General features: G+C 46.3%; 1 protein-coding gene and 1 pseudogene across 2 annotated transcripts; both read right to left on the bottom strand.

The window, feature by feature from the left end:
* Nucleotides 1-10588: 10588 nt before the first annotated feature.
* On the bottom strand, nucleotides 10589-11712 carry LOC139015300 (mediator of RNA polymerase II transcription subunit 4-like; annotated as a pseudogene).
* A 23195-nt stretch (nucleotides 11713-34907) lies between these two features.
* Nucleotides 34908-165377, bottom strand: FAM171A1 (family with sequence similarity 171 member A1). Of its 2 annotated transcripts, XM_070431925.1 has the most exons (8): nucleotides 165086-165377; nucleotides 88956-89183; nucleotides 78118-78210; nucleotides 72897-73055; nucleotides 66224-66400; nucleotides 41214-41330; nucleotides 38029-38143; nucleotides 34908-37439 (listed from the first exon to the last, which is right to left on the bottom strand). In XM_070431925.1, the coding sequence occupies exons 1-8, from the start codon at nucleotides 165180-165182 to the stop codon at nucleotides 35738-35740; spliced, it is 2688 nt and encodes an 895-aa protein (XP_070288026.1). In that variant the 5' UTR covers nucleotides 165183-165377; the 3' UTR covers nucleotides 34908-35737. The 2 variants fall into 2 exon arrangements, with proteins under 2 accessions (XP_070288026.1, XP_070288034.1); XM_070431933.1 differs by lacking the exon at nucleotides 66224-66400.
* Nucleotides 165378-247077: the final 81700 nt, after the last annotated feature.

Raw genomic sequence — 247077 nt, 5'->3', positions numbered from 1 at the left:
GGAAGTATGTGAACAGCCTGGTCCTCAGGGGTCACAGAGCCTCTGAGCTGTAGAACTGCCACCTGTTGGCTTCTCTTGTGGGAGGAAGAGAATCTCCTAGTGTTTTGGTTCCTTGTGTTTGGATACTGTCTTACTTGCAGCTGAGAGCATTCCACTCACAGAGGCAGGGAGGCTTGCCTGGGAGCCTGAATTCTCACCACCAGCTCGGAGGCAGGAGTCACTGCCAGGGAGACCAAGGGCAGCCTGCCTACAGCTGCAGGGCCATCAAGCCGCCCTGCATGAAAGCATCTCCCAAAAGAAGGTTTGAAGACCAAATTAGGTTCTCTTTTGGTGGAATTTAAATTGGAGTTGTAAGGAGATGGTTGTTCACTCAGCAGAGGAGGGAGTAATAAAAACAAAAGAAAAATTAAAAAACAGAGGCTAAGCGAAAAGCTGAATCATGTCAAGGCAGAGCAGTCCACTCCAGTGAATACCACTCATAAACCCCTGATGCTCAGGGGAGGATGGGTAACCAGAGGGGAGGGATCACAGTGGGCCAGCTACCCCTGTTCACTCCATGTTCTGCCATGTTAAGGCCAGTACTCCCCCAGCTCAGGGACTCCTAGGCCTTCCTCTCCATCATCAGTACCTTGTTGTTTCCTTGCCAAATCTCTAAACAGACCAGCACATTCTTAACTAGCTTCAGACTTCCATGTCATTCATCACCCCAATCAGCCCCTCAACCCGTACATAGATGCTACCAGGGTCCTGGACCCAGAACAGAGGCCTCAGCTGTCTCTGTGAGGCCTGATGGGAAGGCCTATTCTTTCTGGCCTCTTGCTTGCTTCTCTGTCACCAGGAGCTATAGAGGAAGCCCACCGACCTGATGTAGGCTGAGATGTGTCCTGCACACAAACAGCCTGCCTAACAACTCGTCTTCCCTTTCTACTAAACCCCCATCTCTTTATGTATTAGTCTGCTGGGGCTGCCATAACAGGAGAAGTGGCTTAAACAACTGAAATTTGTTTTTCCATGGTTGTGGAGGCTGGAAGTCCAAGATCAAAGTGCCGTCAGGGTTAGTTTCTGGTGAGAGCTCTTTTCCTGACTTGTAGATGGTCCCCTTCTTGCTTTGACCTCACATGTCCTTTCTTTGACCTCACATGGCCGTTCTTCTGTGGGCAGGAGCATGGGTGAGCTCCAGGGTCTCTGCTGGACCAGGGTTTCTCCTTTATGATCTCATTTAACCTTAATTTCTTTCTTAGAGACACCATCTCCAAACACAGTCATATTGGACGTTAGGGCTTCAATATATAAGTTTATGGGAGACACGATTTAGTCTGTAGTGCCTTGAAAGTGGTAGCCATACCTGATTCATCTTTTAGTCCCCCATCAGAGCATAGTCCTGACATACATCAGTGCCCAATAAATGCTAGTTCAGGGAAGTCATGAATGAAATGACAGAGCTGGGACTTTAACTCAGGTCTTCCAACGAAATCAAATGCTGGAGTTACAAAAAGAATAAAACATGGTTTGCCCTCTGAGAGCTTAATCTTGTTATGGTGACAGGCCAAATAATTGAGATAAATTATATTACAAAGTATCATGCCATGATGGGCGGGGCCATGGGAAGCACAGAAGGGAGTTCTGGAAGGGGTAGGACATGAGCTGGCCCTAGGAGACTGGTTTGCTTTGGGACTTTGGGGAGGAAAAGGAAGGGCAATCCAGCCAGAAAACCTTGGGATTTGAGATCTGAGATGGAGGTCGGAGATTTAGCATGTGGTCCAAGATGCAGTGAGGAGACCAGCTGGGCTGGACAGCAGTGCATCATGGGGTGAGAGTGCAAGAATAAACGGGGCAGCCCTGGTCGGGTATCTCAATTGGTTAGAGTATCCTCCCAATATGCCAAGGTTACCAGTTGGATCCCCAGTCAGAGCACATACAAGAATCAACCAATGAATGCATGAATAAGTGGAACAACATCTCTCTCTCCTCTCTCTCTCTCTCTCTCTCTCTCTCTCAATTAATTAAATAATAATAATAATAATAATAATAATAATAGAGGCAGGACCAGACAGCAGGTCAAAGATCTAGAGTGTTTTTGGAAGATTCTGAATGTGAGGATGGCACCTTAAAGTCTAAAGTAACCTTTTCACTCAGACCAATAGTTCTGAAATTTTAACCAACCATTTAAAAGTTGCTTGAAAATGTAATTCTTTTTTCAGTAAAAGAAATTGTTTCATGGCTATGATAATCAACGGTGAATAGCTTAGGAAAGATGTTTTTAATCATGTGGGTTATTGATGTGGTAGTGCAGAAGGTGCTATGGTTTTTTGTTGTTATTGTTTTAATTTTAGAGAGGAGGAAGGGTTAGAGAGAGAAACATCAATGTGAGAGAGACACATTGATCGGTTGCCTTCGTCTGTGCCCCGACCAGGGATCAAACCTGCAACTAGGTATGTACCCTGACCAGGAATCGAACCTGGACCTTGCAGTGCATGGGATGACACTCCAACCAACTGATCCACTCCTGCTAGGGCATTAGTGCTATGATCTTAAAGTTATAAGTGCATTCAATATTCATGATGACATTTTAAGTAAATTCTTTACACAACTAAGGGTAACTTTTCACACATATTTTTCAACCAGTATACTGGATTGTATAATACCCATAGTCATGCCTTATGCTGTAACTTGATTTTTTATTCTTTTTTTTAAGAAATATATTTTTATTGATTTCAGAGAAGAAAGAAAAGGTAGAGAGAGATATAAACATAAATGATAAGAGAGAATCATTGATTGACTGCCTCCTGCACATCCCACACTGAGGATCGAGCCTGCAACTCAGGCATGTGCCCTGACCTGGAATCAAACCATGACCTCCTGGTTCATAGGTCGACACTCAACCACTGAGCCACACCGGCCAGGTGCTTTTTTGTTTGTGTAAAATTATTTATTATTTGGAAAAAGTGAACTCACAAAAGCATATTTCAGAGAGCAAGCCCGATTCCATAATTTTCATATATATATTTCAGAAGAAAACTCTAAGAACATGTTTTCCAAAAGAAAATAATATGAAAGACTGCATCTTTAGCTACACACAATTCCTTAGGAAAACTATTGAAAACCACACCTACTCTTGGGGCAACATTCAGATAGAGTGATAAAATAAACTTCTCGCTAAATGTGAAGAAATTCAAAGCTGGAAGGGCACTCCACTACCACTCTCCACTGTCTACAGCAGTGGTTCTCAACCTTCCTAATGCCGTGACCCTTTAATACAGTTCCTCATGTTGTGGTGACCCCCAACCATAAAATTATTTTCGTTGCTACTTCATAACTGTAATTTTGCTACTGTTATGAATCGTAATGTAAATATCTGATATGCAGGATGTATTTTCATTGTTACAAATTGAACATAATTAAAGCATAGTGATTAATCACAAAAACAATATGTAATTATATATGTGTTTTCCGATGGTCTTAGGCGACCCTGTGAAAGGGTCGTTCCACCCCCAAAGGGGTCGTGACCCACAGGTTGAGAACCGCTGGTCTACAGTGTGTCATCATATCGTCCCCCAACACCCACCAAGGATCTCTGTCCATAGAGCCAATGATGTTTGAAAATTATTGTGAGATATTTTGAGTTTTTAATACAAATTTAAGTAAGTTAGAAGCTTTTAGGAAGTGCCGGTATTTAACAGAGCTCCTTCCTGTGTAGGTATGTGTATGTCTGTGACTCTTAATGGCATAGAATTAAAAGAAGTTAGCTTTTTAATTCTTACATTGCTTTAAGAGAGGATCTTTTTTGATGTCACACAACCTTCTATATTTAGTTGGTACATTGGTTCTATTTATTCTTTCAACATCTGAATGCATACCATTACCCCACCCTTGTGCATATTTAGGGCTTAGGAGAATAGCTGTTGGGGCTATAAGTATCAAGCTAAATACCCCCTCAGTGTTAAGCTTAACAGTCAATTTTGGATCAAATGGTCTACACTCCATTATTTCACATAAAGCCCTTTCTTACTTTCACTTTTTCCTCATTTGAATCAGCATGCAGTTGCATTGCCAGTTTCTGCTCATAGCCTTCTCCCTTCTTTCTCTCCCCTTTGGGTAATGTAAAAAGAAATGATGACAGGTGTCATTCTACTTTTTGGAATTCTTCAGGAACCAGACCTACCCATCATACAGTATACTAGATTAGATAGTGAAGGTCACGTTGACTATGTGAAGCTCGGGCTTTTGTTTGGCTATCCTATGGTCCTTCTACTGTAGCCCAGAGCCTTTGTTTGCGGTAGCTTTAACAGAGAAAGAACAGCCTGGCATTGACAAGTCCTTCTGGTGCTTTCAACACAGATCAGCCTGAAGGAAGCGACAAAGAGAGCGTGTGTGGGTTTCGAAGAAGCTGAATTTCCAGTTCTCTTTCAAACTTCTGGTGAGCCATCCTCATTCTTGGGTAAGTTTAAGTAAGGACACTGAGCAGCTTGGGGTAGACAAAAATGCTGGTTCCCACCCTAGCTGGTTTGGCTCAGGGGATAGAGTGTCGGCCAGTGGACTAAAGGGTCCTAGGTTCTGTTCTGGTCAGAGGCACATGCCTGAGTTGTGGGCTTGTTCCCCAGTGGGGGGCTTGCAGTAGGAGATAGCCAATCGATGATTCTCTTTTATCATTGATGTTTCTGTCTCTCTCCGTCTCCTTTCCTCTCTGAAATCAATAAAGTTATATTTGTTTAAAATGCTGGCTCCACTTACCACCTGTCTCCCGCCTGAGCATTCACAGTTCCTAACCAGGCCCTGGCTCTGACTCGACACCTTGAATCTGGATTGTTCAGTCAGGGTCATTTAATCCTGGCTCTGAACTGCCTGCTTCTTAGCTTACCCTTGTCTGGCGTCTTACTGCTGGCTTTGATCCTGGATTTCAGAACCTGATACAGCTTCCTTCCTGCTGATCTACCAGCCTAGATTTATTTTCCTGCTGTTCTAGATTCTGACAGGATGGGGCTAGGAATCATAACCAGGTCCTTGGTGAGTGTGTGGGTCCTTGGCTCACTGTGCAGTCGGCCATTGGACACACCATGCAGATGCATTTTGGCTCTTCGGCTCCAGTCTCCTCAGATCCTTTAGTCCAGTCACCCCACAAGTGGCTGCAGTTGGTCCCAGCTGTACAAGGTCTCAAATGAGCCCCTGGTGGGGATTTGAAGGGCCAACATTATTGGCAAAAGCCTGGTCAGACAGACAGTGTCATGGAGGCATGAGAATGCTTGCCATGAACCTGGTGGCATCAGCTGTGAAGGCCACCTTTCTGCTTCCAGATTGTGGTCAGGAGCTGTAAACAATGGCTCCCCCTGCTTGGGGCGCCCCCTGGCCTTAGGCCTGTGCAAACAAAGAAGGGAGGGCTTGAGCCTGCATTGGCCCCTTCCTACTCTTGGCATTTGAATTTTTATCTTTGAATTCCATCAAGACAGCATGCCATCCCACCCACTACGTTTCTAGAGTCCTGTAAGATTTTTATTTCAACTCAGCTTTACAAAATAATGCCAGAGCCCCAGAGTGTCCCCATGCTCCATGTCCACCCCACAGGACATGATAAGCAGGAAAAGGTCTAACCTGTCCCTCTCTCTAAGCCCTTCTGTTCCCCATTATGGCTAAGAATCTCAGGCCCCGGACTCGCCAGCCCCACCCCATCTTGCTGAAAGGGTGTTCAGACATGGAGCTGGAGAAGGTTTCAACATCACCTAGAAGGTGGTTACTTCAGAACAGGCCTCTCTGCTCCCACAGCTGCATTGAGGGAATTCTGTTCTCCACCCTGGTGTTGACAGGAATGGTCTACATTTGGTGTTCTCTTAGACAACCCCATTCCCTGGGGTGTCAGCCTGCCCCCAGGAAAGGTTCTGCCACTTCCTGGACAGAACCACTTCTGCCTGGATTTCCCCTTCTGACCCAGAGCAGAGCCTACTCACTGGTCTCATTTCTTTCAATTCTCATGGTCATTTTATTCAGAGATCTTTCAGATCTTTATTGCTTTGTGGGGTCTTTCCTCCCATAAGCACCAGGCTCCTCCACAGGTCTCCCTAACTTTAACTTCTGCAGAAAAGGGAAGTTATGAGTCAGCCAAATGTCGCTAAGCACCTTAAGCAGGTAGGGCCACTCCCCAGGAAGACAATTTTGCCAAGACAAAGACAAAAGGTCTTACTAGACCTTCCTCCCAGGCCAGTGGCTGCTACTTGCCTTACATTTATACAACTTGAATGATTCTTCCAAGAATTAAAAAGGTCTAACCAGCTCTACCTCTAGTCATTGTGAGGAAGTAGGAAATTTAAATAGCAGCTTCTGCCTGTATAAAAATGTGGGTATAATACCTTTCTTTCTGCTGAAAGGAAAGGATATCAGAGTCTTACCTCCAGCATCCACGAGCCATATATGCCTGTCTTACTTTCGATTCCTTTCTCTTTTACAAGGTAGAGAGGGTTCTCTATGTCTGCCTGTGAGTAGAGTAAATCCTTTGTGTGGTGGGTAATTAGAGATGAGGAAAGAAGTTTTACTTTCATCAAATATTCTAAATTACCTGTTGTACTGATAGCTCCAATCACACTTTGCTTCTTTTTAAATAACTGTGACAGCACGCGCTATCACATAGCACATTCTGCACCCCTCTATTGTGGCGCTTCGCAGAGTTGTAATGCATTAGAGGTGACTTCTGGGGACTTGTGTGAACAGTCCGCAGACATTCCACTTCAATTCTCTCTCGTACACCAAGTGGCTGACTCAAATGCAGTGTTCTTTAACGCCAAGCTCTAGGAAAATAAAAAGCCTATTATGAGGATGTGAACAAAAGGAAAAGAAAAGTATTGCAAATGAAAAGCATTGTCCCAACTCTAATTTCATAACCCTGGCCCCACAGGTGAAGGTTTGCAGAGGCTGGACATTTCTCCTCAGGCAAGACTTGGTGGGAGAAGAATGCAATAATGGCAATGAATTTCTTATGCCAGAGTTGGCTGCCCTTGGCTTCCACTCCCTGATACTTATTCTGTTCTTATGAAAGGTTGGGAAGGGCCAAGTTCACTCTCAAGATATCATCTGAATAAGCCATATGTCGCTGCAGCAACCCCTACATGGGCTCAGCCCTCTCATACATCTCTTCTCCCAGCCTGGGATCTTCAGAGCATCCTACTGGTCCTTCTTCCCTAAGGCAATTACAGCGCATGGGAATAGCTTGTCCTTTACCATCCAATTTATTTTTACATAGAGGTACAATATCTACTAATACCAGACCTCAATTCATCTCTGTACATCTTGTGCTAACCACTGTGTTCCATGGAGTGTCTTGCAACCTTTCTAGATGAACCATGAACATCAGTGTGGCCACACCAACTTACAACATGAGCAGCCCACACACAGGAACACTGCTTTACCTTTCATGGTTCTAATACGGTGAGAGAATCACAAACAGAACTTGAGAAGGATCCCTTACACTTGATATTGTGACTGCTTGCATGTGTGAGCTTTGCAAACAGAAACTTGTCACATTTGTCTCTGATTCCCAGGACTTTGTTTAGTACTTATCACATAATTGGAACTTGAGAAATAACTTCTAAATATTGAATGACACTGCATGAACTAAAACAACACACACTGTTATGAAGAATTAATTCTCTAGTACTTCAACCTTTAAGGATATAGATATGTGCAAGAGGAATCATTAGAGAAACTGGAAAGAGCCCAGGCCGGTGTGGCTCAGTTGGTTGGACCAAAAGATTGCTGGTTTGATTCCCCAGTTGGGGCATATGCCTGGGTTTCAGGCTCAATCCCCAGTGGGAGGCATGCAGGAGGCAACCAATCCATGTTCTGCTCTTGCATTGATGTTTCTCTTTCTCTCCCCTTTTCCCTTCCTCTCTCTCTAAAAATCAATAAAAAAATATTTAAAAAACTGTCAAGATAAAGATGGATCAAATCTAACCCTTAACCAACAGAAAATCATTGCTTAGCAGAATTCATCCACCTTCTCCAATGAAGAAGAGAATAGGGACTAGTTAATGCAAATTCAAATTAAAAATAGAAACATAGATATACATATTTTTTCAGTGCTCACAGCTCCCCAAATATTTTGGGTATTGAATGCTTTGGAAAGATTATGCCAGGGAATCCATACATGGGGCAAATAGCATGGGAAAGATTTCGTCAGCTATCTCCAGTTCCTGATGTATTGTTTTTCAAGGTCTTCAAATAATTCTATCTTTAGAGTAGAATATCTGTTTTTAAAGGGCTCAAACTTGGGCTGGTTGCCCACTACTGTTGTTCACAGCTGTATATATGGAGAGTGAAACCAGACTCTGTCTAACCTTTCATTAAATCGGCAACTAAGGAAGTTGGACCAGGTGATGTCATCGTTCCATGATGACATGAAACCATCAGACTAGATATGACAGCAGCGTGCATGTGTGCGTGTGTGTGCGCTTGTGTGTGTCTTTCTTTGCATGTTTTTCCCCCCATTTCTCAGTCACAGCTTTGAGGGCAGTTGCTGAGGTAAATTTTTAAAATCCCTTAAGTGGCTCAATTTTAGTAACTCCTGCTCTCCCTAATCCTTACCTGGGAGCCAATGTGCAGATCTTGCTGCTACTCCAGAAGGCAGAGAGTAGATGCAGGCCCCCCACATCTTTCCTCCTTCTGGATGTGAGCTCCATTCTACATGCAGCAAAATACTCTCCTCTACAGGCACCCTCCACTTCCCCTTTCTACCCAGTTCTCCCCTTTCTACCCAGTTCTCTCCTTTTTAAAAAAATTTTTAAATTGATTTTTAGAGATAGAGGAGGGGAGAGGGAGAGGGAAAGAGAAACATCAATGTGAGAGTGAAACATAGATCGCTGCCTCCTGCATGCTCCCTCATGGGGATCTAGCCCACAACCTCAGCACGTGCCCTGACCAGAATTGAACAGGCAACCTCTCGGTGCACGGGATGACACCCAACCGAGTGAGCTACACCAGCCAGGGTCCCAGTTCTCTCCTTCTGATACTTTTTAAAAAAGCATAACAGTACAACCGCTAGCTAAGAACAAAACCTGTTGCTGCTGCCTAGGACAATAGTCTTCAAACATTTTTTTAAAAATGAAGTCATTTTAGAAAAAGCCATCACACCCAGGCCCCTATATAAGTCAGTAAGGACTGTAAGATCCTGTCCTGGCTTCCTATCTCACAGAACCCCAGAACACTTCGGAATAATTTTAACACCAATTGCTTAGGATACTGAAGAAATGGAAATGATGGAAAAATTAAGCATCAGGAAGAAGCTCTTCTTGCTCCTGTAGCTCTTACAAATGTATGGCAAAGGAAATAAGACTAATTTAGGCCTACTTTTAAGAGAGTTTTCTTTGAGTTCTTTCATTTACCCATTTATATTTATGGAAGCATCATGACCTGGGTCAACCAAATAAAGAAAAAAAAAAAAAAGGAGTAGAAGCCAAAAACTGTGAGTCAGGTAGAACTAGATCCAATTTAAAAGAATGAACAGGAAATGTCCAACATCACAGCATGAAGTTGAAGTTAAAGAAACAAACTCTACTGGAGCGTAACAAGAATAGAGTCAATGTCATGGGCTCATAATCAAAGCCAGAGAGAATGTCTAGCACAGTCTTTCAATCTGGAACTTTCTTTCAGCTAGTTTACTTTATCTATTCCTAGATCTAAGTTAATGGTCATGCTTCAATCTCGGCTTCTGCCACAGGGGAATTCAAAATATGACTTGGGATGGGAAGGCTAGGTGCTCCATTCATTACTCCCACCATTCATGCAACCAGACCCACTATCTCTGCATTTAGCAGGAGAATCATGCCTCCCTCAAGCCCTGCCTATCTCTCCCACAAGATTTTCCTCTGCTGATCTGAAGTAAAAATTTGGCTTTGCCAATCATATCAGATCCCAGATTTTGTTTTTCCTGTTCCTGTGACAGAAGCTGACAACCTTCACTTTCAGGAGGGTTTTTGATATTTTGATATGATGCACATTCAGTGATATGTTGCCTTTAAAAAAAAACATTTTCTAAATAATTCCAGGAGGCCTATTAGCGATATATACATGGGTCATTTACCTCAAATCTTATTTCCGGAACTACTATGTACAAGTCCAACACAACTGGACTAGAACAGGGTAAGAAGGCACTGAATCGAATAATATATTTTCCCAACAGTAATTTTTCTTTTTAAAATCCTCACTCAAGGATATTTTTCCATTGATTTTTAGAGAGAGTGGAAGGAAAGGGAAGAGGCAGAGAGACATCTATGTGAGAGAGACACATTATTGATTGCCTCCCTCACACACCCTGACTGGGGCTGGGGATTGAGCCTGCAACCAAAGTACATGCCCTTGACCAGAATCAAGCCTGGGACCCTTCAGTCCATGGTCCAATGCTCTAATCATTGAGCAACCAGCTAGGGCCCAACAGTAAATTTTGATTATTCTCTAAATATTCAACAAATGGTTTAGAACTAAAATCATGATTTTTGGCTTTACAAAGTAAATCTGCTGTGATTTTTAATGGGCTGTACAATTCCACTATGGTCAATATTACATATTTTTACAGGTTTGCTATTGTTTAAGAAACAGAATTCTACAGTATTCAATTCTGTATGCTTTTTAAATCATAGTCACTACTACTGCTTGAGTAGTTTGTTGACATAAACTCTACATCATCTTCATTTTCTTCATTATGCCCTGGAAGTTCCAACAAAAAGTCGTTACTGTGATTTGGTGGTAACATACTCATTGCCATAGCATTTGATTGCCAGGGATACTGTGGAGCAAGTGTTAGGTCGAAGGGAAGCCCAGGAGCAGATGCATGCAACCACAAGGCAGATGGCGACACAGATACGGTTCCCTCCTGGAACAGCCTGCCCACGGCGGAAACTCCCACAGCTCATGCTCCCCCAGCCTCACTGAATAGCTGTATAAAAAAAATGCCTCCACTCCCTTTTGGCGAGACTTCACTGGCCCCGCCCTTGGACCCGTGATCCTCGCCCTGGAGTTCAGATTAAAGTTCCTCCTTTCTGACTTGCCTGGCTCTCTGACCTTGTCTCCTGCCCCGCGAACCTTACAGCAAGGACATCTGGCAATCTGCCTGCTGCAAGTGCATCTCCAGGTAAATGACCATTCACACCATTAGTGGAAGGATTGTTCATTTGACCCAATAATCCACTTCTCATCTCTAAATCGTTGGGTATGGTCTCCGTGGGTCCCCTGGAACCCAGGTCAGTGGGGCACACACAGCCTTGCTTGCACTAATCCCATGTGCATACTTAATTATTTCTTCAGAGGAGATAGCACCTTTTCTTGCCTTATCTATTGATTTCAGTTTTTCTTTTGCTTGGTAAACCGCTGTTGCCAGTATTTGTTCGGCTTCCTGTAGCTGTTTTTGTAATTGCTGAATATCACTGTCTCTCTTCTCAACTTCTTTTTGTAAAATTTGCATTTCATGGTGGATTTTTCCCCGAGTAAGTGCCAATTTCATTAGTTCCTGAAATCCCCCATCTCTGTGAATTAATAACTCCAGCACCTGGTTTTCTTCTCCAGCCTGTAACAACTTTTGGTTTCTTGAAATTGCCAGCATTTCTATGAGCTCCCTGGACAAGACCTCCAGATCTTCCTGCGCAGACAGCAGCCGCTTCGTGTGCTGTTGCCGCAGGCTGCTCCTGACCCACCTCCCTGCCGCTCCTTCTCCTTTTTGCCCAAGGAGGACGCCGCCATGTTGCTTTCCAGCTGCAGAGGCTCTCAGATAAATATTTTTTGATGTTCAGTAACCTCTGACAATTTTATTGGCCTCCTGCCCCGCCGCGGGGTGCCCCACATCTGCTGCCTTTAACGCCTCAGAACTTTGATGTCATTGACCTCAGACACCATTTTGCTGTCACCATCCTGCGGGTGGTGGTCTTTGGATGGATTGTATGGTGTGGTTCTTGTCCAGGGCGACACCAAGATTGAAATCCTCCCCTTCTTCTAACAGGTGGAGGTAGGAGGCGATCTCAGCCTCCAGCTTGACCTTGATGTTCAGCAGGGCCTCCTACTCCTGGGCCTGGAGCTGCCCCTCTGCCCGGGTCTGGGCCAGCTCTGGCTCCAGCTGTAGCAGGCTCTCATTGAGCTGTTCCATCTGCTCATCACATAGCACGTCTCTACCTCCTTCAGGCTGTTCTACAAATTGGCCTTCAGATTTCTCATCGAGTCCAGGTCAATCTCCAAGGACTGGACACTATGTCTCAGCTCTGTGAGTATCATCTCAGCAGCTTCTATTTTAGCAGTCTGCGTGGTGACCCCTGAGGTGCTCTCCTTGATCTACTGGGACCAGTACTTGTCTAGATCCTCCTAGTTCTTCAGAGCCAGTTCCTTACACTGGGCCTGGATATCCACCAGGATCTTGCTGAGGTCCTGAGATTTGGGGGCATCCCACTCCATGGACAGATTGTAGGAGTTCTTTCTTCTTACAGCTGTGTAGTATTCCATCGTGTAGATGTACTACAGCTTTGTTATCCACTCATCTGCTAATGGACACTTAGGCTGTTTCCAGATCTTAGCTATTGTAAATTGTGCTGCTATTACATAGGGTGCATACATTCTTTCTGATTGGTGTTTCTGATTTCTTAGGATATATTCATAGAAATGGGATCACTGGTCAAATGGGAGTTCCATTTTTAATTTTTTAGGAAACTCCATACTGTTCTCCGTAATGGCTGCACGAGTCTGCATTCCCTCTAGCAGTGTACTAAGATTCCCTTTTCTCTACCTCCTTGCCACACCTGTCATTTGTTGATTTGCTGACGATGGCCATTCTGATAGGTGTGAGATGATACCTCATTGTCGTTTGAATTTGCATCTCTTGATTTTTAGTGACTTTAAGCATTTTTTCATATGTCTTTTGGTCTTCTGTCCATTGGAGAAGTGTTTATTTAGGCTCTTTGTCCAATTTTTAATAGGATTGTTTGTCTTCCTTTTTTTAAGTTGTATGAGTTCCTTATATATTTTGGAAATTAACCCTCTATCAGATGTATCATTAGTAAATATGTTCTCCCATGCAGTGGGCTCTCTTTTCATTTTGTTGATGGTTTCTTTTGCTAGACAGAGATTTTTCTTTTGATGTAGTCCCATTTTTATTTATTTTCTCCTTAGTTTCCTTTGCCCTAGGAGATGTATTTGCAAATATATGGCTACAAGAGATATCTGAGATTTTGCTGCCTATGGTTTCTTATAAGATTTTATGGTTTTACAACTTACATTTGAGTCTTTTATCTATATTGAGTTTATTATTGTGTCTGGTGTAAGTTAGTGATCTAGTTTTTCTTTTGTTGTTGTTTTTTTTTTTTTTTGCATGTACCTGTCCAATTTTCCCAATACCATTTATTGAAGAGGCTGTCTTGACTCCATTATATGCTCTTGCCTCCTTTGTCAAATATTAATTGAACATAATGGCTTGGGTAGATTTCTGGGTTCTATGTTCTGTCCCATTGATCTATATGCCTACTCTTGTGCCAGTACCAGGCAGTTTAATGGCTTTGTACTATAACTTCATGTCTGGTATTGTGATTCCTTCAACTTTGTTCTTCTTTCTCAAGATTGCTACAGTAATTTTGGGTTTTTTTGGTTCCATATAAATTGTTGGAGTGTTTGTTCTAGGTCTGTGAAATATGCCATTGGTATTTTAATTGAGATTGCAATGAATCTATAGATTGCTTTGGGTAGTATGGACATTTTAATGATGTTGATGCTACCAATCCATGAACATGGTGTTAGGTGACCCAGGAAAGCGGCGGCGTGCAGGGGCATGGGGTTGTAAAAGGCGGTTTGAGTTTCTGGCTGCCGCGGGGCGGGCAGAAGAGGGGAGGCGGGATCAGGAGGCGGTGGAGAAGGCGTGCCTGGAGGAGAGTCCAGCAGGGAGGGAGGAGTGGAGAGTGCGGAGAGTGAGGATGCTGGGGCGGACGGCGCTGGGGCGGACGGCGCTGGGGCGGACGGCGCTGGGGCGGACGGCGCTGGGGCGGACGGCGCTGGGGCGGACGGCGCTGGGGCGGACGGCGCTGGGGCGGACGGCGCTGGGGCGGACGGCGCTGGGGCGGACGGCGCTGGGGCGGACGGCGCTGGGGCGGACGGCGCTGGGGCGGAGAGGAAAGATTCTCGGGCGGTTCAGATAAGGCGGAAAACGAAGAGATCTCAGTAAGGAGAGCAGGTTTCCCAGGGGCCAGGAGAACCTGGGCCATGGGGCAGGAAGAACAGAGGGAGGGACGAGAACGCAAACAAAGGAAGGCTTGAACTTAGGGGATCTCGAGCCACTTCCCGGTTCGTTGGCAGAAATTACTGAGGTCGGTGAGGATGGTAAAATCAAATGTCCCGTTTTTAGGCCATCTAGAAGCATTATCCAATTCATACTGGGGCCATGTCACGTTACAGAAATAAATGAGACGTTTTGGACGCAGGTCCTGCGACAGGCCCAGTTCAGCCAGATTGGTGAGCAGACACCCTAGAGGTGTGGTCGGGTCAGGTTTGGAATTTTGGTTGCCCATGGTCCGTTCCCCGTGGCCAGTAGCGGGGCCAAAAAGCTAGCGTCCTAGCGATTTGACTCGCGCCACGGACAGACGGAGTAGACCAAAGGAGTTAGGGACGTCTCCACTATCTCCTGAGGTCCAAGGAACCTTCCTGGAAGGGCCCGGATAGGACAGTCTCCGACGCGGCCGCGTTTTACGGACAGAGACGCCGGCAGGTGTGTGGCCACGGGGGAGCGGCACGGGGCGGGGCAGGACTCACCGCTGATGTTGCCACCGGGAAGAGGTTGCCGAGTTGAAGAAACGAGGTCCCGACGGGTCCTGGGCCACAAGGAGGGAGAGGTGGGCACCTCAAGCCGTGAAGGGACGGCAAGACTAGGTGCTCACGCCACCCGGGTTTCAAGGCACCAAATGTTAGGTGACCCAGGAAAGCGGCGGCGAGGAAAGCAAAGAGAATCGAGTGAATCAGAAAGAAAAAGGAGAAGTTTATTTGCGTTCTCGGGCGAGACCCACCGGCCCAAAAGGTGGGGCCAGTGAATCTCGCGACTTCAGGGAGGGAGGGACATCTCTTTATTCAGGTGTTTGGTGAGGGCGGGGGCCTGAACTGAGGAAGTGCCCGCAGCAGGGATCATCACACATTCAACTGAGGGAGTCTCGGCCGCAGGGGGTGGGCGGCACATTCAGGAATGGGTCAGTATCTTGTGCGGGGATCTCTGTGAACTTCAAGGAGAAGCAGGTATCTGTGTCTGGCACGCTGACCCGTGAGAGATTCCAGATCTGTGAGAAATTCCAGAGGAAGTCCATTGTCTCATCCCATGTCCGCATGTATCCGATCCCGGGCTCCCTCCGACCTAACACATGGTATATTCTTCCACTTGTTTATATCTTCCTCTATCTCTTTTGTCAACGTCCTGTAGTTTTCTGAGTACAGGTCTTTGATTAAGTTTATTCCTAAGTCTCTGAATTTTTTGTTGTAATAGTAAATAGGACTGGTGTTTTTTTTTTTTTTTTCATTTCTCTTTCTGAGACTTCATTATTAGTGGGTAAAAATGTCATAGATTTCTGAATGTTAATTTTGTAACCTGCTATGTTGCTGAATTCATTTATTAAATCTAGTTTTATGATGGAGTATTTAGGGTTTTCTAGGTACAATAGCATGGCATCTGTGAATGATGACAGTTTTTCCTTCCTTTTTTCCAATTTGGATTCCTTTTTTTTTTCTTCTTCTTCTTGTCTGATTGCTATGGCTAGGACTTCTAGTACTATGTTGAACAAGAGTGGTGAAAACAGACATCCCTGTCTTATTCTTGTTCTTAGGGGATATGGTTTTAGTTTTTGCCCATTGAGTATGATGTTGACTATAGTTTTGTGATATATGGCCTTTATTATATTGAGGTATGATCCTTCTATTCCCATTATCTTTTACTATGGCCTTCATTTTGAAGTCTATTTTGTTAAATATGAGTATTGCTACTCCAGCTTTTTAAAAAATTTATTTCCATTTGCCTTTACAAATTTTTTCTATCCCTTCACTTTCATTCTGTGTGAGTCTTTTGTTCTGGGGTGGTTCTCTTGTAGACAGCATATATATGGGTCATGTTTTCTTACCATTCAGCTACCCTTGTCTTTTGATTGGAGCATTTAAGCCATTTACATTTATGTTATTATTGATAGGTACTTATTTATTGCCATTCTTATTCTTTATGACTGTGTTCTTCTCTTTCTTTATTTCTTCTTCTTACAATAGTCCCTTTATCTTTTCTTGCAGTGCTGGTTTGGTAGTGATAAACTCTTTTATCCTTTTTTTTTTTTTGTATGTGAAGCTCTTTATTTCACCTTCAATTTTGAATGATAGCCTTGCTAGATATAGTCTTGGGTTCCGTCCTTTGGTTTTCATTACTTTGTATACTATATGCCATTCCCTTCTGGCCTGAAGTGTTTCTATTGAGAAGTCAACTGATAGTCTAATGGGAGCTTCCTTGTAGGTAACTTTCTGTCTCTCTCTTGCAGCCTTTAAGATTCTTTCTTTGTCTTTAATGTTTGCCGTTTTAATTATTATGTGCCTAAGTGTGGGTCTTTTGGGGTTCATCTTGTTTGGGACTCTCTGTGTTTCCTTAACTTGAATTACTTTTGAACAAAAGATTGTTAAATTTCATTCTGATTAGACCAACTTAGACCACATGTGCATTCCTCAACTAATCACTGGGCAAGGAAGGTGAACTTATGTTTGTTATCTTTGGCCAAATCAGGGCCCACGTCTCCAGTCAATCCTACCCGAGCTTCACAGCTGCTACATGATGGGGCTGGGAAGAATGAAAGCAGGAAGTCCACCAATCATGTACATCTACCCCTTGGAGAATCTGTGGACTAATCACCTGCAGGGGATAGTGCTGTGTTCTACATATGTGGCTGCCAGTAGCCCACTCCCTTGACCTTTCGATGTGGTGATATGGGAAAGCAATTTCCAAGAGGGTAGCCAGGCAGGCAACCCCAGGGGTGTCCAGGACTCCAAGAGAAACACACATTCCCCTGCTTCATCTAAAGGACATCTTAAAATACCATGACTGTCAACACAATGTTCTGGGGAAAAAATAATTTTTAAATAGTACAAAAAACTAAATCTTGGTACTTGAAAATCATAATTTGGAGAATATCTCAGTCTGTTGCCTGCCTCTTGATCATTTCTTTGATTGCCCATCAAGTCTTAAGATTTCTTAGATGGGTATGAATCTCAGCTTACAAAGTTATAGAAGGGACATCCATGTCTTTATTTTCAAAGGCACTTAGATGTGACTCTGAGATCCAGGCCCTTGGATTAATCTGTGCCTGACCTCCCCGACATCTCTGGGCTCTGCCCCATATGGCTGCAGCATTATTTATCAAGAGGCATCCCTCCTCTGTCCCTTCCACACAAGCAGTTGGCGTTTTATGTTAAGTAATCCCATGGCATCCTTTTCTCTAACAGTCAGAATTTGTCTTTCAAAGACGCTCATTCTGTAAGATGCACAACTGTAAACTCTTGGACAGCTCTAAAAAAGAAGCACTCCCACGATCTTCCGGGGTCTAGGGCTTCTTCCATCCTAAGTGAAACCTATACTGCTCTTTCCCTTTAGTATTTCCATGGGAATTAACCTGAATTCAGTCACCCTTCAGTATGGGACAGTTTCATACGTAGACATCAAAGTCATACATTCTGTCTATTGCACTGTTAATATCTCAGGTATGTACATTTGTGTCCTCAGCAAACTTGTAAATTATTAGGAGGACGGAGGATGAGAGCTCTGCCTTCCGGAGGTCACAGCAGTTTTATGGGTAAAGTGGTTGGAGCACCTTCCCCACAATCAAATGCTGTGGCTACAGGATTTGGGGGGCCTTGGACTACTCAGTCTGAAGTAAGAATGTGAATTTCCTATTCATAATCATTTAAACAACTTAAACACTACCTTGGGGCTGATTATGCTTGGACCAGGGGAGTCAGATGGAGTCATCACGCTGTTACCATCTCAGTCATCAGCGCAGGAGCATCTGAAGAGATGACAGAGTGCACCGGCAGGATTTTCATCTGCAGATCCACACACGGAAGCAATCAGGAGTGGCTTTATCAAAGGAAACTGACAATCATGCTCTGAGCAATCTCATTGAGAATGTGGTGACCTAATCCACCAAGGGTTTCTGGAATCCTGAATTCCTAAGGAAGGCCAATGTTACAGGCCTCAGTGGACAGGGAGAAAAAGTACTAAGTCATACTGAGGCATTTTTCAATTATCCCAGTTATTCTCAAATGAAAAAAATATATAGTTACTATGGTGTTCCTGAAAACCAAGAGATCCCAACTCTTCACAGATGCCTTGTCCAACAGTTAAGGTCTCCAAGAAAAAATTTAGAACTCTTTTTGGTGAAAGGATTCCTACCATTTACTTAATTAACACATCCATCAACTTACCTTTTTTGTTTTTTTTTTGGTGAGAACAGGTAAGTTCCACTGTCTTAGGAAATTTCAATTACATAATACACTATTATCAGCGATAGTTACCATGCTATACATTAAATCCTCAGACCTTATTCATCATATAGCTAAAAAGTTTATACTTTTTACTAACCTCTCTCTATTCCCCAGCCACTGGCAACTACTTTTGTTTCTATGAGTTTGTGGTTTGGTTTTGTTTTTCTTACAGATTCCACATATAAGTGATGCCATGAAGTATTTGTCTTTGTCTGGCTTACTTCACTTAGCATAATACCCTCAAGGTCCATTTGTGTTATCATAAATATAGGGATTTATGTTTTTATTCATTTAAAATAAATAAGGTGCAGTTGAAAAATTCTAAATGTTATGTGGTAGTCAGTTCAGCTCTACATCTTCCAAGCTCTATCTAGAGTCTTAGCCATGAAGGAAAAATATCCAAAGTGTAATCGGACAACCAAGAGGTTCAGGCTGCCTGTCACTACTTGAGCCAATTAAGCAGAGACAGGGTTGAATCATTTATGAGTGTTTATCCAATAATGCTGGCAGTATGGGAGAGAAGCAGGACATCCACAAAAATCAGCTCTGTACCCCACCATAAGCCACTTGCTTATATAGGGTAGGACAAAGATTCCATGGGGAAGTAGGGATTATAGGCATGGGAAGTAGGCAATGCAGGCTGGGGTGGGACTCCATTGTTTGGGCAACAATACTGTTAATTCTTCCATGATAATAGGCAGTTCTTAAATGAGAATGGAGCCCATTCCAAGGTTGACTCCCAAGGTTGGGGGGTTGGGGGGCATACAGCTCCCAGCCAGGTTAGAATGTCCTTTCTTTAACCAGAACAAGGCAATCATGGTTAACAGAGCATGATTAATATTTCCCATAACCATAACTAGTCCCCAGTATTCTATTTTTGTTCCTAACAAAAGAAATGCAACTTGGGACCTGAAGCTAAGACATGGCAAATAGATTGAAAACCAACCTCATCCTAGCCTTGGTTCCTGTCCTCTCCTCTTCCCTGTTCTGGAGGCTCTCCTTATCTCCTTATCTATTTTGCCTTTCTCTATTCTTAAAATGACAGCTGTGATTGACATTGACATAGAAGTTTGGGTCAAGTATATTGGTCATATGCTTATTTTCTATCCTTTGGGCTTATTATATGGTGCATGTTAAGGCAACATGCAATCATAAAATTAGTTACAAATGGATTTAGCCCTAGACAAGCTTATGGATGTATCTGCCAAGGTGCATAGAAGGTTTTTAAAAAATATATTTTTTTATTGATTTCAGAGAGGAAGGGAGAGGGAGAGAGATAGAAGCATCAGTGATGACAGAGAATCACTGATTGGCTGCCTCTTGCACGCCCCCAACTGGGGATCAAGCCCACAACCCAGGCATGTGCCCTTGATCAGAATCAAACCCAGGACCTTTCAGTCTGCAGGCTGACACTCTATCCACTGAGCCAAACCAGCTAGGGTGCATAGAAGGTTTAATGTAGGGCTTAAAAGAAACAAAGAAGCTGAGTTAAAAAAAATAAAGGTAGGGGGAGGGAAGAGAAAAAAATTGATATTATTAGACAACCCTATATAATAAAATCCTAATATGCAAATTGACCAAACGGCAGAATGACTGGCAGAATGACCAGTCGCTATGATGTGCACTGACCACCAGGGGGCAGATGCTCAATGCAGGGGGCAGCTCCTGTGTTGAGCATCTACGCGCCTCCCCCCCCCCCACCCCCCACCAGGGAGGTGACCAGCGGCAGTGATCGGGGAACGGGGCCAGCCAGCAGGTGGCGCCAGGCCACCAGCCAAGGTGGGTGCCAGTGGGCGCCCCCCCCCCCCATCACCCTGCTCACCAGTCGCCCCACAGATTGGCCCTGATCACTGGCCAGACATAGAGACCCTACCCTATATATTGGGAACAGTCTCTTAGATTTAAAAATTAAAACCTGGCAAGGCTACCCTAACACTGAAAAAACAGGATGATGCAGCGATGACATGCATGGACTCTGGCTTGCACATTTTGTGGTCAGCCCTGATTCTGACACTTAAACTGTGTGACAAAGCCAATTACTTAACTTCTCTCTGCTTCAGTTTTTCCACTCATAATATGGGGAAAATGGTACTACTGCCTCAGAAGGATCATGTTATGTACTACTTTTTATAATCAGGGCAAAAAAATGTAGCTGCCCATACAACAGCAAGATGCCTTTCACCTGTATGAAAAGTATGGCCACTGGTGCATGCAGCATCCCAGATTGTGAGAGGGTTGTCCGACTGCTGATTTAGACCCAACATCCCCTGTGGGGTCCTGGATTATGAGAGAACGCAGTCCGGGCTGAGGGACCTCCACTCCCCCCCACCCCCTACCCCCCACCCCCCACCCCCACCGCCCTGGCACGAATTTCGTGCACTGGGCCTCTACTTAAATCAATAAAAACATGGGATTTAAAAGACAAGAAAATTAATTTAAAAACTCACTTTCTGTTAATCAGATAATTTCTGTGTCTTAGCTTTGATGGAAATCTTTGTTCTCTCTCCTTCCCTCCTTAATATCAAGAGCAGAGTCTATATTTTTGTGAAGCAAGTAAGAGAATGATTTTGATTACCACTCACAAAATTTATGATTCTTACATACCTTTTCTGTATCCATCCTGGGAATATACTATAATTCCAAGGCAGAGGAAGTCAAGAATGCTCTTTAGTTCTCATTTATAGAATGGAGAGCGTCTACAATGCAGTAAAATGAGAACTGTTGTTCTGTGGTGGTGACTGATTGTTATCATGGTGATTTATGAGTGTAATCATTGGGTAGCATGAGTGATTTGGAATTTTATGATGAAAATTTCCATATACTTCCATAGAAGTCAAGTTTAAAACTTCTAGAAGTATATATTCCAGTTTTTTTACCTTAAGCACAAGCATACCTGCAAATGTCTACTATGTGATGCATTTGCATAATTTAATGCAAACAGACATCCTATTTTCACTGACTAGGAAGAGCTGAGCTGCCAGGTATGGAGGCACTCAATTAAGAACACAAGCCATACTGAAAGTAAGTCAAGTCTTTAATCATTTACATTTAATAGTATAAGCAAAAGGCTGGACAGAGAAAGTGCCAGCTTCCTGTGTTCCATTTTCCCCATGGAATGGCACGAGAAGAAAGTTGAGCTGTCAGCACTGACATGGGGATGATCTTACTACAGAGGGTCCTGCTATTTCATGGGCCCAGGGACACAGGGCAGGGCAGGGCACCAAGTCTGGGGTGGGGAGAGCAGCTGCCCCATGAGGTGAGGCCTGACGGGGAAAGCTTTGTAAATTGCCTATAGTTGGACCTGACAAATCACACAGTGTTTTTTAACTAGTGAAATCGAATTTTTGGACAGGAACACGTGGTATTCCCCTGGGCAGACTGGTTCCCTGGTTCATTTGGACAGAAGGTGGAATAGCAAAGGTGGAAATTTATTGAAGAACAAGTACACAGACTCACACGTGGGGAAAGGGAAACATTCTCACAGCACAGATTCCCACGTGGAGAGGGGGAAAGAGTCCTACTGAGTTCGTTTTTTTTCTCTATGGCTTATAAAGGCTGCAGATCTTGGTGCCTTGATATCCCCTCTGATTGGTCACTATTTCCTTGGACTGGTTACTGTAGTAACTTCTGAGCTCAAAGGTCTAATCTCACATGGGACATGTGAGGTTTTCCTCCCCTCCTTCCTTATTGTTTTCCTATTCCCTTTGGGGTTTCTTCATCTCCTTCTGGATGAAGGGCTTCCTTCCCTTTATTTTGTAAATATAGACCCTTTGCTGCTGTTTCCATCTCCCTCATTCTATGGAAATGTACCTGTTGCAGCTTTTAAGCTCCTCTATTCTATGGAAATATACCTTCTGCTGCTCTGCAGCCCTGTGTTTCTTCCATGGTCCCCTTACTTTCTAAAATTTCCTAAATCTGTCCTTTTCACCCCTAAAAATTTCTGTTTTCACTAGGAGGAGTACTTCTCAGTTTGTTGGGCTACTTCTGGCCTGTAGGATGTTTTATTTCTGGGTTCTGTTAAATACTAGTGACAGAGAAGCTTGAACTAGCTGAAAACAAAGGGAAATTTATTAGAAGGGTTTTGGGACATTCTAAATAATGGAAGGAAGGGGATGAATAATGAAATGATGGGAATGACAGTGATACAGTTGAGCTTTGGAATCAATCAGAACTTGAGTCTTGAACCTCTCCAGGATTTTCCTCTCAGCTCTTCTCTGTGTGTTAGTTTGTTTTTTCTTATTGTGGCCTAATGGCCTTAGGCAAATGGAAACTAAAGTGAAAAGTTGCTGGGGTGGTTCAAATAATGAAAGGAATATGACTAATAATAACAACATCCGAGTTTCATATATTGTACAGTTAGCCCTATCTTTCCCAGTTCTAGTTAAAGAATAAAAACAACTCTGATTGGCCCCTACCTGGATCAATCACTGTGGATGTGGACCAATCACTCTGCTCCCATAGCAGAGACCTGGCCAAAGGACCCCACCCTGGCTATTGGGCATCATCTCTAGAGAAGAAGGAATTATTAACCAGAAAGAGCTATGTGTCTTTAAACACATGAGAAGAAATATCATTTTGGTACTGTATCGAAAATTGTAAAGGAAGAAGGATTATTGAGAACATTAGGCAAATAGCTTCTCATCTGCCAAAATACTTATTTTATAAATAGAGGAAACACCAAAAATCACTACATGGTTCACTAACTTTGTTTTTATAACTTCTTAGTAAATTCATTTACCAGCCAGTGTTTTTTTTTTTTTTTTTTTTTAGCTCTTACACTATCTCTTTCTCTCTTCCCCTTCACACACACACACACACACACACACACACACACACACACCACTCTGCAAGTCTCAGCTTACAAAATGAAAGGTGAGCCCTAGCCGGTTTGGTTCAGTGGGTTCTGGGCTTGATTCCAGTCAAGGACGTGTACTTGGTTGTAGGTTCCTCCCTGGACTGAGCCCTGGTTGGGACTCATGCAGGAGGCAACTAATTGATGTGTTTCTCTCACATTGATGTTTCTGTCTTTCCCTCTTTTTCCCTCTCTCCCCACAAAATCAATGGAATAATATCCTTGAGTGAGGATTAAAAAAAAAAAGGGCAAGGTTTCTGTTCTTAGAAGTGTGGACAAAAAGGAGCCACATGCAAACCTAATAAGTCTGTGTGGCAGCCTTGCAAACTCAGAGACCTAAAGTAACCACAAAGGATGGTCTGAAATTAAAACTTTAACTAAAAGCAGCTTATTATGTGTAGTCATGTCTTAGGTGGGTATCTTCCCTGACAAAGATCAACTTTGAGCTTAACTGAGCCTATTACCTTTTTGCATCTATGATAACATACCTGTGGAATGTCAGGGTAACTTGTAATTTCCCTTTTTCCGGACCCCTCAGGGCACAACAAATGCATCAGGGAGGAGACCACAAATTTCCTCATTGTTATTGTTAGCATGTTAATTGTTGACTGTTAACTATCCTGTACCCACTTATGTAAAAGAAGCATGTGTCAGAACCAAGATGGCCATGTAGGTAAACATCAGTACTCGCCACCTCCCATAAATACATCAAAATTACAACTAAAATACAGAACCACCATCATTCAGAACCACCTGAAATCTGGCTGAATGGAAGTCCTTCCATTAGAGAAGTAAAGAAGAAAGCACATCGAGACTGGTAGGAAGGGCAGAGGCGAAGAAAGGCTGGTCTGACACCCACGTTTGGGGTGTTTTTCAATCGGGAGGGATATTGTTATGGAATTGGAGCAGAAGAAGAGACAGTTGAACACTTGGAGGTTCAGGGAAGGAAGCCTTTATTCAAAGCAGAGCTGCTGGTTCAAGGGATTCAAAGATCCAGATCCTGAACAACTTAGACAATGAGATTTTCTCCTTATGTATTTCCGAGTTTCTTTGTTTCCTAACTACCAAGCTTCTATTCTGTGGTGAACTTTCATGGCCCCCCCACCTCCACCGCCCCCTGAGAATCAGTTAGAATGGTTAATTTAGATTGTATCTAATGTCTATCCTGGATGGTGCTAGTTATCCCTTTAGTTAAGCTGTTATATCTTTGGTTTATGGCCCTTGTAAATTGGGAGTATTTAGGTAAATAGGTCTTGCAAGACCAGATAATTAAGGAGTGGGCAGTGACTTGATAATGGGCTAACTGGCAGCCATATCTGAGTTTCCTTCACATTGTTCACTCAGTCCTGGTGATTCCCTGAGATCATGCCCCATCCAACTTGCAGCCCCACCCAAGCTGTTTGCAGCAGTTTTTCCATATGAATGGTCTGCCCTGGCTCAGATTTTGCTAAAATCTCTTAAGCAAGCAGCAGCTGGTCCAGGGAGTCCCAAACCTATCAATAAGAGGTCCAAAACCTGGCACTAGCACCAGCCTGCCTTGCTTCACAGCTTGACCTCACCTGGGAACCTCCAAGCCCAATTCTAAAAAGCAGCCATCTGCAGATCTCTCTGTAGCTCCTGCCAGGTGGCCCCAGGCAGTGACTGACTTTGTACCTCCCAGGAGGTAGACAGCTTCAAATCATACCATATTAAAACTCTACACATCCACAAGTGACACACCCAAGGGGCAGACTCTGTGAGTACCAAAGCCCCACAGAAGCAAGTCTTGCTCCATTGGGGTGTTTCCTGCACAGCAAGTCTTCCACTGTAGTCACAGCTGGTCCTTATAGACAATTGGCGTCAACTTCTCTCAGTTACACCAATAGCAATCAAGGCTCAATTACAACAAGACTGGGCACACAGCCCACACAGGGGTGCATTTAGAGTGCCCAGCTCAGGTGACTAAGGAGGCTAAACCACTGGGTCCTACAGGACACCTACTACACAAGGCCATTCTACCAGTTCCAGGAGATATAGCAGCTCTACCTAGTATATAGAACAAACACAGGGAAGCATCCAAAATGCAGAGACAAAGAAACATGTCAAATGAAAGAATGGAAGAAATCTCCAGAAAGAGAAATCAATGAAATGGAAGCAAGCAAACTGCTGGATACAGAGTTCAAAACAATGGTTATAAGGTTGCCCACGGATCTTAATGAGAGCTTCAAGTGACTCAAAGAAAGCTTCAAGGGACTTAGTGAGACTTTCAAGGATCTTAGTGAGAATGTCAAAGACATGGAAAAAGACCAGTCAGAAATTAAGCACACATTAACTGAATTAAAGAATAATTTACATGGATTCAGCAGTAGAGTAGAGGATTCCGAGAATCAAATCAACAATTTGGAATATGAGAAAGCAAAAACAAACAAACAAACAAACAAACAAAAAACCCAAAACACAACACCCAATCAGAAGAGCATAAAAAGCAAAAACATGGAGATAGAGATAGTGTAAGGACAACTTAAGCATATCAACAATTGCATTATGGGGGTGCCAGAAGGAGAAGAGAGAGAGCAAGATATTAAAAACCTATTTGAAGAAATAGTGACAGAAAACTTCTTCTACCTGGCGAAAGAAATAGATTTACAAGTCCAGGAAGCCCAGAGAGTCCCAAAGAAGAGGAACCCAAAGAGGCCCACACCAAGACACATAATAATTAAAATGCCAAGGATTAGACAAAGGGAGAATCTTAAAAGCACCATGAGAAAAGCAGTTAGTACTACAAAAGAGCACCCATATGACTGTCAGCTAATTTCTCAACAGAAACTTTGCAGGCCAGAAAGGAGTGGCAAGAAATATTCAAAGTGATGAATAGCAAGAACCTACAACCAAGATTACTCTACCCAGCAAAGCTGTCATTTAGAATTGAAGGTCAGATAAAGAGCTTCCCAGACAAGCAAAAGTTAAAGTAGTTCATCACCACCAAACTAGTATTACATGAAATGTTGAAGGGTATTAGAGGAGAAGGAGGAGGAGGAGAAGACAAAGGAGTTAAAAATATGAATAATAAAGTGGCAACAAATACATATCTATCAACAATTGAATCTAAAAATCAAAATAAATGAACAAGAAATCTAATGAACAAAATAAACTGGTGAATAAAATAGAATCAGAGGCATGAAAGCATAGAACAGACTGACAAATCTTAGAAGGAAGGGGGTAAGGGGGGCAGGAAGAGATTAAGCAAAGATCTTACCTATGGACACAGACAGTAGGGTGGTGAAAGGGCAGGGTGGAAACAGGGTGGAGGGGAGCAATGCGGGGGAGAGGGGGGACATCTGTAATACTCTCAACAAGAAAGATTTTTTTAAAATTAAAGAAGCATGTGTCTATCATTTAACTTTTTATCCAATCCCAGAGGTGCCCCCCCCCGCCCCCACTTTGCTTTCTCCTGCCTCCCTAATCAATCACCAATGGATTTTGTGTAATCCACTTATGTCTCCGCTTTTGACTGAAATGTATAAAACAAGGTGAAAAACTACCATTCTCCAGAGCATTATCTCAATCTGCTGAGATTCTGCTTCCTAGCAATTGTCGACAGTTTGGCTCAAATAAACTCAGAAAAATTCTTTACAAGTTTGAATGTTTCTTACATTAACAGAAGCAGTTAAATTTCCTCTTTCCCTCTTGATTTTCACCGTCCCTGCACTACAATTTTAGTTGAATAACTCATATCATTAATTCAGTAAAGAAGTCTCTGGAAATAAACATGCCTTTTCCAAACATAAGATTATCCTGAAGGCCCAAATTTTATACTATTTGCCCAATGACAATGTTAAGTTTAAAGAAGAAACGACTGTAGTTCTAGTTCATATTAAAGGATAGCTGATGCTCACATTGCTTAAAACTTGGTTGCAGTTTACACTGCCATTCTTGACTATTGATATTCTGTCTCATTTCAGTAATGACTTGAGAGGAGCAAGCTTTGGTTTTACAGAATAATAATCTTTTAAAAAACAACCATCTTTCATATGAGCCTAAGTGTTATGTGGCTATGAATCATTTCTGCTGTGTTGTTCCCTTTCTGAAGATGCTGCTCTCCAGCTTTCTTTTACCCTCCAATCCAGAAAAAGGCAAACCTCTCTGAGAAATACTTTTCCTTCTTCTCTCACACAAGAAAATGAAAACCTGTCTTTCTGGCCTCTTTCAATGTAAAATGTAATTGATCTCCAATGCAATTTGAGCTATTCTCCATTTCCAAGTAGTTCTTTTATACTCGTCATCATTTATGCCCCTTTTGTGTGTCTCCTGATATCAAATGTGAAAATTTCCACTACTCGACATTTGAGCTCACATTAACCTAGTTTCCTGCTTTCTCTGGCCCTTAAGGTCTGACTAACATCATAGGACTTGAAAATATCCCACCTTGGGGAGTAGCTATCGAGTTATCTGTCTAAGGCTCACAGGATCACTTAGGACCTCAGTTACTATCACATTTTCTTGAAGGAATTTAAAGTTTTGTTATACTATTTATCAAATTGTTAGCATTCTGGGGAACACAGTTTTAGCTGTCCATATGAAAATACCACTATTTCATACGGATTTCAGAGTGGCAGAGAGCACAGGACAGTTACTCTGCCTCTAGTTTCCTTGTCTGTGAAATGATGGAAGGACTGATCGCACAGGTTATGGTGAGGACTAGAGCTGATCCATGGGAAATGCATAGAAACCTGCTAGAAATCCATCAGAAGTCCTCACTGCTAGCTGTTACTATCCTGACTGGAAATAATTTCTGTGAGGCAGGGTGCAGTGGGGATAATACCAAACTTCTGGGCAAAGCACCTGGGTTTTTGTTTAAATCCGGGTCTTTAGCACTGTTTGGGCAAATACACTTAATTTCAGTGTTTTTGGATGCAAAAGTAGAATAACAGCACCTGCTTTAGTATATGACAGAGAAGTTGTGAGACTCAAAATAACATAACACACAGGAAAAGCCTGTAAACAAAACCCTTCGTGGGGTTATTATTTCACTCTGTCTTTTGCAGTTCTGTTCTCTTACCCAATTCTGACACTGTATATGAGCTGTGGGTTTTCCAATACTACCAAGCAATTCTCCAACACCAGCTGGGGCCTATGGTTTAACTCAATTCCAACACGACCTACCTGGAAATAGTATCAGATCTCACAGGTTAAGGGCTCGGTGCCATAAGACTGTCCCCACTTCAGATGCCAATTGCAAGTCCAGGTTGTTACTTGTGCTTCTGACCAACTGGCTATATATCTAAGACTTTATACCACCTCCTTGGGTTCCATTAATTTGCTAAATGGCTCACTGAGCTCAGAGGAACATTTTGCTTACTAGTTCACTGGTTTATTATAAAAGGATATAACTCAAAAACAGCCAGATGGAAGAGAGGAGTAGGGCATGGCACAGGGAAAAGGGTGAGGGACCTCCGTACTTGCCCCAGAACACCACTCTCCCCAAATCTCTACGTGTCCATAAACCCAGAAGTTCTCCGAACCCCATCCCTTTGGGTTTTTATGGAGCCTTCATTCATAAATATGACTAAATCATTGGCCAATGGCCACCGATTCAACCTCCGTCACCTCTGCTGTCTCCTCAGGTCAGAGGAGTGGAATTGAAAGTTCCAGCCCTCCAATCTCATGGTTGGCTCTCCTGGCAACCAGCCCCATCCTCAGTTGCTTTCCAAAAGTCACCTCATTGACATAAACTCTGGTGTGGCTTAAAGGGCTTTGTTGTGAATATCAGGAGACCTTAATCACGCTCCCTCATTGATGAGGAAAATAAGACATTTGGGGGGGGGGTGGCACCCCCACAGACCCATCAGAATCCGAATCTTTGCAAGTGGAACCTTCACTGGGAATTTTTTAGAAAACACTAGGCTAGACAATGCTAATGTGCATCTGGGGCTGAGCCCCGAGGTTCTAAAGGTACAAACCTGTCATGGTGATCTTCCTCTAAGAGCAACTCAATAAGCAATGAAGAGGCCACTGCTGTGTTTTACAAACATATTTATCTTTGTGGTTAGTATCAAATAGATTATGATTACTGAGCTCCTGCCCTAACGTTACAGATTTTGTAAGCAGGGTCCTTATACAGGTTTCTAGACCAGTGTATAAGGCTGCACCTTTCCCGAGCCTCCTGCTTAACACTCTACTCTTGGCAAACACCCTCCTGCACAAAGGAAGAGAAACTGGTAGAAGGCAATAAGCATGGGAAACAGAGCTCCTGGTGTTTTGTCTACCATTTTCCAAAAGAGCTGCTGAGAAGCAGCTGGTATAACAAAAGATGATCATTGTTACACTGTGGCAACAGGATTAGGGAACTACAAGACACAAAGATTGATTAAGAGGCCCTAGCCGGTTTGGCTCAGTGGATAGAGTGTTGGCCTGCACATTGAAGGGCTCCGGGTTCGATTCTGGTCAAGGGCACATGCCCGGTTGCGGGGAGGTCATCTCAACAGCTTGGACTTCAGTACCCTCCTGTGTGAGATCATCAAGGCTCTCAGATTAATGGTTGCGCTGGGATGATTAGCCACTTCCCAGGCACCAGAACACCAGCATGGCAGCACAGGCCACAGTCACTGTGAAGAATAACACAAAGCCTACCAGGGACTTTGGTGTGTATTTATATCCATGGTTTGAAAATACAGTTTGTGTGTGTGTGTGTTTGGTGGGTGGGGGGAAGGCTTGCAATTTCCACTTCCCCTAAAGAGCCTATTGGAGGTCTCCCGTCCACACCTGCCATGTCCTTCTCCATCGCCTGCCTTCTCTTACTCCATGAACATGACCACATCATGCCTCTCCAACAGGCTCCACGATGTTGAAGGCTGTCACAAAGGTCCCAAAACGTTATTGCAACTTGCTTTAGTTATGGTGTCAAAATAGCAAACAAGAAGTCATGGAATACAAAATAGCTGAAAAATCCCCACATATTTCTCTCACTGCACTCATTTTTATCTTCCTACCCTCCATTCACAGAGGTCTGCAAAGAGAAAAGTCTAAAAAAGATGAACACAGAAAGCACATTGAGTTTATCATACTTGTGGCCTGGTTATTTTTAGCTTTCATGGTCTATTTCCTTTTTGGTTTTGGTCTCATTTTCTTGAATGCTTTGCTTCACTGTTTTAGCATTGACTTAGTTACTTTATAGTAAGTAAAATCCCCAAAACACATGGTCTTTATCATCTAAACGATGTTGCCTACCTCCTATTGTGGTTTATGGCACACTCTCCCATAAGTTCTTCCCACTCCTGCAGCCAGACCAGAACCACAACAAGGTAGGTGGTTCTTTTCCCCATGAATGGTGCCCACCTTGCAGCCTGAGGTACACTAATGCCTAGTGAGTAATTTCTCCTAGACTTTTCTGTATTAATTAGGCGTTTCCATGTGTAGCTTCAGAAAACAAGAGGCCAGGCTTTGGAGTCAGGCAGACCTCTGCTCACATGCTGCTACCTTGTTGCTAGTGGTGTGCCGGAGCAGACTTAGGAGAGATGGCTGGAATGTCAGGAATTGTGCAAGCCAGTTGTTAAAAAAAGAGGTTATTAAAAATTTAATTTTACAAGCCTATGACCAAATAATTATATTAAAAACAAAGGCAATTATTGCTTAAAACTCACCAGTTCCTAATTATTTACTGTACCTAGTTCTTCTTATTCATGTTGGTTATGTTCTATAAATTGCTATGAATACTGAATTGGAATACAATGCTAAAATCACTGTTCCTGGGGGAAATATAGAGCTAGGAGTTGGCAAGCCTCTGTTCATATTTTCATCAACTGATCAATATATAAACTTATTTCGTGTGTTGATGCTGTAATGCTGAACTCATGGCCAACAGCACTATGCCTCATGCCTGAATGAAGCTTATCTAACGCATGTATTTTCTCTATAGGTGCATCACAGCCCTCTTGACCTTAGGAGTACTTTGAGCAGTGAAATCACCAACAAAAACACAAAAATGCAGAAAATGCGGCAATAAACAGACTTCAAAAAAGGGACATTTGTTCACAGTGAGAGCTGCAACAAGAAGGCAGAGCACTGCTGGTTAACCTCAGCTGGGGAAATGGGCATGGGGCAGCTCACATTTTTCATTGCTCTGCACACATCCACGAATGACTGTGAAAAAATGGTAACGATTGATCTTGGGGTTACAAATAAATTTTAGCAAGTAGACAGATCCATAAACAATGGGATCTGCAAACAATGAAGATCAACTATATATCTGACCTTGCTCTTGAGGTTATTTACCTTTATTGCATCTGGTGGAAATATAACTGTGTGCTACAGGGCTTCTCTTCCAACTCTTGAGTGTAGTGATGTCACGCTAGTTGCTTGAATCTGGCCACATGGGAGTATTTACACCATGGAAACTGGCAAAGCCACAAATCAATGCTTGATTTGTTGACTGTCTAGACTTAAGAAAGCGATGGAGAAAATGTTAATAATGCAGATTAAACTTAAAACTATATTATGTCTAGCCCAGCCAACATGGCTCAATGATTAAGCGTCGACCTATGAACCAGGAGGTGATGGTTTGATTCCTGGTCAGGGCATATGCCCGGGTTGCGGGCTTGATCCCCAGTAGGGGGCATGCAAGAGGCAGCCAATCAATGATTCTCTCTCATCATTGATGTTTCTATCTCCCTCCCTCTCTCCTTTCCTCTTTGAAATCAATAAAAATATATTTAAAAAACAAACAAAAACGGCATCACGTCTAGACCCATACCATTGCGATTAGCACAGCAAGTTGAGGAAATAGTCTTCCAGTATTAAAAAACCAAATATTTTTCCAGTATTCAGCAGCCATTACCTGACTCAGCAAAGAAGACATGCTATGAGGAATGAACTTGTGATGTTCTGACATGTGTCTTTGTTCTTTCAATTTCATTTTAATCATTCATGTAAAAAATCCGTTAATGTTCATGTCAGAGCTATATCCTTCTGTCAACTGCCACAACAGATGCGACAAAAATCAATGGAAGTATTCAGGGAGAGCACCTGTCAAATGGAATCTACAATTATGTATTTTGCTAGGATTTGTCCTACACGTCCTTTAATCAGAAACATGTGTAACTTAAATGCATTTGTTTCCAGAGAGCTGGTTGTTTACACAGCTCCTAGACAAGTGGCCTCAATTACTTAACCCCCAAGCCTCAATTTAGTTAGGTGTAAAACAGAGAAATAAAAATATCTTCCTAATAGTTTTGAGAATTTAGTGCATTATTGTTAGAATAGAATCCATTAGTGTTCTCAACATATTGTTTCCAAGTTAGAGACTCAACAGATGTCAGTCCCAAATCATTACCTGGAGCACAGAAGCAGGTCCAAGTCACCCCTGGGCACACCCATCCTTGTCTTCCCAGCGCTGGCCCTGGACCCATTTATTCAGATTGAAGTCTCCTTAATTAATAGGCTGGTGAACACTCACCACTAGGTGGCATAAGCATGATGCCTTTGATGGGTTTGGCCCTTCAGGCAATATAATTGATTGGCAACACTGACATTTTACCCTAACAGGCTAGAGAAGATAAATGTTTACAGTCCGCAGTCACGATGCTCTGTGCACACAATGAGTTTGGTGACCAGTGCTGACGCCCTGAGCAAAAATGTTAACCTTAAGTGAAGATGAGTTAAGCTCCATCTTTGGCAAACAGTGTCTCCTCACCACTGCTGGCTACTCCGCTTTCTATAATCACAGCAGACCCAGGTATGTCCAGCCTAATGCAAAGTCAGACCCCCCCCCCCGCGCCCCCCCCCGCGCCCCCCCCCCCCCCCCCCCGTATCCCCAGTCTTCCTGCCAGACCTCCCATAATATTCTGAAAACTGATGCTTTAAGGTGACTGCCCTGGCAGCAACCTCAGGAAGAGCTCCAAAGGGCTGGGATCTCCCAGCATTCCCCCAGTCACCTAGGTCTGACCCTGGGTATTTTTGCTTTAATGTGTTTTTTTAAAAAATTGATTTTTTAGTGTGTGTGTGTCTGTGTGTGTGATTGGTTAATCCTCACCCGAGGATATTTTTCCATTGATTTTAAAGAGAGTGGAAGGGAAGGGGGAGAGACAGAGAGAGAAGCATCAATGTGAGAGACACGAATCAAGCCCGCAACTGAGGTACGTGCTCCTGACCAGAATCGAAACCTGGATCCTTTGGCTGATGGGCTGATGCTCTATCCACTGAGCTAAATCAGCCAGGGCGACAGGGGTATTTTTACTTTTAGAGAGAGAGAGGGAGGGAGAGGGAGAGAGAAACATGGATATGAGAGTGATATCAAGCAGTTGCCTCCAGCAAGCACCCCCAACCAGGGATCAAACCCGATACCTGGGTAATACCCTGACTGGGAATCAAACTAGCAACCTTTTGGTGTACGATGCTTGGGACAACACGCAACCAACTGGACCACACTGGCCAGGGCACCCTGGGAATTCTTGGGAGAGGCCACTTACCTTTTCTCTGGAGGATAGTTGACAAAGGGCTTCTCCCTGGAGTCTCAGTGGAGTCTGCAAGGACTCACCTGCCACCTATCGGTGAGAATGTTCACTCCCAAAGCTCTGCTCACTTGTTACACCACAGACTTCCACCTAGCTGTCCTTCACTGTGGGGAATCTCTCAACAGGTTTCCCTCTTAAAAGCAAAATACTAAACTTTACTCTTTAGAATTAAAATAATGAAAATCAGCCTGATTAGTTTTCTGCCTGCCTGGAATTCACCAATAAAGATTTTGTAAGGAAGCCATTCCTATAAGCACAGCTTAATTTACTTCCGCCAATCTCTTCTATGTTCCAATGTTTCCATTAATGATTCTGAGGAACAGTCTTATATATCTGGGATGGTTCTGGTCATTTTAATAAGGTCTTTTGGAAGCTGTTACAAAGTGAAGTGAATCAATATTGAAGATAAAACCTCAGTTTCTTGGAAAATGCAGATCTCTTTCCCTATATGAAACACCACACAATGTTACTTTGTATTCTTGGGTGAAACTAAACGCAAAGGTGGATTTTAAGGGCTTTAACTATAGTCTAAATTCATGGTGGTCTTTGAATATAAGTCCAACCAACTGGCATTTAGACTGCCAAGAAATGAACAGCAATTTCTTCATAACAACTTGGAGACAAATAATGGCTCAGAATGAATGAAAATGACTATAAGAAAGGTTTTTTTTCCTTCAAAGTTTATTTTGAATTTTCATTTCTGGATAACCAAGCAGCTCTTTAAGGAGAATGCACAGAAGAGTCATTCTGGCACTTTTGGATAGCACATAAGATTTTTTTTTTTTTTTTAACAGTCACATTCAGTTCACTTGCTCAGTCCACACTGATGTTGGGAGAGCAAGATCAGCCCAAAGAATTCCAGCGCTAATACGTAACCATATATACAAACAGCCAATAAAACCATAATGGTGGCTAGTGGCCAAAGGGATGGAGTGGTGGGTGGGGGTGGGGGGAGTCTTTAGGGTGTCCTCTAGTTTATCTTAGCTAAACAGAATCCACATCACACAGGAGAACTGGAGAGTACACTGCGCGGAAATCGGAATTCTGTGCACAAACGGGCACTTGGCAGCATGCAGTTCAAAGAAAAGGGGCATCGTTTAATAACTTTATAAAATCCAGGCAGTTCCATTACAGGAGTTAAGAAAAACAAAGAGGATAAGTGAGGGACTGTCTGTTGTTACTGTAAAAAAGGCACTTGGAGTTAATGGGACCAGAATTGAAGGATTCTCAGCTGATAAAAAATTTCAGTACTGTTTCATTAAAAGGCTTGGATGTTAAGGGATGACAGGAGTTCCTGAATGGAGACATGGAAATAAACCACCAAGAACCAGAACAGATCAAAATGAAGAAATAAAATCTTGACAACCAAACTGGGCTTATAAAAAAAAGCAAACCCGAAACAAAACCTACGCAAAGCAAAAACCCAGGCAAAGTAAGAGCATGAAGCAGCAATGCATAGCTTTCCTCCGAGGTCATGAATACTTCGAGACACTAAGTGCCAAGCTAATTTCTCCATCATAACTTCACAGGAGCATTATCGTGATAAAACTGACTCAGGCGATGCAAAAAAGAGCTTCATCTGTTCCCGGAATCTGAGGGAGAACTGAGGTTATCGTCAGAACCAGCAACATCACTGTGGTTTCTCAGCGTCCTCGGGGGACACGGCGAGCACGTGGAAGGACACTCAGACGCGACGTTCGGCCACCTCCCTGGCGGTGAGGCACCCCTTACCGCCCTCCTTTCTTCCGAGCCATCACTGTAATTCCTTTCGAACATTTACACAACCGGAAATGGAAATGTCCACAGGCCATGGTTGCCGTCGTTCAACTTCCTCCACAAACGTGTAAGCGCTTCCATCAGTAAGAATTTTTGGCAATTCTGTTAGGTTGGGTGACTCTGCAGTCGCTCATTTAATGTTAAATGCCATCAGGGGTCTCTCCTCCCGCTTCTGCCACGGGCTCTTCTTGTCCTCTCCTTGGTCATCCTCGTCGTCGTCTTCGTCGTCCTCGTGAGCAGACCCTCTCTGATCGGGGCTGGCCAGGGGCTCGGGGGGGACGTCCGCAGTCCGTTTGGTCGTCTCCTCCTGCAGGCTGGGCAGCTGGCCGCCGCTTCTCCGGCTGGAGCCGTCCAGCAAGCACCGCAGGGCACTGTCGTCGGGGGTGCAGACGGTGGTGCCACACTCGCTGCCGCTTTGGTCCATGTCATCCAGGTACACGAGCTGCGTGTAGGCGGTGCTGTCCGCCGCCCTCGGCTCCTTCTGAGGGTGCTCCTGGACAGGTGGGTGGTTCTGCGGCAGAGACAAAGGGTCTCCTCTTCCCTTCCGGGCAGATTTTGGCTCATTCATATCCACGCCGGAGTCCAGACTGGCATCGTTACTTCCGTTCCTCCCCGCTCTTTGGAGATCGATGTAAGAATGTCTAACGTGTGCGTTGGACCTGCCATCCAGGGAGACGAACCAGGCCCGGGGGTGCGGGAGCGGCTTCCCGCCGCCAAGTTCCATCAGAGCCTTTTCGGTCAGGAGCTGGACCTCGCTGTTCATCTGGGCCAAAGCCGCGTCGTTCAGGGATGCTGGGATGGACAGAGACTCCGACATGGACGCGTTCTGCGGGCTCCACTCCCGGCTGCCCGCGTCCTGCAAGTGCTGCTGGGAGATGGCCTGGCACGACAAGGGCTGGGCCTGGATCTGAGAGGAGGGGTGCGGGAAGATCCCCGCATGGGGGCTGGAGAGCTCGGCTTGCAGTCTTTCGATCTCAAGCTGCTGGTCCGCCGGAACGACCAGCGGCTGGCCCACGTAGGAGTGGTCCCCGGGCAGTTTCATATAGTGAGCGGGGATGACCAAGGCAGGCAGCACTTTCCTGTAAACGCTGTCATTGACCTGGTCCACGGAGCTGCAGCAGATCAACTGGCCGGGCCGCGAGAAAGACGTGGGTCTTTCCAGGTGGTCTACGGATCGTGACATCATACATTCAGTCGGTCTGCGGTCAAGCAGCTGCTCTTTTTCGGGAGAGGAAGGCTCGGGGTACATGTGTTCCTGAATGGTGAGCTTACTTCCCGTGGAAATGTGGTTGATGGAGGCCTGACTGTCTCGGTCTTGCTTCTCAAATAAAGGCTGTGACAGCATGGCATTGTAACTCCTCCTGTAGTCACTGCGGCCAGGGGACTCGTAGCCTTCTCTCTCCGCAGACTTCCTGGACTTCAAGGGGAAAATCTCCACGGATTTATGGTAGTCCTTTCCCAACGTCCCGCTCGGTGTGAGGTTATCAAAGGATATTTGGCTCTTATCCTCTTCCTTATGAGATAGGAGTTCCTCCCGAGAGCTGAATTCTTGGGAGGTGCTGTAGGACAGCTTCAGCATGGGGGTGTGCAGGTCCACGTCTCCGCTGGAAGACATCATTTCTAAACGGACCCCACTCATCAGCTCCTTGGTGCCCGGGGCGTCCGGGCGGCTGTGGCTGGTGACAGAGAGTGGGCCTGGGAATTCCGACTCCCGGCGGGCGAACAGCAGGTTGATGTGAGACATGGAGGTGGATTGATCTCTTTTGGAATTCTCCAGGGCCGCAGGGAGCTGCAGTTTCCTATGGTGCTGACGAGGTTTCAAGCACTTCCGCCTGTGATCAAGAGACAACAATCCGAACCCAAAGATTAAAGATTCTCGTCATGGTTGCGTTTCAAGTAAAATCCCAACTCGCAATTTCCACAGAAAGAAACAAGCCAGAAGCCTGCTCACCCCCCACACACCCTCAGCCTTATTTTGAGCACCATAATCCACACATTTCACCCGCAGGCTTTCATAAGTACATCGGAGTCATTCATTCAAAAGCCGTTACCCCAAGAATCGACAGTCAGCATTCTCGCAAACAGAACAGACGAGGCATCACAATAAAAATAGTTCTGCTTTGTCCTTGAGAATATCACCCCTTAATCAGCGTTTAGGTATATTCTAAACCAATCATAGGACAACTGTCAAACTGTTTTCTATAACTGCCCTTCTAAGCAATGTTATATATTATACAAAGTGTGCCTCTTATGTCCTTCATTCGTTTGCAAGTCAGATGACAAATATTCAATGTGTAGGTATTTTTCCTACCTATAAAAAAAGAGATCTCGATTCAGAAGAAGAAAAAAGACCTCCATATCAATGCTTGCACAAGCCATTCCAAATGAAAAAAAGATATTGCCCAAATGGTAAAACATTACCTGCAATAATATAAAAGGAGACACAGCAAAACCAAAAGTATGAAAGCCATTCCTCCTAAAATGGCCAAAAGAAACACCGTGTGATACGTGGTAATGTCCTGTGTGACAACGGGACCTAGAAGGTCAGAAAAGGACACTTTAGATTTGTGGAAACCTTTAAATACACAGAGGAATAAAGAACACAAATGTCATGTGTTTTTTGACTTTGTTAATCCTCACCCAAGGATATTTTTCCAATGATTTTTAGAGAGAGTGGAAGGAAGGGGGAGAAACAGAAAGAGAGAAACATCGATTGGTTGCCTTCTGCACACACCCCAACAGGGGTCGGGGATCGAGTCTACAACCCAGGTACATGCCCTTGACTGGAATCGAACCTGGGACCCTTCAATCTGAGGGCTGATGCTCTATCCACTGAGCCAAACCGTCTAGAGCAAATGTCATGTTTTTATTACTCTTACTGGCAGGGCAGATGCAAACACCCTTCAGCTGATACCATGATGTCATCAATGAGGAGGGATGACCAGCCAGCCCCATTACTGAAGCAGCTGTAGCCAGCGGTTCTGAATATGCAAATACTACATGCAGTGCGTCAGGGTCCCTCCTTAGCTGAGAGCCATATGCGTTCAGCATTCTAAACACATGATTTTTAATAAAAGCAAATGGATGCATGATAATACAATGAGTGGGACTCTTAGGCTCAGAGAGATGTCCTGACTATCAGGAGGTTTTATACTGAAGGAGAAAAAAAAAAATCACAAGATTTTATTCTCACTTTCACTGGGCAGTCATTGTGACTGTGTGAAGAGCCCTTTGCCTAAATAAATTAGTTGAGATGTATGAAGGAAATGTACTATGACTTAAAAAACATTCATATAGGGGGTGGGGAGGGCAATGGGGGGATAAGGACACATATGTAATACCTTAATCAATAAAGAAAGAAAAAACCCCCATCCATATAGGGTGTCAAGTGTTTCTAAAATGCTTTCTATTCTTTAAAAATTAAATGTTCCTCTACAATAACTTTTCAAAATGATTTAACCTGACGTGGCCACAGTCCTCTCCAGAACTCACAGACCAGGCCATCAGAGGTAAACAGACTTTCGTTTACATTGTAAAGAGTCTCAGGAATACTTTAACTTAGACTCTTCATGCTCAGCATCTATAAGAACGTGCCTTACGTCACTGACAACAGGTGGTCAGCAACAACAAAAACCTCCCCAAATTACGATCTTTGTCCAGGTATCCTGGCAGTGCACCAAAGGTGGGAAGGAAGAAATGTGGTTTTATATTGTTTTACCCATTTACTTATTGACTTTTTATATTCTAAGGGGTAGATTTATTAAAAAACCTTTTGAAGGAGACAAATCTCTTAAGAGCTTGATAAGCCCAAGGAGTTTTATTAGCTTTTGAAAATAGTGACATTACTTACATTCAAAAGACAACATTATTCACTTCAATGGGGGTGGAGTTAATATTTACAAAACTTGGAAAAATATCTGACAACCATATCCTGCCTTAATCATTCAGAGAAACAATTCTGTTTTACACAAAGCCTCCTCGGGCACCGTGGGCACAGTCAGTGCCTTGGCAGGGTCACCAACATGTTGGGTGTACATAAAAGTCATTTCCAAGTAACCGAAGTTCAATTCCTTTAAGTACTTAAAATGTTATTATTTTAACTTCTGCCAATGTAAACCTTTATAAAATTCACAGGCGTACTTCATTTCCTTCTTAACCAGCGAACTAAAGAGGAAAACCCTAATTATTTTCTTGTTGGTTTTGGGCTCAGGAAGACACAGCATCACGGTAATTTGTTTTAATAACAGCGATGGCTGTGAGGTTACCAACACATGTTTCTACATTAAATGCCACCAGGGACTGTGCTATGTATCCCCTTATAGCTGTTTTCCTCTTCCTTTACTGCTGGGAAGCTTCAGAGGACCTACACCCAGCAGTTCTTTCTCCCCTCCTTACAGAAGTATCTATTAATCTGTTCATGATGGGAAAACTGATAGCCAAGGTTGTTTGAAACAGGTCTAAAATGAAAGTCAACTTTAACGCCTGGGACTTGTGGCCTCTGCACTGGTACTTAAGGAATTTCTTTCTTTACCCCTCATCATCTCCTAGCTATTTCAGATTTGGAGGCTGGTTCACGCTGATATTGCTACAAGAGCAGTATCATAAAGGGAAACACATACTCTGCAAACACAGATGTGAAGTGTGCACATATTCTGAGGATGGAAATATAAAGCAAACGGTGACAGACTTTCCAATACCCATCTTGGAATGGCCCCAATAAATTAGTTACTTTGGGGGTCTCAGTGTTCCTTCCAGTGATAATTACACTGCTGAAACACTGTGGACTCCCATTTTGGAACTGCCTTCATGGCTAGTTTACAAGAGACACTCTTCAATCATAGCGCCTTCTGACCTAGGCTGTCACCTTCTGTACTCGCCAGATGGGGACACGCACGGCTTTCAGCTGTACCTCTGAGCATCAAGCTCTGCTGCCAGGAAGAGTCTCACTAATGGAGGCAGTCCATGCGACACATTCAAAAGGCGCTTTGTGCATCATTGGAAAAATTCTCCTAAGGTGACTATTTTGAAAAATAAGTCTGAAATACTCACTGGGATAAACTGGGGCATGTAGGTTAAAAAAAACACTTTTAGTCACACTTTAAAAAAATGTAAGTTCATTCACATTTCCTAAATGGAAATGAATATTCTTCTGGGTACAAAGCCACTGGGTGGCTTTGAAAACCTTTTGGAAATGCCATATTGAGCTTTCTGCCCCAAGATGTCACTCGTGATAACTTTCTGTGAGTCTCTCTGTTGAATGCCTTTCCCTACATGTTCTCTCACACCGGCCACAGCTGTTTCAGGAATTAGGGAGGAGGTCTGAGCTGCCTCTGCGGGCTTTAGATTAAGAATTTCCTATGGCAGCTGTCTAAGAGAAACAGAGACACGAGACAATATGATTTTCCATGCATGATTGTTATCCTAGATGGGAGCGTTCCAACCAGAACTCCCCATCCCATGAAGTACCTTCGTTTCATCATTTGATTTTTTAGACCCCCAACCATTTTAAAGATGTGATGTCCCCGTTGAAGTTATTTTCAAAAGTGTACTCAACCTGACCCCTCAGGACACCATTCCCCATGCCTGCGGTGCTGCCTTCGAGTTACCTGGGTTGGGGGGAGACATGGCTGCCACCCAGTACCCCAGCTGAGGGGCAATGTACGTCCACGTCAGCTGGCTGCCTTCCTGGTGCACGAGGCCAAGGCCACTCTTCAGCCACGTTCCTGTGGGTGCAGAAAACAACTTCAGCTCTAGGCATGCTAGGCTCCTATTCAAGCCTCCGGCGTACGGTACAAGTCACCTTACATGTCATGTTTATAACCATTAGGGAGCCAAAAGGGCAGCTAGGGGCTGCACACAGCATTCCTGGAGATGCTTTTCAACTCGCTTCACTTTAGTGTTTCTTTGCCTTCCTTATTAAATTCCCTCCAGCCACTTCACCAAACAGCCCTGCTTCCAAACACAGGTGATCTTAGCAGAAGCCGTTGGAATTTAGAAGGAGAATGAAAGCAGCACGACGGCGTTGGCAGGAGTGGGCAGTGGGGGAAATCCAGCGCTGCTACACTCTATTCTCAAACGAGTGAGTGGATTTCCTACCTGGGGTCACAGGCTGGCTCCATCAGATTTACCTGGGAAGTTTTTTGTTTTGCTTTTTAATATATAGATTCCTTGGTCCCATCTTTGCAAATACTGACCCAGAAAGCCCGACGTGGGTATTTCTAAAAACTTCCAGTTGGCCCTGATGCCCTGTGTTCTGTCTTTCAGTTGTTACTCTGACCAGTATTTAACATTAACGAGCTCCTACTATGTACCGGCTGGTCATAGCAGATGTGCTCTATATACAGTCATCCCTCAGTATACGCAGGGGATTGGTTCTAGGACCCCCACAGGTACCAAAATCCGAGGATGCACAAGTCTCTTATGTAAAATGCCATAGAACAACGCATATGGTTGGCCCTCCGCATCTGCAGACTCCCAACCGTGAAATGAAAATACGTATACTGTTTTCGATCTGTGGCTGGTTGGATCCACAGACACAAAACCCATGGAGACGAAGGGCTGACAGTACATGATCTACAATTCTCACAACAACCCTACAAAGTTGGACTTATTTTCCTTTTTGAATGAGGGCCCTGAAGATAGGTGAGCTACGTAAGGCTTCGAGGACTTCCAGGGTGGGGAGCAGAGCAGGGGTCGGTCTGTTCATCCGAGGCCAGTGCTCTTTTTCCCGCTCTCCCGTGCCGCCATCTCCCGTAAACCTCCCCAGAATTTGTTGACTTTTTTACTTTGTAGGGTTGCTAGCAGCAGACACACTGCCCAAGGTCATCTGGCTGTCACCTGTCTCACCTGCAGAGAGCCTTACTTTGAGGATCATGATGGAAGCTGGCAGCAGGGGCAAGGGAGTGTGCTGGCCAGGCCCCCACGGGCACGCGAACACTCACCCCACCCATTAACAAAGATGACATCACTTATGCAGGGCTCCTGCTTTGCTTCAGTGCCCACTGCTCCTGCCCAGCTCAGCTCACTCCAGCCATCAGCCACCACCTCAAATGGCCACGTGCATAGCTCTGTCCACTCCAGAACTACACGCACCCACTGTGCACCAAATATTCTACCCTCCGGGCTCCAAATCCTTGCCTTGTCTGTGTACATATATCACTGAGGTGGCAATCGGTGATGTTTTCTTCCACCTTGAATAAAGAAACAATAGTTGGGGCTGCTTCTAGGGCTTATCAGTTGCCATAGCAACATTCAAATGCAGCAGGCGGAAAGGTGCTTCGGTAATGCCTCCCAGCTAGCACACCTCCTCTGCTGACTGCAGCTGAACAAAGAAGGTTGAGAGGCCAGGCGTCAAGCATCAGCAAGCGCCTACAGGCTGAACCGTCTGACCCGCCCATGCAACAGGCCGAATCATGGCTCCAGACAGTTTCAATTCAAGTTAGAGAAAATACAAGCTGGAAGGTTTTTAAAACGAGTATGAGGAGGGGGATGCCTAATTCCAATGCTTTCGCTAAACAACATCAACCAAGAGATGATTACGCCACACACAGCATCACTTACTTCTCAGGGCTACTACGGAAACAGAGAGAACATTTGACACAGGAAGCAAAAGGGTTTCTATGTTTGGTACAAACGCTTCCCTGAAGGTAGGTAAGAGATTGCTTGCAAGTGCTTCCAGTTTTCTCCCTGCCCTCCAGGGCCCCATACTGTTTAGCTCATGACACATACCACACCCCTCTCCCACACGCTCTCCCACAATAGCAAGCCTGCCAGGATCTCTGCATCAGCCAGGAAGTGGCTGCACATTCTTGGGTTTACAGTTTTCCTCAGATTAGAGTCTTGAGTCACTGCTTTTCGAATGGAGCGGATGCTGGGATAGGCTAAAGGACCCAGAGGGAAAGAGCTGGAAGATCAGAGTCCTAACTCCTGTTCGCTCAAGGGCAAACCACCTAACTGGAATGCTACATTCCCTCTGCCTTCTAAACACAATACAGAAAGTGGAAACACTTAAAAACACCTCCCAGTTACACTGGGGGCAAGCCAAGCGGGTGGACGCCCACACTCTACCCAGCTAACAGGTCCCCACATGCAGCCTGGAGGGCCTCTGTCCAGTGGTGGTGGTGGTGATGCTGGTGGGAGCCAGAAAGGCCAGTGACTGAGGACACACAGCTGCTTTGGGAGCGCAGGGAGGGAAGAATGCCACCTGGTGTGGGCAGGGAAGGCTTCTAGTTGAGCTTTGCTGAAGGTGCAGGACTGTCAGTTGGGGGATGAGGAGGGTGTGGAGCAGAGAGAAAGAGGAGGGGGTTGCATGCAATAGGGGTTGCAAGATGGAGGCGCAGGGTGGGTGGGAGGGAGGGGGCTGTCGGGCGGGGGCTGGAAAGGAGGTTAGTGCCTGCCTGCCAGTGTCTGGGCAGGGCTTCCAATGCCATCAGCAACAGGAGGCCACTGGGACCTGTAAGTGGAGGCCCAGCTGGTCACAGCTTTTCTCCCCACCCCCCGCCCCTCTCCTAAATCCTCTTAGTTCTTCCAGGTCCCTCCTCATCATGCCAAGTCTGCGACTTGGCAAACAACCGTTGCTTCAACCTCACAGTCTCTCTCCCAAAAATCTGCCTATCTTTCAAGACTCAAGTCATGCCATGAGTTTTCTCGAGTCCCTCCAGCACTCAAGAACTCCCGCATCTGGGCAGCCCCAGGGCACGTGTCCCAGCACCACTGATTTTCCAGAAACATGTCACCTGCTGTCCACTCTGCAAGACATGCCCCTGGTGTAGGAGCTTGTGAGTGAAAGCCAGCCCTGCAAGCTCAAAGTAACACCAGGCGACCTTCTGAGAAAAGCTGGGGGTGGCCAGCAGGGAAGATCTGATGAAACTGAGGTTCAGATTGAGACTCCGCCCTTTCCAACGAAAGGGAATAGAGTCAGCTGAGAAGAAGGCATTGCTCTGGACCCACGTTTTCTGTAAAATGTACCCATATCCAGGAAATAGAGGGTAACGCTGTCTTGGGATTCAACGATCATGCTTTACTGGCAAAAGCCATTTCCAAGCGTTCTGTTTGTAGGAAGAGATAAGATTCAGGGAAATGAGTGAATGGATTGCGTACCCGAAACACGCTTTTGCTGACGCTGCAGGGAGAGGGCGCTTTCCCCCGCATCAGAGGAGCTCCCTGTACTCAGTTGGGGACTCCTGCCGGAACCTTCCCTGCTGATACGGACAGCAGGGCACAGGCCTCTGCATAGCCTGTTTGGTTTGATGACGTTATGTGACTGCTGGACCTTTGGCCAGGGTGCTAAGTGGGGACCCTCTCGTCCCCATGGGGGCCCCAGGCACAGTTCAGAGCAGGAGAGGGACCAAGGAAAGCTCCAGCTGCGAGGCCTCTGCTGTTCTGTTTGCCCGCCCCGTCGGCTGGATGGGGCAGCCACGGATGCTCCTTGGTCAGGACAACTGCCCAAGGGTTGTCCTGAGTGAGTGTCTCCTCTGCGGTCCAGACACAGCAGCCCAGCAGCTGCTTCCTCCGTTCACTTCGCTCCTGTGCTTCTCCTTCTCCCTGTCCAAGCTAGTCCCTTACAGCCTCTTCCCATGGCTCCCCTCCGGCTCACTCAGGGTCCTCTTCCTGGGCACAAGCTGAGTGTCCAGGTGGGTCACCTGGTGAAGATGTGCAGGCAGGACTCTGTGCCTCCTCATGCTCTGACCCACAGGCCCGGCCTGGCTGCCACCTTCTTCATGCACAGCTGCTCCTGCAGAGCGGGGGTGGCCGACTGTTAAGTGGGTTGGGAGCAGGCTGGTGGCCACAACAAGTGCCTCTCTGCTCTGTGCAAGGCTGTTGGCGTGTCTATTACTGGGACTGCATGTGTGAAGGTTATATAGCAAATCTCTTGGCATCATCAAGGAATGAAACTCTGCAATACTGCAATTTCTAGAATGGTGGCTTTCAAATAGTTTAAAGAGCATCTGAACTTTCTAATGCTGCTGCTTTTTAGTGTGTCCTTAAGCAGAATCCCCGCCCCCCCAATATATTTTTATTGATTTCAGAGAGGAAGGGAGAGAGATGGAAACATAAATGATGAGAGAGAATCATTGATTAGCTGTCTCCTGCACGCCCCCTATTGGGGATCGAGCCTGCAACCCAGGCATGTGCCCTTGACCGGCATGGAACCGGGGACCCTTCAGTCTGCAGGCCTACGCTCTATCCACTGAGCCAAGCTGGCCAGGGCTCCAGAAATTTATATAAAACAGACCAAAGATAAGCTTCTCTGCATGAAGGTGAAAACATCTCCTGAGCATGGTTTGAGAGTTATTATTCGGTACAGCTTGGGTCACTCCTCCTGCCTTATAGGATAGAATATAATTTTGATTTTTCATGATAACTCAGCGTCATGATTATGATGAACTACAATGCTAGGCCCTAAAATATTGCTGTCCTCAGGTCCCTACTGAGGAACGTAGACTTGTTCGCTCCTACACCTAATACCCCCATCCACTCCCATGTTTGTTTCCCCTCCCTCTCTCCCTCCTTTTTCCCTTTCTTCTTCCCTCCACCCTCTGTGCTGTCACCAGTGTGTCTATTATCAGCTCTGCTTGCTCACCACCCACAACCCGGAGTCCCACCCAGCGCAGTCTGCTACTGGGAACTAGGAGTAAACCACCTCATTAAACCACCTCTAGAAGAATGTCCGCAGGCAGTGTGTGGGGAGGACTGGGGAAAAACCAGATATGGAAAAGTGGTATTCTGAATCCAAGTTTGGTGTTTTTCCTCAACACCACACCCACTGATCAGTGCTGTACAAATTATCATTCTCTAGAGTGAAACCTAACACAACGGAAAGATTTAGAGATATTTTCGAGAATAAATACTTGGTTGGAAAACTGTCCGTATCTTTTGAAACTGAGTTAGGTATGTATTTGGCAAAGATCATTGTGTGTAAGACACCATGAGTTCTTAACTTGGAAGCTACATTGAACTACAATGATTACTGCACACAATAATTGACAGGCAGAAAAAATACAGCTTATGCTGGTCTATAAGACCTGAGGGGCCACCTCCAGGGGTGCTGCTGTCTTGCTTGGTTCCCAAGCAGTAATGAAATCAGCTTTTATTTGCAAAACATAAAGAAAAGTGAATTCAAAATGGCCATTAAAAGGGAAAAGAACTCTAAAATATGAAAAAGGGTCCAAAATGCAATGTCTAATTTGAATACCACCGATAGGGCTTAGATCTCCTGGCTTCCCTTGCCTGGAAGCCCTGCTAGCATAAAGCCAGGCTACCTCATCTCACCGCTTGGTCATAAGCAGAGATACCTGATATTAGGTGCACGACTAACTTTGAAAAGGAAACTGTAAGTGCAAATCCACACTTTACCAGGTCACAAATGGAAGTCGGCACCTTGCACAATAGCCAATGCACAGGGACCAAGTTACTACTTACATTGAGATTTGTTACCATGTCGGACCTCAGAACACTTGGAAGGTAAAAAAAATAGTCCAGCGCAAAACTGGCCACATGGCTGACATCCCCAACATAAGATAATCCTGCATGTGAATTCCAGCTTTGCCATCTTCTGGCTGTGTGAACGGAGGAGTTGCCCAGGATGGCACAGCAGAGGAACTGAAGGTTCTGGGTGATGCCATGAGGGAAGGGAGCAGTTCTGGTGCCTTTGGCTTCACATCTCTTTTGCCAGGCAGAAAATGAACATGCTCATGGTCTAAGCGCTGCAGCTGGGTGTTCTACTTCCTGCAGCTAACATACTCCAACTGATATGCTTTTCTTGAAAGAGGCTGCAGTGAGTTCTACTAGATCTGTAAGCTGGGACACATGGAGAAATTCCACACCCACTCAGAAAACCCATCTCAAAGAAGTTACCTGGATCAAAAGGTGAATATTCACACTGAAATATAGCCATTTTTACTCCTTCATGCAAGTATCACTGTGAACTATTTGGCAACATTTATGGAGAGAGGTGAGACATACATGCGTGACACAGCATGAACTCAGACAGTAGAACCTATGGTTGTCTTGCCTCTCAGCTGCTGATAATGGCCAGTAACCCTTGGGCTGTGGTGACTACTGCTGAGTAATCAGCATGACATGGGCATTAGCTGGCTTGAGGAACACTCTTAAGAGATATGCACCTCTCAGATCCATATTATTATTATTATTAGAGGCCCGGTGCACAAATTTGTGCATGGGTGGGAGCTGATTGGGCCAGGCTGGCTGGGAGAAGGGGCTGCGGGCAGTTGGCTGGCTGGCCCGCCCCTGATCGGGGTGGGGGGACCAATCAAGGGTGGGGCCAGCCAGGACGAGGGGCTGTGCGTGGTTGGCCGGCAGGCCTTGTCCCCGAGTTGAACTCCTGGTCGAGGGGACAATTTTCATATTAGCCTTTTACTATATAGGACTAGAGGCCCGGTGTATGAAATTCATGCATGGGGGTGGGGAGGGGGGGTCCCTCAGCCTGGCCTGCACCCTCTCCAATCTGGGATCTCTCTTGCAACCTAGGACCACTAGCTCCTAACTGCTCACCTGCCTGCCTGCCTGGTCGCCTCTAACTGCTCTTCCCTACTGGCCCGATCGCCCCTAACCACCTCTGCCTCAGCCCCTGCCACCGTGGCTTTGTCCGGAAGGACGTCCGGTCTAATTAGCATATTACCCTTTTATTAGTATAGATTATTACTATTATTGCTAATTTTAGTCATAGGGCCACTCCAGATCCCTGAATATGCATAATTCCTCTAGAAACTAGATGCCTTACTTTTCTGGCTTTCATTTGTATTATCAGTCTATTTTATGTTGCCTTAACAAAACTGGGACAAGATCGCTCAATAAAATCAGAATATAAGAATCCACCCCCTTCATCAGCGTAGCAGAAATGGTGTCACTTTCTACTTTTATGATATTGTGGAGTAGCCTTCTTTTTTCCCAAATTAAAGTTTATGTTTTTGAGTGGCTATATTTCCTTCTTTAGAATTATTTTCCCATGAAATCTTCAAGGAAAAAACATTCCTTGTTAATTACATAGCAAAGCATTTACCTGGTGGTCAAGTATCTAATCTTTCCTGTTGAAAGCAATCAAACTGAAGAGTAAAAGTTATATACAGATAGCTGGATTCTTATAGCTTCGGGCAAGTACATTTTGGGACTGGTTTAAACAAGAATAACATTAAGGGCAACTTGCTATAACCAACATCCTCTGTTCAAAGCATAAAAATCACAGATATGTTGAATTCTTAGACATTAAAACAAGAAAGGAATCTGTATTCAGCTACAACATGTTCTCTGGTATTTTTAGGATAATTTTTAAAAACAGATTCTTACAGCCCTAACCGGTTTGGCTCAGTGGATAGAGCGTCGGCCTGCGGACTGAGGGATTCTGGGCTTGATTCCTGTCAAGGGCATGTACCTTGGTGGTGGGCACATCCCCAGTAGGGAGTGTGCAGGAGGCAGCTGATTGATATTTCTCTCTATCCCTCTCCCTTCCTCTCTGTAAAAAATCAATAAAATATATTAAAAACAAACAAACAAACAAACAAACAGAAGAACAGATTCTCACAAAATAAATGTAATCTAAGCATCTGATTCTTCCCTTTGCGTACCCCCCACCCCCACCCTTTAAGCTTTAGTTGAGTTATCAGAAGACTTACTGAAACAAATTTTAGGAGAGAGCAGTAATGGGAAACCATAAAGATTCCGGCAGAGTTATAGAAAGCTTGTGCCTTAAATAGGTAGCCAGAAGTAGTAGAATACATAATAGCATTAATAAAATTTAATGAGAGAATTTTGAATTTACAGTAGGTATCCTATCTAATAAAAGAGAAACATGGTAATTAGCTGTACATCCACTACTCTTCCCATTGGCTAATCAGGGCGATATGCAAATTAACTGCCAGCCAAGATGGCAGCCGGCAGCCATGCACTGAAGTGAACAGGGAGGCTTGCTTGCTCCAGTGACTGCGGACTCCAAGTTCCCCGCCTGATTTGCCGGTCTCTCAGCTGCAACTCTAAGCAATTATGTTGCAAATATAGAAGCTAAACAAAACCCCAGAAACCTGCTTTAGTCAGCTGGGCTTCAGCTAGCCAGATCGCAACATTGTATCAAATACAGAAGGTAAACAAAGGCCAGAAACCTGCTTTCAGCAGCCGAGGCCTCAGAGCTAAAGCTGGCCCAGAATAAAAAAGAAAAAAAAGAGCGGTTGGGAGCTTCAGTCACCCGCCAGCCTGGAAACGGCCCTCAGCCCCTCAGCCAGGCTGGCCAGGCACCCCAGTGGGGACCCCCACCCTGAAGGAGGTGTGACCAGATGCAAACAGCGATCAGCCCATCACCCAGGCTGGCCAGGCACCCCAGTGAGGACCCCCACCCTGATCCGGGACACCCTTCAGGGCAAACCAGCCGGCCCCCACCCGTGCACCAGGCCTCTATTCTATATAGTAAAAGGGTAATATGCCTCCTGGCACCGGGATCAGCGTGACAGGGGGCAGCGACCAAACCCCCTGATCGCCCTGCGGCTCTGTGTGTGACAGAGTGCGGGGCCACAACCTCCCTATCCACCCTGCTCTGTTCGTGTCAGGGGAAGGCGCCCCAACCCCCTGATCGGCCCTGCTCTGTGTGTGACAGGGTGCGGCGCCCCAACTCCCTGCCCCCTCTCCCCCCCCGGGCCCTGCTCTGTGTGTGGCAGGGTAGAGCCATAACCTCCCCATCGGCCCTGCCCTGAGTGTGACAGTGGCGGCGCCCCAACCCCCTGATCGGCCCTGTTCTGTGGGTGATAGAGAGGGCGGTGCCTCAACCCCCTGATCCGCCCTGCTCTGTGTGTGACAGGGGGCGGTGCCCCAACTCCCCTATCGGCCCTACTCTGTGAGTGACAGGGGGGAGCTCCCCAACCCCCTGATGGGCCCTGCTCTGTGCGTGACATGGGGGAGCTCCTCAACCCCCTGATCGGCCCTGCTCTGTGTGTGACAGGGTACGGAGCCCCAACCCCCCTGATGGGCCCTGCTCTGTGCATGACAGGGGGCAGCGCCCCAACCCTCTGATTGGCCCTGCTCTGTGCATGACAGGGGGTGGCGCCGCAACTTCCCTATCGACCCTGCCTTGAGTGTGACAGGGGGCGGTGCCCCAACCCCCCAATCGGCCCTACCCTGAGCGTGACTAGGGGTGGCATCGCAACCTCCCGATCCGCCCTGCTCTGTGCATGACAGGGGGCAGCGCCCCAACTCCCCAATCGGCTCTGCTCTGAGCCCAACCAGGGGCTGCACCTAGGGATTGGGCCTGCCCTCTGCCACCCGGGAGCAGGCCTAAGCCAGCAGGTCATTATCTCCTGAGGGGTCCCAGACTGCGAGAGGGCACAGGATGGGCTGAGGGACCGCCCCCCCCCCACTGAGTGCACAAATTTTTGTGCACCAGGCCTCTAGTATATAAATATTGAAGAAAGTAGTTTATCAGACTATAGGCTAATAGGCCCATATGGAGAGAAATTTTGTTCATTACCCAGTAAATCCAATATTCATCTTGTAATTAAACCTCAGAAAGGATTAGATGGGTTAGCAGAACAGCATTCCAGGAGGCACAGCCACTGATCACCAGCATTTAAAGACTTGCTCAAAATGAGGGAGAGTGTGCCCTAGCTGGTTGCTCGGTGGTTAGAGTGTCGGCCCTCGGATGAAAGGTTGCAGGTTCGATTCCATGTCAAGGGCAGGTATCTCAGCTGCAGGTTTGATTCTCACCCCCATTAGGCATGTGCAGGAGGCAACCAATTCATGTGTCTTTCTCACATCGATGATTTTCTCTCTCTCTCTCTCTCTCTCTCTCTCTCTCTCTCTCTCCTCCTCTTCCATTCTCTCAATTGGTTAAAAAAATAAATTGAAAAAATATCTTCAGGTGAGGATTGAAAAAGGAAACAGGGATAGTGCAAAAGAGAAATTTACAGGCATCTGAACAAATGTGATAAGATGCTCTAAACCAGTGCTTTGGTTACAAGGGCAATCTGGTTAAAATGCAGATTGTCATTCTGGTCGGTGTGGCTCAGTTGGTTGGAGTGTTGTCCAATACACCAAACGTTTTGGGTTTTGATTGCCCGTTCAGGGCACATACCTAGGTTGCCATTCGATCCCTGGTCAGGGTGCATATGGGAGGCAACCAATCGATGTTTCTCTCTCTCCTTCCCTCCATCCTTCCCCTCCCTCTCTCCCCCACTTTCTCTCTCGAAAAAAACAAAAACAAAAGAACAACAACAAAAAAAAACACTAAAAAAAAAGAAAGCATTCAGGGGGTCTGGAGTAGAGCAGGAGGTCCTGCAGTTCTAAGAGATGCCCCATCCATCGGCAGACCACACTTTGAGCAGCAAAGCTTTCATTTATTTGCACTTTTGTGGTGTTGTGATTCTTTCAGAAACCCTAAGGCCATTTCTCACCATGTTGCCCTGGTGTATCAACTGGGCAACTAGTGCTTGAAGCAACTTCAGAAATATTTCTAATATTTTAAGAAACAATCTAGTCACTTGTCAGACAATAGGCCAGGAGTTGGCAAACCAGATATAGCAGGTCTTCGAATAATGTCATTTTGCTATAACGTTGATGATGAGATAGATGCACTGGGAACTTAACTCTTGTTCATGTCAACAAGCTGATGGTACAATTGGTTGCTTAAAGTTGCAGTTTCCAAGAACCTACCGAGGATGAGGACGATGTTAAGTGAGGACTTACTGCACCTCCAGATGCTGTTGTGCCCTAAGGGGCAGGGTTGCTTAGTGAACTGGATGTATGGTGTGTGGCCAGACTGGTTCTAACCTTAACACCTGTGTTGACAGGTTTTTGTTTGTTTGTTTGTTGTTGTTTTTTTGCCCAGAACATTCTGCCCCCAAGACATTTCTGTGTTAGGCTCCTACTTTAGGACCTCAGGGATCTCAGCTCCAACGTCACCTCTCCCAAGGGTCTGCCCACCCAGGCGTTCCCTCTGACATCACTCTGCTTCATTGCCTCACAGCACTCATGCATCTAAAGTAAATTGTTCCCCGTCTCCATTTAGAACAAAAGCTTCATAATTACAGGAACCTTTCCTGACTCGTTTTGTCATTGCTTTATCCCAAGAGCATAGAACAGAGACATGTCAGACACAGAGAGGATATTCAGTAAATATTTGCTGAATTGCTCGATTTTATTAAAAAAGAGAAGTCAAGAATAGAAGTCCATGGCAAATCTTTCAACTTTTAAATGTTGGCAGGAAATTAAAATACAACAAACAAAAATGCCCCCAAATCAACCATGTGGGCCAAATGGAATGGGCTGTAGTTTAGTGCGCCCAGATTTAATCCATTATTCTAGTAAGTCACCTTAAGTCTTGGCACAGAGGCAGGAATGCACAAAAACCTGACCTACTAGAGAAGGAAGGGGAGTTGAATTCTGAAGGAAAAACCTGGTTTGAGCCTCCCCTTCTCCGCTCCCTACATTCCCATCCGTGTGTGCAAACAAGCACCTCACTGGGCTGAGCTTCAGCTTCTTTCTCATTCATAAAGACTGTGTCCCCTGCTTCCCCGGCTGTATTGCAAACAGTGATGAAAACTGTTGTTTGATAGTAACACCTGTTTTGCTAATGGATAAGCTCAGCTGCGAATGAGTCGACAAAAAAAAAAAAAAATGCCCCCCCACCCCCCGTGAAATGATCCTATCCACACCCCCTTCAATTCAGACACACTTCAAACTGCACATTTGAAATGGTGGGTCACAACATACTACATATCATGTGATATATTACAGAGCAAGTAAGGATGCTTGTGTGGAGGTCTAGCATGAAGCTCTCTATGCAGGCTGGGTGCGTAATGTGTGTGCTCTGTGCATACGTGTGCATGTGTGTGATCCATGGGGAGGGGTGATTCAAGTGAGGAGGCAAAAAGCAACAAGATATTAAGAACTTAAACATGCCTGGCAACGTGCTGAGTGCAGTCTTACATGTCCTTGAAAGGTAGGTATTCTATGTCATGTTTCTGAGGCTGGAAACATGAGGGGCAGAGAAGTCACTGATTTGCCCAAGGATAGGCCCTCACCTAATATTGGCAGAACTCAAAGCAAGAGTACACACGAAGGTCCACATACAATATATAAATATTTAAGTTATAAAGCAAGGGATCACATTGCTAAGTAAATGTGTCACCTCCTCCCACCATAAACTTACAGTAACCTAAAGGCCAGGGTTCAGTGTAGAATTCTGAGATTCCTCGAGTGCATGTGAAAGGGGAGTTAGCTTGTGACCTACCCCTTCTCATGCGTCCAAACTAACTTCCCAGCCAGCAGCCATCCCTTCCCAATGCGTCTGGTCTGGGGGTGCACACAGCATGTGTATATGAGCAGACAAGCCTGCCCCTGGGAGATGGACCTGGGAGAGAGCCTGTAAGCCGGGAATTCTGGTGTCTTGGGTATCAGGAGGGTGCTCTAGAAAGGGAAGATCAGCTTCCAGGCGGCCACATCCCTTCGGCTCGGTGGACATTTTATCCCACGGGGAAAGGGTGCAGCTAGATGAGGACCAGCATGAGGCCCTCTAAAGTGGGGGGCTTAGATGGGCGTCTCCTTGTTTTGTCCAGATAGCAGAGCTACTAAGAGGTAAAATTTTATTCCAAAATACTTCTCTAAAAGGTTTTCCCAGTGATGTATATTTTTGCAAGATTAAATCTTAAGTGTTGATGAAACTTGACCTAAAGGAGGTACCTGGCCAGGACTATCTTTCATATCAATAATTTCTAGGCCTGATTAACATACAAGACTAGTTTTAAAAGAAAAAAAATATTGCCATACAATGTGTTGACCTTATTTAAAAAACCATAATGTGCCAGGGCTGGCGTGGCTCAGTGGTTGAGCACTGACCTATGAACCAGGAGGTCACAGTGCAATCTCCAGTCAGTGGCATGCAAGAGGCAGCCCATCAATGATTCTCATCATTGATGCTTCTATCACTCTCTCCCTCTCTTCCTTCCTCTCTGAAATCAATAAAAAATATTTTTAAAAAATCATAATGTGTTAAATATGTCCTAATATAAAAGAGCTTATAGCTCATACAAAAGTATAAAACCAAAACAAATTTGTAAAAAAACAGAAACAGGCTGTAAAGTTGCAAAGTAAAATTCTAATTAGAAACATCCATATACTGTAGTATCTGATGACATGTTACTGAAGGGAACTTGTCGCCTGCAACATAAACATGGACATGGATGGCCAGGAGAGGTTTCTTTTGAGCTTGGTGGACCCATGATTCCATTTTCCTACCACTGTTCTATAGGTGAACTTACCGTGACATTTTCCTCTTTTAATATATTTTGATTTTGTTTTTTGTTAATATGGTGGGCCTCTGTCCTTCATGTATGACCTATCACTGTTAAGTTCTCATTAGTCCTATTCCATCAAATCGTCTATTCATAAATGCAAATAAGGCAATACAAGTATCTGATGGTTTCAAATTCTGTATTGAGAGGGCGGGGGGAACGGGAAAGGAGCAAAGTGGTCAAAAGAAACAAACTTCCAGTTATAAGGTAAGTAAGTACTAGGATGTGATGTACAGCACGATGACTCTAGTTAACACTGCTGCACGGTATATGAATGCTGTTAAGAGAGAAGGTCCTTAGCCAAAGAACACATATGCATAGCCCACAGACACAGACAACAGTGTGGTGATGTCCAGAGGGAAGGGGAGGTAATGGGGTATCTGTAATAGTGTCAACAATAAAAATAAAGAAGGAAAGAAAGAGAAGGTCCTAAGTGTTTTTCTCACAAGAAAAAATTTTCTTCTTCTTTTGTATCTATATGAGATGGTGGATATTAACTAAAGCCACTGTGTTAATCATTTCACAATACATGTAAGTCCAATCATTATGCTGTACACCTCGAACTTACACAGTGCTGTATGTCAAATAGGGTTTCAAAACAAAAAGGGCCCTGAACCACAACTATAATATAGCAAATGTGAAGGTTTATTCTCTAGAAATTCTCATGTGGTGGTGGTGGGGTGCAGCTATAAACACAAAACGCTTGACAATTCTTAGAATGGACTGACATTACAAGATTATTTTTTGAGTTGCTAAGCAACATTGGAAAACAAATGTCCATGTTCTGAGATCACTCTGCATTCATCCTCCCCACGGGCAGCACGTGTGTTCCCCGCCTCCCCCCACTCTTCTTGGACAACAGGGGCGGAACATCGCAACTGTGATGCTAATGGTCCGTTGTTGTAGCAAAAAGATACAATCTGTGTCTCAAAAATAAATCACGATTTGTGGCCACCTGACAGGCAAGATCTCAGGCAAGCTGATGTTTTCGCTGGATTGTCATAATTTACACCCAAATTAAGTCCTATACCTTCTGTGTTCTTTACTGTTATATCACTTCAATCAGTTTTCTTTGCATGTCAATTACCTTTTCCTCTCCTACATATCTATTAGGAGCCTGATTCGCTTTTATGAGCAATTTTCACATCTGGGGAAAAGTAGAGACTTTTCATGCGAGTGATTTCTTTGTTTCTAAGACAGAGCCTTCACTGCAAGAAGACCTACTTCAGACCATCCTTCTTAAGGCTGCATTGACATTACACTTAGGCAAGTCTGCTTCCTTCTTCGTTAAAACCCTTACCGGTCAAGTCTCTTCTTTTTGAAAAAATTAAAGATGATGCATCTGGTTCTAAAATTAATATCAAACATGTAAATACATGCTTAATATTACAGAAATGAACTCCCTTCTTTTGTTCTAACTTTTGCCCACCCAATATAACATAGTTCATCCTTGTAACTCAATCACTGCACCTCAGTATTGCAGGATGTCTGTCCCCTTCCATCTGGACACGTGGCTCATGATATATAGAGAAAAAGATAAGCCAGCAATAATTTTCTTAAAGTTAAAAACATAATTTAGTGCTTTAAGAACTTGCGCCCCTTCCTCCCTCCAAAAAACAATAAAGTGGAACAAAATCTTAGATCTATAGTTTAACTCAAGCTCCACCTCCAAGGGCAGGCTGGCCAATACTTACCTAAAAGGACTAGTTCAATGAGCCCAGCATCAGCAGTAATATCCACCATCTGAAGCAGAGACAAATCCACGACAGGCCAATTATGAGTGGGTATCCCTAGCGCCTGATACATATGCGCCATATGTGATAAGACGCTGGTTCAGTAACCACCATTTCTATAGCAACCCACACACACTCTGCAGGCTGTGTTTCAGGAAGGCAGTTAAAACTGGATTCTACAATGCAACTTCACTTAGAACACACTTTGATTTCTGTCATCTCATTAGGATTAGAGTATTCAAATACGTTAGCATTAAATGGCAGAAACTTGTCACATAAATAATTGTAATTCTTGATTTCTCTGCCACTCAATGTCTGCTGATCACTTTAAATGCGAACCACTGACCTGATTTGCTTGTACATAAGGGACCATTCCCTAGGGCAACAAGTCAGATCACAGTCTGACAACTCGGACAGCCATCTGCTGTCCCTGTTGCAGGCGAGAGAGTAAATGCTTAGGAAAACAAGCTGAAATATCACCTTACTGCCCAGAAAGCCTCAGTGAAGATGCGTTCACCATGACCAACAGAACTTCATTTGGGCCAATCTGGTCCCCTGCACAGTAGCCCAGCCCCTCAGACACATCTTGACAACATGGACACAGGTACTGGCATTGTACCACTTTCCAAAGGAGAGAGTACCAGTAGAAGATGATAAATTAAAGACATCAGCTAATTGCTCAAAGGAAAAGACTTAGACTCTTGCACTATAAATCAAGGGACATTTTAACATGATGGTTTCAGTACTGCATGTAAATGCAGCAAAAATTTCAATTCTAGTTTAAGCAAGTTGCACTTAAAAAAAATCGTTTTTCCTAGCGGTACACATAACAATTAGCTAACTCATATTGTTGTAATATATTAGACAGAACCCTATGTTCTAAGATAGTGTTAATCTATTAGGTCTCCCTCCAATAAACATGGGGGTTGAAATATGGAGATGCTAAATTTTATAATGGGAAATTCTCTGCTTGTTGCAAAAGAAAAACTTAAAAGACAACTGTAGCCATTAAAAAAAATAAAGACAACCACATCAACGGTAATGTCAAATACTGACTCTATTCTAAAGGGCGTCTGGAAGGGAGCACCCCTAGGTTTCTCTCCTAAGAGTAAATGTTCAGTCCTGGCTGGTGTTTCTCAGTGGTTACAGCGTCGCCTCGAGCACCAAATAAAGGGTCTCAGGTTCGATTCCCAGTCAAGGGCATGTGTCTGGGTTCCAGGTTTGATCCCTGGCCCGGGTCAGGGCTCCTGGGGGAGGCAGCCAATCAATGTGTGTTTTTCACATTGATGGTTTCTCTCTCCCTCTCTCTCTCTCTCTCTCTCTCTCTCTCTCTCTCTCTCTCTCCCCCCCCCCCCTTTCTAAAAAGCAATGGAAAAAATATCAAGTGAGGATTTAAAAAAAAAGGAGTAAATGTTCATTTATCTAGCAATCATGAACTGAAGTATTTGAGTTAGTGTTTAAATGTGAATTTATTTTTCAAACAGAAGTCCCAGGGAACTAGAAAATAATTTCATCTTTCTTTATAGAGTTTGAAATCTTGCCCTATAAAGAAGGTGTTATCACCCTGAGTATCATTAATTACTCCCAGCAAAATGCTGGAGGGTTACCTGGATAACAAAGTAGGAATGATGACTGAACCAGGGACCCAGTTTAGCCCTAGAGAGTGCAGAGTATATCTGCATTCTTATACTAGAATGGTAAGAGCTTCTCTGTTGAACGCATTTTAGATCAGGGACCACAAAATTTTCTGTAATAGGCCAGACAGTAAATATTTTCAATTTGTGGGAACATACAGTCTGTCACAACCACTCAACTCAATGGATGTAGTGAGAAAGCACTCATATAGCCCAAACGCAAACGAATGGGCATGGTTGTGTTCCAATGTCTCAGTCTGCTCAGGCTGCTATAAAAAAGTACCATCGACTGGCTTATAAACAACAGAAATTCATTTCTCACACTTCTGGAAGCCCAAGGTCAAGGTGCCATCAGATTTCGTGTCTGGCGAGGACCTACTTCTTGGTTCATAGATGACAGATAGAAACCTTCTCCCTGCATCCTCATGGTGAAAGGGGCCAGAAATCTCTCTGGGGACCCTTTTATGAGGGCACTAATCCCATTCATGGGAGCAGTAACCTCAGGACTTAATCACCCCCCAAATTCTCACATCGGGAGTAAGGTTTCAACATATGAATTTTGTGGGGGGTTCGGGGGGGGGGGGGGGATACAAAATTCAGTCCATAGCACCCAATAAAACTTTATTTAGGTAAGCTTACATTTGAATTTTATATAATTTCCATGTGTCATGAGATACTATTTTTCTTTGGATTCTTTCTTACACCATTTAAAAATGTAAAAACCACTCTTAGCTCTTGGGCCAAGTTTGCTGATACTTAATCTAGGTGAAACAATTTTAATGGATTCACAAATTGCTATATCTGGCTGTTAAGCACTTTGGAATTGTAATGACTTACATTTACCTCAAAAGTAAATAATTTAAAGTGTTAAATTGGTTTGAAGTGATTAGCATACTTGAATTAATCATAAGTAGCAGTTAATCATTAAATAGTGTTATATGAAGAAGATGTATTCTTATTTTTTTTCCTGATCTGATACTATTGCCTTGGAACTTTTTATTTAACTGAAATAATTTAATTTATACTTAAATAATATTATTGATGAAACGTAAAAATAGTAAAAAAAGCCTTGTGAAATATGTAGGCTTCTATTGAATTTAGTAAGTTAATGAACATATGGTTTCTTTGAAATGTCCATCCAATCTTAAAGTTTTCAGAAAACACATTTTAATGCATTTGATTATTTTTGAATGACTGTCCAAACATTGGCTTTTTCTTTGCATACAATCTGTTATAGCCAGAAATTTGGCAGTTAAAATTTTTGAAGTAGATGCTAAGTCAAAAAGACCATTTAAATGGAAACAGATCAACTACACAATGAAGATTCCCAATGGAAAAAGGCTCAATGCCATGAGGATTACTTCCAGAGAGGAAATACTAAATCGGGTCACTTCAGAGGCTTCACTGATTTTTACTTTGTGTTAGTTTTCTATTGTTGCTGTAATAATTACCACAAATTAGTTCTCTTATAGGTCCAGAGGTCAGAAGTCCAGCTCCTTCCAGAGGCTGTGAAGGGAGAACCTGGTTCCTTGCCTTTTTCAGTGTCTCGTGGCTGCCTATGCCCTGAAATTGTGGCCACTTTTCCATTTTCAAAGTGCACCACTCCAGTTTCTGCATCACTGCCATTTCACTGTCACATCACAATGTCATCTCCCCTGATTCTGACCACCCCGCCCCCCCGCCCCCGCATCCATCCGAAGGACCACTGTGATCACAGTGGGCCCAACTGCATAATCCAGGAGAATGTCCTCATCCTAAGCCTCCTAACCCTGCTCACTTAATCACACCTGTACAGTCCCTTTTCCGTGTAAAGTAATGTTCACAGGGTCCCAAGCACGATGACACAGAGATATCTGAGAGGCCATTATTCAGCCTGCCACAGATATAACATTTTTAAAAAATAAATTTTCATTATTTGTGAGCTGTATACAAAACTAATGTGAGCAAGGATGGTGCTTCTATAGATCTGTGCAATATTGTTATGACATGTATCTGTATAAATCCCTAGAGAAAACTTCATTGTATAGTTGACCCTGAAACAATGCAGGGGTAAGGGACCCTGATCCCCTGTGCAGTCAAAAATGCTTGTATAACTTTTAAAAATATGCTTTATTGATTTTTTTAAAGAGAGAGGAAGGGGTAGGAGAAAGAGAGAGAAACATCGATGTGAGAGAGACATCCATAGGCTGCCTCCCATATGCATCTCGACTGGGAACTGAACCCGCAACCTGGTCATGTTCTCTGACTGGGAATCAAACCAGCAGCCTTTTGGTGCACGGGATGATGCTCAACCAACTGAGCCACACCAACCAGGGTACTTGTATAACTTTTGTCTTTCCTGCAACTTAGTTGTCCTTTGGATCTGCAGGGGGATTGGTTCCAGGACACCCCCATGGTTACAAAAGTTCTCAGACACTCAAGCCCCTTATATAAAACTAGTGGCCCGGTGCATGCATGAAATTCGTGCATGGGGGTGGGAGGGTGGGGGGTTCCCTCAGCCCAGCCTGAACCCTCTCCAATCGGACATCCCTCTCGCAATCTAGGATTGCTGGCTCCTAACCACTCACCTGCTTGCCTGCCTGATTGCCTCTAACTGCCTCTCTGCCTGCCTGCCTGATCGCCCCTAACTGCTTCTGCCTGCCTGCCTGATCGTCCCTAACTGCCCTCCCTGCCAGCCTGATCTCGCCCCCAACTGCTCTCCCCTGCCTTCCTGGTTGCCCTGAACTGCCTTCCCTGGCAAGCCTGGTCCCCCCCAACTGCCCTCTCCTGCTGGCCTTATCTTGCCCCCAACTGCCCACCCCTGCCGGCCTGATTGCCCCTAACTGCCTCTGCCTGCCTGCCTGCTTGCCCCTAACTGCCTCTGCCTGCCTACCTGATTGCCCCTAACTGCCCTCCCCTGCCAGCCTGATCTTGCCCCCAACTGCCTACCCCCGCCAGCCTGATCACCCTTAACTGCCTCTGCCTTGGCCCTCACCACCATGGCTTTGTCCAGAAGGAAGTCAGACGCCTGGAAGATGGCCGGTCTACCGGTCTAATTAGCATATTACCTTTTATTAGTATAGATGGTACAGAACAATGCCTATAGGAGCCCTCTGCATTCGTAGATTCCCAACCACAGATTGAAAATACTGTTTTCGAACTGTGGTTGGTTGAATCCATGGTGGGCCAATGGTATATTTACTGGGAAAAAATCAGGATATAAGTGGACCCATACAGTTCAAACCCATGTTGTTGAAAGGCCAACGGTATCAGGCACATAACCTTTTATACTCCCAGTCCTACTCATCCATATTCAAACATAGCCCTTCAAAAAAGGACTATGGTGGCAGGAAGAAATAGAAAAACAGCTCTCTAAATAAGAGCTCAAAGCATCATCCTTTTGTTAAACATATACACGCATAAACAAATAAAGGTAAATTTTATAATATAGTTATTTAAGTATACACACACACTACATAAATGTTACAGTGTCATATCTTAAACTATCCTGACTTTAAAAACATCTAAATGATCCTCATCTGATTCAATCATTCAGCATTTTAGTTGGGCACCTAGTATGTGCCAGGAATAGTTTTTGATTACAAGGGTTCAAAGATAAGACTCAATGAGGAAACAGATATTACCTAAGCCACTGCAAGGCCATGCCCTTATATGCTTCTAGTATCATCACAATATGTACAATGTGCCTAAATCACTATTTAAGGGATGGAGAAAGGGATTTGAGAGGAGAGATCCTGCTCACACAAAGTGACAAGCTATGAGGGAGACCTTAGCATCCCCGGAAAGGGTTAGTGTCTGATGTGGCAGCAACAGGGGGTGTGTAGAAGACTGTCTGGAGATGAGGTGGAGACACAGGCAGGGCTGGCTCTGAAGAGCCAGGTGCTGTGCGAGGTAGTGCGGACTGCCTCACAATGAGTTGTTCTAAGACATTCTCATGTGGGGAAGTGGTCTGTGGTTTTGAAAGACAGCTAAAGTAGCAACGCAGAAGACCTACAGAGTTAAGGAGAGGCACAAGGCAGTCAGATAGCTGCTGGAATTGGCCAGAAAAGAGGGGAGCATCTGAACTGGGACGAGGCACCACAGAGAAGGAGAGAGAGGAGAGGGTAACTGGGAGAAACACTGACCTACCTCAACGTGACTCTGTGAGGGACCAGACATGGCTGCGGGTGGGGAAGTGAAGCAAAAGAACACTTGGGATGGCCCCAGGTTTCTGTTATGCTTAACCAAGAGGAAGCACAGAGATGAACAGAATGAGAGCCTGGAGTGCAGGGAGGTGACGAGTCTCGGTTTTATATGTGTAGAATTCGCGTTTCCTCTAGGACACCCAGAAAGAGATGTCTAATAGACAGTGAGACACACAGAACAGAGAATCAGACGTGGGTGCACAGGTAGCTGTGGGAGTGTGAGGAGCGGTCCGATGCCCCAGCAACTGCAGAAGAACCAAGTTAGGAGCTGGGTGCAGGGCAAAGCCCAGGGATTGGCAGGTGAGGAGGATCCAGGGGGGTTTGATACAGAAAGCCAAGGGAGGAGGGCCCTCTGCGGGGATGGAAAACCACCCAATGCTGCAGAGACATCCGAGAGGAGGAGGAGGTCACCTGATTTCCCAATCCCGCAGCTGCTGGTGAGCTCAGTGACATTTGTTTCAGGAGAAAGGGACAGTGGAAGCAGGACTGAAGTGTGTAGAGAAATGGAGGCAGCACATGGGGAGCAATCCTCGAGAAACCTGGGCCCAGGGTAATCTGGGAAAGCGGTGTGGATGGCACAGTATAGGAAAGGCTCTACAGAATAGGGAGACTTTTGTTTACTTAATAAATGCTTACGGCATACATGTTATGTACCAGGCACTATATTAAGCTTCTTACAAATATTAACTCATTTACTCCTTGGCGGGGTTGATTTTATGTGTCAACTTGGCTAGGCCAGCTCCCAGATATTTGTTCAAATATGTCTGCAGGTTGCTGTGAAGGTATTTAAAATGAGGATAACTTTTAAATCAGTAGACTCGGGGCCCAGCCAGAGTGGCTCAGTTGGTTGAGCATCATCCATGCACCAAAGGATTGCTGGTTCAATTCCCAGTCAGGGTACATACCTGGGTTGCAGGTTTGATCCTAGTCGGGGAGCAAATGAAAGGCAGCTGATAGATGTCTTCTCGCCCCCTCCCCCCACCTTCCCTCGCTCTAAGCATGTCCTTGGGTGAAGCTTAAAAAAAAAAAAAAAAGACTGAAAACCCTTGGATTATTTTCTAATGAACTTTAAAAAAACCTTAAAACATAATAAATAAATCAGTAGACTGGGTAAAGCATATAATTCTTCATAATGTAGGTGGGCCTCATCTAATCAGTTGAAGGCCTTAAAAAAAAGACTGACCTTCCACAGGGAGGAGGAAATTTTGCCAGCAGACTACCTTTGGGCTCAAACTGCAACACCAGCTGTTCTCTGAATCCCCAGCCTGCTGGTCCACCCTGCAGATTTTGGACTTGGCAGCTTCTACAACTGCATTAGCCAATTCCTTAAAATCAATCTCTCTCTCTCTCTCTCTCTCTCTCTCTCTCTATACACACACACACACACACACACACACACTACTGTTTCTGTGGGGAATTGACTAATGCATCCTTTGTAACAACATCAGGTACTATTATAATCCCCATTTACAGTTGAGGAAACTATGGCAGAGACAGGATAAGTAACTTGGCCAGGGCTGCACAGCAAGCGGGTAGCAGAGCTGGATTCCAATACAGTGTGCCCCCAGAGTCCCTACTCTTAACCACATGCTGTGCTGCTGTCCAGAGCACTGACCCAGTGGTGTTGGGGCCCACTGGGAAGGCCAGTAGAGAGAGACAGAACATACAAGCAATGAGAAGCTACAAATGCAGTCTGGTACAAATGAGAAAACAGGCACAAGGGATCTGCCCAAAGTGGGGTCCACAGTGGTTCAAGTAGTAGAACCCAGGTCTTCAGGACACAACATGCAGCTTTCCCCTTTCTCCTTTCACTCCATTCGTCTATCCACGTCCTGTCCTCCCGCCAGGATTCCCCTGCTCTTCAGAGACTCTCTCAGTCACACTCCCCTCACGTTGCTTTCTCCTGGAGGCCCAGGAATCTTTATGTTCTGACCGTGACCACATGCCTCAAATAACCACTAAGCTGCAGACAACACACGCCAGCCAATGACAAAGTGCCTTTCTTACTGAGTGCAGCCCAATAACCCATCTAACAATGTCAAGTTCCATATATCTGGTAAAATGGTGCATCTCACACAAATTATTATAGAGTCTGTTAGTAATTATTTGGAAAATAAAACAAAACACAACCCCTCCCCACAAACCCCAGGAAGCCCAATGGGCATCTGGTTCCAAATACACATTTCTATGAATTAACTACTCAAGGAATTAGGTGTCTTTGAAAATACATCTGATATAAAAAGTCTCCCAATAATCTGAATTGGGTTATTTGAAAACTAGTCTTTTCAAGCTTGACTTTTTGGGGACTGGGAACCACAGGGGTATAGGAACCAATGTGCCATCAGAACCTCAAGCACAAGCACCTACTCCCACCGCATTATTTTGAGTGTCAGTTATAAAACTTCCTTAAGAAAAATTTGAAAATATGTATTAAAGCTTTAGAATTTGTACATTTTAACCCAGCAGTTCTGCTTCTTCTAAAACTTTATCTTAACGAAATAATCATGACCATGCATAAAGATTTCGCTATAAAGATACATATACCATAGCATTGGTGAGAATAGTAAGGTATTTCCTGATTATATGGGATTGAGCAACCAAATTATGACATTTCCATGTGATGGAAAACTATGCATTCACTAATATTAACCCTGCAGCATAATAGCTTATGCTATGGGAAGATGTTTCTGACATACAAATACTTTTTAAAAGCACATTATAGAACAGCACATGACACAAAACCTCATTTCTGTTAAATATATATTTCGTGGAAGGCAGCCTCTTAAGAGGGCCCCAATAATGCCTACCACTCAATAGTCACACGCCTGTGCAGTCCACCCCACACTGCACCAGTGTTGGGCTCTGTGACCAAAAGCACAGAGAAAGAAGTGATGGCATGCCACTTTGACATTTGATTATAAAAGATTGTGACTTCCATTTTGCCCACGTGTGCTTTTTAAATTTTTGTTTATTGTCTTTTTCTCTTGGATCACTTGGTCTGGTAGAAGCAAGCTGCTGTGCTGTGAGAAGCCCTAAGGAGTCGCCCCTGGGAAAGAACGGAAGCCCCTGCCCAATAGCCTGTGAGTGAGATTGGAAGGTGCTGGCTGGCTGGCCCAACTGAGCCTTGCGATGAGCAGAGCCTGGCTGACAGCCTGTTTGCAACCTTGCTGGACCCTGAGCCAGAACCACCAGGTAGGTTGTACCTGTGTTCCTGAACCTTCAAAACAGTGAGGTGACAGCTGTTTACTGTAGTCTACAGCTGCTGGTTTGGGGGCAATTTGTTACACGGCAATAGTTAACTAATACCTATGTGCATAGTGAAATGACTGAAAGAATAGAATCCAAAATACTAGTAGTGGTTCTCTCTAGGTGGTGGAATAATAATTTTTATTTTCTCTTTTTGTACAATGTTGGCAATGTTTTCCCTTTTTCAGAAAACAGGAAAAGAAAACCACGTATGACCAAGAAAGATCATATGACCTTCTAAAGAATCAAAGCATAAAGATTAAGAGAGACAATTTTAGCTCTAAGAACTTTTAAAGATTCTTAAAGATTCTTTTCATGTCAATTAGCTTAAAGGTGCAAAAAAGGAAAGAAAAAGAAAAAAATACTCCAAAGAACACACCTGAACATCAGGGTGGAGTAGGTACTACCCACCAGAAACCACGCAACACACTGCACGGAAAGGAGACTCGCACAAGCCTCCTAAAAGGAAAACCAAACAGTAATGATGAAGTCATCTGTTAGCAGATCATCAGCACAGGTGTCTTGCTTACCCAGCTTCTGGTCAAACCGCCATGCTGCGACATAGGCATTGTGCCTCAGACTGCTCTGTGTGGCCAGGGGCACGGTGACATAAATGGGACCATCCACCAGCACCGGCGTTCCATCACTGCTGAGCAAGTGCACGCTGACAGCTGTGACTGGGCTCAGGTCGTACCTGGTGCCGTTTCCTGGAAGCAAGAGGCATTCTCCATCACAAGCACACAAAGATACGTGGGGCTGTGGAAACCGTTTCCAAAAAAAATAGTAATCGCTACCAAGTGCCAAGTACCATGCCTCCTACCTGCCAGGGACTGCACTAAGCACTGTGCACACATAATCCTCACCTCGACTTTCTAAGGTAGGAAAAATCCCCATTTACACCGAGAGAAACTGAGACTCAGAGAGGGTCCTACTGGGAGCTGGCTAAGGGCATAGAACAGTGGGTGGTAAGGCTGGGATAGAAACTCGGGTTGCCCAATCTAATTACTGCGCTTTACTTTTAAAAACGACCTCCAAAGGGAAGGACTTTTTGTCTGTAACGGGACAGGGAGGTGCTTGTGGAAATCCCCAAAACCCACTCAATCACAAAGGGAGCCCTGTGCACACGTTAATTACTTGGCAGACCACCAAAAGGAAACCAGTATTTTCAATTAGAGACTACTTAAAATAAAAAAGGTAAATTTCTTAAAGGAGTTCTTCAAAATATTAATTTATTTCCACTAAAAGTACACTATTGAAAACTTGGGCTTGAAATATTTATGAGTTCTTTTAGTTGCCATTGTTATTTTGATCTGTTTAAAAGGAACTTAAAATACCAATTATTCTGCATTAGAGGCCTTTTATCCAAGCCAATGCTTTAATGACTATCTACTTTACAGATAAATTAGGCAATGCTTGTAGAGCGGCATTATATTTATACACTTAAGCAATCCATTTTAGAAAACCTTTTCTCAAGTGAAATATGATATCACACAAAATGTATTCTGTCGTAACTTTGAATCCTTTCATTAAACACAATGACAAAAACACAATGGTAAAACAATTTTAAGCTACATCAGAACACAAACTATAGGATTCCTTATTAAGCTATTTATATATTTACATACCCATCAATTATCTGAGCGAACTCAAACTTCCAGTTAGGACTAAATTTAAATATTTAAAGCTTACTAAACTTGACAAGCTCAGGGGAGGCCTGCACAGCAGCCTTTAGAAACTCAGAGACCCAGCTTTTGTTTTTTTGCGGCCCACATAAACTGAAACCTTGTTTATTTGGCCCCTGTTAGCCTTTGAGTTTGACATGCTTAACTTAACTAAAAGTGAGTCATGGTAGGCAGTCATTCCTAGACAAAAGTCTATCTTTACTGTAACTGAGCCTGTCCATTGTGGGTTTTTTTTTTTTTGCATTTAAGATAACATACCTTTGGAATGCCTGAGTAATCTTCCTTTTTCCAGACCCCTCAGGGCAAAATCTCCCACCAGAGGGCAATGAAACTCCTCATGGTTATCTTGTTCCCCTGCACACCATCTCTATGTACTATTAATGTAAACTGTTAACTATTCTATACGCATATAAAATATAAAATAAAATATAAAATACGGATATATACCAATATAAAAGTATTTGTCTCTTCATTTTACTCTTAATCCTATCTCAGAGACTTCCCCACTTTGCATTCTCTCACTTCCCTAATCTGCCACCAATGAATTTCATGTAACCTCCCCTATGCCTCCTCCTTTGATTGTAATGTATAAAAAGACAAAGCTGCCATTCTCTGGAGCATTTTCTCATTCAGTTGAGATTTTGTTTCCTGGCAAATGTCATCTGTTTGGCTCAAGTAAACTCATAAAAATTTGGATGTTTCTTAGTGAATTTTAGAGTTTCAACAAACCACAGCTAAACCCTTTATAGAGCAATTTCTATACAGCTACTGACAGCGGTACCCTTTATAATGTACTAGAGGCCCGGTAAACAAAATTCGTGCACAGGGGTGGGGAGGCTCAGCCCAGCCTGCACTGTCTCCAATCCGATCCCGGGGATCGGGCCTAAACCAGCAGTTGGACATCCCTCTCACAATCCTGGACTGCTGGCTCCTAATGACTCACCTGCCTGATCACCCCTCACTGGCCCCCCACCACTGGCCTGGTTACCCCTGTCTGCCCCCCCTGCCAGCTTGGTCGCCCCCAACACCTCCCGTCTGCCGGCCTGGTAGCACCTAACTGCCCCCCTCCTGCCGGCCTAGTCACCCCAACTGCCCCCCCTGCCAGCCTAATCACCCCCAACTGCCCCCCCCTCCTAGCCTAATCATCCTCAATTGCCCCCTCCCCCCCCCCCCCGGCATGGTTGCCCCTCACAACCACCCCCCGCCCCCACTTGGTTGCCCCATGCAGCCTGCTTGTTCAGTCGTCTGGTTGTCCCTCACTAATCCCCCTGCTGACCTGGTCATAGGCAGCCATCTTGTGAGGGCGTGAGGATTAATTTGCATATCACCTCTTTATCATATAGGATACTTGTATCTGTTTTTAAATGTAGGGAAAGTATGGAAATGGGAACTTGATCGAAGGTCCATGTTGGAGTCATAGATTCAGGTTCTGAAATCTTTTAGTCTCGCCATTTCATTTTAGGATAAGAAAACCGAAACCCAGAATTTGCCAGATTTCTAGTCAAAATAGCTTGTGGACAGAGGCCTAAATATGAGCATTGCCCAAAGGGAACACAGAAGCAAAGCCAGGTCTACAATGTGCACCTCTCCACTAGGTTCTGTTAGATTCTCTGATGAGATAAAACTTAAAGAGAAATTAAGTAACTTACTATCCACTGTATTAAACAACTCAGAGATAATGTTTTCAGTTAAGTAGTGCTGCCTCCTTCACTAAACCTCGGGCAGGAAGTCTGAAGAGGGAAGTGGTAGGTAGAGGCAGACAGCACTCCAGACAGCATCATCCTTCCTTTCCTCCTGCTCCACTCAGCCTCCGTTCCCACATATGGCAACCGTGCCCTTTGGATTTTCCCTAACCATGCCCTTTGGATTTTCCCTTCCCACTCTCTTGCACATTTCAGGCACAGGAAGCAGGGTTCAGGTAGCAACTGCTTATGTGGCCTCGGGCAAGTGACTTCACTCCTCGGGTTTGTTTTACTTATCTGCAAAACTAAGGAGGTTGGGCCCAGCTGGTGTGGCTCACAGAGCATCGACCCAGGAACCAAGAGGTCACCAGTCCGATTCTGGTCAGGGCACATCCCTGGGTTGTGGGCTAAGAGGTCACTGATTCAATTCCAGGTCAGGGCACATGCCTGGGTTGTGGGTTTGATCCCCTGTGCGGGTGTGCAGGAGGCAGGTGATCGATGATGTTCCTCTCTCACTGATGTTTCTATCTCTCTATCCCTCTCCCTTCCTCTCCCTCTAAGAAATCAATAAACACATATCTGAAAAAGAAAAAATAACTAGAAGGTTGGGCTAGATCAGTGGTCGGCAAACTGCGGCTTGCGAGCCACATGCGGCTCTTTGGCCCCTTGAGTGTGGTTCTTCCACAAAATACCAAGTGCGGGCGCGCACATACAGTGCGATTGAAACTTCATGGCCCATGCGCAGAAATTGGTATTTTGTGGAAGAGCCACACTCAAGGGGCCAAAGAGCCACATGTGGCTCGCAAGCCGCAGTTTGCCGACCACTGGGCTAGATGATTTCCTGAGAGTCTATGGAAAGAAATGGGCTCAGCTATAAACATTCAGAAGTAAGTACAGCACTACAGAAAAGGGCACATTAATTTAATGCAATACACATAAAGTTCATGTGATTCGATGTTCTTTTAAAAGTCCTGCTTGCCCTCGCCGTGTTGCTCAATGGTTAGAGCATTCAATTCCTAGACAAGGGTACATACCCGGGTTGCTGGCTCAATCCCCAGCACCTGGTTGGGGTGTGTTGGGAAGCAACCAATTGGTGTGTCTCTCTCACATTGATGTTTCTCTCTCTCTCTCTCTCTCTCTCACATCTTTCTCTCTCTCTCTCTTTCTCTCTCTCTCCTCCCCCTCTCTTCCATTCTCTCTAAAACAAAACAAAAAATCAATGGGGAAAAATATCCTCAGGTGAGGATTAACAACAAGTCCTCTGTTTGAAGACACTGCAGGCAATTCCATCTGCTTGCTGAGGCCTCCTTTCAAAGGGTCCTCCCTCTGCCCTCCCACTTTCTTTATTCTGGAAAGATTCATACTTTGAAAAGCTAAATTGTTACTCCTCCAGTCCTTGTTATGAGACTGTAACTCTATATGAAATGCTGAGTTCTGTGTATGAGAGGTTCTTTCCTTTCTGTTCTGTTTTGATGTTACCTGGCTCCTGTCATGTCCCAGTAGAGAGCTGTCAGGCCGACCAGCAGGGCCAGGGGCCACACCACTGCCCACTCTCAGAGCCTGATTCGTCCCTTGGAACAGGAGGGGCTTTGCTCAGATAGCACCTAAGCTGCTGTTTGGCTTTGATCCATTACCAGCTTTTCTGATTGAGAACAATTTCACTCATTAGTCGTTTTACTGACGCCCCTCTGTCTTCTGGGAGTTACTAGCACAAGCAATTTCTAGAAAGCCCCTTGGGGATGTGACCAAATAGTGCTGTGCCAGCATGGTCTGTGGTTCTATGTGATGTTAGGACACTAAGGGAGCAGATGGGAGGGGATGAGCAATCGAGGACATGGCCGAAGTCTCCACGTGGCTGCGTTTCTCTATTTACAATTCCAGAAGCTTCTTCTAAACTGGACACAACTCCCCTGGGGATGCTCCAAGGAAACCAGCCTTCAGAGCACATCCTCATCACATCTGTGGCGTTCGTTCACCTTCACTGAACTCTAGTTAGGACTTGTCATCTCACACCAGTACATGTGGTCCAGCCTCTCACGCTAAGCTGAATCTCTTAGACCAGTGGTCGGCAAACTGCGGCTCACAAGCCACATGCGGCTCTTTGGCCCCTTGAGTGTGGCTCTTCCACAAAATACCGACTTCTGTGCATGGGCCACAAAGTTTTAATTGCACTGTACGTGCACGCCTGCACGTGGTATTTTGTGGAAGAGCCACACTCAAGGGGCCAAAGAGCCACATGTGGCTTGTGAGACGCAGTTTGCCAACCACTGTCTTAGACGTGGTTTATGAAACAGTAGGCAAACAACGCTGGGGCAGAGGAGACACTGTGCGCACCCCCTGGAGATGGGTGCCCAGCTGATGAGCTGTTGGGGCGCCTCATGGAGTCCAGGCTCCCACATCCTCACAGGTGCCAGTGAACACACTCAAAGAATTTTCCCTGAGTCAACTTAGTTATTTCCATGGGAAAGAAGCTGAATGTAACCTTTCAAAGACCTCTCTTTCCTCTAAAACAACAGTGATCTTTAAAGAAAACAAACTACTGAAATAGTCTGTCTTTGTGTTCTTCCCCCTTTATCTCGGATTTCATAATTTATTCAAGAGAGGTCATTTCTCCAAGTTGGGGTTTATGATTGCACACCATTTTGTCAGGGAGACTGGGTGGAGATTTCATGATGGTCTCAGATTGCACTTTATCATGTTCTCCAGGAAACACGAGTTTTCTCCTAGGGCTGTGCATTTAAAGAGAAAGTTAACGCTTATCCCAATAATGTTTACATAAGAGGGCTACCATGTCTCTTTCTGGTTACTGACTATTAATTGCATTATCATCACATAAAAATTAAAAGAAGAAGAAAGGTTCCTGAAAACAAGTGCTGCAGAGGGAAGAAAAGCAAATGACCAGGTCACCTCGATCTGTAACCAGTAATTCACTAATATTCTACAAAATGGATTAGACGTTGCAGGTTTGAAGCTCTTTCAGAACAATCAGTTATGTAATCATTCTGAGGTGATAATGAAAGTGTCCCTGGGAACGCAGTAACTTACTAACCAAGCAGGATTTAACCCAGAACAGCCTCCATTTTTTTTAGTTTATGTTGTGACTAAAGTGTCCAGGAAAAGAAGAGGGGAGACAAGAAAACGACTCAGGACTTTAGAAGCCCCACCCCCACCCCAGTCACCAGAAGGAGGAGGGACCACGGCAGCACCAAGCACCTGATGAATTATGCTGCTGGCAGTGAGCAGGGGTGGAAGGCACACGTCTCCAGTCTTTACTGATAAGGATTTATTACAAATTTTCTGGCTAATGGCTTTTACTTTCTCTGATCTATTGGGCATGGAGGGCACTGGTTTGCTCATCTTGGATCAGCCCCGGTACCACCTTCCCCCCGAGCTGTGACACGGGGTTGGGCGGATGGGGCTGTGCATCTCTGCAAGGCCAGCGAGGCAGACAGGATGCCCCACCAAACACACGGTCTGAGGGCAAGTGGGGCAAGGCTGAGGACAGAGGGGCAGAAAACCTCTAGCTCTGATTTTATACTTAAAAACAATTTTTCAGTTTAAAAAACTCCTCTGAATTAAATATATTCATTCCACCAAAGGAGAGCTCAGAGAAGGTGCTGAAGGCAGCTGGGACCAGGAGAAAGGCTCAAGGACAGTCACTGAAATGCTGTGCAGTGGTGCAGACGAAATTCCTCAGGGAACAGCTTGTACACCCTTGGGCTTGGAGAAAGCGCCCTCCCGCTGCCACTTCCCTTCTCCCACTCCGTACCAACACTTCAACCCACACACACAGATTCAAACACGGAAGCCAGGATGCACAAAGAAGAGACTCAAATTACCTGTTCTGTTTCCATCTAATCCTCGCAAGTACGGAAAACTGTCGGCCTCGGAGGGGGAGCCGGCGGCCGTCAGGAAAGCGGTCAGGTCACTGTAGCTGGTGTTCTCCGGCAGCCGCAGGGCTCTCCTCTGGAAATGAACGCGAGGCTGCGGCCGGGCACCTGCAGGAATTCACCTCTGAGTTACATCCCGAGGGAGCAATTTCTGCTTTTAGACCATGCAAAACGAGGAAGAGCTTCTGTAAGGTTCCAGCAGGCTTCCCCTGCCCTCAGCTCTCCCCACAGCTCCTCCACTCCATTCACTTCAAGCAGGACACTGAGATGTGACAACGCGCTATTATGGGGAGAGAAATAATAGCCCATTGTCGCATTTGTTTTGACATAGGATGTTATTTAGGTTTTTCAACAAAAAGCTTTCCAAGTGCTATCTGTGAGCGGTCTTTTCACTGCACAGCATTTGTCTCTGGATCAGGGTAACATCTTGGGAAACGAAGTCCGTGTAAGTGAAACAAGTAGATGACAATCTCTTTACACAAATAAGGCAAGCGATACCCTTTGATTTGGTGGCAAACACATCCTCTCTGTCTGGTAAAATCTGGTTGAACACCACAGACCCAACCAAAGCAGAGGCAGGAATTGAATGTGCAGCCTGCCTGGACAAGCAGTGCAAACAAGAGCCAAAGAGTAAAGAGCCCGTTTCCTCCTGGGAAGCTGCCACCTGGCACCCAGACTGGCTGGTGGGATGCATCCTATTTGTGACTGATTATGTTGCAGATTTTATGATGAGGCTCTTGGAATAATGTGATGCTCCCCTTACCAAAGCCAACTCTTCTGTGCAGAAGGACGGTAGAGGTGACAGGCCCTTCAGACAGTTGCCTTGTGACATCATCCGCTGTTTGACTTCGCTCTAGATGTTTTGCCTGTAAACCTGAACCTGTTTTTACCTAATGCTGAGGTGGTAGTCGCAAGATGTAAAGGTGTTAAGTCATTTTGTACAAACCCAGCAAAAACTTCAATACAAAAATAAAAGAATTGGGAGTTGTAGCATTTACCAATGAAAGCACACATTTCTTATTTCTCCTAATTAAAATAAAGTGTCTTCCTTAAAGACAATATTCTGTCCTGACATTCTGGTCAACATATATCCTACCCCAGCTTGAGGTGGACCATGTGGTCAGCTGGGGGCGCCCTCTCCCCACCATGGTGGTCTGGCCCAATGGCCCTCCCCAGAGTTGATGGTCTAATGCAGTGATGGCGAACCTATGACACGCGATCTCATTTTTTTGGGTTGATTTTTCTTTGTTGAATGGCATTTAAATATATAAAATAAATATCAAAAATATAAATCTTTGTTTTACTATGGTTACAAATATCAAAAAATTTCTATATGTGACACGGCACCAGAGTTAAGTTAGGGTTTTTCAAAATGCTGACATGCCGAGCTCAAAAGGTTCACCATCACTGGTCTAATGCTTACTCCAGGGTTCCTTTTACCTCCAGATCACAAACTTTTAAGGGGATACACCTATCTAGACGTGTTCTAGAATAAGGGAGCTTTAGAGCTCGAAGGACCAACTAGCCTATGTCTCACTTCCTATAGGCGAGGCCATGGAAGCCAATGGATTAACGGCCCACATAGACGTGAGGGGTAGACGAAGGTGGTCACAATGCTCCCCAAACTCCTAAAAATCACCGATTAGATTTCTCAGATGGCTAGTTCTCCACTCCATAAAACAGACCAGCCTCAGGGCCCAAGAGGGCCAGGTGCCCACCGTCATGAGAGCTCCATCTAAGTCCGGTCACACTGAAACAGCGCAGCACATGCACCTGTCCTGTTCCAGACCATCGGTGCCCTTTCTCATCCCAAACAAGCCTTTGGTCACGTAGCAGCATCCATGTGCCTTGAATTGTTTATTTGTATATCTTTCCACTTTAATCTTTTCTTAGTCTGGTCTTCTTTTCCTCTGATTTCACAGAATAGTGCTGTCTTCCTGCTGTCATCTCCTCAGTCTGCATAGTTCCAAAGCCACATGGACCTGCTTCCCAGGCTGGGAGCTGCTAGCTTCTCCTGCTCCCCTCCCTCCACTCCCTACATGAGCTGCTTGCTTCCTGGGACCTCCTCCCTGCTGCCCTCAGAGATGAAAAGTCAAAGTCAACCTTTTATTTTTCACCTCCTCACCCCCAACCATATAACAGTCATTACTTCCCATACTTTTTTCAATGATAGTGAACTTTTTGAGATTTAATTTCCCTTTCTCTATCGTTCTTCAGTTAAAAATGGTGCTGAAGCCTAGGTTTCACGAGTAGGCAGACAAATCACTCACTAAGATAGAGTGATGTGTCAAAAGTGTGACAGGCTGGTCACCCCAGAACAGGGCAGGATATGTATGCCCTTCCAGGTCTAGGACTAGCCCCTGTGAGATGGGTGGAATGAGACCTTTGTGAGGTCCCCTGGCTGTAAGGAACAGAAACCCACTTACACTAGACCAGGGGTGGGCAACCCCTGGCACGCGTGCCAAACATGGCACGCAAGTAACTTTTGCTGGCACGCGAAACCCTCTCTTATAATCTTCCATTTATAATTTTTTTCTTAATATCGACTTTTTTATTTTTCAGATAAATTCAGTGTAGGTGCATCTTAGATAAATAAATAATTTTACATAACAAGTTATCCTAAAGACCATAGACGCGGATTGACGAGAGAGGAGAAGAGCAATTTCTATGCCTCTGCCTTAACTCTCCCTGCCTTCCTAGATCTGACCAGTGTTTTGGTTTCACCCACATATGCTTGTGAATCTTTGTTCTCAGTGATGAATTTTGTTAAGTCTCATAATAGGAGTAGCCTGACAGATGAAAGTAGTAGCTTGTGCATATCTCTGAAGGTCACGAAATATAAACCTGATGTAAAATCTCTGTCATCAGTGATGCAGCAGCAAAAGTCCCACTGATAATATCAAACGGAGTCATAAAGTTTTCTGTCAGACTATCAGTGTACATGTACACATTAAAAAATAAATGTATTTTTCATCATCATATACTGTGTTTTTGTTGCTCGAATAAATTTTATTAGTTCTTCAAGGTTCTTCACATACGTACACCTTAAGAGATATCAAGTAGGCGTAACATGGTCTCAAAAAATTAGGGTTGGCACGCAGAAGAATTTTGAGTCAGAGATTTTGCTGGTTTTGGCACGCACTCACAAAAAGGTTGCCCACCCCTGCACTAGACCATAGATGAGGGAATCACACTGAACCCACAGATAACACCCCAGCCAGGCCTGACAGGGGTGGTCTAGGACCTGGAACCACAACCAAGGCTGCTCCCAGCTCTTAGGGGTCCCTGGGATTTCGTCCCAATTCTGTGCCTGCCTGCCTCTCTCGTACCTTCTCTTATTCTCTAACATGTTATGCATGTTAGTGGGAGATATATTTCTCCCCTCCCTATCCCTGTTCCCTCTTTCCCTCTGCTGCCTGCCTTCCTTTTTTGTTCAGGAGAAGTTGACCCTTGACTTAACAGTTGGTTCTATCTGCTGTGGCTGGGGTGGGGGCCACAGGGGGGCCATGCTGGGGCTGGTGTACTACAAGGGAAAGTGGCCCAGCTGATTTGACACACGCTGTGGCCAGCAAGACCTGGAAACTTGTCGGCTGAGGGACCAAACATGCACCCCAAGGAGCACAGGCAAGACCTGTGCCTGGTGAATGACCAAGGAAACATCTGTGGAGTATAAGGCTCCAGGCTACCTTAAGCCATGGTGTAAGTGGGTATGTGTGGGGTGGAGGGAGTGTTATGTCCTTAAGCCTATCTTCATGTATTAGAGCTGCTAAATTCCCCACCATTCAGGAAGGGAGGTAATTGGATGGGGATAGGAGATGGGGAGTAGACAGTCTGTCTTCTCTGGATGCCTCTCTCCCACCTTCCTCACAGCAACTGTTTCAAACGTAGGGCTCCAACCACCATTTCCAAAATCCTCAGACTCTCCTCTATGGAAAACACTGGGGCCATCACATCCTCTCTCTGCGCTTTAAAACCTTTCTTCCGTCTTCTCTCTCCCTGCTCTCTTCCAAGGTCAACCCAAGTATCCTAACTTTTGCTTGTTTTATTGCACGATGTGAATCCACCAACTATTTTTGCCTTCGTCAACAATATACTCTATAGGCTTTTCCTCCCCAACCAACATATATACCCATTTCTCCCTCATCCAGAAAAATAACAATAAAACATGACTTTAACTGTTATTCCCACAAGCAAATGCCTTCTCTCCTCCCACCCAAGCCCCAGTGATGTGGCTTCTACCCCTAGCACTCGCTGCCCTTGGTAATGTCAACTAATGACTACATAATGTGCAAACCCTGGGACCGCTTCTCAGCCTTCATCCCCGCTGACCTGTTCACAATGGTCGACACTGTTCCCCGCCCCCGCCTTCTTGGCATTCATGGTCCTGAACTCTGGCCTCTCCAGAGTCAGCCCGCTTTTCCTTCTGCAAATACTTTCTTCCTCCTCCTACCTCCCATGAAACAGGTCCTGCCACAGTTGCCAACCCCAACTCCAACCAACATTCTGTACAAGTCTTTGCAAGAGAAGTTCCAGGGGTGAGGTCATGCTTGCACACATCGCTGCCCGTGGCATGGACTAAACTAAAGAGGGAAGAGCCACACTCCAGTGTTCATGAACTGTTTTCCTTTTTTGTTGGGGGTGAGGAGGGTTGTTTTTATTGTCGTAAAAATCTAGAACATTGAATTTACCATCCTAACCATTTTTAAGTATATAGTTCAGTAGTGTTAAGTATATTTATATTTTTCTGCAATAGATCTCTACAACCTTTTCATCTTGCAAAACTGAAATTCTGTACGTTTGAATGCTTACGATCCTTTTAAGAGTGACCCTGCCTACTGGTCAGGGAGGCCCAGGCAGGGTCCTGGCTCTGATCTCACGAGGCGAATACTCTGTCCCATGGGGATGAGAGGGGTGTGGTCTGGACAAAATGGTGGAGCCCCTTATTATCTCTCAACATCTAGCAGCTGAGCCTACAGGAAACAAGATCACAGCCAACGGATAGTTAACCAAAATTCAAATGTGTTGTGCACTGACAGGGACAATGGATGGTGTGTCTCAGCTTTGGATAAATTCACTGCCATTACCACCTGACAATAAGCCGTTCCTCATAAGATTTTGAGAAGTCAGCCCCAAAGTTACTGTCAGTTCTCTTTTTAAATATTCAACATACCTTGGAATCCTGAGACTATTTGGACAACATCTTCATAAACCATTAAAGTAGCGGATCGTTCTGGAAGCAGGCCGAGGCTCAGCGAAGAAAACACTGCAGAAACAAAAATGGATGTAAGGGAATTCATTTACATCAAAATGCCCACTCTAATTTTTGTATTCTCTGATTTCAAATCAATCAACAATACTGATTTTTCGCACTGTGACATAAAGATTTATTTTGTCTCTGCCCCTGGTTCCTGACATAGAGCTCCCAAATCCCCTGAATGCTGGGGCCAGTGGGAGCACCTTTTGTTCTAATGAGGTGACTTGAGGCGGGCTCCTGGATTGGTTGCCAGACAGATCAAGCCATGGTTAGAAACTTAGAATTTTCAGCCCCTTTCTTTACAATATCCTTTATACTAAACTGGAAAAGGTAAATTAAACGTTTGAGAAAAACCACCATTCATTTGGTGTCAGAAGTGTGAGAGAAAGGAAACACTTTTCCCTTTAAGTATGATTAGCAAGACTTCCGCCATGTCACAGGAGTACTACCATCACTTGTACAACAACAGTTTGCCCTACAATAGTCAACTACTTCTTGTTCATTAAAATGTTTTAGTAAAACATCTGAACTTCATATAGAAATATATAAAAAGTTATAATGTACACACTATACAAATATAAAATATATAACATCAGATATTAACATTAGGAAAGCCCTCAAAAATATATGCTAGGGTTAATGTGTGCCTGATGGTAAAAGGGTATTTCACCCTATTCTAGGAACTAATAAGACGACAGAACTTATGTTAGTTTAAAATTAAGTGCCTACTGGCACTTCCAATAAAAGATTCACAAAGCCTACAAGTTTTTGAGTAAAACATGAATTTAAGAGAATGCAAATAAATCTATCTATCCTATCTAATAATAAACAAACATGGTAATTAGCCATACCTCCGCTACCCTTCCCATTGGCTAATCAGGGTGATATGCAAATTAACTGCCAACCAAGATGGCGGCCGGCAGCCAGGCAGCTTGAAGCGAACAAGCTTGCTTGCTTCAGTGATGGAGGAAGCCAACATTCCCTGCCTGCCTTGCAGTTTAAGAAACATTGTTACAAATATAGAAGCTAAACAAAACCCCAGAAACCTGCTTTCAGCCAGCCGGGCTTCAGCCAGCAGGGCCTCAACATTGTTTCAATTATAGAACAAACGCAGATTCCTGCTTTCAGCCAGCCGGGATCTCAGAGCTGGAGTGAGCAGGACCGCAACAGTGTTACAGTTATAGAACCCAAACAAACCAGATACCTGCTTTCAGCAGCCGAGGCCTCAGAGCTGGAGCCAAGCCTCAGAGCTAAAGCTGGCCCAGAATTAAAAAAAAGAAAAAAAGGACAGGTTGGGAGCTTCAGTTACCCGCCAGCCTGAAAACGGCCCTCAGCCCCTCACCCAGACTGGCCAGGCACCCCAGTGGGGACCCCCACCCTGAAGGGGGTGTGACCAGCTGCAAACAGCCATCATCCCCTCATCCAGGCTGGCCAGGCACCCCAGTGGGGACCCTCACCCTGAAGGGGGAGTGACCAGCTGCAAACAGCCATCATCCTCTCATCCAGGCTGGCCAGGCACCCTAGTGGGGACCCCCACCCTGAAGGGGGAGTGACCAGCTGCAAACAGCCATCATCCTCTCATCCAGGCTGGCCAGGCACCCCAGTGGGGATCCCTACCCTGATCCAAGACACCCTTCAGGGCAAACCAGCCAGCCCCCACCCATGCACCAGGCCTCTATCCTATATGGTAAAAGGTTAATATGCCTCCGAGCACCGGAATCAGCAGAGCCGCAAGATCTCCAGGCACCGGGATCAGCGTGACAGGGGGCAGCGACCAAACCCCAATCGCCCTGCGGCTCTGTGTGTGATAGGGGGCAGGGCCACAACCTCCCTATCCGCCCTGCTCTGTTCGTGGCAGGGGAAGACGCCCCAACCCCCTGATCAGCCCTGCTCTGTGCCTGATAGGGGGGAGCTCCCCAACCCCCTGATCGCCCTGTGGCTCTGTGTGTGACAGGGTGCGGCGCCCCAACCTCCCCCCCACCCCCACGGACCCTGCTCTGTGTGTGACGGGGTAGAGCCATAACCTCCCCATCGGCCCTGCCCTGAGTGTGACAGTGGCGGCGCCCCAAACCCCTGATTGGCCCTGCTCTATGGGTGATAGAGGGCGGTGCCCCAACCCCCTGATCTGCCCTGCTCTGTGTGTGACGGGGCGGTGCCCCAACTCCCCTATCGGCCCTGCTCTGTGCGTGACAGGGGGGAGCTCCCCAACCCCCTGATGGGCCCTGCTCTGTGTGTGACAGGGGGGAGCTCCTCAATCCCATGATCGGCCCTGCTCTGTGTGTGACAGGAGTTGGCGCCGAAACCTCCCTATCAACCCTGCCTTGAGTGTGACGGGGGTGGTGCCCCAACCCCCCAGTCGGCCCTACCCTGAGCGTGACTAGGGGTGGCATCGCAACCTCCCGATCCGCCCTGCTCTGTGCGTGACAGGGAGCGGCGCCCCAACTCCCCAATTGGCCCTGCTCTGAGCCCGACCAGGGGCTGCACCTAGGGATTGGGCCTGCCCTCTTCCACCCGGGAGCAGGCCTAAGCCAGCAGGTCGTTATCTCCTGAGGGGTCCCAGACTGCGAGAGGGCACAGGCCAGGCTGAGGGACCCTCCCCCCCGCCCCCGCCCCAGTGCACAAATTTTTGTGCACCGGGCCTCTAGTCTATATATATAAAAGTCTAAGTGACTGTTATGACTGAACAACCAGAACGACTGGAATGACCGGTCACCAGTCACTATGACATGCACTGATCACCAGAGGGCAGACGCTCAATGCAGGAGCTGCTCCCTGGTGGTCAGTGCACTCCCACAGCCAACCGCCTGTGTCTGACCAACCACCCATGGCCCCTCCTCCCAGCCAACTGGCCCCCATTGGCTCCTGGTGCTAAACCATTCATAGACGACCTGCTTCTGGGTCAGGGTTTTGTATGTAGTAGAGAAGCTCCCTCACTGCGACCTATTGAAAGTCAGCCCTTGACACAAGGGTTTGTCTCACTCTCGTCCTCTCCCTTCCCTGGGGGGCACCCGCCTGCTGCGATGGCAGCACAGTGAGGGAATGAGGAGGCGGGAGGCGGGGAACCACATGATGGTGGGGCGGCATCAGCGTCTGTTCTTTCTGTGCCCAACTCGGCAACCGTTGCCTCTTCTCCCAACCTGCTGGGACCTTCGGGCCTTGGGCTGGGATGGGGAACCAGGGGTGTGTGGTGGCAGACTCAGCCCCCTCCCCAGGGGGGCTGAGGGCTGGCTCCCTCCTTGGAGCCGGCGGACAACCTCTCGTGGTCCCTTCCCACTCCTGCCCCCCATGCACAAATTCGTGCACCAGGCCTCTAGTTATCCAATATAATAAAAGGCTAATATGCAAATTGTCCCCTCAGGAGTTCGACCGACCAGGAGTTTGACAGCTTGCTATGACGTGTGCTGACCACCAGCGGGTGGCGCAGAATGAAGGAAGGCCCCGGCCAGGAGCCAGCAGCTGGGGGAAGGAAGGCCCCGATTGGCCTTAATCGCCAGCCAGGCCTAGGGACCCTACCCGTGCACAAATTTCGTGCACCGGGCCTCTATTACAATAATTATCATCACTAACATTACTAAACCCTTCCTAACACATCAGACATTAGGAACCAGAAATATTATGTGCTGAGAATATTGACTACTTAGCATAACTGGCTCTTAGTAGAGCCAGAGGGAACCAGTCAGCTGGCTTGGATGTGATCCCGTACAGAGTCCATTTATTTAGCTGCCACTGTGTACCAGGCCTAACGCTATCTGTGTGGAGCAGGTCAACGCTGGAGGCAGTGTGTGCCTTGAAGGGCTCCACAAGAGAAGGGAGCCAGGACACAAAAAATAGCTTCATGACATGCAGAATGTGGCCAGTGCCATGAGGAAGCTAAGACACCAAGGTGCAATGAGGAACCGCCTAGCTGTTCCTCAAAATATTAAATACAGAGTTACCAGCAATTCCATTTGTCGGTATATACCTTATCTATATATATAAAAGGTTAATATGCAAAGTGTCCCCTCGGGAGTTTGACCAGGAGACCGGGAGTTCGATCGCTTGCTATGATGTGCGCTGACCAACAGGGGGTGGCATGGAACGAGGGAAGGCCTCAGCTGGCAGCTGGCAGCAGGAGAAGGGAGGCCCCAGCAAGCAGCCAGAAGGAAGGGCCCGGCCCGCAGCCAGAAGGCCCCGATCGGCCCTGATTGCTAGCCAAGCCTAGGGACCCTACCTGTGCATGGATTTTGTGCACTGGGCCTCTAGAGTGTGTATACACACACACACACACACACACACACACACACACTCACACCTACACACACACACACACTCAAGAGAACGGAGAATATATGTTCCCACAAAATCCTGTATGTAAATGCCCATAGCAGCATTAGTTATAATAGCCAGAAAAGTGGAAACAACCCAATATCCATCAACCAATGAAAAGAAAAACAAAATGTGGTCTATATACACAATAGAATATTATTCACCCATAAAAAGAAATAAAGTAAGTACTGATTCAGGCTACAGCATGAATGGACCTTGAAAACATGCTAAGTGAATGAAGCCAGACACAAAAGGCAACATATTATAGGATTCCAGTTATCTGCAATGTCCATAGTGACAGAGAGATTAGTGGTTGCCAGGCTGGAGGGAGTAAGAAGTAGCAAGCCGATGCTAATGGGGATGGGTATTTTTGAGGATGAAGAAAATATTCTGGGATTAGATAGTGCTGATGGTTGTATCATCTTGTGAATTGCACACTTCAAAATGGTGAGTTTTATGTTATATTAATGATATTCCAAATACAAAATAAAAAAAGAATTAAAAATAAAAGAATCCTGGATAAAAGAAGGCGAAGAGATTAGCCAAAGAACATATACTAGTATGCATAGCTCACAGACACAGACAACAGTGTCGGGGAGGCAGTGGGGAGGAGGCCGGGTGGAGGTGGGCAAAGGGGGAAATGGGTATATCTGTAATAGTGTCAACAATAAAAAAGAAATAAAGAAAAAAAAAGAAACCATCTCTGGGGTTCAAAATTGGGAGAAAACTCCACACCAGGTTTGGGGAGGGTGGATCAGGTGATGCCTGTGAGCCAGGGCTAATGGGAGGAACCCTAACTGGGATAAATCTCACAACACCACTTCAAAGGTAAACTTCACCTTCTTTAACAATGACCCTTCGCCTGGTGGGACAGGGTACCTAATGGCCAGAGAGAAAGGGCTAGACTGTTTTGCCTGTAAGATACCATTCAGCTCACAGCTGGAGCAGGGGTTGCACCCTTGCCTCTCGAAGTGCAGCTGCCTGGACACTGTCTGCTCATCAGAGAGCCTGAGAGCTCTGTGCCAACCTGAGGGGGACGCTGAGCTCTGAAACCACCTGTAACCAGTTTCTCGATGTGTGTGACCGGCACAGCATGTTTTAAAAATGCTTCCAACCTAAACATGTGGTACTTCCTACAAGAGGCATCTGCTCTAGCAAACTGTTTCTCAAACCTTATTTCACATAGGAGAAAAAAATGAGTTCTTGTCCCAAGTTTGCTGTGTGGTGGCAGAGGCACCAGCAGGGGCTTCCTGGAGCAGGAGGGAAGGGACAAGGCACCTGGAAGGACGGAGTGCCCCATGGGAGGGAGGTGGCAGGGAGGCACTCAGATCTGCTGGTAGACAGCATTTTACCCACCACAGAGGAGATGCTGACTTATGCCTGGAGGTTCTTGTCACACTAAGTAGATGTGTGTTTTTTGATAAGTAGAGAGAAAGGAACATCTACCTGTACCTGGGAAAGGCAGGAGGACTTCCTGCAGCAGCAAATAGCCACACTGGGCATTAAAGGACAGAGACAAACTTGCCCAGAGAACAATGTTAGACAAACACAGAGAGGGTAAAAACGTCAGATTCCTGCAGAGAATAACAAATTGCTCAAGGTGACTAGACCATGACATATGCATGGGAGAAGTGGTTATGGGAGGAGGGTCTGTGTTGTGTTTGGTTTGAACTGTATCCGAAGACACCAAAGGACTTTAGGTAGATGTATAACACTACACTACACTACACTACACTACACTACACTACACTACACTACACTCACACACACACACACACACACACACACACACACACAATGCTCAGGGTGGTGTGAAGAGGCAGACTGAACTAGTCAGAGGCTGCGGTAATAACCCTGGACCACTGCAAAAGGTCCACTGGGCAATCACTACGGAAATGAAAACAGTTAAGATGTGGAATGATAGTCCTTAGTTGATGACTTACATTTTCTATGGCTACATTTGTTTTACTGTTTGCCAAGCTGGGGACCTCCCCAGTCTATACCCACTTCCTTGAAAGAGAAGAGAGAAAAACATCTCCCAGGAACTAGTCAAGGATGAAGAAAGAAATCCATTCCAAACTCTCGTAAGTATGCGTATTCAAACTAAACCACGTGTGCACATGTAGTAAGGAAAGCATTTTTTGTTTCAAATTTTCAACATACGAGGAGGGCACAGGTAGGTTTACAGTTGTGAGTATACAGAATAGAATTTATTCTTGTATTATTATTTATTCATTAATCATTGCACTATTTATTTGTATTTTTTCTTCTTATTATTGTTGGTACTTAGTATCCTTACTTATGATTTATCTTTTAAATGATAGCTGGTAATTTAACCAATTTTTGCCCAACCCTGTATTTTAGAAGAGGCTCCCAACTTTTCTCTGTTCCTTGCCCAATTATCTGGAATACCAAAAGTGTTAGTGTTGGCCTTCAAAATTATGCATGACAATAACATTTCCTCTGTTTCTCACAATAGACCAGTCTAAATTTTAGCCATGTTTTCTGTTAGAGTCTAGTTTAGAGAATCTCTCCTATGTTGACAAGGCAACCAGAGAAAAATAACCAAAGACTTGGTGAAAATTATTTGGTCTTATTAATTTAGGTTAGAAATGAGAAACATGGGCTCAGAAAGCCATGACGGGCTCACATGTGTGGGGGCCAGCTGGGGAGGGGAGCAAGCGAGAACCTGGGTATCTTCATGCCTAGTCCAAAATTATTTCAATTAAATTACAGTGTTCGCCTTATTTGACTCATTTAAAACAACGGACATTAGAGGAATGGCTGCTTTTTCTCAAATGATCATGTTAATAAAGTCAAAATGAATATATGTAATTACAATTGATCCTCATTATTTGTGTATCCCATATTTGTGAATGTGCCAACACACTTAAATGTGCAATTCCCAAGTCAATACATGTGCATGTACAGACTGGTGGAAGATTTGGGTCTCCTGATGTGCACATTCCCAGCCCAGGTCAAACAGGGCGACAATGCCTTCTTGCTTTAGCTCTCATGCTGAAAGTGTCCTTTCTTGTGATCTATTCAGGACCAAGTTTTTTGCAATCTTGTGCTTTTTGTTGGTGATTTCACTGTTTAAAATAGCCCCCGGTATAGTGTTGAAGTGCTATCTAGGGTCCCTAAGGGCAGGAAGACCGTGATGGGCCTTATGAAGAAAATACATGTTAGACAAGCTTTGTTCAGGTATGAGTTTCAGTGCTGTTGGCTGTGAATTCACTGTTAGTGAACCGATAATATATGTTAAATGCAGTGTCTTTAAACAGAAACATACATAAAACAAGGTGACAGAGCAATCAGTTGATGAAAATGCTGTGATCAGAGGCCTGCAGACGCCTAACCCTGCACTTCCCCTAGGAACAGTGCTCTCGGTGACCTGGCAGACCTGACCAATGTGAATAACGAGAACCCACTGTGCTTTGTGCTGCTGCTCTCCCAGCAAAGGCGGAGTGTGGTGTCTGGACACTGTTTAAACTTCTCTGAGCAGTTTCTACTGTGCAAAGTGGGGGCGGTCAAACATTTCTTTAGATATAAACTAACAAGCTCACGCTTCGTACTTGGTTGGCCTTTTCAGGGTTCTGTCCAGGCCCACTCCTCTCCACTCTTCAGGTGAGCTCCTGCTGTTGATTCTTACCACAAGACTGATAATGACCCCAAACTATACCTCTATCTCAAAATCCCTTGAGCTCCAAACTCATTTCAAACTATAGGCCGAACACATTTAGCATTCCAGAGGCAGCTAAAATCCAACCTGCCCTAAGTTCAACATCAACTATGACCCCAACACGCATCCTTTCCTCCCTTCTCCCCTCCCTACCCACCTCCATCTGTCTTGCCCGAGTCCCAAGCTTGGGGAGAGGGATGCACACAGAAAGGAGGAGGGGGGCTTCTTTTCACCTACTCCATCAATTCACTTTGGGGAACCACAGTGTGGCAAGTCTCCCAACCCCATTACCCACCTATGCGCTCTCTCCCCGGCCAGAAACCCGAGATACAACTTACACTTATTCTAATTCGTCCTTCTGCTTACCTCTCTCCCATCCATTCCTCAAGGCTTTCTGGATTTTGACTGCTAAATGTTTCTCAGATTTCCCCCCTTTTTTCTAAAATTTCCCTAAATGGCATCCTCAGCTCTATCTATCTCACTTTCTAAAAACTCACAAAACAGTGGTCTCAAACTTTAGTGAAAACTTTTATCCGTACATAGGGGAGAGGTTGTTTGTTAAAATGTAAATTCCTGAATAACCTCCCCAATTGAATGGTTGAATCCTGGCATCTGTGTTTTTACAAGCATCTCCTGGTGCTAATTATCTACTCGTCTTTAAGACTCAGCTCCCTTCTTGATCACACCAGGAAGTTTAATTCGCTCACCTACACTGGTTAACAGTCTTCCCCAGAACCCCTACGTGTATATATATGTATATACACACAAATCTATCCACATTTATCTCCTTAGGTGGAAATGCCACCTGTGGTTGACTTCACAACTACATTATAAACTTCGTAGGAGCAGGTTCTGTGTTTCTATCTGTCTTCTCAGTACCCAGGGCAGTGCCTGGCCCATAGCAGATACTTAATAAATGTAAAATGAACTAGAGAGAACTTTGTGAGTAAGGGCAGACACCAGAATTTTAAAGACCAGAAACAGCCACACTTAGCTGCAGCCTGTCCCCAGAGGCAGCAGGGACCTTGATGGAGTGTGCCCAGGGTTCTGTGGCACAGAGATGAGCTCTAACACAGGTGTTTTGCCAGACACTGTGCTGGGTGCTACATATCCATGGAGCACCTATGGTGTTTTAGGCATTGCAATCTAGTTTATATATGTTCACTACTTTTTAATCAGAACAACTCTATGAGGCAGTATTAGCTCCGTTTTTATAGAGATTGACATCAAAGCTAGAGGGGCTCAAGCACAGACTGGGAGCAAGAACCCAGGTCAGTTGGTGTCCAAAACCCACGCTTCCCCACTACCCTGGCAGTATCTCTGCCAGCCGTCAGCCCATCCCTGTTGCTGACCTAATGGTGTGAATGTATGATGTTGTCCACGCACTAGGAGCCTTAGGGGAAGGGACAGAAAAGGCCTAACTGCTGCTCCCCACCTACCCCATCCCAAGCTGAACCTGTGTCAGGTACCATTCTTGCCCCTTGTGGTGGACTGACTACTTTGAGATGGCGAATGGTAAAGTGATATTGTGCTTTAAAATAAGAAATATGTATTTGGTCTTGGTCTCCATTCTGAGTACAGAGCTTTTTAAAACCTTGGGATTTCCTAAGTGATGAGAGCTATAAAGATGCCTTTTGTTATTCATAATAAGTCCCTTTCAACTATGCTGAAGTTTATGTTAATATACTGATTTTTGGAAAGCCCCTTAGATAACCTAAGGATGCGAACTGGTTGCCAGGGGAACCAAACACATATGAGAAGGTTGGAACTTTCAGCCCCACCCCCAGACCTCCAGGGAAGGGAGGGGGCTGGAGGTTGAATCAGTCACCCATAGCCAAAGATTTAATCCATCATGTCTATGTGCTGAAGCCTCCATAAAAACCCAAAAGGAGAGGTTTGGAGAGCCTCCGAGTTGGTGAACACATGGAGGTGTTGGGAGGGTTGCACCTGGAGAGCATGAAAGTTCTGTGCTCCTTCCACATCTCTTCCAGCTCATTGTTCCTTTGATAGCCTTTATAATAAACCAGTAATCGAGCAAGTGGACTGTTTCTCTGAGTTCTGTGAGCTACTCTAGTAAACCAGAGGTTATGGAAACCTCTGACCTACAGCCAGTCAGGTCAGGTACAGCTACAGAAGCACAGGTGACGACCTGGATTTTCAATTGGCATCTGAACTGGCGGGGGTAGTCTCATGGGATGAAAGCCTTAACCTGTGGGTAGGTAGTGTCAGAATTGAGTTCAATTGTAGGACACCCAGCTGGTATCTGAGAATCTGAGAATTGCTCGATGTACGGAAGAAATCCACATGTTTGGGGATCAGACGTGCCCGAGATGAAGTAGAGTACCGAGGGGAGGAAACACACAGCCTTAGCAGGTAGGAAGGGGAAGAGAAAGACGTCTCGCCAGGACTCCCCTCATCTTTGGCCAGCTTTGCTCTGAGGCCCAGGAAGCAGAGCAAGGACGCTCCATTAAAGCACTGCCCCACGCATCCGGCTGGTGATAATCAGTGAGGCTCAGAATGGGGAGCTGCAGAAGTGAGCAGACACTCTAAGGCTCTGACTCCATGGTGAGTATAAAAAGATGGGGCTTCAACCGCCTTTATACCAGATCCCCCCTTTCTTCACATAAGGGGGCCACAAGGTAAAGCAGAGACTAAGCCAATATTTTCCCTTTTGTCTGACCTCCACTTTCAAAATCGTTTCTGTGTGTGACTCTGTCACTGGCCTGACTACAAACTCTCTTTCAGAGGCAGGTTGAGAGCACCTTACCGGGTAACCGGATTGGCTTCCATGGGGCAGAGTTGGGCACATAGGCGTGCTTGGTGGCGGTGACGATCAACTGACTGCCCAGCTTATACTGGAACTTGATGAAGGCCACGCCATCTGTCCCCGAGGTGCCAGAGGCGATGGAGACCTGGTTGGTGAAAATCTCGATGAGCGCCTCCGGGACAGGCTGGTGGGTGCTGGCGTCACTGATGTGGACCTTCAGTGTGACCTCTGGAAGAGAAAAAGGAATGCAGAGCAAGAGCTGTTTATTAGGCCACTTCCACAGCGATTCTGCTGTCAGTGTGATGGGAGGTGGAAAGTGCTATGATAAGAAAATCAACATCTTCCTCCAAAATACAAATAATTTTAACCACGGAAAATTTCCTTCTTAGAGATCCCTTTTTATTTTACACGATTTCCTATTTTGTTCAAAACCAATGACCAACTGCTTTCTCTTCGCTCCTTCCTACTCACACCAACAAATAATTGAGATAAAAATTCGATCCCTTACAGACACTGTGCAGCAAACACAGTGCTCTTTTATCCTCCCAGCATTGCCTGCAAACACAGTCTGCTACTGAAGGATATGAGCAACCCAGGATCACTGTGCTGGTAATCATGAAGGCTAGACCCAAACATAGTCTAAAATATCATTAAAAGGGAGATCCACGAGTGGGAGGAGAGAAGGTTAGAAGAAGAAGAAAAGAAGTACATGTTTGAAAAGATAAATGAAGTTGAATCAGTAATACTCGCAAGAAAAAAATAATAAATGTGGGAAATGGACAGATCCAAATTAATGTTAACATATTAACCCTTTGCACTCCGAACCATTCTGGACATTGGCTACCAGCTACTCGACGCTACTTTGCGGCGGAAACGTGCATTTACAGACCCTCGTATTATTTAGTATAATTTTGGAACCAAGTAACGTATTATAATGATATTGGACTTATATGAATTGGGTGACATCGAGGAATGTATATTTGCAAAAAAAACAATATTTTATTGTTTATAATTTTGTACAGTATGATAAGTTTTGTAACACTCCCCAATATGCATTGCAGGCTGATTAGTGCATGTTTGACAGTAATAAGTGGTTTGACGCCTGCCAACAGGTGTTTTCCTGTTAGAACACACAATGCAGTCCCGTTTTCTTTGTCCCACATCGGGAATATGTAGTTTATTGTTTAATCTATTGTCCGCAGAAGATGTGGATGGACGCGTTCTCGATACACGAAAATCGCCCTTTAATTGGTCAACGAGTGTCTTGACAAACTTGTGGTGTGTCATTGGCGTTTCATTACTTGTTTGTTTTTCGATGCGATACATTATGTATGAGTTTATCACACACATTTCCAACCCCCCCAAAAATAACTTCCTCCACCATTTGAGCGATTTACGGAGGAAACAATACGTCGAAGCGTATTGATCCGCACGATCCGCACCACCCATATTTGCCGTATATTCTAACACCATTTCAGGCTTACTGACTGTTACAATATGTCCACCGAGTAATGTTCTCTGGGTAGATTGTAGGTTTGTGTTATAATAATTGGTGAGCATGGTAATAATTCTTTTATCTTTCCACGCAAGAAGCGTAGTATTATTCTTTCTGTATGCAACTGTTTCTTTCCAATTTCTTCTTTGGCATAATTGTTTGTCTCTTTTATTATGCTGTCTACTAATTCTTCAGTAAAATATAATGTGAAATAGTCTATGGGCTCTTTTATGTTACTCGGGACTTGTGGACCGGCTATTTCTTCGTGTAAATCAAAATTTATCGTGGCTGGAGGAACGTCCGATTTGGTAACATCTTCCCACTCTTCACTTGACGATACGTTGTCATGTTGCCGTGTGTTTTCTTCCGTACTACTATTATCGCTTTCGCTATCTATGCGAACAATTCGTCGCCTTCTAGGTTGAACAATATCACTATCACTGCTGTCGTTTTGTTCTACAGTTAGTCTTTCTAACGTGTCTGTATAGAGGTCTTTCTGGAGCTCATCTTCACTACTACTTGTGTCACGAGACTCATTCGTGGTTGGACGCTTTGCCATTGTTCTAATAAAAAATATGAATAAATGCATGGGTTGAAAATTTCTAATTGTTATTACTAACTGACAAGATGATATTTACCAAAATAGCTTTCACCAAACAATTTATTCACTAAGAAAAGAATCACTTTTCCGATTTTCTCCTCGTTAGATCTATGTGCACTGCTCGAAGCTTCAAACCAAAATGAGCTCAGCTTTGAAAATCTTTTCCTCCAGATGTAGACTTGTTTATTTGTAATTATATATCTCACTATACAGTGCGCGCTATGTTCGAAAACCAACCTTTCTTCTACAAACTCCCCTTATCGCTCTTTTCAAGTGGCGTCGCGAAGTGCTCGGACCGTCGTGAGCACGCATCTCACGTTCTCGTCTGACACAAAACCCGCTGACATTTCTTGTATATATCTTAGTAATTTTACGATATTTTGATTTAATTTCTTGTGCCATTTCAAGATAAAACTTCAGGGAAACATGCATGTCTCAAAAAGTTGTGTTGAAATAACTCAATTCCCCGTAATCACTAATAAACTGCAATGTCCCCTGAGAGGGGACATCCGAGTGATATGCTAGAATTCCGATGTCCCCTGAGAGGGGACAGCGGAGTGCAAAGGGTTAAAACAGAATGGATTATTTTCATTGTTTCATGCAAGAGATGTTTACTGAGCTGCTACTCTATGCCTAGAATTGTGAGTAATTGTGCAAACTACAGTGGTGAAGAAAAGTGAGTACACAGGCAAGTGCTATACTTGGGGGAACATTTGGTGCAGGCAGGAAGGGGCCACTGACGGAATAGTATATGCAAAGGCTCAGAGGCAAGAAAAAGCACTGCTTCCTGAGAAACAGAGGGTTTGAAAGCTGGATGAAGAATTCGAGGGGTCTATGATTCAATGAGAGACAAGATTAGAGAGGCAAGTAGGGGCCAGATCACTCAAGACTTCAGAAGCGATTTAAAAAGATCATTCTTTATCTCAAGGGCAATGGGAAGTCAGAAAGGTTTTAGACACGGAAGTGGAGATCAAACTTAAGTTACAGAAACATCTGGCTCTGGGTGAAGGACAGACTAGGGAAGAGACAAGACTGAGGACTGAGCTTCAGTTAACAGGCCTCTGTAATAACCCAGGAAGAGATGACGGTGGACCAGACCCCAGCATCACAATGTTCTTTAATTAAAGGACTACATTCCGGAACAACCAGAAGTGATCCTGCTCCAGTAAACTTCTTTTTCTTAGGTGCTTGTATCTAGAGCTCTTCCACAACCGGGGCAACCACATCGAGAGGAATTTATTTTGCTTTGAGGACCTCTACCTTGGTAACTTGCCAACTATCTTATGATATTGAAGCAACCTTTTCATACTGAAAATTTCAATTAATCATTTTCTCACCCATTTTTTTCACATACCGACTTAATATATTTCTGGACTAGATGACCATAAAAACAGTCAAAAAACTCTAGACTTAGGGACTATAGACTGTACCAAATAAATGTCTCAAACTTTTGTGTAGGAAAAAACATTAAGTGCTACCAGAAACTGAACTCGGCTACTTCATACTATAGAAGGAGAAAACTAATGCTAAGAGAGTGATAAAACCAACATCATGAAAATCTATGACATTACAAACCCATTTAGTTAATTTCCTCCAATCACAGATTTTCAAGATGTATCCTATACATGATTTCTTCTTTAACTCAGTCTTCCTTGTCCCCAGGTGGCATGTCAAGTTGTAACATATATTAACTCAGCTTTCATTAATATTCACATAGCCAAAGTCCTCTACAACAGGGTGAGTGGGAGGGTGGCTTATTGTAGGGCTGCACTGATGATTTCTGTATTTTATGGTAATGCAACATTTGCTAACAATTGGGGTTACAAGATTTCTGCCCTCTCTTCACTGTTTGCTGGGAATGGCAAAAGCAGCTGAGATGTGGAAAAAGCTAAAGGACTCTGAATAAACACAAAAAGAAAAGTTCTACTGAAATAAATGTCCTCTAGTCTACCACTTGAATTTTTTCTAATACAGGAAGCCTAGTTTATGTTCTGCAACTGTATACTTTGAAATGTGGTAGGCAGACAAACATGAGCAAAGCAAGGACGATAGCCAGGTACAGAAGGCCACCAGGGCGGAAAGCCCCAGGGGCCTAGAAACAGACAAAACTGGGAAAACAAGAACCTCGCCCCTAGGGCAACCTTTCCTTCCTAGAATATCGCTGGGCATGCGGTTAAGACCCCCTGACCTTTCATATTGGTAGTCATGTGGTTCAGACTCTCCCCTGACCTTTCCTTCCCTGGCATGTTGCTAGTCATGTGGTAGACCCCCTTAGAGGAGGAACAAGGGGTTGAAGAGTGGCCTAATGTGACGCCCATGCACGACTACTCCCTTAAGCATTAACCCTTAGATAACATTTGGCCTCAGTTGTGTTTCAGCTCCAAGCCCAGAAAAACAACAAAACCAGACAAGTGACACCATGGCTGACAGCAGGACTAGCTGCATTGATTAATGACCCCCCCTCACCCCCCACACCCCCTGGCATCGACCAATCAGTGGAGACCATGACCATGAAAGGACACACCTGGAAAGCTAATAAATATTCTATTGAGATCCTCCCCTGGGACCTCCCCTAAAATCTCTACCCCTAAAAACCCTTAGGATGGAAGACCCATCATGCTCTCTCTCTCCCAGCACACTCCTGCCTTTTCCCTTTCTCTGGCCCCCCACCCCACCCCCAGGGCGCTACCTTTACCTTCCTCTCTTTCTCCTAAGCTCCAAGAGCCCTTCTTTTGCTTCTGTAACTTGTTTCCTGAACCCAATTCCTCCACAGCTCACTTCTACCTCTGTGACTTTTAAAATAAACTTTTGCTTATAGTTTGGGCTTGGCTCTGAATTCTTTCTTGGTCAGAACTCAAGAACCAAGGTTGCTGAACCAAGATCTAGACTGATCCCATTGGTCTAACACCTAGGGTTGTTTTCACTTCCACCAACAAAAAGAGATTATTTAGCTACTTCTTTTGTTGTGACATGACTTGAAAAAAAGTCAATATAACTAGGAATTATTACAGACACTGAGATATCTTTTTGTTGTTTTGCCATTTGCTTTATTCATATGGTAGCATATCATGAACAGTCCTCCAGATCAACTGTGCTGGATCTAGTTCATTTTTCAAAAATAGATTTTATTTTTTAGAGTTTTAGGTTCACAGCAATAGTGAGCAGAAGTTTTAGAAATTTCCCATTGGCATATCATTTTTTTTAGAGTAGCACTTAGAATTAGATTATCTGTTCAACAACAAATAAAATTATTCATACCACAGGAGTAACCTTATGGCTAGGTGGGTGAGTCACTATTTATTAACATTACTCTCATTTTGCAAATAAAAGGGAAATCCTATAAAAGGCCCCAGGCCTAAATATGCATTAAGATGTCCTATGTTCCTCTGCTGGCGAGTGAGCTGGGGCATCTGATTACTAAATTGAAGCTGGAACATCATTCTTTTACTCCTTATACTGTACATCTATCACCAAGTTCTGCTGATTTTAATTTCAAAATATATGTCTCAGAGCAGGCCTCTCTTTCCCGTCTGTGTTAACAATGCCTTATTTCAGGCCCTTGCCATCAGTCATCCAGACTGCCACTTAGCCTCTTTACAAAAACTGCCACTGCCCTTAGACCTGACCCTTAAAATCCCACTGAAGCCAGAGGGAGCTATAGGAAATACAGATTTGACCACTTCCTGTCCTGCTTCAAATCATTGGTGCCCAACAAGATGTGACAGAGGGCCAGATGTGGCTAGCTGCCTATTTTTGTAAGGTCCGTGAGGTAAAAATGGTTTTTATATTTAAACTAGAGGCCTGGTGTACGAAACTCGTGCACGGGTAGGATCCCTAAGCCTGGCCAGAATTAGGGCCGATCAGGTTCCCTGCCTCTCGGCCTCCCTGCATCCTCCTTCCCTTGCTCCCTCAGTGCCCTGCCGCCGCTGCTGGTCACCCGCCATGTTCCGCACCACCCCCCTCGTGGTCAGCACATGTCATAACGAGCAATCGAACTCCTGGTCTCCTGGTCGAACTCCTGAGGGGACAATTTGCATATTAGCCTTTTATGTACATGTAGATGACTTTTTAAAAAAATCTATTTTTTTTTATTGATTTCAGAGAGGAAGGGAGAAGGAGAGAGAGATAGAAACATCAATGATGACAGAGAATCATTGATTGGCTGCCTCCTGCAAGCCCCCCACTGGGGATCAAGCCTGCAACCCAGGCATGTGCCCTTGGCCAGAATCGAACCTCGGACCCTTCAATCCTCAGGCTGATGCTCTATCCACTGAGCCAAGCCGGCCAGGGCGTAGATGACTTTTTAAAAAAGCAAAAGAATAATAGTTCATGAGAATTATCTGGAATTCAAAGTTTAGTGTCTATAAATAAAGTTTTATTGAAACACACACACACCTAGTTATTTACACACTGCCTAAGCCTGTTTTTTCATTGCAATGGTGGTAGTCAGAAGTTTTGACGGAGACCACATGGCTACAAAGCCTGAACTATTTATTTTTGGCCCTTAAAAAAAAAAAGTCTCCCAACCCCTGCCCTATGGGATACTTTTATGGGGGGAAGGGGGATCCATTTCAAGGTACCCCAGGTCATCTACAATCAGCCCCACCTGATCCCTCATACTGCCCACAGGCCCCCAGACACTGTCCCACACTTTCCCCTTCCCTCCCTTCCACTTCTCATCTCTGTAGGAAATGCCTTTCAACAACTTTACCTTCATCTTGCTGATTCCTATTCATCCTTTAAAAGTCCTAGTTAAGTTTTATTTGGGAAACTGCTCCGGACTCACTAAACCCTCCCCAAACTGGGTGAGAGCCCCCTCCTCTTCCTCCCCACACAGTCTACGCTGACACTGTCCCTCCCCTATTTGCATTTCTGTCAGCATTCTTTGTAGGCTGACTATGTGGGCTGACAGTGTGATCAGACCCTGACCCTGAGGAGTTTTCAGCTTTAGGTGTTAAATGGATACCAAGTGCAATTTAAAAATGGGAGAAGTGCCTCACAGGAACATTGGGCACCACAGGAGAGCATAATGGAGGGGCGGTCAGGGAAGGCCTTGTGAGGAGGTGTCACTGAAGTTCAGGCCTGAAGGATACACAGGACCCAGCCTGACAAAGAGGCACAGGCAAAGATGCAAATGCTGAGGTGAGAATGGCCTGGTGGCGCTCCTGCCTGAAGAGGGGTGGCCCACACCACACACTGGCCACCGCTGCAGAGTTTCTGGTGTGCTCTGTGGGTCCCTCAGGAATAGAGGTTCTCATATTTTAAAATTAATTTTTATGGCCGTAAGGCCTAGCCTGGTACCTAGAGCCAGCAGGTATCAATAAAAGTGTGTCAAATTAATGAATGCCAGAGTGAAAATAACCGTCTCCTAATACTGCACTGTCCAATATGGAAAACACTGGCCACATAAGTTTAAGTTTACATTAATTAAAATAAATGACATCAGAAGTGGAGCTCCTCGGCCACAGGAGCACTTTTCCAGTGCTCAGCAGCCGCATGTGGCGGTGGCTCCACACTGGACAGCACAGACAGATTTCTCTCACCGCAGGAAGTCCCATTGGACCCTCAGATCATGTATTACAAAGTCTCAGCTCAGAATCTGAGAAAGGAAAACCAGAGTATCAGAACCGTTCAAAGAGCGCCCAAGGATCTGAGCATGACGCCGAGCCCTCAAGGATTTGACCTTCACTTGAAGTCCTTGCAGTGACTTAGCAGGCTCTATGCGATCTCTGCCCCCAACCAAATAGCTCTCTGTCCTCATTTCTTTTTTTTTTTTTTTAATATATTTTATTGATTTTTTACAGAGAGGAAGGGAGAGAGATAGAGAGTTAGAAACATCGATGAGAGAGAAACATCGATCAGCTGCCTCCTGCACATCCCCAACTGGGGATGTGCCCGCAACCAAGGTACATGCCCTTGACCGGAATCGAACCTGGGACCCTTCAGTCCGCAGGCCGACGCTCCATCCACTGAGCCAAACCGGTTTCGGCTCTGTCCTCATTTCTTATTCCTCCCTTTTACAGGAATTGAAATGACTGTTTCCTTGCTTGGCACAGGCCACCTATCCATGCAGCTCGCTCCCTCACTTCTTTCAGTTGCTGCTTGAATGTCACCCCCTGAATGAGGCCTACCTACGCTGACCACTAACTAATTTTACTATGGAAATTTTAGAACCTAGCTAAAAGTAGAGTGAACAGTGTAAGGAAACCCTCTGGACTGATAAACAAATTTCACATACCAATTTTCTACCCTTTTTGCTTAAGCTATTCTCCCTTCTCGATTTTCCTCACTCCGACCCTCCTACTTCCTCCCTTTTTTTTTTCTGGAACATTTTGAAGCAAATCCTAGATATTATATTCAGCCACATTATTTCCCCATAAATATTTCAGTTTCTAACAGATAAAGACTTTAAAAAAAACATACCCAAAATGACATTATCATACCCAATACATACAACAACCTCTTTATATCATCTCATACTCAGCAAGCATTCGATTTTCTCTGATTATCTAAAAACAAATTTTTACAATTCTGACCATCCCATCTAAAATGTCGATCCAGCCCCACCCTGCACTGCCGATATTATCCTGCTCTACTTTTTCTTAACTGCATGACACATCAATTCTGGCATGACTGTAATTTATGTCTTTATTAACTGTCTGACTACCAGGATGTAAGCTTTGAGAGAGCTCTTTTGTCTCTTTTTTCTTCTTTATTTATGAATCCCAAGCACACAGAACAGTGTCTGGCACACAGTAGGCACTCCATGTATGTGTTGAATGATTCACTAAAACTAACAGGCATTTCTGGATATCATGAGGTATGTGACCTAAATATCCTTGGGTGTTTTGTTGTTGGTGATGTTCCATTTGCTTCTTATACATTATTGTCTTAAATTGATACTATCAAAATTTATTTGAAAAGCAATAATCTATTCAGATAACTAATTAATTAGAATTAATAAGAAAATCTTTACTGACCAGCTACTGTATGCTTAGTATGACAGGAAGTACTGTGGGAGATTAAAAAAAGAAGAAAAAAATATGGCTCCTGTTTTAAGGAGTTTACAGTTGTTGGTTTTGTTTGTTTGTTTGTTTGTTTTTTGGGAGGGGGGTCGGTAGGGATAAGTTAGGCCCAACCCATGTGCCAGAGAACAAAAAGGATGAAACTGGGTAAGATAGAGCTTAAAAACATAGCTAAGAAGAGACTAACGAGGCCTGGAGTTTATTAACAAAAACAAATACAAAGAAAGAAAGTAAAAATATCTGAAAGTATTCTAGAGGTAGAGGTTAGGGGTGATATTAAAAGATGTAAAGAGGGTACCCATGAGCCATTCTGCCAAAGTGGAATGGCCACTGGCTATACAGGTTCATACTGTGTGGTTATGGGCCCTAATTATGGCTTCCTGAGTTCACTGGGGGAAGCTGTGGCTGGAAGGATGGGTAGCATGGGAAGATGAATCTTGGTGGACAATCCAGCATCTTCTGACCACCTTCTTCCAATTGAGTATGTTCCCACATAAAACATTTGGCCTAAGGCAGAAGCTAGAAACTTATCTTCCCAGCCTCTCTGGTAGCTAGGAAGCAGGAATGGACTTTGGTTCTGCTAATCTGATGCCTTCATGCTGGATTCTGATTTGAAAGACATCAACATAAAGAAGCAATTGCTGCCCTAGTCGGTTTGGCTCAGTGGATAGAGCGTCGGCCTAAGGACTAAAGGGTCCCAGGTTCCATTCAGGCCAAGGGCACATGCCCAGGTTGCGGGCTCAATCCCCAGTAGGGGGCGTGCAGGAGCCAGCCAATCAATGATTCTCTCTCATCATTGATGTTTTTATTTGTTTCTCCCTCTCTCTTCCTGTCTGAAATCAATAAATTAAAAAAAAAAAAAAGCAATTGCTTTTTCTGACCAAAGGGGTCACAGAGGAGGCACCTGGTTGGGGACAGCAGTGCAAGCTGCCCTGTCTCAGTGCAGGAGGGTGGTAGAGTATCCCTGGATCAGTCTCACCATATGGCCTAGGCATCACTCTTTCTGTGAGCCTCATCCTCCCAGAGTTCTATGAGCTATCTACAAGCTTTAACACACATACTGAGGGGTAGTAGTGTTGCACTCCTCAGGTTCTGTGCTGTCTTGGCAAGGCACTATATGGCTAAGGACCATTTCCTTGAAATAGAACCCACCTGATTCTCCTCCCACCCCCTGGCTTTCCTTTTCAATATCTGTGATGGTTAACTTCATGTGACAACATCACTGGGCCATGAGGTGTGCAGATATTTGTCCAAACATTACTTTGGGCTTTCCTGCGTGGGTGTTTTTGGATGAGATTAACATTTAAAAAGGAAGACTGGGAGAAACCAAGATGGCGGCATAGTTTAATGCCGGAGTTTGCTGCCTCGAACAACCACTTCAAAAATACAACTAAAAGACGGAACGGACATCATCCAGAACCACAGGAAGGCTGGCTGAGTGGAAGTTCTACAACTAGGAGGAACCGAGAATCAGAGGAGGCGCAGTGCTGAAGTAAAATACTAAGGTGCGGAGTGAGTGCAGCGTGGGCTGGTGGCTGAGGGCGTGGTTGTCTGTTTCAATCTGGAGGGAGCCTCAGACTCTGAGCTCCAGATCCGGGCGAGTCTCTAGGGACCCAGACTCAAACGGGAGAAGCAGGACTGTCTGGCTATGGTCGCTCAGAGGTTTGCAGCGGTTGCTGGGACAGAGAGGCAGAGCCCCTGGGGACGGACTGAGAGCAGCCATAACTGCTCCCTCCTCCGCCCTGTTGATCCCGTGGGACCCGCCCCACCCAAGCCCTGCACAGAGGCATTTGCCGGATAGCCTCAGGCAAAGGCTAGATTAGCACCTCCCTAGAGGACACAAGTTCTTCCACTGCAGACACAGCTGATTATCAAAGCCAGTCGGCCTGGAGGTCAAATCCCTCTAGTATTAACTACAAAAATCAAGGCTTAACTACAACAAGACTGCGCACAAAGACCACTAGGGGGTGTGCCAAGAAAGCGTAAAAAATGCGGAGACAAAGAAACAGGACAAAACTATCAAGGGAGGATATTGAGTTCAGAACCACACTTTTGAGGTCTCTCAAGAGGCTTCTAGAGTCTGTCAATAAACTTGATGAGATGTACAGGAAATCTAATGAGACCCTCGATGGTGTGATAAAGGACTATCTAGAAAGTAAGCATACACTGACTGAAATAAAGAATATTATACAGACTCCCAACAGCAGACCAGAGGAGCGCAAGAATCAAGTCAAAGATTTGAAATGCGAAGAAGTGAGAAACACCCAACCGGAAAAGCAAGATGAAAAAAGAACCCCAAAATACCAACATAGTGTAAGGAACCTCTGGGACAGCTTCAAACGTACCAACATCCGAATTATAGGGGTACCAGAAGATGAGAGAGAGCAAGATATTGAAAACCTATTTGAAGAAATAATGACAGAAAACTTCCCCCACCTGGTGAAAGAAATAGACTTACAGGTCCAGGAAGCGCAGAGAACCCCAAACAAAAGGAATCCAAAGAGGACCACACCAAGACGCATCATAATTAAAATGCCAAGAGCAAAAGACAAAGAGAGAATCTTAAAAGCAGCAAGAGAAAGAAACTCAGTTACCTACAAGGGAATACCCATACGACTGTCAGCTGATTTCTCAACAGAAACTTTGCAGGCCAGAAGGGAGTGGCAAGAAATATTCAAAGTGATGAATACCAAGAACCTACAACCAAGATTACTTTATCCAGCAAAGCTATCATTCAGAATTGAAGGTCAGATAAAGAGCTTCACAGATAAGGAAAAGCTAAAGGAGTTCATCACCACCAAACCAGTATTATATGAAATGCTGAAAGGTATCCTTTAAGAAGAGAAAGAAGAAGAAAAAGGTAAAGATACAAATTATGAACAACAAATATGCATCTATCAACAAGTGAATCTAAGAATCAAGTGAATAAATAACCTGATGTACAGAATGAACTGGTGATTATAATAGAATTAGGGACATAGAAAGGGAATGGACTGACTATTCTTGGGGGGAAAAGGGGTGTGGGAGATGCGGGAAGAGACTGGACAAAAATCGTGCACCTATGGATGATGGATGAGGACAGTGGGTGGGGAGTGAGGGCCGAGGGTGGGGTGGGAGCTGGAAGGAGGGGAGTTATGGGGGGAAAAAAAGAGGAACAAATGTAATAATCTGAACAATAAAGATTTAATAAAAAAAAAAAAGGAAGACTGAGTAAAAGAGATTGGCCCTAATGGGGGTGGGTGTCATCCAATCAGTTGAAGGCATGAGAAGAATAAAAAGGCTGACCTTCCTCTGAGTAAGAGAATTCCTCCTGCATGGCAGCCTTTGAACTGGGATATTGGCTGCTTCTTGCTTTCAGAATTGAACTGAAGTTTCAGCTCTTCCTGGGTCTCAAGCCTGCTAGCATTTGTACTGGAACTATACCACCAGCTCTCCCGAGATCCAGACTGCTGGCTCACCCTGCAGATCTTGTGACTCGTCAGCTTCTATAATCACACGAGGCAATTCTCTATGATAAATCTTTTTCTATATATACATATATGCACCCTATTGGTCCTGTTTTTCTGGAGAACAATCACGAACAGTATCCATCATGGGTTCCAATTCTGCCTTTCATAGTGGATGGACCCACAAGTGTGTGCTCAGGTCTCTTCTCGTTACACACTCTTACGCAGCACATTATTTCATGATGAGGAATTCAGTCACTGCCAGTGGGAGAATCAAGAAGGAAGAAATAAGCGCTCAGGAATTCTTCCCGAACCATGATTTAGAGCGCCTTTGCACTTGGCAAACACAAAGCATTTGGCTCTGTGGGTACAAACTAGTCCATTCTAAGTAAGTACAAAGAACAACTGCTTTGTGGGTAGAGAACTAAACATTATCTTTTAGGCCAGCATTATCTTTTAGTCATTTCCTTTCTATCTGCCACAGATTTAGAACTAAAAGCAACAAGGCCATTTCTAATTGTTGGCTTGACAGAAGGTACCTCTAAGTAGCAAGTTTAGAGCAAACATAATGACAGAGCCACGAGCAAGGAATGACGGTACGTACTCCACAGGTGCCGGGAAGAACCCCCATCGGCACTGAACAAAACTGCCTGCAAACGCGGATAGGCCATGTGGAAGGCAGGCCTTGTCTTTCCTTCTTCCCCTTCCTCTTCAAATAATTTGTACCTTCAGTTATTTTTCTACAACTGGCAGAATTCACTTATTTTATAACTTCTTATCCAGGCTCCAAAACCAACATTCTCAATATCTCTGTTGTAACCATGGGCTAACTGGTGCTGCCGTAGCCAGTATCCGTGCTCTTCATTGGGCACAGGATTTCTCCACGTGCTTTGAATAGTCAGTGCTTCTCAGTTTTCTACAAACTCTGGCTTCATCTTGGATGGCCAGGTGAAGTTGGTGGACTCCCACGTGTGTGTGTGGGGGGGGGGGGGGGGGGGCGGGGGGAGAGAGAAAGTGTTGGGTTCTCTCTGACCGTTTTTCATCCCCTTTATATCCCCTCAAGTTGGCCTGTGTTCTGGGATTTTAGTTTTTCTTTCCTCTTGGTTTTTAGAGCAGTTGGTTTCCACAGCAACCCACCTAGCTTGGAAGCCAGAGTTGCTGGGTGGCCATAGGGGCCCTGCAGAAAGAAAGGGCCCGTTCTACCAGATCAATAGAAGTTTTTCTCCCAAGTTGCTGGAAACCCCATGGCTGCCTGTGATTAGCTATATTTAACCCAAATACAGTGGAGTCACATGGCTTTTCGTCTCTTAAGTAAAACAATAAAAAATTACTTGTTCATTTATAACGTTTTCCAAATAGGAAGTTGTTTTTGAAATGTTACCAGACCTTTGTGGTAAGAGATTTTGCCTCTTTACTTGATGCTTATATTTAACAATATCAGTATATTCACTGAATTTCCATGACTTAATAGAGCAATTACAGGCATGTCCTAGGATGCCCAGCGTGTTTAGTGGCAGCTGTCTATTTATTTTAGAAATATGAAAGGGTTGTTTTATTTTGTAGTATTCTGATGAGGTTAGAATGCACTTTGTTACACCAGAGTATTCTTGTCATTTATTTTCTCCAGGAATACATAGTGCATATATACCTTACATTGTTCAATTTTATTTTCTTTCAAAATTTGTAAATCATCTCTTTCAAGCAAATTACATATTTTCTTAAAAAGACATAAATATTACAAGGTGGGGCAGAAGTAGGTTTACAGTTGTTCATATGGAAAGTAACACAATAATACAAGAAAAAATTGTTTTGTGTACTCACAACTGTAAACCTACTTTTGCTACACCCTGAATATATGATATATATACAGCATTGAGAATATAGTCAGTAATATTGTAACAATTATGTATGGTGCCAAGTAGGTACTGGAAATATCAGGGGGATTACTTTGTAAACTATATGATTGTCTAACCATTCTGCTGTGCACCAGAAACTAATATAAAATAACTAGTGGCCCAGTGCACAAAATTCATGTATGTTAAAAGGGAATTAATTAGAGGAAATATTTTAATATTGCTATTTGCCCTTTCTCTATAATAGAAGTGTCAGAGATGAAAGAAAATTAGTAAAATGTATATGAAAATCTCCCTCCTGTCAGAGTCTGGGGCGCGCCACGGGATCCAGAGTCAAGTCCCCACCCACCCACGTGCACCTCGAAATCGCATGAGACCCAGACCCGGCTGGCCCCACCTCCGTCAAGCCCTGAAGGGCAGGGGGTGCAGCCTCAGGTCCCCCATCAGGCCCTGCTGGGGGGGGGGCGTGCTGCCTCAAGTCCTCAGTCAAGCCCCACCAGGTGGGGGGCGTGGCCTCAGATCCCCCCGTGCAGCCTCAGGTCCCCCTGCCTTGCCTCAGGTCCCCAGGGTACAGCAGGAGGGCATGATGACCATTTGCATATTAGCTCTTTATTATATAGGATAATGGCTATTAAAAACTTGCTACAATGTGCACCTTCCAGGACTTACTTGCACCCAAGTTTTAACTGTACTAAAGCATCTGGCAATCTTGTGTGAGTTTAATTCTAAAAGTAATACTCAGTTTGGTCTTCTGCAAAGATTAAGACTTCAGTTCTGTCACCAAGAAGAGCAGGGACAATGTAGACATACTTCTGAGGGACAAATGTGCTGGCACTAGTCCTTCCTAGTTCCACTGATGGTCGCCTCAGCTGCCATTCTCTGCTTAGACTCCTATGCTCTTGATTGTAACCATCTGCCCTAGAGTCTCTCTGTTAATCTGAGTCACAAGAACTGACACAGAATTCCCACCATGCGGGGTTTTCCTTGTCATCGTGGCCCTAATTTTCAGTGGAGGATTAGGATCTCAGCACTCCCATCTGAAGTCCTCCACACTTGAAAGCATGTAGGAGTTTGCTGTCACAGCTCCTGGGAAGTTAGAATCCCATTTTGTGTCTTTTCTGTTTTTACCATCTCTGGCACCTGACTCATTCTCTGAATCTCCTGAAAAGAAGGCTGCATGGTCCACTTGAGAGTTACAACTGCAGTTTGGAACAAGGAGGAGAGGTCTGTGCGGGCACCCAGCGCTGTTCACATGGGCGCTCCTGCCGGCTGGCCCACCCTCTGCAGGGCCTGGGCTTTGAGCTTATCCCCAGTGTTGTCTCCCCGAGCTCTGCACACGACACATTCTCTCAACCCCCACACATAAACCTCTGTCTTGGCAGTGGTGCCAGGATATCTCCGAGCCATCAATCAGTGAATTCCTACCCTCTCCCATAAGAAATCTGTATGAGGAGTAAACTGCTAGTCATCCCTATAACAATACATTCTAACCAACATCACTGAGTTGCCAAGAATGCTGCAATACACAGTGAACATCCACAGAAGTACAGCAATTACAGAAGCTATGACATATACAGATAGAATACATGATGCATACATGTATAGCATGTATTACACTGACGTTCCATTTTTTAAGTGACAGGATGCCTTCTTCCTCTCACTTTAAACACTCTATCATGAAAACAGAAAATGTGATTCTTGAATAACAACCTGCTTTGACTTTCTGGCTAAGGATCTTGTTAAGTTTATTCATTCATCAATTAATTAAATGGCAGAAGTCGTTCTCTGCCCAGCTGGTATGGCTCGGTGGTTGAGTGTTGACCTATGAACCAGGTGGTCATGGTTTGATTCCTGGTCAGGGCACATGCCCTGTGTGGGGAGGTGGCGGGGTTGTGCAGGAGGCAGCCGATCAGTGATTCTCTCTCATCATTGATGGTTCTATCTCTCTCTCCCTCTCCATTCCTCTCTGAAATCAATTAAAAAAATTTTTTTAAAGAAGTTCTCTGTTATTGAACTCAGTATAATTAGAAGCTTTCTGGAGCTGGTTCCATATGCAGGTTATGCTATCAAAGCAACTATAAAGTGGCTACATTCTTGCAACTAACCAAGAAATATGTAGGTAAACGTCCCAGGTTAATCTGAAAACTACTGCTGGATTTACGTGATTCAACTGTACAATTTACATATACTAGTATAACCAAGTGTCATCAAGCAAAATTAATGACGGAATGTTCTTATGATCTCACCTAAAATAGCTAGCTATCTCATAGCAAGCTAAATGGACCCTACACAAATCCTCTTAATGTGGTGGTAATAGGAATTGTTCAGGTGTAGCTTTAAAGTGCAAGTGAAAATATAGTTACTTATCTTGGGGGAAGTGTCTCTTAAAAATTCAAACCAGCCCTGGCTGGTGTTGCTCAGTGCTTGGAGTGTCAACCCTGGCACTGAAGGGTCACAGGTTTGATTCCTGATCAAGGGCACGTACCTGGGTTGCAGTTTTATCCCCAACCAGTCGGGGCATGTGCAGGAGACAACTAATCGATGTGTGTCTGTCTGTCTGTCTCTCTGTCTTCCTCTCCCTTTCTCCCTCCCTTCCATATCTCTAAAAATCAATGGAAAAAATATACTCAGATGTAGTAACAACAACAAAGGCAAACCAATCTATATATATAAAAGCCTAAGTGACTGTAGGACCATTCGACCAGTAGCTCTGATGTGCACTCACCACCAGTGGGGAGATGCTCCAACCGGTAGGTTAGCTTGTTGCTGGGGTCCAGCCAATCGGGACTGGGTAACATGGGCCGGACATGCCCTGGAGTCTCCCACAGTCCCTCCCCAGCCCTGATTGTGAACCAGTGGGGTCCCTCGGCCTGGCCTGCAACCTCTCGCAATCCCAGACCCCTCAGGAGATGTATGCAAGCCAGGCCAAGGGACCCCACTGGTGCACGGATTCGTGTACTGAGCCTCTAGTTTAACATAAAAGAATGCTGCAACTGTTCAAAAGAAGTAAAAATTGAAGTGGGTATTGGACACCAAAATAATGCCAAATATAGCTGGGGGAAAAAAAGCTGTGATTACAACTTTCAAAAACTTTTCCCTAAAAATCAATTCATATGTATAAACCTAATAATATCCTCATTTGAGTCAGATAAGTATGAAATAACTATAATATTAAAATGCAAATATGGTAAATGCATTTATAAGCTTCATATAACATCCTTTACAACAGAATTATGATGACACAACACTGTAGTGACAAGAGGACACAAGTACTGTATGGAGATCGCTGTAAGAAAACATTGTAGATCCTTTGCCCATTTTTTGATTTGATCGTTTATCTTCCTTTTGTTAAGTTGTATGAGTTCTCTATAAATTTTGGAGATTAAACCCTTATCAGAAATATCATTGGCAAATATGTTCTCCCATGCAGTGGGCTTTCTTGTTGTTTTGTTGATGGTTTCTTTTGCTGTGCAGAAGCTTTTTATTTTGATGTAGTCCCATTTGTTTATTTTCTCCTTAGTCTCCTTGTCCTAGGAACTGTGTCTGTAAAGATATTGCTATGACATATGTCTGCTATTTTGCTGCCTATGTAGTCTTGTAGGATTTTTATGGTTTTCCATCTTACATTTAAGTCCTTCAGCCATTTTGAGTTTGTTTTTGTGTATGGTGTAAGTTGGTGATCTAGTTTCCTTTTTTTGCATGTATCTGATCAATTTCCCAGCACCACTTATTGAAGAGATTGTCTTGCTCCACTGTATGCTCTTGCCTCCTTTGTCAAATATTAATTGAGCACAATGACTTGGGTCGATTTCTGGGTTCTCTGTTCTGTTCCATTGGTCTATATGTCTGTTCTTGTGCCAGTATCATGCAGTTTTGAGAACCATGGCTTGGTAATATAGACACTTTTCGAAAGAGGACATACAGAAGGCCCATAGACATATGAAAACATTCTCAAAGTCACTAATCATCGGAGAGATGCAAATCAAAACAACGAGATACCATTTCACACCTGTCAGAATGGCTATCATCAACAAATCAACAAATGACAAGTGCTGGTGAGGATGTGGAAAAAAAGGAACCCTCCTGCACTGCTGGTAGGAATGCAGACTGGTGCAGCCACTGTGGAAGACAGTATTGCGTTTCCTCAACAAGTTAAAAATGGAACTCGCATTTGATCCAGTAATCCCACTTCTAGGACTATATCCCAAGAAACCAGAAACACCAATCAGAAAGGATATATGCACCCCTATGTTCACAGCAGCACAATTTACAATAGCTAAGATTTGGAAACAGCCTAAGTGCCCATCAGCAGATGAGTGGATTAAAAAACTGTGGTACATCTACACAATGGAATAAAAAGAAGGAACTTTTACCATTTGCAACAGCATGGATGGAACTGGAGAGCATTATGCTACCAGTGGTCGGCAAACTCATTAGTTAACAGAGCCAAATCTCAACATTTCAACGATTGAAATTTCTTTTGAGAGCCAAATTTTTTAAACTTAAACTATATAGGTAGGTACACTGTTATTAACTTAATTAGGGTACTCCTAAGGCTTAGGAAGAGCCACACTCAAGGGGTCAAAGAGCCGCATGTGGCTCTCGAGCCACAGTTTGCCGACCACGGTAAGCGAAATAAGCCAGTCAGAGAAAGATAAATATCACATGATCTCACTCATATGTGGGGTATAATGATCAACATAATTTGATGAACAAGAATAGATGCAGAGACAAATGGGAGGAGGGGGTTAGAGAGCAACCAAAGGACTTGTGTGCATGCATATTAGCATAACCAGTGGATACAGGCACTGGGGCGGTGAGGGCTTGCCCAGGGTGGGAATGGCTGGGGTCAATTGGGGAAAAAGAAGACATATGTAAAATTTTAGACAATAATAAAACACACACACACCACACACACACACACACACGAAAGAAAATAAAAGAAAACACTGTAAAAAGTTTCTGTTCTGTTGCTGGTATAAAATTTTCACAAAGCACAATGACCACTTAGGAGAATTTGGAATAATCTTGGAACTGTGAAGTTAATGAGTAATAGTAAGTACATCTATAAAATTAACACACACACCTCACCAAGCTTTAAAGATCTATTGGAAGATTCTAGTTAAATCGTTATCAAGGGAACCTAATGGAGGAAAAAATCCTAGTGTGTGTTTCCAGATCTCCTTACTAGTATATCTATAAATATGCATTTTTAATAGTTTTTTTTGTCGAGGATTAGGTAAAGAGCAAAATTACATGGCATTTATTTTGAATAAAGAAACCTTCAGCCCTGGCGAGGCGGCTCAGTTGGTTGCTGTGTCATCCCACACACCAAAAGGTTGTATTTCTATTCCTGGTTAGGGTACAAAACCAGGTTCGATCCCCATTCAAGGTGTGTAAGGGAAGCAGCCAATTAATGTTTCTCTCACATCAGAGTTTATGTTTCTTGCCCTCCCTCCTCCTCTCTCTAAAAAATATATCCTTGGATGAGGATAAAAAAAAAAAAAAGAAAAACCTTCAGATCAAGTGCGACTTAAATATGAAAGGCTGCTTCAACATTTAAAAATCAATTAATGTAATCCATTACATCAACAGACTAAAAAAATCACATGATCATATCAATAGATGCAAAAAAAGGAAAGCATTTGACAAAACCCAGCACCTATTTAGGATAAAAGCTCTCATTAACTAGGAATAGAGGGGAACCTCAACTTGATAAAGACTATTCACAAAAAAACCCTACAGCTAACATCATACAAAGCTTTGCCACTAAGCTCAGAAAAAAGAAACTAATCAGATGTTTTTGTTTTGTTTTTTAGCAAGTCATTTCTCTCTCTAGGAAGAGACCAGATAAAAAGTGCTAAGGGGGAGCTGGTAGTGAGGAAGCTGACTCACTAATGACTTTTAGAATTAAAGGAAGGGGCAAAGGAGGCCAGCTGCAGTGGCTTGTAGGAAGCTGTGAATGGCTCAAATGTGTGAGGCTCTTGGCACTTGAAGTTTTATGAAAGAAGATAAAGGTCCTTGAAGCAGCTGAAGTTTAGTCAATGTGATTAAATTATACATATGTGATTATCTTTACAAAGAGAGATATTTAACAAGCTACAGTGAACCTATTATTAACATCTTATTTTTGCTTCAGAAGCTTAAGTATCTGAGGGCACTTTAGGGTCTTCGATATGATGCCCATGACGACTGGGAGGAGTACGTACAGCAAGCATGTCAAACTCAAAGGCTAACACGGGCCAAATAAACAAGGTTTAAGTTTATGTGGGCCACAAAAAACAAAAGCTTCAATTTTCAGAGAAACAGGTTTATTTTGATAGAGACATGCTGAATACAAAGGGCTGAAATAAATGAGTAATCATTAACATAAAATAATAGACCATTTTAGTAAAAATTAATATTTTTTCTTGAACATTAACCCAGCAGACACTGAGTAACTGCACAAATTAATAAGCGTAACACAAATAAACCTATTTTTCTTGTTCTCGGAAAGGGAAATATTTCCTCTTGCATATACCAAACAAGCCAGTCCAAGACTAATGACATAGCAATCAGCTGCTAAAATATTCGCTGCTAGTGTTAGTGGAGAGAAATGGTGCGCCTGAGTGTAAGGCGCGTAAGAGAAATGAGTACAACACGATTATAGTAATCAGTCATTAGTGAACGTTGTAATTCGTTATTAATAATCCTATATAATAAAAGCGTGGTATGCAAATTGTCCCCTCGACCAGGAGTTGTCTGGGAGTTTGGCCAGGGGGCGGGGCAGGCCAGAGGAAGGGAGGGAGTACCAGCCAGCAGCCGGCAGCCGCTAGGGACCCTACCAGTGCACGAAGTGCACTGGGCCTCTAGTTATGTATAACAGGATATTGTAAAAATTAAGTTACTCAACTTTTATTACGACGTTTCTTGAATGCCGTTATATTGGCTGGGCCGCAAAAATGTTCCTTGTGGGCCACGGGCTGCGAGTTTGACATGCTTGGTGTACAGAATGCTTCATGGACAAATAGTCTGGGGTTGGCTCCCAGGCTCCTCATGTTTTGTTGTGTGGTTTCAGTCAAGTCCATCACTCTCCTTAAGCCTCCATTTTCTTGTCCATAAAATAGGGATTTCAACTGCTTTGAAAACACAGTAGCATTTGTTGCTAGTGGCAATGATGTTTGTAAGGGGTCTGCTAGCCAAAGGTCCTTCCTGATCTTGCCTCCTGGTTCTTATGCCTCTAAATTTCCCCATGAAACAAAATCTCAAGACCACCAGCACCTCTCAATGGGAAAGTTTTTCAATGAAAGAGAAATAAAAAAGGAAAGATATATGTTCAGAGCATAGGGCTCTGACAACCTGTATTTGAATCTCATCTCTCCACTCCTGCTTAATGCTCTTAACTAGAGCTTCTCATCCATAAAAATGGGGGTGATGTCCCCCAAACATCTCAGAGAGCTATAATGGGGTAATAAGTATAAGGTGCCCAGCAAATAGCACAGCACACAGTGAGGGCTTAATAACTGTTAGCCATTTTATAATTAGCTTATTGTTCCCCAATATTTGACTCAAATGAGGATCACCCAGGGTCTTTGAAAGTTTACGAAAGACCTCCTGAAAAGAGCGGACCACACTTGGCTACAGTTCAGGGAAGACTCTTCTTTCACTCACATCCACCACTGACAATCCCCGAGAGCACAGGGAGCTGGAAGAACAGCAGAAGCCATTGTTGGAAGAGATTTCTCCACAGGTCTCTGTTATTTCTGCACTGACTACTTTGGTGTGGACTCTCTTCAAGGATGTTTGTTTAATGAACATCCATGTACTAGTATGACAGATAGTGCCTCCCTCTGAAGCAAAAGAAAGTCTGATCACAATTCCCGTGTGTGTGTGTGTAGGGGGGAGTCTCACACCATCAAGAAACTGTTGGACACCAGCTGGATGTCTTAAAATTCAACTCAATTCTGACATTATTGACCTGGAGATAGTGCCAGTTCTCAGACTGTAAGGGCTCAGTCCTACAAGACTGCCCCCCACTTAAATGCCAATCTTAAATCCTGTGCTTCCACCAAGCGGCTATAGATCAGAGGTTCCCATAACCCCCTCCTGGGGTTTGATTACTTTGCTAAAGCAGCCTACAGAACTCAGGAAACATTTCACCTAGTAGATCATGGTTTATTATAAAAGGATCTAACTCAGAACATCAGATGGAAGAGATGCGTAGGCCAGGCATGGGGAAGGGGCATGGAGCTTCCACACTTTCTCCAGGCATGCCATTCTCCCCAAATTTTCATGTGTTTAACCAACCTGGAAGCTCCCCAAACCCCCTTCTTTTGGGGTTTTATGGAGGCTTCATCACATAGGCACAATTGATAAATCATCAATCATTTGGGACTGATTCAACCTTCGGCCTCCCTTCCTTCCTAGAGAATTCCAACCTTCTGATTAAGTGGTGATTTCTTTGCTGATGGGGCCCATCCTGAGGTTATTTCATTAACATAACAAAAGCCACCTTTATCACTCTCAGCACTCTGAAATTCCAAATATTTCTTCTTATAAATCACAATATCATAGGCAGGCATGCCTACTGCCTATTATAAAAGACTTGGGTTCCCAACGCTCAGGGTTTCTCTTCTGTTACATAATCCACTGCAAGTGCAGGTTTCATCTGGTCCTCTTTTAAAAAAAATTTTTTTTTATTAATTTCAGAGAGGAAGGGAGGTGGAAGAGAGAAATGGAAACATCAATGATGAGAGAGAATCACTGATTGGCTGCCTCCTGCATGGCCCCCACTGGGGATGGAGCCCATAACCCGGGCATACTATGCCCCTGACTGGAATCAAACCCAGGACCCTTCAGTCCCCAGGCTGACACTCTATCCACTGAGCCAAACCGGCTAGGGCCATCTGGTCCTCTTTCAGTTGCCCTATGGGAAATGGGGCTCAGGGAGGAAGATAAAAATGCTGATACTCTGGCTACACCTACTGCAGCAACAAGCAGTCCTTAATCTGTTACCTGCAAGTATTGTGTCTTCTACCAGTATCTATACAACTGTGGCAGGCTGACTTATTAACTTACAAGTTGGGCAGAATCTCATGCCCTTCACTGTGCCTGAGAGCCTCTAAAGGCCCAAGGAAATGATGGCACCGAGGCAGGAAAAAAAGTGGGCTAGGATCCTTGGAGAAGGGCCAGGAGAGTCAGAGAATTAAAAAATAAAGACAAGACAGTCCCAAGTTTTGGGTAATGTCTTTCGGCTGATGAACAATATTTTTTAAATCAGATTTTGGATTTTCAAATTCTTAAATAACCCTCTATCAGGAATGACCAAGGTTTTTGTTATTGTTGTTTTAATAAGAGAAGGCTTACTTAGGTAGCTACAAAGGTAGTAGAAGTGAGCCAGCTGGGCTGCGTAGGTTCAGAAAACGAGTTACAGAAGCAAAAGAAGGGCCCTTAAAGCTTAGGAGAGGGAAAGGCAAAGGTAATGAGCCTGAGGGAAGAAGAGGGGTCGAGAAAGGCACTGGCATGCTCCTGACAGGGAGAGCTTATCCTGGCAAATTCTAATCACTTCTACCCTTTCTCTCACACCTACTCCCACCGTGAGCCACTCTGCTCCATCAGTTTAACACAGTCATTCCGGTAGGTTCTACATGTGCTGCCTTCCCCACAGGACAACAGGGGCAAAAAGCAGAACTGAGGGTTTTCCACTCTAAGCATTAGTGGGCATTTTGTTTGTTTTTAAAGCACTGATCATTTTAGTTTCCTTTTAAATCTTAAGAGTTGAAAACCTACATTTAGGTCATCACAAGCAATACCCGATGGGTAGAATTAAAATTATATGCTAATTGGGTTATTAGTGCTATTCATTTAACAATTGAAAATATACATTAGTTTAGTGAAATGCCATTTCTTCTTTTTAAATCTGTTTGAATAAATTCTGTATTAGTTAGACTGTAAACTATGCTCACTCTTACATGTTACAAAACCTTACAATGTTCTGATTAACACTAACATTTATGAATCCAATTTATAGGGGTTTTCTAAGAAAATTAAAACTTTTCACATCACAATTTCAGCTTCCTGCTTCATCTAAATCTCACTACTCTAAACAACAAAGTACTGCTCCTTGGGATTTTTTTTCCATACTGAACACCAACATACAATATTTTCCACACTGTTTCAATTTATTGATTCTTATTCTGTGCCAAATGGATTCACATTTTTCCTTCCAATCTGTGTAGATCATGTACTTGCAGCAATGTCAATTAAGGGATTTTATTTTCTGCTTTTGCTTTGAAAAGTGAGTTCCACATTCCTCTTTACTGCCAACTCAACAAATAATTCTACAACATGAAATAGAGATTTTTTCCTAACTTGCAGTATAAAAGGTCTGCCATGTTTTATCTTATACTTGAAAGTCAATGCTACTTTTAGCTCTCCTTCACAAGGGCATTATTAGATGTCACCTGTTAATTGGGTCACAGACACTGAAAAACCATTTGGCTTAGCCAGTGATGGCGAACCTATGACACACGTATCAGAGGTGACACACGAACTCATTTTTTTGGTTGATTTTTCTTTGTTAAATGGCATTTAAATACATAAAATAAATATCAAAAATATAAGTCTTTGTTTTACTATGGTTGAAAATATCAAAAAATTTCTATGTGACACGGCACCAGAGTTAAGTTAGGGTTTTTCAAAATGCTGACATGCCGAGCTCAAAAGGTTCGCCATCACTGGCTTAGACCAAGAACTCAAAAGCTATTAGAGTGGCAGGGCCAATGATTACATCCCAAAGAGAGCCCACTGGCTGAAGGAGTTAGGAATACAAGTGTAGGCAGAAAAGTCCACAGATGAAGGAGATTAAAGTTCCAGGGTGGCCCACTGCTGACTGGCCTTCCCTGCTCATTAGCCAGGGAGAGAGCATTGGTCTACTCACATGCACTCGCGGGTACTTCCTGGGGCTGAAAGTGCACCCTCACGCTGGGAATATGAACCTAAAGATCCTGGGAATGGGGAGAAAGTAGTGGGAAGGGAAGTATCAGAGGCTTCATCCCCACAAAGAAGAAACTGTGGGCTCTTGGCTGTGCTATAATCTTTAATCTCTCACTTGACAGACTGAGGAACTCGAGGTTCTCATTCAAGCTTCCTTAGCTAACCTGTAACTAAGATGGGGTTGTAAGGGCGAGTAGGTATATTAATCCTGTCTTTTAATTTATGTTCCAATTCTTGGAGTTTTGCTGACTCTGTAGGAGTCCCAAGATCAGCTAATTCCTAGAGATAGCAAACTAAGGTCTTGGAGGGCTCACCTGTGAGCATGTCTTTATATGCAAAGTAACCCATCCAGAGCCCACACCCCAAACACCTGCTCTTTGAAGCTCAGGGCCACTATCCCCCTGCCCCATCACCTCAGGGCCAGATACCAGACAAGTAGAGATCGCCCCTATGCTCCAGAGTCCACTGAAATTATCCAGTCACCAATCCTAACCCTACCTAGTCTGCTTGCCCATTCCTTCCCAAGAAAACCACAGTGAAGGCTCTTGCCCCCATTTCCCCTCACCCCCTCTGCCTCCTGACTGACCTGGTGCTCCCCCAGGTGGTTCCCATGGCATGCCTTGCCTGTCCTCTTGGAAGCTGTGAGTGTAACAAACTGTCTCCTCAATGACAGTTGTCTACTGACCTGTGGGCCTCGCCACACCTGCACAATAAAAAAATCTATGTTTTAAAACAGACGACTCAAGGCTTTCCTGCTGAAGGATAAGCCAGGAACAGAGTATTGGTACAGAACTAGAGCTACATCTGCTCTGAGGAAGAACTTTCTAAAAATCTGTGCTGCATGAATAAACAGTACGTTCTACATCACAGAAAATACTTCGGCAGTGGGAGCAGAAAATGACTTGTCAGAGAAGAACAATAGGAACTCAGATCAGACTTGATGAACCTGTACAGAGCAGTGAGACCTAATGCATCAGGGCGGTGAATGAGAAACTGCAGACTTTCAACAGCAGAGGATCACTGAAGATTTTTGAGCAGGGGAGGGAAGCAACATATCTTATAACAATATGCAGAATGGACTGCAACAGAGGGAGACTGTGGGCGGAAGGAATAATAAGGAGGTCCCTGAAGTTCAGTCCCAAGATTGCAGTGAGGGGCTTGCTGGTGCATATGTGTGTGTTTATGATGGTGGGGACAGAAATAGGAAAAGGGTCAACTTGAACTTGAACCGACCGCCTCTCAACACAGGTGAGGAGAGAGGCCCAAGCAGAGGCTCTTAGTGGAACACATTTCATAGTATCATGGGGGAAGGGTCTGAGAGCATGGACATAAAACTGCAAGGACCCACCCAAGCAGTGCACATCCCATGCATATACATGATAATGCAGCATGGGTGTCACTTTAGTGTGCAACTTGACTGGCCATTTCTTACTGGGGCCAACCCTTAACTTCACATGCAGAAGTACATGTATCCAAATTATTTGATTCAAAAAAAGATTTTAAGTTACAAGTTTATGCTCAGGTGTTTCACTAAGGCTATAACAGATAGAGTATTTTTGGTTCTCTCTTTCCTTTGAAAGAATCATATTAAAATATTATTGTGCAGAGGAAAAATGTTTAAATTATCATCAATATCAGTAAATTTGGAGAGTAATTCATTTACCTTTTTAGGATGAGATATTCTTTTAAAGGTGACTGTCAAGACCATCTGATTTGGGGTGAAGACTTTCAAGGATGACCCCAAAGTAGAAATGAGGGCAGTGGGAGAAAACTGCATCCTAAACAGCAATGTGCCCTCCGAGAGCCAGCAATTACTTCCAGATTCCCATTCTCCCACCCAATTAGGTCACATCTAACTTCTCGTCGGAACTAATTCAGCAAAACACCCATCATGGCTACCTTCCTGCCAAGTCAAGACTTTCCATCAGGCCAGTGGAATTCTGAAGTGAACCTGGAGATCCCTTCCAGGGCTCTGAGTTGTGACATTTGGTGGGTGCAGACACACACTGAAATCCAGTGTAGTGTTGAGATGGTCTCTGGGGTAACCTTACTTCAGGCTTCCATGTGCTGTCCCTTCAGGAGTGGAAGGATGGCACCACCCACACACTCCCAACAGGGCAAATACTTTGACTTGTTTTTCAGGAACTTGTGCCTCAGCATAAATTACAACTTCCCATTTGCTTGCCTGAAGCTGCTGGATGCCATATACGTAGGCCATATGGGGGATGAACCCATGACCTCGGTGGAACACAAACGGGGTTCTGAAACGCGTGAGTTAATGGGACACACATAGAATTAAATAGTTATGACTTCATCCTAAACCAGGAAAGGACTTAAAACCCCAAAACAGTAACATCCACATCACAAAAATGTGAATATATTCTTCCAATATTGTAATGCTTCCTTTCCAATCAACCAGCCAGTGGATATTTAGTGCTTATTGAGGAGCATGGAGGCAACTGGGGAGGGAGGGGGAGATAAAACGTTTCCTTTTAATGATTAGAAAAGAGTAAGCATTTTTGTCATTTTCATGCTGACCATATTCAAGCATTAATCTTTCAAAATCATTGGCTATTACGCACACAATCCAAATGCAATACATTATGCCCCATGCCCAAGAATACAATCAGAGTATGTCAGATTTGCTTAGGAAGGGGTGTATACTGTACTTAGTCAGAAAGCAAAGCTTTTACCTCATTGTGAAATTAATAGATGCTAGGGGAATAAAAAGAAAGTCTTGTAAATAGAAAAACATCTGTTAACATTTAATTTTTAACAGCAAAAAACTAGTTTTTAAAGATATGAAAAAGCTCAGATGTGTTTTCTCAACAAAGTCTATTTTGATCAATATTTCCATAAGTAACTGCTCTAGTTTTTCAACTTCAAAAAAGCAAATATAATCTTAACATGAGCAGTTATTCCTTATTGCAAACCTGGCTATGCTTTAAACTTGGAACATTCTGTTTTCTGCTAATTTGTTATTATTATGTAATTCATAAATTAATGGATAGAGATAACTAAAACATAAATATAATACAAATTAGAGGCAAGCGGAAACCAAGTTTATCTTATTTTCTGATGCACATATTTACTGAAATAACCAATATTCAACTAAGCTGAACATGTGGTCACAACTCACAATTTAAAAGCAAATCACAGCTTGGTCAGTGTGGCTCAGTGGTTGAGCATCAACCCGTACACCAAGAGGTCACTGGTTTGATTCCCAGTCAGGGCATATGCCTGGGTTGTGGGCTGGATCCCTCGTTGGGCATGTGCAGGAGGCAGCTGATCTCTCTCTCTCTCTCAAATCAATAAAAACATATTTAAAAGAAAACAAACAAAACAAGCAAACCCAAACCATAGTACTCACAGTCTTGGCTGATGATAACTGCCTACGTTTTAAATGAGATACTCAAGAGCAGGTGAATTTAAATCCGAAAAGAAAACAAAATATTTGGAGGTGAAGAACCTAACTTCTACATGCTTGTTTTAGGACTTAAGAAGTCAGCATTTTCTATGACTTCTTTTCTGCAATGTGAAAAACAGTTTATCAAATACAGAAAATGCTGAGAATATTTTAATATAGAAAATTTTCAGTGATCATTAAATTATTTTTGCTTAACGAGTCAGTCTTCAATTAGGATGAAAAAAGAACATAGATAGTAATGCTGAATTACTAAACTCTTATCTCTAACTTTGGTAGGTCTCTGGGGTTAGTTCTTAAGCAACAGATATAATTTGTCTCAGACCCACTAGCCTGACAGTAAAAGAGACCTGAGCTTAACTAGCCAATTGCATTTGATAGTCAAAGTTTCCTTCTGGCCTTGCATGACCCAGCGTGAAAAAGAATGACCAGTTTCCAATTTCTGTTGCAATGCTTGCAATGGGGGTGGGGGTGGATTGACTGAAAGAATGTGGTAAGAGGAAATTGGTGGGAAAGAGTAACATAAAATTAATAATTAAAAAACAAACAAACACGTCTTATAAATATACTAGATAATAGCTTCCAAATAACTATCCCATAGGTTCTATTATTTGATCTCAGTAGAATCCAATGACATAGAGCAGGTAATACCCTGGGTTTGTAGTAAAGGGGAGTGTGACCTAAAAAGCTTAAAGAGACCCTAAAAATGGCAGAGTTGAGATGCAAATTGGTCTGGTCCTGTGCCCAACAGTGTAGTGCCCTGGGGCCCACCTGGGCTAGCTCTAAAGGGAAGCAGCAACCGCCCCTCTCAGCTACAACCCTGCTCTGAAAGCTCTCCCCAACAGGCCTGTCTTTACAACAAAACGCTCTTCCTGTGTAAAGGTCTGCTGGATCTAAGCAGCAGTCCTCAGAGGTCTTCTCTCTCCCTCTCCACCTCCCTGTGGCAGGATGGACGTTAACGCCCCGAGTGAGATAAAGGAGAGAGAGTCCCGGAGGAGGGCAGAGCCAGGCAGCACTGCACACTGGGAGCTGAGGGATGAGGAAGGCTGCCCTGGCATACTGCCCTTCTGAGCCTCACCTGTTTTCACATAGTGATAGCCCGCAAGGCTCTTCCCGTATCCCCAAATAACACACGTTTACAATTACTGCCTTCTTTTCCAAGCAGGGCCATTTCTTTTACACTCGGAGTGTAAGCATTTCTGTTAGAAAAGACTGAACAGGCTTTTGCATTTTTATAAGCACAACAGGGGACTTGAACATGATTTTTGCCAACACAGGTATAATCTCAATGTATCACTTCAAATTTTTTCATTTGCATTTAACATTTCAATGAAAAAAGTTTAACCCATATTCCCTTTTAATTATTTTTGACCCATGTGCTGCAAAAGTAGGTAATGATGTTGAATCCAGTCTGAATGAAGTAACCTTGGCCTTCTATGTGCATGTGATTTTGTTTCCTACTTTAAATAGATCTGGTCTCCCTCCTGCCATTAAAAATGAGTATTAATACGGCTTCATCTCCATTCATTCTGGGACTCTCCTTAAATGAGCTCTAACACACTGCTCTGGGGGCTTAGGCTGGATTCTAGGCTTTGATTTCTTCCTCCTCCAGGCGGATGGGGAGGTGGTCGCTCTCCTGACCCCAGGAAGGAGGTGCCATGTCTCCTCCTGGAGGAACGGAAGCCCAGGGCGGAGAGGAGTCAGTTTCTAAGGATGATTCAGCTGTCCTCTGTCCTAGTCTTTCCAGTGCATGGGATAGGGGAGTCGCCTCCAACCGCTTCTCACTTGTGGTAACTATCGTTTGGTAACAGCTCAATCTAAGAAAACCGATGCCTAGACAGTGCTGGGTACAGATGCCCCTGGGACACCTAAAGGCATCCCACAGCTCATACAGCATGCTCACACATACCTCTTACTTTTACTGTGAGGTATGTGATATGCACCCCATTGTGACAGACAGGAAATACACTGGGAAAGGTTCGGTGACCTGCCCAAGGTGCACAGCCAGTGCAGGCAGAGCTGGGATCTGAGCTGCATCTGCAAAGTCTGAGGCACTTTGTTCCACTACGGCTCCTGCCATTCAAGTCCAGGCTCTGCCTTTCAAATCTGACCAGATCCGAAGGTCACAAGAGGAGACGGAAAGCCCCTGCTTAGAGGTTCACCTGAAGAATGGCAGAGAGGGTGTGCTCCAAGCTGCAAACAGAGCAGCAAGGTTGCAACGGCGGTGATGCTCTTGCTGACATGTCACCTTCAGCCCAAGGCCCTCATGGCCACCTTGCTGCTGAAGGAAACACAGAGCCTCTGGTTGGAGCCAGTGGGGAGAGGGTCAGGGAGCAAGTGTCCCGGGCCTCCACCTTTCCTGAGACCCTCACCGCACCTGGAGAGCTGTACCAGTCAGGCCGAGGGTCAGAGAAGTGCCTTCTGCAAACTAAACTGTGACTTACAAAAAAAAAAAAAAAAAAAAAAAAAAATTGGCAGGAGAATGTCAATCAACTACCATTCTGAGTTCAGCCCTGATATCATTCTGTTAGCTAGGAACCCAGCTCCCGAGGGCCCTGAGTCGGACAGCAAGGGATAAGAACTCTTCTTCCTCCACAGAAACACTTGGAATTCCTACTCTAAACAGCAGTGGAACCTCCTCTGTGTTGCAGGACGCAACAGCTGGGGGACGGCAATCCCGGCGGCCTCAGGAGGGAGAGTCCCAGCACCCAGGCTGAATGTCTGCCTCTAATCCGCCACTAGCTTCCCTGGCAGCAGCCCAGCCCATGACCAGACAGTGCTGGGTATTAGAAACCCCTCCTTTCCCCTTCTGTAATCTCTCCCCACTGTCCTACATGGGGCCTGCAGAGTCAAAGATGAACACTTAGCCTCCCTCCTAAAGACCCCTCCTGGCAAGAACATGGAGATGCCAATAGCTAAACTACAGACTGCCAACTTCATTAACCATAACGGAACTGGCCATTCTGAAAACGCAGGAGACCTGGGCACCTATCAATTTTAACTTCTGTGTTTGTACGTATTTCCAAGTCTTTTATAATAAAGGATATCCAAACTAAAAGGAAAATTAAGAGGCATAAATAAACATTCCAAGAGTAAGGAAAAATATAGCCTTCCCGGGTAAATAACTCCATTCACAATTCACACGGCATCCTTAATTTGGAGAAAATAAAGTACAATGGGTTTATGGAGGCCACTTCAGGATTTGCAGGGTGTGTGATTCCTTTCCTGCTGGAACAGAGCAGAACTTTGCTGAGTCCACACTCTGAGCAAGTAGGAACTGCTCCTCTTCTATTTCCTCGGGGCCCAGAGCCCACCATGAGGTCGCACGGGGATCTGGTCTCTCCTCCCATCATCTTTCCTGAAGTCTTCTCTGTCTCATGCAGATATTTCCTGTTGACAATGTGCTTCCCTGATCAGACAGAGAAGCCCATTTTCACTGCCAAAACCTGACGATGGAAGGGTGGCATGCCAAGAGTAATCATACAGTACAGGGTAGGACGAATGGCTACCCTATGATCGGAAAGTATTTCAAAACAGAAGGCCACATACAATGCTAACCAACATAGGCCTGAATGCACACAGCAGACGTGGGAATGTGCAGATTTTAACTTTTGTAGCTTTGCCTACTTGCAAGTCTTTTTGAGGCTGGCACTGTGGAGAAAGCCGTAATTTGTCTGGGATATGAGTCATGTTCGTGTATAAGGAAGATGGTTACCGGGCCCATCTGGCCGATGACGTAGCACCACAGGCCAAACGTGGCAGGGAGTTCTGTGTGAGTATCAAGTGATTTCTGGCAACAGAACTCAAGGGACCAGCAGCCCTCTTCATTCCTGGGGCTGACCAAGGCATTTCATCCCAAGGCCACAGAGCAGAGCATGGCCCCCCAGTGGTCTACCTTCCTAGCGTGTCTGGGAAAAAGATCAGGAGCACCTGGTGCAATGCTCCTCTCTCCTCTCCAATGAGCGCAGGTAAGACAGGCCAGAGCGACCCTGAGAGCCGGTCCTCCCCAGCGCCCACGCCAGCAGCAGCAGCAGGGAGTAGGCATACCTGCTCCCTCAGGATCCATCTCTCTTCTTCCTCCAGAGTCTGTGTGTGCTATGGATGAACTTGCCTTTCCTCATATCACAATGGAAAATTCTCAGACTCCATTGGAATTAGGAAAATAAGCCATCTTCAGGTCTTTCGTTTTAAATCAGCGGTTCTCAACCTGTGGGTCTCGACCCCTTTTGGCGGTCCAACGACCCTTTCACAGGGGTCGCCTAAGACCATCCTGCATATCAGATATTTACATTACGATTCACAACAGTAGCAACATTACAGTTATGAAGTAGCAACGAAAATAATTTTATGGTTGAGTCACAACATGAGGAACTGTATTTAAAGGGCCAGAAGGTTGAGAACCACTGTAATGAACTTTATTGAGATATAATTCAGATGCAAAAAACAACAACAACAGTCCTTTACTTCAGAGGGGCCTGTGACAGGGCCCTGGAAAGATCTCCTTTTAATACCACTTTATCCCATTATCCTAATAGGCCTAGTACACATGCAAATATGGATTTATTCACAAAGGCCTGAGGAATCACTCCTCTCAAGTGAGGATTTATTCTAACTAATCAAGATCACTGAGACCTTGATCACACTGGCAACCATCTCTAATTCCCCAGAGGCTAACCTGGTGTCCCCCACCTCAGGCCTGAGCACAGGCCTTCAGAAGCACTGATGTCCTTTTTATTGGGGACAAGGAGAAGTAATATTTAAAAATTTAACATGTGGTGTATTTCCTTTCAGGTTTTTTTTGTCGGTTTTATTTTTAGCCATTTTTCTCAACATAGCAGGAAGCTTGTAGTACGTGTACATTTTTGCATTTTAAGTGTACATCAGCGTATAAATATTTCCCTTGTCACTAAAACTTGTGCTAAAGATTACATAACATTTTGCTTTATGCATGTCATAGAATGAGTCCCTGTTTTAGACTTGTAGGTTGTTTGCATTATTTAGACTATAAATGATGCCGGTACCCTGTGCATAATTTACCTGTTTTGAATGACAGGCATTTCTAGGTTTATTGAGCAGCTGTATTTTCTGTTTAGACCATCTGGGTTGCCCTGGAAAGCACAGGCATCACCCCAGAGGGTGGCTCTCTCCTCAGCAGGCCACTAACTCTCCATGTGTTGGAAGGATAAGCGTTGATGCCCTTCCAAACTACAAAGTTGGTATTTGTTCAGTGAAGGGCTTCTTATGGCCCTGCTCTGAGTGACCCAGGCATCTGGCTCCTTTAACTCTAAGAAGACACTGCAGCCTTTACAACTGGCTGTCTTGATGCTGACTTAGTTGTTGGGGAGCACACGAGACTTGGTTGGGAAGTTTGTAAGGAGGACATTCCGAGAAAAGGGAAGTGTGTGGAAGGCCGCCTGCTCTGTTTATTGGAATTCCAACTTAGGGAAGTGTCGAAGGCGGTGCCCCTAATTATTCCTTGACCTTTCCAAACAACTGTGCATGTGCAGACTCCTGGGTGTTTACTGGAATCCTTATGCTCAATCCCTGGATGCCCTTGCCTAGAGGACAATGTAAACTCGTGTCCTCCCAAGATTACTCACCCTATTGATTATATCTAAAGATAAAAACTGCAGTAAAAGGCTAACGAGGCAGGCAATCAAGGCTGCCTGGTCGCTATAGCCAGGCCGTCCCTTAGCCCTCTCGTTCACAGCAAACGTTGTGTCAGAGTAATCCATTCATCTGTCGTCAGGGGCTGCTGGTCAGCCCTGGCAAGGTGGTGCCCTGTGTAGGGAGTCCCGGCACTTAGTGACTGAGGCAGGATGGACACTTCCATCGAAAAGGATCCCCTTTACTTCCCAAGACCCAATAACTTTCTTTCCAACCCTCCGTAAGAGGTTCTGAGTAGAATAACAGAAAAAGCTCCATCTGTGAGGTACCATTTTTCACTTGAAATTTTCATTTTGGGAGGGGCAAAAGTCAGTAAGTTTGATGATATTCTATGTTGGCCTAATTCTGGAAAAATGGGTACTCAATGTCACAAATATATATACGCTTTGACCAGACTGGATTTTTAGGAAATTTATCCCACAGACAGACTCACACAATCACAGACACCCTGTAAGAGAAAGAGTGCTCTGCCCGCCAGGGGTCCTGAAGCACACCCAGTCCCGGAGGAGGAAACAGTCCACGGACACTCGAGATACTCAGGGTCTAGTAAGAGAGTTGTCCTAACAGACGTCTTCTGGGGGAAGCTGAAGAAAACTTATAAGGTCTCGACAGTTGCGTAGGGAAGAAATCCAGGCCTCCAAGACTCCAGGAAGCAGGAGAGAGGAAAGTTATGCAGACACAATTAGGAGTGTGTAGAAAGAAAGACACCTGTGAATCACAGAGGCTTGAGGGCAGGCAGGGCTGGGAAGGCCAGAACAGAAGCTGCATGGATTACCTGGTGATGGGGAACAAAGCAAAGCAGTCTGTCTAGAGAGGTGGGGCTGTGGTCAGCTGCAGAGGAGCTTAAGGCCACAGGTCAGGTCTGGATTTATCCTGTGGGCATGTGGTCACGAAAGTGAAGTGTAAAATCTGCTTACATACATTTCTATCTAAAAAAGAAGTCCGGCTATACTAATATTTTATAGTTACACATGACATAATTTATAAATAAATATACACACATTAAGGGCACATACTCCATTTTACTGCAAGAGACATGCAGTCAAACAAGTGTAGAGACAAGTGATCTTGGTGATGGGGAGACTGGAACTTTCTTAGCAGGAAAGTGACATGATTAAATTTGCTGTTAGCAAGGCCACTGGGGGCTCAAGACTCCGGAGCAATGAGTCTGGAGAAAGAAATATCAGGGGCTGCTCCTGCCAGGTGGCCCTTCTGGGATGGGAGCAGCTGCCCAGATCACTGGCCAAATCCCACTTGCAAGCAGAGAAGGGTCAGGAAGCTGGCTGCATATCTGTGGGTAGCAGGTCTAAACAGAAAGCAGTTAACTCCAGCATTTCTCACAGAGAAATCCATCCACCTGTCTATTACCCAACACACTCCCCCTTCAGAAGAAGGTGAAAGGATTTCTCTGCAAGAGGCAGGAGTTAACTCCCCCGTCAAGTGCTAAACTGCTTCCTATCAGGGGTTTCAGAGTATCAACTTGACCAGTTATTTTTAGAAGTTTTGCGGTGCCTGCAGTCTTATATTTTCTCTGTTAGAGTGTGCTTAATTTTATTTCTCTCACATGCTTCCTAAGCTTGTGTAATATTTTAATTCCCTTCCCATCCCTTTAAGACTCTTTAAGGTCTAAGGGCGTCCACTGTGGGGACACAGCACCCTAACTCACTCACTCACTGTGGTTGTAGAAAACTCTACTATTTGGGGATCACACTTATACTCTCTCTTGCAAAAAGCAAAAGATGAGGCAGTCCCCCAAACTATCCCTGGGAAAGAAGTGACATCCTGATTTTGACTGTCATAGGGGAAAATTCAGAGGCCTCTCGGTGGTTCCAAGAAAGATAAAAAGGCTGCAGAGGGGACAAAAGGGAGAGAAGAATAAGAAGAACCACAAAGTTACCCATGGACCTCCACTCCCACCCCTACCTCTGTGTAAAGGAACAACCAGGAGGGCTGGGAGGAGGGTTGGAAGGAGGGCGTCAAGTCAGGCAGGATGGCAAAGTCACTCCTGGGAACCTAGCACTCACTTTCACTGCTAGATCCAAGCCTGACACTGGGACATGCATTGAGCTGAGTGATCGGATCTCTGCCTCTCTTTCCTGTCACTTGTTCATTCTAGCAGAAAGCCCATATTCGCCAGAAATGAAAAAGGATACATCTGCCCCCAGTGAAAACATAGGACACGTCTGGGGATTTGAACACATATGAGGAGGACTTTCTCAAAAGTGAGAATGAGGAAACCAACAAAAGCAAAAACAATCCCTTAATCCAAGGAAGGCACAGAATATATACAACATTTTTTAACTGCATTCTTCAGCATCTGTAGTACTTCTGATTATAGAACTAAGAACAGCAGGTAGGATTCTTTACCTTTTTCTATTATATAGACCATTTTAGACTATGCAGCATTAATGCCCATCCATAAAAGACCATCTCCTAGTTCTACCTAAATAGTTACAGTAATATTGTGCAGTGGACATACTGAAAATTTATCAATGACAGATAATTCAGCCAACTTTTAATGTGTCTAAATCAAATGGCTTCTAGATAACATATTTAAAAAGAGAGTCTAATGTGAAGTGATGTGGGCAGATTTTGTGTAGATCTTGGCATTCAAAGCTGGCATCAGGCCACTCATATTGGTTTATTTACCTTTGATCGTGTTGTAGCCTGCTGACTCAAGAAGGTCACCATATAAAAGAATGTCCAGCTATGTTCAAGTTTGCTACTTGGGAAAAGTAGTCCAGAAGATAAATACTCTTTCAAATATCCAACATGCAATACTAAGTGCTTTAAATAAGAGAGAAAGTGGCCTATATGATTTCCCTGTGGCACACTGTCTGCTCAGGAAAATGGGGGCGACCTGAAACTCCAGCAGAACCCACACGCCATCATTTAGCGACAACTCACACAGGTCTGTGTCCAGGGGTCTTAAGAAACAAGCTCTTCTTCTCAGGGGGTTGTCTGTCCTCTCACTCACATTCCTAAAAGGACACTTCTCAGTTTTAATTCTTATAAACACTTACTAATGAGAAAGCCACAGCTTGAGCTTCGAGGCTCAGAAGCCACAAATAGGGTGGTTTTCATTTTTTTTTCACTAAAACTATGACTTCGTTTCACAAATAGTGTATTTACAATTTTGTATAACTTTCACTAACATAAAAACTTTTTTTTGAAAACATTAAATCGCACACAAAAAAAAGCCAAATACAACATTTTGAATTTCTGAGTCTAAAATGTTGGTATATTCAAATACTAGCATTCCCCATCAGAAACCTAAACTCATTAATGAAAACAGAGAGAAAAAAATTGAGGCTTAAAAATCAAGATGGTTTGTGCCTCAAGTCAAAAAGGAAAACCAGGTTGACTATCTCAATCAGGAGCTTATAAAACCACGGTGCACAGACCCAGCCCTCCAGAAGATGAACGTTTAGACTAGAACTGACCCGATAGTTCCAGCTCTGTAGTTACACAAGGAACACAGATAGCCCTGAGTTTTATCATGCGTTATTTGTGGTGTCATTGAGAAACAAAGAGTAGATACTGTTGCTGACTCTCAGCCAAGACAGCTATATATGTGCCAAGGTGCAAATTTTTGCAGGAAAACTCTAATGGTTATAATTCCTTTCACATGAACACAAACTCTCTTTCTGCTCCAGTGGCAACCTCAGGCCTGATACAAGCATGGTTATTAGATCTTTTAAAACCTTTGCAGAGGTTAGAAGGCTGCAGAAAAAATACCATTGGGGGTTAAAAACAGCTTTCTGAAATTGTTCTAAATGGACAAATAATGCTTTGCTTTCTTTGACAGCTGTTCAATAACTGAACACAGCTGAAGAGAGATTCAGCTGCCAAGAGATTTCTATTTGGTTCGCGACCAGGTTTTCTTTTCCAGATCGCTTCCAACACTCAAACTAGTCTTATTGATCTTAAGTGCATTAAAAAAGACAATTCTTATTTTAACTCTTTTCCATCATGCTTCACCCATGTTAGATAACATAAACTGTGTGTTTAAAGGCAATAGCCTGAAGGTGAAGGCTATTCCACTTAAACTTTAGCTGGATACAGGGGGAGGTATGGCTGATTACCTTTCAGTTAGCTCTATTAGGATACTATACTCATTCAAATGCACTGATCCCTACTTGACACACTTAGTCACTATTACCAAAAGTGCTTAACAGTAACTGTTAATGTTTCAAATGAAAAGCTCCAGGATGGTACAGCTCTTCCAGAAGTAGCAAGTAAGCTGTCCACCAAGTGGTCTCCCAGAGTGGGGCCAATTCTGGTCAATTCACCTCAGTATCTGGGGCTGGCCCTGATGGAAATCTTGTGCCCAGAGAGGTTGCCTTTAACAGGTTGATAGAGATTGACTCGTAAAAACAAAACACCAAAGTCTTAATTTGCATTGAAAAATACACCTCTCCTTAAGGTGGCAATCTTCTCATCAGATAACCAGTATGTTCTCTCTCTGGAAAGTACACCAACCCAAGAAGCCAACTTATAACCAGAAATTTACTTGGTGGGACATATAGAATTAAATAAAGGAGAGCTAACTATAGGATTCAGATGCACAATGGCATTAGGCTAACTTAACCCAATGCATACACCTCCACAATCAGAACAGTCTTGTGAAATGAAAGAGACCATGATATGGTCTACCTACCCTCTGTTGTGATTTTACTGAAAGTAAGTGGGAAGTAATACAGCTGGAAGCAAAGAACATGGTAGTAGGATTCCAGGGTGATACAGAATCTAGTCTAGTTTCAACAATTTAAAAAATCCTTAAACTCGGTGCAAAGAGTTTAAAAGTAATAATCATGCACATGTCAGAAAAAGCTTCCACTTCCAGTACTACTAAAAATATAACGGTGAAAAAGTCCACAGAGAGCATAAACCATTTAAAACACACGCAGTGTGGTGGTTAACCAATTTTGCAAGAGTGCTATCAAGCTAGAATTCTTGAAATTCATAAATAAATGGCAAAGTGAATGACAGCAAGATAAATCTGATTTCTAATCTTCACCCCAAGATGTGTCAGATTTGAGATGGAAACTGACTTACATAATGTCTGCTTCAGATTACGAGGGAATTTAACACCTAGGCATCTACTTGTCACATGCCTAACTGAGACCCAGCTTCCTTTGCTCCTTCCGTGCAAAGTTATTTTAGCAGAGGAGCCCACCCCAAGCAGGGCATGAATGGTAGACCCCCGTGCCATGCAAATTCTTCTCCAGCCCTCAAATGGCACATTCTTTAAGAGGTCCAACCACTTTCTTCTTTGGGGGAAACATTCTCTACATATTGTAATCAAATATATTTTACTAGAGGCCCGGTGCACGAAATTCATGCCCTGAGGGTGAGGGCTGGGGGAGAGGGGTCCTTCAGCCCGGCCTGTGCCCTCTCACAGTCTGGAACCTCTAGGGCAGTGGTCGGCAAACTCATTAGTCAACAGAGCCAAATATCAACAGTACAACGATTGAAATTTCTTTTGAGAGCCACATTTTTTAAACTTCAACTATATAGGTAGGTACATTGTTATTAACTTAATTAGGGTACACCCAAGGCTTAGGAAGAGCCACACTCAAGGGGCCAAAGAGCCGCATGTGGCTCTTGAGCCGCAGTTTGCCGACCACGGCTCTAGGGGGATGTCTGCTTGCCGGCAGTCAGACATCCCTCTCGCAGTCTGGAGCTCTTGCAGTACAGGACCCCTTGCTCCTTACCGCCTGCCTGCAGCTCCCGCCACCGCCCCTGTGCTCACCAACCATGAGCCCAGCTTCTGGCTGAGCAGTGCTCCCCCTGTGGGAGCACACTGACCACCAAGGGGAAGCTCCCGAATTGAGCATCTGCCCCCTGGTGGTCAGTACGCATCATAGTGACTGGTCATTCAGCTGTTCGGTTGATTTGCACATTAGCGTTTTATTATATAGGATTCTTGCAGCACAATATATTGTCACTATTACATATTCTCCTGGCAACCAGCAATCTCTGAACTGCACTAAAGCATTTCTGTGGCATTAACCCAGCCAACCTCTGGCTCATGCACGACCTGCTACCATGCACACCCAGCTGAGAGTTACTGTTTGTTTTCAGTGGTGGTTTTACTCACATTACACACATCTGCCCAAGGAATGGTTGAGAGGTTTCTTATCGACAATCTTAAAATCTACTTAACCACCGGAGTCTATTAAAGACTTAGAGGCAAGGGTGAGGAAAAAAAGAGTCCACACACACACACAAAAGAACAAAAAGAACCCAAACCAGCCCATTAATATCCTTGTTGTCATGATAGGAACCACAATTTAGTCATGGATGTAATACTAAATTGCAGGCAGGCCAACACGAACCAAGTAAAGACCTTTACATTTCTAATTACTTCTGAGTAAAAACATCTGTACCGATGCCTCCATCCAGCACTTGCCCCACATCCAAGGACGTGGAACAAAATGGAAAAGCCATGGAAGTGACAAGACTTGAGAAAAGTTAGAGGCACATCACATAACACATCTGTCGAATGATCCATGACTACTAGTAATAAACTGGTTAAAACCAAATAATAAGATGCTCTCTCCACTCCTTTCCTCCTCTCCTGATGGCTGGCAGAGTCCCATATCATCTTTCTTGCAAAATGTATGTACCCAGAAATAATTCTACATTTCCCAGTTTCTCTGTAAGTGGAGAGGAAACGTTTAAAGACACTTGAAAAGCAATCGGGTGCAGAATCCGTCTAGCAGTCAGGGGTGAGCAAACTTTTTGACTCGAGGGCCACAATGGGTTCTTAAATTGGACCAGAGGGCCGGAACAAAAGCATGGATGGAGTGTTTGTGTGAACCAATATAAATTCAAAGTAAACATCATTACATAAAAGGGTACGGTCTTTTTTTTTTTTTAGTTTTATTCATTTCAAACGGGCCGGATCCGGCCTGAGGGCTGTAGTTTGCCCACGGCTGGCTCTAGCTTTTAATGACTGCCCCCTTCCAATCCTGTTCACAGGTGTTACACCAAAACCTTTGTTCAGTGGCAAGCCTTCACTGAATCTTTCCAAAACTTCAACTCAGCCTCACAAAAAGATAACTTTCGTTTCACATGTTATGTGGTTTATGCAATATTTAATTAAAATCAACCAATTACAAACAAGTTCAACTGGTGAAAACAGTTTGAGAACAGAATTCTCTAAACTAGCCCCCAGCTCCCAGGCCAGCACTGCATGATGGGCTGCGGCCTGGGGTCTGGGGGCTAGGGGCTGGGGGCTGCAGGCTGTGGCCAGTCAGCCACAGGCACCAACCCCAGGTCCCATGTGGGGACGCGCTGGATCTGGTGAGCTTGGAGTGCTTATAACATCCAAATCTACCATTGGGGAAATGAAGGATTACTTCGTTTTTATAAGATTAAAAATGTCCATTTTTAAAAGAGATCTCACCAGCTCATCTTTCTGCTCAGGACCCCGCAGCAGCTAACTGGCCTTCTGCACCGAGTCTAAACTGCTTCCTTGGGCTGGCAGACCCCGAAGTCTCCGACCCAGCCAGCTCACTCCCACTCCTCTCAGGGAGCTCCCCTCCCTTCTCCTCCATTTCAGGTTTCCCCCTTTTCTCTCTGTCCCCCTTCCCAGGCCCTTCTGCCCCAACACTGTGTACCCCAAACACTTAGAGTCTATGGCACAGTTTTTCACATTGTGCTGGAATTCAAGTTTCCAAAAGCTTACTGCGTTTGGTGGGAGCCATCGAGTAGAACTAGTCCATAAGACTGGCTCCATCCCAGAATGTGTGTCCATTTCTTCTGTCTCCAAATGACACGCTCACATTCGCCCGTGGCAGGGCTTGGCTTCTGTGCCAATTGGCCGGGCAGTGACTAAGGGGGTGGATGCTGAGTGTGCAAGCTGTAGGTAAATGTACTTCACTCTGACCCAGGGAAGATGAGTCACAGAGCCTATTGCTCTATCTTCTCATACTCACTTTTTCACAATTTCACTTCAGACTCCTACTTCTAACTACACTACAGAGGAAACATATCTAGGCCAAATCACATCATCAATACTCTAAGGATGCCCAGGATTAAGAAATCTATGATGAACTGTTCAGTTAAAAAAAAAATCATTTTCCACTGCAGCTAATTACCATCTAATTTATCTATTGGGCAAGTTTAGATTCCTCTATTTTATGTTCTATTTAGCAAGTGGAACAAATCAACTGGACTGACCTATCTCTCCCTGCCTCCATCACCCGCCATTTCATTCACAGTTGGTTTGTTAAAGTAGGCTCAATACATAATTAAAAATAAGTCCCAAATGACTGCCTCTGGTGGGAGTGAGTGCTTCCTACTATTACTGGTTTTTTGGTCAGGAGGACACAGCCACATGTAGTGGTTTTTCACCACTAAAATGTGGCAACAAATATGTATGAAATGATTAACCAACTCTCTTTCTCTCTCTCTCTCTCTCTCTCTCTCTTCCTTGAAGTACCAATCAAAAGTCAATGTAAGCTCTAAGTTTCAGAAGAAGCAGTCAATTCCTTAAAAAAATTAACTGAGATAAAATCAGTAGGAAGTAGCATAGCATAAAGCTCCAGAACCAGACAACCAGGGCTCTGCCCTTGCCAGCTGAACAACCCGGGCAAGCTACCTGTCCTTCCCAGGTCACCGACCGCACAGGTGTTAGGGGAGCAACAAGTCAGTGCACACACAGTGCTCAGACGGTGCCTGGCATGTGCTACGTGTGCACGGGGTCCTAGCCACTGCTTTTATTTCTATGAGGAGAGCAACCATGACCTAAGTGGCCCTTCCCTCCCTCTCGGTAAGGAAACTTGACTCAGAATAGCCAAGATAGGGATAACTCTGTGTGCACTGCTTAAAGCACCAGTACTTTTGCACTCTTTAAGAAAAATATTTAAAAAAAAATAAATACTAGCCCAGCCTGTGTAGCTCACTGATTGAGTATCGACCATGCACCAAGAGGTTACTGGTTCGATTCCCAGTCAGGGCACATGCCGGGGTTTCAGGCTTGACCCCTGGTGAGGAGCTTGCAGGCAGCAGCCAATCGATGTTCTCTCTCATTGATGTTTCTATCTTTCTCTCCCTCTCCTTAAAAAGAAAATCAATAAAAACATGTTTAAAAATAAAAACTAAATATTAAATTACTGGTTTTCATCCGGAACTGAGCTATTCTGAACAAAAGTAGGCCGGTAACTTGGAGTTTAATCCTACGAGCACAGAAACACTGATGGACCTAAAACTGTTGGAGCGGCTGCTCAAGGGACTGTACCTTCTCATGGGAGAGAAGTGGCGGGAGCCTGGCTTCCTTGTGCTGTGCACCCGCCCGGAGGAGTATGGCTGCTTAACCTGGTTTAGTTCATTCCTCTCCTGTCATTAGCTTCCTTAATTTCCTCCCAACTTTTGTCTGTAACCCCTATCTAGCCCCCAGATTTGGCAACCTGGTTTTCAAAGAGCTCAGGCCCTGTCAAGCCTCTCCTCCCCAAGTTCTAATATCAAGCAACTGCAGGTATCCCCAGGGCACCATCCCCCTGGCTGTCAGGGTAGAGGTGAGAAACCACAAGTCCATCACTCAGTAAACAGTCAAAACAACCTTGAAAGAAAGTCAATTACACAAAGAACCTGTGGCTCAGAGGTTGAATAATCCGCCCCTGGTCATGCCACCAACAAGGAGCCTTGGCAAAACCAAGTATGTCGCCGGACCCGAAGACTCCACTGTGGTTCCAGGTGGAAGGAAGCCTCAAGTGCAATGACGGGGTAGGAGGCCGGAATCTCAATGCAAACGAGCAGGGCAATGCACAGGTTGTATTTAAAAAAAAAAAGTATTCATTTATGAGTTTAAAATATGTATACTTACTCAAATTACTAAGACTTTAATAATAGGAGTCCTGACCAACCAGCCATAATGTGTGGATGGGGACTGAAGTTGACTGAGAGTCTCCGATTTCCAGTGGGGGTTCTACTTGGCCCTAGGAGTGGCCTCCATGATATAGGTTAGTCAATTAGCACAGCCCATTCCCCTGGGCCCCTGTGACTTCTGTCCCGAGCACATGACCTGAGCAGATCCAGGAAGAACAAATGGCAGAGCTTTTTCTGGGGATGCTGGGAACAGGGGAGATCCTTAGAATCAAGTTGACACCATGGAAAGCAAAGCAGACAGAGGGAAGAAGCCAGACCCCTGGTGGCACTGCTAAGCCATATCGAGAGTGTGCCTTCTGGTTTTTTATTTTCATAAACCAATACTCCCTTTATTGTTTAAACTAGCCTTGGGTCATGTTTCTTTTTACTTGCAACCCAGAGTTGTGTTGCAGGATGCATTTAAGACAAACAATTTCTCCACTGCACAGGATGGCATTGCAACTTGCTAAACATGGTCTATAATTCACGTGGTATACACTTTTCACCTGAAATGGTTGGTATAAACAATAAGTTTCATTCTATTCCAGACTGAGTTATATTACTATATTATCAAAATCACAATTCCCCAATATTTCTAAAAGTACACAAAGCCATTTCTTTGGAAGCCATGGAATAGGCAAATAAAAATGAAAGAGAAAAAGCAAAAAGCTCCTATGGGAAGGGAGTGGACAGATATTCTGATTCCACAGATTAGCACAGAAACTTCTTTCAGTCATTATTAATAAGATCACCCTAATAATAAAACCAGAGCAGTACACCAGTCAAAAGCTTTTCAGTTCATTCCCCTGGCACAGAGGTAAATGTCACCCACAGGCATTTCACTGGCCTTCTCCACTGCAGCCGGTGGCGTTGTGTAAAGCCCTGCAACCTGTTTCACATGCATGGCCGCCCAGGGACATAAAGGTGACACTCTGGGAGGCACTGTGGAGCCCGTGTCAAAGATGAAGACGCTGGGCCTCCGAGAGCTGGCCACTGTCCTCAACATCCAGGTCTTCTAACTCAACAGCTTGGCAGTATCTCCTGCCTACGACAGTGAGTAGACAGATACCAAAAAATCTGTGTTAAAAATCAGCCCTAGAAACACATTCCTTGGTCATATTCCCAGTTCCAGGGTACAAGGCTTGTTGGTGCCTGGAATACCGCACACTCAAAAGCAAAATAAATGCTGATTACAACACTGATTTTTATATTTTTAAAGATACAATTAAAATTCAAGAGCTAAAAACTAGCACTAGCATTTTGAGGCATTTGTATTTTAAGCTCAACTTCTTAGAGATGGTATAACCAAACACTGATTGGTGTTTTCCTTTCTAGGACATGAGAGAAAATACGTGGTTTTCTTGGAATTTCCTCAGTTTCGGTCATGCCAAATGGTCCCCTCTCATTCTTTTGAAGCCAGAGAGCTTTGTGCTCTCAGTGCTGGCTGGGCTCCAGCAGGGACAAGGCTATGTCCCTCCAGACGAGCCGGTTCTGGTGTGAGGCTGCTCGCACAAAGCTCTCTTTTGTATGACATCTAAGTGGTTTTCCAATCTTATCGCATGAAGTGATGACACGAATATAAAGTCTTCATATGCTAGACAGAACTTACCAGCCTGAAGGAACTAAGGTCACTAAGTAACTCATACACGTAGCCGTTCTAGTACAAACCAGGGCCCAGGGACTCACTGCCCCGCTAGCAGTGGCCGGAGCACTCCCACTGCTGTTCAGTTATCCCTGTGACCTGACTCTTTCCTCTCCTCGGTCCCCTTCACAAAAGTTTCTTCCAAGCTCATCGCAGGAAGGGGTCGTCTGGAGCCATGAATTTCAGCTAATCTATCTGGGTCTGGGTTGGAAAGAACAGTTTGGAACCACTTCACAATCTTATGGCATTTATGGTTAAAAAAACAAGTGGACAGGACTTAAGGGATGTTCCAAGCAAACTGATGTAACCTTCCCTGACACCCTCAGCACAGAGCCGACCGCAGGCTTGCACACTATACATTTTCCATTTTACCATCACAACCACCTCGTCGGACAAGCTGGACAAGTAGCATTAAACCTCTCCGACAGTCCCAGCGCACTCTTTACAGCCCCTGAACCCCGTATCGGCTCCGGGAGAACTCTGTCTACTCCAGGCAGCACCTTCCTTCCAGGCCTCCCCACCCCTGTGGTCCGGGATCTGTGGGCTGCTCATGCTTTTAAAACTCCCCTGCTCTTCATACAGCTTCTCAGCCTAACATGTCACTGTTCCCCGTGCCCTGGGAAACCTGTCAGCCCTCCAGGTTTCATCACTAGCTTCTTACCAGAACCGCTCGCCCAGGTTTTCAAAGCTGCTGCCTAGATTCCGGAGCTCCTCATCTCCAGGAGGCCCTCCTCCCAGACCTACAGCTCCTGATTTCCCAGGGTTCCCAACCCTAAAAACGGGCACACGGAAGAACTCACCCCGATGTCACAGCTGCATCATTCTGGCCTCAGCAAGACTAAGGTTTCAGTTTAACTGCAGTAAGGCCTTTCCATAGTCCCTCCCCCTTTTTAATGAGGAATACAGCTCTAGGAAAATGGGAAATATCCTCTAACTTTGGATTTTAGAACTTGGTTCTATGATCAAAAAGGAGACGCGGTCATCTGCTGGCATGCCGTTTACTGCCTGTAAACGCCTCCTCAGCCCGGTTCTGGGTAGGAAGCAGGCGGTCTGGAGCCAGCAGCTGGTAAACCTTAAGTAAGTGATTTTTAAAAATTCCGATGAATGAACCTTTGGTGGTTAACTACTAAAATTATTAACCTTACTTTTGTTTATCATCTACTGAAATAGTTAACAAATTAACCGAGTGCAATAGTGCATTAAAGGAACATTCAAATACATTTAAAGAGGCCAAACAAAAGTAAAATCTCAAGTCCTCAAAATGGTGTTTCCTAAACTGTGTTCATAGGACATGGATAGCTATTGGGGCTGAAGGGAAGTGGTGCACCGACACATCCGGGGGACCTGGGTAAACAAAGGTGATTTTTCTGGAAGGTGTCACCTACCTTGAGCTGGGAAACCCAGGTCTTAGCACAGGTCCAAAGCTGTTTCTACCAGATCATCTGTGATTCTGAAACACTGTTGAATGAGCTGCCTGCCTTCCGAAAAGGCCTGAATACACGTTCTGCCCCAGACTGTTCCTAGAAGGCTGCAGGATTGAGAACCACTGCCCAGCAAACAGCTTCCCAGAGCGCCTTGCAAGGTGCAGTGGGATTCTGTAAACTCTGATTCAGGACATGCAAAAACATAAAATGTCACCTCTTACACTGTGATAAGAAATCAACAAACATGCTACCTCATTAATAGTGCTCTCATTTATATTGTAAGGAAAAAATGATATAAACTTGAACTAATAATAAACCTAATTGGTAGTCTCTGGGGGAGAAGGTGAGAGGGCCTGAAATGGGTGAAGGTGGTGAAAAGATACAAACTCCCAGCTACAAAATATGTAAGTCATGGGGATGTAACACACAGGGTGGTAACTATAGCTAATAATACTATATTGTATACAGGGTGGGCAAAAGTAGGCTTACAGTTATTTGTATAAGAAATAATACAATAATTAATAAATAATAATACAAGAAAAAACTCTGTTTCCTATAATCACAACTTGAACCTACTTTTGCCCCACACTGTATTTGAAAGTTGCCAAGAGAGTAGATCGTAAGAGTTCTCATGCCCTGACCAGTATGGCTGTTGGTAGGGCATCATCCCATTCCACTAAAGGTTGCCAGTTCGATTCCTGGTCTGGGCACATGCCCAGGTTTCGGGTTTGATCCCCTGTAGGGGGTGTGCCAATCGATGTTTCTTCTCTCTCTCTCTCTCTCTCTCTCTCCCCCTCCCTCCCTCTCTCTAAAATCAATTTAAAAAAACAAAAAACCTAATACAATGTTATATGTCAACTGTAGCTCAACTTGAAAAATACATTAAAAATAACTTACACTGCCTGGCCTGCAAGGCTCAGTGGTTGAGCATCAACCTATGAACCAGGAGGTCATGGTTTGCTCCCCCCCCCTCCCTCTCTCTAAAATCAATTTAAAAAAACAAAAAACCTAATACAATGTTATATGTCAACTGTAGCTCAACTTGAAAAATACATTAAAAATAACTTACACTGCCTGGCCTGCAAGGCTCAGTGGTTGAGCATCAACCTATGAACCAGGAGGTCATGGTTTGATTCCCGTAAGGGCACATGCCAGGGTTGGGGGCTCAATCCATAGTGGGGCATGCAGGAGGCAGCCAATCAGTGATTCTCTCTCATCATTAATATTTCTATGTCTCTCTCCCTCTCCCTTCCTCTCTGAAGTCAATAAAAATATATTTAAAAATAAACATACTGAAAATGTTACTTTAAAAATCTACTCACTTATACTGAAAATGTTACTTTAAAAATATATTCAATTAATGGAAAGGTTTTGTTGCTAAAACATAGATTTAAAAAAAATCATGATCCTAAAGTACCTCATCAGGATTTTCATACAGAAGGAAAACAAAACATGGGGCAAAAGAGATTATTAAATTTTAAACAGCAATTAAATATTTACAAGACGTGTCCTATTGAACAACGAGATTGGAAAAATTAAAATGCTAGACTTCTTCGATTCATAGCCTTAAAGTGACAAGGGATTTTCAGTCTTTTTCATTTGTGCTGGAGACTCCAGAACATGTGTGTGAACCTCTCAACAAAAGCAAACAGTGTGTACAACTATACTTTGTTTCCACCAAAATGGGGTCAGTGTGTATATATGCATGGATATATAAATAATTAATCCTGCCTTTAAACTAAGATAGTTTAAAAAGTATAGGAGGAAGTAGGAATAAATTCCTAAGACTGATAATAAGAGTCAGGTTCATTTTTATCTTCCACCGAGACTCAAGTATCTGACGTGTTTAAGCTTTCATTCTTTACCTGGACTGGTGAGGGAGAGAAATTGTTTTAATCTTTGCAGTTGCCCTCAGATCTATACTCAGCAATCGGGAACTTAAACAGTGTCTGGTGTCAGAGGTCCTTATGGGTGCCACCGGTGAAGTCTTTGGTTTATACCCAAGTCAACAGCACAGCACTGTGAGGGAGGAGGGGACGAACGAAGACGATCTTCTTCAGAGCATGGTCCTCTCAAACACAGAGCTGAGAGAGGGACACCTTCAGGGAAAAGCCAGAATGTGAGGTGGCCATCTGGAGCCCCTCTGTCACCCCAGAGTGACGGGTGTCATTGGTGCTTTGTGTATGTCCCATCTGAGGCAAGTCTGGGCTGTAAAAGATCCACACCTCACCCCCAAAAGAGAAAGAAAAGGGCCACACAGGGCAGTTTTAGCAGTGTGTCCTCCACATCCAAGAGGGAGAAAAATCCGACCTGATACTCAAAGGTCAGTGGTTGCCAGCACAGGGGGCTGTGGAGTCTCCCAGTGTGCAAAGCCATGTGCAGAGGCACTCTCTGTGCACTGCAAAACCCTGTGCCACACATAGCATTTTGGTTTTAAGATGTGGTTTTTCTACTCCATTTTAGTATTTCTGAAACGGGGATATGTTTTAGCATCAGTGTGGGCAGAGTCTGACCAGAATCAAGGAGATGCTGTCCCTAGAGTTAAGGAACTCCTTTCCCTGCCCTCCCATTATTTCAGCTCTAGAGAAATATGGTTTTAGACAACGAATGTGAATTAAATGTAAGGTGTTAGAACCTTCACAGGACCAGCTATCTTCCCTACTCAATGATGCTATGTATATAATGGGTAGGGGGTAGCCACAAAGTGCTAGGCTTGTTTTATACTTTGGAAGTACAGTTTTTATAAGAAACTAGAGGCCCGGTGCATGAAAATTCATGCACTAGAGGGGGGGGATGTCCCTCAGCCCGGCCTGTCCCCTCTCACAGTCCAGGAGTCCTCAGGGGTGGAAGGCGACCTGGTGACCCTCTGCTGCTGCCACTGCCGTCACCGCAAGCCTCTGCTGGCCCTGGTTACCTGAGCCTCGGGCGGCTCTGGGAGGCTGGGCAGCCGCCATCCAAGGCTTGCCTGCACCTTGGGCCGGCCCTGGGCAGCTGAGGGGACTGGGGGACTCCAGAGGCAGGTGTGCAGGGCAGGCCAGGTCTTGCTGTGTGCCTGCCACCCTGGCAGGGCTGAAGGGATTGGGTGCCACCATCTTGTGGCTGTGGGGGTCACAATCTTTGAGGGTGGGACAGTCAATTAGCACATTCCTTCCTTATTGGCTGTGGACACCGCCATCTTTTGAGGGTGTGACAGTCAATTAGCATATTCCCTCCTTATTGGCTGTGGGTGCCACCATCTTTGAAATGGTGTGAGGGTCAATTAGCATATTCCCTCTTTATTAGATAGGCTAGGTTCTCCAATTCAAGGATTTGGGGATCACTGTCTAGGGCTGAATTGTCTAAACATGGTGGAAACTGACAGAATCACATCTACTTGCTCAGTCCTATAATGTATTTGATGATTGTGGTTGTGATCTTGGAACAGACCACACTGTGTCCTCCAGGGTCCTGCTCAGTCTGATTACTGTAAAGGTCCACGCCCAGTACGTACCCACAGGCAAGGTGGGCAATTAATGCTGGAAATAAAACCTCTCTCTGATTTTTCTTTTAGATATAATTCTTAACCCCCTCAGCCGACTGCCCTGAGAGCTGCAATCTTGGGCTTCCCAAGTCAGCACTGAGCAATCTGAGGTGCCCCAGAGGGGTGTCCAGGCTGCTCTGTGTGGGTCTGAGTCTGAGTGCCAGGACCACAGCTGGATTTCAAAGTGTTAAGCTTGGAGACAACCTGCCAGCACTGGGCTCGGCTAGAATTCTTGCAGCTTTTGTTTCTTCTGGGTCATTACATGGGTGTGTGGGATGGATGGAATTGCCTCCCCCAATTTATATGTTGAAGCCCTAAACCCAATGTGACTGTATTTGGAGGTGGGGCTTTGAAGAGGTGATTAAGATTGAATGGGGTCTTAAGGGTGAGATCCTAATCCAATAGGACTGGTGGCTTTATAAGAAAATGGAGAGAGACATAGATCTCTTTCTGGGTCTCCACCATGTGAGGACACAGAGAGAAGGCTGTTCATAAGCAGATTCAGCCAGCCCCTTGATCTTGGACTTTCAGCCTCCAGAGCTGTGGGAGGTAAATTTCTGTTTTCTAAGCCACTCGGTGTACAGGATTTTGTTTTAGCAGCCGGAGCAGACTAGTTCAGTGTGCTGGCAGAATATTAATTATCAGGATAGTTGAAGCCACAGCCTGGGACAGGAGAGTGTACAGTTTCCAGAATACATTTCCTGGAAGCTACCACAGCTAGACTATTGATCAGGTTTGCTCCAAGTACACCTATCTCTGAGAAGATTCAAAGGCCTATCATGGAGGAACAGCACTCGTTAGCGGTTAAGTACAAAGGACTTGGGGGCTGGAGCGACAGGAGTCCCAGATCTGCCAGTTAGTCAGGCAGCCTTGGGAAAGTTGCTTGCCAACTGTAACTCTTCCTTTTCTCCCAGGTAAAACTGCGATAACACAGCAGCTTCAGTCTGGGCTGCAAGTATAGGAAACTTGGCTAGCAGTGGCTTAAATGAAGAGGGGTTCATATTTCTCAGAGAATAAGAAGTCAGGAGGCAGCCATTGCTGGCCAGGCTCAGGTGCAAGGTGGTATTGTCAAAAGATGGGGTTCTTTCCAGGGGCTCATTTGACCACCCTCAGCACGTTGGTTTTGTCATTCCTAGTCAAAAGTCTCCTAGCTGGAGCACGCGTCATCACAGCAGTGCCCAAGGACGGAGAAGGCAGTCCAGCTCCTCCTGCCACTTGTCAGGGAGGGAATGCTCCCCGAAGCTCCTGGCAGCTGGGATGAGCTCTCACACTCCCAAACTGGGCCCTGTGCCCAGGCGGCTCTAGCCCTGAGGCTTAGCCCACCTACCCTGACCCAGAAACAAAACCAGGGCTCCAGGAGCAAACAGAGGGAAAGTATAGACTTTTATTAGTGTTTAAAGTGAAAAGTTACATGTAATATGCTTAACACAGTAAATGTTGATTATTAATAAACTTAATTTTCATCTCTTACCATGACCCAAAGTTATCTGATAATGCTACACTTCCTTTGGTGAGGTTACTTGATGTCGTCTCTATACAAAAACATTCAGGTCTATGTTTCAAGGAGTCAGCGTAGAAATAATTGGGTGAACTACTTAGGAAGAAATGTGAACAAATGAGGCCCTGGCCAGGTAGCTCAGCAGGTTAGAGCGTCGTCCTGATACACCAAGGTTGTAGGTTCAATCTCCGACAGGGCACACACACAAGAAACAACCAATGAATGCATAAAATAAGTGGAACAACTAATCAATGTTTCTCTTTCTCTCTACCTTCCAATAAATAAATAAATAATGTGAGCAAATGGCATTTATCGCTAGCTTCATACTAGAACCACACACTTTTCTGTATTCCTAAACCACAGGTAGTTAACATCACTGCATCTCTTTTTGGTGGCTTCAAGTGAACAGGGTACATAGAGTGTATCTTTCCTATAAATATATCAAAGGCTCTGGAAAATGGGAGGGGGGAACCCAACACTTTCATTAGCAGTAGGGGAAAAAACACCCTCTTTCAAGGTTTTTTTTAAAATAATTTTTTAAATATATTTTATTGATTTTTTTACAGAGAGGAAGGGAGAGGGATAGAGAGTTAGAAACATCGATGAGAGAGAAACATCGATCAGCTGCCTCCTGCATACTCCCTACTGGGGATGTGCCCGCAACCAAGGTACATACTCTTGACTGGAATAGAACCTGGGACCTTTCAGTCCGCAGGCTGATGCTCTATCCACTGAGCCAAACCGGTTAGGGCTTTCAAGGTTTTTATGGCTTACTTATCATGGTTTTAAATAAACTTCTTCTTAAAAAACAAAACATTCTTCTCAGCAGGCATTCCACATAACAGTTCAATTAAACATCCTCGTTGAAATACTCACTTTGGAGTTAACCCTGAGGTCTGTTCAGTTGAGTATGATCTACTCATGAACATTTCAGAGCTATAGGAACCAAGTGCTCACCTGGATCTCACATATTCAAACACTAAACTCAGGACAGGAGAAATGTTAATAGTTCTTTATTCTTAAAACGGGTATCTCTCCAAACACTAGATAATTTCATCTTGTTTTAATTCAGACCTACAACAGTTGAGGAGAAAAGACACTATTTTGTATGTTCCTTCAAATAGGTATAAAAATAAACAATACTTATGATGTGTATGTCAGACTAAAAAAATGAATGCCAATTAATAGAGGAAACAGCAATTAGCAAAGTCATTAATTGTGATACTGCTTTTGCTTCTGTTGTCATGACTAAATAATGTTTTGATATATTTTGCCTTTAGTATACTTATTAATGCCTATAAGTAAATTCATAACACAAACCCAATACTTCATATACATTTTATCTGAAATCAAAATAAAGGAGACCAATGACAGTTGTGAGGAATATATTCTGACAGTATTAAGAGCATCAGATTCAAATATGGCATATATTTTCTTCTATAAAACTTTTATTTTTAGTTAATGCGTATCACCTCCTAAAATACTTCCATTCCCAGCACCAACAGTTACCTTCTTTCTTGCGATTATTTTATTTTTAAATAAACATTTAATTTTAGAAGAGTTTTAGATTTACAAAGAAACTGAAGATAGTATCGAGAGTTCCCCTATACCTCTCACCCAGTTTCCCCTATTATTAGAATGATACATTTGTCTCAATTAATGAACCAGTATTAATACATTACTCTTAACTAAAGCCCACACTTTACTCAGACTTCCTTAGTTGTTTCCCAATGTCCGTTTCCTGTCCCAGGATCCCCTCCAGGACACCACATCACATTTCACTGTCATGTTTCCCTGGTCTCCTCCTGGCTGTCACAGTTTCTCAGACTTCCCTTCTTCCTGGTAACCTTGACATTCCTGAGGAGTACCGGTCCGGTATTTTGTAGAATGTCCCACGATTTGGCTGCTTCGGTATTTTTATCATGGTTAGACTAGGTCATGAGCTTGGGGAGGAAGACCAGAAGGAAGACCCTTCTAGCACATCATAACAAGGGCACATGCTTTCGACAGGGCTTATTTTACTATTGATGTTGACTTTGGGCACCTGCCTGTTTGTCTGGTTTCTTTCCCTGTAAAGTTACTTTCCCCCCTTCCCACACCGTGCTCTTTGAAAGGAAGTTCTCTGTGCATGGCACACACATAAGGGGCTGGGGACTCCCTCCCCCCTCCTGGAGGGCAGAGTATCAACATCAGTTATTTGGAATTCTGCGTAGATTCGCTTCTTTCTCTCCAATCATTCGATCACTCACTCATTCACATCAGTATGGGCCCCTGGATACTTAGCATGAACTTGTAGGAAGAGGCAGGAAGGTTTTTGTTGTTGCCTGTGCGTGTGCAAAGGCGATGGAGGACAGAGGTCACTGATGTGGACACAGGCCTCGTTCGAGACTCTGAAGGCTTCCCTCACACACCAGACTCATGCTCACAACACTGAATATCCTGCTGCAATAACAATGTAAAGTCCTACGTGTTGCACAACGTTGGGCTCAGTCTGAGCAACTGAACTGCAAATACTGAGCCCACCGCCCGTGTGAGTGCCCATCCTTGCCTTTGTCCTCAACCCCCATCTGAGCAACCAGCAAACCACATGTGACACATGTAAGTACCCTGGGCTGGTATCCTATAGGAGAATGGCTAGGCCTGGCAGCCCACTCTACAGCCTCTCACATAGGCTGAGGGCGTGGTGGTGTATGCAATAAGCGGGTTTTCAGTCAGACAGTGAATTTAGGATAAACATTTCCACAAGTCTTGATAGTGAATATATCTGAGTAGTGAGAACTGAGCAGCAAGGGGCACCTGCCTATTAAACATGGAGGTGACATAATGGAGGTTTGTACCAAGTGCTAAGTGAGCCCACAGAGGCTGTCATTCAGAGGTGGTGGCAGCTGAGACGGGGCTAGAATAACAAGGAAAGACTGAGATGGAGAAGAGGGGCGGAGTCTAATTCATAGCCATACCACTATTTTCAGTGTAAATAAAGTCTCTCAAAAATAAAGTCCAATACTCTTAAATCTGCAATTCTGGCTTATGCCAGTAGGTTGCAAACTTTTCAGGTGGCAGAACACCTAGAAGTAATAGTGAAATTGCACTGATGTCTAGGTGTCAAGCTTAAAATAAGTTTACAACCTGGGTTAAGACAGAATTCATCTTATAAAAATTTCTAATAGAGAACAGCAGCATGGATGGACTAGAATATATAATGAAGGAAGAAAAATTAAATTATATTTTCTAGTACAAATTGGGGAAAATCCCCAATATTCCATGTTTTATATCAAAACACTCCTGCTTAGCTCACAAAACATCCTATTTGAGAACTGCCAGCTTACACTACTAATCTGTAACAAGTCCTATGTTCAGGTGACAGAAGGATATACTTTAGAGGCCATTCTCTAAATCACCATAAAATCCAAATTAGCAAAAAGTCAAGAGGCTTCACAAGATATATTTGAAAAACTTTATTCAAGAGTTTCCTTACTTTTTTTCAAATACTGGCAATAACCACTGTTCTGTGTTTAGCTTGACTATGCATTAATGAAGATTTATAAGATACAGGAATTACTTACAAGTTAAATGTGGAAAACTCTACTCATAGTTTAAAAAAAAAAACAAACAGCCCTAGCTGGGTAGTTCAATTGGTTAGAGTATTATCCCAATATGGCAAGGTTGTGGGTTCAGTTCCTAGTCAGGGCACATACAAGAATCAACCAATGAATGCATAAATAAGTGGAACAACAAATAGATTCATCTCTCTCTCTCTCTCTCTCTCTCTCTCTCTCTCTCTCTCCTTCCTCCCCTCCCCCAATGTCCTCTCAAAACAATAATAAAAAAAATCAATCTGCCTTCAAAGCAATAGGGAGAAAGTATCAAAGAGGGGAAGGTGATTCCATTGCATCCGAGCAAAAAGACAAACTGTGCCCAAGTCATCGCCACTATGCAGAGCTGGAGATAACCCAAGAGAGACCAGGCATTTCACAGGGTTAAAGGGACCCTTCTACAAAGACGAAGAGGTCAGACACCACTGCCCCAAACAGAGGGGGTCCGTAAAAATAAAATAATAGTAATCAAGAAGGTTGGCCTCTACCCCAGTCCAGACTTCGGAGTATGCCACTGTTAAAATGCTGCTCAGACTAACCCTTGACCCCAGTATCCAGTCCCAGGGGTTAGTTACTGGATTCACAGGCCCACACCCAGAGAACCATTTCCCTAGCTCCAGACACTACCCAGGGGTCTGCATGTGTAGGCAGCATCCCAGAGCAAGAGGAAGGAGATCCTGATGCCATTTGAGACACCCTCACTTGGGGCTACATGCCTTAGGAGATCTACATGCCAAAAGAGCCCACTCCAATCAGGGGGTCACCCCTCAAGACTTCTAGCAGCAGGACAGATTAGCTAACTGGATGAGATGGCACCGACTGGAAGAGGTCTAATCACAGCCTAATGCTACCATTCGTTGTACAACTATTAGCAAGTGTCAGTGTGATAGGCTTCTATCAATCAGTTCTTGCATTTAATTACGCTCCATTTCATACATCATTTTTTAACTCCCCCAGGTTAACACCACTAAAGTCACACCAACAAACCGCACAGCATGACGAATTAATAACAAATGGAAAATAAGTATGAATACCACTCCCATAAAATTTCACCCCAGTTTGAGGCATTCCAGTATACCATCACTGACCCTCACCAGTCCCACTCATCGATGATTTTGAAAATGCAGTCGGCACACACATGGGTTTCTGATCATGGGGGCCACTCCTGGAAGAGCTTGGAAGCCCCTCCTATGAGTCATGACCCAGAATTAAACCCGCATGTGATTACTCCATAAGCAAAGACTCTGTCACTCACCATTCCTCCTCCGCACTGGCACTCAGAATACTTCAAGACAAAACATGATGCTGAAACTCAACCGGCTCAACTCCAGCTGCATACCAGAACCAGAGGGAGAGCTCTGGAAAAGTTAGGCATGTTCAAGCCCCACCCGACCCCTGAATCGGAATCTCTGGGGTATGTCCTAAGCATCGGTAGGGCTTTAAGGTGCTCCCAGCTGATTATAATGTCCACCCAGGGTTGAGCCCCACTGGGAATGCTTTTGATTCTCCCAAGACTGGGAGGCGGACAGAGTCCCACAACCTACATTACAAATGGAATACTTACAAAATGATTGCTGAACTAAACTGAATGTATTTCCAAATCAGACAACTTCCACTTCCATAACAGGCAAGGAACCTCAGAGATGGAAGATGGGTTGCCATCTGTGATCTCATTTTCCCAACCACGCAACACTGTTAGACCAGGTGTCACACCTCTGGATTGAAGGAGGTGCAATGAAGGAGTGAGTGTGGCCTCACTGTTCCTCCAGTTTAGGGTTGAGAAACCTTCTAAAAGTGGGGCTGATATTAAAGTTGGCAAAGGCAGCAGCTTTTGGGGTGTTCCTCTGGCACACTGCCATGAGCAAAAATGAGAGCTAAAAATGGTTCCTCCCAACAACTGCCTTCTGCCGAAATAAGGTTGCCAGACTTAGCAAATAAAAATGCAGGACACCAGTGATGTCTGAATTTCGGAGGAACCATAAACAATTTTTAAGTGTAAATATGTCCTGTGCAATACTGGGCATACTTACAGTAGACATGTATTTATGGATTATCTGAAATGCCACTACACTGAGTGTCCTGTATTTCATCTGGCAACTCTACAAGTACTAGCCCTCAAATAAGTGGTCTAGCTTTGTTGCTCTGTGTTGTTTTGTTTCTGGAGAAAGGGATGGTGGCACTACGAGATAAGAACATTTGAAAACCTTGTGTTTGTCCCCAACAACATGCTTTGGTATTCATAGACTTAGGCACCACCTAGAATAAGATACAAGCAGAATGTCCCTTTCTCCCAGTGACTTTTCAAAGAACCGAGTTCTTCAGCTCTGAACAGAGGACACGGCAGAGGGGAACTTCCTTGTTAGCCACAGCTGAGCAAATTCATCAAACAAAGGAAGCATTCAACTCACACTTTACATCACAACCCCCAAAACTTCAAGAAACTATGTAGAAACCAAAAACAGGGATGAAATTGTATCCAGTTCATCTTGTAATTACGAAGTTCTATTTCCTGTTTTTGCTCCTGGGAGAGAGGGAGGAAAGACACAGTGGAAAAGGGGAAGAAAGGAGGAAGATAAGGGGCATAACTGGATGTGCTCGCAGCAAACGCTGGCTGAAGACCAGCAGAGAGAGAGGCAGCTCTGGTCTCAAGGAGAGACAGCTGTATTATGGGAGGGTGCACACAACCTCTCAACACAGGGAGGAAGTGTTTGGACAACGTTTTATGCTGTACCCCAGCAGCCAGAGCAGTGCCTGGAACACGGAAGCACTCTATCAGTATTTGCTGAATAAACAGCGAAGGGAAGCACTCAGACCTGGGGAGGCAGTGGGGGACCAGAGATGGCTCCTCAAAGGCACTGGTGCCTAAGGCTTTAGATCACGGGTAGGGAACATCTGGCCCGAGGGCTGTATAAGGCCTGGCCCTGCCACGGTATTAGGGGTGAGTTAATTAAATGTTTGACCAAATATAACAGGCTAATTTTTAAGCTGATAGTTTTGTATAGCCCGTGAATGATGTTCTAGATATCAAAGGGAAGAGAGAGCATAGCATTAAGGGGTAAACTGGGGGGTGAGTGAGTGGGGAGATGAGTGTGGACAGCTGCTTTTCTGGTAATGAATGGAAGAAATGAATAGCTTGAGGGGGCTAAGGGGCCAAGGAGGGTGCCATTTCACAGGTTAAGACCCATAAGACGAAGAGATGGAGCCACAGCAGGGAGACACAGACTGCACATCTCAGACTAAAAGTTGCCCCAGGAGTAGGGGATGTCTTTTCTCAACTTCCTCTCCCTAGTATTCCCTCCACGAGCCCCATATTCCCTAGAGTACAAACAAAGCATGGCCCACTCCTGAGTGCCCTGGCTGTTACCTGGGTGAGTGGTGCTGCTGCCGAATTCAAGGAGATGAACATTTCAAGAGGTAAGGGACTGGGGGACTCAATGCCATTTCATTCATTTAAAAACACAAAACAAAAACAGAAACTGCCGTGAACTAGGAAGACACGCGCTCACACAGATCACTATTCTGCTGGTTCCTCGAAGGTCTTGTGGACTCGGCAGGCAGCCAGGAATCTCCAGGGAGATAAATTACGAGTCACTCAGGAATTCTGCTGCCTTGGCGGTGCCTGGCCCACCTTCCCAGGGACAAGGGAGAAAAGGCAACTCCAGGCAGAGCCGCTATTATCTGGGTGTGGTGCAAAGCTATGGTTTGGTGTTGTTGTTTTTTTTAATGTCTTAAGAATTGTGTATCTTCACTTTAAAAATATTTTTCTATTTGTTAATATTCCTTTAAAAATTTTAATTAAATTTATTGGGGCAACATTGCTTTAATAACTGTATACATTTCAGGTGTTCAATTCTATCATACATCATCTGTATGTTGCATTATGTGCTCACCACCCAAAGCCTAGTCTCCTTCCGTCACCATATATTTGACCCCCATGCCCCCTTCTTGCTCCTCCCACTCCCTCCCCCTTTGGTAACCACTATTCTGTTGTCTGTGTCTATGAGTTTGAAAAACCATGTCTTTTGAATAGAGCAACTCATCCCTCCTTAAAAAATATGGGACTCTACATCTCTGAGTAACAATAGTCTATTATTATTTCTTTAAACCAGGGCCATACAAAATTATCAATTTAAAAATTAGCCTGCTATATTTGGTCAAACATTTAATTAACTCACCCCTAATGCTTTGGTGGGGCCAGACCAAATGATTTCTCAGGCCTTATACGGCTCGTGGGCCAGACATTCCCCACCCCTGGTTTAAACAAGCCCCATAAAGCAAGCGATAAATGACTTATTAAAGATACCATTTGCATAATACTAAACACTACACTAACATAAAACTGAAAAAAACATGCAAGCTTTAAAGTTTATAATAGTCATACTCCATTTAAAAAGAAACAGTATGAGAAAGTAGTTCAATATCAAGTGCAAACTGGAGCCAGGGCAGTCAGTATTGGTATTCCTGTTGCTCCCTGAAATAGCTTTTTGGGTCAGAAATACACAGTGTGATTGGAGATGGCCTACGGGCAGATTAAATATAATGGAACCAAAAGTCCACAATGAGGATCACTGAGGGCTATGAACAGTTTTATGTACACAATAAATATTCTCATTATATAAATGTGCAACCAAGTGAACACTTACCTAGAAAAAGACAAGAAATATCCCGTATACACAACACGTAAATGTACTAATCCAGCCACCTCTCTTGAAGCTAGGCTTTGACTAAGGGAAGAATAAATTCTTGAGGTAGCTTGCTTAAGTTAAAAATATAAGGAGAAAGTAGCAGCTCTTTACCTGTTGACAGGAGTGGTGGTAGCATAGCATAAGGTGTATGCAAGTAGCTTGATCTGATGGACAGTTGCCTGGGGCAATCTCCCCTGTCTCTGATGTGTGTGGAGATAGAAAGACTTGAAACAGTATGGCCCACCGACCACTAGCATGGCAAGAGCTGCAGCATCTTAGAGGCCACACCAGAACCACTGCACCAGAATCTGAAAGTGGTTTGTATCCATGTTGAAGTTTGGGAAGCAGTGGTTAGGAGAGCAAGATCAGCTGGCCTTCTCTGTAGGGTCGCCCCACAACCAGAGGTAATAGGAAGGCCAGGCAAGTTATCAAGTACTGCTTTCATTATATTACATTTCATTTTTAACATTGTTTTGTTTTACTTACCTTTTATCTAGAGTAACAGAGCTTTATCCATAAGTCTTAATTTTATCCATAAGTCTTAATTTTATTATATATTTTTTATTTTTTTGTGACCACTGTGAATTGACTAGGTAGCAAACCAGTGTTTCACAGTGAGCTAGGAAGTCATTGAAAGCATTACCTTAAAAATGACATGTAGTCAGAACCACACAGAAGGGGCTATGGCTGGTGCCACAGAGCGCACAGAACAAGGCTGTATGCACAGCTGCACGACGGACAGGTGTTCCATAACAGGCTTACATCCATATGTTACCCAAGTTTCCAGCTGGAACAGCAGTCCCGCTAACTGAGTAGATAACTGCATCCATTACACTGTAAACTTCTAAAGAGTGGGGTTCATGGATCTGTTTTATACTGTCTGACCAACAGTAGAAAGGGGTCAAAAAACATGGACGAACAGGTGAATAAGTAGCATGGAAACCCAGGTTCATGCTACAATACTCTGCCCCTTCCCTTTCAATCCTGCAAAGGCAGGAACCTCCAACCCATTCCTGATTGCCAAGAAGTTACTCCCCACCCGAGAGGTCTCTGCCGTGGCTCCTATGAAGACCGCTGGAGGGGCCTCTTCCCCTTCACCACACGAATTAGCATCCGCTTCCTCATCTTGAAGACACTTGGAAGACTCCGACAGATAAACACTGCACATTCAACAGCCATGTATATATATATATACTAGAGGCCCGGTGCACAAAAATTTGTGCACTCGGGGGGGAGAGGGGGTCCCTCAGCCCATCCTGTGCCCTCTCGCAGTCTGGGACCCCTCAGGAGATAACGACCTGCTGGCTTAGGCCTGCTCCTGGGTGGCAGAGGGCAGGCCCAATCCCTAGGTGCAGCCCCTGGTCGGGCTCAGAGCAGGGCCGATTGGGGAGTTGGGGCACCGCCCCCTGTCATGCACAGAGCAGGGCGGATGGGGAGGTTGTGATGCCACCCCTAGTCATGCTCAGGGTAGGGCCGATTGGGGGGTTGGGGCACCGCCCTCTGTCACACTCAAGGCAGGGTCGATAGGGAAGTTGCGGCGCCACCCCCTGCCACGCACAGAGCAGGGCCGATCAGGGGGTTGGGGCGCTGCCCCCTGTCACACACAGAGCAGGGACCATTGGGGCTTGGGGCTCCGTACTCTGTCACACACAGAGCAGGGCCCATCAAGGGTTTGGGGAGCTCCCCCTTGTCATGCACAGAGCAGGGTCAATCAGGGGTTTTGGGAGCTCCCCCCTGTCATGCACAGAGCAGGGTCAATCAGGGGTTTTGGGAGCTCCCCCCTTGTCATGCACAGAGCAGGGTCAATCAGGGGTTTTGGGAGCTCCCCCCTGTCATGCACAGAGCAGGGTCAATCAGGGGTTTTGGGAGCTCCCCCCTGTCATGCACAGAGCAGGGCTGATCAGGGGGTTGGGGAGCTGCCCCCTGTCACACACAGAGCAGGGCCAATCAGGGAGTTGAGGAGCTCCCCCCTGTCACGCACAGAGTAGGGCCAATAGGGGAGCTGGGGCACCGCCTCCTATCACATAGAGAGCAGGGCCCGTTGGGGGGGGGGGTAGTTGAGGCGCCACACCCTGTCACACTCAGGGCAGGGCCGATGGGGAGGTATGGCTCTACCCCGTCTCACATAGAGCAGGGCCCGTGGGGGGGTTGGGGCGCCGCCACTGTCACACACAGAGCCGCAGGGCAATCGGGGTTGGGGCGCTGCCCCCTGTCACGCTGATCCCGGTGCCAGGAGGCCTCGCGGCTCCGCTGATCCCGCCCGGCAGGGTCACAGATCCGGGTTCCAGACCGCAGACAGCCTTGCCTGCTGCCGCCTGCCTTCAGTATGCAAATTAGCCGCCATCTTGTTGCTTCAGGGTGGGGGTCCCCACTGGGGTGCCTGGCCAGTCTGGGTGAGGGGCTGAGGGCTGTTTTCAGGCTGGCGGGCGACTGGAGCTCCAAACCTCTCCTTTTTTTCTTTTTTTTTTTTATTCTGGCATTTATTTACCTTCTATGGCTGTCACTGGAGCTGAGAGCCGGCTTTCTCTCTGAGGCTCGGCTGAAAGCAGGTTTCTGGCCTTTGTTTTCTGTATTCGAAACAATGTTGCGACTCCAGCTCTGAGATCCCGGCTGACTGACAGGAGCTTTCTGGAGTTTTGTTTATCTTCTGTAAATGTTACTATGTTTCCAACTGAAGCTCAGAGGCCGGCGGGGAACGTTGGAGTCCTCCTTCACTGAAGCAAGCAAGCCTCCTGTTAGCTTCCAGCTGCCTGGCTGCCGGCCGCCATCTTGGCTGACAGTTAATTTGCATAAGGATACGCTGATTAGCCAATGGGAAGGGTAGAGGTCGTACGCCAATTACCATGTTTCTCTTTTATTAGTGTAGATTCCAAGACTGGGTGTAAGTGGTTATTTTCAATGTCTCTTTCTTCTGCTGCTGAATGGACTTTATAGAGGTTGAACTTTTTGTGCCCTTTCGGTAGCTGTGATGCTACCCCATTAGCCCCACTGAAAAAAGCAGGAACGAGAACGAGGAAAGAAAGTAAAGATCAGTCACAAAGACGACTAATTGTGTTCTAAATAAATGACATGAAATTAGTAGAGGAGGCTGGGGTGGAGGAAGGTTATGCTGGAAAAGCCCGACCCTTTGATGTTGGAACAGCGGGTTGAATATTAACCAACCAAGCAGAATAAATGGGAAGAGAGGATTTACAGTAATTTGGGAGAGGAAGATAGGTCAGGCATGGCAACTGGTTCACAGACTTGGAATAACACCCACTACTCATTACGTCCCCATGGTCTGAGACATGAGTTTATTAGCAAGCTCAGCAACTCTACTGATAATTTTGCTGCCCCTCCCCCCAAAGAGCTCTTGTTCCTCTCAACAGCTATAATTCCTAAGGATGGTGGTGTAGCTCAGAGAGAGCTTTCCTTCCCATTTCCACACGATTCTCAGCCTGCAGACCTGAGCTTGAGAGCCACCCCCTGTGAAACCTCCCTCACTGCCGAGTTAGTCATTCCCTCCTCTGCACCCCAACACGTTAGGTTTGATAGCGATTTTTGTTTATCTGTGCTTCCTCCATAGGAGCTTGGGTTCCTGAAAAGCAGGGGCTTGGTCTTAATTATCTTTGGATCCCCATGACTTGGAACCAGAAAAAGTGACTGATAAACATGTGAGCCATGCCTGGTGGGCAGCGTGACTGCTGTGCAGGAACTGGGTGGCTCCGATAGGAGTCCCTGTGCAGAAATCACGACTGAGATGGTGAGTATGACTGAGCCACTGAGAGAGACATGCTAAAAGGAGAGGAGAAGGATGGAGGATGTGTTTGGAGTTACCACCTCCATGGTATACCAGCACATGACTTCAAGCCACTTTTTTTTCATGTATAAAGAGGAATTTCTTCTGAATACCTTTCAAGGTTATGAGGAGCAAAACAAATAGTGAATCTGAAAGCACTAGACTATTTATAATGGATCATACAAATTTAAGATAATAATATAAATATTTCAGGGGTGAAAGGTAAGGAAAGCAGACACTCTGTTGGATGGATGGATGGATGGAGCAGCCATGAAGCAGCTAACAGGAAGATAAGGTTAGGAAGTGTCTAACTTCACATCTTGCCAGTCCATGCTCTCCTGTACACATCTGCGGAAGGATTATATATTTAGAAATGCGAAGATATGAGGTATGTAATCTAACAAGTGCACATAAACTACACCCCTGGTCCAAAAGATAGTAACTCCTTTCTCAAGTTTACTTAGCTTTTTGTAGTACCTTAACATGTATTTATTTTAGAGGCGTAAGTTCAATGTTTAATTGACATTGCACAGACTTCCATCAAGATACTGAAAGAAATATCATTATAGGCAATGACTTTATTTTTAAGTTTGAAGAGGAAAATGAAGTTCAAATGGAAAAAACACACAAACTGTTTCAAACACTATCAGGGAAAATACACTATAGGAGCCTTTTATCAATGCTAACTCCAACCAAAAAACTAAGTTACAAGAATCCATTCTAAAGAAAATACAAAGTGTGCATTAAAAGCCAGTTTAACAGTTTGCTCTGCCAAGAGGAGAGTGAGCTAAAGGAACACTTTCTGAGTTTAATTTCATTAGGCAGTCTTTAAGTTTATAGTAAAGGAAAAAGCGGATCCATACAACTGTGCACCTAGCACGTGCCCTGTGTGCCTGGCGAAGTGGTGTAGGAAGGAGAAACTTAATTTCGCTGCAGCCATAGTGGTAACATTTGGACAATCTGTGGAGTGAGGGGGTCTGCATGCAGAGCCTAGAGAGCGAAGCCCCTTTCTAAAAGGCTCCCTGTGCTCCAGCAGATGGCTGTAAACTTGACCAGACTGCAGACCTGTGTCCTCCACCCTCACGGGTTGAGTGCATTAACTTTTCTATCCCTTTCCCATATTCTTTTTCACACGTCTATACATGTGCAGCAGATGGTAGGTAACAAAGAGAGAGCCATCAGCTGAGCAAAAAGCGGAACCCCATGTTCCGGAGGAGGCATCTGAAAACCAATCACCTCCAACCTCTGCTTAGATGGGAATATTTTAAATAATGAAATGACATTAAACCCAAGTAATATCTTTTATGTCATCCTTTAGCAGCAGAATCTACCCTCTGTATTACATTACTTGGAATAACAGACTTGCATTTATCTAATGCTATTCTGTTTTCCTAGCTTGAAATTAGCAATAGGTTTCCTTTTAAAAATATATATATTTTTATTGATTTCAGAGAGGAAGGGAGAGGGAGAGAGAGATTGAAACATCAATGATGAGAGAGAAACATTGATTGGCTGCCTCCTGCACACCTCCTACTGGGGATCAAGCCCCCAACCAGGGTATGTGCCCTGACTGGGAATCGAACTGTGACCTCCTTGTTCATATGTCGATGCTCAACCACTGAGCATCACTGGCTGGGCTATGTGACTTATTTTAACAAAACATCAAAAAATTTAAAAATTCTGCATTAAAACACTGTTTAAAAAAACATAATGGTAAAATCTTAATTTTAATTTCTAAAAGTACTCCAATACTCTTCAAACACTAGAGCCATTTATAGCTGGAAAATAAATGTATGTGCTATACTATCTGTCTGCCTACCTATCTATCTGCCCAACAAAATGGCTAAAGTTAAAAAAAAATTAACACCACCAAATGTTAGTGAGAATGTGGAGCAATAGAAATTCTCACACATTTCATGTGTGCATGTGTGTGTGAAAGATACAATCAATTCAGAAAAAGGTCTAGCAGTTTCTTATGAAACGAAACATTCACCTATAACCCCCAAATTCCTCTCCTTCGCATTTTCCCAAGAGCAATGACAACATATGTCCACAAAACTGCATAAAAATGTTCATAGCACTACATTTACAACAGTCAGAGAAACTTTTGTCTATCAATAGGAAAATGGATAAGCAAACTGTAGAACAGTCATACAGAAGAATCCTATTCATCAATAAGAAGAAACAATCTCCTGATAAAAGCAACAAACGGATGGATCTCAAAAGACATAGTGACTAAGAGAAGCCAGAGTACATAATGTATTTATATGAAGTTTTAGAATAGGCATAAAGGTAATCTATGGTGGAAAAAATCAGAACAGAGTTTTCCCCTAAGGCAGTGGTCGGCAAACTCATTAGTCAACAGAGCCAAATATCAACAGTACTTCTTCAAAATAGACTCGCCCAGGCCGAAAACCAACTTCTGCGCATGGGCCATGAAGTTTCAATCACACTGTATGCCCACACGTGGTATTCTGTGGAAGAGCCACACTCAAGGGGCCAAAGAGCCGCATGTGGCTCGAGAGCCGCAGTTTGCCGACCATGGCCCTAAGGGATAAGGCAAAGATTTACTGAGAAGGGACATGGAGAAACTTTCTGAAAGGATGGTAATATTCTGTTTCATGATGGCATTTGGAATTGCGCAGATGTATGCATTTGTCAACACAAGATGTGTATGTTTCCTTGTATGTAAATTTCCCTATGAGAAAAAAATCATAAATAAATACCTTGAACACTAATGAAGGACATGCATGCTGCAGTATTTCGAGGAAAGACCACTGACAGCTGAGACATACTTTAAAATGCATCAACAAATAAGATGGATTAATGACTAGACAAAAGAATGAACAAATTATAGATAAGAAATGAAGCAAGTAAAATGTTAGTTGTATGTAAGTGGTGAGGATGGGTACTCACCGTAAATTTTTCATTTTTTTTTAATATGGGCATTTTCACAAAATAAGTTAAAAGTAATCTGTTATCGTCCTACAACAGCATCATTTAAACATTTATTTTCTAGATCACTGCATAAGCAAAGAGAAACTAAGCAGCTCTTTTTCTTTTTGAGTGAAAAAGATTAAAGTTTTACATGTAAGTTCAAATACCAAATCAATACACATACACTTACTTCACAGTCAATAAAGCCCTCACTTGATGCCAAAGGAGAACAAGGGCATCTCATCAGGCATTACAAATCCAAACACACCTGAAGGACTGTTTTACAAATAACCACATCTTTCCCTTGCCCACCTCTCCAAGTGATGGGTTCTAACAAGTCTCTCTTGTTATATAAGCAAATGCTAACAGACTTGAAACACAACCCAGAAGATTTCCCCACTCCCAGCTGGGTGTAACCCTAAATTCCACCCTGTTGCGCCGGACCTCCCTCAAGAGCTCATCAGAGTTATTTGTGTGAATTTCTTATCGCTTCTACGCATCTGAATCCCACAGGGCACCAAGCACAGAACTCGGCTCTCTGGAGCTGTGCAGTAAATCACTGTTCAGGTTGTTTTCCATGGTTTATGGTAAAGGCAAACAGGGACCGCACACGGGGTAAATTTGTCTATCTGCATTAAAAAAATTGATGTAACTTCTCTGGGCCTCAAATTCCTCTTCTATAATGTGAGACTGATAGGACTGATGTGAAGATTTAAAAAAGTAACCCACTCAGGTCCTTCGCATTGTGCCTCACATGCAGTAAGACCCTATATGTGTTTGCTAGTCATTATTTCTTCGTATCTAGGTCAATGAAGCTGAGAGTGCCTTTTACTATTAATTACACTGATTTAACATTTAAGGATAGCATAGATACCTAAATATTTACCATTCAAAGAATTTAGCATATTAGTTACCAAAATAAACCTAACTTCCAGGTTTTCAGGGTCAAAATACAAAAACTCAGGACCACTTTAAATTCAGCATTTGGTAGCAAATAAGCTGCTTCAGGTTTTCTTTGCATATGGGTCCACAGAATTTAGAACTTAGTCCATGGAGTTGACCATCTAAAGTCTCAGAGCAGGAAGGGACACTGAAGTTACTCGTCCAAACCCTTCTCCAGACTCATTGAAAGGACCCTCTTCAGTCCTCTTCCCTATTCTCAACCTCCCCTATGGCGGGAGATCTGCTTTGCCCACCCCTCAACCCACTGGAGCTCAACTGACCCACCCTCCACATTATGGCAGAATGAGTTCCCTAAAGACACCCACACCCTCACATCTGGAACCTGCCAATGTGTTACATTAAATGGCAAAAGGGACCGCAGAGGTTAACTAAGGTCATAGAGTGTAAGAGGGAGATTTTCCTGGATTGTCCAGAAGGCTCAAACTAATCACCTGCGCCATTAAATGCAAAGAACTTTCTCTGGTTGTGGTCAGAGAGACAAGGCGGAAGAGATGTCCGAGAGACGTGCTATGTGAGGACTGGACCTGATGTTGCTGTCTTGGCAAAGGAAGGGGCAGATTGAATGCTTGTGTTCCCCAAAATTTGTATGCTGAAACCTAATCCTTAATGTTATTGTATTTGAAAGTGGTGCCTTGAGAGGGGATTATGTGAGGGTGGAGACCATATGAATGGAATTAGTGACCCCATGTGAAGACACCAAGCTCCCTTGCTCCTTCTACTATGTGAGAAAATATCAAAAAAGATGGCTGTCTATTAACCACCCTGATCAGACACCAAATCTGCCAGTGCCTTGATCTTGGACTTCCCAGCCTTCAAAACTGTGAGAAATAAATTTTTGTTGATTATAAGCCACCCAGTCTAAGGCATTCTGTTACAACAGCCTGAATGGACTAAAACACCTCCTTTCACCTCTGTTTCATTAGAAAGTATAATCAATTTCCCAGAAATGTACTCATCCAAATCATTAATAAAATATTATTAATAAACTATAAATTATTAGCCTGATAATAATCACACAATGAAATTAAGAAGAAATGAAATGTTAACAAAATATTAAGGTTCCAGTTACATGTGCTTTAATTATTTCTGCTAAAATAAATTTCCATTAGAAAGTGCTTTTATTGTGCTGACCTCCTCTCCAAGAGGAGAGATATAAGCTGTAACGGGTACAAAGGAAACGAACCACAACCACACCCTAATCTCAATAGCATGGAGAGGAAGAGGGTGAACTTCATCCATTGAAACTGCTACCAATTATGTTTTGAAATCAGAAGTCTTACTAATCTGACTCACCTTACTGATGGAGGATAGTTTTAATGTTTTTAGTTCAGCTCTGTCAAAACTGCATTAAAAATCACATTTAAAATATCCCCCTCTATATGAATTGAATACTTTTCCTACTCAAATTCTGAGTTCAAAAAGTAAATTCAAGCAAATAAAATGTTCATCTGACTTGAAAATAGTTGTCTTTCATCATAAACTCCTGCTTCTCTATCCCTGTGGGGTGCAGGGTAAAACAAAACAAACCAATCTTTTATAAACTCAATACTAACTTCCAAGCTTTCTTTTCCTCAGCCAGCTTTTCCTATGCCATTTGCCAGGAAAATATTTGAATATGTGTTTGTATGTTTTACTTGTGAAATATTTGATGAACATATTAAATCTATATTTGGTCATCTTTTTTTTTTTAATCCTTACCTGAAAATATGTTTAGAGAGAGGAAGAGAGGAAGAGAAATCGATGTGAGAGAGAGAAACATCGATCGGTTGCCTCTCATACATGCGCTGACCTGGGATGGAACCCGCAACCTAGGTATGTGCCCTGACTGGGAATTGAACCTGCAACCTTTTTGGTGTATGGGATGATGCTCCAACCAATTGAGCCACCTGGCCAGGGCCATATTTGATTATCTTATTTCCCGATGGAATTTAAGTAATATGAGCTTTATACAATTGTTTCTGTAATTATTTTATTCAGAGCATCATATGACATTGGAAACCACTATAGAACCAATATTTTCCAATCTATGCAGTCACTGCTTAAATGTCTGATCACTAAAAGAAGTTTTCTTACAATTTTTAGAAGCACTCTAGGAAATAAAACTTCCTGTGTCTGACTATGGATAAATTCTTTTTTTTTAAATTTTTTAATTTTTTTATTATTTCAGAGAGGAAGGGAGAGGGAGAGATAGAAACATCAATGATGAGAATCATTGATCAACTGTCTCCTGCTCTCCCTCTACTGGGGATTGAGCCTGCAACCCGGGCATGTGCCCTTGACCGGAATTGAACCTGGGACCCTTCAGTCCGTAGGCCAACACTCTATCCATTGAGCCAAACCAGCTAGCGCTGGATAAATTCTTGGAATATGCAAAAATAAACATAACAGACAACTAATAGCTGTATTTTTAGTTATTATTTAGTGTTAGTTGGTTGTATCTTATTCAGGAAACTTGCCTAATTACATTAAAAGTATCTTAATGCCCTTTATGAATTTATTTTTCCATTTCTTCTCCAATTGGATTGTAAAATATCACAGGGTAGAAACCTCTAAATAATCAAGCTTCCACAAAAATATACTGCACCCCCTCCAAACCACCCTTTTTTGTCTAATAAGTAGCATACTGTATTCATACAGCAGATCCTCAAAACTGTACTTAGGATTTCAAGAGCAGAAAAGAGAATATAGTTGTAGGTGAAGGGAAGTGAGGATGTACACCAGCCATCCAGAGGGCAAGGAGTAATACATTCCAGCTGGAGAAGACCATTCAAACTGGTGAAGAATAGATCAAGTTGGAAAAGGCAGGAAGACTGTAAAGGCCAGACTTAGTCATTAGACATACTTTGGGAAACATGAAAATACTAGTGTTTCTTCAGGAAAGAGACATGACTAAAATGGTGTTTGAAGAGGGACATCACGGAAGAGATGTTGGACTGAAAGGACAAACTAAAACAGGGACCCTCTAGGATGAAGGTATGCAAAGTAGTGAAAATGAAGAGAACTGAATGAATGAATGTTTATGAGATATGTTGGGAAAATGAGTATGATACATTAACGAGTGGTAAGGTCTTCAGCCTTAAAATAACTGAGTGGTTCCTTCCCTTTCTCCATTATTTACTTACCTCTTTGGCCAAAGCCCTAAAATCAAGAAGATTCAAACTTCTCTTCATTCTTGAGTTCATTTCCTTGGGAAGAGACTCGAGCCAGGACACTTCATTATCCTTATCCTTCTCCCAGCCCATAAGGTTTGAATCCCACACTAAGTTGCCAGTGACCCCTTCAGCTGCTGTTCTGGGACCTGCCCAGATGTCATATGTCTTCCTTCTCAGGACTACACTGAACTTAATTCCTCTGCTCCCAGGTGAGATGGAAAATACACAAGAGAAGTGCAGTAGTTTCACACTTCCTGTATTCCCTATGAGGTGTAGTGTCAAGGATAATCCAGGTGTTTACGCTGCCTCTGCCCTCTGCCTGCACCAGTGTGTCCTCAATTGTTCATGTGGTCCAGGCCCAGAGTTGGTTGGACTCATTTGCCTAAGAGAGGCAGAGAAATATCAGAAGGGCTGTGCTGAGACTCTAAAACAACATGGGGGAGGCCATTCCAAGTTGGAGGGGGGACCCTACTGTTTCATTGTATGAAAGCATTGGGGGCCTATGGTGACATTAAATCACAACTTTCTTTTACAACATTTATTACCAATAGATATCTTTCAATAAAAATTAGAGCAAAGCTTAAAAGCAAGCAAGATTTCTACTAGAGTGGCTTGTGGCTACACGTTCTTTCTTCAGGTGTGAACAATCCCAACCCTGGGAGGAATACAGAGGACTCACACACCTTGCTTACAAATAAAAGTCACATCTGACTGATTTCATCAGGGAAAAATTAGTTATTTTGGTGGCTGCAGTAAGGGTCCTGGAGGCAATCCTCAAAGATCCCCAACATGGCTCCAACTTGGCAGAATTTTGCTAAACAGATGCAAAAACTTCATGCATTTCTCTGTTACATTTAGTGGCTTGGACCCAAGAAGTAGTCTACACTCCACCACTACCCTGACTGTACAGGTGCAGCTCTTTCATAATTCTTGAGGATTAGGGTTTGTATTAGTTTCCTACAACAAATTACCACAATTCAGTGGCTTAAAACTACATGGATTTACTATTTTACAGTTCTAGAGGTCAGAAACCCAAAATCACTATAATTGGGCTAAAGGGAAGATGTCAGCAAGGCAGCATTCCTTCTGGAGGCTCCAGGGGAGAATCCGTTTCCTTGCCTTTTCCGGCTTTTAGAGGCCGCCTGCATTCCTTGGCTCACGGCCCCTCCTCCACCTTTATAGCCATCAATGTAGTATCCTCGGTCTCTCTCAGACGTCACCTCTCTCTTGTGAGGGTCCTTGTGATCAAATGGGGCCAACCGATAACCAAGACTATCCAAGATCCTTAAGTTAATCAATTCAATGAAGTTCCTTTGCCATGTCAAGTAATATATTCATAGGTTCCTCCTGATGTCTTACGTCGCTTCATGGTCTTTCAACTGATCACCATGCTCCAATAACTCAAATTTGAGTTTAGCAAAGAACAGGCCTCTCAGAGAGAAGAGAGACAGCCAACCATTCACTTCAAATGTTATGACAGATTGTAGCTTCTCTGAGATGAACAAAAAGTTAGCATATCATTGCAAAATTAGATAATGAGCTGTAACATCAAGATCATACAGTAGAAGGCGGAGCCTGAAGTCCTTCACCCAACTCTGACCTCTTTCATGCATAAAAGTGCTGGGCTTCAAACATAAATCCCTAAAGAGCACATCTGCACAGTTCACTGCTCTTCAAGGACAGCCCCCTCTATCAAGCCAGCCTCAATGCAGTTTGTAAGACATGGAGAAAGGCAAAATTAGTCAATACTTCAGAATAACAGTTTCTGTAACATTAAACAAAAAGATACTATAAACACTTTGGAGCAAATGAGATGAAACAATAAAAATATGCAATCATATTCTAGAACTAGTTCAAATTGTGATTAGCAAAGCCTCACTGTGACAACTGTTGCTTTTGAAATCCCTTTGCTGATTCGAAGCAGCTACAGTAAGAAGAGAGAATCTGAAGCCAAACCTTAAATCTTATCTTGAATACATAAATAGCAAAATTGTGCGAAGAAGTTTTTGCAAGATGTTAGTTTCCTCATAACATAGCAAAGATTAGTTTAATAGAGAAGGTGTCATTTAGTTCCAAGAATCTAATGAAAATACTGTAGTATATGATCTGTGTGTTCCAGGTCTCTAAGATTTTCCCAAGTAATTTCTAAGTCCTGTTGATATACAGTATCTGTGTGTACACAACTCATATTAAAGTTTCAACAATGATTCAAGTAAGTTTCAACAGTGAAAGTAAGTAAAACTCCTACAAATTAGGTTTCAGAGAAGGTAAACATTGAAGTTTTCTTCTAAAAATGCGTGTTAACAATGATGACTGCATGTTGCACTACAACAGCGATTTTCACTACAATAGCGATTCTGTGCCACAGAATTTTGTAATTAGTTTATGTGTGCCTTGAGATGATAAAGGTTGGAAATTGCTGCACTACAGTTTATGGACTAGCTGTCTTCAAACCTTCATCAGTGCAGCACTGATCATGTGCAAAATAATCTACAAACTGTTGTGGGAAATGCAAAGTGAAATCAGATGCGGCAATTGTCTTCATTGTGTATGTGACCCAGAAGAGTAGAGAAAACATGAATTTAAAAACTATGTGAATGTGTCAAGATGGCTTGAAGAACTCAGTGGGGTGAGAGTGACCTTAGGATGTCCAAGGAGATATTGTCCATTCCCATAAAATGATACCAGCTCGAAATCCAGATGCCAGGTAGTAAGACCCAACTTATGGCTCCTGGGCTCAACTCTTTAAAAAGCCATCCTTATCCAACCAAGGAAGTAATCTAGGTGGAAAAATATTCAACTTGATCACCCCATAGACTAAGATTCTCTTAGCTGTGGCATAAATACCCTCACAGGTTGATCATTTCTCTTCCACTTCACAGGACATTCCATTTCTGAGAGTTGAGTTACCTGATCTGAGTTTTAGCAATAAGATCTCTGTTAAATGTGGTCTCCAACCTACACTTAGGTTTTATCCTGACCCGCACCCCTCCCCCTGCCCAGTTGAGGCCAACCAAGCCTTCCCCTATTTTACAAGTGCATGAACTTAATATTACATCTCAAGTGCAAAACAAAAAATTCAATGCCTTCTTTGGAATTAATGGCCTCCTTGAAATGCAAGTATCATTCATTAAAATAGCTGATTCAAAGAGAGGTAGGGTATTATGAGGCTACAACTGAACACCAATGATCTAATGTCCTAAACATTCATTTCCTACATGAAGAGGCATGAGTCTTTTTGTACTGTATCAATGTTCCCCTTCCATAATATACACTACAAATTTATACATAATTCATAATTGTCACATTATACCGTAGCTATAGCAAAAGCAATGCATGAAAGAAATGCTGGCAAATGGTACAGCAAGGGATGGACATGAAAACCTGTAATTCAACATGTAGGTAACAAACTAAACCCAGCAGCCTGTGGTGGAACCTTCCTCTCTGTCACAACATCAGGCGTGAATGGCCATCCAGGTTCTTTGCTCCGGTATTTGTTACATGGGGAGAGAGTTAGCATGAGGATGGGTAAGGCAGAGTCTGAGCAAGAGGACCCTGGATGGAGCGATCTTGGTCCATCCTGTCGGCAGTCCTGACTTCACAGTTCACACACCTTTCTGCAAGGAGAGGACATGGCAAGGAGCTGGGGTGCTGCAGGGGGCCCTGTGGGAGACCTGGAGACCTGAGAGGCCCGGGGAGGCCGGCATCCTGCAGATGCTCCTCTGCGGCGGCCACAAATGCGTGCAAAGGAGGCTTCGTGCCCCCCTTCCCCCCGCAAATAAATTCGTATTTTAAAGACAAAAGACAGGCTCATGGCCTTTCTCAGAGGCGGCCACATTACTTCCAGGGCTGGAAAGCAAATTTGCAGAGGCCAAAGATTAGACAAAAGGCAGGAGCTGGCGACATACAGACCTGGAAAGGATTGCTGTTGATTTAAAGTGCTCAGGGCCTCCCAGTTCCAATTCTTCCTCCCCTTCCGGGAGCGATTCCTGGGCCGATGAGGACACCCCTCAAGGCCTGGAGAAGACGTCGGACAGGGAGGAGGAGGGGACCCCCAAAACTTTCCCGAACTGCGGCAGGCCGGTGGCTGGCAGCAGCCGCAGACCCTGGAGTCCCAAATTGCAGGGGGCATCCCCGGGGCAGCGGCCACCCCCTCGCCACCACAACAAAAGGGCCGAGCGCAGCTGCCTTCGCGCCCGGGTTTCCAGCACCCGAGCCCGGAGCGGCGAGTGGGCGGCGCGACCCGGGGGCTGCCCCAGTCGCCGGGGCGAAGGAGGAGACGGAGCCGCGTGTCCGTGTCCCGGCATAAAGAAAAGGACCTCCGGATGCACCCGAACGCGCCACCCGAAGCAGCAAAGCTGGTGCCACCCGCACCCCCACCTGTCCCCGGCCCCCCGGGAGCACAGGCTCCAGGCCCCAGGCGTCCCCGGCGGCGCCGCCCCCTCCGGAGCGCAGCGCGGGGGCTGCGGGCCCGGCTCCCCCGCCCGCGGCACAATGCGGCGCGGAGCCTCCCGCCGCCGCCTCTGCGGCAGGCCGGGGCCCACACAAAAGCCCGCCGCCGGCCGCCGCGCACCCACCTTGGGCTCCGGCGCCCGGATCCCGCAGCGTCTTGGTCACCGCCTTCCAGACGTGGCAGCCCAGCAGGCAGAGCAGGAGCGCCGCCGATCTGCCCATCTCCGCGCCAGGGGCCCCGGCCGGCGCGGCCTCGCCGACCACCGGGACTGAGCGGCGCGTCAGGGGCGGCGGGCGGCCGCGCCTGCCTCCATGTCGCCTGTCTGCGCGCGCCGGGCCCGCCGTCCAATTGGCCGCGCCCCCGCTCGGCGCGGCGCCCGGCTCCGCAGCCCCCGGCCGCTCCCTCCTCCGCGCACCCCGGTGGGTTCCCCGCAGCGCCGGCGCCGCGGCCCCGCCCACCCGTTAACCCCTCCGCGCCCCGCCCCGCCCGCGGGCGGCGGCCAGTCCCCGGGCCCTGGTGCCACCTGGCGGCTGCCGCGCCGCGGGGACGACCGCGCGCCCGGAGCCTGGCTCCCCTGGCACCTCCGTGCTCCCGCGATCCGAACTGTTGTCGGTGCCCATACAGCCCGCATCCCCCCGTTCGCCGCCGCTTTGGAAAAACACACACCAGCCTCTCCAGTCTGAGGCCTTCACACCTCGCTAACGGAGGGTCTCGGGCTGTGACCTGCCTCGGTTTCCTCGGGTTAACGCCATCCTGCGGCCATTCTTGTCCCAATCCACCTATGTTAGGTTTGACACCCAACCTGAAGGTCAACGGGAAGGGAATCCTAAACCTGTATAAACTGTCCTTAGGCCCTCAGTGCCTGAGTGTTGACAGATGAACATCTCTAGGCTGAATTGTGCTTAGATATTTCTGGAAGGTTAGAGTGGGCAGTAAATTTACCTTAAGGCTCTAGATATTTTATCTTCAATATAATATGATCTAAGAGGTAGGTATTGTTATCCCCATTCATAGATGAGAAAATAGAGTCTAAGGAGGGTTAAGGAATTTGTCATTAGCACACAGCTGGTCAGTGGCAGAGTTAAGGTGCAAATAAAACAGGCTGCTCCCAAGGATGAAGTTCTTCACAAACACCTCAGGCTTCCCTTCAGCAGAGGCACACTCACCCCCCACCCCAACTTCCCATTCTCTCAACTTGCTCCCATCTGTGCATTCCTCCACACAACCCTCATGACACCCTGGACTTTCTACCCCACCTCCAACCAGCACTGCATTGACCCCAGGACCTCTGCAAGGGAGCAAGGCTCTAAGGAAATCCGCCCAGATCCTCCCCCTGCCCAGTGCTGCGGACCAGAGGAGGGTTAGTACTGCAATTTTATTAATCAGGCATTAAGGCATGGCAGGCACTGTACCAAAAGAAAATGAAGGGTGGCACTTGCCCAGTTGACTTATAATAGACAAAGTTGTGAGACACAATAAAAATCAGGAGGTGGAGAAGGCCATGTGGGTTTTATTGTCAACACAACCAGTGCTACAATTAGTGCAAATTGCACACCTGCACATGGTAGCAGTAGCCAGGAGGGTGGAAAGAAAACCCACAATTAGGAACTACCTGATCCCTCCTCCTTCTGACTTCCAGTGTCAGAGCCAGGGGCGGGAAGTGAACGGGATGATGGTCCAGCTCAGCCCTCAATTGCCGCTTGGGTGCCAGCTCACAGAGCATAAAGAGTCCTGGCGAGCTAGATGTCTGGGTGGAGGATGGCTTCATGGAGAAGGGCGGTCCCAAAGTTTTCAAGTCACTTTCTTGGCTTAGGGAGCTGCTTTTAAGCGCATACCGGAGTTGAAACTTCATGCTTCAAATATTTTTTTTAAAGCAGTCATATTATTTTTTAAAATATGTTTTATTGATTTTTTACAGAGAGGAAGGGAGAGGGATAGAGAGTTAGAAACATCAGTGAGAGAGAAACATGGGTCAGCTGCCTCCTGCACACCCCCTACTGGGGATGTGCCTGCAACCAAGGTACATGCCCTTGACCAGAATCAAACCTGGGATCCTGCAGTTTGCAGGCCGACTCTCTATCCACTGAGCCAAACTGGTTAGGGCCATGCTTCAAGTATTTTGAGGATGTACCTTTGTCAAGAGACAGGAGCAGCCTGAGGAGGCTGGGGGGTGTCAAGAACCAGGTAGATTTTGAGGAGATCACCTGGGGAGATCACCTGTTATAGTTGGGGTTCTTAAAATATGCCGCTCTCACTGGACTGGAAATGTGTCCAACTTATCTGGGTAGTATTATTATTTCTATCCTACAGATAAACAAACTGAGGCTTCATGAAAAAATAATTTGCCCAAATACCTAGGTCTGATGCAGTCAATGCAATTTTCTATACCGTGTTACCCTAAGGATAAATTTCATGCAAATGATTCAAGTTACCTCCAGCTGTGTCCAAATGGTTTTAAACCTGTTCTAATCCCTGTAAGGTCTGATCTAGTTAATAGTATCTAGTGAATGGGATTGTGCCTATGTCAGTTTCTTGGCTTTAATAATATAAGTTATCATTGGGGGGAGTTGGGTGCGGGGTATAAGGGATCTCTCCTACTATATTTAGTAACTTCTCGTGAGTTCATAATTATTTCAAAATTTAAAAACACACACCATAAAACTCTGCTCTGTACCACTTTTTATAAGCTTCACTGTTTACTCAAAACACTGGTGTTTGTGATCCTAGTCGGAAGTTCCAGAACTTATAGGAGTGGAAGTAGCCTTAGTAAACATTAAATGATTAGTCTGATCGAGTTTGGGTCACAATCATTGACTATAGATACTCAGGTATAATGGTTGCTATTATTGTGTGTCACAAAATTTTTGTGGATGACACAGCAGTACAGGGGAAGTTTATGTACCTTTATAGCAACATCCAGGCTTGTATAAATAGTTTCAAAACCCCCTCCTCATTTTGCAGATGCCTATTTAGACACAGAAACAAATTGAATACTTTGCACAGTGCATTCTCAACCTGCAAGCCAGTCTCAATGCCAAGAGGAGAGCTGGGTCCGCCATGTGCAATTGTTTCTCAGTTATTTGGATGGGAGGCTAAGAAAGCACAACTTCTGCTAAATCACACAAACAAGCGTACTTTCATATCATCTGTCCAGAGTTACATAATAATTAAATAATCACACTTCTTCTTTACAGGAATAAAAGAGTATGGCTTACCTTTTCTCGAGTTCCGATAAACAGACTCCCACTTAGTAACTGTGGGGGGAAGTCACTGCCCGAGTGGGAGTGTCTGCGGAACAATGCAAGTTAGAAGTGCTCTTTCCTTCTAGAACTTTTCCTGTTGCTCTTATGAAAATCTCACAGTTTGACTAGAGATGAATTATGACTGTATTTGAAATTGCTTAGAAGTTGCCTGTCTGTGCAGCATTTGATTTTAATTTGCAAGTTCCCTGCCAAAAGCAGTGGTGCCATATATAGAACTTTTCCTGTCTGAATTTTCCAGACCTTGATTTCACAGGCTCTGCGTCAAGGTTTCTGGGCCCAAGATTATCTATCCTATTGAAATCTTTCCTGAGGTTGGTGCCCATGTGGTGGAATTTTAATTGTCTGAATTTATTTCAAGAGGCATTTTCCTTCCTGTGCCCCTCTTTCCTCCTGTCCGCACCCCCCCCACCCCCCCCCCCCGCCACCACCGCCCCCCTCTGTAAAAAGCTGCCTGTGAACAACAACTTTTTATGGGGTTTGTGCAGATCAGGAAATGTGTCACTGACATTCCCACTTCTGTTCGCTGCTGCTTTTACTAAAGTTAGATAAAATGTAGCCATAGATAGAAATTATAAGGGCTCAGCATTTTTTCAGACCCCGTTTGCCATCCATTTGAAAAAGGAAAAGGTAAAGAAATTATTAAAAAGGAATTGCTGTGTTTCTTTTAATCCTGATACTCCAGCACTTTCTCCTCTATTTGTGATGCAGCACCCATAGGTCAATCTCTGTGACTTTCCTACAGGATCCTTCTTCCAAAGACATCTTTCTTTTTCTTCTTCTCCTTTTTCCCCTTCAACTTCCTTTCACTCATTCAGGTTCTCAGTCCTGAGCAGTATCTTATTAAGAAAATATTTCAGTGAATGAATGTCTGATGTCAGCTTCATGTAAGACATTGCAAGTGCACATTAGCCACAAGAGTGGCTCTCTGGTAGTGTAATTTCAGATCCCCTGTGTGGCTGTGCTCCTTTGCATGTCCCAGGCTGACTGTAGGCATCCAGGACACATCTCAAATCGGTTGTTGGAAAGAATACTCAGAAGCTAGTGGCTCACCAAGAATCCAGTTGCTCAGAGATGTATTTTAGGCCTGTTCCATTAGAGCAAGGGGAAGTTTCTAGCACAACTCTTTGCTGGCCATTGAATTATTGTCATGGGCAAGGAAAGCTCAAGGAGAATGGGAAAGCGACCTCCACATTCTAACGAGTAGCATTACTCACTTAATGTTATACATTCTGGTTAACTCCTCTGCCCAGTAACGTGTCTGAATGCAGGGCAAATAGTTCCAATCTTAGTATGCCTAAACCCTATTTATACTTTTGCTAAAGGAATATTTAGTCCTAAGAGTAATGGGTTGGGCAAAGGAAGAGAGGTTCTTTATGTAGAGAGGTCTGTTTCTTGGTGTGATGGTTAATTTTATATGACAACTTGACTGGGCCAAGGGATGCCCAGAAAGCTGGTAATATATTATTTCTGGGTATGTCTGTGAGTGTGTTTCTGGAGGCAGGAATTAGCATTTGTATCGGTGAAGTGAGTAAAGCAAATGACCCTCAACAATGTGGGTGGGCATCATCAAATCTTTGGGGGTCCGAATAGAACAAAAATGGTAGAGAAAAGGCAAATTTGCTCTTGGCTTGAGCTGGGACATCCATCTTCTCCTGCCCTCAGCAATCAGTGCTTCCGGTTCTTGCGCCTTGGGTCACTGGTCTCAGGCCTTCGGGTTTGGACTGACGTATATCACCAGCTACTCCAGCTTCCAGACAGCAGGTCTTCGCTTGCATAACTGTGTGACAATCCCTTATGATAAATCTCTCTCTCTCTCTCTCTCTCTCTCTCTCAATAATACACTCAGGAACTACGGGTCTTCTAATGATTTGGAACTAAATATGTAATAAATTAAAAACTTTAATAATCATTCCCTTTATCTGAACACTAGGGGCCTGGTGCATGAAGATTCGTGCATGGGGGTGTGGGGGGTATCCCTCAGCCTGACCTGCACCCTCTCCAATCTGGGAGCCCTCAGAGGAGCCCTCTCCAATCCGGGAGTTTCTGTCTGTCTTTGCAATCATATGAACGAATTGTCTGAGACCCCCAACCCAGTTTGGTTTGTTGCTTACAGAATAATAGAGGCATTTTATTTCTTTGCTCCATTGGTGGCGGTTTCCTGGAAGTTTTAGGATATCTTTCCTTTAATTTTTCCTAGACACTCTGATTTTACTTATGTCTCTCACCTTTGCTTTCCCTCCATCCCCCACTGCAACAGTAACTTGCTCCAGGCTCACTTTGCTCTAGTGCAGTGATGGCAAACCTTTTGAGCTTGGCATGTCAGCATTTTGAAAAACCCTAACTTAACTCTGGTACCATGTCACATATAGAAATTTTTTTATCTTTGCAACCATAGTAAAACAAAGATTTATATTTTTGATATTTATTTTATATATTTAAATGCCATTTAACAAAGAAAAATCAACCAAAAAAATGAGTTCGCATATCACCTCTGACATGCATGTCATAGGTTTGCCATCACTGCTCTACTTTCTAGGAGATCTGTCTGCCACCAGAACTATGATTCCCAGCATTCCTGGTGCTCCCCACGATCTGGACTTCTGCTTCTGGTCCTGGGGATGCCATCAGAACTACTATTCCCAGAATTCCTGGTGCTCCCTATGCTGGGAGCGACCGAGGGAGCCACATTCCCCCAAGCTGCTGGTTCTCCCACTTTTGCTCTCTGCCTGGCACCTGTGTATGAAAATTATTGGGTTAATTTGCATATCCACCCTGATTGGCTGGTGAGCATAGCAAAGGGACAGTCAATTTACATGTTTCTCTTTTATTATATAGGATAGGTTAGAGGCTCCACCAGTAAGGGCTCAGTTGATGAAAAGAGAAATCTCTCTAGGTTTCTAGCCAGATGTTCTACAAGGAATGAGGGGCTCATGATATCTGTGTCCAGGCTAGAGGAGGGCCTCCAGTCTGGGCCTCCACGACAAGATTCCAGAGCAGCACTATGCCTTAGAGCTGCTTCCTCCATCTGGGTCAGGAAAGTGGGGGATGGAAGCTGCACTGCAGAGGCTGCATTCAGGAACCTGCACTGTTGCTGGGTCCAGGGATCAGGCAGCAGGGCTTCTCCCTGACCTTCTGCCTTCTCCTTCTTAGACACAAGAAAGCTGCCCCTGTGGAAAAGCCCAGAACTTCCAGGCCAGTAACAGGGAGACTGCCCTGTCTCACTTTTGCTTCCAAAATCAGTACCAAGAGCATATAATTAGCAGAACCTAATTCACCCAGAAGCCTGGCTGTGGGGAAGTCTGGAAATGTCATTTAAAAAAAATCCAACTTCAGGCTTTAACGGGTTTGGCTCAGTGGATAGAGCGTCGGCCTTCAGACTAGAAGGTCCCAGGTTCGATTCCAGACAAGGGCATGTACCTCGGTTGCGGGCACATCCCCAGTAGGAGGTGTGCAGGAGGCAGCTGATAAATGTTTCTCTCTCATTGATATTTCTAACTCCCTATCCCTCTCCCTTCCTTCTGTAAAAAATCAATAAAAATATTTTTAAAATCCAACTTCAGGAGTTTATGATAGTGTACCAGAAGGGGGAGGCATAGATGCCCACTGCCAGTTTACTACATCGCTGCAGAGCCTTAGAGCCTAGTGACTGGTTGATGGAGCATGGCTATCACCCAAGTTCTAGGTTCAAGGATAACTGACAACTTTCAGTGGCCCCTTCACAATGGTTCCAGTACCTTTTCTGCATTTTAAATTATGAAATGCATTAGTAGAAATGGAATGCTAGAACTCAAAGGGATTTGAAATAACTGGTCCATCCTCTCTGTTTCACAATTAAGAAAGCAGAAAATTATAGCAGAATAAGGGGCCAACCTAAAGTCACCCAACTCAGCACACACTGACAGCTGATTCCCAGGAATCCTGGTGGGAAAGCACCCTGTAGTTACATGAAAGGTAACAGTCCTAAACTTCCCCAAAGCATTGCACAGACTAAAAAAAACTCACAGCCTAGAGACTTTCCCTTCCCTCACCCCCAAATCAGTACTTCGCTAAAAACGTGATTCAATTCCAGAACTTTTTAAAGGTTGAAACTCTTGAGAGAGAGAGGTGGCTTTTCCAATGGAATTAATGAGAGGAGAGGATAAAAGCCACCAACCTCTGGCAGCCATCTTGCCCCCATGAAGCAAGAAGCTAAGGATGGAGTCAAAACAGAGCAAAGCAGAACTAAGAGATAGAGAGAGTGAGATGAGCCCCTGAATCTAGTCAGTAACTAAAGCCAGCTCTCCCTGAGACTTTCACCTGTTAAGCTAATAAACTCTTCTTCCCCTTTAGCGATCTTGAATTGGGCTTTCTGAACTTACAACCAAAAGGATCTGCCTCAAACAGCTGAATTGAAACAGTAGATGGCCCTGATTTGCATGTTCTGGATGCTGCCTGCAGGATGAGGTGGCATCTGCCTAACTTCCCAATGCCTGTGATTGTGGCTGTTTTCACAGTGAAGGAAAACTTTCTGGAAGACTAGCGTCTTTTTGAAATGTACTTTCGGGATATTTCCCATGTGGCTGAGCATCTGAGAGACAGACAGGAGCAAACCAGAAACTCTGGACATGCTGGTCGGTCAATCATATCTTTAAATCTTCATATCGGGTGAAGAAAGTCCCTGACCCAGTGATCCCACTTCTAGGAATATATCCCAAGAAGCTGGAAACACCAATCAGAAAGGACATATGCATGCCTATGTTCATAGCACAATTTACAAATAGATAAGATTTGGAGACTGCCTAAGTGCCCATCAGCAGATGAGTGGATTAGAAAACTGTGGTACATCTATACAATGGAATACTACGCTGCTGTAAAAAGAAAGGAACTCCTACCATTTGCAACAGCATGGATGGAACTGGAGAGCATTATGCTAAGCAAAATAAGTCAGTTGGAGAAAGATAAATATCACATGATCTCACTCATTTGTAGAATATAATGAACAACATAAACTGATGAACAAAAACAGATCCAGAGAGGAAACCAAGATGGCAGCATAGGTAAACACCGGAAATTGCTGCCTCGCACAACCACTTCAAAAACTAAAAGACAAAATGACATCGTCCAGAACCACAGGAAGGCTGGCTGAGTGGAAATTCTACAACTAGAAGAAAAGAGAAAAGCACACTGAGACTCAGAGGAGGTGCGGAAGTAAAGTGCAGAGGTACGGAGGTGCATGTGGAAAGGATTGGCAACTGAGGACGCAGTTGTCTTTTTCAATCTGGAGGGAGTCTCAAGCTCCCGACTGCTCTGAACTCTAGTTCTGAGCGAGTCTCTGGGGACCCAGACTCATACAGGGAGAAACTGGACTGTCTGACATTGGTGGGAACCCCAGGGCGATTTTCTCTCAGAGGTGCTTGCAGCAATTACCGGGACACTGAGACCCGGGGCCTCTTAGGGCAGGGCTGAGGATCAGCCATAGCTGTTTGCTCCGCCCGGTTGATTCCCTGAGACCCTGCCCCACCCCACCCCACCCAAGCTGTGTGCAGAGGCTTTTGCATATTAATGCCATGGCCCTTTGTAATCTGAAAATTACCTAACAAACTTCAACTGAGTCAGAGAGACCCAGAACTTCCAAAATAAGGCCCAAGGCCCCACAGCAGCTTGCATTGTTTCAAAGTTGGGCCTCATCTGGGCACCTCCAAACCCCAAACAAAGAAGAAGAATCTGCAGATCTCTCCATAGCTCCTGCTGGGTAGTGGCAGGCAGAGGCTAAATTAGCACCTCCTTAGAGATCCAAGAGCCAGTATACCCAGTGGTCAGAGTGAGACCATCCAGATTACAACTCCTCAGATCCATAAGGGACACACTCAGGGGGCAGACTCAGTGAGCACCAAAGCCCTACTGAAGCAAGTCTTGCCCCAGAAGGGTGTCTCCAGTACAGAAGTTCTCCTACTGCAGACACAGCTGATTTTCACAGCCAAGTGGCTTGGAGGTCAATTCCTCCCAGTGATACTTACAACAATCAAGGCTTAACTACAACAAGACTGTGCACACAGCCCACAAAGGGGTGCACCAAAAGTGTCCATCTCAGGTAATTGGGGAGGCTGAGCCACTGGGCCCTATAGGACACCTAGCACACAAAGCCACTCTATCAACACAGGGAAGCATAAAAAAAGCGGAGACAAGACCACGATGGTATAATGTTAGAAATAAACTACAATAAAAACAACCCAAAATACTCAAACACTTGGAAGCTGAATAGCATGTTATTAAATATTGATTGGGTTACCGATGACATCAAAGAAGAAATTAAAAACATCCTGGACACTAATGACAATGAAAACACAACAATCCAAAACCTCTGGGACACAATGAAAGCAGTCCTGAGAGGAAAGTTTATAGCTCTACAGGCCTATCTCAAAAAACAAGAAAAAATGGTAGTCAATCATCTAACTCTACAACTCAAAGAATTAGAAAGAGAGCAACAAGAAAACCCCAGAGTGAGCAGAAGGAAGGAGATAATAAAGATTAGAGCAGAAATCAATGAAATAGAGACCAAAAAAACAATACAGAAAATCAATGAAACCAAGAGCTGGTTCTTTGAAAGGATAAACAAGATTGACAAACCCCTAGCCAGGCTCACCAAGAAGCAAAGAGAGAGGTCCCAAATAAACCAAATCAGAAATGATAGAGGTGAAATAACAACAGACCCCACAGAAATACAAATGATTGTTAAACAATACTACGGGCAACTCTACTCCAACAAACTAGACAACCTGGAGGAAATGGACAAATTCCTAGAAAAATACAACATTCCAAAACTCAATCAGGAAGAATCTAAAAACCTCAATAGGCCAATAACTATGGAAGAAATTGAAGCAGTCATCAGAAAGCTTCCAGCAAACAAAAGCCCAGGGCCAGACGGCTTCACAGGGGAGTTCTACCAAACATTCAAGGAAGAACTAAAACCTACCCTCCTCAGACTACTACAAAAAATTCAAGAGGAAGGAACGCTTCCAAGCTCATTCTATGAAGCCAGCATCACCCTAATACCAAAACCAGGTAAAGACATCACAATGAAAGAGAATTACAGGCCAATATCCCTCATGAACATAGATGCCAAAATCCTCAACAAAATCTTAGCAAATCGGATCCAGCAGTACATCAGAAGGATCATACACCATGACCAACTAGGATTTATCCCAGAGATGCAAGGATGGTACAACATCCGTAAATCAATAAATGTGATACATCACATAAACAAATTGAAAGAAAAAAACCACATGGTCATATCAATTGATGCAGAAAAAGCATTCGACAAAATCCAACACCCATTTTTGATAAAAACTCTCAGAAAGGTGGGAATAGAAGGATCATACCTCAACATAATAAAAGCCATATATGACAGGCCCACAGCCAACATCATACTCAATGGTCAAAAACTAACACCATTTCCCCTAAGAACAGGAACAAGACAGGGATGCCCACTCTCACCACTCCTGTTCAACATAGTACTGGAAGTATTAGCCATTGCAATTAGGCAAGAAGAAGAAATAAAAGGCATCCAAATTGGAAAAGAGAAAGTAAAACTGTCCTTATTTGCAGATGACATGATATTATACATACAAAACCCTAGAGACTCCATCAAAAAGCTACTAGACTTAATACATGAATTTGGCAATGTAGCAGGATACAAAATTAACCCCAAGAAATCTGAGGCATTTCTATACACCAATAGTGAACTTTCAGAAAGGGAGATCAGAAAAACAATCCCATTTACCATCGCACCAAAAAAATTAAGATACCTAGGAATAAACTTAACTAAAGAGGTTAAAGACCTCTACTCAGAAAACTACAGGACGTTGAAAAAAGAGATAGAGGAAGACATAAACAGATGGAAGAACATACCAAGTTCTTGGATTGGTAGAATCAACATCATTAAAATGTCCATACTACCCAAAGCAATCTAGAAATTCAACGCACTTCCCATTAAAATACCAATGGCCTTCTTCAAAGATCTAGAATGAACTCTCCAAAAATTCATCTGGAATAAAAAAAGACCCCGAATAGCTGCAACGATCCTGAGAAAGAACAAAGTAGGTGGGATCTCAATGCCAGATATCAAGCTGTATTACAAAGCCACTGTTCTCAAAACTGCCTGGTACTGGCACAAGAACAGACATATAGATCAGTGGAATAGAATAGAGAGTCCAGAAATTAGCCCGAACCAATATGCTCAATTAATTTTTGACAAAGGAGGCATGAACATACAATGGAGCCAAGATAGTCTCTTCAATAAATGGTGTTGGGAAAATTGGACAGATATATGCAAGAAAATGAAACTAGAGCACCAACTTACACCATACACAAGAATAAACTCAAAATGGATAAAGGACTTAAATGTACGACAGGAAACCATAAAAATTCTAGAAGAATACAAAGGCAACAAAATCTCAGACATATGCCAAAACAATTTCTTCACTGATACAGCTCCTAGGGCAGTTGAAACTAAAGAGAAAATGAACAAATGGGACTACATCAAAATAAAAAGCTTCTGCACAGCAAAAGAAACCATCAACAAAACAATAAGAAAACCCACCTCGTGGGAAAACATATTTGCCAACGTCATATCTGATAAGGGCTTAATCTCCAAAATTTATAGGGAACTCATACAACTTAACAAAAAGAAGATAAACAATCCAATCAAAAAATGGGCAAAGGATCTAAATAGACACCTTTCAAAAGAGGACATTCAGAAAGCCAAGAGACATATGAAAACATGCTCAAAGTCACTAATCATCTGAGAGATGCAAATCAAAACAACAATGAGGTACCATCTCACACCTGTCAGAATGGCCATCATCAACAAATCAACAAACGACAAGTGCTGGAGAGGATGTGGAGAAAAAGGAACACTTGTGCACTGCTGGTGGGAATGCAGACTGGTGCAGCCACTATGGAAGGCAGTATGGAGGTTCCTCAAAAAATTGGAAATGGAACTCCCATTTGACCCTGTGATCCCACTTCTAGGAATATATCCCAAGAAACCAGAAACACCAATCAGAAAGGATATATGCACCCAGATGTTCATAGCAGCACAATTCACCATAGCTAAGATCTGGAAACAGCCTAAGTGCCCATCAGTAGATGAATGGATTAGAAAACTGTGGTACATCTACACGATGGAATACTATGCTGCTGTTAAAAAGAAGGAACTCCTACCATTTGCAACATCATGGATGGAACTGGAGAGCATTATGCTAAGTGAAACAAGCCAGTCAATGAAGGAAAAATACCACATGATCTCACTCATTCATGGATAATAAAGACCATTACAAACTTTTGAACAATAATAGATACAAAGGCAGAGCTGCCTCAAACTGATTGTCAAACTGCAGTGGGAAGGCCAGAGAGAGTTGGGGGGCAGGAGGGAGGGGAGTAAGAGATCAACCGAAGGACTTGTATGCATGCATATAAGCATAACTAATGGACATAAGACACTGGGGGGTAAGGGAGGGTAGGGGTTTGTCAAGTGCGGGGGGGAAAAAAGGACACTTATGTAATACCCTTTGTAATACTTTAAGCGAAAAAAAAAAAATGCGGAGACAAAGAAACAGGTCACAAATGACAGAAATGGAGGAAAGCAAACTACTGAATATAGAGTTCAAAACCACACTTATAAGGTTTTCCAAGAATTTTCTAGAAACCACCAATAAATTTAGTGAGACCCTCAAGAAATCTAGTGAGACCCTTGAGGATATGGAAAAGGACCAACTAGAAATTAAGCATACACTGACTGAAATAAAGAATATTATACAGTTCCAACAGCAGACTAGAGGATCACAAGATTCAAGTCAAAGATTTGAAATATGAAGAAGCAAAAAACACCCAACTGGAAAACCAACAATAAAAAAAGAATCCAAAAATATGAAGATAGTGTAAGGAGCCTCTGGGACAACTTCAAGGGTACCAACATCCGAATTATGGGGGTGCCAGAAGAAGAGAGAGAGAGAGAGAGCAAGATATTGAAAACCTATTTGAAGAAATAATGACAGAAAACTTCCCCTACCTGGTGAAAGAAATAGACTTACAAGTCCAGGAAGCACAGAGAACCCCAAACAAAAGGAATCCAAAGAGGACCACACCAAGACGCATCATAATTAAAATGCCAAGAGCAAAAGACAAAGAGAGAATCTTAAAAGCAGCAAGAGAAAGAGACTCAATTACCTAAAAGGGAATATCCATACGACTGTCAGCTGATTTCTCAACAGAAACTTTGCAGGCCAGAAGGGAGTGGCAAGAAATACTCAAAGTGATGAATAGCAAGAACCTACAACCAAGATTACTTTACCCAGCAAAGCTATCATTCAGAATTGAAGGTCAGATGAAGAGCTTCACAGATAAGAAAAAGCTAAAGGAGTTCATCACCACCAAACCAGTATTATATGAAATGCTGAAAGGTATCCTTTAAGAAGAGGAAGAAGAAGAAAAAGGTAAAGATACAAATTATGAACAACAAATACTCATCTATCAACAAGTGAATTTAAAAATCAAGTGAATTAATAATCTGATGAACAGAATAAACTGGTGAATATAATAGAACCAGGGGCATAGAAAGGGAGTGGACTGAATATTCTTAGCAGGGAAAGGGGTGTGGGGATGCAGGAAGAGACTGGACAAAAATCGTACACCTATGGATGAGGAGAGTGGGGGGGCGGGCGATAAGGGCAGAGGGTGGGGTGGGAACCGGGTGGAGGGGAGCTATGGGGGAAAGAAAGAGGAACAACTGTAAGAATCTGAACAATAAAGATTTAATTTAAAAAAAAACAGATCCAGAGACAGAGAAGCATTGATCAGATGCTCAAACCACAGAGGGAAGGTAGGAGAGGGTGGGGATAAGGAGTAGAGATCAACCAAAGGACTTGTATGCATGCATATAAGCATAACCAATGGACACAGACACCAGGGGGGTGAGAGCATGAGCTGGGGGGTGCAGGGGCAATGGGAGGAATAAGGACACATATGTCCCTATGTGTCCTTACCAATAAAGAAAGAAAAAAAAGAAAAGAAAGTCCCTAAAATCTTATTAATTCTTGTGCATTGGACCCTAAATTTTTATTATGTTTTGAAACTTATTTTGCCTACCCCATCGTTTTCTCTTTTTGTTAGTCACAGACGCTGATGGAGACAGCTCTGCCTTTTCACTTCCATCGTGGAAACTTAAATGTCTTTGGTGAGCAAGTATTCACAATCCTACCACCTTTGAGGATAACTGAAAGGCTGTGGCAGTCGTTTTCTGGGATGAATCACAAAGGCCAGATCTAGTTTGGTGAATAGTTTAGAATTTAACCACTGCTGAAGACTAAATTTTTGAATATGAATTTTGTCTTGGCCAACAAAAATAGAAATCACCATAGAGGAGTTAATTAAACATAATAAACAGTCCAGGCGGAAAAGGAAACTGCTATTTTTCCTGTCTCCAAAGCTTCTATTACAGGGGAAGGAAGAGCTAATCAGCAGAGTCAGGAACATGAAAAGAATGGAGATTCATACAAGGACTCAGTGTTTGGCACTGAAGAAAAGCAAAGTCACAAATTTAATCCCCAGTGGGTCTCAGCTCTCGCTTGTGGGGCAGGGCAGGTGCCACAATCTGCATTGTGAGTTCAGTATGACTTGCAGGAGGGCCGAGACACACAATGAATACACTATACAAGATACATGAATTTTGAAGGCATGGGGTGTGTGGGGTGGGGGGGGGGCAGGTGGAAACGTCTTTCATGAAGAGGCACCAGTGTCTGGGTCCGCCTGCTTTTTATTCACTGTGAATACACATTTGCCCTTTAGCAATTCATACAGGCAGATCAAAGGTAGAGTTTGGTATACAATGTAAAGATTATCAGGTCAGGAAATTGCCTCAAGCCATTGTGATCACAGCAGGAGCAAACTTGTGCTGATTTCATCCCTGCTGAATATCAAGGCCCATTGGCCTTCCAATGTCTTTTATGCTAATACTGTTATGCTTTGGCCTCTGGCAGGCAGGGGATGAAAAACTGTTGGGATCAGTTACCTACAGAATTCATCACATAATATAACATTATGGTCACAGGTGGGATTTGCAGGAAGGTGTGCCCAAACACTTTTTGGTGACAAGATAGTACATGTCAGAGGACTTTAAAGACTGAGGGGGAAAAAATTCGGAGAAAGGTATTGTGTGGAGAAAGTAGGGGATGAGGCAAGGGAGAGAAGGAGAAGGTGGAGGGACAGTAAAAAGAGAAGGCTTCCTCCCCTGAGCCACAGAGTTGAAGACAACTCCTTTAAGAAACCAAGAAACAAAATGCACTGCTCTCCACAGATGTAAACAGCACCGAGACTTGTACTAACTTAAAAAGATTCAGTGTGAAAGTGGACGGAAGATTTCCACAGGGTTTCCCAAAGAGCTCAGACCCTTCTCCCCACCACCGAATCTCCCAAACGTACTGATGGGTGAGCCGAGTGTGAAGCAAGGAGAGGCACCTTTCTCCACTGCTCTCTAGAAGCCCACAGGTCACATGCTATTTGCAATGTGGCTTTTGGTTGTGATGACAAGATTGCCCTTTGCTAGATGCGAGGAGGCTGGGATTAGGAAGCGGGTCCTTTTCTGCTTCCCCAGAGCCGGGCCCTGTGCCTCTCCCACACAACCTGAAGATAGCTGTTCACATTTGCTTGGTGCCTCCCCCACTGAGCATGCCATCTGCTCTGTGAAAGACACTGGAGGTCTCCTGGCTGAGGAGCTGCTGCAGCCAGAGACCTGCAGAGGACTCTGGGGTCCAGTTATGAGGAGTAAACCTCAGAAAAAAATCTTCATGCTGAGCTGGGTCATGTTAAAAGAAGGATTAAGTGAGGAGGGCTAAAAAAACAATTTCCTGTAAAATTAACTTGGCCCTAAAATATCCATGTGTGCTGATGTCATGAGAGCTGCAAAGGGGTGGTTGTAAAGATGATGGGGCTGGAGGAAAACTGGAAGAAGAACAAGGACAAACTGTGATTTTCCCACTTTAATAATGTATTGCTGTGCCAGTAATGCAGAAGGTGCAGGTACACTGGAGAGGGCCTGGTGGCACTGGGACCATTTGGGAGGAAGAAGAGCATTAGTTTTCTATAGCTGACCTAAAAGTAGTTACATTTACTGGTATGCACAGGAATGAAGATGAAAATGCATACTGAGTTATGAAAAGAGAGTGAAAACAATAAGAAGAAACAAAAATATCTAAGCAACTTTTTGAGATTTCAGTAATTTAAATAACCAAGTAAATAGACTTGAGACAAGAAATTTAGGTTTAAACCTCCCCCAACCAAACCAAATAGAAGTCAAAGCTTCACTGGTTAGTACATTGGGAATTATTTTCAAGGAAGTCATTACAGCACTCAGGATTTTCTTCAGCTTCAAGAACTTTGCTCTGAGAAAAAGGAACTCTCTTGCATTGCTGATGGGAATGCAGACTGGTGCAGCCACTGTGGAGAACAGTATGGAGTTTCCTCAAAAAACTAAAAATGGAACTGCCATTTGACCCAGTGATCCCACTTCTAGATATATCCCAAGAAGCTGGAAACACCAATCAGAAAGGACATATGCATCCCTGTGTTCATAGCAGCGCAATTTACAATAGCGAAGATTTGGAAACAGCCTAAGTGCCCATCAGCAGATGAGTGGATTAGAAAACTGTGGTACATCTACACAATGGAATACTACGCTGCTGTAAAAAGAAAGGAACTCCTACCATTTGCAACAGCATGGATGGAACTGGAGAGCATTATGCTAAGCAAAATAAGTCAGTTGGAGAAAAATGAATATCACATGATCTCACTCATTTGTAGAATATAATGAACAACATAAACTGATGAACAAAAGTAGATCCAGAGACAGAGATGCATTGATCAGATGCTCAAACCTCAGAGGGAAGGTAGGGGAGCGAGGGGATAAGGGGGTGAGATCAACCAAAAGACTTGTATGCATGCATATAAGACTAACCAATGGACACAGACACCAGGGGGGTGAGGGCATGAGTGTGGGGGGTGGGGAGGCAAAGGGGGATAAAGACACGTATGTAATACCTTCATCAATAAAGAGAAAAAAAGAACTTCGCCCTATTTCATGACTTTTGCCAAGTTACTTTCTCTTTCAGACTCACCTTCCTCAGTTCTATAAAACCAGATGAAAATCACAAGTACCTTACAGGGTTGTGGAGGTGATGAATGTGACTACATATGAAAACAAAGCACTTTACAACCTGAAAGCTCTAATCAAATGATGATAATGACAGTCCTCAATATTTTGAATTTTACCTTGTCCTCATAGAGTCACATCCATGGGGGTTATGGCTTTTAAAGGAAAGTTAAGGAGTAGGTGCTCAACTTAGATGACCCTAAACATTGGCCACTGATAGAATTAGAAACACCAGCACCCTGGAGTTGGCATCAGGAAATTCTAAAACTAAAAATCACCAAGGTCCGTCTTTAGGTGGCTGTCACACACCATTAGGTGCCAACCTACATTATTTGTAGTATAAAAGGTGAAAATAAGCTTTTGAAAGAGAATGTGGTCAAGCCAAAGTGAATGTCATCAAAAGCTGAGTGGCTGTGATTAGTGTAGGAAAAGGGAGGGCACCACCATCCCTCCAGGTGCTCGGCCAAAACTCATGAGTTACAGGGAGGGGAAATGGGAGTTATTGTTCAATAGGTACAGATGATCAGTTTTTAAAGATGAATCAAGTTCTGTGGGTGGATGGTGGTGATGGGAGCACAACAAGGTGAATGTGCTTAATGCTGATGATCTGTACACTTAGAAATGGCTAAGATGCTAAATTTTATGTAATTTGTATTTTGGCACCATTTTTAAAATTATGGAAAAAAAAACCCAACCCATGAGCCACCTTTGATTCCTATACGTATTCATTAATAAGATGAGATAACCTGAGGAGAGATTTTGAGAGGATGGGAGAAGAGGTTCTGAAGTCAATGAATGCTGATATAACTATTTTGACTCCTTGTCTGGTGGCCTGGAAGCAGAGGTGTTTCTCAATTCCAAGTTTTTTCTTGCCCAGGTGATGCCTTCATCACAGCTTCTGTCACCAGCTTCACTATACCACCCTCAGGTGTTCAAACCCTCTGGCCCAGGGTGAATAGCCTCACTTTTCATTCCTCAGGTTGGCTCTGGGTGAGAGGAGTAGGAAATAGAGGGGGGAAGACATGTAGAAATCTATGTATATAAAACCCTAATATGCAAATAGGCTGAATGGTGGAACAACTGAACAATCAAACAACTGAACAACCAGTCACTATGATGTGCACTGACCACCAGGAGGCGCACGTGGAACATGTCGGGCATCAGCAGCAGGTGGCAGAGTGCAGAACATGGTGGACATTGGGCATGGCGGCATGATGGAGCAGTTGAGCAGGGGTGCCAGACCAAGGCAGGGCTCTGGCTGCTGTCATTGGGGCGAGCCTGTGGTGGTTACTGAAAGTTCTTTGCTCCCATGCACCATGGTCCTGTCCAGCACTTGCACCCACTGCCAGCGCCGGCCCCGCTTGCATCCGCTGCTGGCACTGGAGCTGCCACTCACACCTGCTGCCAGCGCCCAGGGCTGGTCCCGATTGCTCAGTGCTGTCAGCAGGTAAGAGCGGTGGCTGCCAGCCCCGATCTCCCCTGAGGGCTTCTTTACCTCCCCCTGCTCCTTAGGGGGGATCAGGGCAGCAGCCACCACTTACACCCACTGCTGGCGCCTGCCCCAATCACTCCGCACCATCAGTGGGTGCAAGCAGGGCTGGTGCCATTAACGCGTGGGAGCTGATGGCGGGAGCAGGGCTGTCAGCAGAGAGGGGATTGGGAGCTGTGGCGGGAGGGGCTGGGCGGGGAGGCAGAGAATGGGCTGAGACCCACCCCTGTGCCCACTGCAGCCTTGCAACCCACAGTTTCTTTCAAGATGCACGAATTCGTGCACTGAACCCCTAGTCTAAAATAAAAAACAAACAATCCAGCACTCGTTTCCATAACAGAATGATGTGACTTGCAGTGATTTTCCCTGCATTTCTGGACAAGAGGAAGACTTACCAGGCTTTCACAGACTCTGGAGGCTCATGTTCTGGATGTCCTACCCCTTAGGGTTTCAGTGTTGAACGGAAGCAAAAGCAAACAAGTGAATACTCTGGAAGCAGGATTGAAGACTTTGGCCAGAGATAATGTCCCAAATCCTGTGTCAATAGGTGATGTATAACACATGATTCACATCCTGGCAGGTCCAAAGCTAAAAATTAAAACAAATAAACCAGAGTAATAGCAGACTAGGAAGCCAGTTTGAAAACTGCCCATACTTTATTTTCTGACACGTCTTTATGGAGAGTAGCTACAGGCTTCCACAGGCTTCCACCTTGACACCTGTTGCTAACACTGGAAACTGCAGAAGCCTCAGGCATCGGCAGTGGAAGAAACCTTTGCCTTCCCAAATGATCCACGAGGAAGCAGAACACAAGCAGGTGGTGCTTCAGAGGGATCTGAAGGCCGATCCTGTAAGAGACATGACAAGTGAGGCCAGAAATGCTGTGACTTGCGAATGGTTCATTACCTTCAAAGGGACGGTAAACTGGAACAGCATTTCAAGGATGTTAAAAAGTTGTGTGTGTCTGTTTCTTAATTTACTCTTGAGCCACTAAGTCAGCGGTTCTCAACCTGTTGTTCTCCACCCCTTTGGGGATCGAACGACCCTTTAACAGGGATCGCGTAAGGCCATCCTGCATATCAGATATTTACATTACGATTCATAACAGTAGCAATATTACAGTTATGAAGTAGCAATGAAAATAATTTTATGGTTGGGTCACAACATGAGGAACTGTATTTAAAGGGCCAGAAGGCTGAGAACCACTGCACTAAGTCCTCTCAGGAATTTTTCTTGTGAAAATAATCAGTCAAGTCCAGGATACTATTTTACAGAATTGCTTATAATAGCAAAGAAGAAAAATTGGCAATAATTTAAATATTATGTTGGTTAAATAAATGGTGATTTTTAATACCATGAAATATTATGAAGACATTAATATGATGGTGGAAATCTATTTATTGATGTAAAGAGATACATATAGCTTGGTAACATGTATCAATGCTTCAAAGAAAGTACACAGACTTTAACTTTTCCTCTCTCAGAAATTTATCTTCAAAAATAATAAAAGCACAGGATATTCAGCACAGCAGTGTTGACTGTACAAAACTTACTGTTACAAACATTGCTGTAACATGAAATCCTATCAACTGAGACTGATTAAATATATCCTATCTAATAAAGAGGGAATATGCTGACTGACTGTCATGCTTTCAAAGATGGTGCCCAGTCCCCTCAGCCCCACTGGGGCAGCAAGTGCACAGTATGGCCAGGCCTGCTCCCAGGCAGGTCCAGCCGCTCTGCACGCCTGCCTCCAGAGTCCCCTCAGCCCCCCAGCTGCCCAGGGCCACCCAAGGCTCAGGTAACCAGGGCTGGCTGGGGCTTGCGCTGCCAGTAGTGGCAGCAACAGAGGTGTGATGGGGCGTCGCCTTCCCCTGATCTGTGGGTCACCTTCCACTCCTGAGGGCTCCCAGACTGTGAAAGGGGGCAGGCCGGGCTGAGGGACACCCCCTCCTCCAGTGCATGAATTTTCATGCACCAGGCCTCTAGTTATGATATAATTATATAATGGAATATCATGCAGGCATTAAAATTATGCTGTAATTTATCTTTGTTGCACAGAAAGCTAACTGTAATATTAAGTGGAAATATTTATAAAATAGTAAATATTGTATAATTCCATCTTGGTAAAAGTAAAAATAGCTATAGAAAAATTGTGTTTGTGTGCATGTGTACATATATACACACCGTAAATGTGTATTAGTGATCTCTGGATGGTGGAACTTTTAGCAATCTTTTACTTGTTTATTTATTTATTTTAAGAGCATGTTTATTAAAACTGGGGGCAGTGAAACAAGAAACGGCTTAGGATAGAAGAAGCAGCAGGAGAGCCCAGGCTGGGCTGCTTTGGTTCTCAAAAAATGTTATAGGAAAGAAATGCACCAAGGTCAGGCTGCTTTAGCTCACTGGGAAGTCAGAAAAAGGGGGCCTGGGAGACTGGCTCTGGGGGTTAGCCAGGGACCAGCTGCCACTGCCCTTTGCTCCCTTGGTTGAGTCTCCTGGGGACCCTTAGGGTTCAGTGGTTCTCAACCTTCTGGCCCTTTAAATACAGTTCCTCATGTTGTGACCCAACCATAAAATTATTTTTGTTGCTACTTCATAACTGTAATGTTGCTACTGTTATGAATCTTAATGTAAATATCTGATATACAGGATGGTCTTAGGCGACCCCTGTGAAAGAGTCGTTCAACCGCCAAAGGGGTCGCGACCCACAGGTTGAGAACCGCCGGTTTAAGAGCTGCATGCCTGCAAGGGAAGGAAGGCATAGGCATGCTCCTGGGAGGGAAAGCGCCAACCTTTCCTTTCTTGTGTTTGTTTTTCTAATGGAAATTATTATTTTTATAGTAAGAAAATGCAACAATGCCATTTCCATGATTTTTAAGAAGCATACAAAGATAATACTTAAGAAGTCATTCTAAAGCATTTCTCAATCTTTTTTTCATTAGCATTCCATAAGGAGCCTTTTGAGACATATTTTCCTAAAGACTCCCCCCCCCATGACATTTTCATACCACAGATATACTGCATATTTCCTTATGTACTTTATGTACATCTGCTTTATTCATACAAGGAGTGTGATTTTTGGATCCTCAAGAACCAATCCCTGCCCCCTACCTTGAAGGCAATATTGCCCCTGTTAAGAGTTATGTTCTCAAAGGAGAATAAGAGTTTGTGTACAGAAACTTGGTAACCCTAAGATCCTAAACTCACCTAGGTTTTCTACTTCATTTGCATGTATTTCAGTTTTTGCGTATACACGCCAGCCAACATCTCAACATATTCTGTCCAAATTCTCTTCAACAACCACATTTCCTGAGAGGCTGGGGGTACAATGTGAGTCTGGTGGACTCACTCTGCCGGACCTTGCCCTTAACAGATGGTAAGCCCAGTAACAGGCCGTATATCCAGTTCCTGCATTCCCTGCTGCATCTGAGCGAGCCTTCCCCTGACATCCAAGCCTTGACCAGGCTCCAGGAGGAAGAATATTCCACGCTGATTCTAGAAGTAGGAGCCAGTTGACCACCAGTTCATCTCCACTGTTAGAAACAAAGGCCTATTTAATTTTTGCCTTTTTTGCAATCATCAGAAAAGTTGGGTTAGCTTTCATTTTTTTAAATGTACCAATACATTGTAAAATCTGACATTTGTTCTCCTTTCCACATGTCCTGGGGAGAAATGATCACATCCAGAACTTTGAGAAATTCCCTGTGCATCTGAGGGAGGAGGGGAAAACGAGGGAAGGATGAAGGGACTGGACTATCATAAAGCCACAAGAATTTGCCAGAAGACAATCTTTCTAAGGGACTAATTCACAGCTCTCTTTCTTCATGTTCCACCCGCTGTGAAAACATTCCGTTCATATGCCCTCTGATGCTTTCAACTGTGAGTTATTGCTACGAATGGGGTTGAAGAAACAATTAATGACACTCCTCTCTCCTGTGAGCATGGAAATTAAGAATATACACAGGAGGATGGGGATCAACGTATGAGCAGCATTGCTGTGTGTGTGCCCGTGGCCAAGCGGGCTTCTGGCTGCTCCTTCCCTGTGATGAATAAATGCATGGGGTCCCAGGCAGAGCGTGAGCTGCTCCCACAGGGCCGGCTACCCAGTGTGGCTTTTAATTGGAAGAGGCAGGATTGAAAGGTGAGAAACACACCTCAGAGAGGACAACCTCTGGAGAAACAAAGAGATGTGGCCTTTATGATAGTATCCACTTTTACTGAGTTCACCAGTCATGAAGAAAGGATGGAACAATCCCTCAGTCTCCCACCACCTAGCCAGACACAGCAAAGAGCCAGTGGGAAGTGGAGGGAAAGCAGAAGCTTCCTCCCTTCTAGTTCTCTGAGAAGATGAGGGTCTTGGTTGAATTTCCTATTTTATGGAGGATCTTTGGAAAAAGAAGAAAATGATTCCTCCTGTGGAATACGAGTTTCCATATAAATGTTATTCATTCATTCATTCAACATTTATTGAACTTTTATTATGTGCCAAGCATTATGTTAAGTGCAAGGGACACGAACAAGATGAAACATAGCACTTCTGTTCACCGAGTCATTAACTCCCAATTTTCTGAAACCCCAAATGCTAACACTACAAAAATTTTAAAAGGTTGGAGGAAATGGTTCACTGTCTGAAAGCATTCACATTACTGTGCTAAAAAGAAGAGAGAGAGAGAGAGAGAGAGAGAGAGAGAGAGAGAGAGAGAAGAAGAAGAAGAAGAAGAAGAAGAAGAAGAAGAAGAAAGAAAGAAAGAAAGAAAGAAAGAAAGAAAGAAAGAAAGAAAGAAAGAAAGAAAGAAAAAGAAAGAAAATCCACAAAATGACTGATTTCACAAGTATAGGCCCCAGGATATGTTCAGTTCCAGAAATAATTCACAGAAAAGCAAAGCAAAGGATACCTACTAACAGAAGGGAAAAGCAAAGGTTGATGGTATAGTGGTAGTGGGAGAAAAGAAATAAAAACTAGTAAAAACTTACTAGTAGGAAAAACACCTCTTGATGGAGGTGACTTTTATCATTTTCAAATTTTATTAATCCCTTTTTGAACACTGTAAAATAATTTTTATATATGTCCATATATATATATCACAATGTATGTGTATTATGGATAGTGATTATCTTAACCAAGAAGAGGTTAATTTATATTTTCTAAAAGAGTATATAATGCTTTAAGAAGTTTTCTGGAAAACTATTTAAAACATAGAAACAACTTTCAGTTTCATTGAATATATGCTCATCTGAAGAATTTATTGATTGCCTGGGCTAAAAAATTAAACGTTACTGTACATTTTCCACCATGGGTTAGTCTTCTAAAGTTCCCATTGTCCTAGAGGAGTAAGGAAGGTTAAATTAAAAATAAACCATGGCCCAGCTGGCGTGGCTCAGTGGTTGAGTGTCGACCTATGAACCAGAAGGTCAATGGTTCGATTCCCCAGTCAGGGCACATGCCTGGGTTGTAGGCTTGATCCCCAGTTTGGAGAGTGCAGGAGACAGCCAACCAATGATTCTATCTCATCACTGATGTTTCTCTCTCTCTCTCTCTCTCTCTCTCTCTCTCTCTCTCCCTCTCCCTTCCTCTCTGAAATCAATAAAAATAGGTTTAAAAAAACCAAAAACCATAGAGCCCTTGCCAGTGTTCTCAATGGTTAGAGCGTTTGCCTGTTCACTGAAGAGGTTTGGGTTTGATTTCTGATCAAGGGCATGTACCTGGGTTGCCGGTTTGATCCCTGGCCCTGGTAGGAGCTTGTGGGGAGGCAACCAATTGATGTATCTCTTTCACATTGATGTTTTTCTCTCTCTCTCCTCCCCCCATCCCTCACTCTCTTCCACTCTCTCAAAAAAGGAATGGAAAAAATATCCTTGGAAGAGGATTAGTAACAACAAAAATAACATAGAGTTCTGGGAATATATCCTGAGAATCCAGAAATACACTCCTATGTTCATAGCAGTGTACTTTATAATAGTTAAGATTTAGAAATAGTCCAAGTGCCCATCAGTAGAGGCAAGAGCCCATCATGAGTGGATAAAAAAGCTGTGGTACATTTACACAGTGGAATACTATGTGGCTCTAAAAAAAAGAAGGATCTGTTACACTTTTCGACAGCATGGAGGGAGCTGGAGAGTATTATGCTAAGGGAAGTAATCCACTCAGAGAAAGACAAGTATCACATGATCTCACTCATATGCAGAATCTAATGAACAAAATAAATTGACAAACAAAATAAATCCAGAGGCACGGAAGTATGGAATAGACTGACAGATCTCAAAGGGAAGGAGGGAGGGGGGATAAGAGATTAACCAAAGAATTTATATGCATATATACATAACTCATGGACGCAGAATATAGTGTGGTGAAGGCCTAGGGTGGAGCAGGAGCCGGTGGAGGGGGCAAAAGAGAGAAAATGGGGGACATCTATAATACGCTCAACAATAAAAATAAATTTAAAAAATAAACCATAAAAATATTAAAAGAAAAAATAGTTGCATTTTTATAATCTTGGGAAGGTAGGAGGTGGAGGGAAGGGGCTTTCTGCAGATGTGGCAAAACTCTAAAGTCATAAGGCAAAAGTTTAATCAATTTAATTACATAAATATTGATATTTCTGCATGGCTAAAATTCCAGCTAAAGCTGGTTTCTATATCCTTATCAGTCCTGAGTTCTAAACTTTTTAACTATGGAAAAATAGTTAGAAGAGAATAGAAGAAAATATAAAAATAAGATTATATGGCCTCTCGGTGTGAGTGTGGGTAATTTTATGTTTACATTTACACTCAGTAAAACTACTGAAATGATAATGAAGGGGAAATAAGACATGTGGCGCTGGGGCTGCTAGGCCCTGGAAAGGTCCGGAAGCCTAATATAAAAGGAAGGCTTCCTCCATATTGACTCACTCAGGATTTGGAGAACTCATCCCTGAGTCACTGTACTAGTACATCTGAAAATAAAGGGGTTTTCCTGAATCTCTGAGTACTCATAGAAACAGAAAATAGAATGGTGGTTACTAGGGACTGGAAGGTGGGGGGATTGAGAAGATGTTAGTCAAGAAGTACAAATTTGTGCCCTGGCTGGTGTGCTCAGTGATCAGAGTGTCAGCCCTCACACAGAAAGGTCACAGTTTAGATCCCTGGCCCTGGTTGGGGTGTGTATGGAAGGCAACCAATCCATGTGTCTCTCTCACATCAATGTTTTTTTTTTCCTCTCTCTCTCCCTACCCCCTTCTATTCTCTTTAAAAATCAATGGAAAAAAATACCCTTGGACAAGGATTACAAAGAAAAAGTACAAACTTGCAACCAGTAGATAAATAAGTCCTGGAGGTCTAAAGCACAGCCTAGTGAATGGAACTATATCAAACTAAAAAGCTTCTGCGCAGCAAAAGAAACTGACAACAAATCAAAGAGGCAGCCAACCAGATGGAGATGATATTTGTAAACAGTAGCTCTGACAAAGGTTTAATCTCCAAAATACATAAAGAGCTCATAAAACTCAACACCAAACAAACAATCCAATCAAAAAGTGAACAGAGGACCTGAAAATACACCTCTCCCAAGACATACAAATCCCCAATAGATATATAAAAAGATGTTCAACCTCACTGGCAAGTAGGAAAATGCAAATCAAAACTACAATGAGATACCATCTTACAACTGTTAGAATGGACATTATCAATAAGACAAACAATAACAAGTGTTGGAGAGGTTGTGGAAAAAAGAGAACCCTCATTCACTGCTGGTGGGAATGTAGACAACTACAACCACTTTGGAAAGCAGTCTGGCGATTCCTCAAAAAATTAAAAATAGATCTGCCATATGACCCAGCAATTCCTCTCCTAGATATATGCCCAAAAAACTCAAAATCATATATTCACAAAGATATACTAGTATGCACCCCTATGTTCATTGCAGCATTATTCACAGTGACCAAGACATGGAAACAACCAAAGTGTCCTGTGATAGCAGACTGGATAAAGAAGATGCTAAGAACTATAAAAAGGATTTCTTATTATCTTTCCTAAGTTGATGGAAATTCAGGAGTCAGTGATAAAAATGAACTATTGGGGTTAGGGTAGCAGTTAAAGCAGGATTATCATCACTTTTTGTCCCTTTTGTCACTACTTATCTTTTCGATTTGCTTTGCCCTTAGAATTTAAAAGCATTCGCTAATCTGGTTTATAGTTTCTCCTACTAATATTGAAACTCATGGAGCTCGGACCCTATATTGATGCACATACTTTATTGGTTATTGGTATTATCCTATTGGTCCTTTGCATTTTTGTTGATCCAGAATATCTGTTTCAGATTTTAAATTTGCATTAGACAGAGCTAAAACGTGCATGCTTAGTTTATTTTGTCTATTTATTGTTATCCCATCCCCTGTACTAGGTGTTATTTTTTTCTCATGTTCGTGAGCCACTATTTCTTTAAATTAATTTTCTGCAGTATAGAGTAATCATGTCTAACAAAAAGGATTTTAAAGCAACATTCATTCCACTCATTTAAAAGCAGTATTGAACTTTTGCTACGCTAGAGTCAGAGTAAGAAGACAAATGATACAGGTTCTTTTCCCTCAAGAGTTGGTGCTTGGTAGAGGAAAAGAGGAAAAGAATATGCAAAAACAAAACTTCCCAATTTGATGAAATAAAAACTACAGGAAGATCGCCATTATTAATTTCCATCCTTTTATAAATGAAATCTTAGCTTTGGTAAACACCATTTGAGTTAATTAAGTACATTTTTTCTTTTGTAAAATATATTTTTATTGATTTCAGAGAGGAAAGGAGAGGGAGAGAGAGATAGAAACATCAATGATGAGAGAGAATTATTAATCAGCTGCCTCCTGCATACCCCCCACTGGGGATCGAAGCCGAAACCCGGGCATGTGCCCTCACCAGAATTGAACCCAGGTCACTTCATTCCACAGGCCAACACTCTATCCACTGGGCCAAATCAGCCAGAGCAAATTAAATAAGTACATCTTAAAGACCTAGTAGGAGGAGTCCTTGGGGTGAACTAGACAATGTTCCAGTCCTCAAAGAGTTGAAAGGGCTGGTAATGTGGATTTAGATTTCCCTGTACACCCAGCCCTTCCCAATTGCAAACTGACAGGGTTCTTGAGAAAACCAAATTGAAGGTATTGAGGATGGCACACACAGGATCATTAAGTTCTCCAGGTTTATGTAGTCTTTTCCAGGTGCATAAACTTCCTCTTTCTAGTATCCCAAATTATTCCTGTGATGGCTTAAATATTTAATTGAAATGCAGGAGCTAGTCTCTTGGCTAGGTTTCTAAGTGGAATTCCCCTTATGCTATCCTCTATAAAACAAAATATTGAAGAGTTGCCTGGCTTTGTGTCTTGATGAATAATCATTGGGATAAGACATAGTTCTCTGGAAAGGAAATATTGTTTATACTTCCTGCTGGACTTGGCTAATAGTTTCAGTGTTTGCTGAAATTCATACTGATTTCTCTGGAATGGATCTTTTTCTTTTGATGGCCCTCCTTATGTAAACCATCCTTATTTTCTTTGGAGAGTCTATTGTTAGCAAAATTACTTGTTAATATTAAATATGAGAATGATTTCTTATTCCAGTGGGAGGGGAATAACTGCTGGTCCCCTTCCTTTTTTTGGCATCTAAATGTTAAGAAAGAGTACAGCACCTGTCCTAGACTTGTAGGCTTCATCTTCAGAAAACTGTAAAACTCCGAACATATTTTTTCACTCCTGGGAATTCAACATGTTCCTTAAAACATTATTTTTATTACAGAAAATTCCTTGTCATTTTCTAAAAGCATAGATTTTCCTCTTACTGATAAGTTACTCCATTTTTAAACATTTTAATTTAATTCTAAAATATTTCATTATATTAGTTATGTTGTTAGATGATTCAATATTTACTTTCACTTCTTTTTATATGAAATCAAAACAACTATTTGATTCACTCACATGAATGATAATTTGTGAATAAAAGAAAGAAAAGCCAGTGTGGCAGTGGTTAGAATCTCGGCTTGCACACGGAGGGTCACAGGTTTGGTTTGAGGTCAAAGACATGTATCTGGGTTGCAGGTTCAATCCTGAGTGCAGGAGGCAACTGATCTCTCTCTCTCTCTCTCCTCCACTCTCTCAGGAAATACATGGAAAAAGTATCCTTGGGTGAGGATTAACAAAAAAAAGGAAAAAAAAGAAAACACAAACCAAAAAACGCATGATTGTTGTCTTGGCAGTTAGTTCATGTTATCATCCCCTAAACCTGGCTTTTCTTGAAATTTCCACTTTCCCAACAGTACTGATACAAATTGTCCCCAACAATGGGACATAAAGAAGGGACATAAAGGAGGGATTTACCCTCCATCCACCCAATAATTCTTGGACACCAATTGGGGGGTAATGCAATTTGACTCAATTCTGACAGTATCTATCTGAAGATAGTGTCAGATCTCATAGGTAAGGACTCAGTCCTACAAGTGTATTCCCCCCTAGGCCCCCCCCCCCTGCGGCCCCCAACACACACACTTCAGATTCTAGTCACAACTTCAGGTTGTCACCTGTGTTTCTAACTGGCGATAAGGTGGAGGTTCCAACCACCTCCTCTTTGGGAATTATTTGCTAGAGTGGCTCATAGAACTCAGAGACACATTTTACTTAGTAGATCACTGATTTATTCTAAAAGGGTATAACTCTGGAGCAGCCAAATGGAAGAGAGCTTAGGTAAGTCAAGGGGAAGGGCGTGGAGTTTCTACAGCCTCTTCAGGTGACACTGTTCCAGCAACCCCCTGTGTTCACCGGCTCAGAAGCTCTCTGAACCCCCTCCTGGTTTAATGAGCTCTAATCAGGGTCTTCCTCTGTAGCAGTCTGCTTTGGCCTGCACAACAGAAATTGATTCTCTCACAGTTCTAGAAGCTAGAAGTCCACTGAAGGTCTGGTCCACTGAGGCCTCTCTTTTTGGCTTGCAAATGGCTATCCTCTTGCTGCCCCTTCACATGGTTGTCCCTCTGTGTATGGGAGCTGCTGACCCCCAATATCTCACTGTATATTCTAATCTCTTCTAATGTGGATGCCTATCATATTGGACTAGAGGCCCGGTGCACAAAAATTTGAGCACTCGGGGAGCGGGGGGAGGGGGGTCCCCCAGCCTGGCCTGTGCCCTCTCGCAGTCTGGGACCCCTCGGGAGATAACGACCTGCTGGCTTAGGCCTGCGCCCAGGTGGCAGAGGGCAGGCCCAATCCCTAGGTGCAGCCCCTGGTCAGGCTCAGAGCAGGGCCAATTGGGGAGTTGGGGCGCCGCCCCGTCATGCACAGAGCAAGGTGGATTGGGAGGTTGCAATGCAACCCTCAGTCATGCTCAGGGTAGGGCTGATTGGGGGGTTGGGGCACCGCCCCCTGTCACACTCAAGGCAGGGTGGATGGGGAGGTTGCGGTGCCACCCCCTGACACGCACAGAGCAGGGCCGATCAGGGGGTTTGGGCACTGCCCCCTGTCACACACAGAGCCGCAGGGCAATCAGGGGGTTTGGGTGCTGCCCCTGCCATGCTGATCCCAGGGCAGGGAGGTATATTACCCTTTTACTATATAGCATAGAGGCCTGGTGCATGGGTAGGGGCTAGCGGTTTGCCCTGAAGGGTGTCCTGGATCAGGGTTGGGGTCCCCCACTGGGGTGCCTGGCCAGTCTGGGTGAGGGGCTGAGGGCTGTTTTCTAGCTGGCAAGTGACTAAAGCTTCCAACCGCTCCTTGTTTTCTTTTCTTTTTTTTTTTTATTCTGGGCCAGCTTTAGCTCTGAGGCCTCGTTGCTGAAAACATCGATACAATGTTGCGGTCTGGCTGGCTTTCAGTCTGGCTGGTTCCTGGGGTTTTGTTTACCTTCTTATTTGCAACATAGTACATAGCTGCTTAGAGTTGTAGCTGAGAGGCCGGCAAGTGAGGCGGGGAACGTTGGAGTCCGCAGCAAGCAAGCCTCATGCTTGCTTCAGTGCCTGGCTGCCGGCCGCCATCTTCGCTGACAGTTAATTTGCATATACTCACTGATTAGCCAATGAAAAGGGTACCAGTCATACGCTAATTACCATGTTTCTCTTTTATTAGTGTAGATTAGGGCCCATCCTTACAGCCTTATTTTAACTTAGTTACCTCTTTTAAGGCCCTATCTCTAAATACAGTCACATTCTCAGGTACTGGAGGTTGGGCTTCAACATATGAATTTTGGACTTATGTGAATTTAACAGGTTCCTGGATACAAGTTTAGAATATATAATTATCACTTGTGTTTCTATGTGTTAGTAATTAACAAAAAGAAAATGAAATTAAAATGGAATTTATAATAACATGAAAAATGTAAAATATATAGTAATATATCTAAAAGATGGGTGTAATGTCTGCACTGAAAACTACTAAGCATTGCTGAGAGAAATGAAAGAATATGCCACATTCATGTCTAGAAGACTCACTATTATTGTCAATTCATCCCAAATTGACCCATAGATGCAAGGCAACACAATTAAAATTCGAGCAGACTGTGTTAGTTTCTAGTGAAAACTGACAAGCTGAGTCTAAAATGTATATGGAAATGTAAAGAAGCTAGAGTAACCAAGCCAGTCTTTAAAAAGCAGTACATGATGAACACTTTTACCACCAGAAACCAATTTACTGTAAAGTTAGAGTTCTAAGACATGGAACAGTACTGGCATGGGGAAAGTCACGCAGATTGGTGGAAAGGGATAGAGAATCCAGAAATAGCCCAAACATACAGTTTCATAACTACCCAATTTATGGCAGAATTTCTACTGAAACTCAGAAGGAAAAGGACAATCTTCTGAAAAAATGATGCTTGATCAAGTGGATAGCAATATGGAAAAAATAAAGTATCCCTCTTCCTTACTAAATATTCCAAGTTCAATTGAGTAGTATTGTATACCTAACTATGGCAGGTTCAAAACTAAACTTTAGGACAATAACATAGGATAATATCTTCCTGATCTTCAAATAAGGAATGATTTCTTAAACAGAAAATTGGACTACATAAAATTAAGAACTTTTGTTCACCAAAATAAACCATTTAGATCCCAAAAAGGCAACCAGAGAGTCGTATACAATGTTTACAACACGTATAACTAGTAGTTCAAATATATATATGGCCCGGTGCATAAAATTCGTGTAGGGAGTGGGGTTCCCTCAGCCCAGCCTGCACCCTTTCTAATCAGGGACCCCTTGGGGAATGTCCGGCAGCCAGGCATCCCTCTTGCAATCTGGGACTGCTGGCTCCTAGCTGCTCACCTGCCTGCCTGCCTGATCACCCCTAACTGCCTCTGCCTGCCTCATTGTGGCTAACTGCACTCCCCTGCCAGCCTGATCTCGCCTCCAACTGCCTCTGCCTTGGCCCCCACCACCATGGCTTTGACTGGAAGGAAGTCAAATGTCTGGAAGATGGCTGGTGGACCTGATCTAATTAGCATATTACCATTTTATTAGTATAGATAGATTATTTAGGATAGGATTCCTTAAATGGGGGGGGGGGGGGGCTTTTTCAGCAGGAGGAGATGCTCTTGGCAGACAAACACACATAGTCCCTATATCTGGACTGATAGCCAGCCATATGCACTATACTGCCAAAGCGGTCATTAAAAAATTGAACTGCTTTCTTACACTTTACACCAAACAGCTGTTGCCCTTAAAACCCCTCCTCAGCCCCTACCTTAGGTTCTGCCTTTGCAGTTCACCCAGATTAGGTTCTGATTGGTTGTTTTCTATGCCTGTCAGTGTCAAAAGCTCCACCTCCTAGGCAGCCATTGGCTCCCGGCACTTCACCCAGATTTGGTTCTGATTGGTCGGTTGTCTGCCAGTCAGTGTCTCTGAGCCTATCTCTGGGCCTGATCAAAGAGGCAGAGCTGATCAGCACCCCCTCCCCCACTCTTGAGGAGGCCCAGAGAGAAACAGAGGCATGGCTGCTGGCGAAGCCAGGAGAGAAAGAGAGAGGCAATGGCTGATCAACATCTGCCACTGAGGCTGCAGATCAGACGTTGCCTCTGTCTTTGGGCCTCTCTCTAGGCCTGATCTGCAGCCCCATGGCAGTCAGTGCTGGGTCACTGCCCTGGTACTGGCTGCAGTCAGTGTTGGGTAGCCACGGCTACCCAGAACTGACTTCCAGTGTTTGGTGTTCAGTGGAGCATTGGTCATTGTGGATGTTACGGATCCTGGCTCTTTATATATATAGATAAGCCTAAGTGAGCTCCGACCATTCGACTGTCCAACCGGTAGCTATGATGCACAATGACCACCAGTGGGCAGACGCTCAACATAGGAGCTGCCAAGCTGTGATGACTTGGCAGCTGCGGTTCTCAGGTGACACACCTAGAACCAGAGCGGATGGAGCCCAATTCTGGGGTATGTCACCTGAGACCTGCCCTCTCACAATCTGGGACCTCTCAGGGGATGTCAGAGAGCCAGTTTTGGCCTGATATCCATAGGCCATATGGAGGGACCCCACCTGTGCACAAATCTGTGCACCAGGCCTCTAGTATACTAATAACTACTACAAACCAGTAAGAAAAATGCACATACATACACAACCTGCTGGCAAATGGGCTTGAGAAGGCAGGCACCTCAAGAAAAGAGTATATCCAATGGTCAATAAACATGTGTTCATCTTATTATTAAGCAGGTAAAGTACAATTAGAAACACAATGTGGTGGCATTGTATATATGTCAAAATGGTCAAAAATTAAAATAAAAATGGTGTCAAATGTTGGTGAGGAAGTGGAGTAATTCTAGCTCTCAGATGCTATTGGTGGGGATGTAAATTCCAACAACCACTTTGGGAAACTGCCAGTATCTTCTAAAGTGAAACATGGACATTCCCTATGACTAGGCGACCATGTCCTGGTTTTCCCTGCACAGTTTTGGCTTGTGCACATTTTCTCAAAATGCTTTTTAGGTTAGCATTTGTCCTAGACTTTTTCATTTTGAAACAAAATTTTGTTTAATAGTTGCATTCAAATAAGACAGGAAAGTTCTAGTGGACTTTCTTCTTCCAGCTTCTTCCAGGATTTGCCTAGTAGCATGGGATGTATAAATATTAGAGTTAATACTTTAACACATTGTTAAATCTTAAAGGCAACCAGAGATAACACAGTTTCCTTTCACCAACTCTCTCCTGATGCCACATAACTAAACTTTTTCTTTGATGGACACCATGCAGAGTGCTTAAAAATAAACATTCTTCTTTGTCTTGAATTGTAGTAAAAGAAGTTCTTGACAAAAACTTCTGTTGGGTGTCCAAGTGGCCCCTTCTAGCCATTTGGTATAACACCAGCCAATTGTGCCATGGTCCCTACCCATTGTCCTATGAGAAGCGTGAAGCCCATATACTGCCAGCTGGTGTGATCAGCGGTGAAGTTGAGAAACTATATTTAGTAGTATTTGAAATATGTACAGAAAATAAAAGCTGGGCTGTCCTGTTAAAGAGTGAATCGAGTAGTTTTGTTATCTATTGTAGGGTGTAAATCTACAATTGTTCATTAATCATGCCATTATTTGGTAATGCTTTTTTAATTTCACAATAAATTTCCTTAAGAGCAATGAGCTAAAAAAAAATTGGAAATGCATATTTAATTAAAACAATTAGGTACTATTTCTGTTTCTCAAGGAAGGTGATGATAAATGAATTATTTTCACAAAATATCTATTGACTGACATCAACTATCCATCACAGGGTGATATCACTGATCACAGAACAAATGGATTGAAGAAATGTCTGCATATATATTAAAGTGGTAGGGATTTTAGAAGGGCTGTAAGTAGCCACAAAAGGTGAGTTTACATGTCACTCCATGAAGCATGACTTTACATTAAGATCAAATGACCATTGCAAATTAATTTTTTTTTTAAATATATTTTATTGATTTTTTTACAGAGAAGAAGGAAGAGGGACAGAGAGTTAGAAACATCGATGAGAGAGATCGATCAGCTGCCTCCCGCACACCCCTCACTGGGGATGTGCCCGAAACCAAGGTACATGCCCCTGACCGGAATCGAACCCGGGACCCTTGAGTCCGCAGGCCGACGCTCTATCCACTGAGCCAAACCGGTCCGGCAAATTAATTTTTTTCGTTTAAAAATTTCTCATTTTCTTGTGCAAATACAAAACATGAAATGATAACGGTCAGTGTGTTTAGTCCATTAGCAGAACAAGAACTTTTAATTTATTTTTTGTTAATCCTCACCTGAGGAAATTTTTCCATTGATTTTTTTTTATTGAGAGTTGTGGGGGGATGGAAGAGAGAGAGTGAGACATCAATGTGAGAGAGAGAGACATCAATGTGAGAGAGAGGGAGAGAGAGAGAGAGGGAGAGGGAGAGAGAGAGAGAGAGAGAGAGAGATCAATGTGAGAATGTGAGAGAGACACATTTATTTCTTCCCTCTTGCAGGTGCCCCAACCGGGTCGGGGACAGAACTCACAACTCAGGTACATGCCTTTGACTGGGAATCAAACCTGAAACCCTTTGGCATGAAGGCTGATGCTCTAACCACTGAGAAAACCCTGCCAGGGCAGAACAAGAAGTTTTAAATCAGTATAGCAATGTCATTGATGCCTCAGAAGGCTGACTGTTAAGCCTTTTCCAGTACACCCCTCTCTGGCACCCTATATCCCACTTTATGCACCACGATTCTGAAGTAAAAGACATCTTAAGACTGTCTTTTTGTAAATAATAATATAGTACAGTAATTTGTAAACAGCAAAACCAAACCTCATCATTTGAAATACTTCTGTAGCATTGCTATTACATGTTCTACTTTGCTACTTTCATTAGTATTAAAGGATAAAATAAATATGTCAACTGTAAAGCTTTCCTGAGGCATTGTACATTTATATATTTACTAGAGGCCGAATGCACGAAATTCGTGCAAGAGTAGGCCTTCCTTCCCCTGCTGCCAGCACCGGCTTCCCTCTGGCACCTGGGACCCGGTCTTCCCTCGAAGTCCTGGCTTCATCTGGAAGGTCATCCAGAAGGACGTCCAGTCTCATTAGCATATTACACTTTTATTATTATAGATCCTTCACTTCAACCTATGTTTTCTATACCTTGGGACAGTTCCCAAGTTTCTGTGTAAAGTTATCAAGGGCTCAGTAGATGGCGATGTTACATTGTCTTTTCATCATTTTTCGGAGCTGTTGCTTTCTAGGACACTCATCAGAAAATTGTAATCTTAGAACAGGGGTTGAGAGGAAAAACCCAGACCTCTTAACCTGGTTCTACTTAGGTACCAACTAACGTTCTAAGTCTCCTTTTTATTTTCCAAATCCTATAAAAATTTTGTGTCTTGAGTAAATAGATATTGTCTAAACATCCATTCCTTAGGCATTATCTTTAATACCTCTCATCTGAGACTCTGAATGTATTCTGTTAATATTTCCTCTTCAGGTCTTAAAATCTAGATAAGTAGATGAATCCCCTCACAAATCCTTTATTATTTTTTTCAGCACATAAAACAACAAAGTCCAGAGAAGTGATGTTACTCTGAAAATTGAGTTTTGCCTCCCAGAAAACAGCCTTTCAATTTTTAAAATATCGCTAACACTAACAAATAGGATAAAGTCTATCTGATGAGTGAATGAATGAGTGACAATCTGGCTGGCTGCAGTATCTTTTCTGCCACCCCCAGGCCTGTCACTGGAGCTGGCTAATAGGAATGTTGTTCAATTTTTCCTTTGTCTTATCAAAACTAGGAGCTCCGTGCACGCAATTTTGCACCTTGAAAGGAACTGTAGGGCACGAGGCTGTGGTGGGCAAAGAGGCGGGTCTCAGCCCATCCTCTGTGCCCCTACCCGGCCCCTCCTGCCATGGACCCCATTCCCCTGTCTGCCAGCAGCCTAGCTCCTGCTGCTACTGCTCCCATGTGCTGACAGCATGGAGTGATTGGGACTGGCACCTGGCACTGGCAGCAGGTGGGAGTGGTGGCTCTGGCACTGGCTGTGGGTACGAGCAGGACTAGTGCCAGCAGTGGGTGCGAGCGATGGCTCGGTGCCGGCAGCGGGTAGGTTGGGGCCATCGCAGGCAGTGGGTGTGAGAGGCGCCTGCTGGTCCTAATCGCCCCTCAGGAGCAGGGGCAGGTAGAGAAGCCCTGAGGGGCCATCGGGGCCAGTAGCCACCACTCACACCCACTGACGGCACCGAGTGATCAGGGCCAGCGCTGGCAAGCGCTGGGCAGGACAGTGGCACGTGGGAGCAAAGAATTTTCTGTAACCATCAGAGGCTCGCCCTGATGACAGCAACCAGTGCTCTGCCTTGGTCTGGCGCCCCCGCTCACCTGCTCCACCGTCCCTCTGTAGCCAAAGCCCACCATGTTCCACACTCTACCACCTGCTGGTGACACCACCATGTTCCGCGCACGACCCTTGGTAGTCAGCACACGTCATAGTGACCGGCTGTTCAGTTGTTCGGTTGTTCAGCCATTTGGTCTATTTGCATATTAGGGTTTTATATATATACTAGAGGCCGGGTGCACAAAAGTTTGTGCACTCAGGGGGGGAGGAGAGGATCCTCACCAGCCTCGCCTGTCCTTTCTCACAGTCTGGGACCCCTCGGGACATAACGACCTGCTGGCTAAGGCCTGCTCCCGGGTGGCAGAGGGCATGCCCAATCCCTAGGTGCAGCCCCTGGTCAGGCTCAGAGCAGGGCCAATTGGGGAGTTGGGGCATGGCCCCCTGTCATGCACAGAGCAGGGCCCATCAGGGGGTTGAGGAGCTCCCCCCGTCACTCACAGAGTAGGGCCAATAGGGGAGTTGGGGCACCCCCCCCCAGTCACACACAGAGCAGGGTGGATAAGGGGGTTGGGGCACTGCACCCTGTCACACTCAGGGCAGGGCCAATGGGGAGGTTATGGCTCTCCCCTGTCACACACAAAGCAGGGCCCGTGGGGTTGGGGGTGTTGGGGCGCTGCACCCTGTCACACACAGAGCAGGGCCGATCAGGGGGTTGGGGTGCCTCCACTTTGACACTCAGGGCAGGGCCGATGGTGAGGTTATGGCTCTACCCAATCACACACAGAGCAGGGCCCGTGGGGGGGGGGGGGGGTTGGGGCGCCGCACTCTGTCACACACAGAGCAGGGACCGTGGGGGGGGGGGGGCTTGGGGCGCAGCACCCTGTCAAACACAGAGCCGCAGGGCGATCAGGGGATTGGGGAGATCCCCCCTATTAGGCATAGGACAGGCCTGATCAGGGGGTTGGGGCGCTGCCCCCTGTCACGCTGATCCCAGTGCTGGGAGGCATATTACCCTTTTACTATATAGAATAGAGGCCTGGTGCACTGGTGAAGGCTGGCTGGTTTGCCCTGAAGGGTGTCCTGGATCAGGGTGGGGTCCCCACTCTGGTGCCTGGCCAGTCTGGGTGAGGGGCTGAGGGCCGTTTTCCCGCTGGTGGGTGACTGAAGCTCCCAACCGCTCCTTTTTTTCTTTTTGTTTTTCTATTCTGGGCCAGCTTTAGCTCTGAGGCCTCCGCTGCTGAAAACTTTGATACAATGTTGTGGTCAGGCTGGCTGAAGCCTGGGTGACTAAAAGCCGGTTTCTGGGGTTATATTTAGCTTCTATATTTGCAACATAGTTGCTTAGAGTTGCAGCTGAGAAGTCGGCAAGTCAGACGGGGGAACGTTGGAGTCCGCAGTAACTGGAGCAAGCAAGCCTCCCTGTTCGCTTCAGTGCATGGTTGCTGGCCGCCATCTTGGCTGACAGTTAATTTGCATAAGGATATGCTGATTAGCCAATGGGAAGTGTAGCGGTCATACGCTAAGTACCATGTTTCTCTTTTATTAGTGTAGATATAGATAGATTTCAGGGCTACAAAAAAGTATAGCTAATCTAACCAACATACACACACCTACCACTCATCTGTAGAAAAAAGAGATCACAGGTGCACTTGAACACCATATGCATTATTCCTATTTGCACTCATTGTTCTTACTCCCTAGTATTTCAAGTCCAGTTTTTTCATTCATGCCACCTTGCCTGGGTCCGGCTTGCGGGTCTCAATCACGGGACGCTGGTAAGGAGGCGCCTGGGACCCAGACTGCTGCCTTGCGTGCAGCCTTAATTTCCGACTACTATCACGAACACGATAATGATCACGGCTGCAGGCAAGGCACCTCCTGGGTCCTGGGGTGCCACGTTTCCTGTGGTCCTGCTTGCAGATCTCAATCACGGGCCCCAGGCACAGTGGCTGCTGGGTCCTGGGGTGCCGCCTTGCCTGAAGCCCGGCTTCTAAATCACAATCTTTGGCCACAGGCAAGGCGGCTCCTGGGTCCCGGGGTGCTGCCTGCCTGTGGTCCGGGTTTCAAATCATGATCATAGGCCACAAGCAAGCTGGCTCCTGTGTCCCGGGGTGCCACTTTGCCTGTGGTCCTGCTTTCAAATCATGATCATGGGCCACAGGCAAGGGGGCTCCTGGGACCCAGCGTGCTGCCTGATCTTGGGATCAGCTTTCTGATCATGATCATGATCCTGGGCCACAGGAAAGATGGCTGATGATTCCTGGGGTGCCGCCTTGCCTGTGGTCCTGCTTTCAGATCTCAATCAGGGGCTGCAGGCACAGCGGCTCCCGGGTTCTGGGATGCCGCCTTGCCTGAAGCCTGGCTTCTAAATCACAAACATGGGCCACAGCCAAGGCGGCTCCTGGGTCCAGTTGTGCCTCCGTGCCTGAGGACAGTCCTCTGAACATGATCATGATCACGGGTCCACTTGGGTCCCGGGGTGGAGCCTTGCCTATGGTCCTGCTTTTAAATCTCCATCAGGATCACGATAACAGCTGCAGGAAAGGCAGCTCCTGTATCCAGGTGTGCCGCCTTGTCTGTGGTCCGGATTTTACATCACGATCATGGGCCACAGGCAAGGCGGCTCCTGGGACCCGGGGTGCTGCCTGACCTTGGGCTCAGCTTTCTGATCGTGATCATGATCCTGGGCCACAGGCAAGATGGCTGATGAATCCTGGGGTGCTACCTTGCCTGTGGTCCTGCTTTCAGATCACAACCACGATCACGGTCACGGTCACGATCACAGCAGCAGGCAAGGCCGCTCCTGGGTCCTGGGGTGCCACCTTCCCTGTGGTCCAGCTTTCAGATCTCAATCAGGGGCCGCAGGCAAGGCGGCTCCTGGGTCCTGGGATGCTCTCTTGTCTGAAGCCTGGCTTCTAAATCACAATCTTGGGCCATAGGCAGGGCGGCAACTGGGACCTGGGGTGCCTGCGTCCCGGCTTTCCGATTACAATCATCATCATGGGCCACAAGCAAGCTGGCTCCTGTGTCCAGGGGTGCCACCTTGCCCTGGTCCGGCTTGTGGGTCTCAATGACAGGACGCTGGTAAGGAGGCGCCTGGGACCCAAACTGCTGCCTTGCCTGCAGCCTTAATTTCCGACTACTATCACGAACACGATCATGATCGCGGCTGCAGGCAATGCACCTCCTGGCTCCTGGGGTGCCACGTTTCCTGTGGTCCTGCTTGCCGATCTCAGTCACGGGTCCCAGGCACAGTGGCTCCTGGGTCCTGGGGTGCCGCCTTGCCTGAAGCCCGGCTTCTAAATCACAATCTTTGGCCATAGGCAAGGAGGCTCCTGGGTTCTGTGGGGCTGCCTTCCCTGTGGTCCGGGTTTCAAATCATGATCATAGGCCACAAGCAAGCTGGCTCCTGTGTCCCGGGGTGCCACTTTGCCCGTGGTCCTGCTTTCAAATCATGATCATGGGCCACAGGCAAGGCGACTCCTAGGACCCATCGTGCAGCCTGATCTTGGGCTCAGCTTTCCGATCATGATCATGATCCTGGGCCACAGCAAAGATGGCTGATGATTCCTGGGGTGCCGCCTTGCCTGTGGTCCTGCTTTCAGATCTCATCAGCGGCTGCAGGTACAGCGGCTCCTAGGTCCTGGGATGCTGCCTTGCCTGAAGCCTGGCTTCTAAATCACAATCATGGGCCACAGGCAAGGCGGCTCTTGGGTCCAGTTGTGCCACCGTGCCTGAGGACAGCCCTCTGAACATGATCATGATCACGGGTCCACTTGGGTCCCGGGGTGCCGCCTTGCCTATGGTCCTGCTATAAATCTCCATCAGGATCACGATCACAGCTGCAGGCATGGCAGCTCCTGGGTCCAGGGGTGCTGCCTTGTCTGTTGTCCGGCTTTCAAATCACGATCATGGGCCACAGGCAAGGCGGATCCTGGGTCCCGGGGTGCTGCCTTGCCTGTGGTCCTGCTTTCAGATCTCAATCACGGGCCGCAGGCACAGCGGCTCCTGGGTCCTTGGATGCCACCATGCCTGAAGCACGGCTTTTAAATCACAATCATGGGCCACTGGCAAGGCCGGCCCTGGGTCCCGTTTTGCCTCCATTCCTGACGACAGCCCTCTGAACATGATCATGATCACGGGTGCACTTGTGTCCCGGGATGTCGCCTTGCCTGTGGTCCTGCTTTTAAATCACGATAAGGATTATGATCACGGCTGCAGGCAAGGCAGCTCCTGGGTCCCGTGGTGCTGCCTTGCCTGAAGCCTGGCTTCTAAATCACAATCTTGGGCCATAGGCAGGGCGGCCACTGGGACTCGGGGTGCCTGCTTCTCGGCTTTCAGATTACAATCATTATCATGGGCCACAAGCAAGCTGGCTCCTGTGTCCAGGGGTGCCACCTTGCCTGGGTACGGCTTGCGGGTCTCAATCACGGGACACTGGTAAGGAGGCGCCTGGGACCCAGACTACTGCCTTGCCTGCATCCTTAATTTCCGACTACTATCACGAACACGATCATGATCCCGGCTGCAGGCAATGCACCTCCTGAGTCCTGGGGTGCCACATTTCCTGCGGTCCTGCTTTCAGATCTCAATCACGGGCCCCAGGCACAGTGGCTCCTGGGTGCTGGGGTGCCGCCTTGCCTGAAGCCCGGCTTCTAAATCACAATCTTTGACCACTGGCAAGGCGGCTCCTGGTTTCTATGGTGCTGCCTTGCATGTGGTTCGGGTTTCAAATCATGATCATAGGCCACAAGCAAGCTGGCTCCTGTGTCCTGTGGTGCCACCTTGCCTGTGGTCCTGCTTTCAAATCATGATCATTGGCCACAGGCAAGGGGGCTCCCGGGACCCAGCGTGCTGCCTGATCTTGGGCTCAGCTTTCTGATCGTGATCATGATCCTGGGCCACAGGCAAGATGGCTGATGAATCCTGGGGTGCTACCTTGCCTGTGGTCCTGCTTTCAGATCACAACCACGATCACGGTCACTGTCACGATCACAGCAGGAGGCAAGGCCGCTCCTGGGTCCTGGGGTGCCACCTTCCCTGTGGTCCAGCTTTCAGATCTCAATCAGGGGCCGCAGGCAAGGCGGCTCCTGGGTCCTGGGATGCTCTCTTGCCTGAAGCCTGGCTTCTAAATCACAATCTTGGGCCATAGGCAGGTCGGCAACTGGGACCTGGGGTGCCTGCGTCCCGGCTTTCCGATTACAATCATCATCATGGGCCACAAGCAAGCTGGCTCCTGTGTCCAGGGGTGCCACCTTGCCCTGGTCCGGCTTGTGGGTCTCAATGACGGGACGCTGGTAAGGAGGCGCCTGGGACCCAAACTGCTGCCTTGCCTGCAGCCTTAATTTCCGACTACTATCACGAACACGATCATGATCGCGGCTGCAGGCAATGCACCTCCAAGCTCCTGGGGTGCCACGTTTCCTGTGGTCCTGCTTGCCGATCTCAGTCACGGGTCCCAGGCACAGTGGCTCCTGGGTCCTGGGGTGCCGCCTTGCCTGAAGCCCGGCTTCTAAATCACAATCTTTGGCCATAGGCAAGGAGGCTCCTGGGTTCTGTGGGGCTGCCTTCCCTGTGGTTCGGGTTTCAAATCATGATCATAGGCCACAAGCAAGCTGGCTCCTGTGTCCCGGGGTGCCACTTTGCCCGTGGTCCTGCTTTCAAATCATGATCATGGGCCACAGGCAAGGCGGCTCCTAGGACCCATCGTGCAGCCTGATCTTGGGCTCAGCTTTCCGATCATGATCATGATCCTGGGCTACATGAAAGATGGCTGATGATTCCTGGGGTGCCGCCTTGCCTGTGGTCCTGCTTTCAGATCTCATCAGCGGCTGCAGGTACAGCGGCTCCTGGGTCCTGGGATGCTGCCTTGCCTGAAGCCTGGCTTCTAAATCACAATCATGGGCCACAGGCAAGGCGGCTCTTGAGTCCAGATGTACCACCGTGCCTGAGGACAGCCCTCTGAACATGATCATGATCATGGGTCCACTTGGGTCCCGGGGTGCCGCCTTGCCTATGGTCCTGCTATAAATCTCCATCAGGATCACGATCACAGCTGCAGGCATGGCAGCTCCTGGGTCCAGGGGTGCTGCCTTGTCTGTTGTCCGGCTTTCAAATCATGATCATGGGCCACAGGCAAGGGGGCTCCTGGGACCCAGAGTGCTGCCTGGTCTTGGGCTCAGCTTTCCGATCATGATCATGATCCTGGGCCACAGGAAAGATGGCTGATGATTCCTGGGGTGCCGCCTTGCCTGTGGTCCTGCTTTCAGATCTCATCAGCGGCTGCAGTTACAGCGGCTCCTGGGTCCTGGGATGCTGCCTTGCCTGAAGCCTGGCTTCTAAATCACAATCATGGGCCACAGGCAAGGTGGCTCTTGGGTCCAGTTGTGCCACCGTGCCTGAGGACAGGCCTCTGACCATGATCATGATCACGGGTCCACTTGGGTCCCGGGGTGCCGCCTTGCCTATGGTCCTGCTATAAAGCTCCATCAGGATCACGATCACAGCTGCAGGCATGGCAGCTGCTGGGTCCAGGGGTGCCGCGTTGTCTGTTGTCCGGCTTTCACATCACGATCATGGGCCACAGGCAAGGCGGCTCCTGGGACCCGGGGTGCTGCCTGGCCTTGGGCTCAGCTTTCTGATCGTGATCATGATCCTGGGCCACAGGCAAGATGGCTGATGAATCCTGGGGTGCTACCTTGCCTGTGGTCCTGCTTTCAGATCACACCCACTATCATGGTCACGATCACGATCACAGCTCCAGGCAAGGCCGCTCCTGGGTCCTGGGGTGCCACCTTCCCTGTGGTCCAGCTTTCAGATCTCAATCAGGGGCCGCAGGCAAGGCGGCTCCTGGGTCCTGGGATGCTCTCTTGCCTGAAGCCTGGCTTCTAAATCACAATCTTGGGCCATAGGCAGGGTGGCAACTGGGACCTGGGGTGCCTGCGCCCCGGCTTTCCGATTACAACTGGACTCCTGTGTCCAGGGGTGCCACCTTGCCCTGGTCCGGCTTGCGGGTCTCAATGACGGGACGCTGGTAAGGAGGCGCCTGGGACCCAGACTGCTGCCTTGCCTGCAACCTTATTTCCGACTACTATCACGAACACGATCATGATCGCGGCTGTAGGCAATGCACCTCCTGATTCCTGGGGTGCCACATTTCCTGCGGTCCTGCTTTCAGATCTCAATCACGGGCCCCAGGCACAGTGGCTCCTGGGTGCTGGGGTGCCGCCTTGCCTGAAGCCCGGCTTCTAAATCACAATCTTTGACCACTGGCAAGGCGGCTCCTGGTTTCTATGGTGCTGCCTTGCCTGTGGTCCGGTTTTAAAATCATGATCATAGGCTACAAGCAAGCTGGCTCCTGTGTCCCGGAGTGCCACTTTGCCTGTGGTCCTGCTTTCAAATCATGATCATGGGCCACAGGCAAGGGGGCTCCTGGGACCCAGCGTGTCGCCTGATCTTGGGCTCAGCTTTCCGATCATGATCGTGATCCTAGGCCACAGGAAAGATGGCTGATGATTCCTGGGGTGCCGCCTTGCCTGTGGTCCTGCTTTCAGATCTCATCAGCGGCTGCAGGTACAGCGGCTCCTAGGTCCTGGGATGCTGCCTTGCCTGAAGCCTGGCTTCTAAATCACAATCATGGGCCACAGGCAAGGCGGCTCTTGGGTCCAGTTGTGCCACCGTGCCTGAGGACAGCCCTCTGAACATGATCATGATCACGGGTCCACTAGGGTCCCGGGGTGCCGCCTTGCCTATGGTCCTGCTATAAATCTCCATCAGGATCGTGATCACAGCTGCAGGCATGGCAGCTCGTGGGTCCAGGGGTGCTGCCTTGTCTGTTGTCCGGCTTTCAAATCAGGATCATGGGCCACAGGCAAGGCGGCTCCTGGGACCCGGGGTGCTGCCTGGCCTTGGGCTCAGCTTTCTGATCGTGATCATGATCCTGGGCCACAGGCAAGATGGCTGTTGAATCCTGGGGTGCTACCTTGCCTGTGGTCCTGTTTTCAGATCACAACCACGATCATGGTCACGATCACGATCACGATCACAGCTCCAGGCAAGGCCGCTCCTGGTTCCTGGGGTGCCACCTTCCCTGTGGTCCAGCTTTCAGATCTCAATCAGGGGCCGCAGGCAAGGCGGCTCCTGGGTCCTGGGATGCTCTCTTGCCTGAAGCCTGGCTTCTAAATCACAATCTTGGGCCATAGGCAGGGCGGCAACTGGGACCTGGGGTGCCTGCGTCCCGGCTTTCCGATTACAATCATCATCATGGGCCACAAGCAAGCTGGCTCCTGTGTCCAGGGGTGCCACCTTGCCCTGGTCCGGCTTGTGGGTCTCAATGACGGGACGCTGGTAAGGAGGCGCCTGGGACCCAATCTGCTGCCTTGCCTGCAGCCTTAATTTCCGACTACTATCACGAACACGATCATGATCGCGGCTGCAGGCAATGCACCTCCAAGCTCCTGGGGTGCCACGTTTCCTGTGGTCCTGCTTGCCGATCTCAGTCACGGGTCCCAGGCACAGTGGCTCCTGGGTCCTGGGGTGCCGCCTTGCCTGAAGCCCGGCTTCTAAATCACAATCTTTGGCCATAGGCAAGGAGGCTCCTGGGTTCTGTGGGGCTGCCTTCCCTGTGGTTCGGGTTTCAAATCATGATCATAGGCCACAAGCAAGCTGGCTCCTGTGTCCCGGGGTGCCACTTTGCCCATGGTCCTGCTTTCAAATCATGATCATGGGCCACAGGCAAGGCGGCTCCTAGGACCCATCGTGCAGCCTGATCTTGGGCTCAGCTTTCCGATCATGATCATGATCCTGGGCTACATGAAAGATGGCTGATGATTCCTGGGGTGCCGCCTTGCCTGTGGTCCTGCTTTCAGATCTCATCAGCGGCTGCAGGTACAGCGGCTCCTGGGTCCTGGGATGCTGCCTTGCCTGAAGCCTGGCTTCTAAATCACAATCATGGGCCACAGGCAAGGCGGCTCTTGAGTCCAGATGTACCACCGTGCCTGAGGACAGCCCTCTGAACATGATCATGATCATGGGTCCACTTGGGTCCCGGGGTGCCGCCTTGCCTATGGTCCTGCTATAAATCTCCATCAGGATCACGATCACAGCTGCAGGCATGGCAGCTCCTGGGTCCAGGGGTGCTGCCTTGTCTGTTGTCCGGCTTTCAAATCACGATCATGGGCCACAGGCAAGGCGGATCCTGGGTCCCGGGGTGCTGCCTTGCCTGTGGTCCTGCTTTCAGATCTCAATCACGGGCCGCAGGCACAGCGGCTCCTGGGTCCTTGGATGCCACCATGCCTGAAGCACGGCTTTTAAATCACAATCATGGGCCACTGGCAAGGCCGGCCCTGGGTCCCGTTTTGCCTCCATTCCTGACGACAGCCCTCTGAACATGATCATGATCACGGGTGCACTTGTGTCCCGGGATGTCGCCTTGCCTGTGGTCCTGCTTTTAAATCACGATAAGGATTATGATCACAGCTGCAGGCAAGGCAGCTCCTGGGTCCCGTGGTGCTGCCTTGCCTGAAGCCTGGCTTCTAAATCACAATCTTGGGCCATAGGCAGGGCGGCCACTGGGACTCGGGGTGCCTGCTTCTCGGCTTTCAGATTACAATCATTATCATGGGCCACAAGCAAGGTGGCTCCTGTGTCCAGGGGTGCCACCTTGCCTGGGTACGGCTTGCGGGTCTCAATCACGGGACACTGGTAAGGAGGCGCCTGGGACCCAGACTACTGCCTTGCCTGCATCCTTAATTTCCGACTACTATCACGAACACGATCATGATCGCGGCTGCAGGCAATGCACCTCCTGAGTCCTGGGGTGCCACATTTCCTGCGGTCCTGCTTTCAGATCTCAATCACGGGCCCCAGGCACAGTGGCTCCTGGGTGCTGGGGTGCCGCCTTGCCTGAAGCCCGGCTTCTAAATCACAATCTTTGACCACTGGCAAGGCGGCTCCTGGTTTCTATGGTGCTGCCTTGCATGTGGTTCGGGTTTCAAATCATGATCATAGGCCACAAGCAAGCTGGCTCCTGTGTCCTGTGGTGCCACCTTGCCTGTGGTCCTGCTTTCAAATCATGATCATGGGCCACAGGCAAGGGGGCTCCCGGGACCCGGGGTGCTGCCTGGCCTTGGGCTCAGCTTTCTGATCGTGATCATGATCCTGGGCCACAGGCAAGATGGCTGTTGAATCCTGGGGTGCTACCTTGCCTGTGGTCCTGCTTTCAGATCACAACCACAATCATGGTCACGGTCACGATCACAGCTGCAGGCAAGGCCGCTCCTGGGTCCTGGGGTGCCACCTTCCCTGTGGTCCAGCTTTCAGATCTCAATCAGGGGCCGCAGGCAAGGCGGCTCCTGTGTCCTGGGAAGCTGCCTTGCCTGAAGCCTGGCTTCTAAATCACAATCTTGGGGCATAGGCAGGGCGGCAACTGGGACCCGGGGTGCCTGCTTCCGGGCTTTCCGATTACAATCATCATCATGGGCCACAAGCAAGCTGGCTCCTGTGTCCAGCGGTGCCACCTTGCCCTGGTCTGGTTTGCGGGTCTCAATGACCGGACGCTGGTAAGGAGGCGCCTGGGACCCAGACTGCTGCCTTGCCTGTAGCCTTAATTTCGGACTCCTATCACGAACAGGATCATGATCGCGGCTGCAGGCAATGCACCTCCTGGGTCCTGGGGTGCCACGTTTCCTGTGGTCCTGCTTGCCGATCTCAGTCACGGGTCCCAGGCACAGTGGCTCCTGCGTCCTGGGGTGCTGCCTTGCCTGAAGCCCGGCTTCTAAATCACAATCTTTGGCCATAGGCAAGGCGGCTCCTGGGTTATTTGGGGCTGCCTTCCCTGTGGTCCGGGTTTCAAATCATGATCATAGGCCAGAAGCAAGCTGGCTCCTGTGTCCCAGGGTGCCACTTTGCCTGTGGTCCTGCTTTCAAATCATGATCATGGGCCACAGGCAAGGGGGCTCCTAGGACCCATCGTGCTGCCTGATCTTGGGCTCAGCTTTCCGATCATGATCATGATCCTGGGCCACAGCAAAGATGGCTGATGATTCCTGGGGTGCCGCCTTGCCTGTGGTACTGCTTTCAGATCTCATCAGCGCCTGCCGGTACAGGGGCTCCTAGGTCCTGGGATGTTGCCTTCCCTGAAGCCTGGCTTCTAAATCACAATCATGGGCCACAGGCAAGGCGGCCCTGGGTCCAGTTGTGCCACCGTGCCTGAGGACAGCCCTCTGAACATGATCATGATCACGGGTCCACTTGGGTCCCGGGGTGCCGCCTTGCCTATGGTCCTGCTATAAATCTCCATCAGGATCATGATCACAGCTGCAGGCATGGCAGCTCGTGGGTCCAGGGGTGCTGCCTTGTCTGTTGTCCGGCTTTCAAATCAGGATCATGGGCCACAGGCAAGGCGGCTCCTGGGACCCGGGGTGCTGCCTGGCCTTGGGCTCAGCTTTCTGATCGTGATCATGATCCTTGGCCACAGGCAAGATGGCTGTTGAATCCTGGGGTGCTACCTTGCCTGTGGTCCTGCTTTCAGATCACAACCACGATCATGGTCACGATCACGATCACAGCTCCAGGCAAGGCCGCTCCTGGGTCCTGGGGTGCCACCTTCCCTGTGGTCCAGCTTTCAGATCTCAATCAGGGGCCGCAGGCAAGGCGGCTCCTGGGTCCTGGGATGCTCTCTTGCCTGAAGCCTGGCTTCTAAATCACAATATTGGGCCATAGGCAGGGCGGCAACTGGGACCTGGGGTGCCTGTGTCCCGGCTTTCCGATTACAATCATCATCATGGGCCACAAGCAAGCTGGCTCCTGTGTCCAGGGGTGCCACCTTGCCCTGGTCCAGCTTGCGGGTCTCAATGACGGGACGCTGGTAAGGGGGCGCCTGGGACCCAGACTGCTGCCTGCCTGCAGCCTTAATTTCCGACTACTATCACGAACACGATCATGATCGCGGCTGCAGGCAATGCACCTCCTGGGTCCTGGGGTGCCACGTTTCCTGTGGTCCTGCTTGCCGATCTCAGTCACGGGTCCCAGGCACAGTGGCTCCTGGGTCCTGGGGTGCCGCCTTGCCTGAAGCCCGGCTTCTAAATCACAATCTTTGGCCATAGGCAAGGCGGCTCCTGGGTTCTGTGGGGCTGCCTTCCCTGTGGTTCGGGTTTCAAATCATGATCATAGGCCACAAGCAAGCTGGCTCCTGTGTCCCGGGGTGCCACTTTGCCTGTGGTCCTGCTTTCAAATCATGATCATGGGCCACAGGCAAGGCGGCTCCTAGGACCCATCGTGCAGCCTGATCTTGGGCTCAGCTTTCCGATCATGATCATGATTCTGGGCTACATGAAAGACGGCCGATGATTCCTGGGGTGCCGCCTTGCCTGTGGTCCTGCTTTCAGATCTCATCAGCGGCTGCAGGTACAGCGGCTCCTGGGTCCTGGGATGCTGCCTAGCCTGAAGCCTGGCTTCTAAATCACAATCATGGGCCACAGGCAAGGCGGCTCTTGAGTCCAGATGTACCACCGTGCCTGAGGACAGCCCTCTGAACATGATCATGATCACGGGTCCACTTGGGTCCCGGGGTGCCGCCTTGCCTATGGTCCTGCTATAAATCTCCATCAGGATCACGATCACAGCTGCAGGCATGGCAGCTCCTGGGTCCAGGGGTGCTGCCTTGTCTGTTGTCCGGCTTTCAAATCACGATCATGGGCCACAGGCAAGGCGGATCCTGGGTCCCGGGGTGCTGCCTTGCCTGTGGTCCTGCTTTCAGATCTCAATCACGGGCCGCAGGCACAGCGGCTCCTGGGTCCTTGGATGCCACCATGCCTGAAGCACGGCTTTTAAATCACAATCATGGGCCACTGGCAAGGCCGGCCCTGGGTCCCGTTTTGCCTCCATTCCTGACGACAGCCCTCTGAACATGATCATGATCACGGGTGCACTTGTGTCCCGGGATGTCGCCTTGCCTGTGGTCCTGCTTTTAAATCACGATAAGGATTATGATCACGGCTGCAGGCAAGGCAGCTCCTGGGTCCCGTGGTGCTGCCTTGCCTGAAGCCTGCCTTCTAAATCACAATCTTGGGCCATAGGCAGGGCGGCCACTGGGACTCGGGTTGCCTGCTTCTCGGCTTTCAGATTACAATCATCATCATGGGCCACAAGCAAGCTGGCTCCTGTGTCCAGGGGTGCCACCTTGCCTGGGTACGGCTTGCGGGTCTCAATCACGGGACGCTGGTAAGGAGGCGCCTGGGACCCAGACTACTGCCTTGCCTGCATCCTTAATTTCCGACTACTATCACGAACACGATCATGATCGCGGCTGTAGGCAATGCACCTCCTGATTCCTGGGGTGCCACATTTCCTGCAGTCCTGCTTTCAGATCTCAATCACGGGCCCCAGGCACAGTGGCTCCTGGGTGCTGGGGTGCCGCCTTGCCTGAAGCCCGGCTTCTAAATCACAATCTTTGACCACTGGCAAGGCGGCTCCTGGTTTCTATGGTGCTGCCTTGCATGTGGTTCGGGTTTCAAATAATGATCATAGGCCACTAGCAAGCTGGCTCCTGTGTCCTGTGGTGCCACCTTGCCTGTGGTCCTGCTTTCAAATCATGATCATGGGCCACAGGCAAGGGGGCTCCTGGGACCCAGCGTGCTGCCTGATCTTGGGCTCAGCTTTCCGATCATGATCGTGATCCTAGGCCACAGGAAAGATGGCTGATGATTCCTAGGGTGCCGCCTTGCCTGTGGTCCTGCTTTCAGATCTCATCAGCGGCTGCAGGTACAGCGGCTCCTGGGTCCTGGGATGCTGCCATGCCTGAAGCCTGGCTTCTAAATCACAATCATGGGCCACAGGCAAGGCGGCTCTTGGGTCCAGTTGTGCCACCGTGCCTGAGGACAGCCCTCTGAACATGATCATGATCACGGGTCCACTTGGTCCCGGGGTGCCGCCTTGCCTATGGTCCTGCTATAAATCTCCATCAGGATCACGATCACGGCCACAGGCATGGCAGCTCCTGGGTCCAGAGGTGCCGCCTTGTCTGTGGTCCGGCTTTCACATCATGATCATGGGCCACAGGCAAGGCGGCTCCTGGGACTCGGGGTGCTGCGTGGCCTTGGGCTCAGCTTTCTGATCGTGATCATGATCCTGGGCCACAGGCAAGATGGCTGATGAATCCTGGGGTGCTACCTTGCCTGTGGTCCTGCTTCCAGATCACAACCACGATCACGGTCACTGTCACGATCACAGCAGAAGGCAAGGCCGCTCCTGGGTCATGGGGTGCCACCTTCCCTGTGGTCCAGCTTTCAGATCTCAATCAGGGGCCGCAGGCAAGGCGGCTCCTGTGTCCTGGGAAGCTGCCTTGCCTGAAGCCTGGCTTCTAAATCACAATCTTGGGGCATAGGCAGGGCGGCAACTGGGCCCCGGGGTGCCTGCTTCCCGGCTTTCCGATTACAATCATCATCATGGGCCACAATCAAGCTGGCTCCTTTGTCCAGGGGTACCACCTTGCCTGGGTACGGCTTGCGGGACTTAATCACGGGACGCTGGAAAGGAGCCGCCTGGGACCCAGACTGCTGCCTTGCCTGCAGCCTTAATTTCCGACTACTATCACGAACACGATCATGATCGCGGCTGCAGGCAATGCACCTCCTGGCTCCTGGGGTGCCACGTTTCCTGTGGTCCTGCTTGCCGATCTCAGTCACGGGTCCCAGGCACAGTGGCTCCTGCGTCCTGGGGTGCCGCCTTGCCTGAAGCCCGGCTTCTAAATCACAATCTTTGGCCATAGGCAAGGCGGCTCCTGGGTTATGTGGGGCTGCCTTCCCTGTGGTCCGGGTTTCAAATCATGATCATAGGCCACAAGCAAGCTGGCTCCTGTGTCCCAGGGTGCCACTTTGCCTGTGGTCCTGCTTTCAAATCATGATCATGGGCCACAGGCAAGGCGGCTCATGGGACCCAGCGTGCTGCCTGATCTTGGGCTCAGCTTTCCGATCATGATCATGATCCTGGGCCACTGGAAAGATGGCTGATGATTCCTGGGGTGCCGCCTTGCCTGTGGTCCTGCTTTCAGATCTCATCAGCGGCTGCCGGTACTGCGGCTCCTAGGTCCTGGGATGCTGCCTTGCCTGAAGCCTGGCTTCTAAATCACAATCATGGGCCGCAGGCAAGGCGGCTCTTGGGTCCAGTTGTGCTACCGTGCCTGAGGACAGCCCTCTGAACATGATCATGATCACGGGTCCACTTGGGTCCCGGGGTGACGCCTTGCCTATGGTCCTGCTATAAATCTCCATCAGGATCATGATCACAGCTGCAGGCATGGCAGCTCCTGGGTCCAGGGGTGCCGTCATGTCTGTTGTCCGGCTTTCAAATCACGATCATGGGCCACAGGCAAGGCGACTCCTGGGACCCGCGGTGCCTGCATCCCCGCTTTCCGATTACCATCATCATCATGGGCCACAAGCAAGCTGGCTCCTGTGTCCAGGGGTGCCACCTTGCCTCGGTCCGGCTTGCGGGTATCAATCACGGGAAGCTGGTAAGGAGGCGCCTGGGACCCAGACGGCTGCCTTGCCTGCAGCCTTAATTTCGGACTACTATCACGAACACGATCATGATCGCGGCTGCAGGCAATGTACCTCCTGGGTCCTGGGGTGCCACGTTTCCTGTGGTCCTGCTTTCTGATCTCAATCACGGGCCCCAGGCACAGTGGCTCCTGGGTCCTGGGGTGCCGCATTGCCTGAAGCCCGGCTTCTAAATCACAATCTTTGGCCACAGGCAAGGCGGCTCTTGGGTCCAGTTGTGCCACCGTGCCTGAGGACAGCCCTCTGCACATGATCATGATCACGGGTCCACTTCGGTCCCGGGGTGCCTCCTTGCCTATGGTCCTGCTATAAATCTCCATCAGGATCACGATCACAGCTGCAGGCATGGCAGCTCCTGGGTCGAGGGGTGCCGCCATGTCTGTTGTCCGGCTTTCTAATCACGATCATGGGCCACAGGCAAGGCGACTCCTGGGACCCGGGGTGCCTGCGTCCCCGCTTTCCGATTACAATCATCATCATGGGCCACAAGCAAGCTGGCTCCTGTGTCCATGGGTGCCACCTTGCCTCGGTCCGGCTTGCGGGTATCAATCACGGGAAGCTGGTAAGGAGGCGCCTGGGACCCAGACTGCTGCCTTGCCTGCAGCCTTAATTTCGGACTACTATCACGAACACGATCATGATCGCGGCTGCAGGCAATGTACCTCCTGGGTCCTGGGGTGCCACGTTTCCTGTGGTCCTGCTTTCTGATCTCAATCACGGGCCCCAGGCACAGTGGCTCCTGGGTGCTGGGGTGCCGCCTTGCCTGAAGCCCGGCTTCTAAATCACAATCTTTGACCACTGGCAAGGCGGCTCCTGGTTTCTATGGTGCTGCCTTGCCTGTGGTCCGGTTTTAAAATCATGATCATAGGCTACAAGCAAGCTGGCTCCTGTGTCCCGGAGTGCCACTTTGCCTGTGGTCCTGCTTTCAAATCATGATCATGGGCCACAGGCAAGGGGGCTCCTGGGACCCAGCGTGTCGCCTGATCTTGGGCTCAGCTTTCCGATCATGATCGTGATCCTAGGCCACAGGAAAGATGGCTGATGATTCCTGGGGTGCCGCCTTGCCTGTGGTCCTGCTTTCAGATCTCATCAGCGGCTGCAGGTACAGCGGCTCCTAGGTCCTGGGATGCTGCCTTGCCTGAAGCCTGGCTTCTAAATCACAATCATGGGCCACAGGCAAGGCGGCTCTTGGGTCCAGTTGTGCCACCGTGCCTGAGGACAGCCCTCTGAACATGATCATGATCACGGGTCCACTAGGGTCCCGGGGTGCCGCCTTGCCTATGGTCCTGCTATAAATCTCCATCAGGATCGTGATCACAGCTGCAGGCATGGCAGCTCGTGGGTCCAGGGGTGCTGCCTTGTCTGTTGTCCGGCTTTCAAATCAGGATCATGGGCCACAGGCAAGGCGGCTCCTGGGACCCGGGGTGCTGCCTGGCCTTGGGCTCAGCTTTCTGATCGTGATCATGATCCTGGGCCACAGGCAAGATGGCTGTTGAATCCTGGGGTGCTACCTTGCCTGTGGTCCTGTTTTCAGATCACAACCACGATCATGGTCACGATCACGATCACGATCACAGCTCCAGGCAAGGCCGCTCCTGGTTCCTGGGGTGCCACCTTCCCTGTGGTCCAGCTTTCAGATCTCAATCAGGGGCCGCAGGCAAGGCGGCTCCTGGGTCCTGGGATGCTCTCTTGCCTGAAGCCTGGCTTCTAAATCACAATCTTGGGCCATAGGCAGGGCGGCAACTGGGACCTGGGGTGCCTGCGTCCCGGCTTTCCGATTACAATCATCATCATGGGCCACAAGCAAGCTGGCTCCTGTGTCCAGGGGTGCCACCTTGCCCTGGTCCGGCTTGTGGGTCTCAATGACGGGACGCTGGTAAGGAGGCGCCTGGGACCCAATCTGCTGCCTTGCCTGCAGCCTTAATTTCCGACTACTATCACGAACACGATCATGATCGCGGCTGCAGGCAATGCACCTCCAAGCTCCTGGGGTGCCACGTTTCCTGTGGTCCTGCTTGCCGATCTCAGTCACGGGTCCCAGGCACAGTGGCTCCTGGGTCCTGGGGTGCCGCCTTGCCTGAAGCCCGGCTTCTAAATCACAATCTTTGGCCATAGGCAAGGAGGCTCCTGGGTTCTGTGGGGCTGCCTTCCCTGTGGTTCGGGTTTCAAATCATGATCATAGGCCACAAGCAAGCTGGCTCCTGTGTCCCGGGGTGCCACTTTGCCCATGGTCCTGCTTTCAAATCATGATCATGGGCCACAGGCAAGGCGGCTCCTAGGACCCATCGTGCAGCCTGATCTTGGGCTCAGCTTTCCGATCATGATCATGATCCTGGGCTACATGAAAGATGGCTGATGATTCCTGGGGTGCCGCCTTGCCTGTGGTCCTGCTTTCAGATCTCATCAGCGGCTGCAGGTACAGCGGCTCCTGGGTCCTGGGATGCTGCCTTGCCTGAAGCCTGGCTTCTAAATCACAATCATGGGCCACAGGCAAGGCGGCTCTTGAGTCCAGATGTACCACCGTGCCTGAGGACAGCCCTCTGAACATGATCATGATCATGGGTCCACTTGGGTCCCGGGGTGCCGCCTTGCCTATGGTCCTGCTATAAATCTCCATCAGGATCACGATCACAGCTGCAGGCATGGCAGCTCCTGGGTCCAGGGGTGCTGCCTTGTCTGTTGTCCGGCTTTCAAATCACGATCATGGGCCACAGGCAAGGCGGATCCTGGGTCCCGGGGTGCTGCCTTGCCTGTGGTCCTGCTTTCAGATCTCAATCACGGGCCGCAGGCACAGCGGCTCCTGGGTCCTTGGATGCCACCATGCCTGAAGCACGGCTTTTAAATCACAATCATGGGCCACTGGCAAGGCCGGCCCTGGGTCCCGTTTTGCCTCCATTCCTGACGACAGCCCTCTGAACATGATCATGATCACGGGTGCACTTGTGTCCCGGGATGTCGCCTTGCCTGTGGTCCTGCTTTTAAATCACGATAAGGATTATGATCACAGCTGCAGGCAAGGCAGCTCCTGGGTCCCGTGGTGCTGCCTTGCCTGAAGCCTGGCTTCTAAATCACAATCTTGGGCCATAGGCAGGGCGGCCACTGGGACTCGGGGTGCCTGCTTCTCGGCTTTCAGATTACAATCATTATCATGGGCCACAAGCAAGGTGGCTCCTGTGTCCAGGGGTGCCACCTTGCCTGGGTACGGCTTGCGGGTCTCAATCACGGGACACTGGTAAGGAGGCGCCTGGGACCCAGACTACTGCCTTGCCTGCATCCTTAATTTCCGACTACTATCACGAACACGATCATGATCGCGGCTGCAGGCAATGCACCTCCTGAGTCCTGGGGTGCCACATTTCCTGCGGTCCTGCTTTCAGATCTCAATCACGGGCCCCAGGCACAGTGGCTCCTGGGTGCTGGGGTGCCGCCTTGCCTGAAGCCCGGCTTCTAAATCACAATCTTTGACCACTGGCAAGGCGGCTCCTGGTTTCTATGGTGCTGCCTTGCATGTGGTTCGGGTTTCAAATCATGATCATAGGCCACAAGCAAGCTGGCTCCTGTGTCCTGTGGTGCCACCTTGCCTGTGGTCCTGCTTTCAAATCATGATCATGGGCCACAGGCAAGGGGGCTCCCGGGACCCGGGGTGCTGCCTGGCCTTGGGCTCAGCTTTCTGATCGTGATCATGATCCTGGGCCACAGGCAAGATGGCTGTTGAATCCTGGGGTGCTACCTTGCCTGTGGTCCTGCTTTCAGATCACAACCACAATCATGGTCACGGTCACGATCACAGCTGCAGGCAAGGCCGCTCCTGGGTCCTGGGGTGCCACCTTCCCTGTGGTCCAGCTTTCAGATCTCAATCAGGGGCCGCAGGCAAGGCGGCTCCTGTGTCCTGGGAAGCTGCCTTGCCTGAAGCCTGGCTTCTAAATCACAATCTTGGGGCATAGGCAGGGCGGCAACTGGGACCCGGGGTGCCTGCTTCCGGGCTTTCCGATTACAATCATCATCATGGGCCACAAGCAAGCTGGCTCCTGTGTCCAGCGGTGCCACCTTGCCCTGGTCTGGTTTGCGGGTCTCAATGACCGGACGCTGGTAAGGAGGCGCCTGGGACCCAGACTGCTGCCTTGCCTGTAGCCTTAATTTCGGACTCCTATCACGAACAGGATCATGATCGCGGCTGCAGGCAATGCACCTCCTGGGTCCTGGGGTGCCACGTTTCCTGTGGTCCTGCTTGCCGATCTCAGTCACGGGTCCCAGGCACAGTGGCTCCTGCGTCCTGGGGTGCTGCCTTGCCTGAAGCCCGGCTTCTAAATCACAATCTTTGGCCATAGGCAAGGCGGCTCCTGGGTTATTTGGGGCTGCCTTCCCTGTGGTCCGGGTTTCAAATCATGATCATAGGCCAGAAGCAAGCTGGCTCCTGTGTCCCAGGGTGCCACTTTGCCTGTGGTCCTGCTTTCAAATCATGATCATGGGCCACAGGCAAGGGGGCTCCTAGGACCCATCGTGCTGCCTGATCTTGGGCTCAGCTTTCCGATCATGATCATGATCCTGGGCCACAGCAAAGATGGCTGATGATTCCTGGGGTGCCGCCTTGCCTGTGGTACTGCTTTCAGATCTCATCAGCGCCTGCCGGTACAGGGGCTCCTAGGTCCTGGGATGTTGCCTTCCCTGAAGCCTGGCTTCTAAATCACAATCATGGGCCACAGGCAAGGCGGCCCTGGGTCCAGTTGTGCCACCGTGCCTGAGGACAGCCCTCTGAACATGATCATGATCACGGGTCCACTTGGGTCCCGGGGTGCCGCCTTGCCTATGGTCCTGCTATAAATCTCCATCAGGATCATGATCACAGCTGCAGGCATGGCAGCTCGTGGGTCCAGGGGTGCTGCCTTGTCTGTTGTCCGGCTTTCAAATCAGGATCATGGGCCACAGGCAAGGCGGCTCCTGGGACCCGGGGTGCTGCCTGGCCTTGGGCTCAGCTTTCTGATCGTGATCATGATCCTTGGCCACAGGCAAGATGGCTGTTGAATCCTGGGGTGCTACCTTGCCTGTGGTCCTGCTTTCAGATCACAACCACGATCATGGTCACGATCACGATCACAGCTCCAGGCAAGGCCGCTCCTGGGTCCTGGGGTGCCACCTTCCCTGTGGTCCAGCTTTCAGATCTCAATCAGGGGCCGCAGGCAAGGCGGCTCCTGGGTCCTGGGATGCTCTCTTGCCTGAAGCCTGGCTTCTAAATCACAATATTGGGCCATAGGCAGGGCGGCAACTGGGACCTGGGGTGCCTGTGTCCCGGCTTTCCGATTACAATCATCATCATGGGCCACAAGCAAGCTGGCTCCTGTGTCCAGGGGTGCCACCTTGCCCTGGTCCAGCTTGCGGGTCTCAATGACGGGACGCTGGTAAGGGGGCGCCTGGGACCCAGACTGCTGCCTGCCTGCAGCCTTAATTTCCGACTACTATCACGAACACGATCATGATCGCGGCTGCAGGCAATGCACCTCCTGGGTCCTGGGGTGCCACGTTTCCTGTGGTCCTGCTTGCCGATCTCAGTCACGGGTCCCAGGCACAGTGGCTCCTGGGTCCTGGGGTGCCGCCTTGCCTGAAGCCCGGCTTCTAAATCACAATCTTTGGCCATAGGCAAGGCGGCTCCTGGGTTCTGTGGGGCTGCCTTCCCTGTGGTTCGGGTTTCAAATCATGATCATAGGCCACAAGCAAGCTGGCTCCTGTGTCCCGGGGTGCCACTTTGCCTGTGGTCCTGCTTTCAAATCATGATCATGGGCCACAGGCAAGGCGGCTCCTAGGACCCATCGTGCAGCCTGATCTTGGGCTCAGCTTTCCGATCATGATCATGATTCTGGGCTACATGAAAGACGGCCGATGATTCCTGGGGTGCCGCCTTGCCTGTGGTCCTGCTTTCAGATCTCATCAGCGGCTGCAGGTACAGCGGCTCCTGGGTCCTGGGATGCTGCCTAGCCTGAAGCCTGGCTTCTAAATCACAATCATGGGCCACAGGCAAGGCGGCTCTTGAGTCCAGATGTACCACCGTGCCTGAGGACAGCCCTCTGAACATGATCATGATCACGGGTCCACTTGGGTCCCGGGGTGCCGCCTTGCCTATGGTCCTGCTATAAATCTCCATCAGGATCACGATCACAGCTGCAGGCATGGCAGCTCCTGGGTCCAGGGGTGCTGCCTTGTCTGTTGTCCGGCTTTCAAATCACGATCATGGGCCACAGGCAAGGCGGATCCTGGGTCCCGGGGTGCTGCCTTGCCTGTGGTCCTGCTTTCAGATCTCAATCACGGGCCGCAGGCACAGCGGCTCCTGGGTCCTTGGATGCCACCATGCCTGAAGCACGGCTTTTAAATCACAATCATGGGCCACTGGCAAGGCCGGCCCTGGGTCCCGTTTTGCCTCCATTCCTGACGACAGCCCTCTGAACATGATCATGATCACGGGTGCACTTGTGTCCCGGGATGTCGCCTTGCCTGTGGTCCTGCTTTTAAATCACGATAAGGATTATGATCACGGCTGCAGGCAAGGCAGCTCCTGGGTCCCGTGGTGCTGCCTTGCCTGAAGCCTGCCTTCTAAATCACAATCTTGGGCCATAGGCAGGGCGGCCACTGGGACTCGGGTTGCCTGCTTCTCGGCTTTCAGATTACAATCATCATCATGGGCCACAAGCAAGCTGGCTCCTGTGTCCAGGGGTGCCACCTTGCCTGGGTACGGCTTGCGGGTCTCAATCACGGGACGCTGGTAAGGAGGCGCCTGGGACCCAGACTACTGCCTTGCCTGCATCCTTAATTTCCGACTACTATCACGAACACGATCATGATCGCGGCTGTAGGCAATGCACCTCCTGATTCCTGGGGTGCCACATTTCCTGCAGTCCTGCTTTCAGATCTCAATCACGGGCCCCAGGCACAGTGGCTCCTGGGTGCTGGGGTGCCGCCTTGCCTGAAGCCCGGCTTCTAAATCACAATCTTTGACCACTGGCAAGGCGGCTCCTGGTTTCTATGGTGCTGCCTTGCATGTGGTTCGGGTTTCAAATAATGATCATAGGCCACTAGCAAGCTGGCTCCTGTGTCCTGGGGTGCCACCTTGCCTGTGGTCCTGCTTTCAAATCATGATCATGGGCCACAGGCAAGGGGGCTCCTGGGACCCAGCGTGCTGCCTGATCTTGGGCTCAGCTTTCCGATCATGATCGTGATCCTAGGCCACAGGAAAGATGGCTGATGATTCCTAGGGTGCCGCCTTGCCTGTGGTCCTGCTTTCAGATCTCATCAGCGGCTGCAGGTACAGCGGCTCCTGGGTCCTGGGATGCTGCCATGCCTGAAGCCTGGCTTCTAAATCACAATCATGGGCCACAGGCAAGGCGGCTCTTGGGTCCAGTTGTGCCACCGTGCCTGAGGACAGCCCTCTGAACATGATCATGATCACGGGTCCACTTGGTCCCGGGGTGCCGCCTTGCCTATGGTCCTGCTATAAATCTCCATCAGGATCACGATCACGGCCACAGGCATGGCAGCTCCTGGGTCCAGAGGTGCCGCCTTGTCTGTGGTCCGGCTTTCACATCATGATCATGGGCCACAGGCAAGGCGGCTCCTGGGACTCGGGGTGCTGCGTGGCCTTGGGCTCAGCTTTCTGATCGTGATCATGATCCTGGGCCACAGGCAAGATGGCTGATGAATCCTGGGGTGCTACCTTGCCTGTGGTCCTGCTTCCAGATCACAACCACGATCACGGTCACTGTCACGATCACAGCAGAAGGCAAGGCCGCTCCTGGGTCATGGGGTGCCACCTTCCCTGTGGTCCAGCTTTCAGATCTCAATCAGGGGCCGCAGGCAAGGCGGCTCCTGTGTCCTGGGAAGCTGCCTTGCCTGAAGCCTGGCTTCTAAATCACAATCTTGGGGCATAGGCAGGGCGGCAACTGGGCCCCGGGGTGCCTGCTTCCCGGCTTTCCGATTACAATCATCATCATGGGCCACAATCAAGCTGGCTCCTTTGTCCAGGGGTACCACCTTGCCTGGGTACGGCTTGCGGGACTTAATCACGGGACGCTGGAAAGGAGCCGCCTGGGACCCAGACTGCTGCCTTGCCTGCAGCCTTAATTTCCGACTACTATCACGAACACGATCATGATCGCGGCTGCAGGCAATGCACCTCCTGGCTCCTGGGGTGCCACGTTTCCTGTGGTCCTGCTTGCCGATCTCAGTCACGGGTCCCAGGCACAGTGGCTCCTGCGTCCTGGGGTGCCGCCTTGCCTGAAGCCCGGCTTCTAAATCACAATCTTTGGCCATAGGCAAGGCGGCTCCTGGGTTATGTGGGGCTGCCTTCCCTGTGGTCCGGGTTTCAAATCATGATCATAGGCCACAAGCAAGCTGGCTCCTGTGTCCCAGGGTGCCACTTTGCCTGTGGTCCTGCTTTCAAATCATGATCATGGGCCACAGGCAAGGCGGCTCATGGGACCCAGCGTGCTGCCTGATCTTGGGCTCAGCTTTCCGATCATGATCATGATCCTGGGCCACTGGAAAGATGGCTGATGATTCCTGGGGTGCCGCCTTGCCTGTGGTCCTGCTTTCAGATCTCATCAGCGGCTGCCGGTACTGCGGCTCCTAGGTCCTGGGATGCTGCCTTGCCTGAAGCCTGGCTTCTAAATCACAATCATGGGCCGCAGGCAAGGCGGCTCTTGGGTCCAGTTGTGCTACCGTGCCTGAGGACAGCCCTCTGAACATGATCATGATCACGGGTCCACTTGGGTCCCGGGGTGACGCCTTGCCTATGGTCCTGCTATAAATCTCCATCAGGATCATGATCACAGCTGCAGGCATGGCAGCTCCTGGGTCCAGGGGTGCCGTCATGTCTGTTGTCCGGCTTTCAAATCACGATCATGGGCCACAGGCAAGGCGACTCCTGGGACCCGCGGTGCCTGCATCCCCGCTTTCCGATTACCATCATCATCATGGGCCACAAGCAAGCTGGCTCCTGTGTCCAGGGGTGCCACCTTGCCTCGGTCCGGCTTGCGGGTATCAATCACGGGAAGCTGGTAAGGAGGCGCCTGGGACCCAGACGGCTGCCTTGCCTGCAGCCTTAATTTCGGACTACTATCACGAACACGATCATGATCGCGGCTGCAGGCAATGTACCTCCTGGGTCCTGGGGTGCCACGTTTCCTGTGGTCCTGCTTTCTGATCTCAATCACGGGCCCCAGGCACAGTGGCTCCTGGGTCCTGGGGTGCCGCATTGCCTGAAGCCCGGCTTCTAAATCACAATCTTTGGCCACAGGCAAGGCGGCTCTTGGGTCCAGTTGTGCCACCGTGCCTGAGGACAGCCCTCTGCACATGATCATGATCACGGGTCCACTTCGGTCCCGGGGTGCCTCCTTGCCTATGGTCCTGCTATAAATCTCCATCAGGATCACGATCACAGCTGCAGGCATGGCAGCTCCTGGGTCGAGGGGTGCCGCCATGTCTGTTGTCCGGCTTTCTAATCACGATCATGGGCCACAGGCAAGGCGACTCCTGGGACCCGGGGTGCCTGCGTCCCCGCTTTCCGATTACAATCATCATCATGGGCCACAAGCAAGCTGGCTCCTGTGTCCATGGGTGCCACCTTGCCTCGGTCCGGCTTGCGGGTATCAATCACGGGAAGCTGGTAAGGAGGCGCCTGGGACCCAGACTGCTGCCTTGCCTGCAGCCTTAATTTCGGACTACTATCACGAACACGATCATGATCGCGGCTGCAGGCAATGTACCTCCTGGGTCCTGGGGTGCCACGTTTCCTGTGGTCCTGCTTTCTGATCTCAATCACGGGCCCCAGGCACAGTGGCTCCTGGGTCCTGGGGTGTCGCATTGCCTGAAGCCCGGCTTCTAAATCACAATCTTTGGCCACAGGCAAGGCGGCTCTTGGGTTCTGTGGTGCTGCCTTGCCTGTGGTCCGGTTTTAAAATCATGATCATAGGCCACAAGCAAGCTGGCTCCTGTGTCCCGGAGTGCCACTTTGCCTGTGGTCCTGCTTTCAAATCATGATCATGGGCCACAGGCAAGGGGGCTCCTGGGACCCAGCGTGCTGCCTGGTCTTGGGCTCAGCTTTCCGATCATGATCATGATCCTGGGCCACAGGAAAGATGGCTGATGATTCCTGGGGTGCCGCCTTGCCTGTGGTCCTGCTTTCAGATCTCATCAGCGGCTGCAGGTACAGCGGCTCCTGGGTCCTGGGACGCTGCCTTGCCTGAAGCCTGGCTTCTAAATCACAATCATGGGCCACAGGCAAGGCGGCTCTTGGGTCCAGTTGTGCCACCGTGCCTGAGGACAGGCCTCTGACCATGATCATGATCACGGGTCCACTTGGGTCCCGGGGTGCTGCCTTGCCTATGGTCCTGCTATAAAGCTCCATCAGGATCACGATCACAGCTGCAGGCATGGCAGCTGCTCGGTCCAGGGGTGCCGCGTTGTCTGTTGTCCGGCTTTCACATCACGATCATGGGCCACAGGCAAGGCGGCTCCTGGGACCCGGGGTGCTGCCTGGCCTTGGGCTCAGCTTTCTGATCGTGATCATGATCCTGGGCCACAGGCACGATGGCTGATGAATCCTGGGGTGCTACCTTGCCTGTGGTCCTGCTTTCAGATCACAACCACTATCATGGTCACGATCACGATCACAGCTCCAGGCAAGGCCGCTCCTGTGTCCTGGGGTGCCACCTTCCCTGTGGTCCAGCTTTCAGATCTCAATCAGGGGCCGCAGGCAAGGCGGCTCCTGGGTCCTGGGATGCTCTCTTGCCTGAAGCCTGGCTTCTAAATCACAATCTTGGGCCATAGGCAGGGCGGCAACTGGGACCTGGGGTGCCTGCGCCCCGGCTTTCCGATTACAACTGGACTCCTGTGTCCAGGGGTGCCACCTTGCCCTGGTCTGGCTTGCGGGTCTCAATGACCGGACGCTGGTAAGGAGGCGCCTGGGACCCAGACTGCTGCCTTGCCTGCAGCCTTATTTCCGACTACTATCACGAACACGATCATGATCGCGGCTGCAGGCAATGCACCTCCTGGCTCCTGGGGTGCCACGTTTCCTGTGGTCCTGCTTGCCGATCTCAGTCACGGGTCCCAGGCACAGTGGCTCCTGGGTCCTGCGGTGCCGCCTTGCCTGAAGCCCGGCTTCTAAATCACAATCTTTGGCCATAGGCAAGGCGGCTCTTGGGTTCTGTGGGGCTGCCTTCCCTGTGGTCCGGGTTTGAAATCATGATCATAGGCCACAAGCAAGCTGGCTCCTGTGTCCCGGGGTGCCACTTTGCCTGTGGTCCTGCTTTCAAATCATGATCATGGGCCACAGACAAGGGGGCTCCTGGGACCCAGCGTGCTGCCGGATCTTGGGCTCAGCTTTCCGATCATGATCATGATCCTGGGACACAGGAAAGATGGCTGATGATTCCTGGGGTGCCGCCTTGCCTGTGGTCCTGCTTTCAGATCTCATCAGCGGCTGCAGGTACAGCGGCTCCTGGGTCCTGGAATGCTGCCTTGCCTGAAGCCTGGCTTCTAAATCACAATCATGGGCCACAGGCAAGGCGGCTCTTGGGTCCAGTTGTGCCACCGTGCCTGACGACAGCTCTCTGAACATGATCATGATCACGGGTCCACTTGGGTGCCGGGGTGCCGCCTTGCCTGTGTTCCTGCTTTTAAATCACGATCAGGATCATGATCACTGCTGCAGGCAAGGCAGCTCCTGGGTCCCGGGGTACCGCCTTGCCTGTGGTCCTGCTTTTAAATCATGATCAGGATCATGATCACATCTGCAGGCTAGGCAGCTCCGGGGTCCTGGGGTGCAGCCTTGCCTGTGGTCCTGCTTTTAAATCTCCATCAGGATCACGATCACAGCTGCAGGCATGGTAGCTCCTGGGTCCCGGGGTGCTACCTTGCCTGTGGTCCTACTTTCAAATCATGATCATGGGCCATAGCCAAGGGGTCTCCTGGGACCCAGCGTGCTGCCGGATCTTGGGCTCAGCTTTCCGATCATGATCATGAACCTGGGCCACAGGAAAGATAGCTATTGATTCCTGGGGTGCTGCCTTGCCTGTGGTCCTGCTTTCAGATCTCATCAGCGGCTGCAGGTACAGCGGCTCCTGGGTCCTGGGATGCTGCCTTGCCTGAAGCCTGGCTTCTAAATCACAATCATGGGCCACAGGCAAGGCAGCTCTTGGGTCCAGTTGTGCCACCATGCCTGAGGACAGCCCTCTGAACATGATCATGATCACGGGTCCACTTGGATCCCGGGGTGCCTCCTTGCCTATGGTCCTGCTATAAATCTCCATCAGGATCTCGATAACAGCTGCAGGCATGGCAGCTCCTGGGTCCTTGGATGCCACCAAGCCTGAAGCACGGCTTCAAAATCACAATCATGGAAGAAGCAAGATGGCGGCGATATAGGCAGACGCGTCCCAGGTCTTGTCCCGGAGCAAACGGAGTAAGCAGCTGAAACTAATAACACCCACCCCGAATTGGCAAATTTACTCAGCTGGTGAGACGGCTTGCAGCCTGGAAGGGCAGACCTCCCCTGGAAAGGTTAAAAACCAGGGATCTGGGCAGGAAAGTTTGCCAGACCTGAGCCCAGAGGGTCGGAGGGAGACCGCATGGCAGACAGCCGCGTCTCTTGGGACAGACACAGACCCTGACCAGGGTAAGGAGTTCCGCGGGTTTGCTGGCGCCAGGAGATTTGAGATTTGGATTTTGTGATTGCGGAGAACTGAGACTAAAGGGGGCATCCTGAGGAACTGATCAGACCGTGCAGTGCCCATAAGAGAGGAGCGTTTCCCAGACCATGCAGTGCTGGTAAGAGGAGCGTTTCCCAGACCGCAGATCCAAGCAACAGCAGCCCCCTGATCACCGCAGCCTCCTGATCACCACAGCCTCCTGATCACCACACCCTCTGTCTGTGGAACAGCAACTGTACGTGAAGCCTCCCCCCACCAGCCAGAAGAGCCAACACAGCTGTGAACAACACCCACCAGAGGAGCTGCTGCCAACTGGAAAGCAGCTGCTACCGCAACCGTCTGAGCAGCAACCACAACCCAAGGAGCCCCTGCCACCCAGGGAGCAGCCACTGAACACCTCAACATCTACATATGTCAGCGAGATCAAACATGGGTAGGCAAAGAAACCCCCAAAGGAAAGAAAAGGAGGACTCGCCAGAAAAGCAGCTAAGTGAGACAGAGATATGCAACATGACGGAAAAAGAATTCAGAATAAGGTTCCTAGAGTACATGCACCACATGTTCAAGAAGCAAGAAGAAACAGATGAAAAACTCAACTACTTATGCAAGAAGCTAGAAGAAACAGATGAAAAAATCAACAACTTAAGTAAGTCCCAAGAAGAAATGAAGAGTGACATAGCTTCAATAAAAAACTCCATTGAAAGTATCAACAGTAGACTGGGAGAAGCGGAGGACCGAATTAGTGAATTAGAAGACAAGGAAGCAAAACACACTCAAACTGTACGGCAAATGGAGAAAAAAATTAAAAGACAGGAGGAGAGCCTAAGGGAGCTTTGGGACAACATGAAACGAAACAACATACGAATAATAGGGGTGCCAGAACAACAGAAAGATGAACATGGATTAGAAAACCTATTCGAAGAAATAATATCAGAAAACTTCCCTGAGGTGGGGAAGAAAAAAGTCACACAAGCCCAGAGAGTCCCAAACAAGGTGAACCCGAAAAGACCCACACCAAGACACATCATAATTACCATGGCAAATGTTCAGGATAAAGAGAGAATCTTACAGGCTGCAAGAGAGAGACGGAAAGTAACATACAAGGGATCTCCCATTAGATTATCAAATGATTTCTCAACAGAAACACATCAGGCCAGAAAAGAATGGACGGAAATCTACAAAGTGATGCAAAGCAAAGGACTGAATCCAAGAATACTCTATCCAGCAAGGCTATCATTCAAAATTGAAGGGGAAATAAGAAGCTTCACAGACAAAAAAGGGCTAAGGGAGTTTATCACCACCAAGCCAGCCATGCAAGAAATGCTAAAGGGACTGGTGTAAAAAGAAGAAATATCAAGCTCAGAAAGAAAACAGCCACACACACACACACAAAAAGAAATGGCTACAAACAAATACCTTTCAATAATAACTTTAAATGTAAATGGACTAAATGCTCCAACCAAAAGACATCGAGTGGCTGAATGGATAAAAAAACATGACCCATACATCTGCTGTCTACAAGAGACCCACCTCATTAGAAGGGACTCACACAGACTGAAAGTGAAGGGATGGAAAAATATCTTTCACGCAAATGGAAAGGAAAAGAAAGCTGGGGTAGCAATACTTATATCTGACAAAGTACATCTCAAAGTGAAGGCCATAACCAGAGATAAGGAAGGCCACTTCATAATACTAAAGGGATCAATACAACAAGAAGATATAACCCTGGTAAACATATATGCACCCAATGCAGGAGCACCCACATACATAAGAAAACTTCTGGAAGATATCAGGGGAGAGATCGACAACAATACAATCATAGTAGGGGACTTTAATACACCACTGACATCACTGGATAAATCCGCTAGACAAAAACTCAGCAAAGAAACAGCAATCCTAAATGACTCACTAGATCAGATGGACTTAATTGACATCTTCAGAACACTTCACCCCACAGCTGCGGAATATACATTCCTCTCAGGTGCTCATGGGACATATTCAAAAATAGACCACATATTGGGTCACAAGCAAAGTCTCCACAAATTCAAGAAGATTGAAATCATAAAAAGCTTCTTCACAGACCACGATGGCATAATGTTAGAAATAAACTACAATAAAAACAACCCAAAATACTCAAACACTTGGAAGCTGAATAGCATGTTATTAAATATTGATTGGGTTACCGATGACATCAAAGAAGAAATTAAAAACATCCTGGACACTAATGACAATGAAAACACAACAATCCAAAACCTCTGGGACACAATGAAAGCAGTCCTGAGAGGGAAGTTTATAGCTCTACAGGCCTATCTCAAAAAACAAGAAAAAATGGTAGTCAATCATCTAACTCTACAACTCAAAGAATTAGAAAGAGAGCAACAAGAAAACCCCAGAGTGAGCAGAAGGAAGGAGATAATAAAGATTAGAGCAGAAATCAATGAAATAGAGACCAAAAAAACAATACAGAAAATCAATGAAACCAAGAGCTGGTTCTTTGAAAGGATAAACAAGATTGACAAACCCCTAGCCAGGCTCACCAAGAAGCAAAGAGAGAGGTCCCAAATAAACCAAATCAGAAATGATAGAGGCGAAATAACAACAGACCCCACAGAAATACAAATGATTGTTAAACAATACTACGAGCAACTCTACTCCAACAAACTGGACAACCTGGAGGAAATGGACAAATTCCTAGAAAAATACAACATTCCAAAACTCAATCAGGAAGAATCTAAAAACCTCAATAGGCCAATAACTATGGAAGAAATTGAAGCAGTCATCAGAAAGCTTCCAGCAAACAAAAGCCCAGGGCCAGACGGCTTCACAGGGGAGTTCTACCAAACATTCAAGGAAGAACTAAAACCTACCCTCCTCAGACTACTACAAAAAATTCAAGAGGAAGGAACGCTTCCAAGCTCATTCTATGAAGCCAGCATCACCCTAATACCAAAACCAGGTAAAGACATCACAATGAAAGAGAATTACAGGCCAATATCCCTCATGAACATAGATGCCAAAATCCTCAACAAAATCTTAGCAAATCGGATCCAGCAGTACATCAGAAGGATCATACACCATGACCAAGTAGGATTCATCCCAGAGATGCAAGGATGGTACAACATCCGTAAATCAATAAATGTGATACATCACATAAACAAATTGAAAGAAAAAAACCACATGGTCATATCAATTGATGCAGAAAAAGCATTCGACAAAATCCAACACCCATTTTTGATAAAAACTCTCAGAAAGGTGGGAATAGAAGGATCATACCTCAACATAATAAAAGCCATATATGACAGGCCCACTGCCAACATCATACTCAATGGACAAAAACTAACACCATTTCCCCTAAGAACAGGAACAAGACAGGGATGCCCACTCTCACCACTCCTGTTCAACATAGTACTGGAAGTATTAGCCATTGCAATTAGGCAAGAAGAAGGAATAAAAGGCATCCAAATTGGAAAAGAGGAAGTAAAACTGTCCTTATTTGCAGATGACATGATATTATACATACAAAACCCTAGAGACTCCATCAAAAAGCTACTAGACTTAATACATGAATTTGGCAATGTAGCAGGATACAAAATTAACCCCAAGAAATCTGAGGCATTTCTATACACCAACAGTGAACTTTCAGAAAGGGAGATCAGAAAAACAATCCCATTTACCATCGCACCAAAAAAATTAAGATACCTAGGAATAAACTTAACTAAAGAGGTTAAAGACCTCTACTCAGAAAACTACAGGACGTTGAAAAAAGAGATAGAGGAAGACATAAACAGATGGAAGAACATACCATGTTCTTGGATTGGTAGAATCAACATCATTAAAATGTCCATACTACCCAAAGCAATCTATACATTCAACGCACTTCCCATTAAAATACCAATGGCCTTCTTCAAAGATCTAGAACGAACTCTCCAAAAATTCATCTGGAATAAAAAAAGACCCCGAATAGCTGCAACGATCCTGAGAAAGAACAAAGTAGGTGGGATCTCAATGCCAGATATCAAGCTGTATTACAAAGCCACTGTTCTCAAAACTGCCTGGTACTGGCACAAGAACAGACATATAGATCAGTGGAATAGAATAGAGAGTCCAGAAATTAGCCGGAACCAATATGCTCAATTAATTTTTGACAAAGGAGGCATGAACATACAATGGAGCCAAGATAGTCTCTTCAATAAATGGTGTTGGGAAAATTGGACAGACATATGCAAGAAAATGAAACTAGACCACCAACTTACACCATACACAAGAATAAACTCAAAATGGATAAAGGACTTAAATGTACGACAGGAAACCATAAAAATTCTAGAAGAATACAAAGGCAACAAAATCTCAGACATATGCCAAAACAATTTCTTCACTGATACAGCTCCTAGGGCAGTTGAAACTAAAGAGAAACTGAACAAATGGGACTACATCAAAATAAAAAGCTTCTGCACAGCAAAAGAAACCATCAACAAAACAACAAGAAAACCCACCTCGTGGGAAAACATATTTGCCAACGTCATATCGGATAAGGGCTTAATCTCCAAAATTTATAGGGAACTCATACAACTTAACAAAAAGAAGATAAACAATCCAATCAAAAAATGGGCAAAGGATCTAAATAGACACCTTTCAAAAGAGGACATTCAGAAAGCCAAGAGACATATGAAAACATGCTCAAAGTCACTAATCATCCGAGAGATGCAAATCAAAACAACAATGAGGTACCATCTCACACCTGTCAGAATGGCCATCATCAACAAATCAACAAACGACAAGTGCTGGAGAGGATGTGGAGAAAAAGGAACACTTGTGCACTGCTGGTGGGAATGCAGACTGGTGCAGCCACTATGGAAGGCAGTATGGAGGTTCCTCAAAAAATTGGAAATGGAACTCCCATTTGACCCTGTGATCCCACTACTAGGAATATATCCCAAGAAACCAGAAACACCTATCAGAAAGGATATATGCACCCAGATGTTCATAGCAGCACAATTCACCATAGCTAAGATCTGGAAACAGCCTAAGTGCCCATCAGTAGATGAATGGATTAGAAAACTGTGGTACATCTACACGATGGAATACTATGCTGCTGTTAAAAAGAAGGAACTCCTACCATTTGCAACATCATGGATGGAACTGGAGAGCATTATGCTAAGTGAAACAAGCCAGTCAATGAAGGAAAAATACCACATGATCTCACTCATTCATGGATAATAAAGACCATTACAAACTTTTGAACAATAATAGATACAGAGGCAGAGCTGCCTCAAACTGATTGTCAAACTGCAGTGGGAAGGCCAGAGAGAGTTGGGGGGCAGGAGGGAGGGGAGTAAGAGATCAACCGAAGGACTTGTATGCATGCATATAAGCATAACTAATGGACATAAGACACTGGGGGGTAAGGGAGGGTAGTGGTTTGTCAAGGGCGGGGGGGGGAAAAAGGATACTTATGTAATACCCTTTGTAATACTTTAAGAGGAAAATAAAAAAAAAAAAAAAAAAAAAAAAAAAAAAAAAAAAAAAAAAAAAAAAAAAAACAAAATCACAATCATGGGCCGCAGGCAAGGCCGGCCCTGGGTCCCATTGTGCCTCCGTGCCTGAGGACAGCCCTCTGAACATGATCATGATCACGGGTGCACTTGTGTCCCGGGATGCCGCCTTGCCTGTGTTCCTGCTTTTAAATCACGATCAGGATCATGATCACTGCTGCAGGCAAAGCAGCTCCTGGGTCCCGGGGTGCCGCCTTGCCTGTGGTCCTGCTTTTAAATCACGATCAGGATCATGATCACAGCTGCAGGCAAGGCAGCTCCGGGGTCCCGGGGTGCTGCCTTTCCTGTGGTCCTGCTTTTAAATCTCCATCAGGATCACGATCACAGCTGCAGGCATGGTAGCTCCTGGCTCCAGGGGTGCCGCCTTGTCTGTGGTCCGGCTTTCACATCACGATCATGGGCCACAAGCAAGGCGGCTCCTGGGACCCAGGGTGCTGCCTGGCCTTGGGCTCAGCTTTCTGATCCTGATAATGATCCTGGGCCACAGGCAAGATGGCTGATGAATATTGGGGTGCTACCTTGCCTGTGGTCCTGCTTTCAGATCACAACCACGATCACGGTCACGGTCACGTTCACAGCTGCAGGCAAGGCCGCTCCTGGGTCCTGGGGTGCCACCTTCCCTGTGGTCCAGCTTTCAGATCTCAATCAGGGGCCACAGGCATGGCGGCTGCTGGGTCCTGGGATGCTGCCTTGCCTGAAGACTGGCTTCTAAATCACAATCTTGGGCCACAGGCAAGGCCGGCCCTGGATCCCGTTGTACCTCCGTGCCTGAGGACAGCCCTCTGACCATGATCATGATCACGGGTGCACTTGTGTCCCGGGATGCCGCCTTGCCTGTGGTCCTGCTTTTAAATCACGATCAGGATCATGATCACGGCTGCAGGCAAGGCAGCTCCTGGGTCCCGGGGTGCTGCCTTGCCTGAAGCCTGGCTTCTAAATCACAATCTTGGGCCATAGGCAGGGCGGCAACTGGGACTCGGGGTGCCTGCTTCCCGGCTTTCGGATTACAATCATCATCATGGGCCACAAGCACCTGGCTCCTGTGTCCAGGGGTGCCACCTTGCCTGGTCCGGCTTGCGGGTCTCAATCACGGGACGCTGGTAAGGAGGTGCCTGGGACCCAGACTGCTGCCTTTCCTGCAGCCTTAATTTCCGACTACTATCACGAACACGATCATGATCGCGGCTGCAGGCAATGCACCTCCTGGGTCCTGGGGTGCCAGGTTTCCTGTGGTCCTGCTTTCAGATCTCAATCACGGGCCCCAGGCACAGTGGCTCCTGGGTCCTGGGGTGCCGCCTTGCCTGAAGCCAGGCTTCTAAATCACAATCTTTGGCCATAGGCAAGGCGGCTCCTGGGTTCTGTGGTGCTGCCTTTCCTGTGGTCCGGGTTTGAAATCATGATCATAAGACACAAGCAAGCTGGCTCCTGTGTCCCGTGGTGCCACTTTTCCTGTGGTCTTGCTTTCAAATCATGATCATGGGCCACAGGCAAGGGGGCTCCTGGGACCCAGCGTGCTGCCGGATCTTGGGCTCAGCTTTCCGATCATGATCATGATCCTGGGCCACAGGAAAGATGGCTGATGATTCCTGGGGTGCCGCCTTGCCTGTGGTCCTGCTTTCAGGTCTCATCAGCGGCTGCAGGTACAGCGGCTCCTGGGTCCTGGGATGCTGCCTTGCCTGAAGCATGGCTTCTAAATCACAATCATGGGCCACAGGCAAGGCCGGCCCTGGGTCCAGTTGTGCCACCGTGCCTGAGGACAGCCCTCTGCACATGATCATGATCACGGGTCCACTTCGGTCCCGGGGTGCCTCCTTGCCTATGGTCCTGCTATAAATCTCCATCAGGATCACGATCACAGCTGCAGGCATGGCAGCTCCTGGGTCCAGGGGTGCCGTCATGTCTGTTGTCCGGCTTTCAAATCACGATCATGGGCCACAGGCAAGGCGACTCCTGGGACCCGGGGTGCCTGCGTCCCCGCTTTCCGATTACAATCATCATCGTGGGCCACAAGCAAGCTGGCTCCTGTGTCCCGGAGTGCCACTTTGCCTGTGGTCCTGCTTTCAAATCATGATCATGGGCCACAGGCAAGGGGGCTCCTGGGACCCAGCATGCTGCCTGGTCTTGGGCTCAGCTTTCCGATCATGATCATGATCCTGGGCCACAGGAAAGATGGCTGATGATTCCTGGGGTGCCGCCTTGCCTGTGGTCCTGCTTTCAGATCTCATCAGCGGCTGCAGGTACAGCGGCTCCTGGGTCCTGGGACGCTGCCTTGCCTGAAGCCTGGCTTCTAAATCACAATCATGGGCCACAGGCAAGGTGGCTCTTGGGTCCAGTTGTGCCACCGTGCCTGAGGACAGGCTCTGACCATGATCATGATCACGGGTCCACTTGGGTCCCGGGGTGCCGCCTTGCCTATGGTCCTGCTATAAAGCTCCATCAGGATCACGATCACAGCTGCAGGCATGGCAGCTGCTGGGTCCAGGGGTGCCGCGTTGTCTGTTGTCCGGCTTTCACATCACGATCATGGGCCACAGGCAAGGCGGCTCCTGGGACCCGGGGTGCTGCCTGGCCTTGGGCTCAGCTTTCTGATCGTGATCATGATCCTGGGCCACAGGCACGATGGCTGATGAATCCTGGGGTGCTACCTTGCCTGTGGTCTTGCTTTCAGATCACAACCACTATCATGGTCACGATCACGATCACAGCTCCAGGCAAGGCCGCTCCTGGGTCCTGGGGTGCCACCTTCCCTGTGGTCCAGCTTTCAGATCTCAATCAGGGGCCGCAGGCAAGGCGGCTCCTGGGTCCTGGGATGCTCTCTTGCCTGAAGCCTGGCTTCTAAATCACAATCTTGGGCCATAGGCAGGGCGGCAACTGGGACCTGGGGTGCCTGCGCCCCGGCTTTCCGATTACAACTGGACTCCTGTGTCCAGGGGTGCCACCTTGCCCTGGTCCGGCTTGCGGGTCTCAATGACGGGACGCTGGTAAGGAGGCGCCTGGGACCCAGACTGCTGCCTTGCCTGCAGCCTTAATTTCCGACTACTATCACGAACACGATCATGATCGGGGCTGCAGGCAATGCACCTCCTGGCTCCTGGGGTGCCACGTTTCCTGTGGTCCTGCTTGCCGATCTCAGTCACGGGTCCCAGGCACAGTGGCTCCTGGGTCCTGGGGTGCCGCCTTGCCTGAAGCCCGGCTTCTAAATCACAATCTTTGGCCATAGGCAAGGCGGCTCCTGGGTTCTGTGGGGCTGCCTTCCCTGTGGTCCGGGTTTGAAATCATGATCATAGGCCACAAGCAAGCTGGCTCCTGTGTCCCGGGGTGCCACTTTGCCTGTGGTCCTGCTTTCAAATCATGATCATGGGCCACAGGCAAGGGGGCTCCTGGGACCCAGCGTGCTGCCGGATCTTGGGCTCAGCTTTCCGATCATGATCATGATCCTGGGCCACAGGAAAGATGGCTGATGATTCCTGGGGTGCCGCCTTGCCTGTGGTCCTGCTTTCAGATCTCATCAGCGGCTGCAGGTACAGCGGCTCCTGGGTCCTGGAATGCTGCCTTGCCTGAAGCCTGGCTTCTAAATCACAATCATGGGCCACAGGCAAGGCGGCTCTTGGGTCCAGTTGTGCCACCGTGCCTGACGACAGCTCTCTGAACATGATCATGATCACGGGTCCACTTGGGTGCCGGGGTGCCGCCTTGCCTGTGTTCCTGCTTTTAAATCACGATCAGGATCATGATCACTGCTGCAGGCAAGGCAGCTCCTGGGTCCCGGGGTACCGCCTTGCCTGTGGTCCTGCTTTTAAATCATGATCAGGATCATGATCACATCTGCAGGCTAGGCAGCTCCGGGGTCCTGGGGTGCAGCCTTGCCTGTGGTCCTGCTTTTAAATCTCCATCAGGATCACGATCACAGCTGCAGGCATGGTAGCTCCTGGGTCCCGGGGTGCTACCTTGCCTGTGGTCCTACTTTCAAATCATGATCATGGGCCATAGCCAAGGGGTCTCCTGGGACCCAGCGTGCTGCCGGATCTTGGGCTCAGCTTTCCGATCATGATCATGAACCTGGGCCACAGGAAAGATAGCTATTGATTCCTGGGGGTGCTGCCTTGCCTGTGGTCCTGCTTTCAGATCTCATCAGCGGCTGCAGGTACAGCGGCTCCTGGGTCCTGGGATGCTGCCTTGCCTGAAGCCTGGCTTCTAAATCACAATCATGGGCCACAGGCAAGGCAGCTCTTGGGTCCAGTTGTGCCACCATGCCTGAGGACAGCCCTCTGAACATGATCATGATCACGGGTCCACTTGGATCCCGGGGTGCCTCCTTGCCTATGGTCCTGCTATAAATCTCCATCAGGATCACGATAACAGCTGCAGGCATGGCAGCTCCTGGGTCCTTGGATGCCACGAAGCCTGAAGCACGGCTTCAAAATCACAATCATGGGCCGCAGGCAAGGCCGGCCCTGGGTCCCATTGTTCCTCCGTGCCTGAGGACAGCCCTCTGAACATGATCATGATCACGGGTGCACTTGTGTCCCGGGATGCCGCCTTGCCTGTGTTCCTGCTTTTAAATCACGATCAGGATCATGATCACTGCTGCAGGCAAAGCAGCTCCTGGGTCCCGGGGTGCCGCCTTGCCTGTGGTCCTGCTTTTAAATCACGATCAGGATCATGATCACAGCTGCAGGCAAGGCAGCTCCGGGGTCCCGGGGTGCTGCCTTTCCTGTGGTCCTGCTTTTAAATCTTCATCAGGATCACGATCACAGCTGCAGGCATGGTAGCTCCTGGCTCCAGGGGTGCCGCCTTGTCTGTGGTCCGGCTTTCACATCACGATCATGGGCCACAAGCAAGGCGGCTCCTGGGACCCAGGGTGCTGCCTGGCCTTGGGCTCAGCTTTCTGATCCTGATCATGATCCTGGGCCACAGGCAAGATGGCTGATGAATATTGGGGTGCTACCTTGCCTGTGGTCCTGCTTTCAGATCACAACCACGATCACGGTCACGGTCACGTTCACAGCTGCAGGCAGGGCCACTCCTGGGTCCTGGGGTGCCACCTTCCCTGTGGTCCAGCTTTCAGATCTCAATCAGGGGCCACAGGCATGGCGGCTGCTGGGTCCTGGGATGCTGCCTTGCCTGGAGACTGGCTTCTAAATCACAATCTTGGGCCATAGGCAGGGCGGCAACTGGGACCCGGGGTGTCTGCGTCCCGGCTTTCGGATTACAAACATCATCATGGGCCACAAGCAAGCTGGCTCCTAGGTCCAGGGGTGACACCTTGCCTCGGTCAGGCTTGCGGGTCTGAATGACGGGACGCTGGTAAGGAGGCACCTGGGATCCAGACTGCTGCCTTTCCTGCAGCCTTAATTTCCGACTACTATCACGAACAAGATCATGATCGCGGCTGCAGGCAATGCACCTCCTGGCTCCTGGGGTGCCACGTTTCCTGTGGTCCTGCTTTCTGATCTCAATCACGGGCCCCAGGCACAGTGGCCCCTGCGTCCTGGGGTGCCGCCTTGCCTGAAGCCCGGCTTCTAAATCACAATCTTTGGCCACAGGCACGGCGGCTCCTGGTTTCTGTGGTGCTGCCTTGCCTGTGGTCCGGGTTTCAAATCATGATCATATGCCACAAGCAAGCTGGCTCCTGTGTCCCGGGGTGCCACTTTGCCTGTGGTCCTGCTTTCAAATCATGATCATGGGCCACAGGCAAGGCGGCTCCTGGGACCCAGCGTGCTGCCTGATCTTGGGCTCAGCTTTCTGATCATGATCATGATCCTGGGCCACAGGAAAGATGGCTGATGATTCCTGGGGTGCCTCCTTGCCTGTGGTCCTGCTTTCAGATCTCATCAGCGGCTGCAGGTACAGCAGCTCCTGGGTCCAGGGACGCTGCCTTGCCTGAAGCCTGGCTTCTAAATCACAATCATGGGTTACAGGCAAGGCGGCTCTTGGCTCCAGTTTTGCCACCGTGCCTGAGGACAGGCCTCTGACCATGATCATGATCACGGGTCCACTTGGGTCCCAGGGTGCCGCCTTGCCTATGGTCCTGCTATAAAGCTCCATCAGGATCACGATCACAGCCGCAGGCATTGCAGCTGCTGGGTCCAGGGGTGCCGCCTTGTCTGTTGTCCGGCTTTCAAATCACGATCATGGGCCACAGGCAAGGCGGCTCCTGGGTCCCGGAGTGCTGCCTTGCCTGTGGTCCTGCTTTCAGATCTCAATCACGGGCCGCAGGCACAGCGGCTCCTGGGTCCTTGGATGCCACCATGCCTGAAGCACGGATTCTAAATCACGATCATGGGCCACAGGCAAGGCCGGCCCTGGATCCCGTTGTACCTCCGTGCCTGAGGACAGCCCTCTGACCATGATCATGATCACGGGTGCACTTGTGTCCCGGGATGCCGCCTTGCCTGTGGTCCTGCTTTTAAATCACGATCAGGATCATGATCACGGCTGCAGGCAAGGCAGCTCCTGGGTCCCGGGGTGCTGCCTTGCCTGAAGCCTGGCTTCTAAATCACAATCTTGGGCCATAGGCAGGGCGGCAACTGGGACTCGGGGTGCCTGCTTCCCAGCGTTCGGATTACAATCATCATCATGGGCCACAAGCAAGCTGGCTCCTGTGTCCAGGGGTGCCACCTTGCCTGGTCCGGCTTGCGGGTCTCAATCACGGGACGCTGGTAAGGAGGTGCCTGGCACCCAGACTGCTGCCTTTCCTGCAACCTTAATTTCCGACTACTATCACGAACACGATCATGATCGCGGCTGCAGGCAATGCACCTCCTGGGTCCTGGGGTGCCACGTTTCCTGGGGTCCTGCTTTCAGATCTCAATCACGGGCCCCAGGCACAGTGGCTCCTGGGTCCTGGGGTGCCGCCTTGCCTGAAGCCAGGCTTCTAAATCACAATCTTTGGCCATAGGCAAGGCGGCTCCTGGGTTCTGTGGTGCTGCCTTTCCTGTGGTCCGGGTTTGAAATCATGATCATAAGACACAAGCAAGCTGGCTCCTGTGCCCCGTGGTGCCACTTTTCCTGTGGTCTTGCTTTCAAATCATGATCATGGGCCACAGGCAAGGGGGCTCCTGGGACCCAGCGTGCTGCCGGATCTTGGGCTCAGCTTTCCGATCATGATCATGATCCTGGGCCACAGGAAAGATGGCTGATGATTCCTGGGGTGCCGCCTTGCCTGTGGTCCTGCTTTCAGGTCTCATCAGCGGCTGCAGGTACAGCGGCTCCTGGGTCCTGGGATGCTGCCTTGCCTGAAGCATGGCTTCTAAATCACAATCATGGGCCACAGGCAAGGCCGGCCCTGGGTCCAGTTGTGCCACCGTGCCTGAGGACAGCCCTCTGCACATGATCATGATCACGGGTCCACTTCGGTCCCGGGGTGCCTCCTTGCCTATGGTCCTGCTATAAATCTCCATCAGGATCACGATCACAGCTGCAGGCATGGCAGCTCCTGGGTCCAGGGGTGCCGTCATGTCTGTTGTCCGGCTTTCAAATCACGATCATGGGCCACAGGCAAGGCGACTCCTGGGACCCGGGGTGCCTGCGTCCCCGCTTTCCGATTACAATCATCATCATGGGCCACAAGCAAGCTGGCTCCTGTGTCCAGGGGTGCCACCTTGCCTCGGTCCGGCTTGCGGGTATCAATCACGGGACGCTGGTAAGGAGGCGCCTGGGACCCAGACTGCTGCCTTGCCTGCAGCCTTAATTTCGGACTACTATCACGAACACGATCATGATCGCGGCTGCAGGCAATGTACCTCCTGGGTCCTGGGGTGCCACGTTTCCTGTGGTCCTGCTTTCTGATCTCAATCACGGGCCCCAGGCACAGTGGCTCCTGGGTCCTGGGGTGCCGCATTGCCTGAAGCCCGGCTTCTAAATCACAATCTTTGGCCACAGGCAAGGCGGCTCTTGTGTTCTGTGGTGCTGCCTTGCCTGTGGTCCGGTTTTAAAATCATGATCATAGGCCACAAGCAAGCTGGCTCCTGTGTCCCGGAGTGCCACTTTGCCTGTGGTCCTGCTTTCAAATCATGATCATGGGCCACAGGCAAGGGGGCTCCTGGGACCCAGAGTGCTGCCTGGTCTTGGGCTCAGCTTTCCGATCATGATCATGATCCTGGGCCACAGGAAAGATGGCTGATGATTCCTGGGGTGCCGCCTTGCCTGTGGTCCTGCTTTCAGATCTCATCAGCGGCTGCAGGTACAGCGGCTCCTGGGTCCTGGGACGCTGCCTTGCCTGAAGCCTGGCTTCTAAATCACAATCATGGGCCACAGGCAAGGTGGCTCTTGCGTCCAGTTGTGCCACCGTGCCTGAGGACAGGCCTCTGACCATGATCATGATCACGGGTCCACTTGGGTCCCGGGGTGCCGCCTTGCCTATGGTCCTGCTATAAAGCTCCATCAGGATCACGATCACAGCTGCAGGCATGGCAGCTGCTGGGTCCAGGGGTGCCGCGTTGTCTGTTGACCGGCTTTCACATCACGATCATGGGCCACAGGCAAGGCGGCTCCTGGGACCCGGGGTGCTGCCTGGCCTTGGGCTCAGCTTTCTGATCGTGATCATGATCCTGGGCCACAGGCACGATGGCTGATGAATCCTGGGGTGCTACCTTGCCTGTGGTCCTGCTTTCAGATCGCAACCACGATCACGGTCACGGTCATGATCACAGCTGCAGGCAAGGCCGCTCCTGGGTCCTGGGGTGCCACCTTCCCTGTGGTCCTGCTTTCAGATCTCAATCAGGGGCCGCAGCGAAGGCAGCTCCCGGGTCCTGGGATGCTGCCTTGCCTGAAGCCTGGCTTCTAAATCACAATCTTGGGCCATAGGCAGGCGACTCCTGCGATCCTAGGTGCCGCCTTGACTGCGGCTTGGCTTTCAAATCACAATCAGGATTACTGCTACAGGCAAGGCAGCTCCTGGGTCCCGGGGTGCCGCCTTGTCCTTGGTCCGACTTTCAAATTAAGATCATGGGTCACAGGCAAGGCGGCTCCTGGGACCCGGGGTGCCTGCATCCCTGCTTTCCGATTACAGGCATCGTCATGGGCCACAATCAAGCTGGCTCCTGTGTCCCGGGGTGCCACCTTGCCTGTGGTCCTGCTTTCTGATCTCAATCACGGGACGCAGAGAAGGCGGCTCCTGGGACCCAGACTGCTGCCTTGCCTGAGGCCTTAGTTTCCGAGTACTATCATGATCACGATAGTTATCATGGCTGCAGGCAAGGCACCTCCTGGGTTCCGGGGTGCCATCTTGCCTGTGGTCCTGCTTTCCGATCTCAATCACGGGCCACAGGCACAGTGGCTCCTGGGTCCTGTGGTGCCCCCTTGCCTGAAGCCCGGCTTCTAAATCACAATCATGGGCCACAGGCAAGGCTGCTCCTGGTACCCGGGGTGCCACCATGCCTTAGTCCAGGTTTTCAAATCACGATCATGATCAAGGTCCAGAGGCAAGGCGGCCCCTGGTCCCGGTGTGTGCCGTGCCTGAGGTCGGACCTCTTATCATGATCATGATCACGGGTCCCCTTGTGACCTGTGGTGTTGCCTTGCCTGTGGTCCTGCTTTCCGATTTCAATCTCGGGCCGCAGGCTCAGTGGCTCCTGGGTCCTGGTGTGCAGCCGTGCTTAGGTCGGTCTTTCTGATCATGATCCTGATCATGTGCCACAGGCAAGGCGGCTTCTGTGTCCCAGGGTGCCACCGTGCCTGGGGCCGGACTTCTGATCATGATCTAGATCTCGGGCCGCCTTGAGTCCTGGAGTGCTGCCTTGCCTGTGGTTCTGCTTTCAGATCGGGATCAGGATCAAGATCACAGCTGCAGGCAAGGCAGCTCCTTGATCCCGGGATGCCTCCTTCACGCGGCCTGGCTTTTAAATCATGATCACATGTTGACATGTAAGATAAATTCTCATATTTTCAGTTAACAAAACTTTTAAAATGTATTCCACGATATAAAAAATTTAAAATCTCATTTTATTCATGTCCACTTTAAAAATGAGGCAAAGTAAACTGAAAAAGTACGAAACTATATTTTTCAAAGGGGAATTCAGTGTAGTATGCCCACCTGAATTAGTTACTGAAGTAGCAAACTTAATGTATTATGAAGCCTTTTAATCTATCACTGTGGATCTTACAACACTGTCCACAGTAAGTATACAGTATATACTAAGATACTAATAAAAAAAGTTACAATAAAAGATCTTACTATTTCCTTACTTTTTAATATAGAGACTGGCTTTAAGCACCTAATCTTTACAAAAAATTTTAATTACTTCAACTATTCGTGCCAACATTCTGATAACTTTAATGAAATATTAAATATGCCTACATGCAACCCAGTAAATCCTGGAAAATATTTAAACTCAATCTTAATGACCCTTTTGACTGACATCCTAGCCTAGTGAATATTTTCTACTCACTTCCTTCAACTGTATTATCAACTCTAAACATGTTAAATTTTTTGAAAGGTTATGCTTGAAAAGACTCAAGAAGAAACATCATGGAAGTATTCCAATTTTTAAAATTCTTCCTTGCTAATGTGCTTTTAGAATTTGCCATTGTAACTGCAGAGTTAGGAGAGAAAATGCTGACATCACAGACACATTTTAACTCAAAACGGGTATCGTGCAACACAGACAGTCCTATAGGGAAAGCAAGGTGTAGATCACAAACAATGAATTTTACTTTCTAGATATTGGTTGTCTAATTTCTTTAAAACCAATTTCTAGACATGATAGCTAATGGCATGCATTATAGGTAGAGTAAGTCACTTACTCAATGTAAGCCCTTGGAAATACCTGCTAGCAAGGCGGTCCTGGAAAGTAATACAGAACAGCCACCCTTTGTATCCAGCGTCTTTACCACCAGAAATCTACACTTCACTAGTTCATTGTGGCAGTTTTAAGGCCAGTTACACAAGAATTTTCAAAGGCTAAAGAGCACAGAATATATGATTTTTATAATGAGAATAGTTGTTATTTAATTTCTTTGAAAGAGAAATCTTCACCCTGGCTAGATGGCTCAGTGGATTGGAGTGTCTTCCCAGGCACCAAAGGGTCCAGGATTCAGTGACCAGTCAGGGCACATACCCAGGTGCCAGGTTTGATCCCCAGTCCCAGACACTGGATGGGAGGCAACTGGTAGATATTTCTCACATA

This window comes from Myotis yumanensis, unplaced genomic scaffold (assembly GCF_028538775.1).
Source record: "Myotis yumanensis isolate MYYU_CA2020_CCGP unplaced genomic scaffold, mMyoYum1.0.hap1 SCAF_1, whole genome shotgun sequence".
Lineage (NCBI taxonomy): Eukaryota > Metazoa > Chordata > Mammalia > Chiroptera > Vespertilionidae > Myotis > Myotis yumanensis.
This window is presented reverse-complemented; position numbering and strand designations above follow the sequence as displayed.

Coding starts and splice junctions, on each gene's coding strand:
- FAM171A1 (XM_070431925.1), bottom strand. CDS start 165,182: ATGGGCAGATCGGCGGCGCTCCTGCTCTGCCTGCTGGGCTGCCACGTC. Junction 78,211..88,955: donor GAAGCCAATCCGGTTACCCG/GTAAGGTGCTCT, acceptor TTGTTTCTGCAG/TGTTTTCTTCGCTGAGCCTC. Junction 37,440..38,028: donor CTCCTTTTATATTATTGCAG/GTAATGTTTTAC, acceptor TCTTGATCACAG/GCGGAAGTGCTTGAAACCTC.